General features: G+C 38.9%; 3 protein-coding genes and 1 long non-coding RNA gene across 8 annotated transcripts; 2 read left to right on the top strand and 2 right to left on the bottom strand.

Moving 5' to 3' along the window:
- The first annotated feature begins 37,008 nt into the window (after positions 1-37,008).
- TMEM33 (transmembrane protein 33) lies at positions 37,009-60,445 on the top strand. 3 transcript variants are annotated; one of them, XM_047857282.1, is made up of 9 exons: positions 37,009-37,169; positions 37,354-37,426; positions 41,179-41,273; positions 41,754-41,941; positions 46,265-46,332; positions 47,751-47,884; positions 52,006-52,089; positions 57,241-57,361; positions 58,236-60,445. In XM_047857282.1, exons 2-9 carry the CDS (start codon positions 37,382-37,384, stop codon positions 58,239-58,241), a joined length of 741 nt encoding a protein of 246 aa, XP_047713238.1. In that variant the 5' UTR covers positions 37,009-37,169; positions 37,354-37,381; the 3' UTR covers positions 58,242-60,445. The 3 variants fall into 3 exon arrangements, with proteins under 3 accessions (XP_047713238.1, XP_047713236.1, XP_047713237.1); XM_047857280.1 differs by lacking the exon at positions 58,236-60,445 and having other exon boundaries at positions 57,241-57,639; XM_047857281.1 differs by lacking the exon at positions 58,236-60,445 and having other exon boundaries at positions 37,132-37,244; positions 57,241-57,639.
- A 9,219-nt stretch (positions 60,446-69,664) lies between these two features.
- Positions 69,665-76,124, bottom strand: LOC125164515 (uncharacterized). Its single transcript, XR_007151798.1, has 3 exons — positions 75,869-76,124; positions 75,361-75,450; positions 69,665-70,718 (listed from the first exon to the last, which is right to left on the bottom strand). It is a non-coding gene; the product is annotated as an uncharacterized LOC125164515 (long non-coding RNA).
- Positions 76,125-81,340: 5,216 nt separating this feature from the next.
- SLC30A9 (solute carrier family 30 member 9) lies at positions 81,341-166,171 on the top strand. Its single transcript, XM_047857279.1, has 18 exons — positions 81,341-81,584; positions 101,422-101,589; positions 113,619-113,681; positions 115,720-115,819; positions 117,808-117,900; positions 118,286-118,368; positions 123,944-124,002; positions 129,969-130,036; positions 132,944-133,046; positions 142,457-142,512; positions 144,750-144,885; positions 147,513-147,552; positions 148,440-148,511; positions 149,218-149,325; positions 152,168-152,333; positions 154,875-155,004; positions 156,857-156,970; positions 164,741-166,171. The coding sequence occupies exons 1-18, from the start codon at positions 81,473-81,475 to the stop codon at positions 164,783-164,785; spliced, it is 1,716 nt and encodes a 571-aa protein (XP_047713235.1). The 5' UTR covers positions 81,341-81,472; the 3' UTR covers positions 164,786-166,171.
- Positions 166,172-200,332: 34,161 nt separating this feature from the next.
- Positions 200,333-233,909, bottom strand: BEND4 (BEN domain containing 4). 3 transcript variants are annotated; one of them, XM_047857480.1, is made up of 6 exons: positions 233,340-233,909; positions 227,455-227,592; positions 225,412-225,978; positions 212,133-212,224; positions 204,943-205,183; positions 200,333-201,492 (listed from the first exon to the last, which is right to left on the bottom strand). In XM_047857480.1, the coding sequence occupies exons 1-6, from the start codon at positions 233,827-233,829 to the stop codon at positions 201,275-201,277; spliced, it is 1,746 nt and encodes a 581-aa protein (XP_047713436.1). In that variant the 5' UTR covers positions 233,830-233,909; the 3' UTR covers positions 200,333-201,274. The 3 variants fall into 3 exon arrangements, with proteins under 3 accessions (XP_047713436.1, XP_047713437.1, XP_047713438.1); XM_047857482.1 differs by having other exon boundaries at positions 201,403-201,492; positions 205,014-205,183; XM_047857481.1 differs by lacking the exon at positions 227,455-227,592.
- Positions 233,910-247,848: the final 13,939 nt, after the last annotated feature.

Here is a 247,848-nt window from a genome sequence, read left to right as displayed (position 1 = left end):
TTGCCCTTCCCCAGGTCTATATAATATATGTAAACGAGAGACCATGAAATCAATAAGATACTCTAGTTTCCTACTGGCTGGACAGAATGGTTACTGGATCTGAGCACAAAAGTCCACGAGGACTGGTGAGGTGGCTTTGGTGCCATTGGGTTTTCACGAGCATAACTTCAAAACGCAACAGGAAGCAGTGTTTAGCGGCCAACAGCCGATCCACCGGTTTGTTTGAATTTGTCTTGTTTTTCAGGAAGACCAGCCTCAGCGACAGCCACACTCCACAGAACGGATTTGACTGGCCCACTCTTTTTTAATAAATAAATGACATTAAAGAGTCTGGCAGTTCTGGGAGGCAGGGTTTTATGAGCTAATCACACCCCTGGGGGGAATTTGGTTATGTGTAGTGTCAGCTCACCCTAGGGGTGTGATTATGCTATCGTAGCCACACCCACCCGTCATGCTTTATTTCTTAACTAATAAATCACTACAAATGATGTGATCTGTGCAGCCATATATCTCAGACCTCTCCTTGCACTTACAAACAGCCCCCTCCAGTGAAACCAGTGGAGAAAAGTGATGTTCTTCCAATCGATATTTCCCATCTTGCCCTTCGTGATAAAAATTCTAAAAACAAGAGTGTGTTTTAGACATGCCTACTTTTCCTTTCTTCTAGGAAGGCATTCAAAAGAGGCATTGACTCCCTCTTGCCATTTGAGATCCTATCAGATAAGGAAATCCCTGTGATCACCCCAGAAGAGTACCCAATCTGGTATTCGGTGGTCTTCTACTGGATTTAAACAACAGTATTTCCTCAGAATTCTGGGGGTGGTTTTGCGTGTGCGTGTGTGTGTGTGTGTGTGATCTTAGGGTGAGCAGGGGCAAGCCTGTGTCCCTGCTCTCCAGCAGGGCTTTGCTGAGACTGTGCCCTCACTTTTAAAGGCCTTGCAGTGGAATCAGTGTTCCCCCATTGTGCTGTGTTCCTCCAGCCTCGGTTCCCTCCCTCGCCGTGTTCCATCTTCCTGAGTAAAAGCATTCACTTTCTTTAGCTTCACCTAGTCTAACTGACAGGATCCATTGTTGTCTGCCAAAAACTTTTGTTCTTTTTGTCTTTATCCCCCAAAATGGGAATGCAATGCCCATCTTTTTTTTTTTTTCTTTAAGATTTCTTGGGCTGATTCCATACAATGCAGCATTCTACGTTAAAGGCAATGGTTCACCCAGGACAGAGAAGCTTTCAGATCCCAGAAGCCAAGCTGGGGCTACACACCAACCAGAAAAAAGGACCGATGCATCTGAGGTCTGGCAAAGCTCAAGAAAATGTATCCAGGAGTTTACAGAGTGGAATTTTCTTGGGGTTTTGCAAGGGGATGAAAAATAACTTGTACTTTAGCCCTTGCAACAAATCTGAGAATTTGTTACCAAATCTGGGAGAGGAAGTCTGTTGAGGAGGGAGATTCTATCTCCAATGTCAGCCCTGAGAAGAAGCAGTAATGGCTCCAGCATTGGTGGCCAGAACATCCGGAGGATTTACCTCTCGCTATCCAGACTTGCCTTGTCAGTTCTGACCTGGGTTTCCAATCCCACTCTCTAGGCGGTGGTTCGGATCCCACTGCCCATAGGTGAGGTGACCGTTGCATTTGGGCACGAGGGAGAAGGAAGGGGCTTGGGAAATTGTTGCTGGAAGATCATGAAAAGGGACCTCCATATTTTATGATCACCTAGAGAAGCCGATCTTCGCTTCTCAGGATTACTTGACATTAGTGACATGTCATTTTCTCGTAGGTGAATTTAGAGCTAAGGGGATATCCATTAGCTTGACTAGTAAAATGTTTTAGTTAATGGATTCTACAAGACATTCTAATTTAGATTTATTCCTCATTCCATATTACACCCTTATTAAGTACAAAAAAATTTTTTACAAAACCATTCTCGGCCTCAGAGGCACATATCTCTGTCCAATGGTAATTATCATCAAGGAAATTTTATCTGAGAGCTGCCTGCCATGCTGATTGATTTTGTTCTTCGGGGACACAATGTAACCAGGCAGTGCTCTGTGGGTCCGGTCTTTCTTGGCATTCCCTCAAAGGGGTGCTTCGTGCTGGAATAGTGCCCCCGTGTCTGGAAAAGTGAGCCAGCATGTGCATGCATATTGGTTCTCTGCAGTTTGACCCCTCCCCAGGTAACTTGCCTCCTACACTCTTCACACTTTCCTAACCATCCACCTCTTTGACCATCTTCCACCTTTTAATTTAAAGTCTTTACTTGTGCAGTCAGTGCCCAGTTGTAACCGTGGCCTCACCTCTTGAGACAGAGTTTCCGCATGTGGGAGCATCAACGGTTGGAGGAATTGGCTTTGAGTTCCAGCTTCACACATTCTCACCATGGATAGAGAAGAGGAAGAAATCTCTTATGTGACACCCTGATTTAATTTGACTGGTTTCCAATCTGTGCCTCAGTACTTTTTACAACTCACCAGGCATTCTGGCGTGCAGCAAAGGTTAAAAATATCTGCTCATCGGGGTGCCTGGCTGGCTCAGTCCTTGGAGCTGGCATGTGATTCTTGATCTTGGGGTGGTGAGTTCAAGCCCCACGTTGGGTGTGGAGCCTACTTAAAAAAAATAGAATAAAAACCTCTGCTCGCACCTTAAACTTACACAGTGTTATATGTCAATTATATCTCAATAAAGCTGGAAGAAGAAGAAAAAGAACCTCTGCTCTATGCTGATGCATTGACAGAGTACTTGGGGTATATGAAGCCACAAGGCCAGGACCAGGAGGGTGGGAAGGCCAGTGGTGAATCATCTGACTTGGGCTCTCACTTTGTCATATTCTTAAAAAAAAAACAAAAAACAAACCCTCTTTATGGTACCATTCATGTTTATTGTGAATAGTGTCTAGGAGCATGCACTAAAAGAGGAGAAAAGATGTGTGAGCTCAAATCCAGGCTCTGACATTTCAGTTTTGTGACCTTGGAGAAATCACTTTATCTCTCCTGGACCTCAGATTTTCGAAATCCAGCAATGGGAAGATGGTGACCTCTACTGCACAAGATTGTTGGAGAATCAAGTTATAATAATAACAGCTGCCATTCATTGTCTCTGTCCCTGGAGCTCAACAACCTCCGAGTACTTTGTGTGAAGTATCTCATTTATGTCTTCCAAGATCCCATCTGAAGAAAGTCTTATGGGGAGACAGTGCATTGTAAAGTGCTTTGTAATTGGAAAAGCTTTATGAATATATGGTATGATTATGTTGCACATGGTAGAAATACATATACGTCTGATTTGACTTTATTTCTTCCTTATGCCCTAAATTATTAGCCATTCACAGTTTTCCAAAACTCTCTTACATACATATTTCCCAAGGCTACATAACTGGAAAGTAGAGATACTAGAATTTGCATTTGACTCTTTTAACACTGAGATCATTGATCTTTCTGTTGTTATACCTGACTAGCTCCTGGTAAATTGCAAAGCATCGCATGCTTGAACCCAACTGTCCCTTAATTGCTTGTTACGCAAAGTGTGATTCCTGGACTGGCAGCTAGGATCTAAAATCCAGAGAAGTTTCAAAGTTTACAATGTTTTATTTCATTCTGTCACTAAATATGGTTTCTATATTCTGGCAGTGGTGCACATCTATTCTTTTTTTTTTTTTTTAATTTTTTTTTCAACGTTTTTATTTATTTTTGGGACAGAGAGAGACAGAGCATGAACGGGGGAGGGGCAGAGAGAGAGGGAGACACAGAATCGGAAACAGGCTCCAGGCTCTGAGCCATCAGCCCAGAGCCCGACGCGGGGCTCGAACTCACGGACCGAGAGATCGTGACCTGGCTGAAGTCGGACGCTTAACCGACTGCGCCACCCAGGCGCCCCTATTCTAAGTCTAAATATCAATTTGGGGCATATGAAGCAGGACCATTTATCTGAATGTGAAGTCCTTCAGACTCGCCAAATTGTGTAGCAGTAATTCTGAATTTAGAGACGTATTTCTTCACCAAGAAGCTGAGAGTTGTTCTGTTTTCACAGCTACTCTTTCTCTCACATTTTATTTTTTATTTTATTTTTTTAATTTTTTTTAATGTTTATTTATCTTTGACAGAGACGGAGACAGGGGCAGAATGCGAGTGGGTTAGGGGGAGAGAGAGAGGGAGACACAGAAGCAGAAGCAGGCTCCAGGCTCTGAGCTGTCAGCACAGAGCCCAACGCGGGGCTCGAACTCACGAGCCGTGAGATCATGACCTGAGCCGAAGTTGGACGCTCAACCGACTGAGCCACCCAGGCGCCCCTCTCTCACCACATTTTAGAGGAGGCAGGAGATGGCACCTAGATGGCTCAGTTGGTTAAGTATCTGTCTTTGACTCAGGTCATGATCTCACAGTTTGTGGGTTTGAGCCCTGTATCAGGCCCTCTGCTGTCAGGGCAGAGCCTGCTTGGGATTTTCTGTCTTCCTCGCTCTCTGCCCCTCCCGACTCGTGTGTGTGTGTGTGTGTGTGTGTGCACATTCTCTCTCTCAAAAATAAACATTTTAAAAAAAACCACTCTTGGTTATTATGTATGTACTGTGTACTTAAAGCTTTAGTTGTCCCACTAATTATCACTAGCTTTCTTGCACTTAAATCCTGTTCTGTACAGTGAATTCCACCTTCGTCCATTTCACTTCCTGGGGTACACTGGCCCCACATGTATCTGCCTGGTTTTAAGGCTGGATTATGACTGATACTTCCTCTTGCTTTCTCCTGTCTCTTGATCCATCTATCAAAGACAAGGAACAAGGACCAGGATTGCTATGTGGTTGTAGCCCTGGTAAAAGATTTATTGAAACTGAAACTAATTTAAAAGGAGATTTCTTTTTAAATTACGAACTGTATTTGTTCTTATTTCTGTCCTTGGTTTTAATGAACGGACTGCCCCCTGGTGGACAAGAACAGTTAGCTCACTTGAAAACTAGTACTTTTGCTATTTCAGATGTCTGAATTATTTTCCTTCAGTTAATATGAATTATGTTCACATAAACAGTGGGAATTGAATTCATAATATGTCAAATGCAATAAAATACAGAATTCTAAGATTCTTCTAGGTAGTCTTGGAACATCCTCGAGTACAAGGATGGGCTCTTAATCTTTCTATGGTAAATTTCCATTTTTCTGGAGTGACTGGGGAGTTGTGAATTCTAATTAGCAGGTTATCTCACAGCCCCTGTTATAGCTTTCATAGATTAACCATTTGCAAAACCTTGGTGCATAGTATGTTGTGGAATACATGGACTGCTAAATGACAATTTCAGTAGTGTTGCATGATGATACTTTGATAACTTAAACCAAGGGCTTTAGGTAAGCTCCTTTCCAATGGGACAGGTATGTGTGTTATCTCTTCCGTGCAAGTGAAGAAATGGAGCTGCCACACGGCTAGGAAGTGACAGAGCTGGGGTTTAAACCCTGGTAATCGGGCTCCAGAGAACATGCTCTTAAACCTGTGCCGAACGGCCTTGCTAACGAGTCACGGCACACTGCAAGGTGCCACGGGATCTCTCTTCTGAGCATTGTCGCTCATCAGACTGTGCTGTCACTGCAGACATTGTAGGAGATTAAAATCAGCCTGTGGCAGACCCATCCCTTTTCCCTTCCTGCACTTTCTACCACCTTCACCCCTGTGACACCTCTCAAAGCATCGTACACACTAAGGGGTCCAATAAATATCTCTTATCAGTGAGCTTAGATGATTCAAAGTCTTCTTTCAAAAATCTCAGCTCTTGGTTTGTCACTCGTTTCTCTTTCCCACAATCCTAGTGGATCCGACATAAACAAAACCTGGTCATTTGGCTGTCCAGTTCAGGATAACATATTAGATCCTTCACACATACTCGAGTCACATACAGCACGCCCAGACCAAAACAGGTCTCATCTTAATTTGGCCAGGAAGTTTCATCCTTTCAAGGCAATTTCTCTTGTTCAAGTCAGTTGAACAGATCTACATTTTTATACGTAATACCTCAAAAGGGATCTTTGATGCATTTATTTATTGAAAATTACTGAACTCCCGTATGAGATCCGTACAACCAACTTTAGTATCCTGTGGGCTAAGCACCCTCCCAAGTGTTTCAGGCCTGAAGCACTCCTTTTCCGTGTGAGCCATGTTATTCCTGTTGAAATACTTGCTTCTGGCTTTGGGCTCTTACGGGCTTGCGTACCCACCTAGAGCATGGCGGCTGGGGCTACAGCTCTTTATCTCTTCCACGGACGGTTTCATGGCCTTGATCTTCCAAGAAGTCTGATGCCCCTTTTGTTGGTAGCAAGTGCCACTTCCTATTCAGAGAACTGAAAACATGTCCCCTTGCCCAGAAATGTGGACTTTTCCAATGCCACACTGTTTAATCACTGTCATGTCTGTCATACTGACACCACTCGGTACGCAACAGGCATTGCTAAAGGATGTTGGCTGTTGCACATACCTGGGAGTACTCCACAAACCAATTGTGTTTCTACACAACCATTCTCCCTGGAATCAATGAGGCTCTTGGAAACTGCTTTAGGACCCTGTATATAATCATATTACTTGAAAGATACTTTCAAAGAAAGGAGGAGAAGAAGGCTACCTCAGTGGCTTAAGAAGAATAGATGGTTTCAAAACACGGTCTATTGTATCTACTAACACAGGCATGTTACTTTGTCTTTAAACTAAGTATTAAAGGAGCCAGAAAACTTCCTGCTTATCTCTGCTCCTGATAAAGCTTATTCTACATGGTATTTGGTTGGTTTGTAGTAAATCTAGAGAGAGAAAACACTCCACTAGGCAGTACAACTTTTAAACATTACATTTTATGCACATACAAAAAAAAAAAAAGAAATTCTAATAACTGCCAAGCTTGAAGTATTGATATAATTAATATAGACTTTAATTAAGTTTCTTTTTTTCCCCCCTAAAGAAAATAAAACTTATCATCTGCATTCACCCAGAAGCACATTAGTGGTTGAAATCAGACTGTCTGGGTGTTTTGGACACAAAAGAAACCTTTGAAAACTCTGATTGGGGCATATGAGTGTTAAGAGCCTCCACAACAGAACCAATCCAAAACGTGCCACAGTCTTTCCATTCAGAGGGCATCAATGTGCCTCTTTAATGGTGTTTCAGAATCCCAGGAAATTGTGATTACATGGCATTAGCTTTTCATTTTCTAAAGAATAGATGAAAAGCATGAAAGTCCTCTTAACAATGTGAAGAAAAGTATTTTTGGTTCTGGTAAACTTCTGCTGTTCTCCGATAAAAACTACACAGAAAATGCCTTTAAGATACCACACAATTATACGTACAATTGTAGCCCAGTGGTGTGGGTGCTGGAGAGACCACAACCGTATTCAGCCTGAAAAAGACCCCCAAATGGCTATTGTTCTCCCTCCACAGTTGCTTAGTCAAGGATGGTATTCATCCCGGCGGTATCATGCATTTATTTTCCCTTCTCTGTTAGATGCTCTTATTTTTCCATGGATTTGGGGGAGGAAATAGTGCCAAGTAAATCATAGGTTTTGGTGGAAATTGACTTCATCTAGCTGACTCTGTATTTGCTATAAAGAGTAGGAAATTACACGGTACTCCATTATGTGTACAGATTGTGGAAATAACATTGACCTGGCTATATTTTATATGTACTAGTAGTACTTACTGAATATCAAGAAAAAATACTTGGAATAGGACCAGATTGTCACTGGAGTCTAATGACATTTCCAGAAACTCCAATATTCCTTCAATACCTAGGTAAGGAAACCAATGTCAAAATCACAGACTATTTTAGGGCAAGACAAGGACTGGGGCTACCATCACTCACATCGTTATCAGTTCATTGTATTGTGAGATCATCAGATGATACAAAGTCTTTTCAATGACCTCAAAGGTTCTACACTTGTGCTCCTTGAATTTTAATGTGAGTAACAATTTCCTGGGTGACATTCAGATGCTCAGGCCCCCCACAAAGATCATGACTCATTGTATCTGGGGTGGACCCCAGGAGCCAGCATTTGAGCCAACATCCCAGATGATTCCTCAGGTAGACTTAAAGAATTAGTATTTAACCCTTTTTTAGTCCACTTTTAATAGTCACTTAACCGGAACCTGCAGATTGTCCCCACCTGTTGAAGTGCTTTTACTCATCTTGTTATTAATTTGTCTCAAGGTTTAGATAAATATTTTTTTAATTTTCTTCCCACATAGTAATATAGTCATAAATGGCCACTCCACTGTCATCTGGTGGGGGAGGCTAAGAGGATACACCGAAATTCAACCACAGCCACATGTGCCTCAAAGCAATTCAAGTCAGAGTGGGTTTTCCTAGGCCTAGATGCCTGTTTAGATCAAGGAAAAAGATATATGCATTCCCCCCGCCCTTCATCCATGTTGTATATCCTTGCTACTGAAAGTGTGGTCCACGGATGTGCAGCATTGATTGGCGTCCCCTGGGAGTTAGGATCTTGTGTCCCATCCAGACCTGTGGAATTAAATTCTGCATTTGATCAAGATCCTCGGTGACCCCCGTGCATGTGACAAGTGCCTATGATGAACACCCAGTTTTGGAAATGAATACATGGGCGGGTATGGATTTCATGGCAGCAAAATTAAGCATGCTCCAGAAAATGCCTTATCAGGATGACTAAGTAAGTTCTATGCACTGGGTGGACATTTTGCTTCTTCTTCCAGGATCACTTACTTGACATTACCGCAAACGGTCAACCTGACCTCCACCTCCCAACAGATTTTTATCACTGTGGCGGGATTTTACCACCCTGAGCTACTCTGCCTCGCTAGCCTCCCCGCAAAGCCCTCCAGAGGCTAGAAAGCACTTCAACGGACTCCACCAGCCTCTCCTATAAGCAAAGCCCTGGGAAAAGCAAAGCAAAGGGGCTGGGCAGAGGCGAATGCAAAGGAGAACCCGGAAAGCCTCTGCCTCTAGAAGACTTGCAAGTATTAACACAGTCTCCACACCACCCCGAGGAGTGTGTGGGAAGTCACTTGCCAAGTGCTGCACAACTAGGAAGACCACGCAGCTGGGAGGGGACTGAGGGCTGACTACGCAGACTGCGCCCTGAACTTCCTCGCAAAGGAAAAGGCAACAGAGCTGAGAGGTGATTGCTGAGGAAATGAGGGGACACTGAGCTCCAGCAACATCCCCATCTTCGTAATGAAGTTGACAAAGTCTCCGTCTCACGTGAAGTGTAACGCAGATACTGCTCCAGCCTCCAAGCCCCCACCCCTGCTCTGACCTCTGCACTAACTCCTCCCGGAAGGAGGTTCCGGGGTTTCCACGGACCACGGGGTGCATTTACAAGCCAAAAAGTGCGAGGCGGGCAAGTGCCACAGAAGGTACAAGCAGAGCACTTGTGGGGGCCTTGGGAGCCAAGAGAGTAGCAGTGCCTGTGAGGCAGTTAGGGACAAACGAATCTCCTTTGCGAAGTAATTTCCAGGCTTCTTGGAGGAAGCAGCCCTTGAGGCAGGCCGTGTGGGTCCTGCCGATCGCTGAGGGGCAGAAGGCCTTCCGGGCAGTGGGCACAGCATGAGGAGGCAAGGGACTGGCCACTCTACGTCTCAGCTGAGGTGATGGCTTGTGCTTAGCTGCTTGGAGGGTCAAGGGCAGGGACCAGTTACCTTCTCAGGCTCCTTTTGCTGTGCCATGTAATAAAGAGAGCAAATGTCTCCAGCCCATTCCTAGCTCAGGTGCTTGTTTCCCTAGGGCGGTAAGTCAGTTTTCAGTTTAGCCAGGGAGGGAGATATTTACCACCACCCAGAAACCCCCTTGCTTGGTTGGAGGCCTCTCCTACATTTTGAGGAGGCAGCTACCCTGGAATCTGAAAATGTCAGTTACTCACTTTTGCAGCCTCTCTCACAGCTAGGCCGGGCATGCAATGGACTGTCACTCCAGAAGCTGGTACCGAAAGCAGCAGAACCTGGGGAGAATCCTACAGAAGGTGTCACAGCACAGATGACAGATACCCGGGGCAGGGGGAGAAGAGCTGTGGTGTCTGCTTTTAGCACAAGTGTTCCGTGTTCTGTGTGGGAGGTGGGGGTGGTTCAAGGTTGTGGTATCTGGGCCCAGTACGGCAGCAGTGGTGGCTTCATGGGACCAGCTCCAGGACATGATCTGGGGCATTGTTCTAGCCGTGTGACCTCCAAGGCTTGTTCTTCAGGTGAACTATTCAGTATCCTTTAATCAATTTCTTTTCTCCTTAAAAGAGCCACATTTGATTTCTCTTTCTCGCAGCTAAGAATCCTGACACTTTTGGTATGTTGGATGAAGAAGGGCATGACTCAAGAATTTCAGAACCGATGGGGCCCCTGGCTGGCTCAGAGGAGCATGTGACTCTTGATCTCAGAGTCATGAGGTCGAGCCCCACACTGGGGGTAGAGATTACTAAAAAAAATAAATAGATTTGCAAAAAAAAAAAGAATTTCAGAACTGAGTCTTTCCCTTTACGTAAAGACCAAGTTATCTTGCGTAGACTGAAAATTCAGTTATTACGTTGATTTCCCAAGTCATTTGATGACAATGTTTGGAGATTGAAGGGAGGGCATAGGGACCAAAGTTTGGGAACCTATGATAACAGCGGTAAGAAGAAATATACAGAAAATGAAGGGATCCCTATATGAAATGACTCAAATCCAACGTGTTTTCTCCCACGGCCTTTGATGGAACTGTACAAGGTAGACAAAGGGCCCAGACCCTTTTGTTCAGTTAAGGGAAAATTGATTGTTGAATTTATATATACATTTAGTACTTTTTTAAGCTCAAAATTTCTTTACATCAGCAGAATGGTATGGACTGGTGGGAACGAAAGAGGCACAAAACAAAAAGTTTGTGTTTACATTTGCTGGAGGTGGGAAGAACTTCAGTGTGACAACAAAGAATTCTCAAGAACATCCATGACTGTTTCTTTTAAGTTAAGCTGCCAATTGAACCACACTGGCAGGAAATACCACCCTGTTACTGCCATCATGATTCCAGAAGGGACAGACTCCAAAATGTGGCTATAGATTTACAAACTGGATGAAACCATCGAATTCGCTTCCTCATGTGATGCAATTCATAACTTCATTTGCAAAGATGAAGTCTTCAAGCAACTTGACAGAACATATCTTAGAGCAACATATATTTACTTGTGTCCCCTCTACTGTAACGCAAGCTCCATGAAAGTAAGGTCTTTGAATTGTTTCAAAGCACATGTGTTCCCAGCACATGGTAGGCACTAGATCAAATTGTCCAGCAAGAAGAAAAGATCATACCCCGTTAGAATTTGTGAAGAAGAGGGGCACCTGGGTGGCTCAGTCGGTTATGTGTCCGACTTCAGCTCAGGTCATGATCGCACAGTTTGTGAGGTTGAGCCCTGCATCGGGCTGTGTGCTGACAGCTCAGAGCCTAGAGCCTGCTTCGGATTCTGGGTCTCCCTTTCTCTCTGCCCTCCCCTGCTTATGCTCTGTCTCTCTCTGTCTCAAAAATAAATAAAAACATTTAAAAAATTAAAAAAAAAATTTCTGAAGAAGAGAGACCATATGTGTATATTACATATCATTTATTATATTAACCATATCTTTGCAACATATTCTTGTTAATGAATATTTTTAGGGGATGAGGCTTTTTTTTTAATTTTTTTTTTAATATTTATTTATTTTTGAGACAGATAGAGACAGAGCATGAGCAGGGGAGGGTCAGAGAGAGAGGGAGACACAGAATCCGAAACAGGCTCCAGGCTCTGAGCTGTCAGCCCAGAGCCCGATGCGGGGCTCGAACTCACGGACAGCGAGATCATGACCTGAGCCGAAGTTGGACGCCCAACCGACTGAGCCACCCAGGCGCCCCAAGGCTTTTTTTTTAAGTTTATTTATTTTGACAGAGAGAGAGAGAGAGAGAGAGAGCACATGCAAGTGGAGGAGGGGCAGAGAAAGAGGGAGAGAGAGAAATTCTGAAGTAGGCTCCGCACTGTTAGCTCAGAGCCCGATGTGGGGCTCAAACCCATGAACCATGAGATCATGACCTGAGTCAAAGTCAAGAGCCAGAGGTCCAAACAGCTGAGCACAGAAGTGCCCTGAGGATGAAGCATGTTACATTATAGTCTCTGTTCCCTTCCATTTCCTGGTAAATGAGTGCTAACCAATAAGTCATACCTCAGTTAGGTATTCCCTACTCTGTACATCACTTCTCCTTTTAGGACTTCCTGTTTTCGGTATTTTGTAATTTTTTTTTTTTTTTTTTTTTTTTTTTTTAAGTAATCTCTACACCCAACGCGGAGCTCGAATTTCCAACCCTGAGATCAAGAGTTGCCTGCTCTACCGACTGAGCCAGCCAGGTGCCCCCTGCCTGTTTTCAGTATTGAACAGAGAGGTTATTTGTACACAAAAGAACTTGACTTGGGCATTCTTGGATTTTCATAAACATCAGTAGAGGGCATATTCTATTTTCTGACATGACAGGATGTGAAGAAATGTTTTAACTTCAAAAATGATTCTGTAAAGTATAAGGCCTTAGAAACCTCTATGAGTCTCCAATGTTCCCCCAGCGTTTGAAGCACGTGGTACTTCAAAGAAATCTCTTAGACTTTTCAGAGTGAGTGGTTTCCATCTAAACTGGCAACTCATTTGTGAGTCTGCAACCCTCCCTCTACTCTGCATAATTAATATTGTAAACAATGTTCATAACCTTCTTTGACATTGGAGTTGGGAATTAAATTTCATTTTAAATGTCTTAAATGAAAACAAAAATTTCATTTTAAATGTTTTCTGCGAATAATTTGATAGTTGATTCTGTAAGTGTCATTTTTAATGTATGGATAGCTGTTTCCCCAACAACTGCTCTGGCAATAAGCCACTCCATGCAGCAAATATTCTCTTCATTTTCTTGGATTAAATAAAACAATGTATTTACTTTCTTCTTGGTTTGGTTTTTGCTCTCTGTGATGCACTTTGCTAGCTCTGAATTTTAAAAAGAAAGCATAAATTCTGATCACCTCCTGTTTTCTCACCATATCTGGAAAAGAAAAAAAAAGGATAAATACAAACTTAAAATAAGAAAATAAACTGCCTCTAACTAGTCTGTTAACAATTTCAGAAGACAGACCATTGTATTCATATTGCAGGGCTTTCGTAACAAAGTATTTCAAACTAGGTGGCTTAAAATGGCAGGCATTTACTGCCTCATACTTCTGGAAGCCAGTCTGAAATCCAGGCCAGACTATGCTTCCTCTAAATAGGAGAATACTTCTTCACCTCTTCCTAGCTTCTAGCAGTTTGGCAGATCTTTGGTGTCCCTTGGCTTACAGATCCATTTTTCCAATCTTCTGTCTTTACATGGCATTCTCCCTATGTTTGTGTTTTTTGCATTGTCATTTTCTTATAAGACCAGTCATGTTGGATTAGGGGTCCTCCCATTCAGTATGACCTTACCTAACTAATTACATCTGCACCAACCCTATTTCTAAATAAGGTCACATTCTGAAATACTGGGAGGTTAGGACTTCCATGTCTCTTTTTTGGGGTGGGGAACATAATCCAATCTATAATACTAAGTACTTTGCTATTAAAAATTCATGGATATTTGTATAGCTTCGTTAATGCCAATTTATTATTAAAAATATTTCTTAGAAGAAAATTTTGGTCTAGCAATTTGAGAGGAAAGCTTGCATACGGTTAAGCAAAATCCCAAGAAAAGTCAGTATCATGTTAGTCAAAATATATCAAGAAGAGTGAGGTTTAGGGAACAGGTGGATATAGTTCTCTCTTCTCTGTTCATGACCATGCCATCAGATACAAATATTTGGAAGAAAGAAAAATCTGGTACATGTGACTTTCCTGATTGCTACAGGCTGAATTTTGTCCTGCCCCAAAATTCATTAAGTTGAACCCTACCCACCCTGTGATAGTATTTTGAGATGGGGCCTTTGGGAGGTACTTAGGTTTAGATGAGATCCTGAGACCTCTTAATCACTCTGCTATGTTACCATATAGAAAAGTTGCATATTCAAGAATCAAACCACTAATCTCTAAGCAACAATGCTTTTCCTCAGTAACATGGTTCTTTTTGGTAATGGTATAAACACACTCAATGTTGTAGCTAATAAATAAAAATAAAAATAAAAAGAATGTGTCCACCTTACAGAGTCAGGGAGCACCGATGGCTTGGAAGGACTTTCTGGACAATGAGCTGTAAGATTACTGTCACATCACATTGTGAGACTGAAAGCTTGACTCACCTTACTTCTCTTGTCCATAGTTGTCCCAGTTGTAAAAGGAAAGAGATTATGCTAGATGATGTTTGAGGACTCTTTTGTCTCTAGCATCCTGTGAATTTAAAAACTTTAAAAAATTTTATTTATTCTTGAGAGATAGAGACAGAGCACAAGCAGGGGAGGGGGAGAGAGAGGGAGACACAGAATCCCAAGCAGGCTCCAGGCTCTGAGCTGTCAGCACAGAGCCCAACGCAGGGCTCAAACTCACGAACCGTGAGATCATGACCTGAGCCAAAGTCGGACACTCAACCGACTGAGCCACCCAGGCGCCCTATCTAGCATCCTGTGAATTTTAAACATTATTAACTATTGATGCTTTTCATGAGAGCAAGTGGTTGAATCCTAGCTCATTTTCTTTTTTTCTGTGTTGGGTTGTTTCAACCCTCTGAGATTTTGTAGTAGACCAGAAATATATTGGACTGTTTTTCCTGACATGAAGGAATGCAGCTGGTGGGGTAGTTTGTGTCCCTGCCAGAGACGTATATCAAGTATTTCACATTGTTGGGCTGCTTCTGAAGACATTAGGCATCTGAAAGAGATAGTACTAAAATCACTGCTAGGTCAAGACCAGACCGAGAGAAATTTCTTTTGAATCTGCACATAAAACACATAACGTTTTAACACTTAAGATTTTTTTTATTTTAAAGAGAGAGAGCACAAGGAAGGGAGAGGCGCAGAGGGAAAGGAGAGAATCCCAAGCACCCCAAGTGTGGAGCCCGATGTGGGGCTTGACCCCATGATCCTGGGATCAGGACCCGAGCTGAAATCAAGCTCGACTGAGTGACCCCTGAGCCCCTTCTGAAAGGTACTGAACCTACACTTCACAAAGAAGGATCTCTAGTTCTAAGGATCTGTCTAGCTACTAATCGGTCTGTTTCTATGAGAATAAATAGGTTAGGGGTTCCTGGCTGGCTCAGTCAGTAGGTGTCTGACTTCGGTTCAGGTCATGATCATATGGTTCGTGGGTTTGAACACTGCATCAGGCTCTGTGCTGACAGCTCAGAGCCTGGAGCCTGCTTCGGATTCTGTGTCTCCCTCTCTCTCTCCCCTCCCCCACTCGTGCTCTGTCTCTCAAAAATAAACAAACGAAAAAAATTTTTTAAAAAACGACAAACAGGTTGGATAGTATAGACATGTGCTATCTCATTTAGTAGTCACTATTATATGCAGCTGGTGAACATTTAAAATGTGACTAGTACAAACTAAGCTGTGCTCTAGTATACATTGGAGTTTGAAGGTTTATATGAAAAAAATAACATAAAATATCTGATTAAAATTTTGTAATATTGATTACACAATGAAATGATAGTGTTTTGGATATATTGGTTAGATAAATATGTTAAAATTAACTTCATGTGTTACATTTTACTTTGGTAGAAAATTTTAAATTCCATATACAGCTTGCATGTCTGTTGGACAACTCTGATTTATAACCTACTGTAAGGCACTTCAGTAAAAACAATATGATTACATTATGTGCTTGTTTTTTTTGTTTTTGTTTTTGTTTTTTTTTACATTATGTGCTTGTTTGTTTTCTAAAGATTTCATTTTTAAGTAATCCCCACATGGGGCTTGAACTTACAATCCCGAGATGAAGAGTCGCATGCTCTCTTGATTGGGACAGCCAGGCGCCCCACATTATGTGTTCGTTAGGTTTTTTTAAAGTTTTTAATGTTTATTTATTTTTGAGAAAGAGAGAGAACATGAGCTGGGAAGGGGCAGAGAGCGAAGGGGACAGAAGATCTGAAGCAGGCTCTTCACTGACACCCTGATATGGGGCTTGAACTCATAAACTGTGAGACCTTGACCTGAGCCAAAGTCAGATGCTTAACCCACTGTGCCACCCAGGCACCCTGTGTTTGTTAGCTTTAGTTTCACCCTACAAATGGATATTTGAAAGCCAATATTCTGCAGATGTATCTTACAAATATTCCAAATATCTTTCCCTCTAATCAACCTGAGAGGGCTTATGAGTTAGACAGTATTATTATTCCAAATATGTACAGACATACTGTTTAATGGATGCAGAGTTTCATTTTGGGAAGGTGAAAAATTCCTAGAGATAGATGGTTACAGGACGATGTAAACGTACTTAATGTCACTGAACCATACACTTAGAAATGGTTAAAATGGTAAATTTTAGGTTACGTGTTTTTTGCCACAATACAAAAAAGTTTGACTAGACAGAATGGTGGAGACGTAGGGCTTTGGGTCTAACCTCTCTGATTCACACCCCTCACCTTCAGGCAGAGTATAATGAAAATTATACTTTTAATTGAAGTGTAATTAACATACAACAGTTTAGTAGTTTCAGGGGTACATCATAGTGATTTACTATTTTTTTACATAAGAAAATGCTAAGTCTAGTTACCACCTCAGGTAGAGTACATCTGAGCAATTCTTAAAAACAAGGATTGGGGCGCCTGGGTAGCGCAGTCGGTTAAGCCAGGTCACTATCTCGCGGTCCATGAGTTCGAGCCCCGCGTCGGGCTCTGGGCTGATGGCTCAGAGCCTGGAGCCTGTTTCCGATTCTGTCTCCCTCTCTCTCTGCCCCTCCCCCATTCATGCTCTGTCTCTCTCTGTCCCAAAAATAAATAAAACGTTGAAAAAAAAATTTTTTTTTTAAAAAAACAAAAAAAACCCCAAGGATTTATCAGGTTCATGAAAATTTGCTAGAAGTACCTCTGTTGACGTTGCTAACCCAAGACATTCTTTCACAGAGCTAACTTACATTCTTTCTAAATAGTTTTCTCTTCACTCTTCCTTTTCCTTCCTTTGCAAAAAGTATTTCCTGAGGAACTCTACTGTGTGTGGCACTATTTGGGAGATATCATGGAGAAAAAATGGCAGTATATATAGTAATTGAACATAAACGCTTGATGTAAATGCCAATTTTGTCCCCCTATTGTCTATGGGCGCATTAATTAACCTCTCTGTACCCTCAGTTTCCACACCTGCAACATGGGCACAGGATTACTACTCATTTTTTACTATTCATGCTGAAGATTTTGTTTGTTCCTCCAGATCCACTGCTCTGCTCTGCTCTGTTCCCGGCTCTGGGAATCTGATCTTTACGGACTGCATCGATAAACTTCCTTGCTCTTCGGCTTCCATTTGGATTTTGCCAGTGGGGATCCCTGGAGGTTAGATCAGGGAGAAGATCCGAGGTAGGTAGGAAAAGAGAGTTTGGTTGTTTTGTTTTTGTTTTTGTTTTAATCCCCAGCTTCCTCTTCCTGTGGGTGCTGCAGAATGGCTGCTTCCCACAGCAAGCTGCCCTCTCCACAGGACTTCCTTTTTCTGAGAGACCACAAATATCCCTCCCTTTATAACAACAAGCCTAGGTGTTGTCACAGTCACATTAACCAGCTACCACTGAAGACATGAGCACCAAGAGAGGGGCAGTGCCTTTTGAATAACCCAGCACACGGTTCTGATTCTTCAACATTAGCAGACAGAGCCCAGGGAACATTTTATAGCGTGCAAAAGAATTTGAAGATGATTGGGGCGCCTGGGTGACTCAGTCGGTTAAGTGTCCGACTTCGGCTTAGGTCATGATCTCACGGCCTGTGAGTTCAAGCCCTACATCGGGCTCTGTGCTGACAGCTCAGAGCTTGGAGCCTGCTTCAGATTCTGTGTCTCCCTTTCTCTCTGCCCTTCCTCTGCTTGCTTTCATTCTCTCTCTTTCTCTCTCCCTATCCCCCCGCCTCTTTCAAATATAAATAAACATTAAAAGAAAAAAAAGAATTTGAAGATGATCCAGTCAGCCCCAGAATGAATGCTATAAAATATTTCTTATTAACTATCCTCTCTCCAATGTCTAGTATCTAGTTAGTGCTCCTTCAATATTTAATGAATAAATGAACAAATACTGAAAAAACAGCTCTGAATAAAACCAAAGAGAATAGTGCTTAACACTGACTTCCATTTTATTTTTGTATTATATGCTCGCTGTCTACTTTTACAAGTTGTTCTTACTAAGCTTGTGGTTAGTGATCAAAATGTTTATTGCTATATACTATGGATAACAATGATTTTGATGGAAAGGAAAATTTCTGATTGCCTTTAAAACTAGCTGGCCTTCTTGTGATCTGTATTGAGTTTTATGGGTTTTTTTTTAAGCTTCTACTGGAGAAATTTAAAGAACTGAATTCTGTATTTTGATGTTGTTAATATAACTATTGACTTTTGTTCTTACTAAATTTATATAAACTGCTTAATTAACAAGAAGCAGTAATAAAAAATTGAATAAATAAATTTGAAGCTACCATAAAAGACAAACCTTATCATAGACATAAAGATAACAAATATGCAAATGTCACTTAAACTACGGAATATCAAGCTGGTGAAAAATTACGTAGCCAAAAAATTATGTAACAATGACATAGGAATTGCTGATCATATTGAGTGAAAAGACAATATAAACATTTTATGTATGAAAGATTATTACAATGTAAGAAAAAAAATCCAACAAAAACTTAGGCAGTAATAAAAGCCAATAGTAATCTGGATGGTTGTGTTGTAAATAACTTTTTTTCTTATTTTTAAAGTGTTTTTCCAGGGGCGCCTGTGTGGCTTGGTCAATTGAATGTCTGACTCTTGGTTTCAGCTTATGTAATGATCTCACAGCTTCATGAGTTTGAGCCCCAAGTGAGGCTCTGTGCTGTCTGCATGGAGCCTGATTGGGATTTCACTCTCTCTGCCCCTCCCTTGCTCATGCACACAGGATCTCTCTTGCTTTCTCTTTCTCTCAAAAAATAAATAAACATTAAAAAAATAAAATAATAAAATGTTTTTCCAAATTTTCTAATATAAGCATATATTATTTTTATAATGAAGAACATTAAAGTGTAGGAAATGTACCCTTTAAAATACAAATAATTTTGAAAGCTTATGAAAAAATTGAAGACACAAAAATATGGAAAAAGATTCCATGTTCCTGGGTGGGAAGAACAAATATTGTTAAAATGTCAATACTACCCAAAGCACTCTACATATTCAATGCAATCCCTATCAAAATAACACCAGCATTCTTCACAGAGCTAGAACACATAATCCTAAAATTTGTATGGAACCAGAAAAGACCCCAAACAGCCAAAGCAATCTTGAAAAAGAAAACCAAAGCAGGAGGCATCACAATCCCAGACTTCAAGCTATACTACAAAGCTGTAATCATCAAGACAGTATGGTACTGGCACAAAAACAGACACTCGGATCAATGGAACAGAATAGAGAACCCAGAAATGGACCTACAAACGTATGGCCAACTAATCTTTGACAAAGCAGGAAAGAATATCCAATGGAATAAAGACAGTCTCTTCAGCAAGTGGTGCTGGGAAAACTGGACAGCAATGTGCAGAAGAATGAACCTGGGCCACTTTCTTACACCATACACAAAAATAAATTCAAAATGGATGAAAGACCTCAATGTAAGACAGGAAACCATCAAAATCCTCGAGGAGATAGCAGGCAAAAACCTCTTTGATCTTGGCTGCAGCAACTTCTTACTCAACACATCTCCAGAGGCAAGGGAAACAAAAGTGAAAATGAACTACTGGGACCTCACCAAAATAAAAAGCTTCTTCACAGCTAAGGAAACAATCAGCAAAACTAAAAGGCAACTGACAGAATGGAAGATATTTGCAAATGACATATCAGATAAAGGGTTAGTATACAAAATCTATAAAGAATTTATCAAACTCAACACCCAAAAAACAAATAATCCAGTGAAGAAATGGGCAAAAGACATGAATAGACACTTCTCCAAAGAAGACATCCAGATGGCCAATCGGCACATGAAAAAATGCTCAACATCACTCATCATCAGGGAAACACAAATCAAAACCACAATGAGATACCACCTTACACCTGTCAGAATTGCTAACATTAACAATTCAGGCAACAACAGATGTTGGCAAGGATGCGGAGAAAGAGGATCTCTTTTTCATTGTTGGTGGGAATGCAAGCTGGTGCAGCCACTCTGGAAAATAGTATGGAGGTTCCTCAAGAAACTAAAAATAGAACTTCCCTACGACCCAGCAATTTCACTACTAGGCATTTATCCACGGGATACAGGTGTGCTGTTTTGAAGGGACACATGCACCCCCATGTTTATAGCAGCATTATCAATAACAGCCAAAGTATGGAAAGAGCCCAAATGTCCATCAATGGATGAATGGATAAAGAAGATGTGGTATATATATATACAATGGAGTATTACTCAGAAATCAAAAAGAATGAAATCTTGCCATTTGCAAGTACGTGGATGGAACTGGAGGGTATTATGCTAAGTGAAATTAGTCAGAGAAAGACAAAAATCATATAACTTCACTCATATGAGGACATTAAGAGACAAAACAGATGAACATAAGGGAAGGGAAACAAAAATAATATAAAAACAGGGAGGGGGACAAAACAGAAGAGACTCATAAATATGGAGAACACCCTGAGGGTTACTGGAGGGGTTGTGGGAGGGGGGATGGGCTAAATGGGTAAGGGGTACAAAGGAATCTACTCCTGAAATTGTTGTTGCACTATATGCTAATTAATTTGGATATACATTTTAAAAAATAAAAAAACTAAATTTAAAAAAAATATATAAAATATAAATAATTCTGGGGTGCTTTGCGGCTCAGTGAGTTAAACGTCTGACTTTGGCCTAGGTCATGATCTCACGGTTCTTGTGAGTTCGAGCCCCACATTGGGCTCTGTGTTGACAGCTCAGAGCCTAGAGCCTGCTTCAGATTCTGTGTTTCCCTCTCTCTCTGCCCCTCCTCTGCTCATGTTCTGTCTCTGTCCCTCTCTCTCTCTCAAAAATAAACATTAAAAAATTTTTAAAAATAAAATAAAATACAAATAATTTTCTTCACAAAAGGAAAAAAATATGTAGACCACAGACAAATAAATGTAAAATTACTCTTTAGGACTTTGATCAAAAGGATAAATATAGGGATGCCTGTGTGTCTCAGTCAGTTAAGTGTCAGATTTTGGTTCAGCTCAGATCATGAACTCACAGTTTGTGAATTCAAGCCCTGAGTCAAGCTCTGAGCTGACAGCATGGAGCCTGCTTGGGATTCTCTCTCTCTCTCTCTCTCTCTCTCTCTCTCTCTCTCTCTCTTTCTCTATCTCTTGCCCACTTGCACACACGTGTGCACTCTCTCTCTCTCAAAATAAATAAATAAACTTAAAAAAAAAAGGATAAATATAGCACCCAAAACTGACTTTTTCAGGCTTCTAACGAGCTTACAAATCCCATTACATGAAAAATCCACAGTTAATGTTGTCCTCAGTGGGGAAAACCTGAAAACTTTTCCTCTATAGTCAGGAACAAGACAGGGATGTCCACTCTCACCACTGTTCATCATAGTGCTGGAAATCCTGGCCTCAGTAATCAGGCAACAAAAAGAAATAAAAGGTATTCAAACTGGCAAGGAAGTAGTCAAACTTTCACTATTTGCAGAAGACAGGATACTCTCTATATAGAAAACCCAAAACATTCTGGGGAGCCTGGGTGGCTCAGTCGGTTAAGCATTTGCCTTCGTCTCAGGTCATGATCTCATGGCTCATGAGTTTGAGCCCCCCTGTTTCCCTCTCTCTGCCTTCCCCCAGTAACACATGAACTCTCATTCTCTCTCTCTTGAAAATAAATAAACATTAAAAAAAAGAGAGAGAGAAAGAAAGAAAACCCAAAAGACTCCACCAAAAAACTGCTAGAACTGATACACAAAATAAGTAAAGTCACAGAGTGCAAAATCAACATACAGAAATCTATTGCATTTCTATACACCGATAATGAAGAAACAGAAGGAGAAATCAAGGAATCAATCCCATTCATAATTACACCAAACACATTAGATATCTACAAATAAACCTAACCAAAGAGGTAAAAGATCTGTACTCTAAAAAGTATAGAGCACAGATGAAAGAAATTGAAGAGGACACACAAAAAAAAATGGAAAAACATTCCAGGCTTATGGACTAGAAGAAGAAATATTGTTAAAATGTCTATATTACCCAATGCAATCCCTACAAATCCCATTATTTATTTTATTATTATTCACATTTTTATTTTACTGCAATTTTATTATATTTAAAGCATAGCTGGATAGAACAATTTTGATCTATAGAGTTAGTGGCCAGCTACTCTGTGATGAAATAGCAAATGAAAAGGATTTGGATTTGTAATAAGGAAGCTTCTTGTCTTTTCTCTCTTTGTTTCTTCTAGACTACTGGAAATGTTGACCTTCTGGATTCAATAGGTAGGGTAACAAGTTTACCGGAAGCTGTTCTGTCAGAGCTGGTTGAGTGCCCCAAGGGAAAGGAAACAGAGCCAGGGTGGTTGCTGTATCAGACCAGAATACTCCAACTTCCCTGTGAAGATGAACCAGACGCTTTACGCTTTTAAGCAAAAATGCTTAACATTTTCACTTCATCTCGCAAAATCACTATTTGTGGGTCAATGACTGGAGGTAGGGGTTAGCTCATTGTTAACTTTCCTTTTAATTTTTACTTTTTAAAAAAATTTTTTAATGTTTTTATTATTTATTTTGAGAAAGAGAGTGGGGGGAGGGCCAGAGAGAGAGGGAGAGAGAGAATCCTAAGCTGAGAGAGAATCCCTGCTGTCAGCGCAGAGCCAGACTCCGGGCTTGATCTCAAGAACTGTGAGATTATGACCTGAGCCGAAATCAAGAGTTGGACGATCAACTGACTGAGCCACCCAGAAGCCCCAGCTTTCTTTTTAAAAAGTAGATTGTACAACTTCTGAAGTCCAGGTAGAGTAATGAACAGATGATCTTAGACAATTCCCTTGAATGGACTAGGATTCAAACTTGAGATTCAAATGTCAGAAGGAAGTAACCTGATCTCTGACTTTCAACGGGTAGCTATTGGAGTCCCAGCCAAGTCTATCTCCTGATCACGTTGAAATCTGTAAGAAGATGGAAGAGATTGAGGTATACCATCATTTCCTGAAGTCCTACGATGTATCTCTAGTGTATACATTTCTATTTTTTCAATCTCTAGTACCTAAGCCTCTGATAAATTTTCAAAATAAGGTACAATCATGACTATAAATATTTATAAGCTAATAATTTATTTCATATGATGTATAAGATAAACACATGTCAAAGATTTTACGTAGCTCATTAAATAATGAGAGAACTGGGAAATCTGTTAAAATTGGTTCAAAGGTGAAGTCAAAGATCTACAACTTCCTATAGAGTAAAGGAATGTTGAAATGGAAGGAAAAGTGGATTTTGCTACAGGAGTGGGTGGGTAGAGATGTCAAAGCAATCTCCATTTGGCAGAATTTATTTGCATGTCTATAGACGGTGGAAGGCAGAATAATGCCTACTTCCCCCACCTCCAAAATGTCCCAGCCTAATCCTCAGAACCTCTCAATATGTTAGGGAGTGAAGGGGAATTGAGTCGATACAGAGGGAATTAAGATTGCTAGTCAGATGACCTAATTGTAGAGATTATCTTGGATTATCCAGGTGGGTTCAATGTAATCACAAGGGTCTTTAAACGTGGAAGAGGGTAAGCAGGAGAGAGTCAGAGGGAGCTGTGACTATGGAAGGATGGTCAGAAAGATGCAACATTGCTGATTTAGAAGATAGAGAAAGGGATCCAAGAGCTCAGGAATGGGGTGGCCTTTAAAAGCTAGAAAAGGCAAGCAAATATAATTCTCCCTACAGCCTCCAGAAAGTAATGGTGCTCTGCAGTTACCTTGATCTTAGCCCAGGGGAACCTGTGTGGGACTTCTAGTTTCCAGAACTGTAAGAAAGTAAATTTGTGTTGCTTTAAGATGCCAAATTCATGGCAGTTTTTATTTTTATTTTTATTTTATTTTATTTTTTTTTCAACATTTATTTATTTTTGGGACAGAGAGAGACAGAGCATGATCGGGGGAGGGGCAGAGAGAGGGAGACACAGAATCGGAAACAGGCTCCAGGCTCTGAGCCATCAGCCCAGAGCCTGACGCGGGGCTCGAACTCACGGGCTGCGAGATCGTGACCTGGCTGAAGTCGGACGCTTAACCGACTGCGCCACCCAGGTGCCCCCATGGCAGTTTTTAGAAACAGCAATAGAGGGGCACCTGGGTGGCTCAGTTGGTAGAGCATACAACTCTTGATCTCAGGGTCATAAGTTCAAGCCCCACTTTGGGCATGGAGCCTACTTAAAAAAATAATAAAAAAGGAAAAGAAAAGCAGCAATAGAAAACTAACAAAATAGACAAAAACTAGTTGCCTTGCTATCAGTTATCTACGATTTATGGAGTATAAAAATAGCTCAGTCAAAAACAAAGGAAAACACGCTTACATATACATTCATGCATAGTTAAGATCTCATAGTCATGCTATATCTGCAGAGCTTCAGGGGCTTACTTTTCAGGCAGCAAATAAAGGTAGGAATGTATTCTTAATGAGATGAATGACTCAGCACTTAGCAATTGCAAAGATGCCCTATCCAACCTCAGGATCATTAATCACTGATGGAAGCAGAAATGAGCAAATTGATGACTTGATGGTTCAGTAGAACCCCCCCCCCCCCCAAAACTGGGGAGAGCCAAATCATCAATAACTCCAGAATCAATTCTTGCTCCATCAGCCAATTTCTATCCAAAAGGAGTAATGGCCTTTTAGTAGCCAACTGCTTCAGCTTTCGGGGTGTGTTACAGCAAAATTTTCTTCCTTCAATTAAAATAAGCTGGATAACGGGAATTGATGTCCACCCTGAGGTAACTCTTATCAAGTCAAAATTGATTGACAGACATTGGGGGAGGGGGAGAAGCAAAAATATAAAAAGCATTGGATAAAAAAGGATGATTGAAATGGAACTATATTGTTTTTGCTTTCCTGGCATCCATACCTTGTTCTTTTCATAGCAACAGGCATAGAGTTTCAGATGAGGCTGATCCCATACATCCTCCCCTTACTACTCCGTTCAGACAAGAGTGGGTGAATGACCTAAGCCTGGCCCATCTATCTTAACGATAGGTTAAGAATTTATGAGACCAGGGGTGCCTGGCTAGATCAACTGGGAGAGCATATGACTCTTGATCTTGGGGTCCTGAGGTCAAGCCCCACACTGGGGGTAGAGCTTACTTTAAAAATAAAATAGGGGCGCCTGGGTGGCTCAGTCAGTTAAGCGTCTGACTTCGGCTCAGGTCATGATCTTACAGTTTGTGGGTTTGAGCTCTGCATCAGGCTCTGTGCTGACAGCTCAGAGCCTGGAGCCTGCTTCAGATTCTGTCTCCCTCTCTCTCTCCCCCTCCCCCATTCATGCTCTGTCTTTCTCACTCTCAAAAATGAATAAATGTTTAAAAAAGTTTTTTTTTTAAATAAAAATAAATAAATAAATTAGGAGCACCTGGGTGATTCAGTCACTTAGGCATCCCACTCTTGGATTTCAGCTCAGGTCATGATCTCACAGTTCATGGGATCAAGCCTTGCATCAGGCTCTGTCCTGATAGTGCAGAACCTGCTTGGGATTCTCTCTCTCTCTCTCTCTCTCTCTCTCTCTCTCCCCCTCTCTCTGCCCCACCCCCACTTGCATGCACATGCATTCTCTCTCTCTCTCCCTCTCTCTCTCTCAAAATAAATAAACAAACATTAAAATAAAATAAAATTAAAAACCCTTCACATTCAAGCATGCTCTTTAAACAAAAAAAGAGGGAGCACCTGACTGGCTTAGTTGGTAGAGCATGCGATTCTTGATCTCTGGGGTTGCATAGATCTTACTTAAAAATAAATTAAAAAAAATAAGTGAATAAGTAAAAAATAATTTAGGGGACCAGACTGAACCCACTGAGAATCAAGCTTGGATTATTATGGTCCCTCTGGTCTTTTCAAAGTAGTTAATTACTTTGGCCCCATTTCCCCATAAGTCTGTTTGGGATTAATTTCTGTTACAGTCAAGAGAGTCCTGACTAAGACAAACATGTATATTTGGTAAGTTATCTCACTATTATTAAAGATAAAACTAAGACACATTAAAAATGTTAAGATCTTATTTGAGCAAAAATCAATTTGAATCAGGCAGTGCCAACCAAGCCAGAAGTGGTAACAAGTGCTCCACAATAGGAGCTAGGAGAAAGACTTTTATGGAGTAAAGGCAGAAGCAAAGCAAGGAAATTATTTTGATTGGCTATAGCTTAAATATTTGCCTTATTTGGAAAGTCAAGTTGGCTCTTTGCGATTGATTATCCTTAGATTTTGTTTTCTTAACCTTGAGGCATTTACAGGGTTCGGTTTTGGATTGCTCACTTAATGCTGATAAGGTACTGGAATCACCTTCAGTCTAGTGACCTCCTTTATTTAACACTAGCAAACACACTGATCAAGGAAGAAAGTAAAGATATACACCAGCAGGGAAAATTCCAATTGTTAAACAAAAAGAAAAGGAAGGGGTGTTAAATATCATCCGTATATAATGTAAAACATAAAATGTCCAAGGAAAACTAAAATACTAACTCAAAAAGATATATGCACCCCTATGCTCACTGCAGGATTATTTAGAATAGCCACAATACAAAAGCAACAAAGTGTCCATGAATGGATGAATGGATAAAGAGTAAGTCTCTCTCTCTCTCTCTGTCTCCATCTCCATCTCTCTCTCTCTCTCTCTCTCTCTCTCTCTCTCTCACACACACACACACACACACACACAGGAATACTATTCAGCCATTAAAAAAGGAAATCTTGCCATTTGCATCAACATGGATGTACCTTGTGGGTATTTGCTAAATGGAATCTAAAACAAAAACAAAAACAAAACAAAACAAAAAAGGCAAATGAACAAACAAAACAAAACTCACAAAGAAAACAGATTGGTGGTTGCCAAAGGGGAGGTGGTATGGGGGTAAGCAAAATGAGCGACGGGGATCAAGAAATATAAACTTCCAGATATAAAATAAATATGCAATGGGCATGTAATGTACAGCAATGGTGACTATAGTCAATACACTGGTATTGTATACTTGAAAGTTGCTAAGAGTAAATCTTAAAAGTTCTCATCATAAGAAAAACAAATTTGTAAATTTGTATGGTGACAGACAACTAGACTTATGGTGGTGATTATTTCCCAATGTATAGAAGTATCAAATCAATCTTGTATACCTGAAAGTAATAGAGTGTCATATGTGAATAATAATAATAATAATAATAATAGACTATTCAAAAAAACATAAAATGGTTTATGATACCTTACAAAGGAGAAAATGATAGATGTCACTGCATTCAATAGTCAACACTAACCACTGGAAACTCCTCTATCTTGGCACAGTAGCTTCAGCTTCTTCCACTATGACTTCAGTATATTTTACACTGTCCCTAAGTTGCCTGAAACACTGTCCTGGAATCCACTTCAGGATCTATAGTTTCATTTGAAGCCCAAGAGAATAGCACAGGAGTGGAGAAAATATAGTCTTTGTGATGCTTCTGCTCTAGGGAGAAACAGCAGTAGAAGAAAATCTAGCAGTTACTAAAAGTGAGCATCATTTGTAAAAATAATCATAGTACAATCTGATAAGTTGTTACCTCCTTATTTTCATCCATTCAAAATAAATGATTTCTTCTTGGTAACATTTCTAGAACCTCCATTGTGTTCCATTTTAGTCTACCTTCAGCCTGTCTGAGAATGCACAAGAAGCAAAAAGCATGTAATGAAAGGAACTCGATTATTAGAATAAAACGATTATGTTGGTTCAGTCAGCAAAATGAAGTCAACCTACTAAAAAGAGTTTTAATGGGGAGTATCATCCTTCATAAATCAGGCAAGCAAACCATGAGCCATCTGGAAAGCAAGTTGGTTTGTGCTCTTTTCATTTATCTTAATTTAATAGCTTCATGGAGCCATGGCCAGGCAGTCTCTGGTTAAGCTTGGGGTCTAATGTTGTGGGACAGATCCTTCCTCCATATATTCACTTACTATTTTTATTTAGCTTTCAAAGGCAAAGGAAAAAATTTCAACACTATCAAAGGACTAGTATCAAAACATAATTTTAACATCTTAACATACTTTTTGAAAAACTCTAACAAGGGCGCCTGAGTGGCTCAGTCATTAAAATCTGACTTCAGTTCGGGTCATGATCTCATGGTTCCTGAGTTCAAGTCCCACATTGGGTGAGCTTGGGCCCCGCTTCAGGTGAACCCTGCTTGTCTCTCTCTCTGCGTCCTCTTTCCTCTCCAACAAAAATAAAAATAAATAAATAATTAAAAACTCTAACAAACTAATAATAGCAGATGGTATCAGAGACAAACAATCCAATAGAAAAAGGCAACTGAAGAGAAAACCTGAATGGCCAATAAAATTGCGAAAGAGTGCTCAAACTCACTGCTACTAAGGAAAATGTACATTAGAACAAATATGATATACCATTTTCATACACATAAGATTTGGTGGGAACTAAAAATAACAAATGTTGGCAGGGATTAGGGATATTCTCATACTCTAAGTGCACCCACTAGAAGTAAATTTGCAACTATTTTAATATGCAAAGTTGAAGATATTCTGGCCTAACTATTCCACGTCTATTTTTATTTTTGTTATTATTATTATTTTTTAAGTAGGCTTTATGCCCAGCACGGAGTCCAAACTGGGGCCAGAACCCATGACCCCAAGATCAAGACCTGAGCTGAGATCAAGAGTTGGCCAGTTATCTGACTGAGCCACCCAGGTGCCCTATTATTATTTTGTGTGTAAGCTCTGTCCCCACCGTGGAATTCAAACACATATGACCCTGAGACCCAATGTCACATACTCCACTGACTGAGCCAGCCAGGCACCCCATATTCTGCTTCTAAATACTTATTCTAGATAAAATCTCATGCAAAGTTGTTCATTTCAGAATTGACTAAAAAACTTTTTTTTAATGTTTTTTATTTTTGAGAGAGAGAGAGACACACACACACACACACACACACACACACACACACACACAGAACCCAAAGCTGGCTCTATGCTGTCAGCACAGAGCTAGAAGCGGGCCTCGAACTCAAGAACTGAACCACGAGATCATGACCTCAGCCGAAGTCAGATGCTTAACTGACTGAGCCACCCAGGTGCTCCCAGAATTGATTTCAAAGGTAAAAGACTGAATGTTCATGAAGATGCCAAACAAATTCATTTTGGTAATTCATAAATAGGATACCATAATGTAGCTAGAATAAATGAACTAAACCCAGGTGTAGTACCATGGTTACATCCTAAACACACTGTTGACTGAAAAAAGTAGATTCTAAGAGCATACATGAAGTATGGTACCATCTGTGAAAAATGTAAAAGGATAGAAAACTATACTGTATATTGCTTATTGCGCATGTACAGAGGTAATATAAATCTATGTAACAAAAGTATAAAAACATGAACAGTAAGAATACAGTGATTTCAGTGAAAAGGTAGCTCTGGATAGTTAGGATAATGGAATGGGGATGGGTTTCAACTGTATGTGCTGTTTGATAAAACAGAAAAATCTGAAATAAACATGGCGAAAAATTAACTTCTGTGATACATGTACCCCTGGAAGTACAAAAAAGATTTTCTTTGTTTTTTTTTTAAAAGGTTTTATTTTTAAGTAATCTCTACACCCAACATGGGGCTCAAATGTACAACCCTGAGATTAAGAGTCACATGCTTTACTGACTGAGCCAGCCAGGTGCCCCACAAGAAAGATTTTCTGAAAGATGTACTGGCTTTAATATTTTTAATGAGATGAAACAGAGCGAAACTTTCATGTATCTGTTTTCCTAAAAAGTTATCTTTTGGGGAACTTGTCACACTGGTTTTCTCCACATTTTGAAAGACAACCCTTGCAATCTTCTAAATCTTAATAGCTGTTGATTTTTCCAGGGCACCAAACAAAGGAACAATTTGAAATATCAGGTTAGATGTTGAGAAAAAATTACTCTCTGTAACAAATACTTCTGCAATTCATCTGACGTTTGTAGAGGAGGAAAAGTTTCTTTTTTCCCTTTACCCATCTTAAGTTCATTGGCTGGTGCCCATGAAAATTAGACTGACAAAAGACAGATTAACAAGAGAAAAAGAAACAGAAGCTTATTAACATGTGAATGAAGCATACACAATGGGAATACCCAGAAAGGAGTAACTCAAAGAGATGGTTAGAACTTGGGCTTATGGAGTATCTTCCCAAAAGAACAGTAAATTTTTAGAGAAGTGACCAAACGAAGAGGACTTTGAGTTTATAGGGTGACAAATTGGGGGAAGGTGAATGTATGGGAGATCTAATGAAATATAAGGGCTATTTAGCAAAGTATGTTATGTAGATTCCTTGTTGCCATCTCTGCACTGATTAAGGTAACTTTTGTCCTTTCCAGTAGAGAGAGGAGGGGGAACAACTTCATAAATTTATGTCCTATTTTGGGCAATAGGAGTAATGCAGAGAGCTTTCCTTTTTATCTGCTTCTTCTCAGGGGCCTTCAGCTTAAAATAACCCTTATATCAGGGGTGCCTGGGTGGTTCAGTCGTTTAAGTGTCCGACTTTAGCTCGGGTCACAATCTCACGGTTTGCGGGTTCAAGCCCCACATTGGGTTCTGTGCTGACAGCTCAGAGCCTGAAGCCTGCTTTGGATTCTGTGTCTCCCTCTCTCCCTGCCCCTCCCCTGCTTGTGTTCTGTCTCTCTCTCTCTCAAAAATAAATAAACATTAAAAAATTTAAAAAACAATAATCTTTATATCAAAGTGCCATATTTTGCTCCCGCTGATTTTTTCGTTGTTTCTAAAAATATTGGAGGACCAAATTGAATTTCCAATTGATCATTAAATATAATTTTAGGTAATAAGCCAAAAATCATATAGTAAAGATTTCAGATTTCTTTTATTACAGTTTTTCAATCTAGAATCCAGACAAACTAACATTTGGTTGTTTTAACTTTGTACGTTCTTTTAATTTGAAATAGCTCTACCATCTTTTATAATGATACTCATTTTTTTTAAGTTTATTTATTTTGAGAAAGAGAGAGAGTGCACGTGGGATAGGGGCAGAGAGAAAGGGAGAGAAAATTCCAAGCAAGCTCCACACTGTCAGCATAGAGCCCGATGCGGGGCTCTAATTCATGAATTGTGAGATCATGACCTAAGCTGAAATCAAGAGTTGAAATCAAGAGTTGGATGCTTAACCAACTGAACCACCCAGGGGCCCCGATACTTACTTTTTGAAGAGGCCAGACCAGTTGTTTTGTAGAAGGTCTCACATTTTATTTTTGTCTTACAATGTTGTTTAACTTGTTATTCTGTCTCCTTGAATTTCCTATAAAGTGAAAGTTAGGTCTAGAAGGGCTTGATTAGATTCAGAGTAAATATTCTGCCAAGAATTTCTTATAGGGAATGTTGTGAATATTGTATTGTATCATATCAAGAGACAGTGTAAGGATAACCCACTATATTTGTGATGCTAGATTTGATCTCCTAGCTTAGGTTTTAACTGCCAGGTTGTTCCTTGGGAAAGATTCATCTTTCCTCTTGTAATTGGTTAAAAAAAATCTCTAGTATAATGCTTTGGAAATGTGTCCCCTGTCAACATTTTACCCAATGGGTTCAGCATCCACTGATGAGTCTTACTATTGTTAGTATTATTTCCTGACCAGTTATTAATGTTTTCATTTTATTTTTTTTTATTTTTTTTTTTTAAATTTTTTTTTTTCAACATTTATTTATTTTTGGGACAGAGAGAGACAGAGCATGAACGGGGGAGGGGCAGAGAGAGAGGGAGACACAGAATCGGAAACAGGCTCCAGGCTCTGAGCCATCAGCCCAGAGCCTGACGCGGGGCTCAAACTCACGGGCCGCGAGATCGTGACCTGGCTGAAGTCGGACGCTTAACCGACTGCGCCACCCAGGCGCCCCAATGTTTTCATTTTAAAAATGAATAGTTGTATACTATATTTTAGTTAAGAATATTTTTAAGATTATTGGGGTCCCTGAGTCAGTAGAGCATGAGACTCTTGATCTCAGGGCTGTAAGTCTGAGCCCCACGTTGGGTGTGGAGATTACTTAAAAATAAAACCTTAAAAAAAAAAAGGCTATTAACCAAAAGTCCTCAACCTTCTTCTATTCCTCATTGTTAAGTTTCTCACGTCTGCTTCCTTGAAACTTACGTCCTTTCAGAATGTAAAGTCATTGAATTATAAGAGAAGATTAAATAAATTCTCTAATAGAATAGGAATATATTTAGGGGTTTCAATGAGGGAATTTTCTGATGGGAAAAGGAGAGACTGGTGACAGTGGCACTGGGCAGTATGATTGAGTAGAATTGGAGTAGGCACATAGTGGTATGCTGGACCCAGCACATATTGGCTTGCAAGACCTGATTGTTAAATTTTTCAGAATTTCGTGAGCTGGTTGTTATGCACAGCCATTATTAAAAGTTAAAGTGTATAAATTTACAGTGAGTTATATTAAAAATAGATAACAGGGGCACATGGGTGGCTTAGTCAGTAGAGCATGCAACTCTGGATCTCATAGTCGTGAGTTCAAGTTCCACTTTGGGAGTAGAGATTACTTTTTTAAAAAGGTTAATAGGTGCGCCCCTGGGGGGGCTCAGTCGGTTAAGGGTCCGACTTCGGCTGGGCTGGGGTCATGATCTTGCAGTTTGTGAATTTGAGCCCCGTGCATCAGGCTCTGTGCTGACAGCTCAGAGCCTGGAGCCTGCTTCGGATTCTGTGTCTGCCTCTCTCTCTGCTCCTCCCTGCTCAGGCTCTGTCTCTCTCTGTCTCTCAAAAATAAATAAATGTTAAAAAATATTAAGAAAAAAATTTTTTTAACGTTTACTTATTTTTTTTTCTTTTTTTTTTTTAATTTTTTTTTTTCAACGTTTATTTATTTTTGGGACAGAGAGAGACAGAGCATGAACAGGGGAGGGGCAGAGAGAGAGGGAGACACAGAATCGGAAACAGGCTCCAGGCTCTGAGCCATCAGCCCAGAGCCCGACGCGGGGCTCGAACTCACGGACCGCGAGATCGTGACCTGGCTGAAGTCGGACGCTTAACCAACTGCGCCACCCAGGCGCCCCAACATTTACTTATTTTTGAGATAGAGAGAGACAGAGCATGAACGGGGGAGGGTCAGAGAGAGAGAGGGAGACACAGAATCCGAAACAGGCTCCAGGCTCTGAGCTGTCAGCACAGAGACCAACGTGGGGCTTGAACTCACAAACCGCGAGATCATGACCTGAGCCAAAGTCCGACGCTTAACCGACTGAGCCACCCAGGCGCCCCAAAAAATATTTTTAAGAAAGGTAATAAACATTCAAAACTCGTAATTATTTTTACTACACTTTCCCATTATCTATGCCCTTGAGGTTATTTATGTCTATTGTATCTGCATTATGGAAATGTTATATGATAATGAGCTGTGCACATCTCTTTCCAGTTTCATGTTCAGTGACATTAGGCTAATAGTTTGAAATAGGTCATGGTGGCAGCATTTACAACATGGAAACACCAGCAAGCATGACAAATCAAGGCTATTTATTATTTTGTTGATTGTCTAGACTTAAAAGTTATGGTCAAGAATGGGGTGCCTATGTGGCTCAGTCTGTTAAGAATACGACTCTTGGTTTCGGCTCAGCTCTTGATCTTGTGGTTTGTGTGAGCAAGTCCTTGAATTGGGCTCTGTGCTGACAGTGCATGGAGCCTGCTTGGGATACTCTCTCTCCCTCTCTCCCTGCCCCTCCCCGTGCATATGTGTGTTCTCTCTCTCTCTCAAAATAAATAAACTTTAAAAAAAGTTATGAAGAGCTTGTTAATATGGATGAAACTTAAAAGTGTGTTATGCCTGTAGCTGTTAACATTGTAAACAGCAGTAAAAATTGAGTAAATATTCTTTCAGTATTCAAAAACCGTTATTCACTGCAGAAAAGAAGTTGATCACATCATTGTTGAAAGAGTGAAGTTTCAATATATGTTAGTTGTTTCACTTTGATTTTATTCCTTAACAAAAATATCAAACAACATTCACAGAATTATGTTGGTTCATCAATAGCGACAACATGTTGCTCTGGATACAAAAGTTCAGTAAAAATCAACAAAAGTGCTTTGTGAGAATCAATTGTTATATGGAACTTAAGCAGAGAACATTTGAGGTTAATATTTTTTTAATAAGAGCATTTTTTTTAAGTAGGTTCCATGACCAATGTGGGGCTTGAACTCATGACCCCAAGCCCTGATACTGAGAGTCATATGTTCTACCCCATGAGCCAGCCAGGAGCCTCATCAGAGGAGTTTTTAAATCAATAAAACATATATTCATATATATATATGTTTTATATATGTTTATATATATGTATATACATATGTGTATATACATATATATGTATATATGTTACATAAATATGCTTATAAATAATATATAATGTTTATCTATATATAATATATAATAATATAATATATAATATATATTTAATGTTTATATAATATATATGTTTATTTATATATGTTTATTTATATATGTTTTATATGTTTATATACATATATACATATGTGTATATACATATATATGTATATATATGTATATATGTTACATACATATGCTTATAAATAATATATATATAATGTTTATTTTGAGGGAGAGGGAGAGAGAGAAAGGGATGGACGCTTAACCGACTAAGCCACCCAGGTGCTCCCAAACATATATATTGCTATGGACTAAAATTCATGTGTTGAACCTTAACCCCAATATGACTACATTTGGAGATAACACCTTTAGTAGGTAATTAAGTGTAAATGAGGTATAAGGGTGTGGTCCTACCAATAAAACTGGGTGGCCTTATTAAAAACGGAAGCGAAATAAGTCAGAGAAAAACAGATATCATATGATTTCATTCATATGTAGAATTTAAGAAACTTGACAGATGAGAAAAATAAGATAAAAACTGAGAGGGAGGCAAACCATAAGAGACTCTTAAATATATAGAACAAACTGAAGGTTGATGGGGGTGGGGAATGGGCTAAATGGGTGATGGGTATTAAGGAGGGCACTTGTTGGGATAAGCACTGGGTGTTGTGTGTAAGTGATGAATCACTGAGTTCTACTGAAGACAATACTACACTGTATGTTAACTACCTTGAGAATTAGATAAATAAATAACTAAAGGGAAGCAAGAGTTCTCTCCTTTCCCTCTCCTTACCAGGGAAAGGCCATGTGAGCACACAATGAAATGGCAGCCACTTACAAGTCAAGAAAAAAGGCTTCAGAATGAAACTTTCCTGCCAGCACCTTGGTCTTGGACTTTCCAGCCTCCAGAACTGTGAGAAATAAATTTCTTTTGTGTAAGCGTACAGTATTTTGTTATGGCAGCCCAACCTTAGACAGACAGACAGACAGATGAACACACACACACACACACACACACACACACACACACACACACATACACACACACACTCCTGATAGGTACCTAAGTATTTGTAAGCACTGTTAGGGAATGATAAGTGCTACAAAAATACGGAGTAAATGATATATGAAGAGTGCAGTGAAGGTGGTGCTTTAGATAACCCAGGCTGTAGATCATGAGGACCTGAACTTGGGAAGTGACCTTAGAAAAACAGAAGTTTAGGGGCCTGGGTGCCTCAGCTGGTTAAGTGTCCTACTCTTGGTTTTGGTTCAGGTCATGGTCTCATAGCTTCAAGGATTCGAGCCCCACATCTGTCTCTGTGCTGGCAGCAAAGAGCCTGCTTGGGATTCTCTCTCTCTCTCTCTCTCTCTCTCCCTCCCTCTGTCTCCCTTTCTCTCTGCCCCTTTTCCACTTGCACTGTCTGTCTCTCTCAAATAAATAAATAAACTTAAAAAAAAAGAAAAACAAGTTTACATGGCTTCAATAGGGCACCATTTGACTTGTCAGCTAACTGCCTAGCACCTGGACTGCCCATGGATATTGGCTATTTCTCCTGTAAGTATGTGAAACATTCCAACTAATCCTCTGAGTTTTAGTTTGCTCCTCTGATCATCCTCTATCCTATTGCCAGAGTGATGGTTCTAAATCTCATGATATCACTACTTCTGCTTAAAATTGTACCATGATTCCCTGGATTTCAAGGTCAAGTACAGATCCTCTCCTTAGCACATCTGCCTACCCCTCTATCCCAAATCTTTTACAATCCACCTCTCTCTGTCCCACCCCTCCCCCAACACATACATCCCTTCATTCTAGTCATACTGAACTAGTTCCTTGACTCTGTCCTGTTGCTTCATGAACTTTCTGTTGCTCTATCTGGAATTCCCTCTCCTGTTTAGCCAACTTCTCCTTGTCCTTCAAAATTTAGGGCCAGAATTACCTTTTCCAGGAAACCTTCCCAGACTCTTTCTGATTTAGGTACCCTCCACTGTGGCCTCTGTCCATATTACACAAGCACTATGCTGTGATTTCGGTTTGTCTTTCCCACAATCTGTGTCATATTCATTTTTTTACCCTCCATGCCAAGCATTGGGGCCTGTCACATAGCAGGTCTCATTAAGTACTTGTTGAAAATTTTTATAATTAGGACCACAGGGCTTAGCGAGCCTGCGGAGTTAAACAGCAAAGAAGACATTTCTACGGCTTCTGCATAAAAGAGCAGAGAGATTTTGGGGTTTGGACAGGGACAGAGAGGACCGTCTGGGAGCTGGAGAAGCGGGAAAAGTTGCTTCGCCACCCTCCCTTGTTAGCTTCCACAACTGGAGTACAGGACAGGCGAAACTGAAATAAGAAAAACTACATTTCCCGTCATGCCTCAAGACACCGCTATCGGTTTCACCTCTTTGTCACCGCCTCTTCCCCACGGAAGTAAAAGGAGCACTTCCAGGTTCGGCAAGAACCTGGAGCCGGGGGTGTTAGATCGGCGCCGTTGGGTCTTGCTCCGAAGCTCCGCCTTCTCTCCGGTTTTTCTAGAAGCCCGGCTTTGCTCTTGGCAGTGTCGTACAGGTATTTTCCGGCCCCTTTGGGTGCTCCTAAAGCAGTTCGCTGCACCGGAGCGGGCGAAACTTTTCTTCTGTTGAGGTTCGGAGTTCCCCTAGGGCGCGGCGGGCTCGTTGCACGGTGCAGGGAAACCGGTTATCGGAGTCGTGGCCCCGTGCTTACATCCCTTTTCTTCCCTTACCGATTGCAGCGTCCGAGGCGCGTGTGCGAATCTCCCCATGGCAGAAACGGCCCCGAACGGCCCCCAAGGGGCGGGCGCAGTGGTAAGTGAGCGAGCAGGGTCTTCTGGGTTGGTTTATAAGAGTTAGAACGGAGCAGGAAGTGTTGCTCAGTTCCGAGGCGTTTCAGCTCATCGCTTAAAGGGCCTGGGCTTAGTGAGTGAGGTGGGGGTAGCGTAGAGAGAAGAGATCTTGAGAGCGAAGATGTGGAGGAAGCTACAAGTTTTTTGTTGGTAGCGACAGTGGGCTGGCCTGGAGCAGGTGACCCTCACCTGTATGCCAAGGAAATTGGGCCGCCTTGCCTCTTCCCCCCTCTCGGTCTCTAATTGTCCTAGGTTCCAAGGTTGAAGATGCCACCTGAGGTGGTGCCGTGACACAGGCCTCATTCTGCACAGGCGTGCTAGGAGAGAACGTCTCTCTGCCCGTTTTATGCCATTATATGGAAATTACGCAGTGAGGGGGGAGGGGTCTTTTTTTTTTCTTTTCGTCATTTTATCCGTACCTTTTTTTTTTTTTAACGAAGAGAGCTCATGCAGATCTGCTTAATAGTTATTTGTATTGCTCTCTAATTTTAAACACTATGAATGTGTGAATTGAGCTTGTCTCTTTTTCCTTTTTAAGCATTTTGCAACATTTCCACTTATATACACAAATTTTCTTTTTTCTTGATTTTGCTGAGCCATTTAAGAATTAGTTGCATACACAATGATGGCCAACTCATACATACTTAAGTATTCTTTTACATGACCACGATGCAGCCATTGTGGCAATATTTGCAGTTAAATTTGAGAAATTTAACACTGATACATGCTGTTACCTTATTTACAATCCATATTCAGATTTCCTCAGTTGTGTGTTAAAGTGTCTTCCTCCTCATCCAGGATTCAATCTAAAAGCATGCATTGCTTTTACTGGCCTTTAGTCTCTTTTCGTCCAGAATAGTTCCCTTGCCTTCTTCCTCTTGCCATTTTTGACTTTCAAGAGTCCAGACTTGTTCTGCAGAATGCTTCTCAAATTGAAGTTGTCTGGGTTTTTTTCCCCCTGGTCACTAGATTCAAGTTGAACATTTTGGCACGATTGTTGTTACATAAGTGATAGTCTGCCTTTTTCAGTGCACTGTATATATCAAGAAGCATTTTATGTTGATTTATTCCGTCATTGCAGATACTAAGTTTGATTATTTGGTTCAAGTGGTATCCACCAGATTCTCCACTGTAAAAATACTTTTTTTTCTTTTGTAGTTGAAAACTATTCTGTGGCATGATACTTTGAGACTGTGTGAATAGTTTTTCCACCTAAGTAGATTTGTTGACTATAACATGGTTAGATTGTTGTCTCTTAAAGTATAAACCAATACTTTTTTAAACCTTTTTTATTGTGTACTAAAAGAGAGATATATAAAGTATTCAAAATGAAACACAGAGACCAGTGATTTATTGCAGAATAAACACCCTAAACAGTTTTGTTTTATTTTTTTTTAAAGATTTTATTTTTAAGCAATCTCTATACTCAACAAGGGGCTTGAATCCACAACCTGGAGATCAAGAGTCGCATGCCCCATTGACTGAGCCAGGTGCCCCTAAACAAATAGATTTTATTTTTTTATTAAAAATTTTTTTTTGTTAATGTTTGTTTATTTTTGAGAGAGACAGGGACAGAGGTAGGCTGTAGAATCCGAGGTAGGCTCCAGGCTCTGAGCTGTCAGCACAGAGCCCGATGCGGGGCTTGAGCTCATGAACTGTGAGGTCATGACCTGAGCCGAAGTTGGACACCCAACCGACTGAGCCACCCAGGCACCCCTAGATTTTATTTTATTATTTTTTTAAGGTTTTTTTTTTTTTTTTTTTTTTTTTTTTTTTTTGAGACAGAGACAGAGCATGAATGGGGGAGGGTCAGAGAGAGGGAGACACAGAATCTGAAACAGGCTCCAAGCTCTGAGCTGTCAGCACAGAGCCCGACGCGGGGCTTGAACTCATGGACCTTGAGATCATGACCTGAGCCGAAGTCGGCCGCTTAACCGACTGAGCCACCCAGGTGCCCCATGCCCCTAGATTTTAAAGAACATGTTGTAAAATTAAGTTTCAGTCTGAATATTTGTGGAGAAACTGAGTACAGTAAGCTAGATTCGTTCTTCCACTTGGCTACTTGTGATCATTTAAATTTAGAGGAGTCACAATGTAGTAGGTTTGGCTAGAATAAAACAGACATCTTTCTTTTCTTCTTTATTTCTTTCCATTTCTCCCTCCTTCTTTCTCTTCCCTCTTTCTTTCGTAGGCTCCACACTCAACGTGGGGCTGGAACTCATGACCCTGAGATCAAGAGTCAGACACTACCAACTGAGCCAGCCAGGTGCCCCAAAAAAGGGATTTTTCTGAAATTACCTGCATATTGTTATAAAGACATGCAGTAAAACATCTTTGGATTTTAAAATGTACTTGCATTTTTTTCAAAAGCTTTTTATATAGTATTTCAAAAGATAATTAAGTTAGATTGCTTAGAGTAGTGTTTTTAGACTCCACATTAAGATTCGTAAATGAATTGTGAAATCAGCATAGTGGAAACACTAAGTATTTCTTAAACATTAAATAGAATACAAAATACCAAAAGCCGTCACACATAGGAAGGATGATGTTTTGTGAAGCTTCTGTTTACTTGTATATCCGTGTATGTTTGTGTCGAACCTTGATGTAAAAATTAACATAGATTCTATCAAAAAAATGTAAAAGCCACTTAAGAATTTGAATACAAGACACATTTTTAATGAGAAATCAGATTTTTTTTTTTTTTCCAACGTTTATTTATTTTTGGGACAGAGAGAGACAGAGCATGAACGGGGGAGGGGCAGAGAGAGAGGGAGACACAGAATCGGAAACAGGCTCCAGGCTCCGAGCCATTAGCCCAGAGCCCGACTCGGGGCTCGAACTCGCGGACCGCGAGATCGTGACCTAGCTGAAGTCGGACGCTTAACCGACTGCGCCACCCAGGCGCCCCGAGAAATCAGATTTTAAGTTATCCCATTAGTGATAATGGATACATCTTTGGCAAATGCAGCAAGGGCAAAGAAAGATTGAGAAAAAATGGAGAATAAAGTGGTATATGGGAGTTTAATCTAGGGCCATTGAAACTAGGGTAAGATGTATGGGGCGGTTTCCAGGGGATGAAGAAAGTCATAAAATTGGAGAGGCAGGTGCTATTTAACATTTGACAGCCACGTTTTGGACAGAGTATCTCAGGCCCTTCTTTATACGTAAGCAAATTATCCACAGGCCAGTAAGTTCAGTAGTGAGTGACTATTATCATGGTTTTACATTTCTCCTTTTGCAAGGTTCATTTAATTCAAAGTGGCTTTATGTAATGCCTTTTTACTCAAATCTTAAACCTACCTATTTGAATTTGAGATTTTTCTAAGAACAGACACTATGGTTCTCTTGAGAGCAATTAGTTCTTATTTAGCATTCTTTTAAAAGATGAAGCCAGTATTACAAGTGTTGAAGGAATACAGACAATTGTAGTTAAATTTCAGTTCAAAGGTTTCTCAACTAGTCTGTATTTTTTAAAATATCAATTATTTTTTTTTTCTATTTAAGTACTTTGGTGCTTTCTGCATTAAAGCCATAAGGTGTTTGGATGTGTTACTGAGCGTATATGTGAAACAGCTGCCCTAAGAGTTTTCATTTTGATTTTAAATAATTGCTACAGGGCTGTTAAGACATTTTGAATAGGAGTAAAACTGTAATCTTCATTCTTAGATAATTTGCAGGTTTAGTTCACTACAATATTTTTCTTTTTAAATTTAGCAATTCATGATGACCAATAAACTGGACACGGCCATGTGGCTTTCTCGATTGTTCACAGTTTACTGCTCTGCCTTGTTTGTTCTGCCACTTCTTGGGTATGTATTACACAGATTTCTGCCTTTGATACTCAGTTCAGTCGGTTTTTATGGACTACCTTTTATGTGGAAGACTTGTTAAACTGCAAGAGTTTCAAGGACAGATAAAATGCAGGTCTCCTTTAGGCACTGATAACCCAGTAGTAGTACCAACTGAAGGAATATTTTATATCGTGTGCTTTGTGAAAGTTGACATCAAGTTGAAAATCAGAAAGAAAATGGATGTGTGGGGATGAGAGGAGTTCATATTTTTTGCCTATTTGACACTTTAACCTAATAGGAGGAACGCCTGCTTTATAAAATTCAATTGGGTATGTATATGAAGTGCTGCTTCTGAGAAGGTATAGTAGGTTCAAGTAATTTTTTTCTATTGACATGGAAGAGATTTAGGTGTTGTGCAATGATGATGCAATCCACAAAGGAGGAAGAGACATGGTAGTTGTTAAGTCTCATGATAACCTCTCCTCTGGTAATTTGCAGGTTGCACGAGGCTGCAAGCTTTTACCAGCGTGCTTTACTGGCAAATGCTCTTACTAGTGCTCTGAGACTGCACCAGAGATTACCACATTTCCAGTTAAGCAGAGCATTCCTGGCCCAGGCTTTATTGGAAGACAGCTGCCACTACCTGTTGTACTCACTCATCTTTGTCAATTCCTACCCGGTTACAAGTATCCTTTTTGTGCTTTCTTGATGAGGAAATCGCGTATGAAGCATATAGACGATTCTGATTATTTTTTGCAGTAGGGAAGGTTCGACAGTAAGGGGTTCCATGAAGCCTGGGTTGGTTGGTTTGTTGGCACTTAATTTGAATGAAGATACATTTAGTGTAAGAATTTCTGACTCTAAAATGTAAAGTCTAAATTTGAAGAGCTGGTGTGGGGATTTTAAATTTTGTGTCTTTGTTCCTGCCTCTTGTAAGCCTCTCTGTTGGCAATGGATAGTGTGAAGTTCAGATTAAAAGCACAGGACTGTGGAGGACTTATTTTAATATTTAAGGTTTTTTTATTTGATTCAATCTTCTTTGGGAAAGTGCCCATATATCTTGCTGTAAAAAAGAATCCTCGGCTCTTTCAACTCCGTGTGAGCTAGAAACAAATGGAAATTCATTAAGAAATAACCTATTTAAGAGAGAATTGGATAATTAATACAATAAAAATACTAGTATTTACTGTGGATAGAGGAGAAAATAAGGACACATGGGTATCTGTTGAGCTAATGAGGATTAAAGAACTCCTTTGGAATTGTATGTTTACACATTTCAAAAGTGTGTTGGGTGATAAGTGGTTTTCTAAAAACATGGGGGAGGGTTGGGGAAGAGGACTTTAGTATGTTTGAGAAGCACTGGATCAAACGGCCTTCAGTAGGTTTCTTTACCATAGGACCTTTGATCTACTAATGTTCATTGTGAGGCGAAAGAGTTGGGGGAAGGGCAGAGAGAGAGAGAGACAGAGAGAGAGAGAGAATCCTAAGTACGCTCTATGCTGTTACCACAGAGTCCAGTGCAGGACTCAGACACATGAACTGTGAGATCATGAACTAAGCTGAAATCGAGTCAGATGCTTAACTTACTGAGCCATCCAGGTGCCCCAATACTAATCTGAATTAAAAAAAATTTTTTTTTCAATGTTTATTTATTTTTGAGACACAGAGGTGAGTAGGGGAGGGGCAGAGAAAGAGGGAGACAAAGAATCCGAAGCAGACTCCAGGCTCTGAGCTGTCAGCACAGATAGCTCCTGAACCCCGAGATCATGGCCTGAGCTGAAGTCAGATGTTTAACCGACTGAGCCACCCAGGCACCCCAATACTAATCTGATTCTTAAAAGTAGTTGGGTATTATGTTAGTAAATAAAGATGAGCCCAAAGTCATATTACAGAGTTGTGTTCTGATCTTTGCATTTACATGGGTGATGCTGTCCTTGATGTCTAGCCATGATAGGTACTTGTAGACTTTTCACCCTTTTTATTTTCTGAATAGTTTAAAAGTTACATTTAAAGCTAAGATTATGAATCTCTTCTAAGGATTTGTGAATTATAGAATGTTAGAAGTAAAAACTTGTTAGAAATCTGTAGCTTTGAGGCACCTGGGTGGCTCGGTTGAGCATCTGACTCTTGATTTTGGCTCAAGTCATGATCCCAGGGTCGTGGGACGGAGCCCGTGTTGGGCTCTGCACTGGGCATGGAGTCTGCTTAAGATTCTCTCTCTCCCCCTGCCCCGCTCACATGCACTGCCTGTTTCTCTCTTAAAATAAAAAATAAAAAAATCTGTAGCTTTGATGACACTTGACCTAGGAAGTGAAGTTAGTGTCAGAGCCATGATTAAAACCAACATGTCTTGATTCCCTTCAAGGTTCTGTTTTCATTACTTGCACTGCTTCTGCAGAATCAGGCTTTAAGTTAGGATATGTGTCAGAGTTTAAATTTAACTATTTAAGAAGCAACAAGATTTTACAATAGCCTTAGAGAAGAGAGTTGTAGCTTTCATCAGTTCCAAAGTGATCTATGATTGATTAACAAGTATAAAGCTATATTGGGGCGCCTGGGTGGCTCAGTCGGTTAAGCGTCCGACTTCAGCTCAGGTCACGATCTCGCGGTCTGTGAGTTCGAGCCCCCTGTCGGGCTCTGGGCTGATGGCTCAGAGCCTGGAGCCTGCTTCCGATTCTGTGTCTCCCTCTCTCTCTGCCCCTCCCCCATTCATGCACTGTCTCTCTCTGTCTCAAAAATAAATAAACGTTAAAAAAAAATAATAAAGTATAAAGCTATATATACATGATCTCTACTGAGGAAGTTGGCATTTTACTTAATTCTTGTGTGTGTTGGGGAAGAATTGGTTAGGATGTTAATTTGGAGAACTACTAGATGAGAGGTAGGATTTTTGTAAACCTTGGGTGTAGATCACTGTCATCTTTGCCAGTTGGAAATTAGGGACCTTTGGATCTAATGAGTTATAATGAATGAATTTGGTACTCTTTGTGTTACAGTAATCACAATTTCCCATCACACCAAGCATTCAGTTAATGTAGAAAAATATAATGGTTCATTTCCTAGAAACTGCAAATAATTTTTTTAAATAAGGGTAATTTAAAAATTTTTTTGATTTTTTTTTTTTTTTTTTTTTTTTAAAGTAAACTACCCCAACGTGGGACTTGAACTCATGACCCTGAGATCAAGTCACATGCTGTGCTAAGCCAGTCAGGCATCCCAGAAACTGCAGATACTTTTAGGCTGAGTATTTTTGCCCTTCATGATGGATGAACAGTCTCTGTCATTTTAGGAAAATACTTTTTTTTTTTTTTTTTTTTTTTTTTTTTAAGGATTTTTTTTTTTTTTTTTATGAAATTTATTGACAAATTGGTTTCCATACAACACCCAGTGCTCATCCCAAAAGGTGCCCTCCTCAATACCCATCACCCACCCTCTCCTCCCTCCCACCCCCCATCAACCCTCAGTTTGTTCTCAGTTTTTAAGTCTCTTATGCTTTGGCTCTCTCCCATTCTAACCTCTTTTTTTTTTTTTTTTCCTTCCCCTCCCCCATGGGTTCCTGTGAAGTTTCTCAGGATCCACATAAGAGTGAAACCATATGGTATCTGTCTTTCTCTGTATGGCTTATTTCATTTAGCATCACACTCTCCAGTTCCATCCACGTTGCTACGAAAGGCCATATTTCATTTTTTCTCATTGCCGCGTAATATTCCATTGTGTATATAAACCACAATTTCTTTATCCATTCATCAGTTGATGGACATTTAGGCTCTTTCCATAATTTGGCTATTGTTGAGAGTGCTGCTATGAACATTGGGGTACAAGTGCCCCTATGCATCAGTGCTCCTGTATCCCTTGGATAAATTCCTAGCAGTGCTATTGCTGGGTCATAGGGTAGGTCTATTTTTAATTTTCTGAGGAACCTCCACACTGCTTTCCAGAGCGGCTGCACCAATTTGCATTCCCACCAACAGTGCAAGAGGGTTCCCGTTTCTCCACATCCTCTCCAGCATCTATAGTCTCCTGATTTGTTCATTTTGGCCACTCTGACTGGCGTGAGGTGATACCTGAGTGTGGTTTTGATTTGTATTTCCCTTCATTTTAGGAAAATACTTGACAGTGTTTTTGCTCTCGTTTTTCTTGACCTGGCAGAAATTGGGGTAATAGATAGGATCTTTTGAGCAATTTTCATTTTTCAAAAAGCTGAATGAAAGTTGTATATTTATCCATGACATAAAGGCAAACAATTGAACTTAAATATGTTTGTAATTAAACTGATGAGACTTTGAATTAACTGTACACAACCCCAAATACACACGTTTTATTCAGTAAAGGTTGAGAACACATGGCTGTACAAGCTTCATAGGTACGGTATCTTGAAATAATAGGGATCTTGTAGGAAAGAGATAATGGGGATCTTATAGGAAAGAGATAATGCAAGATCTTTAGTTGAGGAAAATTGGTGAGTCCTTTTTTAAAGTTTTATTTTTCATTTTTATTTTACGTGAACTCTACCCCCAACGTGGGGTTCAAACTTAGCGCCCCGAGATCAAGTTGCATGTTGTACAGACTGAGCCAGCCAGGCACCCCTGGGGAAGTACATTTTAAACTGTTCCCCACACTCTTTCCTAAGCAGTTGTGGTGAGGAAAGCAGTACAGAAGACTGTCTTTGAATTTGAAGGCAAATTCTTTTGTCCAGGATGGCCTTGTGGAGTTAAAAGCTGTCATACTTAAGGCTTTGAGGTGGCCTAGATTTCAATGTAATTGTTTACAATATTTTATTATCTAATAGAAAAGGAAACTTTTATCACTTTAATTTTTTTCATAAAAAAACTGAGCTTTAGAAACTGAAATTGTTTACAGATTAAAAGCTTCATTTGGTTGCAAAGTGTATCAGTAAAACAAAAGCCACCGCTGAAGTCATTTTTGCAGGTGCCATTTCAGATCTATATTGGGCATAATACCAAAGTACTTAATAAACATTAAATTTTTTCCTTAATTGTTTTCTTCAGTGAGTATTTTTCCTGTGTTGTTATTCTCCTTGCTTCATGCTGCCACATATACGAAAAAGGTCCTTGATGTAAGTAAAGCTGTGGTGTTTTTTTGACTTCTGGATTGCAGACTGTTGGCATGAATTTGAGTTCTAAGACGTTTTGGCATTTGTCATAAAAGTTTCCTCCATTCCCTACAAACTTGTAAATTATTAGTGATTTGAAAGTTTTAAGTTTGAAATTTTGTATTTAAATTTCACAAAATGGATTTTGTAGGTAAAGGATTGTATTGCAGATTACCCCCTAGTTTCCAGAGGAATTTCTGAAGTTTGAAATAGACCTTTTTGTTTAAAAAAAAAAAAAAAAAAATCTATGTTTTAGGTTTGGTAAGTCGTCAGAGATCTCCTCTTCTGTCATTGTTTAATTTTAACATACCGGGTAAGTAGAGTGTGTTGAATTTCTTTTATGTTAATATTCAGAACTAAAATATTCCTAAAATATTTTCTTATTCCTGGATTGGAACATTAAGCCCAAGTTAAGTGTGCCAGGCAGATTGACTGCATATGCACTGACATTTGAATTAAAACATACAAATGTTTGCCTTGTGTTGACAGTTTTCTTTTCTTTCTAAAAAAAATTTTTAATGTTTTTTATTTGTTATTTTTGAGAGAGAGAGACAGTGTGAGGGGCAGAAAAAGAGGGAGACACGGGATCTGAACCAGGCTCCAGGCTCTGAGCTGTCAGCACAGAGCCCGATGTGGGGCTTGATGAATTGTGAGATCATGACCTGAGCCGAAGTCGGACACTTAACCGACTGAGCCACTCCAGGCATCCCAGCTGTCTTCTTTATTCCTGTAGTTCTTTGGTCATAGTGGTAATTGGGCTCTGTAATTTCTGCCTTTATTTAGCTAAGGAGTCACAAATACCTTAACTGTATTACTAAGTAGTCAGTTTTTGTTAGACTGGTTAGATAGAAATAACCACCATTTTTGTGTGTGTGCAATAATCTAGTCTTTTTTACAAAAAATAAGGCATGAAAATGACTTACTACTGAAGTTGTCTTTGTAATTTTTCAAATACACAAAATACAGCAATGCAGGAAAATACACTAACTTTTACCTTATTTTGCAAACTTTCATATTACCATTTCCAAAATAATTTTCTTTTAGTTGTTTTGCCTGTTGGCTATACTGTTTATCTGAAGAAAGAAAATAACTGAATAATCAAAAATGCTGTGAGGGGTGCATGGGTGACTAGGCCGGTTGAGCATCCGACTTCGGCTCAGGTTATGATCTTGCGGTTTGTGGGTTTGAGTCTCGCGTCGGGTTCTGTGCTGACAGCTCAGAAGCTGGAGCCTGCTTCAGATTCTGGGTATCCTCTCTTTCTCTGCCCTTCCCCTGCTCACGCTCTGTGTGTGTGTCTCTCTCTCAAAAATAAACATTAAAAAAAATTTTTTTACATAAAAAAATGCTTCATTATTTCTAATGTTTGTTTTCTTATGTTTTAGGCGAAGGGTTCAAATAGTTTACCTTTGCTGAGATCTATCTTGGATAAACTAAGTGCTAATCAACAGAATATTCTGAAATTCATTGCTTGTAATGAAATATTCTTGATGCCTGCTACAGTTTTTATGCTTTTTAGGTAAGAATAAAAATACATTGGTTTTGGGAGGCAGATGACTAAGTGATCATAATAAATATAATAACTCAAATTTTATCCTGCTTAAATCTGTTCAAGATTAATATTAGCAACCATTTTTCTCATTTTATTATAGAGAATCTGAGACATTATGGTAAACTTGGGAACTTGTCTTATCGTTCCTTGTGATTTACCACTTAACACTTCGAAAATGAATTTAAGAACCACTGTCTTTGAAAGAGTCTTGGGAAGCCTAGATTAGTGCATTCTGCCATTATTTAGATGATTTTTCTTCTAGAAAGATTGCAGAAAAATTAGTCTGGTAGTAATAGTAGCCTAATGTCACTTCTGTGTTTTGTTTGTATTTTAATTATACAAGTAATGCATGAATAAAGAAAGTTGTCCTGTTAAAAATTAGAAGATCAGACTGATACTGACCCTTCCTATCAAGATTCTTGCATTTAAGTTTTAAAACTACATTTCTGGGGAGATGGGTGGGGGAATGGGTAAAGTAGATGGGATTTGAGGAGTGCACTTGTGATGAGCACCGGCTAATCACAATAATAAATAAATAATGAATGAATGAATGGGAGGATAAGTGTGGATGACATAAACTTTGGTTACCAAGTCAAAAGTTTTTCTCTGTCTCTGTAATGTGTTTTTCTTTGTTGTGGAAAAAAGTGACTAGTTTCAAAGCCAAATTGGGAAAAAATAATTTGAATTGGGGAAAAAAATGAAACTACATTTCTGCCTGGATTGTTGCTTTTTCAATTTTTAGTTTCTCTAGTAGTAGGACATGATAGATAAATGCTAAAATATCATTTGACTGTGAATCCTTGTTGCAGTTCTGTACTCTCCTTCTGGTATGTGTATATGCATGTAGTACTTTTAAATGTTTCTACAGATACATAGAAAATGCATATTATGGGGGTGGGGTTTAGTTTTTATTTTACACCAGAAGTGCCATAATGCCTCATTTGTCTGCATCTTGCTTTTTTCGTGACCTTTATGTTGACGGATACAGTTCTGGTTTGTTCCATTTAATGGCTTTGTGGCGTTTGGTCATATTAATAAACTGCATTTTATTACCTGTTTCCCCTATTAATGGGGAAACATTTGTTTCCAAATACTTGCTTTTCCAGATATTGATGCAGTAAACTTACTTTTTTTTTTAAAATTTTTATTTATTTAAGTAGTCTCTACCCCCAACATGGGGCTCAAATTGATGATGCTGAGATCAAGAGTCACATGCTCCTACAACTAAGCCAGCCAGGCGCCCCTCTTTTTTACTGTTCTACTTATACTTTTCTGCCAGTGTTTTCTCTAAACCAGAAATGATTTTGTTGAGGCTGCACTAAGTGCATTTTATATTTATTAGACCATGCCAGATTGTCATCTAAGATGTCTGTATTATGTTTTCCATAATCTTACTAATTTGAAAAAACTTATTTTTGTTTATGAGATACTTCATTTTAGCGTTCATTGCCTTTAACTGGTGAGATTTTTGCATGTCTGTTTTTTTTAGCAATCTATAAGCTAGAAACAAAGTTTTACAGGTTTCTTCATAAATACATCTGTTCTTTTAAGTAATGTTTTTCTCTGGAAACTCCAGGATCCCACATGTTGCTCAGGTTATAGGGTCACAAGCTAGATAATATAATCTAAGTAAAGTCTGGAATAGCACAGGGGAAGACTTCTTATTGAGTGTTGGGGATTTGGACTCTAATTGATATAATCATTAACTTAGCCTTTTGAGCATTGATTTTACACATATAAAAAACTTAAATTTTAGGGGTGCCTGGGTGGCTCAGTCAGTTAAGTTTCTGACTCTTGATTTCGGCTCAGGTCATCATGATCTCATGGTTTGTGAGATCAAGCCCAGTGTCAGCACAGAGCATGCTTGGGATTCTCTCACTCCTCTCTGTCTGCCCTGCCTCGTGCTTGCACATGTGCATGCCCTTTCTGTCTCTCAAAATAAATAAACAAACTTGGGGCACCTGGGTGGCTCAGTCAGTTAAGCATCTGACTTCAGTTCAGGTCATGATCTCGTGGTCCATGGGTTCGAGCCCCGCGTCGGGCTCTGTGCTGAGAGCTCAGAGCCTGGAACCTGCTTAGGATTCTGCATCTCCTTCTCTCTCTGCCCCTCCTCCATTTGCACTGTCTCTCTCTCTTTCTCAAAAGTAAATAAACATTTAAAAAAATTTTTTTAAATAAACTTAAATTTTTAACAACATTTAAATTTTAAAACAAAATGATTTTAATTTTTCAAGATTGTTGTAAAAGAGATGAGAATTTACCAGAAATATTAGAGGAATCACTTTGTTTTTCTAAAAAATTAAAGTAGGTTATACGGTTTTATTCAGTCACTAGTAGGGAAAGCTAGTGATGCTCTAAGTATGTCACTTGCATTTAACACAAACTATGAAATTAAAAATAATTTAAAATCATTATTCCTTAGATGACCCCTTCATGATAGAAGCACAATCTAAATATTAGAAGGCTTCATTAAGTTGCTTTTTTCACAGTATTGCTTCAAGCTTTGTATTTAAAAATGAATGTAAAAAGTCTGTGAGTTTACCTCATGTACACAAATATGCGTGTAAAGAAAGATAAAAGGAAGGTCCTAGTAGCTTTATTTATTTGTTAGTAGAGAGTTTGTTACATTGTAGTAATGCATAAGATGAACTGCTTGAATCTGTAAAAAGAATGAGGTAAATTTATGTGTTATGAAAGGGGATGGTCTCCAAGATATAATAAGTTAAAAGTTTGTTAGGAATTGTGTAGGGTGTTCCCCTTTTTATATTTTGGGGGGTGTGTATTTAAGGGCATATGTGTATATTTTTTCTGCTTCACTTTCTTCATCTTTAAAATGGGAATGATAATGTCACTTCCATATTACAGTAAAGTGGATTCAGTGAATTGTAAACTGAGCACTGTATTAGTGTTGGCATTATACACACTTGTGCATGGAAATTTCTGGAAGGATATTTTAGAGACTGAGCTGTAACTCTGAGGAAGAAGCTAACTTGGATGATGGAACATTTGTTTTTCATTGAATTTTATTTTCTGTATTTTTTATAGTATGTGTTTATTTCAATTTGAAGAGTTAAAGATTTGTCACGGGATTTATTGGGGAAAATGGATGTAACACATTTAGTTTAGTGCTTAGTTTGTAATCACGTAAATTTGTATTATGAAAGTAATATCACAATTTAAAAGAAAAGACAAAAATTAACTTTAAAAAGCCACGTTTAGCATCTTTAATGTATTTCCTCAAAAAATGTTTTAAAATACCATTGTAATAATACGTATAGTTTTATACTCTGCAGTCTTCAAAGTTGCTGTATTGTTCTCGTAATCAAGATTTTAGGTAGTTGCATCCTAACTCCATCAAGTAAAGATGATATACTTAGCTTTGCTACCTAACTACCCACATTAGGTTGTTGATACATTTAATTTGTAGTTATTTGCAGTGAATGTCTTAATTCAGATAGTTTTTCCTGGGAAAAAAATTCTTGATTTAGAATTTCATAAATAAGTATATGGCTCTTGGGTATTGTAATTGTGCTTTTTAACCAAGAAAAATAGTTAGAATAGGCTATGTAAATTTACTAGAGACCTGTATAATTACAGGTTTTTTTGTTTTGTTTTGTTTGTATAAAATGAACCACTTTTCATTTACTATGTCATAAAGTTTCACAGTTTGATATCAATTATTAGTGGTAATTATGGAAGCATACATTTTCTGATTTAATAGCTTTTAAACTTTTTAAAAGTAATACATAAATACATGTTTGTAAAAATTTAAACAATAACATTTTACTTTTTACCAATCATTTACATTCTTGTATTTCCTTTTTTTTTTTTAAAGTAAGCTCTGTGCCCAACCTGGGGCTTGAACTCACACCTTCAAGATCAAGAGTTGTATCCTCTACTGACTGAGCTAGCCAGGCGCCATTCTTTTATTTCCTTTTTAAGAATAACTTTGATTTAGACCTGATAGATATTATCTTGACCATTTAATGAACGAAGACACATTCCTCAATTAAATTGCCTTTAAGTTTTGAAAGTATATGTATGAATTGATAATGTATATTTCTTACCCTTGTATTTGTTTATTTCAGTGGTCAAGGGAGTTTGCTCCAGCCTTTTATCTACTATAGATTTCTTACTCTTCGGTATTCCTCTCGAAGAAATCCATATTGTCGGTAAGCTGGTGATTAGTTTAAATGTTTTATTTGTTGAGAGTACTGTGAAATATAGTATGTATAATTTTTAAGAGTTATTTAGCTTTTATGTTTAGAAGCAAGTGTTATTTTGGTAAATTCAAGTTCCAGGCCTTAGTAGGGTTGGTAAGTAGACCAGATTTACCTTGACCTCCACTAAAATAGTATTCAAGTTTAAGGAATTTGAAGATGTTTAAGACATGAGTCCCAGTCTCAAGGAACTTCCCTAATTGAAGAAGCAAAAGCATGCATCAGATAATAAGGAAACAATAGTTCAGGATACAGTGTTCACAAACCATTGTGATGAATTGTTACGTTTGCTTTGTCATATCAATAGTATAGTCCAAGGTAAGGAGAAATCAATGAGCCAGAAGATAAAACAGCCCATCAAAGTTTCACAAAACAGAGATTTTAATGTGTTAAAGAAGAATTAAAACCTTTGAATAGTCATAATAGGTAAACGCATTTTAGGTAGGAAGAGAGTAAGAGCACAAGTTCAGAGACAAGAAAGAACAAGCCATGTTTAAGGGGCATTGAATAGAACTGTTGGACTATAATGCAGATTCTGAATGGTGAGTGGTTGCAGCTAAGATTAAAAAGGTATAAAAAGAAAAAAAGGGAGGGGTGCCCAGGTGTGGCTCAGTTGGGTGAGCGTCCGACTTCGGCTCAGGTCATGATTTGCAGCTCATGGGTTCGAGCCCCGCATCGGGCTCTGTGCTGACAGCTCAGAGCCTAGAGCCTGCCTCGGATTCTGTGTCTCCCTCTCTCTCTGCCCCTAATCCACTCACATTCTGTCTCTGTCTCTCTCAAAAATAAACAAACATTAAAAAAAAAAAAAAGGTATATTGGAGCTATATCATAAAACTTCTTGGATTTCAGGATAACAAGTTTGGAATTTATCTTTTAGATGTATGGGAATGATGGTTTGGGCATGATCATATTCTTCTGATAGCTTTGTGCAAAATAGTTTAGAGTGGAAAAATTGAGGAGGCAGGGAAATATTTTAATGAATCACTGTAATGTTCAGGAATGGAGATGTAAATGATACAGTTATGCATGACGATCTCAGAAATTAGAGTTAATCTGAAATGAATAGCTGTCTTCAGTAGTTGCTTAGATCTGTTACTGAGAGACTAATGTTAACATAGTTTTTGTTTTTAAATTTAAAGTAAATTTATTGTGTGGGGTGCCTGGGTGGCTCAGTCAGTTAAGCCTCCAACTTTGGCTCAGGGCGTGATCTCACAGTTCGTGGGTTTGAGCCCCACGTCGGGCTCTGTGCTGACAGCTCAGAGCGTGGAGCCTGCTTCTGATTCTGTGTCTCCTTCTCTCTCTGTCCCTCCCCACTCACACTCCGGCTCTCTCTCTCTTTCTCCTCTCTCTCTCTCTCTCTCTCTCTCTCTCTCTCCTCTCTCTCTCTCAAAAATAACATTAAAAAATAAAATCATCGTGTAGTAGAATCCGTCAGAAATACAATGAGTGTATTAGCACAATCCCTATTGTATTTTCACAAGCAAAGTAAAAAGAACTGAAATTGAATGCTGGTCTCCATCATTCTCCAGGTGTGTAACTTTAGGCAAGTTATTTAAATTTTAATTTCTTCATTGGTAGAGAAGAACAGCTCCTGGGGGTGAAATGAAGTAATGTTTTAAAGAGCTTAGATTCTGTTATATATAGTTTTTTAATTTTTTAATTTTATTTAAATCCAAGCTAGGTAACATATAGTGTAGTAATGATTTCAGGAAGATTGTTATGTTCTTAATACATAGTTTATTTTCCTTTTTCTGTGATTCTGATAGTCCTTTGAGGGGCTTTTATGCTCTGTTAGTGTCTTACAGTACTTCCTAAAATAGAGCTTACTTCAGACACAGATTCTTTTTTTTTTTTTTTTTAAGTTTATTTCTTTATTTTGAGAGAGAGAGAGAGAGAGGGCATGAGTTGGGGAAGGGTGGGTAGAGAGAGGGAGACAGACCATCCCAAGCAGGCTCAGTGCTCAGTGTGGAGCCCAGTGTGGAGATTGATCTTACAAGTGCGAGATCACAACTGCAAGATCACGACCTGAGCAGATATCAGGAGTCGGATGCTTAACCGACTGAGCCACCCAGGTGCCCACAGACGTAGATTCTTAATGAGTCCCTAGTCACCAGTAAACCTTCAGTTTTACTTGATTCCATGAGTGTTTGTCCTTTTTCTTTCTAGTTCATGTGTTCATTTCGGATATTATCTTTGAGTTCCCTGCCCTAATATCCACTTTCCATCAGCAGATCTTTCTCTGCTTCTTTATACCCTCTTCATCTCCCATTTTCTCCACATAGCCTTAAATTGGATTAACACACAGATTTAGAAGTGTCCCGTGGGATAAAAAAGGAACGGATAGCAGAGGATCCAGGTAACGCAAATATGTGTTAGTAAACATTTTCAAAGATCTCCCATAAGCACGTAAAACAAATCAAAACAGTAGAAAGGTAATGGGAAATATTTGAGCTTATAAACATTGATAAACATCCTATCAAACTATATTTTCTATGCTACACTTTTTTTTGTTAGGGATTTTGAGACTATATTTGCCAGTTGTACCATATTCACTTACGATATTCATTCTCAAGTTAGTGGTTTCAGTCCTTTGTAGATTGGCCAGCCACCAGCCACATCTGACTGTATGAATACAAATTAATTAAAACCCATAAAATTTATAACTCTGTTCCTGAGTCATATTAACCAGTTTCACGTGCTTGAAAGCCAGTGTGGCTGATGGTCACTGTATTGGACAGCACAGATGGACATTTCATCATCGCTGACACTTCTGTTGTCAGTGCTGCTCCAAAGGAGCTCTGTGACTTGGTATAGATTATGCCAGAGATAGAGCCAGGAGTGAAAGAACTTGCCTTGTGACTAGAACAAGCCATGACCTCTTTAGGCCTCATCTGTAATCTGAGAGATTTGACTAGAGTATTTTCAAGGTGCCTTCTAGTTTTATTTGAGTCATTTATTCAGAAGACAGTGATTGTGTGTTGGTGATAACAACTTTATGTAGGATTAAAGTACCTGCTTTGTAGAGACTTGGAGCTGAGTGAATTATACAGCTGAGTAGGTCAATGTGATGATGACGGCTCTGTGAAAGCTCAGAAAACTGAGGGAGGCAGATGAGAATTCACTGAAGAGGTGATAACAGAAGTCAGGTCTTTTGAAGTCTGAGTTCTGGTACGTGGGTCCCTGAGAGGGCATGTTGCTTGAATTAAGAAGTGTATAGGGGAGTCATGAAGATCTGTGCCTAGAAGGGTAAGACAGGGACTAGAGCATGAAAGGGTTTGGATTTTATTTCAAGAGAGGAAGAGCATTTGAAGTTCATATTGTGGAGAGTTTGGGAACATGATACAATCTGATTTAGAAATATTCCAGAAGATGTATTACAGGCTCCCCAAGAAGACAAAAGGACTGATTTGGAGACTGTGATTAGTCCAGAGCCTGAACTAATTCCGTGGTAAAATAAAAAGGGGATACATTTGAAAGATATTTAGGAGGTAGGAAGTTAGGGGTTAGGGAAGAAGACCAAGATAAGGAAGCCCTCAAGTTTATGGCCCGGGAACCTAGGAGAGTTGTGTGTAATGGGTCTGTCCCAAAGATAGACACAAGAAGGGCAGGTGTTTGGATAAATGTGCGTCTTTCCAAATTTTCTTCCTGCTTTTGTGTAAGAGCATGTTACATCCTATTTTAAAACGATTTTTACTTTTTCCTAACCAGCAAAATAACCCTGAAGATACAGAAAGGTAGAACACAATTGTCTTTATGTAGAATGAGTCAGCACATAAGTGAAAATTCAAAAATGAATAGTCAAGAATTACTTGTGATGATTCAGAATCTCTTAAAAATTACGGTTCAGCCAACATACATGATTTTGTGTCTGCTAGCGTGTACAATACGTGTGTGATGTGTACAGTATGTGATAAGGGGTCCTCTGGAGGCAGCAAGCACAGTTTAAAGTCCACAACCTCTTTGGAAATAAATGTACAACATAACTGGGATATAGGAGTCATGGCAGAGAGTGGGAGGAGACGAAGCAGAAATTTCAATTAAGACCAGGAGGGCGGGGGTACCTGAGTGGCTTAGTTGGGTAAGTGTCCAACTTCAGCTCAGGTCATGATGTCATAGTTTGCGGATTCAAGTGCCGCACTGGGCTCTGTGCTGACAGCCCGGAACTTGGAGTCCGCTTCAGATTCTGTGTCTCCCTCTCTCTCTGCCCCTCCCCCGCTTGCACGTGTGTGTGTGTGTGTGTGTGTGTGTGTGTGTGTGTGTGTGCGTGTGCGCTCTCTGTCTCTCTCAAAAATAAACAAACGTTAAGACTAGGAGGGCATTAGATATTAAGGAGTTGGACTTCAGTCTGAAGGTAAATAAGCTGGTTTGATGAGTGGAGTGATCCAACTGGGAAATGGCCTTCATTGAACATCTTCTGTGTTGTCTCATTTAAATAATCACACCATGACTGACTTCAGGAAGTACATATTCCTATTTTATAGATGGGAAAGCTCTGAGAGGCATTACGTGTAAGGCAGTAGTTTAAGGAAAATGGTAGGTGGGATTGCCCATGGTATATAATTTTCACTTCCTTGCTCTCTTTTTTTAGAACTAGTTGAGTTTACCTAAGGTAATATGAAGATGGTGTGACTCTATTAAGAAGATATAAATCACTCCTAATCCCAGCCCTCAGAGGTCACCATTTATTAGGTGCTTTTGTTAAATAAACTCCCTCAACCCCCCTCCCCCATACACACAAACAAAAGACACAAATGTTGATTTTCAGAATTTTATTTTGTGTATTTCCTACACATTGTAGTTAATTCTTTTACCTCGGATTTTTTTTTTTAATGTTTTATTTATTTTTGAGACAGAGCATGAATGGGGGAGGGTCAGAGAGAGAGAGGGAGACACAGAATTGGAAGCAGGCTCTAGGCTCTGAGCTGTCAGCACAGAGCCTGAGGCGGGGCTCGAACTCACGGACCACGAGATCATGACCTGAGCCTGAGCCACCCAGGCGCCCCTACCTCAGATTCTTTAATGGCTGTGGGAAATGCCTTCATCAGCATTTGCTTTGTATTCTTTTTCCTTTGGTTTCTGAAAGAAAACTATTTTATCTTGCAGGACCTTGTTCAATGAACTGAGGATTGTTGTTGAACATGTGATAATGAAACCTGCTTGCCCACTGTTTGTGAGAAGACTTTGTCTCCAGAGTATTGCTTTTATAAGCAGACTGGCACCAACAGTTGCGTAGTCTAACATCCAGCTAAGTTATATATAATATAAATAAGCATTATTAGCAGTTGGTACTTCTGCTAGGGGTTGTTAATTCCAGGTGTAAAACTGACCTCAGTCCAATTTACATAATTTACATAAATGCATATCAATGGAAAAGTAATCATTTTTCTGGCATGTTAAATCAAGCCTTTGAAAAAAATTCCCCGAGAAAATTTTACTCTTCTGTGTTGTTAATGATTAAGGAAGTTTCTATCGTGTGATAAATGTATCAAAAAATTTTTTAAATGCTGCTGTGCCTTTATCATGAAGTACATTTATTTCTCTTGTAAAAGTAGCTTTAAAATTTCTTTCAACCTAATGGGTACCCTGAATTTATATCTGGCATGATTTCATCATGGTAATATTAACATACATGAATTCATTATATTTTGAGACAGTATTCTTTTGCCATTCAGTAATTTTGGTTGATGATTTTAAAAGAAGCATTTACCACTGTATTTAATTTCAAATTGTTACTGATTGATTTTGTGCTGCTTTGTTAGGGTTTATTTTGGATGTACCATTATGAGAGAAATTCTGCATGCATCTTACGCTCTGACCTTCCAGAATTTTATTTCCATAATTACTTAATGTGGCTTTGAATATTTTTTAGAAAGGCTGAACTGTTAAGCTTATTAGCCAACTGGGTAAATATCTGGGGTCACAACTGTTTTACATTGGAAAGCAGTAGTTCCACAGCTTTCCTTGCAGAGATCCGTAAAGTCACCTTTCTCAAATAGGAAACACTTTTACAAATGTGGACATGTAGAATATTAGCATCAATATAGTTTCTAGAATTACCTAGATGAGACTCTTGACTGCCAGTTCTCTTGGTTTCTTAGGCTTGAATTTAACAGGCAGTGGCAGCAGTTCAGATGTGTTTTGAAAGGAATATAACTGGAGATTGAATATATGCCTGTGCCTGGTGTCTGTTCTGAAATAATAATGAAGATTATCCTGTAGACTACATACTTACCCATGAAATCTGATTTAAAAGGTTAGATGGAGAGGTTTATAGGTAAGATAATTGGTTGGGGATGGGGCTGGAGAGGACTTGGGGGGGGGGAAACTGTGTATTTTAATTTCATAACGCATAGGTAAAATTGGGAGTATAATATGTTAAATCCTGTTTGTTGAGCTGCCGTCAACTTCTTTATAAAATTCATTCTGATCTTTATTACTGTTGCATGATTGGGAATGTTTAAAACACTGCAAAAATTTTAGTACACAGTAATGTAATGGTTTTTGTAACCAGTTTTCTTCTGTCTGCACGTAATTGGATTTCTCAGATAAATTCATTAGTAACTTGTCAGTAACAGTTTTCAGTTTATTCAACTTTCCCATCTCTGGAAATGTGAGATCTACTTGATAGCTCAACTGTAGCCAACTTTTTTTGTATTTTTGTAATATTTATCTACTAAGTTAGAAAAGCAGCCTCATGAAATACAGTTGATTGAGTGGGTGGGTGTGTGGCTAGCCTCGTTATCATTATATATATAATCTGATGGTTTTAAGAACTAATTTTCTAGAGCAATAAAGTGGCTGTAATGTTAAGTAAACAGTATATTATGATTTCTAATGATGTCTTTAAAAATTAAGTCTTGAATTATATCAAGAAATTTTGGCAGCTGAAGGTATATTTATTTTTAAGTTACTAGTTTTTTGTCTACAATTTTTTTTTAATCTGGAGATAATTTTAGATTTATAGAAGAGTTAAAAAAATAGTACAGAGAGTTCTTGTCTACCTTTCACTCAGCTTCCCCTTATCCTAAATCTTACAACATTTATCAGAACTAAGAAATTAGCCTTGGAGCAATACTATTAAAGTATAGAACTCATCAGATTTCACTATTTTTTCCATTTATTAATTTTCTTTTAATGAGCTGTTTTTACTCTGATTGTCTTTTACTTTTAATGACCAATAAGTATGCCTTTGAGTTTTTCCTCTTCAGTTTGGAAATTACTGTTGGTGAAAAAGATTTATCTAAAGGAAATGATTTCATGTTGGTCTTAACAAAAAGAATTTTAACAGTAAAACTTATAATTTAGAACATTCTGTGCTTTAAAAGGTGAGCCTTTTAATCACATAACAGGATTCTATTTCTGCTATGCTCATATTGGACTGTTCTTTAAAGGAAGGCTTGATTTTTAAATAAAATACTCAACTCATGAAAAAGTAAATTTTACAATTTGAGCATTACTAGATGTTTAGTTTGCATGAGCTTGTAGCTAGGAATTCTGCAATATGAATATGTAGAACCAACTGATTTGGCATCTGAAATTACAGCATAATATGTACACCTATCAAATTAAAATTAAGGAAATAAAGTAGCAGTATATGGAATGAATGAAGTAGGAGAAACTGTAGCATAGGTGAACCTATTTTTACTTCCAGGTTTGAAAAAGTTGCGTTAACATCCAGGATATCTAATTCTTTAGGAAGTGGTGTGGTGCTGTTGTCCTTCTAGCACTTTTTGAATTGAACCCTCTTGGACAGGTGGAAGCCTAACACAAAACCTACTTTTGTTAGAACAAGAATTCTGTGTTCTTTTTGTATATTTGATTCCTCATGAATTTAAACTCTGTTTCGTAATCAGTCCAAAGAGAAATTTCTTAAATTGTAGTTTGTATTTAAATTTTCTTGCAATACAATTCACCAAAGTAGATGCTCCTGGAAGTAAGTAATTAAATTTAGATATTTAGAAACTTCCCTTACAGGGAAAATCAAGGCATGCTGATACTATACCAGAAGTTAGGAAAGACTTAGGAGGTCTATTTTATACTCTGAATTGTAAAGCTATCTGAATACTCTTTCTAAAAATCACGATGAAAAATTCTGAGTAGGCTTGTATGTTTAGTATATGAATATTAATCATTTTGGAAAGGAAAATGAGTGTATATGTAGTAAGATAAGTGGAACCGGGAGACTTAGGTTTTTTTTTTTGTTTTTTTTTTTCAATGTTTATTTATTTTTGGGACAGAGAGAGACAGAGCATGAACGGGGGAGGGGCAGAGAGAGAGGGAGACACAGAATCGGAAACAGGCTCCAGGCTCTGAGCCATCAGCCCAGAGCCCGACATGGGGCTCAAACTCATGGACCGCGAGATCGTGACCTGGCTGAAGTCGGACGCTTAACCGACTGCGCCACCCAGGCGCCCCAGACTTAGGTTTTTTTTAAAGTTTGAGATCAGAGTGAATGAAATTAGCTTTGAGGGATTGTGGTTAAAGACTCCTATCCAATCCTGAGGAATTTATTTTGATTAATATAGTGATTCTGAAACACATCTCCCACTCATGCCCACCCAAGTCCCCCTAGGATCTGCGAGCCTCAAAGCTACCCAAATTTAGACTAATTTTGATTCTTTTTTTTTTTTTTTTTTTTTTAATTTTTTTTTCAACGTTTATTTATTTTTGGGACAGAGAGAGACAGAGCATGAACGGGGGGGAGGGGCAGAGAGAGAGGGAGACACAGAATCGGAAACAGGCTCCAGGCTCTGAGCCATCAGCCCAGAGCCTGACGCGGGGCTCGAACTCCCGGACCGCGAGATCGTGACCTGGCTGAAGTCGGACGCTTAACCGACTGCGCCACCAAGGCGCCCCAATTTTGATTCTTAATTCTGTAATGAAAACGTCAAAGGAGAAAGTAACCACCGACAGTTATGTATATATATGATCAGTAGGTGGCACTCTTTCCTCAAGTAGCCCCGCCCCCACAGTTGTTTCACAGCCCCTGTTGGAAGGTTAAATGCCACCCAAAGTGGCCTGTAAAACTAAGGACCCGAATTCCATGGCCCTTTTTAATACGTAATTACCCAGAACTCAACAAATATTTTCCAAATATGAGTACATTTAAAAAATAATTGAGATGTTGAAAAGCTGGAAGTAGTACCCTGTTAATGTTTGCTTTCTGGCTAAATGATAATATAGGCCACAATTGGGAGTGGCCTTATTCAGGTCATGGGCTCTGTTTTGTTTTTTTCTTTACAAAGAGTGCCTAAATCAACCTAAATACACCAGTTATAAAATTGTTCTTTTTGTTCGTTCACCTTCATTGTCAGGTGTGTAGAAGAATGGTACTTAAAATTTTTCCGTGGTCATTTTGTAGGTGTACAAGGTATATCCAGTTCAGCTTCTTAAAATTTAGAGTTTTCACAGTAATATAAAAGCATATTGAGAATTTGGGTTATCGTATCAACAGTGGTACCTAGATTTGTAAATTGAGTTGCAGAGACAACTGGTTTCTCTGTAAACCTTATTGGAATTTCTCTAGGATTAGGAGAAATCTGCACAGGCTAAATGACAGTGTAGTTCAGTAGATAGTATACCAAAGGCATGTGTTTATAAATCCAGGAGGTCCTTTCCAGGGTTTGTTTTAATGAGCAGTCCTCTTCTAATATTCAGAGAGGAAAGTTGTTACTGGATCTGGTATTAAGGATAAGAAAGGAGCTGCTAAAAGTTTGGAAGGATTCTTGGTAGTGATTATTCTAGGACATGTGTATCTTCTAAGGTGGTATTCAGGTGGATTCTTAGAAGGAACCCCGTTTTTCCTGTGTGAGGGATTAGCTCTGGAGTGCTCTTTCTCTGGTGCAGTGCAAATAGGACAACTGATTGCATTGAGTTTGAGCTGATGTGACAGGAGATAAAGTACAGTATTTTTAAAATCTGAAGGAGATTGTTTCTTAGAAAAGTGATAAGAAAATTGAAAGATACTTCTGCTGGAATCTAAAAATGAACTCCTGTTAGAGGAGAAGAAAAGGCTCAAGAGTTGGTTCACATTTTCCTTTATAGACTTCTTAAAGCCAACTTTTTGATAGGCTCAGTCCTTTTAAACTAACTCTTTGTTTTTCTTGGTTCATGACAGTTGGATTCCAAATTTTCTTTTGTACCTTTAAAATAGAACAATTGCTTTTGACAGGAATTTTTGCTTACATATAAGTTTGTAAGTTGAGACCAAATGGGCAAAGTGTTGGGCAGGTAACATTTGTAATGTGTTTATATTGGAACAAATGTAAAAGGGTTACAAAGATTAGAAAGAGTCATAAAGAACTGCTTGATTTATAAATGCAGTAGTTCTGGTGCTTCATATAATGGGATATATTGAACTAAAACATTTGTATATATAGTATGTCAGCATTTCTTAGTTACTTCTCTTGAATCCATTTTTAATATCTGATACTGTACAGGTTGGGGAGTTCTACTCTTCAGGCCAATACTGTCCAGACTGTGTAAATTTATAAAATAAATTGAAAAATTCATCATTCTCCTATATTCAAGACCAGCACACATAAATGCTAATGTAGGGCTCAGAGGGGAAATATATTTCTCCTGAATATTTGAGAAAATGTGAAGTCCTTTCAAGAAAATCTAATAAACATAATAATCATAGCCTGCTGACACTAAGGAAAAAGGACCTCATTCGCTCTTTCTTTTATGCAGCGATTTACTGGTCCCTACTGATTTCCAAATTGGATCACTGTAGTAAATTATCTATGCTGGTACCTGTGAAAGTAAGCCCTGGGATCCATATTTGTTTTGTGTTCTGCTTAAATCAGCAAGAATGATAAATTTGATGGTGTGAAATTGGAAGTGTCAAGGGCTTTCTTTGGTGATTGAGCAAAACGATATCTCCACTTTAATTTATTGTGACCCTTTTTCACTCTATGTGCTTTGTATATCTAATATTTATTTCAATACAAATTAAATTCTTGTTCCTTCATCTGTATTGTTATATATCTAAGATTTTATTGATGTAAAAAATCAAATTGTGTAATAAAAATCTCTCTGGATTTAAGCAGATTTGAAAATGTTATGTTGCAAAAAAACATTTACAGTTAGAATTCAGCTTTCCATTGCGCTTCATTGCCTTATTGTTAGAGTAAGGTGAATTTGAACATTTCTTTTGTCCTCAGCTCATCACAAATAATAGAAATGCTGTAATTTTGTGGTCTAAGGTAAAACTGGAAAAAAAAAAAAAGAAAAATTGTAGTGGGTCTCTCAACTGTTTGTTTCTGTACTTTTTTGTGTAGTGAAATTTATAGCCTAGTGGGTAAATTATTTATATAACCCTAACATTATGTACAGTATACAACATAGCCAAAGTTCTAAATCAACACATGATAACATAGAAGAATGTATTTTCCTTCTAGGTGTGTAGAATTGGCAGGTATTTTTTGTGGCAATTTAAACTACTTGCACTAAGCAAAACACTGTACAAGTCACTAGTTTATGGTATTTTTTTGGTTGAATTCTTCAAATTTGGTTCTCTACAACCATTACGACCAAGAGTTTCAAGAGTAATAGGCCATTTCATTTAAATACCAAACCAAAAACCCTCAAGACAAAGAATTGAAACTTGCAGTGAACTGGAATAAAACAGATATATTTTTTCATCATTAACTCATAAAAGATACAGTTGTATATGCAGATTTCTCTGATCTGAAAAAATAGTCCTTGATGCTGTGAACTAGTGAAGTACCAGATTCATGTTTTACAGTTCACTTTAGTAATATCCAAAAGCATATAGTTCATCTTCTGAAGTGTGTAGAAATTATCCTTTTTTATTCCCTTATCTAAAAAGCTAACTTTCCTTTTGGGGCTTATAGTACTTTGGGCTTATTTTGAATTAATACTTAGTATGTGAATTTCATATTCCTCTTTCCCAAGGACAGTCCTCAATTTAAAAAAGCAGAAGAACATTTCTTAATCAATATTGGAACAGGGTGCCTGGCTGGCTCATTTGGTAGAGAGTGCGACTCTTGATCTTGGGGTTGCATGTTTGAGCCCCACATTGGGTACAGAGAGTATTTTTTAAAAAAGTAAAGTTTTTAGAAAAATTGGGGACAGCTTTTAGAGAAATATTTTAATTTTATATGGGTATATTGCTGGGAATAAAATATTTTTGGGGAGTAATTAAACATTTACTGTAATAATTAGAACCTACCAGAGGGTTTGTTTGTTTATGCCCTTTAATATTGTAAAGTCAAAGGATCTGTAAGCCTTATTACTATTTGGGTTTTTAGGTTCATTGTGGTTGCTCTAAAATGGTTTTGTGGCTATACTTAGATATAGATATATTTATATAGCACTAATATACTTTCAATAACATCAGATTTTTTAACCCTTTGACATTAAAATGCTCAAGTAACTTTGAAGCAGGTTAATAAAATCATTTTTATTCTGTCATCTATATACTGGGAGTTACCAGATTCTCAAATTTTAAAACATTAGAATTTTATTTTGATTACAAGCAAACTGCCCCCTAGTGGCAAATTTTCTGAAAAACTGTGATGGCTCTCATTTTGCATATAATAAAAATCATGGTGGGGGGAGGCATAGCTTGACTCCTGATTTTATTTCCGGTTGGTTTTTACATTAAACACTATTTAAAGTTATGAAGAGATTCTTACTCATGATTTTAACCTTTCAGTCCTATAAAGAGTTTGTGGACCAGTATCATTGGTTAATAATTACTATTTCAAGATGTCTAAGTGAGCTAATGAATTTTTTCACTGTATTTATGAGACAGTAGAGACACTACTGTTTGTCTCTGTTTTAAGACTGAGAAACTGGGGCGCCTGGGTGGCTCAGTCGGTTAAGCGGCTGACTTCGGCTCAGGTCATGATCTCGCGGTCAGTGAGTTCAAGCCCCGCATCGGGCTCTGTGCTGACAGCTCAGAGCCTGGAGCCTGTTTCAGATTCTGTGTCTCCCTCTCTCTGACCCTCCCCCGTTCATGCTCTGTCTCTCTCTGTCTCAAAAATAAATAAATAAACGTTAAAAAAAAAAAATTAAAAAAAAAAAAAAAGACTGAGAAACTAAACTGGTAGTTTATTCCTGACTGGTAATTTGTGAAGGAAATCATTAGAATACAACCTCATTGAGACCATGCTCTCTGAATGTACCTTTTTATAGTCTAAGTGTATAGTCTAAGGAAACACAGCCCATGGCTGTTCTTTGTGATACCATTATAATTGGGGTATTCATATAGTTCTGTTTTTCAAAGTTTGTGGAATAAACCATTCAATTCTTAGGAGATACTTCCATGCATTTGCTATTTGCCCCACCTCAGAAGGTCATTGTAGACACTTGTCACATGTCTTCAAAGTTTTGAGCAAGGATAACAGGAGATATACTCCTAGTGAATGAACATTTTTTTTGTTTATCAGTACTGATGCTCTTACAAATGGATCTCCTCCCATGCCAAGAAAAAAGAAAGCATTACATGACATGACCATTTACACCAGATACTCGTTTTGTTTTTTTTCCTTGAAATGTCATCACTCCCAGACATCAGTAGAACTTAGCACTGGTTAAGTATTTTACTGTCATTTTTTGTATCATCTTATTGATAAGATTGTTTAGCCCATCCCCTGTATTGTCACATTCTGTTATCACTCACCATTATGTGGAATTTACAAAAAGCCCTTTGAAAATACAAAAGCAAGTTTGGGTTGTAATTAACCACTTAGTAAATCTGATTATAAATTATGGTGCAAAGTCACATAGAATGTTTTGAAGATTTTTTTTCTGAATGTTGAACAAGGCTCTTAAAAAGAAACAAATGTTCAGCATCCCAGGTTTTCATCGAAGTGTTTACTATTACCCACAGAAAATAAACTGAAAGGATAATGCGACACGTGCCAACATACATAGGAGTTCTGACGAGTAGATGAAGTCAATGAAGGACTGCTGGGAGCAATGGGAAGACTAAACTGAGCAGGAAGGCACATGAACGCCTCTCAAGGCGTTCAAATTAAAAAAATTTAACACTCCCAGTCTCACAGTGTGGGCCCAGTTCAGCCTGTGGTCTTCCTGGCCAGTACATACTTTAATAGTGAAAGACTCTGTCCCAGACCTTCTTTGACTTCCTGCCTTGGGAAATAGGGCCAGATTACATTAATGCCAAGAACTCATTTCTTTTGCTGAGATCCTTTCCCATCTCTTTCCCTGTGCTCCATCCCTGTTAGAGACCTTGTCCCTGACCCACATCCCTTTTGGTAGAGAAAATACTGAAGTTTGAGCCATGCAAGTCTTCAATCTTATACTCCCTTGCCAACAATTTTCAATTTTGACCAGAGATAGGAAGGGAAAGGAGACTGGGCATCTCTCAAGTAGGGGGAGAACCTCAGACCCCTGTGGCCTAAGGCTTAGTTCCTTTCCCCATTTGTCTGAGGTACAGAAAGACAAACCAGGAGAAGGAACTTCTCTCTGAGGCCTAGAGCTCAGCTTACGTGAAAATCCCCCAGCACTTTTGGAAGGCATATGGATAAACCATCATTCCACAGATGCCTCTATATTTTCCTTTATTCTGAACTTAGTCTTTATTTCCATTTTTCTCTAAGTACCTTGGGACATCTCATGAACCTTTCTTTTGGTAGTGTCCTTAGTACTTGCTCCATTGTTCCATTACATTTACCCTGCAAAACCTCAACCTCCAAAAGTAACCCCTCCCCCACTTCTCTCATAGCGTTCTCTATTTTGCCTTTCCACGTATACTATTACATCTTTTAAACTCTTACTCCCTTCTCTCAAAATAAATAAAAAAAAAAAAGAGATGGGAAACTAATGGGATGCAGGGGGCAGGAAAAGATCAGGGAGAAGGGATGGTTAGAAGGAGATGGTGGAGAGGTGAGGAGCCTTAGAAATGGGACTGCTGTCTATCCAAGGTGGACTCTGTGATAACAATCTGGTAAGAGATTCCATGGGAAAAATAAATAAATGCTGTGCCATATCCTCTTGGTTCTTTTCAAAATCTCTCCAGTTTTCTTTTTGGTTGATGGATTCAACCAACTTAACCAGCACAATGTTAAAGCATGATCAAGCATGTGCAAATATATACATCAGGCATAAGGTCAGAAAGTCCACAAATGGTAGTTACAGTCTTGAGATATTCTCTTAGTTTCCTGGGGCCTCAATTTCCCCATTTGTAGAATGTGGCCAATAGAGAATTATTGCAAGGATTGAAGTGAGCATATTTGTACACTGTAGCAGTTTGGGCAAATAGCTACATTGTATATGCTTCTCATTTTACTTTAGGAGATTCTGGGACTCTTGGAATTTAAAAAACTTCTTTCCAGTCAGTGTTTAGTTAAATCTTGCCTTATCCTGTTTTTTTAAGTCAACACCTTTCTGGGCAAAAAGGAAAGTGGACTTGTTAAGAGAATCCTCCACCCCATTAAAATATAAAATATAAAGTCTTATGTTGACATTTAGATTTTTTTTTTTTTTTTTTTTTTTTTTTTACTCTCACAGTTTCAGGGATATAAAGATTCATGCAAGGGACAGAAAGTAAAAATGCTATGACCATAGCAAATCAGATCAGCTTCTGGAATTGTGAGAGCTCTCTCCACAAGTACATCTTCAAAATCAGTCAGTAAATGATTAAAAGTTCTCTCTAAAACATGCTCCTTGTAAACTATCCCAAATGAATGCATGAGAAGGATGCAAAAATAGCCTAAGAAATGCTCAAAACTAAGTTTATCTGTAACATGTGGAGAATGAAGCCCAGAATTACAATTCTTTCTTCTTTAGGGAATCTGCCAGAAATTGGGAGTGACTTCATTTATCCCAAGGGTGACACCTCGAAGTTGTGGAGATGAGACCATTATCATTGGAAAAGGCAGTAGAGCATAGCCAAGCTCTGGGCCTCTGGAAGCCTGACAGACCGGGTTGCAGTCAATTCTCAGCCCTGTGATTGGTTTCTCCTATAAAATGGGGTTACTGGGGCGCCTGGGTGGCTCAGTCGGTTGAGTGTCTGACTTTGGCTCAGGTATTGATCTCACAGTCCATGGGTTTGAGCCCCACGTTGGGCCCTGTGCTGACAGCTCAGAGTCTGGAGCTTGCTTCTGATTCTGTGTTTCCCTCTCTCTGCCCCTTCTCCACTCATACACACTTTTTCTCTCTCTCTCTCTCTCTTAAAAGTAAACGTTAAAAAAAAATTTTTTTTAAATGGGGTTACTAAGACCCCATGCATTGCAAGACGATAAAATGAGCTCCAGCAGTGTTTAGCACGGTGCTTCACACACAAGGGCTTGAAACATTTTTGCCGTTGTGATCATCATCATCTAGAATTTAGAAGAGTTCTGTGGAGTGCTTTATTGAATAACTTGAGTAGTTAACATAATTCCCATTTAACTATATCCCAAGCAGAAAATAACTATAATTACTTTCCAGGTAGTGTTTAGTAATCATTGATGTTTGTATCAGTGGCCACCTCCCATTTTCTCCCCTACTATAAAATTTTCTCCCCTTCTATAAAATTTTCAGTTGTCAAGAGGTTACATGAATTGTGACATAATAGTAAGAGCACAGAATCAGATTTCAGTAGTAACTACTTCATACAGATCTGTGACCTTGGGTAATGTATTTAACCATGCTTCACATCTTTTCTCTTTTGAAAAACAGTAATACAGGATCAAAATCATTATGTATGATGGGACAGAGTTTTCTTCTCTGCCCCTCCCTCCCATTTTCTAGAATGCTTATTTTAATTTTTTAAATGTTTGTTTTTGAGAGAGAGACAGTGTGACCCATGAGAGGCACAGAGAGAAGGAGACACAGGCTCCAGGCTCTGAGCTGTCAGCACAGAGCCCGATGTGGGGCTGGAACTCATGAACTGAGAGATCATGACCTGAGCCAAAGTTGGACGCTTAACTGACTGATCCACCCAGTCCCCCCTAGAATGTTGTATCTTAAGGCTACATTATTAGAAGGGTGTTTTAAAAATAATGTTACCTAACATAGTGAAGGAGAAAAAGTAACAATGTATCGAGGAAAGATCTAATTGCATTCAATATTTTATCTGGGAGTTGAACTCCCATAAGGTCTTTCCCCTTCTTCATGCATACTCAAGTTCTGGAATCTGCCCACAACAATAATAGAAGTAGTTGGAGCAGAAAAAGACAGCATTCTTTGGAGGCAAGACCCAAGAAAAACTGGAGCTGAGATTCTAAGGAAAGAGTGAGTATATCAAAAAAACTAGGAGGGACGCCTGGGTGGTCCATCCAGTTAAGTGGCTCTTGATCTCAGTTCAGGTCTTAATCTCAGGGTAATGAGTTCAAGCCCTGTATTGGGCTCCATGCTGGGTGTGGTGCCTTCAAAAAAAAAAAAAAAAAAAAAAAAAAAACAGGACTAAGGGACTGTATGGAGAAGCAATAGAAAGACAATGCAAAGTACAAATGCAAGCCATGTATGTAATTTTAAATTACCTAGCAGCACATTAAAAACAGTAAAAAGAAACGTGAAATTAATTTTTATAATGTTTTATTTAACCCCCTATATCCAAAATAATATTCAGCTGTTAATAATTATTAATATATTTTACATTCTTTTTTTCATATTAAGTCTTTGAAATCCAGTGTATTTTTTATTCTTACAGCACATCTCAATTCAGAGTAGCCATATATCAAATACTTACTCTCTGTATATGACTAGTGGCTACTTGATTGGACAATGCAGGTATTGAAAGTATGAAAGAGATTGTAAGAGATTCACTGGTGACGTGGCATTGGCACATGTTGCTCCCCCAGGGTCTAGGAGTATGACTCCATGGCTGTGAATGGAGTTGAGGGGCCAGCTGAATAGGGTATAAAACGACTAATCTCTGCTGGCTTGTGGACTTTGTGTGGTTTAGATTACATGGCCTGAAAGTGAAGTTGGGATTGAACGTTCTTTGGGGTTTTGTGTGTATGTTAAATTGGCCAACATTAAGACTGTTCTAGATTAAACCACCCTTCTTTTCCATAATAGGGTGTATTAATCTACTCAGGCTGCCAAAACAAAATACTATTGACTGGATGGCTTAAACAACAAAATTTCTCAGATTTCTCAGGCTGGGAGGGCCAAGGTCAAGGTGCCAGCAAGGTAGATTTCATTCTGAGGCCTTTTCTCTTGGCTTGTACATAGCCACCATCTCACTGTATGTTCAGGTGTGTGTACGTGTAGAAAATGAAGTATCTTTGTCTTCCTCTTACAAGCCCACCGGTCCTATGGGCTTAGGGCTTGCCTTTATGATTTAACCTTAATTACCTCCTAATACAGTCACATTGGGGGTTAGGACTGCAACAGAAGAATTTGTGGAGTGAGGGGGCGGGGGAAACAGTTCTGTCCACAGCATATGGACTTAGCGTTTAAGATACAGATGTAGATAATACTTCACGACTAAGAAATAAAAGTGAAACCTGGGAGACGGTAGAATGCCACCTTGTAGTGTAGCTGTGGTACAGCACTTTCATCTGTGAGTTAAAGGATCTGGGGCCATGTTCAAGGCTGGCTCTCCAGGAGCTGACCCGAGGCAAGTCACTTACGTTTCTAGATTTCATTTTCCATATCTGTAAAACAGGGAATTACCGTTCTCTTGAAGTGGCTGTGAGTTTAAATAATGGTTGTTAGAGTGCTTTGTAAACTCTAGTGCTATGTGAATTTTTGGTGATGTTATCAAATTACCATGTCCTACACATAGTACTGAAAAAAAAATTTTTAAGGTTTTTAAGTAATCTCTACACCCAACGTGGGCCTCGAACTTGCAACCCTGAGATCAAGAATCGCTTTCTCTACCCGACTGAGTCAGCCAGGTGCCCCCACTGAAAACATGGTTTAAATGACTTCAACACAGTAATGATGACATACATCATTACATCTGTCAGATAGTCTTAATGCTAAAGCTCTGTATTAATGCAAGAGGGTTTCTACTACCACCACTGTTGAGAATACATATATTTCTGCCTTTTGATTCTTAGAAAACACATTATGTTATATATGCTAATTCTATATGTCAGAAGCATTAAGTCATCAGAATGTCCGCAAACCAACCTGTCAATAAATGGTGTCAGTTATACCTTCAAAATATATCCAGAATCGGACTGTTTCTCTTCACCCGCCTCCGTTACCACCATGGACTAAACCATCTTCATCTTTCACCTCGTTTGTTACAGTAGGTTCCTCATTTTTCTCTTGTTTTCTGCTTTTACCTGTTTCCTTCCCATATGTCTGTTTTCAATGCAGCAAACAATCTTATGTGTCTGCTCTGCTGAAAACCTTCAACGTTCCCACTCTCAAAAGCCCCTGCGGTAACCTGCCAGCACCTATTGGATCACTCTCCTCTTGGTCCTCAGCTGCTACTACTTTTCCCCATGTTCAGTGTTCCAGCCACACTGGTTTCCTTGCTCTTCCTGGAATGTGCCAAGTACACTCCTGCTCACGGGCACAAGTACTCTTTGTGTCCCTTCTACTTAGAATGCAGACCTAGATACCCATTTGATTCCTTCCTTTACATCCTTCAGATCTTTATTCAAATGTCATCTTGGTCAGAGCTTTCCTGACTGCCCTATTTAAATGTGCTACACCTCACCCCTGACATTTCTCCTCCTTACCTGCTTTACTTTTCTCTATGGCACTTCTTGTCTTGTGATGCTTATTATATGGTATATAGCATTATCATATATTTATTTTACCATCTGTCTCCCCTACCAGAGTGTGAGTTTTACTAGGATAAGAATCTGTTCCTGTTTTATTGCATTGCTAAAAGCCAGTTCCTAGAACATAGATTGCACTCAATAAATACACGCTGAATGTTTGAAACAAAATCCACCCTAGTTAAACAGAAAAGGATCCTTTTTCAAAGGAAAAAATCTGGAAGTAGAGAATCAAGCTTGGAAGCTATAGAACCAGGAATGATGTAGTTTCCATTGGAGACAGTCATCACTATTGTGGGGTTACGCGCTAGAACTTCTGTCCCCACTACCTGTGAAAGCTGCATATATCTTGGCCTCATACCTCTTCACTTGCACAAAATGTATTCCATGAGATGCCTTGCTTTACCCATCACTTTTTTCAAATGGATGTCTCTGTCACATCTGTGGGCCCTAGCTGCAAGGGGGCCTGGAAAAGCAAGTTCCAGCTTTCTATCCTGGGGAGGTGGACCCACAAGGCGGGAAATTCCCCCAGATACTGGAATTACATCAAAGATATGCTGGGTAGACAGAAAGTACGATAAATGTCCTTTACTGGTACTGAACTCTACCTACCATTAAAAAGTTCCAGGGGCACCTGGCTGTCTGAAGAGAGTTTATGACTCTTGATCTTGGGGTCATGGGTTTGAGCCTCACATTGGGTGTACAGATTACTTAAAAACAAACAAAAAAAACCTTTAAAAATTGCAAAAGAATTTAATAAAAAAAAATTCCATGTCAAGAGAACCGAATTTAGATAGAAACTTTATTTTTAATCTAGAATTTTCTTTCTTTTTTTTTTTTTTTTTTAATTTTTTTTTTTCAACGTTTATTTATTTTTGGGACAGAGAGAGACAGAGCATGAACGGGGGAGGGGCAGAGAGAGAGGGAGACACAGAATCGGAAACAGGCTCCAGGCTCTGAGCCATCAGCCCAGAGCCCGACGCGGGGCTCGAACTCCCGGACCACGAGATCGTGACCTGGTTGAAGTCGGACGCTTAACCGACTGCGCCACCCAGGCGCCCCTCTTTTTTTTTTTTAAATTAGAAGCAATTCCTAAAACTACCCCAACATGGCAAGTAACTGTTCCATACAAACACACGCATATGCTTGGAAGGAGCAACCCCGCAAAGAGGTGTGCTCTAGCAAGGAAGGTCAGGGCCACTGTTGGCAGCCCCTCCACAGCCAGCCCAGGGTCCTATGGGCAGAGCGGGCCAGTGGGCATGAGGAATCCTGGGGGTGGAGGTACTCAGCCAATGGCTTTGGGGTGGCTGGAATTTGTTTCTAACAGCAACTGCTGAACGATCTGTTTTCAAATTTATTTTTCTTCCTTCCTGATTCTGTCTCTAAGCTTTATCAGTTGCATATTTTCTTTCTCATTTCACATCCTGGTAAGTAACAACCAAAACCCCTTGCCTGGAGTATGGTTCCCATCGTGAACTTGTACTTCTTGGCCAGAGGGTGGAGTGAGTAAACAATCTGATGCTTTACTTATGAAAAAGGAATGGTGTGAGCCCATCATCAGAAAAAGCAGTGAGGGCATAAAATCCCGGGATGCCTCAGAGCTTTTCCTCTGTCACCAGAACTACTGTATTCAGCCACTATGTCAGTGAGTAGCCTGCTGCCCAGCCCAGTTCAAATATATTAGATTCTAGGACTCGTCTTGATTCCATTTAACCACTTTTCCTCACACCACTTTTTTTTTTTTTTTTTTTTTTTTTGCAATATGGGACAGGAATGACTCTCTCGAATTATTAGATATTTAAGTGTAGAATTCACTGTCCTTAGCTCACACTTCAGTTGGTGAAGTAACATGTAGCAGAGGCTACCCTGCGAGTTAATGAATAATTATGTTTTGTATTATGTTTTGTATTCTGGCCTCTGATTGCAAGTCATTTGTCCCAGCCACCTGGGGCTTGGTAATTATTTCTTTGACACTTTCTAAAATGTTTTTAGCTTTAAAAAAATATATTTTTTTACTGCTTATTTTTTTACTTCATTTGTTTAGTTCTTTTCTATTTATTAAATTCTTCCATTTGCTTCAATTCTTTAGAATGTCTCCTGGCTCTTTATGATCTATTTCTGTTTAAGTATGTAGAAGAATGTGAAAGAATTATTCCTTACTGTGAAGAAGCCAAAGCCACAGTCAAGCTTGTTTACCATCTTACGGGCACAGTTTAGGCCTCAGCTTTCAAGGGCATATTTTTGGCTTGTTACAAAGCATTCTTTGGCTGCCCTTCTCCAAAGTCTGCTCCTCCCTAACCAGAAAACAGGGCAGGGACCAGATTCTTTTCTTCCTTTTTCAATTTCTCTGTAGCTGCTTATGCCCTGATATGGCATAGCCAAAATACCAGAATTGACTCAATTTGACTCCTTTTTTTAGGGCTAAAGAAAGGTAAAGATCTGGATTTTTAGAAAGGACAAATAATGTAAAATTTCATACAAATCTGATACACACACACACACACACACACACACAGATTGATGTCAGACAAAAGTACTTCTGGCAAGCTATCCAAAGACAAGAAAAGAAATGTTGGAGGTATCAGGAAAAAGTGTAGGATTGCTGGGGAGAACAAAGAAGCTGTAATGAAGCATGTCTATGCTACAGAAATGTTTGGTGGAAGATGGTTTTCACAAGAGGCTAAGAATAAAAAAGAACAAGACTCTGGCCCTGTTTATCTTTTCACCTTCCTGTCCCCACTTGTATAGATATTTGAGGCAAGAGATAGGAAATATTGTCTCCCATTCCTCTCTCCCTGATTCCCCAAAGTGATGCTGAAGTGGGAAAGTGGCTTCAGACATGGACAGGGCTGGTACATGGTAAGGCGAGAGTTAGGAGGGTATTTATGGAGAAACGGGAGGGGATGGTGGCAGAGGAAATGAAGTGGAGTGCTGGGGACAGAACGTGTAGATTCCTAAAAGAAAGGGAAGGGTCTCTAGAGCCTGTGAGAGCCTTTCAGTAATGTAGATCAAAGTCACATAACATTTAAGGGGAAAAACGTACTTTTCCTAGAGGAATTATGTATATGTTTATTGAGAGAGAAGGAGAGCTGATTAGAAAAAGAAGTAAAAGTGGACTGAAAGTTCTCTCTGTGGGGTGGAAATTGTAGAGATTTTACAGAAATAACCTTAATTCCTAATCTCTCTGAAGGGGTCTGTGGACTAAAGGCGAATTAAGTTACGTAGTTCTTACAGTTTGGATGCATTCACTCACTTACCCACATACATTATATGTCCCATGCACTATATTGTACACTAGACACCAAAGCTTGAAAGGTGAGTAAGAAACAATCCCTGTCTAAAGATACTAGGGGAGACAAAACTGTGTAACCAGTTTGAGAATCTCAACTCAAAAGGCATGTCCCTGAAAGTTTCATATTTTCTATTCTTGGTACTTTGCTGAACTTCATTGTTTTGGGATAGCAGCCTCCCTGTTTATTAGATTCTTAATTCCAGGTACTGAGATTTAGTCCTACTCATTTAAAACATCAGTCTCATAATTTAATTTAAAAATACTCACGCCCCTCCAGGGTAGACTAGACCTGTCGATCCAGCTCTCTTTACACACACCTCTTCCGTGTGCTTCCTCCTCTGGTGGTATGGTCAGGAGCTCAACAAGGAAAACGGGTAATGTCTTAAGTGCATGAGTGTGGTAAGGTTGCTGTCCCCTTTCTGTAGGTCCCTGTGGCTTATCTAGTTCCTTGTCAGTGAGTGCACATGGGGATTCCCAACAGGCCCCATTGAGGAGAAATTCAATCCCAAACAGCTCCCTATGTTTTGATAGCTCTTTATAAGACTTGCTGTATCCATCAGCTGACTCGTGGCCAGCAGTGGTGAAATACATTCATCTGATGTACACCTATCTGTTGCCCCATGTTCTATGACAAGCCTACAGGTGTCAATCTCATTTACTGTCTGTGATCCCAACCTGAGGTCTATAGGATCAGATGGGATCCAAGTCTATATATTGGAATTCTCTCTGCTCCAGGTACCATCTGCCCCCACCCCCACCCCGTGCTCAAAATTACCTCCAAATTTATAGCGCTGGGATAGATCACCAAGCTTGGTGGTTAAGCAAACATCCAAATGGGGATGGAGATATCCCTTTCTTTGTCTTGAAGACACTACAGAACTTTACAAGTACCACAGCATAAGTGAAAATTTCTAAAATAGAACACAGATATTAACTATTAGTGAAATAAATTGATAATTTGGAAAAATTGATAATTTAACATGAAGACCTTCCTTTCTCCAAAGACACCACTAAAAAATGATATGACAACTCACAGAGTGGAAGATGATATCTGTAATACACATATCCAACAAGGGACTTGTTTCCAGAATATAAATATCAAGAGCTCATACAAATCAATAAGAAAAACACAGACAACCTAAAATAAAGGTGGGCAATAATCATCTTGACTAGGATATGAAAAGGATATCTAACCAGCCAATATACATTTGAAATTGTATCCAGCTTCATTTATCATCAAGGAAATGCAAATTAAAACTACAATGTTATACCACTCCATACCTCCCATGAGGTTAAAAAAGAAAAGAAAAGAAAAAAAAAAAAAAAAAAGGATAGTAGCAAATGGTGGTACAGTCATGAGCAAACAGAACTTCCCCATACTGTTATTGGGGGTGTCTATTGGTAATTGGTACAACTACTTTCGCAAACTGTTAGCAACTGCTAAAGCTGGAAGTCTGCATACCATATGGCCCAGTAATTTTAGTCCCAGGAATATGTCCATCAGAAATGCATACACAGGTCATTGATAATTTGTAATAGTCTTGAACTAAAACTACCCAAATGCCAATCTGCAGTAAAATGGGTACATTGTGGGATATTCACACAATACAATCCTATATAGCAGTGAGAATGAACATAACAATATGAATCCCACAAACATAATGTTTGAGGTAAAGAAACTAGACTCTTTCATATGTAGTATGAAAGAACACATAGTGTACAACATAGAAAGTCTCAAACGGGAAATTAATCTCTGTTAGGATTCGTACTACCTTCAGGGGTGGGAGGGGAGTGACTAGAAGAGAAGCTTCTGGGAAGCGGGTAATGCTGTATGCTGATAACACAGTTTTGTTCCCTAGTTAAAATCCTTAGAGCCGTGCCCATAGGATTTGTGCTTTCTTCTGTGTATTATACTTAAATAAACAGTTAAAATTTTAAGAGCCTAACGAGAATTTCCTTTGGTGCCCCCACCTGTGGCTTTGGGGAAGAAGTTTAACTCTCTCCACCAATGCTGCCCTCCCCCAAAGTACCAAATCTACATGCTCTCAGTCCCCAGCTTATCTTTCTCAAGGATAAAGATTATCAAATATTTCAGTCTCCTCTGTCCCCAGGAGTATTTAGTAATTTGATTTTCCCAGCTAGAATACCTGTAATCCCCTGATCACTAACCTCTGAGGAAAGGAGCCAGGAGTGTATGGAGAAAGATAAGAGCTAAGAAGGTAAGAGTTAGGACCCAGGAATATGGTCAACATTGGAGAAATTTTTCTTATTCCTGGATGGAAGTGGTAAAGGGTGAACCTACTGAGTGCAAGTGGAGTACTATATGGTTATTTCACATAATAATTGTGATTAAAAAACAAGTTAATTCACAGAATAACGTAGGGGAGAAAACCTATCAGAACAACGAACCTCTGCCTCTCCCCACCGCACCCTATGGTCACACACACGTACGGATTTGGAGTTAGAGGACCAGAGTCTGATTCCATGTTCTAGCTCATCCTTGCTGAGTGATCTTGGGAAAATCACTCAACACCTCTGAAAAATGGAGAGGGGGATTAGCAGCCTGGTCAGAAACATATCAACTTCACATTTCACTTTCTCTACTTATGCAGACGTTTGCTATATATGCAAAATATGTGCAGACCCACATTGCTTCTGACCATGCTTGTACAGCAGGGAATGATACCTTTGAGTGTGGCCAGACAGTCTTCCTTTTATCCACATGTAAAACATTTTCTTTTTCAAGTGTTCAGGTGGGCAAGCTCTCTCCTCCTTCAATCCTGCAGGCCAAAAGCAACACGATGCCAACACATATATATGTTCAAAATTAAATTTGTGTTCTTAGTATGCCTCATGATAGAACCACTCACTTTATCTTCTAATGGATTATCTAAGTCAATTTTCCACATAAATGGTCAAGTTTGTTTCGAATCACTGTTTTCCCAAAGCTATAGACAAGATGAAACCAAGGAACAGTCAGCTTAATTACAGCCAATTTCTGAAAGATGTGGGAACTCCTTCAGAATTAATGGAAAACTTTGCAGGTGTTGTGTATGGTAATAATCAAATGACACTTCTTTCCTACATCTATTTCCATCCATCTGACTTAATAGTTACCAAATTTAGGCATCTATTTATATCTCAGATCCTCATGAAACTCAATTTAAAAAAAAAATGTTTATTTTTGAGAGAGTGTGAGTGAGGGAGGGGCAGAGAAAGAGGGAGACAGAGGATCTGAAGTGGGATCTGTGCTGACAGCAGAGAGCCCTATGTAGGGCTCAAACTCAAGCCATGAGATCGCGACCTGAGCTGAAGTTGTACACTCAACCGACTGAGCTACCCAGGCGCCCCAAAAATTCAGTTTATTTTTTTGAAACTTAATATGTTGATCATACATAAAAAAATATGGGGAAATGCTCTCTTGACCTGTATTTCAGAAAACAAGATATCATTCAAATCTTTTAAGTTAAAAAAAAATTTTTTTTTTAATGTTTATTTATTTTTGAGAGAGACAGAGACAGAGTGTGAACAGGGGAGGGGCAGAGAGAGGGAGACACAGAATCTGAAACAGCCCAGATCCCGATGCAGGGCTCGAACTCACAAGCCATGAGATCATGACCTCCCGAGCCAAAGTCAGACGCTTAACCGACTGAGCCACCCAGGCACCCCTAAGTTCATTTATTTTTGACAGAGACAGAGTGCGAGCATGAGCTGGGGAGGTGCAGAGAGAGAGAGAGAGGGAGACAGAATGCGAAGCAGGCTCCAGGCTGCCAGCAGAGCCTGACGCCGGGCTTGAACTCACAAACTGTGAGATCATGACCTGGGCCAAAGTCAGACGCTTAACTGACTGAGCCACCCAGGCGCCCCTGTTGTCATTCAAATCTTGAAAGACCCTACATTTTCTTCCAAAGGATAAAACCGTTTGACTTAGAAAGTAAAGTGTGGTGGTTAACAGCAAGATCTCTGCCTTAGTTTCCTCATCTATAACTTACTTAGGTGTTATGAATAAGATAATGCACACAGAGGGTGTGGCAATTACCATATGATTGATATTTTACCGCTACTAATTTTTAAAAAATAAACCCAACGTGAGGTTTGAACTCAACCCCAAGGTCATGAGTCGCATGCTGTACCAACTCAGCCAGTCAGGCATCTCTAATACCACTATTTGAAATTATATGTCTATTTAAAAAGTTTGTCTCCTCACATAGAAAAATAAACTCCACGATGTTGGATTCTTATCTGTTTACTACATATAGGCAGCTGCTGAATGTGTCTGAGGTGCAGCAGTAAGGCAACGTCTCTTGGTAGACCTTGGTACTTTGCTTTACTGCTGCAAAGTCTGCAAAGGATGGGATTTCTCAAAGAATTTAGGGTCAAGGGAAATTCTACTGAGGAACTCTAAAACTGACATTTCCTTAATTTTCAGCACTTGGGGAAATTTTGAAGACTGCCCAGCAAGACAAGTATGTTATGAAAACACATCATTGTATCTAACATCAAGGTGTAAACACCAAGACAGCTGCAGAAGTATTTTATTTTTTAAGTTTATTTACTTTGAGAGAGCGAGAGAGCGAGTGAGAGAGTACGCGGACATGCTTGAGCAGGGAGGGGCAGCCCAAGCTGTCAGCAAAGTGCCCCCCTTGATCTCACGAACTGAGTGCTCAATCTCATGAACTGAGTGGAAATCAAGAACTGGATGCCCAACCGACTGAGCCCCTCAGGGACCCCTGGGTAAGTATTTTAATCTAAGGCCATGAACACCTTATTATGTGATCCAGCATTGTGAGGGTTTAAACAAGGTAACACAGCAAGATCTGCTTCATTCTTCAAACTTATTTGGCAAGTCAAGGCTTCTGGAAGTTTATCAAAATTAATACAGTATCCACTATAAGAAACCAGGGGCTACTTTAAGAAATCCAAAGCAGGTTAGCATTATGGCAAAGATTAATGGACATTTACATACAATGACTATAAAGTTAGAGTTAAGCCTTTATGTATTTTGTATCATGGAGTTGAATTTCTGTTAAAATCTATCCACAAAGAAGAGACAAGAACTTTCTAGTAATATTGATTTTTTATAATCTTGAGGTTATGAATATTTAACCTTAATGTATTAAACTATGTTTGTCATAGAAGTTAAATTTGCTTACCATTTTGTGATAATTTATTCACTGTGACCCCACTAAGCTGGTTATACTTATCTTAATTTGCAAAAAAGGCTGTAGATTCTCTCAAAATTAGGAACTAATTTACTTCCCTTTGAAAGAGCTATTCTGTAGGAACATAGTTAAGCTACTCAGATTGATTTCAAAACAAACGACAATGCATTCCACTCTATTTGCTGTGCTGGCGGTTGTTTTACCCCCTCGGAAACAGCGATGTACAAAACCCAAGATTCCGTGATGCTTATTTTCTATTCTGAGCAAAAAACAAAACAAAACGAAACAAAAAACCTACATAGATACTTTCAAATAGTGATAAGCGTTTTGAAGAAAAGTATACAAGGCAATCGGGTAGAGACTAACCAGCCCTACTCCAGCCAGCGTCGTCAAGGAAAGCGTCTCTTGAGTTTGAGCTAAGATCTGAATGAGCATGTCAGAGGTCAACACCGTGGTGAGTATTGTTCCGATCTTTCTAGAACCAGACTGACTCCTGTTCCGATGTCCGCACATCTCCGCTTAACCCACCTCGAACACATTAAAGTCTTACTTTATTACATTACACACGGGAATCCGAGGTTCAGAGGTAAATAAGGCAAGTACCTGCCTTCATGTACTCAGGCTACACACTGGTGTGTTAGAGGAGAACGACGTACTGGGGCAGGGTTTGGAGAGTACTGAGTTCGACACGTTAGCCGCTGCTTGGGCTCATCCAAGAAGGCTCCGGAGAGAGAGGTTAAGTAGGCCACCATCCTTCCTTCCCACCGCTCTTCCCATTTCCAACAGCATGGCCCACGTTTCGAGCTCAGAAATAGAAGCAGGCAGACGCCCGAAAAGGCCCTGTTACTTCTCCCACGGTTTTCCTAGCTGTTAGGATGCAAACCACTCAGGCGATGACTTCCAACTAACGCGAAAAGGTACACACGCAGGAAATGCGAAGAGGACACCAAAACCCAGCAGCAACCCCGCCCTGCGCACGCCGTGGCGTCACGGTCTGCGGAGGCAAGGCCTCTCGATTCGTGCTCCGAGACTACGTCACTTCCGCTGCCTGCGCGCTCTGCGGCGCTAAATGTTGTTACTATTTCCGGGTCATCCAGGCCGCCTGTGGCGGCGCAGGCGTGAGTATTAGCAGGTGTCCGGTCTATGGAGTCAGTTGTTGCCGGCGGCGTCGCGGAGGCAGGAGGTGGTGTCCGAATAGGGGCCTTTGCCCCGCCAGGATGTTACCGGGCTTGGCCGCCGCCGCTGCGGCCCACAGATGTAGCTGGTCCTCCCTGTGCCGGCTCCGTCTGCGCTGCAGGGCGGCGGCCCACGGCTCCAGCGAGCGCCAGGGTGAGTGTACCGGCCCGGCCGCTGACTCCGCGGCAGGTGACCTGGAGGACCAGGCCGGTCTCGGCGCTTCGCTTCGGGCAGTTCGCCCGCTTGCCCTTCCCCAACCCCCTAACCTTCCTTCCGGGTCTCCGCCTTTGCAGTTCGGCCCGCCCAGCCCGCGGGGTTTCTGGAGAGGTCTCCCAGACCGTGGTTTCGCTTCTGGCCCTAAAACGACCCCCGCGGAAACTGGCGGGTAGCTCTCGGGCCTGGTCGCATGCATGAAGCCAACCACTTTGTACCAGATGAAACGCCACGTTTGCATCGCAGTGTCCCCGGTGACAATCTCTTTCCTTTCGGACAGTGAGAAATTGCTGACTCCCCAGAGTGCCTGGGTGTTTCGAGCTCACCAGTTCCCTTTGGGCGCTTTTGGCCAAGCAGGTTTTCTTGCCCTGCCCCTTTTCCCATATCTCCAACTTTTGTCTTAAATTTCCCGAAAGTAGGGAGGATTGTGGGGGGGAGTACTCATTATTTACGAATCATTCTTGAGTATGAGCGTATGACCGTGCCACAGTCATTGAATGTACCCAGTTTGGGACTGAAAAGCAAGAGAACTCTTCGGTTCTGTTGAACAGTCTTACTGGTGAAAACGTGTGTACTGGAACAGTAACTCAGAAAAATGTGGTTGACGCGAATTTTTATCCCTCTCCTTCAGCATTCTTTTCTAACTCAAATTTAAGTTGTCCTACAGTTTCCAAGATAGTAAGGAACTTTTCAGTTTTAGTAAGGCTTGTGTCTGTTTTTGCCATGGCTTGACATGCTGTAGCTTGATTCTCCAGAACTGATAGGAACGAAGAGGGAAAAACAGAACCATATCCACCCCGAGTCTAATTCCTCAGATTCTTGAGTATGCAGAGTATTTACAGAAACATTTCCCAAAAGTTCATGTTTGAAAAACTTTGTAGCATGTTTGTGACCTCAGACTAGAAGTTAGAACTTGTAGTCACGTCATTCAAGTTGATAAGTAATATAAAGTAATGCCTAAGCTGTGCAGATAAAATTGGAATACATCAGTGTCTTTTATTTGCAATGAATGTATAAACTGGCTCTTAAAATTTCAGAGGAGTTAATTTTAACGTCACTGTTCTTGGGGCTTTTTGGTGGTGATAGAAAAGTTGAGTTTTTCTATATTGGCAGTATAGCTGGTTCCCTAATGAACAAAATGAATCATCTGATTACACCATACTCCAAAATCCCCAAGTAAACCTTCTAGCAGAGTTGATTCTTATTGCCAAGCAATTTTGGCATTTTACACTTAAATTAGGTATATTGGCTGTTGAGTTTAGTCTAAACTGCCCTTTAAGTGTTAGTTGAAAGGATTTGAAATAGTGTAATTTGTACTCCCTATTCTCTGTAACTGTCATCATGTCCAAAATTATGTACTCTTTGTCTCATCCATCTGTGAACCACAGATAATAATACCTATTTCATCAGTCAGAATGACTTTGCAAAGTTCTTTGGAATGTTTATCACCAGGAAATTAAAATGTGTTTTCACACTTAAAAAACATGTAGTAGGTTTTAAAAATAGCCTTCTTTGTGAAAATTTAGTTCCAGAAATACCGAAACAATTTTTAAAAGGACAGCAGTTATGGTAAAATTTTAAAAAGAATTTAGAAAAAGGGTACTATTTAAGTTGGATGCATGTAAGAAGAAAAGGATATTTGAAGAACTTTTGGGGAAAAATTCCAAAAACATATTTTTCTTTGTCAAGAAAAAGTTTATGCTTCTAAATTCCTGTGTGGTAGAGGAAAAACTTACAAAGAATAAGGAGAGGAGGAAGCCTTAAGGGAAACAATTGCCTTATTTGCATACTTAGAAATGAGAAATGCCTGTACACTGAAAGCTCAGTTTCAAGGGGATAAGGAAAACATTGTAGAGCAGCACTGTCCAAAAGAAAGATAATTGAGCCATGTATGTAATCTTGAGTTATCTGATGGCCAAATGTGAAACAGTAAAAAACAGATAGTGTTAATTTTAATATATTTTAGTTCTTGGGTTTTTTTCTAATATTTATTTTTGAGAGAGAGCATGCGCTAGTGGGGGAAGGGCAGAGAGGGGAACAGAGGATCTGAAGTGGCCTCTGATAATAGAGAACCCAATGCGGGGCTCAAACCACAAACTACGAGATCATGACTTGAGCTGAAGTCGGACGCTTAGCCAACTGAGCTACTCAGGTGCCCCAGTTTTAATATATTTTATCCAGTATTTTCAAAATAATATGCAATCAAGATAAAAATTGAGATATTTTACATTATTTTTTGTACTAAATCTTTGAAGTCCAGTGTGCATTTTATGTTTAGCACATCTTAATTCAGAATAGCCACATTTCAGGTGCTCAATGGACAGTGACTACTGTATTGAACAGTGTAGTTATAAAGTTAGTATCCCTAATTTATAAAGAATTTTTACAAACCAGTGTATCTTGCAGTAAAAAAACGGGCAAAATAAATAAATGAAGAGTTCATTAAAGGAGTTCAAGTGGCCAATAAAAATGCAAAAATCTACCATACGTACCAGTAGGCATGGAAATATTAGTTTAAGGATTTGCTACTCATTGCCTGTAGCATATTGGCTAAGTTTTCCATAATGATGCCTCATACGGAGGGTACAGGAAAGCAGGAACTTTCTTACTATTCATTGGGACATACAGTTGAACAGTGTTTTGGAGGTCAGTTATTCTTTATATAAAAAGAATACAAAGGGGTTACCTGAGTGGCTCAGTTGTTTAAGCATCCGAAAGGTCTTAGGTCATGATCTCATGGTTTATGAGTTCTAGCTCCACATCAGGCTCTCTAGTGTCAGCACAGAGTCCACTTCAGATCCTCTGTCTCCCTCTCTCTCTGCCTTTCCCCTGCTCATGCTCTCTCTCAAAAATAAACACTAAAAAAGAAAGAAAAAAAAAAAAAAGAACTAGGGGCACCTGTGTGGCTCAGTCCAGTAAGTGTCCAACTTCAACCTAGGTCATGATCTCGCACTTCCTGAGTTCGAGCCCCTCGTTGGGCTCTGTGCTGACAGCTTGGAGCCTGGAGCCTACTTCAGATTCTGTGTCTCCCTCTCTGCCCCTCCCCTGCTCACACTCTGTCTCTCTCAAAAATAAATGAACATTAAAGAACAAAAAGAACTTTAGAGGTGCTTGGGTGGCTCAGTTGGTTGAGGTCATGATCTTAGGCTTCGTGAGATCCAGCCCCATGTCTTGGGATTCTCTCTCTCCCTCTCTCTGCCCCTCCTCTGCTTGTGCTCTCAAAATAAACATTTTAAAAAAACAAAAACTTTAAAAGTTCATACTTTCTGACCCAATGATTCTATTTAAAATGATTTAAAGAAATAAGCAGAGAGGTATTACAGTGTGTGCACAGGTTCATTATTCATTATAATAAATTGGTAACATTTTTAGTTATGGAGAGTTGGAAACTGAAATATATTATGGTGCCTTTATTATGCACTGGTGATGTATACAACATTAAAAAAAATCAATTTAGAACAATATTTAGTGACATGAGAAAATGCTATTGTACTATTAGGTAAAACTAGAAAAAATGTACAGTAAGAATATATGCCGCTCCTGTCAGTGGGGACAGGAGAGTGGCAGAGACAAGTAGAATCTCAGGCAGGCCCTGTGCTCCTCACTGGGCTCCATATGGGGCTCCATCTCACAAACCATGAGATCGTGGCCTGAGCTGAAATCAAGAGTTGAACGCTCAACCAACTGAACCACCGGGCACCCCAAACATAATCCTTTTAAAAAATAAAAATGTGACTTAGTTTCTGTAGTTAATATTTCCTTTTTTAAAAAAGCTCCTCTGACTTTGCATGGGGCACTTATTTTTTCATATATTTATGCCTCACCTCATTTGACAAAAATTTGAGATGGGAGGATGCTCCTTTAAGTACTGCATATCAAATTAACAGATACGTGCTTTTGCTTAAATCTGAGGTTTAACAGAAGTGTAGTTTTAAATAAAAAATTAAATTTTTGTATTTTATTCCTGTCTCTAATCTGGTAGTATTTATTACCCTAAGGAAAATAGAGTGGAAGTTTTCACTTTTGTTGTGCCTCCTCCCCCCACCCCACTTTGAGTAAGTTATAGGAAGATTGCCAGCTATAAAAGACCATTTTGGCAGGCTGACAGCATAGTTCTGTATAGTTCAAATTTATGATAGGATGTGTTAACTGAAAGATGATGCTAATCATACTGTGTGCCTCATAGGTTTTTGTGAGTTGAGGTTCAGTTCAGCAAAGGGTGCCAGGCATTGTAGTTAGTGCTGAACAAGACAGACCTTCATTGGGCAGACACTAAGAATGAGAAAACATGTCTAAGTGCTGCAAAAGATGATGGGCTAAAAAGTAGCTAGCAGAGGCCATTTCATTTAGATCTGCTAAGGAGGTGGTGACTGAGTCAAGGCAGGAAAAATGAAAATGAACTAGCCACGTGAAGATCTAGGGTGAAGAGCAGTCCAGGTAGAGCAAATAGGGAACCCTAAAGACCATATAGTAGCGTTCAGGAGCAGAGAAGAAAACTGCTGTGGCTTGGGGAAGTGGGGATAGAGTATGAAATGAAGTTTGAGAAGCATCAGTGCCTTTTAGGCCATAGGTTTTAAAAAAGGGCAATATTTACAAAATATCAGTCAGACTACTGTGTGGAGAATGGATTGAAAAGGGGAGAGTAAGGACATCATTTGGGAACTATGATAGTTATCTAGGCAGGCAAGGCTGTGGCTAGGCCATGGTGGTTAGCAGTGGAGATGGAGAGAAATAGATGACTTTGAGGTATGTTTTGGAATATAAATTAGAAAATATGATGATGAAGGGAAAGCATTTAAGACAATGGCGCTTGGTAAACCCTAAATATATTAGATACTGTTTTTACTTTTCTAAGCATATGTTAACAAGAATTAAGGGCAGTAGAGATGTATACCAATAGGCAGTGTAGGAAGTTGCCAGCATCTCATATTTACTTAAAAAAACAATATTCTTCCCTGTTGCTTACTGTGTTCTGGGGAGAAATCACATCCGTTATCGTTCTCTAGGCTGAGCTACCTGATCTAGGTCACACTTTTGCTTGCTAGATGATTTGTCACAAAAGGTTTTCCTGTGTTTTTGGCTAGCTGAAAGCGTAAGAGTAAACTAGATAGTGTCAGTATTAGTAGTAATAATATTAGAAGTAATTTGGCAATGAATGTATTTCTTAGTTTTTTAAATTTTCGGCATTTTTTTGGAAAATACAGAAAATTATAACTTATCAAGTAAAAACTATACATAATCTAGATATTTCACCAGTGACATTTTTTTTTTCTTAAGTAGGCTCTATACTCAGTGTGGGGCTTGAACTCAAAACCACAAGATCAAGGGTCACATACTTTACTGACTGAGCCAGTCAGGTGCCCCCACAGGTCACTTTTGTTGTTGTTGTTGTTGTTGTTCAAGTTTTTATTTATATTCTAGTTAGTTAACATATAGTGTAATACTGGTTTTAGGAGTAGAATTTAGTGATCCATCACTTACATATGACATCCAGTGCTCATCACAACAAGTGCCCTCTTTAATATCCGTCACCCATCTAGCCCATCCCCTCACCCACTTTCCCTCTAGCAACCTTCACTTCGTTCTCTATAGTTAAAAGTCTCGTGTGATTTGCCTTGCTTTTTTTTTCTCCTTCCCCTATGTTCATCTGTTTTGTTTCTTAAATTCCACATGTGAGTGAAATCATGTGGTATTTGTCTTTCTCTGATTAACTTGTTTTCCTTAGCATAATATACCATAGCTCCATCCACATCATTGCAAATGGTAAGATTTCATTCTTTTTGATGGCTGAGTAATATTCCATTGTATATGTATATACCACATCTTCCTTATCCACTCATCAGTTGGTGGACATTTGGGCTCTTTGCATAATTTGGCTATTGCTGATAATGCTGCTATAAACCCTGTGGTGCACATGTCCCTTCAAATGAGTATTTTTGTATCCTTTGAGTAAATTCCTAGTAGTGCAATTGCTGGGTTGTAGGATAGTTCTATTTTTAACTTTTTGAGGAATCTCCACACTGCTTTCCAGAGTCACTGCATGAGTTTGCATTCCCATCAACAGTATAAGAGGGTCCCCTTTTTCCACATCCTTGCCAACATCTGTTGTTTCCTGTGTTGTTAACCATAGCTATTCCGGCAGGTGTAAGGTGATATCTCATTATAGTTTTGATTTGTATTTCCCTGATGATGAGTAATGTTGTGAGCATCTCTTCATGTGTCTATTAACCATCTGTATGTCTTCTTTGGAAGAATTTCTATTCATGTCTTCTGCTCATTTCTTCACTGGATTATTTTTTGAGTGTTAAGTTTGGTAAGTTCTTTATAGATTTTGGATACTAACCATTTATCCAATATGTCATTTGCAAATATCTTCTCCCATTCCATAGTTTGCCTTTTAGTTTTATTGATTGTGTCCTTCAGTGTGCAGAAGCTTTTTATCTTGATGAAGTTCCAAAAGTTCATTTTTGCTTTTATTTCCCTTGCCTCCAGAGACGTGTCTAGTAAGAAGTTGCTCCAGCCAGTGTTAGAGAGGTTGCTGCCTGTTTTCTCCCATGGCATTTTGATGTTTTCCTGTCATCCATTTTGAATTTATTTTTGTGTATGGTGTAAGAAAGTGGTCCAGTTTCATTCTTCTGTCTGTCGCTGTCCAGTTTTCCCAACACCATTTGAAGAGACTGTCTTTTTTTCCATTGGAAATTCATTCTTTTCTGCATTGTCGCAGATGAGTTGATCGTACAGTTATGGGTCCATATCTGGGTTTTTTATTCCATTTCATTGATGTACGTGTCTGCTTTTGTGCCAGTGCCATAGTGTCTTGATGACTACAACTTTGTGATATAGCTTGAAGTCTGGAATGGTGATACTTCCTGCTTTGCTTTTCTTTTTCAGTATTGCTTTGGCTTATTTGGGGTCTTTCTTGGTTCCATATAAATTTTTGGGTTTTTTGTTCTAGCTCTTTGAAAAATACTGGTGGCATTTTGATAGGAATAGCATTAGATGTGTAGATTGCTTTGGGTAATATAGACATTTTAACAATATTTGTTCTTCCAATCCATGAACATGGAATGTTTTTCCATATCTTTGTGTCCTCTCCAATTTCTTTCATAAGTGTTCTGTAGTTTTCAGAGTATAGATCTTTCACCTCTTTGGTTAGGGTGATTCCTAGGTTATCTTATGGTTTTTGGTGTAACTGTAAATGGGATTGATTCCTTGAGTTCTTTTTCTGCTGCTTCATTATTGGTGTAAAGAAATGCAACGGATTTCTGTACATTGATTTTGTATCCTGTGACTTTGCTGAATTTGACTATCAGTTCTAGCAATGTTTTGGTGGAGTCTTTTGGGTTTTCTACATAGAATATCATATCATCTGTGAATTGTGAACATTTGACTTCTTCCTTGCTGATTTGGATGCCTTTTATTTCTTTTTCTTGTCTGATTGCTGAGGCTAGGACTTCTAGTACTGTATTATGTTAAATAACGGTGAGAGTGGACATCCCTGTCTTTTCCTGACTGTAGAGGAAAAGCTCTCAGGTTTTCTCCATTGAGGATGATATTAGCCGTGGGTCTTTCAGATACCGCCTTTGTGATTTTCAGGTATGGTCTCTTTATCCCTACTTTGTTAAGGGTTTTTACCAAAAATTGATGTTGCCTTTTATCAAATGCCTTTTCTGCATCTGTGGAGAGTCTCATGGTTCTTATCCGTTTTTTTATTAATGTGCTGTATCACGTCGATTTGTGAATATTGAACCACGCTTGCAGGCCAGGAATATATCCCATTTGATTGTGATGATTGTGGAGAATAATTCTTTTAATGTGCTGTTGGATTTGATTTGCTAGTAGCTTTTTTAGAATTTTGGATCCATGTTCATCAGGGACATTGGCCTGTAATTCTCCTTTATAGTAGTTTGATTTTGGAATCAAGGTATTGCTGGCTTCATAGAATGAGTTTGGAAGTTTTGCTACTACTTCTATTTTTGGACCAGTTTGAGAAGAATAGGTATTAACTCTTCTTTAAATATTAGGTAGGATTCCTGGGGCATCTGGGTGGTTCAGTTGGTTAAGTCCAGTTTCGACTGGTTGGTCCAGTTTCGACTCAGGTCATGATCTCGTGGTTCATGAGTTCAGGCCACGCATTGGGCTCTGTGCTGACACCTTAAGAGCCTGGAGCTTGTTCCAGATTCTATGTCTCCCTCACTCTCTCTGCCCCTCCCCTGCTCATGCTCTGTCTCTCTCTCTCTCTCTCTCTCAAAAATAAATAAACATTAAAAAAAAATGTTTGCTAGGGTTCCCCAAGGATGCCATCTGACCCTTGACTTTTGTTTGTTGAAAGATTTTTAATTACTGATTCAGTTTCTTTGTTAGTTATGGGTCTGTTCAGATTTTCAGTTTTGGCCGTTTATGTTTCTAGGAATTTATCCATTTCTTCACCATTGCCCAATTTGTTGGCATATAATTTTTCATATTATTCTCTTTTTAAAAATTAATTTTCATTTAAATTTAAAGTATTCCACATACAGTGTAGTATATTGGTTTCAAGATTGGAACCCAGTGATTCATCACTTCCATATAACACCGTATACTCATCCCAATAAGTGCCCTCCTTTAATGACCATCATCCATTCAGCCCATTCCCCCATCCACCTCCCCCCCCTTCAGTGACCCTCAGTTTGTTTCTGTATTGAAGAGTCTCTTATGGTTTGTCTCCCTCTCTTTTTATCCTTCCCATCTCCTGTGTTTATCATTTTGTTTCTTAAATTCCACATATGAATGAAATCATGACATTTTTTTCTCTGACTTATTTTGTTTAGCAATGCTCTCTAGTTCCATCCATGTTGTTGCAAATGGCAAGATTTCATTCTTTTTGATCACCAAGTAATATTCCATTCATCTTTTTTATCCATTCATCAGTTGATGGACATTTGGACTCTTTCCATAATTTGGCTATTGTTGATATGCTGCTATTAACATTGGGGTGTGTGTGTGCTCTTCAAATCAACATTTTTGTATCCTTTGGATAAATACCTAGTAGTGCAATTGCTGGGTCATAGGGTAGGTCTATTTTTAATTTTTTCAGGGTAGTTCTATTTTTAATTTTTTCAGACAGAAAGAAATAAAAGGCATACAAATTTGGCAAGGAAGAAGTCAAGCTTTCACTTTGCATAGATGACATGATACTCTACGTGGAAAACCCAAATGATCCACCAAAAAACTGCTAGAACTGATCTGTGAATTTAGCAGAGTCACAGGATATAAAATCAGCATACAGAAATCAGTTGCATTTTTTAATTAAAAGCTTTTAATTAAAATTTTTTAACGTATAATCATTTTTGATAGAGACAGAGTGTGAGTGGGACAGGGGCAGAGAGAAAGGGAGACACAGAATCTGAAGCAGGCTCCAGGCTCTGGGCTGTCAGCACAGAGCCTGACATGGTGCCTGAACCACTGGACTGTGAGATCATGACCTGAGCCAAAGTCAGACACTCAACCAACTGAGCCACCCAGGCACCCCTCAGTTGAATTTCTATACACCAATAATGAAGTAGTAGAAGGAGAAATCAGGGAATTGTTCCCATTTACAGTTACCATTTATGGTATATAAATGGTATATAAACCATTTATCTTAAGGTTTATACCAAAAACCATAAGATACCTAGGAATCAACCTAACCAAAGAGATAAACGATCTGTATGCTGAAAACTATAGAAAGCTTATGTAAGAAATTGAAGAAGACACAAAGAAGTGGAAAAACATTCCATGTTCGTGGGTTGAGAGAAAAAATATTGTTAAAGTGTCTATACTACCTAAAGCAGTCTACACATTCTGTGCAATCCCTATCAAAATAACACCAGCATTCTTCACAGAGCTAGAACAAGCAACCCTAAAATTTGTACAGAACCACAAAATACCCCAAATAGCCAAAACAATCCTGAAAAAGAAAAGCGAAGCTGAAAGCATCACAATTCCAGACTTCAAGCTGTATTACAAAGCTGTAATCATCAAGACAGTATGGTACTGGCACAAGAACAGACACATAGATCAGTGGAACAGAATAGAGAACCCAGAAATGGACTCTCAGATGTACGGCCAACTAATCTTTGACAAAGCAAGAAAGAGTATCCAATTGAAAAAAGACTGTCTCTTCACGAAATGGTACTGGGAAAACTGGACAGTGACATGCAGAAGAATGAAACTGGACCACTTTTTTAAAAAATTATTTTTAATGTTTATTTATTTTGGGGGGAGGGAGGAGGGGCAGAGAGAGAGAGAGAGAGAGGGAGACACAGAATCTGAAGCAGGCTTCAGGCCCTGAGCTGTCAGCACAGAGTCCAATGTGGGACTCAAAATCGTGAACTGTGAGATCATGACCTGAACTGAAGTCAGACAACTAACTGAGCCACCCAGACACCCCAAAACTGGACCACTTTCTTACACCATACACCAAAATAAATTCAAAATGGATGAAACACCTAAATGTGAGAGAGGAAAACATTAAAATCCCACAGGAGAAACAGGCAGCAACTTCTTTGATTTTGGCCACAGCACCTTCTTACTAGACATGTCTCTGAAAGCAAAGGAACCCAAAGCAAAAATGAACTTTTGGGACCTCATCAAGATAAAAGTCTTCTGCATAGTGAAGGAAACAATCAACAAAACTAAAAGGCAAACTATGGAATGGGAGAAGATATTTTCAAATGACATATTGGATAAAGGGTTAGTATCCAAAATCTATAAAGAACTTATGAAACTCAACACCCAAAAAACAAATAATCTGGTGAAGGAATGAGCAGAAGACACGAATAGACATTCTTGCAAAGAAGACATCCAGATGACTAATAGACACGAAAAGATGCTCAACATCGTTCATCATTAGAGAAATACAAATCAAAACCACAGTGAGTTACCACCTCACACCTGTCAGAATGGTTAAAATTAACAACACAGGAAACAACAGATGTTGGTGAAGATGTGGAGAAAGGGGAACACTTTTGCACTGTTGGTGGGAATGCATACTGGTGCAGTGACTCTGGAAAACAGTATCAAGGTTCCTCAAAAAATTGAAAATAATATTCTCTTTTAATTGTATTTCTGTGATATGGTTGTAATCTCTCCTCTTTCATTCGTGATTTTATTTGGGTCCTTCCTCTTTTCTTTTTGGTAAATCTGGCTCAGGGTATACCAGTTTTACTCATTCTTTCAAAAACCAGCTTCTAGTTTCATTGATCTGCTCTACTGGGTTTTTTGTTTGTTTCTGTATCATTTATTTCTGCACTAATCTTTATTATTTCTCTTCTGCTGGCTTTAGGCTTTATTTGTTGTTCCTTTTCTAGCTCTGACAGGTGAAGGTTAGGTTGTATATTTGAGACTTTTCTTGCTTCTTGAGGTAGACCTGTATTACTGAATGCTTCCTTCTTAGGACTGATTTTTCTGCATCCCAAATGTTTTGGACTGCTGTGTTTTCATTTTCATTTGCTTCCAGATATATTTTAATTTCTTTAATTTCCTGGTTAACCCATTCATTTTTTAGTAGGATGATCTTAACCTCCGTGTATTTGTGGTCTTTTCCAATTTTTTTTTTTTTTTATTGTGATTGACTTCAAGTTTCATAGCATTGTGGTCCGAAAACATGCCTGGTATGATCTCAGTTTTTATACTTGTTGAAGCCTGATTTGTGACGCAGTATGTGATCTACTCTGGAGAATGTCTCATGTGCACTGGAAAAGAATGTGCATTCTGCTGCTTTAGGATGCAGTGGTCTGAATATATCTGTTAAGTCCATCTGGTCCGGTGTGTCATTCAGAGCCTTTGTTTCCTTGTTGAGTTTCTGCTTAGATGATCTGTCCATTGTTGTAAGTAGTGTGTTTAAGTCTCTACTATTATTGTGTTGTTATCAATGAGTTTCTTTATGTTTGTCATTAATTGATTTATGTATTTGGTTACTCCCAAATACATATTATTGGGGGCATAAATATTTTCAGTTGTTAGAACTTCTTGTTGGATGGATCTCTTTATTATCATATAGTGCCTTTTTACATCTCTTGTTACAGTCTTTGGTTTAAAATCTAGTTTGTCTGATATAAAAGTATGGCTACTCCAGCTTTCTTTTGACATCCATTAGCATAATAAATGGTTTTCCATTCCTTCACTTTCCAGCTGGAGGTGTCTTTAGGTCTAAAATAAGTCTCTTGTAGGCAGCATATAGATAGGTCTTTTTTTTTTTTTTAATCCATTCTGATACCCTGTGTCTTTTGATTGGAGCAGTTAGCCCATTTACATTCAGAGTGATTATTGATATGAATTTAGAACATCAGGAGATTTTCTGGAGATTTTCTCTGCTCCTTTCTAGTCTTTGTTGCTTTTGATCTGTCCTTCCCACTCAAAGAGTCCCCTTACTAGTTCCTGCAGGACTGGTTTAGTGGTCACGAACTCCTTTAGTTTTTGTTGAGAAACTCTTTATCTCTCCTATTCTGAATGATAGCCTTGCTGGATAAGGTGTTCTTGGCTGCATATTGAACATATCATGCCACTCCTTTCTGGTCTGCCAAGTTTCTGTGGGGAGATCTGCTACTAACCTTATTTGTCTTATAGGTTGGGGATATCTTTTCCCTTGCTGCTTTCAGGATTCTTTCCTTATCTTTGTATTTTGTAAATTTTATTATGATAATATCTTGGTGTTGGCCTGCTTTTGTTGATTTTGATGGGAGTTCTCTGTGCCTCTTGGATTTGGTTGTCTGTTTCCTTTCCCAGATTAGGGAAGTTTTTAGCTATTATTTGCTGAAATAAACCTGCCCCTTTTTCCTTCTTATTCTGGAACTCCTATGATATGAATGCTACGCTTTATGGAGCCGCTGTGTTCCCTACATCTACATTTGTGATCCAATATTTTTCTTTCCCTCTTCTTTTCAGCTTCATTATTCTCCATCATTTTATCTTCTATATTACTTACTTATTCCTTTGCTTCTTTCATCTTTGTCATTACATCCAGTTTTTGCATCTCAGTTATAGCATTTTTGAATTCAGCCTGACTAGCTTTTAGGTCTTTTATCTCTGTGGTAAGGGACTTCCTGGTGTCTTCTATGCTTTTCTCATGCCCAGCTAGTGTCCATATGATTGTTGTTTTAAATTCTGGTTCAGTCATATTACTTATATGTGTTTTGATTAAATCCCTGTCTGTGATCTCTTGTTCTTTCTTTCAGGATGAATTCCTCCGTCTTGGCATTTTGTGTAGGGCTCTGTCTTCTGTGTGTTATAAAAGCCTGTTATGTTTCCTGCTCTTAGAGTATTGGCTATATTAAGAAGTCATACTGTCTAGGGCCTGCCGCTTCAGGAATTGTTTCTGGTATATGCTTTGTGTACTCGACTGTTGTGTTTTGGCTGTTTCTTCCCCTAGGTCAGTCCTCTGCAGAGTTTCTCTGTGCTGCAGTGGGGAGTGTTTTGACCTTGTCCACTGTGTGGCAAGTTTTAACTCAGTATGTTTTGGTCGGCTAATTGTTAAAAGAGGCTGGATCCTATTTTTCCTAGAACTGAAGCTTTGTAGCACTCTATGATCAGTAGATTTGTTGCGTGTGGGTGGTGAGAGGTTGTGCTGGTCTTCTGGGGGAGTGGCCCACTGCTGCTCTCTCAGGCACACTTGCCCTCATTCAGAAGCACCTGCAGAGCACAGAGGGAAGGGCTTGGTGAAAGTGGCTCAAGCTTCCACTCTGGGTGCTTTGCTGCTCACTGAAGTCCTTCTGTGCTGATGGGCGAGGAAAACATGGCATCAGCCGGCTCTCTAGTCCCCAGAGAGGAGAGTTCATGCCTTCCGCTGTTCAGGAAACCCTCACAGAAGAGCGAACGTTCTCCCCTCATGTGTCCCAGGCTTCCCTCAGATCTCTGCCTTCACCCTGTCTGTGTCTGGGCTCTCTGCCCACCCGGTGCAGTGCTCCTATTTTTTATATCAGGTGCGCTGGCTGGGTTTCAAAACTCCAAATTTTAGGGACCCAACCGGGCATGGACCTACACTGATCCTCTGGGGAAGGGTCTCACTGTGCTGTGGCTGGTGCCAGTTTGTCCCAGCAGGGCAGTTGCATGAAAGCTCAGAGGCTTGGAGTTTATGGTAAAGTGCAGCAGAAAGCCAGTGTCCAGCGTAGCTGCCCTGAGCAGCTGCCTCTGCTCCTAGGCTAATGAACAGGGCAGCTCAGGGCATCTGTTGGCTTTTTTGTCCCTGGAGAGCCAGTGCCACCTCTCCCAAATGCACTGCAAGAAGGGGTGCGGTGTCTCTCAGTGCAACCCAAGGGATCCTCAGAGCACACTATCTGCACCCATGTCTGTTCTCCTTCTGCACAGGAGCACCTCTGTGACTCCCAGGCCCTACCCCAGCAACAGCGTGGACTTCTAAACCTTCAGACTTTGAGCTCCGCTGCTTGTAAAAACTTGAGATTATCAGCCCCTGTCATTTTCCCTGTCAGTGGTTTTGGGGACGTGTTGTTCTTGTGCAATGCTTTGCACCCTGCTTGCTGTCCCTTGCATGTACATGCGCTTGCTATCTCTCTCTCTCTCTCTCTCTCTCTCTCTCTCTCTTTCTCTCTCTCTCTCCCTCCCTCCCTCTCTCTCCCCCCCCACCCCCCCATCTCTTTCTCTCCTTTCTTCCCTCTCCCTAATCAGGGCTCCCTCCCCTCCTCAGCACAGCTGATTCTTTTCTCCCCCAAATCCCATCCCTTCATCTCCTACCTTCCACAATTTGGCTTCTTTTCTCCCTCTAGTTGCAGTTTGTTCTTAGTTCTCAGATTTCCTGGGTGTTCACAATGACTTAGTATTTATCTACTGGTATTCGAGGGACAAGGCAAGCATAAGGTCCTGCTACTATACTACTATGCCATCTTAACTCCTCCCCAACTAATCACATTTTTATTTTTGTTTATTATTTTTTTTAAAGTAGGCTTCATGCCCAGCGTGGATCCCAATACAGGGCTTGGACTCAAAACCCTGAGATCAAAACCTGAGTTGCTATTAAGAGTCAGACACTTAACTGACTGAGCCACCCAGGTGCCCCCTACTAGTCACATTTTTTTTTTTAAGTTTATTTATTTTGAGAGAGTGAGCGAGAGCAGGATAAGGGCAGAGAGAGAGGGAGAGAGAGAATTCCAAGCAGGCTTTGCACTGTCAGCTTGGAGCCTGACACGGGGCTTGAACTTGAGAACTGTGAGGTCGTGACCTGAGCCGAAATCAAGAGTGGGACGCTTAACTGACTGAGCCACCCCGGTACCCCCAGTCACATTTTTTAATAGTTGAAATCCTATGTTATTTTGTCTTTTGCTTTTTTATGTAATATTCTCAATATTTTTCCACATTAATAGTTTTTAATGTATACACAATGAAAATATAGGGATATCATAATTTAATTTTTATTTTTTTATTAGGAAACATTTAAGTTTCCAGTTTCTGCCATGATAAATATTACCATGAAGAACATTTTCACAGTCTGCATTATTGTGTATTTTATGGGCCCAGAAAGCTTCTGCTGTTGTGTATTTTAAGTTCACACTAACCTCTTTAGAATAAAGTGTAACAATTTTTTTACTATCTTTCTGCCTCTTAGAATTAATTAATGAATTCAATAATTTATTAAAAAGTGGGTGTGTTTATTTTTATTTTTTATGTTTATTTATTTTTGAGAAAGACAGAGGTTAGTGGGAGAGGGGCAGAGAGAGAGGGACACATAGAATCCGAAGCAGCTTTCAGGCTCTGAGTTGTCAGCATAGAGCCCGACATGGGGCTTGAACTCACAAACCGTGATATCATGACCTGAGCCGAAGTCGGACACTTACCTGACTGAGCCACCCAGGTGCCCCTATGTATTTTTAAATGGTTGTGTTGCTATTGCTGTGTGTTAGATAATATTTCTTTTCCTGAATCAAATGTGGTCCTGTATATTTTTTAGAGTATAAAATGTTAAAGGTGGTAATGTATTCTGCAAATTTTGTGCAACTTTTGATCTTGTGTTAATGCCAAATGTGTACTTTTAATGTTGCTGATACCTGAAATTCTTCTAAAGTTAAAAATTAAGGATTTTTCAAGAACAGCTAGCAAGGAAGCTATTAAAGATTATTACTAGAATAGTTTCAGAAGGATGCAGGAATCAATTTGAAGAGACCCCTACTGGTCAGAAATGGGACATAGTTAAAATAGTTTAACTATTAATCAGAGTGACTGAAATGGATTGAAATATATCAAATAACTCTTAATCTATGAAATAATAATATATACGCAGATTAATGTGTCACTACTTCAGGATGGTAGGTAGTGAACTCTTTATTATGAGAACTGGTAAATAAGGAGAGAATTAAGCATTTAGCCTGATTTTCCTATGTGAAGTACATTGGTGAATAACCAAATAAGTGAACAGGATTTTCTTTTTGTAGAAGTGTTCTAACAATTGAAGAATTGATACATTTGAATATCTTCATTTGTAACCACCTAATGGATAAATGGTTATGGGCATTGAACAACAGCAGACACTACACAAATAGTCGACCAAATTTTATATGGCTCCTGATGAAAGAACTCATCACTGCATAATAAGTGGTAGCATCCTAACAAAAAGAATCAGAATTTAGATAAAGCCTTTACATCCTTTGATTTGTAGAACATATAGAAGAACAGGTTAAAGAACACCATGAGAATTAAGTCTGCAAAATTCAGACTGGAAAACTACCAGGACAGAAATTTAGGACAAAACTTGGTTTCTTCACCTTAAAAATTGCTCTTAGGGATGCCTGGGTGGCTCAGTCAGGTGTGTGGCCGCCTCTTGATTTTGGCTCAGGTTATGATCTCACAGTTCGTGAGATGGAACCCTGAGTAGGGCTTCATGATGATGGTGCAGAGCCTGCTTGGGATTCTCTCCCTCCCGCTCTCTCTGCCCCTCTGCCGCTTGGGCTCACGTTCTCTCTCTGTCTGTCAAAATAAATAAACTTTAAGAAACACATAAAGTTAAAAAAAAAAGACATCTTGTAGCTTAAAAGAGGCTTGAAAGACATCTGCATCAACCATAGTATGTGGATCTTATTAGGATCTGTTCACACACACAAAAGTTGTAAAACTTTTAACAGTTGGAAATTGAAGATATTTGATGATATCCTCAATTGTTTATTATTTTTTTGTAACGGTGGTTTATCTGTGTTTTTAAAAAGCTCTTGTCTCAGAATACATACAGAAATACTTATGAATGAAATTATTTTGTCTGAGATTTTCATCAAATTAACATGGAGGTGAAGAGATATTGGTGCAGGTAGAGATAAGACAAGGTTGACTGAGTTGATAATTGCTGAAGGTGGACAATGAATATGTGGACATTTATTGTACTTTTTTTTTTTCTACCTTTGCATGTGTTTGAAATTTTCTTTAATGTTTGAAAAACTAAGGAGAACCTTGAAAAACATCTAGGACCAGTCATGGAAACATTGTCAGCTTCTGAGGAAGGATTTTTAGACTGTGGCATATTCCCTTTTTAAACATTTTAGTACAGTCTCTACAAAAGCATTTGATCACTGGGTGAAAAAAAAAAAAGTATTTGTGGCATATTGTCTTTGTTAGGTAATAATCACAAAAGATACTTTGAATCAGACCGTGAAGTCAGAATACCAGTAACCAGTGCTTTCCTGGAGGGTGTTTCTTAGGAGCATTTGCTTTAGCCCTTGCTTCACTAATTTTGCTAGTAGGCTACATATTTTATTTTAAATTATTTTTAAATTTTATTTCTTTAAAAAAATTTTTACTTTTTTAAATGTATTCTTTAAAAAATATTTTATTTATTTTTTTTAACGTTTGCTTATTTTTGAGACAGAGAGAGAGCATGAATGGGGGAGGGGCAGAGAGAGAGGGAGACACAGAATCGGAAGCAGGCTCCAGGCTCTGAGCCATCAGCCCAGAGCCCGACTCGGGGCTCGAACTCACGGACCGCGAGATCGTGACCTGAGCTGAAGTTGGACGCTTAGCCAACTGAGCCACCCAGGCGCCCCTAAAAAAATATTTTAAGTTTATTTATTTTGAGAGTGTGTGAGGGGGAGGGGCAAAGAGAGGGGGAGAGAGAGAATCCCAAGCAGGCTCCACACTGCCAGCGCAGAGCCTGATGCGGGGTTTGATGCCACAAACTGTGAGATCATGACTGGGGCCAAAAGAGACTGACCTTAACTGACTGAGCCATCTAGGTGCCCCTGATTTTTATTTTAGAGAGTGAGAGCACAAGACAGGGGAGAGGGGCAGAGAATCTTACACAGGCTCCATGCGTGGAGTCTGATGTGGGGCTCAATGCCACGACCCTGGGATCATGACCTGAGCTGAAATCAAGAGTCAGAACCAACTGAGCCATCCAAGCTCCCTGCTAGTAGGCTACATATTTTAATGTGCAAGAAGATACATTGTTATATTTGCTTTACTCAGCCTTTAAGAAATACCAAATGACCAAAATCATACTGGGCCTTTAACAGTTCTTTACCAAATAAATGAACAATTAAGTTGACATCAGGAAATTTTTCAAAAAAAAAAAAAAAAAAAATTCCAAGCCTGAAACTTGGGTGGATACTTATGCTGCTTTATGTTTCTCATGCTTTTCAGATTATCTTGAACATTCACAAAATTTATGTTCCTGATCAATTTTCTGAGCCATAAAGAAAATGTTTATTCTTCCTGATTTCAGAAGGTATACATCTGTACATGCACATACATGAATTACCATTTTTGGAAAACATTATTAAACAATTAGAAAAGTTTCAGTACTTGGAATGTCTGGCTGGCTCAGTTGGTAGAATGTGTGACTCTTGATTTCATGGTTATGAGTTCAAGCCCCACATTGGGGCTTTAAAAAAAAAAAAAGAGGAAAGTTTCAACCCTTAAAAGCTTAACTCTCCACTAGAGAAACTTGACTATCTCTAATGATATAACTTCATTATTTCATCTGATGCTTTAGAAGAGATGTAAATTATTCACAAGAGTTTCAAGGTCTGAGTACTCATAGTAAAAAAGAGAAAGAGGGTCACATGAGAGTAGAGACAGACATATTTAGTTTTCTACCACTTCAGTGCAAGTGTGGAATATATTTTTCTTCTGTATTTCAGCCTCCAAAGCCCACAGTCACCCAGATGCAGCAGCTGAAGTGCTTTGTAATTAGTCTTCTATTCTTCCCTCAATTAGAATTCCTGTATACTGAGGAATCTTACCAAATGTTGATCTAATTATCTGATTAAAAAAAAAAAATCAGTGACACTCTGAATGACTGATTAGTGTAATTCACTTATTGATTGTGAAGTGAAAGAGGAATAAATCTCTAGCTAGCAAAAGGAGGACACAGGGTAATTTTGAATAGGAAGCCATCTTGACCTCCCCCCACCCCCTCCCCCTTAGAGTTCTCTATTCTGAAAAGTATGTTATGCCAACATTTTTTAGCATGCAACCAGCATATAAAATAAAAGTATTCCAGAGACCTTTCAGAACAGGTGAATAATCAATAATCAGAATGTCTTATCTAATTTTATATATTTTAAAAGTTTCCATATGAATAAATTTACAAATTAGAGAAAATAGGAATATTACTGTTATTTTTTCTTTACAAAATGTGGTCCCCATACACCTAGGGGTCAATGAAACACCTCTGTGGAGAGGGTGGGTTGGCATTGTGCATTTGGATATTTAGCAGAATGAAAGTTTTATTGTTATTCTGTAAAATTACCCTTCTAATCTTAGTAAGTATTTTTTATTGGGTATAAAATCCTTGTGAGTTTGAAATTAATTTTTTTTCTTGTAGAATGGCAGAATTTAGTGACATTGGGAAGTTTTTCAAACGTGGTTCCCTGTAGTCACCCATTCATTTGTACACTGAATCAAGTGAAGTTGTACTCTACAAATGTTCAGAAAGAAGGACAGGGATCACAAAGTCTCAGAGTGGAAAAAGTACCATCATTTGATGAAACAGGTATGTATAAATCTTTTAAAATCATTTTTTTTCAGGACGCCTGAGTGGCTCAATCGGTTAAGCATCTGACTTCAGCTCAGGTCATGATCTTGTGGTCCGTGAGTTCGAGCCCACGTCGGGCTCTGTGCTGACAGCTCAGAGCCGGGAGCCTGCTTCAGATTCTGTGTCTGTCTGTGTGTCTGTCTGTCTCTCTCTCTCTCTCTCTGCCCCTCCCCCACTCATGCTCTTTCTCTGTCTCTCTGAAATGAATAAATGTTAAAAAAAAAAAAATCATTTTATCTAGACCAAAATAGCTTGAATAAGATTATTTGTCCCTTGCATGTTCCATAGAACTTTTGTACAAAACTTTCTGAATTAGTGTTTACTTTGTGGAAAGCTATTAGACTGCTGATTTACTTTCATTTAGTTTTTCTGTTTCTTTTTGATTCAGTTTTGGTAAGTTCTATTTTTTTCTGGGAGCTTATCGAATTAAACTAAATTTTTAATTTATTGGATCAAGTTCAATATACTCTGTATATTCTGAGCAGCATTTATAGTTATATCCCTTTTTTTCATTCCTAATGGTGTCTGTCATTTTCTTGATTATTCTTGCCAGAACTGTGTCCGTTTTATTATGTTCCCAAGTAATAATTTTTTTCTTTGAATCCTTATATTATATGTTTATTTCCTATTTTATTAATTTTTACTTTTACCTAAATTAAATCTTCTTGCTTTCTTTGTATTTATTCTGTCATTCATTTTTAAATTATCTTGTAGTGGGGTGCCTGGGTGGCTCAGTTGGGTGAATGTCCAACTTCATCTCAGGTCATGATCTCACTGTTCATGGGTTCGAGCCTGTATCTGGCTCGCTGCTGTCAGTGCAGAGCCCGCATCGGATCCTCTATCCGCCCCGGCTGTGCCCCTCCCCCACTTGTACTCTCTTTCTCTCAAAAATAAATAAACATTAAAAAAAGATTTTAAATTTAAAAAAATAAAAATAAATTATCAGGTAGCTATTTTGCTTATTAATCCTGAACTTTCCTTCTTTTCTAAAGTAGGCATTTAAGCCATGATGGCTCTGATGGTAGATTTGACAGTTTTTTCTTTAATAGTTCTCCCTAAAATTTTGCTTTATATATTTCAAGGCTATGTTACTAGATACATAGACATTTAGCATGTAACACTAATGAATTACATTCATTATTTTTATGTAACAACTTTTTTTTTTTAGTGACATCTCCACCAGATTTTATTAGTATTTGCTCAGGATAAATTTTCCCATCCTTTGACTATAACCTTTTTTTGTCCTGATTTGATCATCTTTGTCTTTTAATTGGAAATTTAGTCTGTTTACATTTACTGTTATTACTGATATGTTTGGATATATTTCTGCCAATGTATCATGAGCTTCCTTGTGTTTTTTATCTTCTATTTCTTTTTCGCCTTTTACATTTTTTCTTTTTTTCTCATTGCATTGTCCCCTCTCTCCCAGACACACACACATACATGTACTCATTTGGGAGTTATATACTATGTACTTCAGCATCTAAAGGTAATTGAAAAGTTTACATTTTTTCTGAAAAATATGAAGAACTTAGAATGCTTTAATTCTGGTCACTTTCTCCCAACTTACACGCTATTTATTGGCTGTATTTTGTGTTTGTTCTGCTCTTTCCCTTCTATACAATATACATTGTTATTTGTTTAAATTTTTCTAGAATCTTTGTTAACTACCTTTTCTTATTTCTCTGATCTTTCTGTCTGATGTGGATCCTATAGAAGTTTCTTGAGGTGAGGATCTATCTATGGTAAAGGCACATTTAAGATGTTATTACAGTGCCTTTTGGCTTCCACTGTTGTTGAGAAGTCACATATCATGCTTTTGTTCTCATGTCTTTTGTATTGTATTGCTTTTTAAATTTGATTACCTTGGTTTTGAAAGTCTTTACTTTGGTGTAAACTGCAGTTTTACTGTGTATATTTCTGCGTACTAGGTATGTATTACTATGTGTTTATTTTGCTTGAGATTTGTTGGGCTTCCAGGATCTGAGAATTGATTTTACTCTATAGTTTTGTCACTCTCCCTTCAAGTATTACCTTTTCTCAATTCTCTCTCTCTCTCTCTTTTTTTTAAAGTTTATTTACTTATTTATTTTTAAGTAATCTCTTTACCCAACGTGGGACTCCCAACTGTCAACCCTGAGATCACGAGTCACATGCTCCACCAACTGAGCCAGCCAGCCACCTCGCTTTCAGTTCTGTTTTACTCCTTTTGGAACTCTAACTAGAATTATGTTAGGTTTTCGTTCTTTATTTTCCATGCCTCTAAGCCTCTTTGTCATATTGTATTTCTTTATTTTTCTGGCCTGAATTCTGAATTATTTTCATAAGTCTACTTTGTTTACTAATTCCCTTTTTTGTTGCCTCTCATCTGCTGGTTGATATGTATGTTGGGTTTTTAATTTCACTGATTATATTTTTCATTTCTAGAAATTGTTTATTTTTCATCTTGCTTGTTTGGTCTCTTGTTCCTTATGTTTTCATAAGTCCATACTTCTCTTTTATTCTCTTTTAGTACCGTATTAAACATGTCTTATATTCTGTGACTGAAAATTCTTCTGTCTGAAATTTTTGGTTCTAACTATATTATCTTTTTTCCTCTGTTCATGAACTTATTCATGATGCCATATCTGTTTTTTAACTGAGAGTTGTTCATTTTCCATGCAGTTTTATATTTTGGAACTCTGAAATCTTTCTGGATTGAAGATGCATTCCTGCATAGAGTTTGCTTCTGCCTCTGTTAGCGGCTGGGACTCTAGCTTGGGACCAAATTAAATTAAATTCTTTGCCCTAGATTATTTAGACCACTTTGGTAGTATGAATTTAGACTGCAAACTTGAGTGAGAGCTGACTTATCCTTAGGATTTTCAGGGTTTTTTTTTTTTCATCCTCACTATTTAACAGCAAAGTAAAGGCTGACATGCTTTCTTGCTGTTCCCTTCTGTGTGTATTTTTTTTTTTTTTCAGTTCAGAGTTATGCGTTGTGTTGCTTTTTTTCTGGGTGTCTCCTGTTAGACTTCTCATCTTAAACAGAATGCAGTTCTTATTCTCTGGTCTCTTACTTCCCTAGCAGATATGGAAGTAGAAGCTCAAGGACTATAAGCTTTAACAGAAATCTCAGGGGAAAAGTTGGCTTTGGTGTTCTCACTTATTCTGTAGAGGTCCTGCTTTCCTTTTGTTTTTGCCCTCTTCAGATAATTTTTTTGTGAGCTTAGTAATGTGTTTGAAAACAGTTTGTTCAGGATACCTAGTTTGCTGTGCAGCATAAAAATGAAGTCCTTTATTTGTCCATTAATTTATTCAAGAAGTATTTATTGAACACTTTTTATATGGCAGCAGATGAGAATGACTGAGTTTATTACTAAAACAGAAAATTGCTGAAACAAAGTTAAGTAAACAAATGTAATACTGTAGAGTAAGTACCATGATAGAGGAAATAGTGTATACTGCAGGAGCACTTGGGAGGGGTACCTAACTGAGTGTTGAGAGGTTGAGAAAGTTTTCCATGAGGGGAAATGTTATCTAATTAGGGACCTAAAAGAAAGTTAGGTATTGGTGTACTGAATGGTAGAGAAAGAAGATAAACCTACAACTACCTTAGTGTGATTAGTTAGTAGAGGACCTAATGGTGGGGTTGGTAGTTTTGAGAGCACAAGGGATGAATATCAGGAGATCAAGGTTTTGTTGAGGAGTTTGTACTTGGTTTTGTAGGTAGTGGGAATCTGTTAGAGCATTTTAAGTAGAGGAAGTACTTGATCAGATTTAAAATTTTAGAAAGATAATTAGCTGAAGACTGGAAAACCTATTGCAAAAGAAGGTGACTGAGATCAGTAATACAAATGAAGGTCCAGATTAGGTTAATGGCAATGCTTTTTTTTAAAGGAGTAGATGAACTCGAGATTTAGGAGCTAAATAATTAAGATTGGGTGGTTGAATTTGGGGAAGAGAGGAGAGGGTCAAGTAAAGCACAGTGCCTAGTTTTGGATTAGGTGATTGTGTAGATGATTTCACTGACTTCTAAAATTGGGAATACCAAAGCTAGAGTATATTTTCATGAGAAGGTGGTGATTTAGTTTTGGACATCTGAATTGTAGGTGCCTCTATGACATCTTAACAGATGGACTAATGGGCAGTTGGGTATATACTGTTTTTCTTTTCTTTTTCAGAATTATGCTAGCCTTTAAAAAAAAAATGTGTATTTACTTTGAGAGAGAGCACACAAGCTTGCACAAGTGGGCGAGGGGCAGGGAGAGATAATCCCAAGCAGTCTCTGCACTGTCAGCATGGAGCCCAACTCAGGGCTTAACCTCACCCAACCGTGAGATCATGACCTGAGCTGAAATCAAGAGTTGTACACTTACCCAACTGAGCTGCTCATGCACCTCGGGTGTACTACTTTTCTGTTGTGAGACATCATCATCTCTTGACTGGATTACTGCAGCAGTCTTCCTGGACTCTGTGCTTCCATTCTCTTTCTTGCTCATTATATTTCAGCCCAACCAGTCTCCTTTTGGCTCTTAGAAAATACAAACCTTGTTCTTGATTAGGGCCTTTGCTCTAGTTGCTTTCTCTTTCCAAGGTGCCCTTCTACACATGGCTAACCCCTTCTGGTCATTTACATCTTAGTTGAAATGTCAACTCTCCACAAAGTCACTCTTTAATCACTTCATCTAAAGTAGCCATGTTAACCTAATTTTAACTCTGTGTGGGCAGCACTTAATACTGATTGATATTTCCAATATTTATTTCTCCCACTTGTTTCCAGGTCCCATGATAGCAGGACTCAGTGCCTAGAGCAGTGGTTTGCACATAGTAGTTGTTTAGTAAATATTTGTAAATGAATGAATGCCAAGTTCCTACTTGGGGAGAGACTTAGGAGTAGTTATTAGCTCTACCTAAGAGGTTACTGAAGTCATGACTATGTTTGAGACAGTACAGGAAGGGAGTTTAACTATCTTTTCTTTAGTTGGGTGTCTTTCACATGGGAATATTTTATAGATTCCTTGAGAAACCTGTACTTATGTTGCAGTGCCTGTTTTTCATGCTTTTCCCTAAGCCCCATCCTCCTTTTGGGCTTACTATGCAGTTTGAGCCAATTTCTTCTTTTTCTTGTGATGATGGAGAACTGCAGGGAGAAATATTGAGAGTTTGATATTAGAAGATGAAGGGATGGAGATTATGATGAGTCCCTGAGTTCCAGAATATTTATTGCAACGTAGAAATGGAAGAAGAATGATGCCTGCATGGCTCACTCGGTTAAGTGGCCTACTCTTGATGTTGGCTCAGGTCCTGATCTTGGCGGTTGTGAGATCGAATCCCGTGTAGGGCTCCACACTCAGCACAGAGCCTGCTTGGGATTCTCACTCTCTCCCTCTCTATCTCTGCCCCTCTCCTCGCGTGTGTGCACGTGCGTTCTTTCTCTCTTTCAAAATAAATAAACATTAAAAAAAGAAAAGAAATGGGAGAAGAAATAAATGATGAAATAATATAAAAGTAAAATATGTTATAATACTCTTCTGAGGTGAACATAGACTCAGGCAAAGATATTTAATGTTTCTGCTCTACAAAAGGTTTGAAACTGAAATCCACGACAAGGTTTCCTTTTTCGTCTGCTGACAAATAAAAATACAAGTTTATTTTCTTATATTAGAAATACATTTGTTTATTGATAGTTTTATTTTGGGCTCAATTTTTCAGAATTTGCTTAGGCCAAATTAGACGTTGTTAGCCATCAGATAGACAGCAAGTAATTGCTTGATTGAAAGATAATTTGTATATTTAAGGATTTAAGATTGACTTTTGAATAATTCAAATCACGTGGTAAAGTCAGGAACAGCTCATTAAGAGGCAGAGACTTGCTAAGGAATCCTTAAGTTTTTAAGGAGCATTCAGATGTTTTAAATTTTAGTAAAATTAGTTTTAATTTTGCTAATGGCAGCAGATGTGTGGCAAACAGCCAGGGGTTGAGCTTTAAACAAGTGTCTAGAGATGTTCATGGATAGAATGTCTAGTTATTTATTGAAATCATAAAGATTCTACTCCAGTGATACAGTACAAGCTTATTAAGGTGTTGGTGTGCAAAGTAAGTATTCATACATGTCTTTGAGCCATTTACTAGCATTTCTTGCTTATGATTCTTAGCACTATATGATTAGTAACTATAGACAGTTTGTAGGGAGAAAAATATCCAGAAATATCAGCCTTAGAGCAATTCATCTTAGTGATTTGGTTGAACAACTTTGATCATTGTGGAAAAGAGGGTTGTCTCTGAAACTTTTGACAGTAAAAGATTTTAGTTGTTCAGATGCTAGGTGAATATTGAAAGCTTTTCTTTCACTTTTGTTTGCCCTACTCTCTGTTCCCCAAAACAAAATTTTAAGAAATTGATAAATAGATTTTATTGGTAAAGATGCTTCAGAATTTGCTTGCTGTATAGTTTAGACAAAAATAAAATCATGTTATTTAACTGTCCAATGTCAAATGTTACAACCTATAGTTATTAATTATACAGGAGTTTTTTTTTTTTTTTAAGTTTAAGTAATCTTTACACCCAATGTGGGGCTTGAATTCACAGCCCCAAGATCAGATGTTACATGCTCTACAGACTGAGCCAGCCAGGCGCCCCTAAATAAGAGGGTTTTTAAGCCTACCTTTAATTTACCAATATGTTTAATAACCTACTTAGGATTTGATGAATAGTTAAAACTAAAGCCTTTTGGATTTTCTGTACATGTTTAGTTATCAAACCATAATATACCATGTTAAGTCATTTGCCCAGTGGCTTTCACTGAAAACAAAAACAAAAAAACCCCTAAGAATATACTAAAAATTATGTGTAAGATGTTTGCCTTTATTTCAGAGAGGGTTCTGCCTTTGTGAGTACCTAGTCTGTTGGCATTTAATCTGTCCTGAAAAGCCTTGAACAACGTAAATTAGTAGCTAGGCAGAAATTCCGACCAAGATGGCATTGTGAATAGATGCTTTGAAGTATCTGTTTTACTTCTCCTTGGAGTGATAGATAAAACATGGAAAAAGAAAACTGAAGAAACAACGGCCCTCAAAAAAGATATGCTATGTCCAAGGAGTGGACTTACTCTGGGTGTGTAAGCAAGCACTGGCAACCAGGAGTTTGGTTTGGTTGTGGTAAGGGATCTGTAGGTGCTACATGCATAGCCTGGTGTTGGAGTCAGACTCACTGTTTGAGCTCACCCACCCACTCTCCTACAGTAGGCAGAACTAGGCTCTTCCATTTGTTATGTGAGGCTATACCTTGTAGGAGGCTGTAGGGTAGGGAGGCAAGAAGAACAGAAACTAGAACCTACTGTTTGCTGACTTAGAGACTGGATTGAGTGGTAGGAATTTCAAACTGGCAGTAGGAGATCTGGTTCAGGACAGATGGATCAGATTGAGTTTGAGCACTAGAACATGAGGAGAGTGAAGGGATATATCCTACTTATAATAAGATTGTAAATTCTGAAATTTAAAAGTACATGAATGATCATATTGCAATATATAAATTTCAGATCACATTGTACACCTTAAACTTTAGGAAACGTTATGTCTCTTACATCAATGAAGAATAAAAATACATGAAAAATCCTAATTGTAAGAAAGCCAACAAAATCAAATGTGTATTAACTCTAGACGATATTAAAATAATGGCCTGAATTGCTTTAAAAGAAGTTTAATATCTTCAAAAGAATAAATGAAGTATTCACATATTTTGAAATACAAACTGTCAGAATAAAACCAGAACAAATAAATCTGGAAAAGAGCCAACTAGAAATCTTAGAAATGAAAGTTAGTTACTAAAATAAAAATTTAATAGATTAAATAGTCCTCATCAAGTAGAGGATTAGTAAATTGAAATTCACCCTCAATGCACATAGGAAAGCAAAAGGATTTTCAAGAAAAGTGAGTAGGCATTTAAGAGGCATGAAGCTGTAGCCTACATTTAATAGGCCATTTCAGAGCGAAGACAGAAATGGTGAAATATGCAAAGAGATGATAAGAATCTTTCAGATTTTGATGAAACAAGAGTCTTCAGATCAAAAGTACCCTTTGAATACTAAGCAGGATAAGTAAAAAGAAATCCACAGGTTTAAAAACAAAAACAAGAAATAGCCCAACTTAAAAGCAGCCAAAGAGAAAAGTGAAAATGCTGTATCAGCCCAGTTGTTGCTGTTTTGAGGTGGACTTTTTATCTTTCACAGTATGCAGAAGACACAGGGGTGAGTGATTCGTAGTAATAGCTGTGCAAGGGGAAAAGGAAAGGTGAATGAACATTACTCTAGAATTTCACACTGGTCTAAGTAAACAGTCTAGAGTGCAAGCAAAATAAAAATACTTCACGTATAGAAAGATGAATGTCATTTACCATTAACCCACCCACATTAAAGAAGGAAACTTAATTAAATTATATATTTGTATAAGATACTTGTATAAGAGTAGACTCAGAGGGAAAAAAGCATTGGGATATAGGCGAGACTGTGAAGAGCAAGAAATGGATAAAACATGTTGGGAAAATTAAGTATTGATAATACAAACAATAACCTTTTGAAATACTAAATGCTAAAATTTAATTTAATTTAATTTTTTTATTTTGTTTTATTATTTTCTAAGTTTATTAATTTTGAGAGAGAGAATATCCCCAGAAGGGGATTCCCCTTAAATGCTAAAGTCGTAGTCAAGAGTAGTAAGATTGTGGTGGCTTAGTCTGTTGAACCCAGGCTCTTGATTTCTGGCTAAGGTTATGACCGCAGGATTTCCTGAATTTGAGTCCTGTGTCTGGCTCTGCACTGACAGTGTGGAGCCTCCTCGGGATTCTCTCCCTCTCTGACCCTCCCCTGCACTCACTCACACTCTCTCTCTCTCTCTCTCTCTCTCTCTCTCAAAATAAATCGATACACTTAAAAAAATGCATAATAAGATCAAAGAAGTTTTCAGTAATTAAAGGTTTCTTTCCTGTTTAGAGGAAAGTTGAGATGCTGAATAACTTTGCAGATGATTAGAAAGATTCACAGAAAAGTATGTATGTTAAATTTTTAAGTGGAATCATTTAAACAGAAATGTAATCTTACAAATTTCAAACCATCTTAAGGGATGGGGCGGGAAGAAAATACAGAAAACTCTATCAGTCTAACAGATGGCAAGAAAGGCAAAACAAAAATAAGAGCAAAGCAAAAGGATGGTAAAATGAAAACAGACAGTAAGGGGGCAGAAGTCCAGATGTACCACTACTCAGGTAGTGAGCCAGATTTCATGGTGCTGCATATCATTTCAGTAACTGACATTCTATAAATATGTGGAAACAGTTTCTATTTTTTTAATACGTTTAGAGAGACATGTTTAGAGAGACGTTTAGATAGCCTCTGCTATCAGCTGCTCAAGTTCTTTGCTCTTGAGACTATCCTCTTGATGTATTAAACCAACAGTTTCTTCCTCATCATTCTCATCCCTATATAAAACAGAGTCAGTCTTTCCTTGATTCCATTCTCCTTTCTAGCTCCTGCTGAAAGTCCAGATACTGCTTTTACTGTTTCATTTCCCATTCTCACTTCAAGCTGTTGCTTCTGTCCCCATTCTTCCTGCTGAAACTGCTATTGTCAACAGGCTACCAGTAAGCTCCATGTTGCTAATCCAGTTTTTTACATCTGTCCTTCTCCTCCCTGCCATGAAAAATACACAAATACCTACTCATACATCGAATATTGTTTTACACGTAGAGATAATATAGGAAGTTGGTTAAGAGCATAGACTAATCAAAATGATGTGTGTTTCAATCCTGACTGTGCCTTCATGTTTAAAATACCAGCTGTGTGGTTTTGGGGGAAGTTGCAAACTTCTCTGTGCCTCAGTTTCCTCATCTTTACGATGAAGATAATAATAGTACTTACCTCAGCAGTTTTGTTAAGATCAAATGAAATAATGCACATAAAACACATAGTACAGTATGTGGCACATATTAAATGCTTAGTAAATGTTAGCTCTGTCATTAGTAAATATTTTATTATTGAGTGAGGATATAAATTTATAAGGGGCATTTTTTTAAGGGTGAGATTTTTTTCTCTCTCTCTCTGCCCCTCCCCTGCTCATGCGCTCTCTCTCTCAAAAATAAATAAACTTAAAAAAATTAAGTTCTGTCAGTTTAAAAAAAAGGAATAGAATTAGACATTTATATGTATATATCTTTAATTGTTTAGCTGTTTTTACACTTTACTGTGTGATAACTTATTGTGTGTATGCTTGTGATTTACTGTTTTCATTAGATTTTGCTAAGATTTATCTTAACAGTATATGTGTCTAGCTTATAAATTATATGTATCTAGTTCATTAATTTTCATGGAGATAATTAGAGCACATACTTTTGATGGTTGTGTGAATTAAATGATACATGTAAAGTACTTAAAATAGTGCTTGGCACATAGTAAAGGCTCAAAGAAAGATAGCCACTATTATGTTTATTATTGTTCACTACTGTATGAAATGTGGTATGAATAGAACATGGTATGTTTAGCTATTCCAATTCTTATGGGCATTTTGGGTTCTTTCCAATTTGAAGCAACAGAACACAGTGCTGCTCTGAACATTCATATACCTTTTTCCTTGTACCCTTGTGCAAGTTTCTATTAGGGCAAATATATTGGCCTAGAAGAATTTGCTAGGTCATAAGTTATGCTTATGTTCAGCTATATCGGGTAATGCCAACTTGTTTAGCCAGGTAATTGTGCCATTTATATTTCCACCAGCAGTGTATGAGTTCTCGTTGCTCCATAGCCCTTGCCAACACTAGATGTTGATACGTTTTTTTCATTTTTCCTGATCTGATTGTTGTAAAATGGATTCTTGTGGTTTCTTTTGGGTTCTGTCCATAATGAGGCAGCCATCTCTTTGTATGTTTATTGGTCCCTTGTATTTCCTTTCCTTCTTGTTCTTGTCTTCTCTGTTTTTCTAATGATCTGTCTTTTTCTTGTTAATTTGGAGAAATTTCTAAATATTGGTACTTATCCTTTGTTGATGCTATTTGTTAGAAATATCTTCTCCCAGTTTGAGGCTTTCTTTTCTTTCCTTTTCTTTCCTTTTCTTTCCTTTTCTTTCCTTTCCTTTTCTTTCCTTTTCTTTTCTTTCCTTTTCTTTTCTTTTCTTTTCTTTTCTTTTCTTTTCTTTTCTTTTCTTTCTGGGTTTTATTTTTAAGTAATCTCCAAACCCAACATGGGACTCAAACTCAACCCCAAGATCAAGAGTCAAATGCTTTCCTGACTGAGCCAACCAGGCACCCATCTTTTGTTTTGTTTTGTTTGGTTTTAAATGGGATCTTTTGATGGACAGAGGTTTTGAATTTTAGTTTAGTAGAATATGTCCATTTTTTCTTGTTTAAAAAATCTGTCTCTACCATAAAAATATTCTCTGTTGTTGTCTGTTAGGCATGTAAATGCCTTCACACTTAAGTTCTTAATTTACCTGGAATTGGCTGTTTATGGGATGAAGTATATTTAATTTTTAATTTTTAGTGAATTTTGGGGGGTGTTGTACATTCTTCCCAGTACCACTCAATAGTCATCCTTTCCTCATTAATATCTCTAGAATAATTTTGAGTGGAAGAATTTATAGTGTGTGTCCTTGTTTTGTACCTTATAAAGAGATGCACCTAATTTTTTGTCATTGAATATGTTTGTTATAGGTTTGTTTTTTTTCTAAGGAAATTCCTTTTTGTCCTAATTTTTAAAAAAGGTTTGAAACTTGCGTTGGTGTTGAATTTTAGTAAATGCTTTTTCTTTAGCTCTTGAAATGATTCTGTAGCTTTTTTTCTTCAGTCAGTTAATGAGGGGAATTAATAGTTTTTCTAATGTTCAACTATTCTTGTATTCCTAGGATATTGGCCTATCATATATTATATTTTTTATACATTGCCAGATTGTTAGCTAACATTAAGTTTTTAATTTTGTTTGGAAGCAACTACTTAATGTAACTTTTTAAAATTAACTTTCTAGCAGAAAATATAGGTGCTGAACTCAAAGCTCCACTCATTAAGCAAGAACCTCTCCAAGTAAGAGGTAAATATATTTTATTCTTTTTTTATATTGTAATGGTGTTTTGAATTAAATATATGAAATTAGTTTATATAGAGCTCTTTATAATTACATTATTCTGAGTGTACAGTCCTTTTTTTTCTTTAAACATACTGACCATAAGGATTTATTCTCCTCTTTATAAACTAATTTTCTACCAAAATTCACTTTGCATTTTGGTCACAAATTTTTTGGTAATTGTTTTTTCAAAAGCCCAAAGAAAGGAGTAATGGCAAATAAAAGTGATCAATTGCTTTATCATTTTTAGAAAAGTAATGTGATTAAAAAGCAGGAGACCCAAAACCTTTCAGTTACACCATGTTCAAATCCAGATAGAGTTTGGACATTCTTTTTTGACTTTGTTTTCTGGGAATAACTGAGTGACGAGGGAATTCTTGTTTGCAGCTCTGCTCTTTGTATGAGCTGTGGCTCTCACTTCCAAAGCAGCGTGTTTTACAGGGCAGTAACTGTGATTAGAAGCACCACGGCTTTGGCATCAGGCAAAAGTGGACTCAGTTTGTGGCTCCAGCATGTACTAGCTGTATAGCCTTGGGCATTTTCCTTGAGCCGTATTTTTCACCCCTATGAGATTTTGCTAAATGCAGTTTCTTTTCTAGGGTAACCTGGAAGATGGTCCATAGTATATAGTTACAGTTAGGAATAATTAATATGATTGCAGCAGCATCATCCACCGTCTGGGCCAGGGCAGGCCAAGAGGGGTTTCTGTATACTTTAAAGAAATCTTTAAAAAGTAACTTAAAAAAAACACTGATCTTTTAAAAGAAAGAAGTAATTCTTCTCTTTGCTCCAGAGTAGCTTATCTGGATTTAGAATTTTAGGATTATTCGAGTAAGGCAGTTTAGAGACGTGAAACTCATGCAAAAAGAAACCTGAACTACCTTATATGTATTTTTTTCAAATAAAGTTTTGATTTTTTATACTGCACTTTGTTGGAAGTGTTATTAAATATTATTTGTGCATTTGATTTTAATAGTTAATATGTTATTTTAAGAGTCCTTTCTAGCTACTGTAGTGACAGGTAATTTTAGTCTTAATAAACTCTTTCCACTTCAAAGTACAATGGAAAACTCATTAATAGATCTGAGAATAGAATATGAAGTAACTGGGTGACAGTTTGAAACGGAACACGTGACTTGTGTTGTTTTGTCCTGCTCTTCAGATATTTGCTCATGTTACTTACCTCCGTTATGTGACCAGAAGTCTCATTTTGCAATGATTTATAAACATAGACCTATGTTGAGTGTAATTTTTAATTCACAGGCTATAATTGATGCTAAATTGGTATTTTGTTATTGATCTCTGGTTTTTTAATGAACAATTTGATGCTTGGTAATGGGGAAATAATTTAGTAGAAGACAGTATTTTACCTATTACCCATAATAAACCTTCTATAATTATGTTAAACTTCCTATAATTTTTAACTGATAAAAATATTCCTTACGTTTACTTTAGCTTTCTTACATTATGTGAAATAGTCCAGTGGCTTTCAGGCCTTTTTTGACTACACCTCACGTAAGAAATATGAATGAAAACAAAAGTTTTCACAAAGAGTACTTATTCATTGTATGTAGTACTCTTTGATTACTTTCTATTTCCCTTTTTATAAAAAATGTTTGAAAAACATTGAACCAGTATGGAATTTTTTTATTGAAACATCATTTTAATTTAGACCCTAGACAATTTAAATTGTATTAGTACAATTTAAACAGACCAGTAATACCTATACAAGATGTCCATTAGACAAAGGATTAGCATTTTGGCATCAGTTATAGCTGAGCTATGGAGATAAAATCTACATTTAGGCAACAAATGGGATTCTGTCCTATTCTGCACTTGGAGAATTTCCTTTTCTGATGCCATTCAGTGCATCAGGAAAAACATCAATTTTCTATGAAATTCATTAGTGAACCCACTTAAATGTCAACAAATGTTTATCTTCTAATATTGTTTCCAATTTGCATATTTATTATGTTTTTTTTTTAATTATTATTTTTGGTTTTAGTCAAAGCAGTCCTTAAGAAGAGGGAATATGGACCAAAGTACACTCAGAATAATTTCATCACTGGAGTCAGAGCAATAAATGAGTTCTGTCTGAAATCCAGGTATAGTAGGTTTTTCTTTTTCTTTTTTAATGCGATAGTTGTATCTAATCTAAATAGCCATTTATTTCTTAGAATATGTTACTTGCTACCATCCATGTGGAAATTTTCCCATGACAGCTTCCTAAATTGAAGATCTATTTTGTTCAGTTAAAAAATGTTAAGATTGGTAGCTTACTAAACTGAATTCTGCTTCAACATGAGCAACTCCAGTCTTTTGTGATATCTTAAAAAAGTTCAAAAAGGTAGATTCTTGGGGTGTCTGGCTTTTGATCTTGGCTCATGTTATGATCTCACAGTTCACGGGATTGAGCCCCGTGTAGGGCTCCTGCACTGACAGCATGGAGCCTGCTTGGCATTCTCTCTCCCATTCTCTCTGCTACTCTCCCACTCGTACTTTCTCTCTCAAAATAAATAAACTTAAAAAAAAAAAAAAAAAGGTTCTTCAAAACCTCTGTATCCCACAAGAACCTTAGGAGTTTTATTATTGTGTTAATATGTAGCTTATTATTAATAAGATATTTGTGTATTTGTTTAACTTTTTAAAGTTTTGGGTTTATTTGGCTAGCAGAGTTGAGTAATTTAGTTACATTTATGTTCACACTCCAGCTATGGTTTCTGTTGAGCATAAATTATTTTTCTGGTATCTTTTTGTTACTAATTTTGTTGTAATCTTAGATATTTATTGAGATATTTGTCACAAATTTAGAAGCCCCCCCCCCCCCCCTTTTGTGTGTTTACCTAAGGAAGCCATATTACGTTGAAGATTTCTTGGCAATTTAGACATCAGATTTAGCCTTTTTTCCCCTCTCCCTCCTGGTCACATCCTCTGTATTACAGTATCAAGAAATAAGAATTCCTGTCATCAGTTTTGTAACTTACTTAACTATTAAAAACAACATTGTGACATTGTAAAAAACAGTTGTAACAGTGATGTAAAAGAATGTTCTGTTTCACACTGAGTACTTCATTTAGTTCTCACAAAAATTTTGTGAATTAAGTGGATTAGGTGTTGCTGTCTCCGCATTGTAGGCCAAGAAACATAGTAAAGAGGTCAGGGGCAACCTGGCTCACTTAGTGAGTCAGCATCAGGGAACTAGGATACATATCTTTGATAGGTAAACATTTTTTTACTAATATGTGATGGTTGGTTATGTTGACTTGTCTTATTTATGTATTTATTTATTTATTTTTAAAGATTTTATGTTAAATAATCTCCACACTCAAGTTGGGGCTCGAACCCACAACCCCAAGGTCAAGAGTCGCACACTCCACTGACTGAGCCAGCCAGGTGCCCGGGTTGTTGACTTATGTTAAACTCCAAAATAATTTCTTGGGATTTAATATATTCCATAGTAACCAGATTTTTACTTATAGGTCTTTCCATTGCTCTTGTAGAATTTCCTTAGAAAGACCAATAATCAAATTTAGAATGACTATTTAGCCGTGACTTGATGAATACATAAACCCTTCAGAATTTAAGAGAATGGAAAATAAATAGCACAGAATTGACATATACACTTTATGACTTGATACCTATAAATAGTATTACCACTTAGTATCATCAATTAGTATTAATCTGGATATAAACAAGTATGACTATAAGTTTTAAATTTAAATTCTTAAATAGAGGATGATATCCTAATCCATGTTTTTTCTACTTTTCACTTTTTCCTCATACATCAGACATTGCAGTGGAGTGTCCATAACAGATAAAAAACAAACACTGATGAATTAGTTGAATCTCTACATATTATGTCATGTTACCTATAGTGAGCATCAAGAATACTTTTTTTTTCACTGTCTCTAGAGCAATTTTTGTATGCAAAAATGCCTTCTTTAAACTGATGTTTATAAAGCCTTTAACTGATCTGTATAGCCTTTAAAGATCAGGATCAAGGTAGTGGCTTTTATCTGCCCCTAATAATCCTTCTGACTACCTCAACTATATGAACCTTGTCTGAATAAATTCAGCATGTTTCTTTCTCCAGTGATCTGGAACAACTTCGAAAAATCAGACGACGAAGTCCTCATGAAGATACCGAGTCCTTTACCGTATACTTGAGATCGGATGTGGAGGCAAAGTAAGAATATAGTTCTTTTAGAATAAATGTACAAGCCAAATTTGGGATTAATAAAAACCCATCTTATATAGACCCAGAAGTTTTTAAAGGATATATTTAAAAAGCAGAGTATTTTCATATTTGCAAACTTGTCTATCTGTGAGTTACTAGTATATACTAGTTAACTAAAAGTATATCAAAATTTATAAGAAAATTTGCTGTTGAAGTTACTCTTACTGTTTAGATTTAATTTAGAAAAGCTTCTTCAGTGTTTTGTATTTTTTCTAAAGGACCTTATGCTTTGTTGTAAGATTCTCATATAGTTCTAATTCGTCTAGATTTAAATATGATTACAATAAAGTCATTAAAAGTGTTCATTGTCAATGGCCCATGTGTGTATGTGCAGATCTTTGGAAGTTTGGGGAAGCCCTGAAGCTCTTGCCAGAGAGAAAAAACTGCGTAAGGAAGCAGAAATAGAATACAGAGAAAGTAAGTATATTCAATTTAAAGTGGAGTTAATTAAAACATAACGTGTAGGTGAAACTGGGGCCTTTAATGAATAACTGTACTTCCTAGCAGTTGCAAGTCTCTTGACTTTGGCTCTGTTGGTTCTAGCAAATACCAGTTTCTACTTTATAAAACAGTACCTTTTTTTTTTTTTTTCCTCCTGTATGGCTCTTTAAAGATGATGAGAGGTAACAAAGCTAGATGGTTGTTTCTATATGTCAATATTATAATTTATAGTCTGATTTGAAGATTATATTTGTGTATGTATATATATCTCTCTATATATAGGTATATATAGGTATATATATATATAGGTATATATATATAGGTATATATATATATAGGTATATATATATATAGGTATATAGAGAGAGATATATATATATAAAGCCTCCTATATATATTTATATATATATAAAGAATAAAAAGCCTCCTTTCATTTTCTACAGTAACTACAGTTACTGTCTCATTTTCCTGACTATAGATAACTGTTGTTGGCAATTTGTTGTATATCTATCCAGAATATTTCTGATGAATTTTCAAATTTCTGTACACGTTTTTTCACTTAAACATAATTGGGTGACACTATGCATATTGTTTGGCATCTTGTCCTTTATGTTTACCAGTGTGACTGTAAACATCTTTCCATGTCTTTCTATAGAGCTCTACCTCACTCCCATTCTTTTTTAACAGCTACAGAGTATTCCGTTATATGGACATAACAAGCTTTATGTTCTCCAATTTTTTACCATTACAAAGAACCATTAGTGAATGTCATATTTTAAAATATGTAATATATACTGTTATTAAAAATACATGGTATAAAATGTTAGTGGAATTTTAGGGTTGAAGGACATGGGCATTTTAAGATTTGATAGAATGATTAGTTCTGAGTAATTATTCTCCAAAGGCATATTGTGTCAATTTATACTTACAGTGTATGAGGGTGACTATTTCCTCATATCCTTGACAGTGCTGGATGTTACCATTGTTTTAACTTTCTTATGTATTTGATGGACAACAGATGGTACCTTTAATTTTGAGTTTTTCTGATTACCACTGAGGTTGGTTATCTTTTAATATATTTGTTTTTCTTAGTTTTCTGTGATAATTTTTATATCCTTTACTCTTCTGCTAGATTGTGTATCTTTTAAAATAGATTTTCATGAGTTTTTGGTGTATTTTTAACCCTTAATTTTGTATGTTCTGAATGTTTTCTTTTGCTCCTTCTTCATATTTTGTTTTATCCACCCCCCAGTTAGTGGGAGATTTCAGACATAGGAGTACAGAGGAAAGTGTAACAACTCCTCGAGAATCCCATCACTCAGCTTTACAGTTATCAACATGTGGCCAACCTTGTTTTATCTGTATTTCCTTTACTAACCCTCACTCTACTGAGGGTTAGTAATTCACTCTGCTGAATTATTTTGAAACCAGTCCCAGCTATTATATTATTCCATCTATAAATATTTCAGTATATGTCTGTAAAAAACAGGTATTTGTTTTAGTTAGTTCATATGATGGTGATGGTTAAGCTTTAGAAAAGCTCACTAACCACTGCCCTCAATAATCTGTCAGTAGGTCTTAATATCCTCTCAGTTGCCCTTTAGTTGAAGATCTAGGATGTTTTTGTATAGTTTTAATTTTGGCAAAGAAAATGAGTGACCTTCTGCTGATTATTTCTTTTCTTGACAAAGTTGAAAAAACATTTTGTCTCTTTCCAGCTAATCTAGTCAGGAGGAATAAGGACTATATTTGAGGTTCTTATAGGCCTGGAATATATGATATTCAGATATCTGTATGTTGAGCAAGTGTAGATTGTTTTGCACAATCCAAGTCCTTTAAATCATAGTTCAGCATTTTGAAAAGTAATAAGGAGAATCCGTGAATCCTAGGATCTGTGCAGTTTTTGCCTCTTAGAAGAAGCAAACATTTGTTGACTGTATATTCACAGATATGCTAAAGAGAGCTGCACCTAAATCCACAGGGGTGAAATATTTCAGTGAAACAAATATATACTGGGATCAGGGAACCTCAGAATTTTGGTATCACTATTCAAAGACTTCCATTGGGTATCTTTTCAGTAATACAGATGCTAATACTGGATATGATCAAATGTCGTTCCAGTAGGGCAGATTGCATTGGGGAATTAGATGCTGGCACTGCAGTTACAGATCTGTTCTATTACTTTGGGGAACTGATAGAATGTGGCAGGATTAAAATATAGATAGAGGTGCTAGTATCCGAGAAAAATATACACTTACTTTTCTTTGACAGGCTTTATTTAGGAGAATCTGAATTCTTCAACTGTATTTCTAAATTCTGTACAGGACCAAAGCTTAAAGGTGACAATATTACCTTCCCCTGATGAGTTGGTGAAATTTCTAAATGGAAATACGGTCAGTAATATAGATAGAAAAGGGATAGAGAGAGCTTCTTGAGAGTATGGGAGTTCAGTATAAAGAGGGGGAGCGGTGAGATAGAAGGAGATCAAGGAGAAGTGAAACCAGCTGAAGGAAGATATGCAAGGAAGGAAAAACCAAGTAGGGCAAAGTAGTGGTGCTCAAATTGTCCCATTTTTGGCCAGTGGAAGCACCTCAAGTTGGTTCCAAAGTCCTTTTGTCATAACCCTAGTGTTGTAGCCTCCTTGCTTTTAGGTACAGTAAGATGTTTCAGGTTTATCTTCTATATTTCCTGCCCCGGACTGGGCATTACGCGTCTCTGGAAGGAACTACATTTCTTTCGTAGGAAATAAAATTGAGAGAGTCTACTTTGGGCATCAGGGATATTCATTTGTAGTAGGTTGTCATATGTTTAAGGTCTTTCCATGGACAGAGGTAGGAAATGCTTTTTTTTTCCTTAAGAGAGAAGATATATAGGCTGTTTTGAAAAACTGAATGTTTATTTTTCTTTGTTGTGTTTTGTATCTCTTTTCTTACACTGAAAATTTTATTTTTTAGTCCATTGATATAATTAATTACATTTTTTGTTTACATATATAGAAAGAATATAGTGTAGTTTCTAATAATAATACCAATATTATTGCCATCAGGATGATTTAAGATTTACTTTTTTTTTTTTTTTTTTTTTGGTCTTTAGTATATATCCCACTAGGGATATATAGTTATATTTCTGTGTTTTAAATTCACTTGAAATCTCTGTGTGGATAAACCACAAAACAGATGTAAAATTTGGTTCATTTGTTTCATTTTGCTTATGATTTTTATTATTATTTTTTTTTTTTAATTTTTTTTTAACGTTTATTTTTGAGACAGAGAGAGACAGAGCATGAACGGGGGAGGGTCAGAGAGAGAGGGAGACACAGAATCTGAAACAGGCTCCAGGCTCTGAACAGTCAGCACAGAGCCCAACGCGGGGCTCGAACTCACGGACTGCGAGATCATGACCTGAGCTGAAGTCGGCCGCTTAACCGACTGAGCCACCCAGGCGCCCCTGCTTATGATTTTTAGAAATAATTTTGATTTATTTTTATTTTATAATTTTGTAAAACATTTACATGATTATCTAGAATCACATCTACCAGATAAAAATACTTCAGAGAAATTTAGCTTCCACTACTATCCTCTCCACCCTATTCTCCCTCTTGTATCAGTAACCATTTAGAAAATTAGTTTTGAGGTTATTTATTCCATTAAAAAATATATTATGAAATAGCATATAGGGGCGCCTGAGTGCCTCAGTCGGTTAAGTGTCCAACTCTTTTTAAAAACTTTTTTTTTAATCTGTATTTATTTTTGAAAGAGAGACAGAGTGTGAGCAGGGGAGGAGCAGAAAGAGAGGGAGACACAGAATCTGAAGCAGGCTCCAGGCCCTGAGCTGTCAGCACAGAGCCCGACACAGGGCTCGAACTCACGAACTATGAGATCGTGACCTGAGCTGAAGTCGGATGCTCAACCAACTGAGCCATCCAGGCACCCCAAGTTTCCAACTCTTGATTTTGGTTCAGGCCATGCGTGATCTCATGGTTTATGAGATTGAGCCCCGTGGAGCCTGCTTGGAATTCTCTCTCTCTCTCTCTCTCTCTCTCTCTCTCTCTCTCTCTCTGTGCCCCTCATATACACTCTCTCCCTCAAAATAAATAGATGAACTTAAATTAAAAAAAGTTCCAAAACACAAAGAGTACAATACTATTAAAAGAGAAATAGAAATAGCATATACACTGGTATTACCCCCTCAGACCCCTTTTGCTAAATAAGGTATACTTTCTGTTCTTGGCTTTTTTGTTTGACACTATGTCCTAAGGACCATTCTATAGTAGTAAATAGAGACATTTTTTTCATTCCTTTTATAATACTCCCATTTTGGGGGGTATACCATAGTTTATTCAGTTATTTCCCCATAGGTCATTTCTAGTCTTTTGCTATTAAAATAATGATACCACAAGTAGCTTGTACATACATTAAAGGAAATATATAAAGTTCACAATTTGAGAAAAGATAGTAATAGAAGTTTGTTCTTGTTGTATTTTTAAACGTTGGGCTAAGAAATGAGGAATTGGTTCTTCTATCAAGCTTAAGTAACTCATATTTTTAGGTAATATTGAGAACAGAATCTTAATATCAAAGTGCCTTTCTCTCATTGTAAAGCCAGATTTCTTCCCACAAAAAACACAACAAAATTTATCATTTTAACAGAGTGTTAAGTATCTTTGCATTGTTCTGAAACAAATCTCTAGAAATAATTCCCGAACTTTTTCATCATGTAAAACTGGAACTATACCTGTTAAGCAATGGCCCTTTCTTCGTACTTGTAGCCCTTGGTAACCACTATTCTACTTTGTGGTTCTATGAATTTGACTACTGTAGATATCTCAGGTAAATAGAATCATACAATATTTGTATTTTTGACTGAGTTATTTCACTTAGCATACTGTCCTCAGTGTCCATGTGACAGGATGTCCTTTTTAAAGGTGTGAATAATATTTCATTGTATGTATATGCCACCTTTTGTTTATCCATTCATCTGTCCATTGACATTTTGGTTGCTTTCACTTCTTGGCTATTCTGAATAGCGATGCTCTGAATATGGGTATGTAAATATCTCTTTGAGACCTGCTTTTTTATTTATTTTTTGGGTGTATACCCAAAAGTGGGATTGCTAGATCATATGGTAGTTTTTAATATTTTTGAGGAACCCTCCATATTGTTTTCCATGGTGGTTACACCATATTACAGTCCCACCAGCATGCACAAGGTTTTCAGTTTCTCCATATCCTCACCAACACTTGTTTTCTGGGCTTTGTTTCATTTTGCTTTTGGATAATGGCCATTCTGATGGCTGTGAGGTGATACCACATTGTGGTCTTAATTTGCATTTTTCTGATAATTAGTGTGATATGTTGGCCATTTAATGTGCTTGTTGGCCATTTGTATATCTTCTTTGGAGAAAGAAGAGTCCTCTGCCCATTTTGTATTTGGCCGCTAGCCTGTGGAATATATTTAACATAGTCTTAAAGAGAATAATTGTGTTAACCTAAAATATGACTGATAAGAATATGTATGAGCTAAATGTATTTTGTGATTCTTTTCTTTTAAAGGGCTATTTAGAAACCAAAAAATATTAAGAGAATATAGAGACTTCCTGGGAAACACTAAGGTAAGGTTATCTTTCTGCTATTATGTGTATATATTTTGCACGGTGAAGTGTTAGTGTCAGTCTTTTGTGAAAATCTAGCATATCTGATCATAATTCAAGATTTTCCTGAGCACATCGTAACTTACTGAAATAGTCTGTTTGCTTCTGTGTGGTTTTCTTAAAATTGAAAAAACTGGGAGGGGGGCGCCTAGGTGGCTCAGTCAGTTAAGTGTCTGACATTGGCTCCAGTCATTATCTCGGGTTTATGAGTTCAAGTCCTGCTGCGGGTTCTGTGCTGACAGCTCCAAGCCTGGAGCCTGCCTCAGATTCTGTGTCTCCCTCTGTCTCTCTGCCCCTCCCCCCCTCTCACCTGCTCTCTATCAAAAATAAACATTAAAAAAAATTTAAAAACTTGGGACATATGTTCTTTTTGAATTCATGATAGTGTTATAAACCATAAGTGTATAGATCGTAGGTGACAGAGAAGACTGTTTTCTTAGGTTTTTAGCAAAGTTTAAACTCTCACGTACACCTTTAATTTTCTTCATCCTCTCTCCTACTCCTAACCCTGATTAAATATTCAAACTGCCACTTCTCTGCTTGTACCCAAAATGTTCAGCCCTTGGAGGAGAACATTTCACAGCCACTGATTGTTCTTTCTTAATATATGTATATATAAAATCAGTGGGGGTGCCTGGGTGGCTCAGTCAGTTGAGCGTCCGACTTCGGCTCAGGTCATGATCTTGCGGTCCATGGGTTTGAGCCCCGCGTCGGGCTCTGTGCTGACATCTCAGAGCCTGGAGCCTGTTTCAGATTCTGTGTCTCCCTCTCTCTCTGCCCCTCCCCCGTCCATGCTCTGTCTCGCTCTGTCTCAAAATTAAATAAAAACATTTTAAAAAATTAAAAAAAAAATAGATGTAATCGGATAAAAGTACCTCACTTTCCATCACCAGATTTACTGACTTACCTATTTGTGTGCCAGAATACTTCCTACTAGAAGGATTACTATTGGGACCAGTATAGAAAGTTTACCTTTATTATCCTACCTCTTACTCTCTTCTGAATTCTCTTCATTTGGGCTTTGATTCCCACCACTCCACTGAAATGGCTCTTAGCAAAGTCCCCACAACCTCCGAAATACCAGGTAGTCATGTCCAGAGTCAGCTTTGCATTTAAACCTAAATGGGAGGTATCTCCCGTGAAGAAGTCAGTGTCCTATCTGGAGAAAAGACCTGCCATGTAAATTGTCTCCTTTCTTCTGAGTTACATTTGAGACATTGCTCCCTTTTGGCAGAATTTAAGTTGGCAGTGATGAGGACTCTAGTCATATTTTACTTGATATTCTTTTCTTTTCCATTCATTATATTCAAAACTCTTTAATTTCCATTTCCCCTTTGAGTTTTGTGCTTCTGGCGTCCCCGTGATAGATAGAGCCTTGGTATGCCTTATGAGCCAGCCTTTTCACTTCCGTGCTGTGGTAGCTGCTGCCACTGCCCATTCCTGTGAGGCTGGTGAGACCTGCTCCCTGGGAAGGTCTGTTCCTACTGTTGTATCTGTTTCACATGGAGGGTCATTGTCACCAGATTTTTGAATAGTAGCTATTGACTTTTGAAATCTGTGTCACTAGAGGCCTTTGAGGATTAATAGTCGTTAACCCTGAAATGTTCCAGGATTTGAATAGAATATCTTTCTGTTACACTCTTTTTTGTAGTAATTGGATAACACCTTAGTATTTAACACCTTTACTGTTCCATATTCCTGTAAGGAACATTCACTCTCCTACTGAAGATGGCTGCTTTCCTTCTCCGAAATATATGGGGCTAGTCCTATTTGCTGGAATTAAATACCTTCTTTACTTTTACTTGTTTTTTTTTTTTTTTCTCCCCAGATCGAGACAGTTGTTTTTCTATGGTATTTTTCTTTGTCTTAGGAAATTCCAGTAGTGGTTGATATATATGAACTTACCATCTTCTGAGTCTGCCAAAAGCATTCTCTCCTCAGAACACTATCTAATTATCTGATATCTAATTTGTCATTATCCCTTTATTTTTTTTAAAAGTTTTTATCTATCTATCTATCTAAAAGTCTTATTTAGGGATGCCTTGGTAGCTCAGTTGGTTAAGGTCATGATCGCAAGGCTTGTGAGTTTGAGCCCCGTATTGGGCTCTGTGCTGACCGCTCAGAGCCTGGAGCCTGCGTCAGATTCTGTGTCTATGTCTGTCTCTGCCCCTCGCCTGCTCGTGCTCTGTCTCTGTCTCTCTCAAAAATAAACATTAAAAAAAAAAGTTTTATTTATTTCGAGAGAGAGAGAGCACAAGCTGGGGAGAGGTGGAGAGAAGGGAAAGAGAGAATCCCTGGCGGGTTCTGTGCTCTCAGCATGGAGCTCGACGTAGGGCTTGAACTCACAAATCTGTGAGATGATGACTGAGCCAAAACCAAGAGTCAGACGTTTAACCATCTGAGCTACCCAGGTTGCCCCTCTCATTGTTCCTTTAATATATTTCTCCTTTAATATGTTTCTACTTTCTTGTGCCTTTCCTTAGAATTCTAATTCTGTGAATTTCTTCTTAGAGTCCTTTAGAGCATCAGAAGTACCTTTATCTCCTCTTGCAGTTATAACCCTGAAATACATCAATAGTACTTTGAGTATTTTTTGCTGATTTTGTTGGTAGTCTTTTTTTGAAATATTGCCGAATTTTGGTTCTGTTCCAATATTTTTTAAAAAATTGTTTGTAATGAAAAATTTCAAATATATGCAAAAGTAGAAAAAAATAGATATTTGATGTACCCATCTTCCAGTTTCAGTAGTTCCCAGCATGGTGGCCATTCTGATTTCTAGGGATGGTTCTCCCATTGCTTTCATTATGGAATTTATTGGTAACTTTAACAGGATACTTCCCAAGTGGCTTGTGAATCTTGGCTCCTTGTGGATCTCTTGCTTTTCCTTGGACTTCGTCACTATTTCTGATATAGTGACAACTAACACATAATCATCTTTTCTACAGTCTTTTTTATCAGAACAGTTTGAGCTCAGTGAATCTGTTGTTCTTTAATATTCTATTCTGATTTTAAAGATATCATTTTCTTTCTTTATCTTATTTATCCCCAAAGTCCTTAAACCTTTCTTCTAAAGAAATATTTCTCATCTTCCACCATCTTAAGCAGCATCTTTGCATTTATTTCTATACAGTTTTACTATTCCTAAAATAATTTCATGGAGGTTTTTTTTTTCTCTCTCTCTTCAGCCAAAGGATGTGTGCGGCACATTCTCATTGTAATAAGACAGACATACTGTGGTTTCTATTTATCAGTAAGTGATAGAACTCGGAAATCTAGAGCCATGGTCAGAATTTATAGTTTGCATATAAATTATGCATATAGTTTGCATAGTTCAAGTTGAAGTCATGTGAATAAAGTTTCTCCCTGCCTAGTTCCTTATCTTAGTCCTGCAGGCAGTTCAAAACAAAATTTGGGGCATCTAATTGCACATTGTCAAGACCTGACCCTAACACTTTAAATCTAGAAGCTCCCTCTTGTGTTCTGTGGTCCATAGGAAACTTAGGAGGTGCTGTGTAAAATCCTGGTCTGCAGACCTGACTGCAAAACACTGTAAGAGTATGAACAAATTAAAAAAGACATTTTTCTCCCCTCATGCCTGAAATGACAATACCAAGCCAAGGTGCCTCTATAGAATTCACATTTAAGCTGCAGCACCCTGTCTTACAGGACCTGCACCGTCAGTGAGGACTGTTTCTACTTATTCAAAACCAGCACATTCAGTGAGGGCTGTTTCTAATTGCAAAACCATTGTAGTCTGCTGCTAGGGGACAAAACTGCCATAAGCTGTGGTGACTTACCAAGAACTGACTCTCACGTGGCATGATCCCAGTAACAACCTAAAATTTTACTCATTTGTTTTCCTCAGCTATTTCTCAGAGTTCTGAGCCAGTGTATGAGATCTTAGAGACTCTTCTTATTTAGTCTTATTTAGACAATTTACTGGGTAGTAAATTGTAGACGGTTCTACCCATCTTGCCCAGATACGTAGCCATGAAAGAACAAAAGAGAATGTGTACCACATCCCAAAATAAAGGAGGGAGTTAATAAGCATGCCCAGCATTCTCTCCCAAACTTACCTCACTAAACTTAGTCAACCTCCAGAGGGCCACTGGGGAGGGGGGACGGGCTGGCTAAATGCAAGAGGCCACAGTATCAGCGGGGGTGCGAGTATCTGTCCTCATGGAAATCAGAGGAAGAAGTGTTCAAGTGCCTACCACCACCAGCAGTATTCTGTTTCCTTGGAACACCTTGTTTTCTAGGAGCCCAAGACAGCCTTCACCTGGTTTTCCTTCTAATTTCATGAATACCTCCTCTTTATCTCTTCTGCAACAAAACTGCTTTTTTACTCAATCTCCAAATGTTAGACATTTATTATAGACCCTTTTATACTTAAATCCCATCAGTAGATCTGACTGGCATTTTCTTCAAAATAAGATACCTAGTATAACTGCTTCTCCCCATGTCTCTTATTGAAACCTTAGTCTAAACTATCACTTTTACCTGGAGTATCCTCCTAATTGTTCTCTCCACTATGCTTTTGTCTCCATAATTCAGTCTCTACATTATAAACTCTGTCTTTGTAAAACATAAATTAGACTATGTCAAGTATCTGTATAAAATCATACGGTGCCTTCTTTTTGCCATTAGAATAAAATTTATACTCCTTACCGTATTCTCCAAAATCCGATGGGATATGGCCCCTGCTTCCTTCTTTGTCCTCAACCCCTACCATTTTCCTTGCTCTCTATGTTCTTAGCCACACCAACCTTATTTTGTGCTTCTCTTCCAGCCTTTAAATATGCTGTATACTCTGTCTGAAACTGTTCTTCCAGATTTTTTCATGGTTGCTTCCTTATCATCCTTGAACCTCTTTCCTACTCTAGTTAAAATAAATCTTCCCACATATACCCTCCCCCTCCCATACGTGTTCCTCTCCATTCTGTTTTATCTTCCTTATTTTATTCATTATTTTCTGGTATATATTTGTTTATGGATTTATTCTCTATCTTTCTGGACTGGACTGGGAGGTCAGTGAAAGCAGGGACTCTTGTTTTGTTTACTGTCAGGTCCCAGAATTGTGCGAGGCATGTAGTAGTTGCACGATGAAAATTTCTTGAATAAATGCCATAAGGCGGAATATATGCAGTACTTTAATAGAAATTAAATTGAATTGAATTTTAATAATAAATGTGCAGCAGAATGAATATTTATTCTCTGTGACTGACCAAGGAAGGCTTTATGTAGAAAAGTGCCACCTGGCGTAACATGGAAGAGGATGAGTAAAACCTGGACAGATTGTGTTGGAAGATGATGATAACATTCCAGGGAGAGGAAAGAGCAGGAGAAAAAATGCAGAAAGTATACATTGAAGGAAGAGTAAAACTACATTTAACTCAAGAAAGATATTTTTCTTTACTTGGTTTATTTCTTTTGTTTTGGTGTGTTTAGGAATTAAACTTATTATCACTCGAGGTCTTTGGTGTTTAGAGAGCAGTAAGGAGTTAAATTAGAGAAGGAAACTTGGCTTTGGCTGTTCCTTGTTTAAAAGTTAAGGAGTTGCTCAAGAAATGGGAAAATTTTAGAGTGTATCAGTTGTAGTTCAGTACATTTTTATCACTTTATCCCTAGTTTCTGTGTAACCAACTCAGATCTTTTCTGGCGATAGGAAATTACTTACAAGGAAGCAAAATAAACATTTATTGTTTTGGAAAAAGACCATAGGCATTCTCAATTTCCATCTTCTCACTTTTCGAAGAGGAAATTCTGGAGATAAATAAATAAATAAGTAAATAAATAAATAAATAAATCTAGTTGTTTAGAGGTTTTGAAAGAAGAGATGTTTTTCTGGTGTCTCAGAGTCACTTAAAAGCATTAAACTGCTTCCCTGGGAAATTTTAGAGATTTATTTGTTTGGTTCTTTTTTATAGCCACGGTCCAGAACGACATCAGTTTTTTTTAAAGGGCCAGGAAAAGTGGTGATGGTTGCCATTTGCATGTAAGTACTGAAAAATAAGCCATTTGAAATAGAAACATGTTATTTTTAATGTGTATATCCATGAATGTAAACATTTATTACTTAATATCTAGATAGTTAGAAGTTTATATCATTTTAATACTTTTGTTTTTTAAGTTTATTTATTTTGAGAGAGACAGAGAGAGAGCTGGAGAGGGGCCAAGAGAGAGGGAGACAGAATCCCAAACAGGCTCCATGCTATCAGCTCAGAGCCCGATGTGGGGCTCGAATTCACAAACCGTGAGATCATGACCTGAGCCAAAACCAAGAGTCCGATGCTTAACCGACTGAGCCACCCAAGCATCCCAAAAGTTTATATTGTTCTAGAAGGAATCGAATGAGTCTTTGTTAATTATTGTCAGTAAAGTGATGAAGGAAGAGTCCACATAGATACCTGTGCTTGTACTGTGTCTATTTTTGGTGTCGTTAAGATCTAAGAACAGTTGCTCTCTGAAAATCCTCTTATTTTGGGGGCTCCTGGGTGGCTCAGTTGGTTAATCCTCCAACTTTAGCTCAGGTCATGATCTCACAGTTTATGAGTTTGAGCTCTGCATCGGGCTGTCTAATGTCAGAGCAGAGCCCACTTCGGATCCTTTGTCTCCCTCTCTCTCTGCCCCTCTCCTGCTTCTGCATGTGTTTTCTCTGTCTCTCAAAAATAAATAAAAACATGGGGCGCCTGGGTGGCGCAGTCGGTTAAGCGTCCGACTTCAGCCAGGTCACGATCTCGCAGTCCGTGAGTTCGAGCCCTGCGTCAGGCTCTGGGCTGATGGCTCAGAGCCTGGAGCCTGTTTCCGATTCTGTGTCTCCCTCTCTCTCTCTGCCCCTCCCCCGTTCATGCTCTGTCTCTCTCTGTCCCAAAAATAAATAAACGTTGAAAAAAAAAATTAAAAAAAAAAAATAAAAACATTGAAAATTCTCTTATTTTCATTGGGGTTGATAGAATTTTTTTTTTTTTTTTAATAAAGGTGAATTATGTGCACCTGGGGTGGCTCAGTTAGTTGAACATGGGACTTTTGATTTCAGCTCAGGTCATGATCTCAGGGTTGTGAGATCAACCCTGAGTCAGCTCTGTACTGAGCTTGGAGCCTGCTTGAGATTCTCTTTCTCCTGCCCCTCTCCCCTTCTCGTGCTCGCTCGCTCACTCTCTGTGTCTCTGGAAGAAAAAATGGTGAATTTGCCAAGATCATTTTTTGAATAACTAAACCAGCATGGGTTGTAACTACAGAAGAATATCTGCACTCTTGTTTTTTCACTTACCTCAGAAGAACATAATTGATATTTGTGCCTCTTCTTTTTCTTTCTGTCTAATTGATTCCTATTGTTATTTTTTTTTTCTTTTCCTGATTAATCTATCTTAGGATGTTTAAAAAGTTTAATTCCATACTTCATTTGTTATTTTATTTCTAATAAAATAACATGTATATATACATATACATGTATATATATATATATATATATATATATATATATGGCATCTCAGGAATTGTGGTAGGGTCTTGAAATTCAAAGATACAATACATAATTCTCATCTTTAAGGATTGGAGAGGAGCTGGACTGGAGGAAGTCATTTACAATAATATAGAGAAGAGATGGTGATGCACTAAGTGCAGTAGCATTAATTCTTTTCATTAGTAAAGCAGGGTTAGCAATGAAGTCTTTCTTCCTCGGATGAATGTATGTAATGTATATAAACTGCTTAGCATAATACCTGGTACCTAATAGGTATTTAATAATTATTGTTAATATATATTGGCCTGAAGGTCACAGAGGAGAGCTGGATTAGGGATTTAGAGAGTTATTAATATAGAAATAATAATTAATGCCATAAGAGTAGTTAAGATCACTTGGAGATATGGAAGAAAAACCTCTTAGGAGGAAACCTTGAAGAATGCTAACATCTGTGAAATGGGTGGAGGAAAAGAGCCTGCAGAGGAGACTGAGGAAGAGAAAGGAAAGCAAACCAGGAACTAGGAAGAAACCAGCATACCATGGAAGCCAAGGGAAGACAGCATTTTAAGAAAATAGTGCCATACGCTTCTGTGAGATTAAGGAAAATACTAAAATGTTTTCAGGGATTTAATAATAAGAGACAGTTGTGGTGTTGATAAGAATAATCTAATGAGGTATCCGAGACATAAGCCATCTTTAAATGGCTTGAAGATTTAATACAAAGTATAGAAAACTGAGACAGCAATAGCACATATAACTCTTTTAAGAAATTATCTGAAGTGGAAGAGGGGAAAGGGTAGCTGGAAGGGGACCTATAGTTTGTCATTTATAGAATGAAGATGTTAATATTTATATAATAATAGCGTTATCATGAAACATAGTGACTAGTATAGTGCCCAAGATAAGCCGTCCCAGTCATTATTGTTGGAATCTGACCAGCCAGCTTCCTCAGAGCTAACCATGTTTATTTTTAACATCTGTTACCTTCTGGTATGACCTTGAGAATGCTTGGTTTAGATTTGTCTTCGTCTCTGGCATCTGTCTGCTTGATAAAACAGACTTTCATCAAAGTCTTGGTTTTGACACTGGTCTGCTAGACAATATCAAGTGCGTATCCTCTTTAACCCGCCGAAGACACTTAATTTCCTTTGTAACTTTATTTTGTCAAAATATAAAACACTCTCATCTGTTCTCAAAATACACTTAAGTAATTTGTTTTACACGTATCATGTTTCTTCATTTGAGTAATGATACCATAACCTGTGTTTTTCAAATTTGCACTCTTGTTACCTAAAATACAAGAAGTTCTTTGAAGACTAGAGATTCTTTTTAATTTACTTTGAAGAATCTAGTATAGAGGTATATATAGTCAATTACATAAGTTTTTGGTGGAAATTTGTATCAAAACCTATGCTAAATTGTTTTGTCTTTCTCTTCTAGCAATGGATTAAATTGCTTCTTTAAATTTCTTGCCTGGATTTATACGGGTTCCGCAAGTATGTTCTCTGAAGCTATACATTCTTTATCTGATACTTGTAATCAGGTGAGAGGTAAAAGCTTTTTCCTTACTAGTTTTAAAGTAATTTTTAAGCCTTTTGTCTAAAAGCTGACTTATTTAAAAATAGAATGATTCCTATAGTTGGCATGAGGAATAAAATGAAAATTTTTTTACTTTTGAACGATGAAATACATAGAGAAATGGTCACAGTATTTTAAAGCAGGTTGTTCTGCTTTAAGAACTTACAACAATGGAGTATGACGTATAAGATTATCGGTCACTAAGTGAGCAGAGGCTTTTGTACAAGAGCTTCTTACCATTAGGTAGAAATTTGGTCTCTGAATATGAGTTCTTATGACTATAAGAGCCAATTTAAGTTTTTTGAATAAAGATATAAAAGATTCACATGTGATTGATGAATTAAAACCATTTTACATTAGACTGGTATTTTAAATTCCTTTCTTTGACTTTGTAAATGAAGAAAGATTTTTATAAAATTAGAATACCTTTTTAAATCCCCTTCGACTTGCAGGATTTTGACTACTACAAACCTAAGTCTTTTTTAAGAACATCGTAAACATTTCTACTTATGTTGCTTTTCACATTTTAAAGAATGTGGTGTATTAAGAGAATACCTTGTTAGCATTTATTTGTTTATATTCCTGTTTTGTAGGAACAGATTTGGGACAATTTATGGTAAGAGACACAGGTATAGTAACAATATTTTAGACAAAGTTAAAAGTAATAATAAAATGGTAGAGAGCAGGGAGAGCGATCTGAGTTAAAAATTGAACCTGAAAACTCATCACTGTCAAATGAATTAACACCCTTTGTAAAAGCAAGGAAAGAAGACATTTACTATTAGTACTAGCAATCTTTCCCTTGAATTAAATTTTAGACTCATGAGACACTTAATAGCTACTATCTTTAAAATATTTTTCCACTTAGTTGTGGTATGGAGTTGGGGAAGAGAATGGGGAGAGATACATAACACAGTATCTAATGTTGAACGCCTATCTGAACATAAAAATACTGAAATATAAAAATATTGGTACATAGGGCAAGAGGGTATGTACAGAGTATTAGTTTCAGTATTAGTTGTTATTTAAAAAATTGAAGATCATTTTTTTATCTAGGATTCAAAAAATATTTTTTTTTATTTTTAAATTTTTATTTATTTTTTTGAGAGAGAGAGTGCAAGCAGGGGAGGGGCAGAGAGAGAGGGAGACACAATCTGAAGCAGGCTCCAGGCTCCAAGCTGTCAGCACAGAGCCTGACGCGGGGCTCAAACCCATGAACTGTGTGAGATGATGACCTGAGCCAAACTCGGATGCTTAACCAGCTGAGCCACCCGGCCACCCCTGAAGTGTCCCTAGTCTGCAGTATATTCCGGGGTTTAAAAGACTGGTAGATTATCTGTGGACAGACCTGGAATAATAGTATAATTTGAGTAAAAAATTCCAGTTGTAAAACATTTCATAAGGAACTTCAGCTTCCAGTCATGAGGGACTAATGGGGACTGGACTTCGTCTTTTGCTGTAAACAACTAAAACTCTGGACCAAATTTATGAAACAGTGTTTTCAAACTTTGGACAAAGGACTGCAATAGGATGATCCCTGAGAGAAGGGAAGCAAATGAGTTGAGCTGTATGATCTCTCTCATTTTTTTGCTTGAAGACGCATTTGGAATAGTGGGAGGAAGGTGGGAGATAACAGTCTCATTGGGTTGAGAAGGCAGAAACTAGAGTTCACTGAGGCTGAGGTAGCTAGAAATTACAAGGCAGAGTTCCACAGAGGAGGGAACTGTGCAGATAAAAAGTAGCAGATGTCTACATACAGGCTCGTTCGTTCTTTCTTTCTTTCTTTCTTTCTTTCTTTCTTTCTTTCTTTCTTTCCTTCCTTCCTTCCTTCCTTCTTTCTTTCCTTCTTTCTTTCCTTCCTTCTTTTCTTTCTTTCTTTCTTTCTTTCTTTCTTTCTTTCTTTCTTTCTTTCTTTCCTTTCTTCTTGAGTTGTGTCTTTGCTGAATATTAAGCAAAGGGTATAGGGTAAATCTTTACATGAGTCTGGGCAAAGAAACACCAGGGAACATTAGGCTAATTCCTAGAGTAGAGCTTACACAGCGATCAGATACATTCAAGTTCTGACCATCTGAGATACAGTCCTCATTGATTACCCAGGCAAATAGGAGGGTCATATCATACTAGTAAGGCTAAATGATCTTTGGTATAAAAGCTATTTTAGAACCTCCCTAAAAAAGTTCTGAAGGCTCAAGCTGATTTGCAGGTAACTTAATGACATGCTACAACAAAGCCCCACACTCTGTAAGAAGACCACAAATTCCAGACACTTAATATAACATTCATCATGTTCCATCTAATAAAATTATCAGACAACCAAGAATCAGAAATTTGACTCAGACCCAGTCTAACTGCTGCAAACTGTGAAAGACAGCAAGAGAGGAGAGGACCAGAGAAAAATTACAGAAACAAGTACAAAACCAGTAACAAAATGACAAATAAATGCATATCTATCAATAATTACTTTGAATATAAATTGACTAAACACTCCAATCAAAAGACAGAGGGTGACAAGGGGATTAAAAATCAAAACCAGTCTATCTGCTGCCTACAAGAAAATCATTTCAGACTGAAAGACACTTGCAGATTGAAAGTGAGGGGGTGAACAAAGATGTGTCATGCATATGAATGTCAAAAGAAATCCAGCATAGCAATACTTTTATTGGACAAAATAGACTTAAACAGTATAACAGGAAGAGCACCTAGATGGCTCAGTCGTTAAGCATCCGATTTCAGCTCAGGACATGATCTCGCAGTTTGTAGGTTTGAGCCCAGTGTTGGGCTCTGTGCTGACAGCTCAGAGCCTGGAGCCTGCTTTGGATTCTTTCTCTCCCTCTCTCTGCCCTTCCCCTGCTAATGTTTCTCTGTCTCTCTCTCTCTCTCTCTCTCTCTCTCTCTCTCTCAAAAATAAATAAACATTAAAAAAAATTTTTTTTTTTTTTAATTTTTTTTTTCAACGTTTATTTATTTTTGGGACAGAGAGAGACAGAGCATGAACGGGGGAGGGGCAGAGAGAGAGGGAGACACAGAATCAGAAACAGGCTCCAGGCTCTGAGCCATCAGCCCAGAGCCTGACGCGGGGCTCGAACTCACGGACTGCGAGATCGTGACCTGGCTGAAGTCGGACGCTTAACCGACTGTGCCACCCAGGCGCCCCTAAAAAAAAATTTTTTTTTAAGAGTGTATGTAACAAGAGACAAGGACACTGTGTAATAATAAAGGGGACAATCCAACAAGATACAACAATTATAAATATTTATGCATCCATATGAGAGGACTCAAACACCTAAAAAGGTTAATAACAAACTTGAAAGAATTAATTGGTATTAATATATTAATAGTAAAGGGCTTTAACAGCCCACTCACATCAATGGACAGATCATCCAAACAGAAAATCAATAAGGAAATAATGGCTTTGAATGACACACTGGGCTGGATGGATTTAACAGCTATATTCAGAACATTCCATCCTCAAACGGCAGAATACATATTCTTTTCATGTACACATGGAACATTCTCTAGAATAGATCACATATTAGGCCACAGGACAAGTTTCAACGAAGTCAGAAAGATGGAAGTCATATGCATCTTTTTTGACCACGATGCTATGAAATTAGAAATCAACCACAAGAGGGGCGCCTGGGTGGCGCAGTCGGTTAGGCGTCCGACTTCAGCCAGGTCACGATCTCACGGTCCGTGAGTTCGAGCCCCGCGTCGGGCTCTGGGCTGATGGCTCAGAGCCTGGAGCCTGTTTCCGATTCTGTGTCTCCCTCTCTCTCTGCCCCTCCCCCGTTCATGCTCTGTCTCTCTCTGTCCCAAAAATAAATAAATGTTGAGAAATCAACCACAAGAAAAAATCTGAGAACACGTTCACTTATACATGGAGGTTAAATAATAGGCTACTAGACAATGAATGAGTCAACCAAGAAATCAAAGATGAAATTAAAAATTACATGGAAACAAATGAAAATGAAAACACAACAGGGGCGCCTGGGTGGCTCAGTCGGTTAAGTGTCCAACTTCAGCTCAGGTCATGATTTCCCAGTTCATGAGTTCGAGCCCCGTGTTGGGCTCTGTGCTGACAGCTCAGAGTCTGGAACCTGCTTCAGATTCTGTGTCTCCCCATCTCTCTGCCCCTCCCTGCTTGTACTTGTTTATCTCAAAAATAAACAAACATTTAAAAAAAATAGAAAACAAAATCTTTGGGATGCCGCAAAAGCTGTTGTGAAAGGAAGTTTGTAGCAATATAAGCCTACCTTAAAAAGCAAGAAAAACCTCAGATGAACAGCCTAACTTATACCAAAAGAGCTAGAAACAAAACAAAACAAAACCCCAAATCAACAGAGAAGGAAGGAAGTATTAAAGATTAGAGTAGAAATAAATGATACAGAAACTGAAAAAAACAGATCAATGAAACCAGGATTTCATTACTTGAAAAAATCAAAATTGATAAACCTCTAGTTTAGACTTATCAAGAAAAAAAGAGGACTCAAAATCACAAATGAGAGAGGATAAACAACACCACAGAAATACAAAAAATTATAAGAATATTTTCAAAAACTGTATGCCAACAAAATGGACAACCTAGAAGACATGGATAAATTAACCTACTAAAACAAGCAGGAATAAATAGAAAATTTGAACAGACTTATTCCTAGCAAGGAAATTGAGTCAGTAAAACAAAGAAACAAACTTCCAGCAAACAAAAGTGCAGGACCAGATGGCTTCACAGGTGAATTCTACCAAACATTTATTCTTCTTAAATATTTCTCCAAAAAATGGAAAAGGAGGGAAAAGTTCCAAATCCAATTGATGAGGCCAGCATTACCCTGATACCAAAACCAGGTAAGGACACCACCAAAAAAGAGAAGTCTGGGCCAAATCTCTGATGAACATAGATGCAAAAATCGTCAACAGAATACTAGCATACTGAGTCCAACAATACATTAAAAAAATCATTCACCACAATTAAGTAGGGTTTATTCCTGGGTTGCCAGGGTGGTTCAATATTCCGAAATCAATCAATGTGGTCTATCAATAAGAGAAAGGATAAAAACATATGATCGTTTTAATAGATGCAGAAAAAGCATTTGACAAAGTACAACATCCATTCATAATAAAAATCCTCAACAAAGTAGGTTTAGAGGAAACGTACTTCAACATAATAAAGGTGTTATATGAAAAACCCACAGCGGACATCACACTCAATGGGGAAAAACTGAAAACTTTGACCCTAAGGTCAGGAACAAGATAAGCATGCCCACTCTTACTACTTTTATTCAACATAGTATTGGAAGTTGTATCCAGGGCAGTCAGACAACAATAAGGAAGAAGTAAAAGTTCCACTGTTTGCAGATGACATGATACTATAAAGAACCCTGAAGATTACACCAAAAAAACTAAAGCTGATAAGTGAATTCAGTAAAGTCTCAGGACATAAAATCAGTGTACGGGAATCTGTTACATTGTTGTATACTAATAAGCAACAGAAAGAGAAATTAAGAAAACAGTCCCATTTACAGTTGTGCTAAAAATAATAAAGTACCTAGGAGTAAACAACCAAAGAAGTAAAAGACCTGTATTCTGAAAACTATAAAATGTTGATGAAGGAAATTGAAAATAGCACAGAGAAATGGAAAGACATTCCATGCTCATGGATTGGAAGAACAAATATTGTTAAAATGTCTATATTACCCAAAGCAATCTACAGATTTAACACAATCCCTATCAAAGTACCAACAATATTTTTCACAGAATTAGAACAAACCTAAAATTTTTATGGACTCACAAAAGACCCCTGCAAAAATAGCCAAAGCAGTCTTGAAAAAGAAGAGCAAAGCTGGAAGTATCACAATTCTGGACTTCAAGTTGTGTTACAAACCTGTAGTAATCAAAACAGTATGGAACTGGCAGAAAACTAGATGCATTGATCAATGGAATAGAATAGAAAACCTGGCAATAAACCCACAATTATATATAATCAGTCAGTCTTTGACAAAGTAGGAAAGAATGTCCAAAGAGAAAAAGATAGTCTCTTCCCAATAAATGGTGCTGGGAAAACTGGACAGCTACGTGTAAAAGAATGAAACTGGAGTACTTTCTTACACTGTATGGAAAAATAAACTCAAAATGCATTAAAGACCTAAATGTGAGACCTGAAATCATAAAAATCAAGAAGAGAGTATAGGCAATAATTTCTTTGACATCAACCATACCAACATTTTTCTAGGTATGTCTCCTAAGGCAAGGGAAATAAAAGCAAAAATTAAGTACTGGGACTAATCAAAATAAATAGCTTCTGCACAGTGAAGGAAACAGTCAACAAAACTAAAAGGCAACCAGCTGAATGAGAGAAGATATTTGCAAATGACATATTTGATAAAGGATTAGTATCCAAAATATATAAGGAACTGATACAACTCAATATCTCTTGAAAGCTTTTTAGACATAATAATATTTTTAAAAATTCTAAGGAACTCCTACAACTCAATAGCAAAAAAAACCTATCCAATCAAAAAATGGGGAAGAATCTGAATATTTTTCCAAAGAAGACAAACAAATGGCCAACAAGTACATGAAAGGTACTCAAGTACTCAACGTTACTAATCAAGGAAATGCTGTCAACATCACAGTGAGCTATCACCTCACACTTCTGGAATTCTTACCTCAAGGAAACAAAACACTATGGAAAAGATATCTGCACCCTCGTGTTCAGTGCAGCATTATTTACGATAACCAAGACATGGAAACAACCTGGGTCCACACCGTCGCTAGATGAAAAGATAAAGAAAATGTGTGGGTGTGTGTGAATGTGTTGTGCATGCACCCACACATGCATGCACACAGATATTCAGCCATAAAAAAAAAAGAAAAATCCTGCCATTTGTGACAACATGGGTGGACCTTGAGGTCATTATGCTAAGGGAAATAAAGTTGGAGGTAGATACTGTGTAATCTCACTTATACATGGAGTAAAACAAAAATATCCCAAACTCCTAGATACCAAAAAATCGGTGGTTGCCAAGATGGAGTAAAGGGAGTGGCGGGGGGGGGGGGGGGGGCGGCAGTGGGCAAAAATGGATGAAGGTGGTCAAAAGATAAAAATTCCAGTTATTAAAGAGTACATTTTTATAGTATTTTTATAACTATAATATTTTTTTCTTTACCCCTTGAGAGACTAAAACACCTTAACTTTTAAATTAGATCTGTACCTCTGGTGGTATCTAGGTTTACAATTTCTCTGACAATTCATTTTTTAAAACTTTTCTCGTAAATAATATATAATGCATCATTAATATTAATTGTATGAATTTATTGAGCACCTAGTTTACAATGCAGTGTTTAGAAGAAGACAGTCCCTGCTCTGTCTTTTGTAAGGAGGTCATACACTTCAAACAACTAGAAAGATATTCCAAGATGACATTTAAGCAGTTGAATGATAGTATGATACTGAAGGAAAACCAAAAAGGGAAGGATGATCATGGAAGGGGAAGCATTGCTTCTTAGCCACTAGCTGTTAATATTTCATTATGTTGCAAACCAAACAGATGTAGGTCATATTTACAAAACTGATATATTTGTGTATATTTATTTATATGTTATACACACATACAATTGTGCAGAAAAAGGTCTGAAAGGACACATATCAAACCTAACTCATGCTACCCTGCTTCTGGGAGTGGGGATGGACAGGATTAGGGATGGTCTATGATATCTTATTTTTGTAGAAAAAACTAATAAATAATGGTAAGTAATGATCTGTATTCATTTTATAAAAAACTTGATATTCCACATTTCATTGCATGGCCAACCTGAATAATAAGGATTTTAAAAATAATTGAATACCCAATGGCTGTTTTGTAAACATTATTAAACCACATTAAACCATGTGTGTGTATACACACACACACACACACACACACACACAACATGAATTCATATTTTAATTTTAATGTATAGGTTTTAAAGAAGTATATGTTCTGTCTTAATTTACTCTCATTTTCTTAGTTTGGTTCACTGAAAAGTCATCTTCTATGTGTTAGGTAGTTTTAACCCTCTTTTTCTTTGGAATCCAGTAGAAAAAAAAATTGGTAATATTCTGTGTATTTAGGGTAGGATTTCCAGTATTAAAACTTAAAAGTTCAGTATATATTTGTTTTAGCCATTTTCAAGGTGGTGTAATCTCTATATATTTTACTGGAGAGAATGTTTCTATTAGGTATCTTGTAAGTGACAGGGAAACCTCATCCATGAAGAATTTGGCTATCTTGAAGCTTTATCTATCTGATATTGGATACTGTGCTGAAAAAAAAAAAAAAGGAAAAACCCCAGATTAGGCAAATAATACCACGTAGGGTATTCACTCAGAGGCTTTGTATTTTTATTAAGTAAATAATTTTAATGAGGTAATCTTTTTTAGATTTCTAAATTCACATCAAATTAGAATAGAAAGGACTGACTGAGGGCAAACATACTAATATCAGGAGTTTCCAGTGGATAATTCTTTTTAACAAAAGATGTAAGAAAAAAAAACAAATAAATAGAAATGAAAGCAAGAAAAGATAAGGTCAGGGGAGAAAGGAAGGAAAAGAGAAAGGTGATAACCAGGATTAAAGACATGTCATATTTTTGCTATATGTGTTTTACATTTTTGTTTTTTTAAAGAAATTAAATCTTAGTTGTAACTAGTCCTCCATCTTTATTCCCTTCTTCCACACCCCAGAAATCACTGCTCTGTGTATATTGATACGTAACTCCTGGTACATGTATGTGTCAATATGCAATGCGTACTGTTTAAAATGTTTACTATATTTGTACGGCTACACAAGTTACTTTTCCTGTGAAAAATCAGATGTTACAGACTACCCTAATCCTTCTTCTATCTCCGAGGTGTCAACAGTTAAATGTGTGTTCTTCTAGACCTTTTCCCGTGCTTTACATTATATATAGTCTAGAAAAATTACACAGGTTTTTTTGTACTTAATACGCTATTCCGAAACTTGTTTTTTTTTTTTCCACTTTAATGGTATGTCTAATGGTATGTCAGTACAGAAAGCTGTCTCTCCACTCCATTTTTTAAACTGTTGTAGAAGTAATTTACAGTTTGGCAATACCATCATTTATTTTGCCATTCCTTATTGATGGATTTTTAGGTTGGCTTTCACATTTTTCGTCCTTATAAGCAATGGTGTTTTGAACCCCATTGGGTTCATCTTTATTTCTGTAAGGTAAGTACTGGGAACCAGAATTGATAGGCTGTTGTGTATGTCCATGTTAAGTGTTTCTTTGCCATTGTCAGATTGCACACTCCAGATTGGTTTTTCCGCACTATTCTCTCCATCTTGCTAACAATTATTTACCCTTTTTACTTCTCCGTAGGGTTTGCTAGCAGTGGGCATCAGTAAGTCTGTTCAAACACCAGATCCTACTCATCCGTAAGGACATTGTCTTTATTTTGGTTTTTTGGGGGGCAGCAAGTCATTGAAATAAAAGCAACTGAATGCATGACTCACTGCTGTGTCAAAATAAATTCAAGATCTAATTTGAAAATGAAGTTTAAATTACTTTTATGCTTTGTAACAGCATAGAGATCTTGTTCTCTTTGTATTTGATAATTAATAACAAAGCACATATTTTGATCTTAGAGTTCTATTTTATTTGGTTAAAGGAAACATTCCACATTTAGACTAATAGGCACTCAATCTAAAATTTTGGTGGTAATTTTTTTTAAGTTTATTTATTTTGAGAGAGAGAGCCACATGTATGTTCTTGGGTATGAGGGGAGGGGTAGAAAGCCCAACATGGGACCCAGTCTCATGAACCGTGAGATCATGACCTGGGCTAAAATCAAGTCAGACACTTAACTGACTGAGCCACCCAGGAACCCTAATAGCTTATTAAATCTCTATTTAATGTATTTTAATCCTTATATTTTGATTTTGAAATTGTATTTATGCTAACATTTCAAAATTTATTTGTAAAATGAGTATTCTTTTTAGAATATATTATTTTGAGTCACATCAATTATTTGATATTCTTTTTACTAACATAACTAACATAATACTTTGAATTCCACATGTATCATTTAACAAGCTTCAGTAATAGAATTTGATCTATCTTAAAGGCAAAAAAAAAAAAAGCTATTTTATTTCTGTAAAGGAGTCTACATATATGCTTTATATAAGTGCCTTTTTTTACTCAAAAGCAAGATGCTACTGTTTTGTTATAAATAATGACATATTTTGAATATCCTAAAACTGTCAATAAAGCTATTACAAAGAACAACTAGCTTTCTAATCTGCTAATTACACATTATTACAATATTTTACTATGTCAAAAAATTATTTTCCTGACCAGTTTTATGTACCAAAAATTTTAAAACAGGGTAAAATTTTAAAATTTGGGGTTGTGAAGATTTCTTCTTAAGGTATTTTTCAACAATCTACTACTGCCCAATAGAGTATTGAGTATTCTAAGTAGTAGAAATATTTTGTATCTGTCCGGTATGATAGTCCCTAGCTGTAGCTACATGTGGCTGTTGAGCATTTGAAATGTGGCTAGTGCAACTGAAGAACTACATTTAAATTTTTATTTAGTTTTAATTAATTTAAATTTAAATAGCTTTATGTGGCTGATGACTAATATTGGACAGTGCAGATCTACATAGTTAAAAATTTCAGTAAGAAACTACAAGATTTTTGAAAACACATAAAATGAAAACAATAGCATTTAATTTAGATCTTAATTAACTTAAATAAATATGTGTATCCCTAATTTGGGGGGTAAATTTCAGAGAAAGTAAATTTTTCTAAATCATGCTGGTAGAACATTGTCACATCTATAAACTGAGAATTCCCTATGGCAAGATTACTACATATTTGCAAAAATAATTAAAAAGCAATTTTAATTGAGACCTATTGTTTAAATTTGCATCTGCCAGAAGGGTGCCATAGAGTTTGACTTTGGAAGTAAATTTCCCAGGAAATATTTTTGTTAATGAGTGGTTCTTTACCTTATATGTTTTTGAACTTTTTAATACTCCGTATTTAATTAACACATACAGTAATACAAAATAATGCACATACAGACCAAAGATTCTTAAAAAACAAATGAAAAAAAATTTTTAAACATCATGAACACACCCAGAAACTGAAGCTCGTAGTCCTGCTAATAGTAGTTAGTTGCTGTGTACTGAACTTCAGAACCAGCAACAAGTGTCCAGCATCAAATTATAGGTAGTATAAATCAGTGATTGGCTGTGCCAGAAGACCGTAATACTTAGTTAGAGGCTGCATTACCAGGAAATTTAAATGTTACCCTTTTACTGAAATATCTGAATGCATTTTTAAATAGATTAGTTCAATCAGTATTTGGGATACATAATAGTAAAAGTGCCTCTACTTAATCAAAACAGACTATATGGAAAAGGGATTAGAAAATACCTGAATTTAACCGTATTAACTCTGTTTTTATATTTTTTCAAAGATCTTCCAGTTTTTTTCGTTTCATATATTGATTTTCTGACTTAAGTTTGGCACTTACATTTTACTTAAGTATAAAGCCATGACATCTCGATATTGTGAGTTTTGGTTTTCTTTTTCACTGACTCATGAAACATGTTTTAAAACAATTTGTATTTCTTGTAAACTGTATTATCTTTTTTATTTTTCAGGTATGGATTTTCAAATATGCGCTATATTGCTTCACTCATTAGTGGGGTTGGTATTTTCATGATGGGTGCAGGATTATCTTGGTATCATGGAATCATGGGATTGCTTAATCCACAGCCAATGGAATCCCTTCTATGGGTAATCTTTTTTTTCCCCCTCAGTTTTCAAGTAATATGAAATAGCGATTAAGTACAGTAGAATGCTTTGTCACATTGATGTTAAAGAAAGGGACTAACACATACCTTTTTGCCTATAATACTTGGTTATGTATCTGTAGTTGTATTTTTTCGAACATGACTAGACATGACCTCTAAATCCATATGATTCAGTGATGTTGAACCAAGAGTATCTCTTTAGGTACAATCATTAAGCACTGACTCCTTGGTTAAAATCTTGGGCAGTTCCATTCATTTCTCCAGTTACTGTTAAAGAACAAGAACATCTCTATTCATTTTTAGTCCCAAGAATAATCTATCAGTAATTAAAATATACAGTCCCTCACAGTCGTATGTTGGAATTTTATTTAAAGATCTTTTTTTTTTCACGCGTGTAGATAGGAAGCCTATACTGGGTTAATGGTAGGATGGGAGCATGGTCACCTTCTGTATAATCCTACTTAGGACTTCTGCCCTTCTCTTCTACTCCCTAGATTGCTCTGGCAGCATCAAAGGTAGGGATAGGGGACAGAAAAGTAAGACCTTACCTACAGCAGCATCGTTTTGCACTGGTTTCCTCTGGTCTTTGTAGATTCTTAAAGCTGCCTTTTTCTCTCATGGAAACTTCTTGGAGATTACCCTGCACGGCCACTCTGACTCTAGCTCTCTTGATAAACAGATTGGTCACGTGCCAGCCGCTGTCAGCTTCTGCATCTTGTGTAGTTCCAGATTGTTTCTGCTGAGGTTGCCTTGCGTTTTCAAGAAGGCTCTTTGGGCAGCTGATCTCTTTTCTAAAGACTCCTACTTAGAATTCTGTGTTTGGACTCTGTGTGTTAAAACAGACATCTTTAATACCCTCTCAGTGAGGGTGTATTTTTTTTCAAACATAATTATTTACTCTGTTGACACAATATCAGTTAGTAGACTTGCCAATAAATTTATTTTTATATGTGCATTAGACATAGTTCACTGTAAACTCTAAACAGTAAGGGTGCACGTCCAGCTTTCTGAGCAATCTTAACAGTTAACAGCTTTCTCCAAAGAAATCTTCACTTTTGCTCTTAACCTTAGCTTTTCTTTATGGGCTAGTGGGTGTGGAGCTAGGAGTTGCAGAACCAGCCTAGGGCATCCTCTGTCCTGGCCTGAAGAGATGGTACAGCACCTCATTTTGGAATGTGGGAGAACTTATAACCTAATTTGTTCTCAACTGCAGTAAGTTTCATTTAACATCTTATTACACCTATGTACCGACACAATAACAAGCCTATTAAACTAGGCTTTTCCTACCGTTTTTATTGACTGATTTCTTACCATATAATTGAAATGAGCAGGTATATTTTCATATAGTTGAAATGAGCAGGTATATTTTCTCCATTCTGAAAAGGTTTGGCCACTTTATAGATAACCTCGTTTGTCTGATTTGTACGGTATTACTTCATAGAGGCTAAGTGGTCAGTGAAAATTAGTTAAATTTTTGATTGTGTATAAGTTTTAAAGTTTCTAGAAGCTCTTCTTTCTGTCTTTTTGTAACTAAATGAGGTTCCTTCAGACTATGACTCTTGGTTAATATATAATGGTTAACATACCATAGACCGGTTTATGTTAATTAGATTTTGGAATCACTGGCTGATACATACTGTTTCCCTTTTTTGGGTGACAAGTGTATCTTAAATCCTTTCAGGAAAGAGATAGAAGGATTAAAAAAATTACTTAGACATTTAGCTACTCTTTTAATTATGTTTTAGGTTGGCAGTAGGATTCAGTGGGAATAGCCTAGAATTAAAACTGGAAAACCCATATTTAAGTTTTTACCCTGGTATCATTTTTGTGTACTCAAGCAAATCACATAGCCTTGGGACATCTCAGTTTCCTTAGTAGAATTATGAGAGTGTTGGACTGTTCATAATTCTTAGTAGAATTATGAGAAGTGTTGGACTTCTGTTTCAGGGAAGCCTAGGGTTCCAAAAAGGAAATGCTGAAAATTCTACATGTGTTTGGTTTGGAGTACATTTAAAATTGTTTAAATATGTGTAGCTAGGTTAACTGTTTCTGTACACCTTGGATTAAAGTTTTTTGAAACCTTTCATTAATTCAAGGGTATCCTGGAACTGCGAGGTAGATGGCGTTACCCGCCTCCCCCAAATTGATTACTGTTTATAACTGGTTATCTTTCTGAATCAGGATTGGTACTAGGCATCCAAACAAAATCCAGAAGTTAACATGGGTATGGATGTGGATCTTACTGTATCCTGATACCCATACCCCAGATTTCAAATGTTTGTGTTCATTTTCAACTTCAGAAAAATTTTCATACCAATTAAGTAATTTTTTCATATTTTATATCAAGAATTTAACTTAGGTCACGGTATCACATTCTACAGAGAAGATAAGTTTAAAAAATGAGATGGCCATCAGATTTTTAACTTTTTTTTCCGTTTATGAAGATACACCATCTATCTCATTGTTCTCGTTTGAGCTGTTTCCCATCAAGATCCTGATCTGGCTAGGATTTCAATTTATGTTTCCGTTTTAAACATTATAAATTTTATGCATGAGTCATTGTGATTCTTTAATGAAATATTAACTTATGCTTTAATACTTGTTTTCTAGGCATATTGTATTTTAGCAGGATCATTAGTATCTGAAGGAGGTATGTACTGTCACAGTATCTCTTTATTCTTAATTTAGTAATATATATTCAGCAGTCCACTCTTATAAATTGCTAAATTCCATTGATTAAAGAAAAACTAGAAATAGGAATCTACTTTGAGGAAGTAAATTCTTTGTGTAATATAATATGGTTATTCCTATAATGGGTGGGGGCAAGGGAAAACCTTTTTGTTTTTGAGTATTTTATCGTAATACTCAGAACATTTGGAGCGAAGTATAAAAACATAACTATATATTGAGTTTTTAAAAGTCGGGTTTTAGTAGTGTTAATCACAGAAAGGTCACTCTTTGCAATAAAATGTTTCAAAGTTTCTGCAAATTTCATCTGTAGCAGTTCTATGACAGAGAAGTACTGACATCATGTGGGAAACTGCCTGACTCATTGCTGAATTCATAGTGTGCTTACTTCCAAAACGTTGTCATTTGCTATGCATAGTGTTCCCTTCATCTTTAACAGTCTGTAAAATGGTGATAACACTACCTGCCTCAAAAGGTTGGGAGGGTCAGACGTAAATGTGCTTAGCGTGCTGCCTGCCAACCAGTTGCTGTCCAATAAATCTCAACCGTACTTTGAGAACCACTGCTCTAAGGTGACTCACTCTAGCATGCAGTGAGTTAACTTTTCTCCTTTGGTTCTCATTAGGTTGTAGTCATGAAATTAAAATTATTACGGTTTAGAAATATGGGGAATACTAGAAATTCATTGTAATGTGATGATTTTGGGAGTCTTGATAATGACTAGTTAATAGAGGACTTTATTGACAACCCTGGCATTAAAAGTGTTGTGCCTCTTTAGTTTGAGATGCCATCTTTAAAGCTGGGAGGCATGAAGTTTTTTCCTCGCTGATATGAATGCTTTTCTTTCAGCAACACTTCTCGTTGCTGTAAATGAACTTCGTAGGAGTGCTCGGGCCAAAGGAATGCCATTTTATAAATATGGTATGTATTTTAGGTGTCCTATTTCATTCACCTCCTTTATTTTTTAAAATTGCCTAGTGCTGTTTCTTTTTTCCTTATAGATGTGTACAAAATATATCTCAATGTCTTCCCTGTGTGACTCTTACAATATATACGGTCTCTTTTAAAAAGAGAAATGTAGTGTGATATGAACGTGAATACTTTGTATTTTAACTTAAGTGAACTATGGTATTTCTGTATGTACTTATATTATTAGAGAAAGTAAAAAAAAGAAAGAAAGTAATTTGACTTTAAATTTGTTACTGTCAACATTTAAACCATGAAGTCATGTTTACATTGAACAGGATGTTTAAAATCAGGATCTCATACATTTTTGTCTTAATTTATATCTTTTTTTTTTTTTTTAATTTTTTTTTCAACGTTTATTTATTTTTGGGACAGAGAGAGACAGAGCATGAACGGGGGAAGGGCAGAGAGAGAGGGAGACACAGAATCGGAAACAGGCTCCAGGCTCTGAGCCATCAGCCCAGAGCCTGACGCGGGGCTCAAACTCACGGACCGCGAGATCATGACCTGGCTGAAGTCGGACGCTTAGCCGACTGCGCCACCCAGGCGCCCCTTAATTTATATCTTAATTTTGAATGGATACTTATTAAAATGTTACCTGATAGTATCAAATTAGGATTTCAGAAAATTTCTTTTCTTGTCTGTACCCCAACCGATTAAGTAATGGAAAGTCGTGATCCTAGTACAAATGTTATATTATTGGAGGATACCGCAGCAGTCTTGGGAGTGATAATAGCAGCCACGTGTATGGGCCTTACTTCTATAACAGGTAAGTATTTCATAAATTACAGGTGATTTATTTGTAGTACTTAAGTAATTGTCTAATATGTGGGTATTTTATTTTATATCACTGAATAATTTAAACCAATAGAGATTGTTAAATACTAATTCCATACTAACCATTTATTTGTATAAGACAATTAAGATAGCAAAAGTCTTCAGATGTCTCTCTTAGAAATTTTCTTTGTTTGAAATACAGAAAGGCTGTTAATAGAGCATTTCTATAATGTGCTTAACCTTCCTAGCTGTGCCTTAATAAATTATGCAAGTACTCTGAGCTTCCTATTGATATTTGGCCTAGTGACCTTGTAGGTTTATTAAGATGATATATGGGAGAGAACTTTAATAAACCCTAAAGTTCTAAATAAATATGTATTGTGGCTCTTGTTCATTTGTCTTCCATTGTTAGTGCCAATAACAACTGCTGTTGCTTTCCTGTTTCCTGGACTCTCTAGTTGCATTTATCCTCATTTTGGTAACTAGTTAAGTGTTTGGAAGACCAGTACAGATAAATAAGACAAAAATCATTTTTAATTTCTAAAACAACCATTTAGTATAAAAAAACTAAATTTCTGAGGTTACAGTTCTCTCAGAATGGAACTTCTTCCATTTTTACCCATTTGCCCTTGCATACTTGAAATAATTGTAGGTGGTAAGCTTCCATGCTTCTGCAGTGTTTCTTATTTTTTTTTTTTAATTTTTTTAATGTTTATTTATTTTTGAGACAGAGAGAGACAGAGCATGAACAGGGGAGGGGCAGAGAGAGGGAGGCACAGAATCTGAAATGGGCTCCAGGCTCTGAGCTGTCAGCACAGAGCCCGATGCGGGGCTCGAACTCACAGACTGTGAGATCATGACCTGAGCTGAAGTCGGACGCTTAACCGACTGAGCCACCCAGGCGCCCCATGCAGTGTTTCTTAAAATAGTCGGAAATATGAATGGATCTTTCTTATTTTGAATGTACATTTTAAGACTAGACCAGCATTCTCTAATGTTCACTGTGATCCAGAATATTTGCATTGTTCTTCCAATTGACCTTCCCATTTTAGACATTTCTTAGACAAATTATTACTTAGCAAAATTTTAGGCTTAAGGAAAGTGAGACTTGATGAATAAGTCAACTGTTAATAGATTTTCTTTTACAAATAATAAAAACCAGTCAGATCAAACTTATACAAATCTTAGTTTTTAGAGTTCCACATTGTTTTAATTAGCTAGGTTAATTCATTTAAATTAAATAACATGCCAAGAAATCAATAAAACATTTTCCAACTAATATTTCTGTGTTTTCTGAAGGATTATTTATATAGGTATATTTTTAAATAAAAATAATGATGTAAATTTGTATTTTTTTTTTTAATTTTTTTTTTTTCAACGTTTATTTATCTTGGGGACAGAGAGAGACAGAGCATGAACGGGGGAGGGGCAGAGAGAGAGGGAGACACAGAATCAGAAACAGGCTCCAGGCTCTGAGCCATCAGCCCAGAGCCTGACGCGGGGCTCGAACTCACGGACCGCGAGATCGTGACCTGGCCGAAGTCGGACGCTTAACCGACTGCGCCACCCAGGCACCCCATAAATTTGTATTTTTAAAGAGCAGTATTTGATTTTGAACTTCCTAGTGGATTATGTTTTATAAGTGGGTCATTTCCAGCACTGTAGTACAGATTAGTCATTTTACTTTTTAGTGTTATATTTTGACTAAATGTTAGTAAAGCTAGTGTGTAAATTGACATTTTTTTTTAGTAAAATGAATGTATGTTTACCAAGCATATTAATTTAATATTAAATTTAATATTGATATTTGATCTTTGGAATAAAAAACGTTTAATCATAAAAGCCTTGTATGTTAAGTTTATTAGGAAAATTTTAAATATATTTATTGATGTCTGATAATCAGCTCTTTTCATTGGTTCTGGGAGAGAATTAAGTCCCAACAAACTAAGGCAAACTTTAGAATCAGAATCACCTGGAGGGCTTAAGAAGACAATGCCGGTCCCAACTCCAGAGTTTCCAATTCAGAGTCTTAGGTGAGGCCTAAGGACTTGCATTTTTACCAAGTTCTCAAGTGATGCTGATGCCGCTGATTAAGGAACCGTACTTTGAGAACCACTGCTCTAAGGTGACTCACTCTAGCATGCAGTGAGTTAACTTTTCTCCTTTGTATCTGGAATGATACTAGCTATGCATCATCCTTGAGTGAATGAGAAGAGTGATCCATATCATTTTTTGTATGGCTTAATTCTCTCACAGAACCTTGATAAGAAAAACAGACAAAAAATGTTTTGTTTTGTTTTTCAGCTTTTGATCTCCCAATTATTTTGTCAACATGGGACAGGAAAAGTGCTATTAATATATCAAAAAGAAATGGGCTCTATTATATTATTAATATGTATATGATATCTCTAAAATGCTCTGGACCCTCACTTATGTAATGACCAGATGCAAGAAAACAGATCTTAAATAATTAAACAGCCTGATACTCCTATGTAGTGTGAAGCACATTGTAGCATCCCCATTTTGTAGTATAGTAAACCTGTTAGGACAGTCATTGAAGGAATTCAGAATGAATTTTGGGTCCCTTGATTTACTAATTCTGGTTCTTTACTCACTAAAGCTGATTGAAATAATAGAAAATGTTAATTTACTTGAGGGTTGATGGGGGGTGGGAGGGAGGGGAGGGTAGGTGATGGGTATTGAGGAGGGCACCTTTTGGGATGAGCACTGGGTGTTGTATGGAAACCAATTTGACAATAAATTTCATATATTGAAAAAAATAAAAAGAAAAAAAGAAAATGTTAATTTACTGACTTCTTACGTACTTTATTTAGGTAATCCCCTGTATGACAGCCTAGGTTCTTTGGGTGTGGGCACGTTACTAGGCATAGTCTCTGCGTTCCTCATCTACACTAACACAGAAGCACTCTTAGGGCGATCCATCCAGCCAGAGCAAGTACAGCGGCTGACTGAACTCCTGGAGAACGACCCATCAGTAAGGTCAGCTTATTCCAGTGATGCTGCTAATAAGGTTTACAAAAACGTGTTATGAAATTTGTCAGTTTTTGCTTCACGTATTTCAGTGTCCTGTTGTTAGGTACATGTGTATTTGTAATTTTGCATATATTGTTTATAAAATCTAAAAAAGAGCTATAAGTAAAAAAGATGTACTGTGGCAGATTTGAAATTTTCTGGAAGAGTGAAATCTGTAGATTAAATTGGTAGAAAAAATAAATGTTAGTAATCCAGAAAGTTCATACAGTTTTTTCAGTTATCTATCACTGTGTGCAAATTACTTCAAAACTTAGTGATTTAAAACAACATTTGTTACCTCACAGTTGGTGTGGGTCAGGAATCTGGGCATGGGCATGGTTTACCTGGGTCCTGTACTTAGGTTTCTTATAAACTGCAGTCAAAATTGTGGTTTATATACACAATGGAATACTACATGGCAATGAGAAAGAATGAAATATGGCCTTTCATAGCAACGTGGATGGAACTGGAAGAATGTGATGCTAAGTGAAATAAGTCACACAGAGAAAGACAGATAACCATATGTTTTAACTCTTATGTGGATCCTGAGAAACTTAACAGAAGACCATGGGGGAGGGGAAGGAGAAAAAAATTAGGGAGGGAGCCAAACCATAGGAAACTCTTAAAAACTGAGAACAATATGAGGGTTGATGAGGGGTGGGAGGGAGGGGAGGGTGGGTGATGAGTATTGAGGAGGGCACCTGTTGGGATGAGCACGGGGTGTTGTATGGAAACCAATTTGACAATAAATTTCATATTAAAAAAAAAAAAACAATGCAGTCAAAAGGCGTTGGCTGGGAGTGGAGTCATCTCCTGGGGAAGGATCTTCTAAGCCCGCTCATGTAATTGTTGAGAGAATTTAGTTCCTTACTACATGGGTGTCTCCCACCTGGCCTGTTGCTTCATCATAGTATGCAAGATGAGAAGGCAATAGATACTGAGTGTGGACAAGATAAAGTCACAGATCGTCATCTAATCTTGGAAATGATAGCTCCTCGCTTTGCCATGTTCCCTTGTTTAGGACAAGTCTAGCCCACATTGAAGGAGAGAGGATTGCACAAGGACTTGAGTACAGGAGGTGGGGCTTATCGGGAGCCATAGTAGACACACTGCTGATCACAAACACTTTTCTATCCAGTTAGTTCTGTATAAGTACATAGGGAAAAGGTATAGCTGCATATTTTGATTAGCTGCAATTTAGTATTAGTCAAATAATGAAATTTTTAAACGTGTTAAGACTGAGGTAAGTATACTTTTTTAAAAAGAGTAAATTATATAGTTTCTTGCCTTTCTGGACAAGTTTTGTTTCATTTTGGGCATATATAATTTTATAAATATTAAATGTTATTTTCATCCTAGTTGATAAATACACTTCTTTAAAAATTTTTTTTTTTTTTCAACGTTTATTTATTTTTGGGACAGAGAGAGACAGAGCATGAACGGGGGAGGGGCAGAGAGAGAGGGAGACACAGAATCGGAAGCAGGCTCCAGGCTCTGGGCCGTCAGCCCAGAGCCTGATGCGGGGCTCGAACTCACGGACCGCGAGATCGTGACCTGGCTGAAGTCGGACGCTTAACCGACTGCGCCACCCAGGCGCCCCTAAATATACTTCTTTATTTCTATGACTAAAGAATTTTAGACTCAATATTTAGTAACTTGCTCAGGATCACTCAGAAATTAGAGTCAAATGTTTTAAGAGTATTTGGAGTCTCATTTAAATTTGTTTTCCCAGTAGCTCTGTCTATCCCCAGGATTAACTGTTTTCTATTGTTTTATATATCCTGTAAAGAAAAGATGTTAATAGTGATTACCATAGAAAGAAAAGACTTTCTCATTAGTTTCCTGAGGAAGATTGATTAGGGTTAGGGCAGGCAGAAGGGATGAAAAGCAGTTATGACACTTGAACATCTGCTTCCCTTTCTGAAGATCTGGAGGGGAAATCCTGCCTCTGCTGTTGACTAGCTGAATTACCTTAGGCAAGTCACTTAGGTCCCTCTGGGAGTGTTGTATAATCTGTAAAGTAAATTTCATTCATTAAATGCTTTACATGTAGTTGCTACAGTATTAAAATTTTATGTATGTGTTGGTTCATTACTCCCCATATCAATCCCATGAGGTAGTTATTATTAACCTCATTCTGATAGTACTTTAGAGTGGTATCAAGACTTGTAAAGAAGCTTTTGGGAAAAAGAAAAAAGGGTTATGAGATGAAATAACATGGTAGAAAAGCAATTTAGAGTTGATTGTTTTTAATCCACCAACTATATAATTCATAACATTTATAAAACTATAATATTTATAAAGTTTGCATCTTTGTATGCATTATGAAAAAATAGCTAAATGGGCATTTTTTTGGATATTGATATATGGCACTTGATGGTGAACACTCTGAAAGCCATCTTGGTCCATTTTTATCACTGATGGGAAAAAACAAGAAATCTGCACTTTGCGCCATTAAAATATATATGTGCGTATATATAAATTTGTGTGCGTTGTTGTTGATTACAGGGCAATTCATGATGTTAAAGCCACAGATCTGGGATTAGGGAAAGTAAGATTTAAGGCAGAAGTAGATTTTGATGGACGAGTTGTTACAAGATCATATTTAGAAAAACAAGATTTTGACCAAATGCTGCAGGTAAGTTTATGTATTTATTGTTTTCTTATATAGCCAAGGGTTACAAAAATTAAATTTTTAAGTAAATAAAATAAAACTGTTACAGGTCTTAAAATCACTTCAGCCTTCAACTTCTTAGGGTTCCAAAATCAGACAAAACTCTTCTATTTACTGTAGATTGGGTCAGAGACAGCAGAAGAGCAAACTTACTATTCCAGTGCTTGTTACATGCCAGGCATTTTATATATGTTGTCTGATTTACTCTCAACAGCGCTGTGATGTAAAGAAATAATATTTTCAATTTGATACATAGGCACATTGAAACACAGAAAGATTAATTACCTTGCCTAAAATTGCAGAGCCACAGTATGGAGTCAGATATGAATTTAGATCTCTGACTCCAAAACCCATGCTTTTTAAAACTAAGAATTAAATTTAAAAGAGAATTTACAGAGGATGATATAATGAACAGTGCACCGGTTACCACTTGCCTTTGTCAAATCTTAACATTTTATTGTACTGTATTTACTTAGAATTAAAAACAAGCAATTGTTATAAAAATGGGTGAAGCTTTGGTTTTCTCCTTTTAGATCCCATTCTCCTTCCTCCATCCCTAGAACTAAAAATTGTTTTGAATTTAGTACTGTCATTTCCATTCAGTTTTTATACTTTTCAGCATATTTTTCTTAACACAGTAGTATATAGCAGCATGTTGGATATTTAAAAATTGATATAAATGGTATACTGTCTGATTTCCTCTACAGTTTGTTTAACAGCATGGTTGTGAGATTCTCCCATATTAATATATACATATACCTCTAGTTAATTTATTTTAATTGCTATATAGTATTCTCTAGTGAATCTGTTGTAATTTATTTATCCAGTCTCCACTTGGACATTTCTGTCCACAGTGTCATTCTCATACATTTCCTTGTTCACCTATGCAAGAATTTCTTTAGAGTAGTGTACAGCTAGATTTAAAATAGATGGGCTATTGAGTAAACTTACCCTCAGCTTCCCTAGGTATTGGCAAATTGTGTAAAGTGTGTCAGTTTAACTTCCATCATTAGTATATCAGAGTTTCTATTATTTTACATTCTATTATTTTACATTTTACTTATTGTATTGACAGTTTTTAAATTGTCATTATAAATATGAGAATTACAATTTATATTTAATTATAATTTATATACCCCCTGGTAGTAGTAACGAGGTTAGTAAGCACTGAAATTTATTAACTGTTGGGATTTCTTCTACTTGCTTGTTTATTTAGTTAATTTCTGTTCTTCTGACAGATTTATAAACATTTTATTTGTAATATGCTCGACACGAATCCTTCCTCAGTTGTATATACTAGTTTGTGATTTACTGTTTCACTTTGTTGTACAGAAGGTTTAATGCATTTTTAAACTTTATGTTAAATTTGTAATCTTTTTCTCTAGGCTTTTTATTATCTTGTTCAAGAAATCCTTCCTTTTCCCAGTATCATAAAAATATTCTCCTTTTTCTCTAAAAATATTGTGGTTGGTTTTCTACTCATAGTTTTTTAATTCACTTAGAATTATTTGTTTTTTTAATGATTTGCAGTAGGGATTTAATACTTTTTTCCTATGAAAAATAATTGCCCTGGCACTATTTATTGAATAGTCTGTTCTGTTCCCACTGATTTTGGTAAGCTACCTCTGTGAAGTATTATACTCAATTTTTTGTTGAATTAAATTTTTCCAGAACTAGGTCATCCATCGCCTGTTGTGTGAAAGTTTTTCATTTTCATCAAACTTAATGGTGTTACGATTTTTTAAAGAAATCATCAATGTACTACTATGATTTTTTTTAAAGTTATTTTGTTTTTCTGCTTTCATTTTCTTTATAGGAAATTCAAGAAGTGAAAACTCCTGAAGAACTAGAAACCTTTATGCTTAAACATGGAGAAAATATTATTGATACTTTAGGAGCTGAAGTAGACAGACTTGAGAAGGAACTGAAAGTAAGATGTCTTCGTAATAATAATAATGCCACCTGTTTGTTTTTTTTTTTTTTTTTTTTTTTTTTTTAATTTTTTTTTTTTTTTTCAACATTTATTTATTTTTGGGACAGAGAGAGACAGAGCATGAACGGGGGAGGGGCAGAGAGAGAGGGAGACACAGAATCGGAAACAGGCTCCAGGCTCTGAGCCATCAGCCCAGAGCCTGACGCGGGGCTCGAACTCACGGACCGCGAGATCGTGACCTGGCTGAAGTCGGACGCTTAACCGACTGCGCCACCCAGGCGCCCCAATGCCACCTGTTTTTGAGTACTTATGCTGTGGCAGACACTGCTAATTGTATCCCGTGTATGCATTTACCTTCTTAGTAACCCCATGGTGTATGACTGGTAGTTGTGAAACAGAAAAATTACTGGGTTAGAGAAGTTGGGTAATTTACTCAAGGAAGGTAAGGGATTGGGATTTGAACCTTCGTCGTTTAATTCCAAAATCTGTACTTTCAACCACTATTCTATACTGCTTGCTTAGTTTTCCGAAATAGAGATTTTTTGTTTTGAAATAAAAAGTATTTTGTAAGTTTCTAGAGAAAGATAAAAGGGAAACTTCAGATTTTGTTCAAAAGTTTGAAAAAATAGAATGTGTCCTTGAGCATGCATCAATCTTCCTTTTACTCCATCTGTCATTTTATATTTTCTTTTTGCTTCTGTTCAGTTGGAGATCATTACAATCTATTGGTTTTTTACTGAAGTATTACCTGATAAGAGTATCTTTTTTTTTTTTTAATGTTTATTTTTGAGAGACAGCACGAGCAAGGGAGGGAGGGCAGAGAGAGGGAGACAGAATCTGAAGCAGGCTCCAGGCTCTGAGCTGTCAGCACAGAACCCAGTGTGGGGCTTGAACACACGAACTGTGAGATCATGACCTGAGCCGAAGTCAGACTGAGGCACCAAGGCACCCCCCTGATTAGACTATCTTTAAACACGTCTCAGTGTTTTCAGATTGTCTTTCATTGGCTCTTGAGTTCAAGTTTTTGCAATAAATAAAACTTGTAAAAGATCTTTGACATACATAGCTTGTTGAAGGGAACACATCTTTCTTGATGTTGACCGTTCTTTTGTTAAAAACTGAAGGGAAATAGGGGTGCCTGGGCGGCTCAGTCAGTTAAGCATCCGACTCTTGATTTTGGCTCAAGTCATGATCTAGGGTCATGAGATAGAGCCCCATGTGTGGCATTTCACTGGGCATGGGGCCTGCTTAAGTATGTGCATGTGCACTCGCTCTCTCTGTCTTAAAAAGAAAAATATTGAAGGGAAGAATTTCTATCACTACTTACTATCTTTTCTTTTAGAGTCTAGATATCTGATCAGATTAATAAGACATCAAATGATACAATTTTGTTTATGTTAATATTATAGTTTACAACATGATTTTCAAGTTTTAGAGGAGCAGTTCTCAATTATTTTGGTCTTCGGATTCTTTACATTCTTAAAAATTATTGAGGACCCAAACAGCTTTTATTTATTCAAATTATAATACTTTATTGATATTTACCAAATCATAAATTAAAACTGAGAATTTTAAAAATATTTATTCATTTCATGTTAATATAAATAATATTTTAATGAAAAATAACTATAGTTTCTAAAATGAAAAAAATAGAAGAGTGATATTGTTTCACATTTTTGCAAAAATCCAAGACCACTGGATTCCCATATCTGCTTCTGCATTTATTCTGTTGACGTACATTGTTTTGGTTGAAGGATATAAAGAAAAGGGAGTAGTCTTTGTAAGTATTCTTAAAGCCTTTTCAGATAATTGTGGTATTTTTATGTGATGTTAAACCCATACCTGACACCTGGTAGCCTCTTAAAGCTTAGTTGCAATGTGGAATCTGAAACCATATCAAAGAACTTTCCACATACTGTTTGTGAAGTTAAGGGACACAGTTCACAAGATCACCCTCCTTCCTGGCACCAGTTACAAAGTTCAAGGGATTCCTCCTATCATCCTAGGTTTGATAATTCACAAGAAGGACTCACAGAACTCATTGGTTGCTTTTATACTCCTGGTTATGGTTTATTACAGTGAAAGGAAGGATTAAAACTAGCCAAAGGAAGAAGTGCACAGGAGAGAGTTCTAAACACAGTTTCAGTTAGTTGTCCTCTCTGCTATAGAGTCATGGACACTGTTACTTTCCTGACAATGATGTGTGGCAGTTTGCAGAGTATTAATCAGGGAACCTTAACTGAGCCTTGGTGTCCAGAGATCTTACTGGGGCTCCATAGTTGACTGCTAAGTGGTCAACCTTTCATCTCTAGCCACTCCAAGGAAGAGTTGACACTTTTAGTCTCTAGTCCCATTTGGATATATAGCGGATATTGTGTGGCCAAAGATAAAGACAAAATTTTCAGCCAGGACATTCCAAGGGCCTAACAATCACCTCTCAGTAGCCTAGGGCAAAGGCCAGACCTCTCTTGGGGTATGATTAATTATCTACTATACACTATTAAAATTTGTTGGTCTGTCTTTGTACTCTGGATGGATCTCTTAATCCATGCATGATTCCAGAATGTTATGAATTGGCCATTTGGGAAATACTAACTCACTGAATTTATGTACATCTTTCAAATGGTGACACATTTCTAAGTATTTGGAAGCTGTCAAGGTCACGGTGGTAGATACAAGTTTTTCAGCATTCTAATATTCATTTGAAAGCTTGCATTTTACCATTAGCAACAAATACTGTTGTTTTCCTTGAAGTAACAGATTCATTTTGTTCATTTTTTTTTCATTTTGTTCATTTTTTAAGAAGATCCCTGCCAAATACCCAATTTGAATAACCGTAGTTTGTTCATTTTTCTTTCAAGTAAAAATGGGGTTTACTTAGATAGCTCACTTGTTGTTGTTGTTGTTGTTAAGAAGACTCCACCCTCAAGGTAGGGCTTGAACTCACGACCCACGACCCTGAGCTCAAGACTTGCATGCTCTACCAACAGAGCCAGCCAGGCGCTCCTACATGGTGTTATGTAAACAAGCATCTGATTTAGCTCATAACTCCAGCTCGTCCCAGAGTGCTTCTCTTTGTGACCTCAGACCTCAGTGTGAAGCAGGAAGGTCTAAGAATACTCCCCATTTTGTCACAGAACATTTTAAAAAGTGTACTCAGGCGTTGAGGTTTAATAAACCAATGTTTTTACTACTTCATGAAGGACTTTTTAAAGTGAAACTGGCTTTTTTTTTTTTTTTAATGTGTCTGCCAGTAAAGGAACACAATGACTCCATTAATATGAGTTGGGTGGCAGTTGCCTTGAATTGTGCAAAGATGCCATCAATTTTATCTACCATTGCTTTTATGTCGTCAGAGGAAATACCAGCATAGTAAAGGCAAATAACATCAGTGTTATAAAAATAGCTTTGACCTTGGAGTCTCCCTTGAAAAGGTGTCAGAACCTTTGGACCCCACTTTGAAAGTCACTTTTCCAAATATAACGCAAGATGATTATTTTTGTGCAGGGTGACACAAGAATGAATAAACTTTGCTTTTCCATTCTATCTTTTTTAAAAAATTTCCCTGGAAAGGATAAAATAATGAGCTTTTAGACTAAATCTGTATTTTAGCTTTACTCGTTAATAGAAACAATAAGTCGGAAACCAGATATGAGAATAATTAACAAATTGGTCATTCTTAACTATATTTACTCTTATCACAATCAGATAAATTTATTGGTTTTGTTTAGCTTTGTGCTTTAATTAGAAGCTATTAAATCTTTTTTTTTTTTTTTTTTAATTTTTTTTTAACGTTTATTTATTTTTGAGACAGAGAGAGACAGAGCATGAACAGGGGAGGGTCAGAGAGAGAGGGAGACACAGAATCTGAAACAGGCTCCAGGCTCTGAGCTGTCAGCACAGAGCCCGACGCGGGGCTCGAACTCATGGACCGCAAGATCATGACCTGAGCTGAAGTCGGCTGCTTAACCACTGAGCAACCCAGCCGCCCCGAAACTATTAAATCTTTAATGCACTGAACTAACTCATGTGTTTCTGAATTATATAAGACTTTCAAACCAGGAAGCAAAGTTTAACCCATACTTTCAGGTTAGAATCCTCTCTAAGGTAATAAGGCATAATTAATGTTAAAGAAAAGTTCTTCCTAATTGAGAAACTAAACCAGGAGAGGGCATAAATGTAATTCTTTTATCTTGTTTTGAAAATAAGCTGATCATCTTTTGAAAACTAAAACTTTGGTATATTCTCTTTTTTAGTTTCTAAGCATGGTTGTCTTCTCAATTTAAATTTGAATAATTATTGAATCACTTTGGAAAGTCACACTCAATAATAAAATTCAGCAGTCTAGCCATCTCTATTGAGTGATGCCATTTATCTGATAATTATTAAAATAGATAGTATTTTTGGCTATAATCTATAACCTGCATAGTTCTTTTTTTTTTTCTTCAAATTTTAATGAGAGAGAGTGCACAGCAGGGGAGAGGGGCAGAGGGAAAGAGAGAGAAAAAAATCCTAAGCAGGCTCTACATTCAGTGTGGAGAATGACACGGGGCTCAATCCTACGACACTGGGACCATGACCTGAGTCGAAATCAAGAGTCAGATTCTCAGCTGATTAAGCCACCCAGGTGTCCTTACAACTTGCATAGTTCTATGTAAAAACATTAAAAATAATAGAAGCTAATGTATATTATAGAAGCTAATCACGTAGTATAAATGTGAAATATATATTAAGTTCTTTGAACTGTTAACTAAAATTTTTTTGCTTTACCTCTATATTTCAATCTTCTTCTATGAAGTTTTTTATGTTTGGGAAGCAGTACTTCTATGGGAAATTAATTCAGTGGGATGATGCCATAGTATTTGCAAATTCCTAATAAGTAGTATTCCAGTTAAGTGCTGTGCCCTTTACTCTGTCTTTTGCTTCTTGAATTGCATCCTCCTGTAGCATTTTTTTGAATCTGCAACATTATAAAATTACACTATTTGGTTTTTATCTCTCTAAAATATGAGTGTTGAAATAAATTTGTGCTATGTAAAATGTTCTAATTCAAGTTGAATAGTGCCTGGGACATAATAAATCAATAAGTATCTGTAGAACAAATGAATGAAAATTACAAATTGAACACAATTATTGATTTTCAGCTCTGTTTATTCAGTTTCTGCTATATACACGTGATACCTTATTAGGCACTAAACATTAAAATCTAAGAGTATTAATCCTATTTTTTTTATTCATTCATGTTGTGCCTGTCTCCGTATTTGGCACATTTCATGTTAGGAATTTGATAATTTTCTCTAAAAAAACTTGATTTTAAAACAGAATACATCAAGTTTTTACTTTCTTTTTCTTTTTTCTTAAAGTTTATTTATTTTTGAAAGACAGGGCACAAGCTAGGGAGGCATAGAGAGAAAGGGAGACACAGTCTCTAGGCTCCGAGCTGACAGCCGATGCAGGGCTTGAACTCACAAACCGTGAGATCATGAGCTGAAGTCGGTCACTTAACTGACTGAGCCACCCAGGTGCCTCAGTTTCTTTTTCTTGAGATTAGATTTTTTTTTGGTACACATTTTACATATAGTGGTTTTTTTAGACAGGATAGTTTCAAATTTTCCATTAATACCTAAACTTTTTAAAGTCATATTGGGATGGGTTAGGGTGGATTGGAAAGAGAAAATAAAATTCAGTTTCATTTCTGTTAGAGGAAATCTTTTTTTATTCTGTGTTGAATTTAAGGAATTCTAGAAAAGAGCAAATAGTTTAAGGTAAAGAGAAAATTGAGAACAAAAGTGTACCCCCATGCTTGGGGGTCCCCTGGCCACTCTCATATTAGTATCCAAGAGGAGAGTACCCCCAGGTATACTGGAACAAAACTAGTCATAAGAAGAATGCCAGTGCACACTCAATAAAATGCTCTAGCTGGAGCTAAACTCTAGTGTTATATCAGATTCTTGCCTTTATAACTGAATTCCTTTGAGTAATATGCAAATGTTCCTAATCCTGACTGATTATCAGAATCACTTAGAAGAGATTTTTCCCCATGTTGATTGATTGGTTTAATATTTACTTAATAATCTCTACACCCAGCATCGGCCCGAACTCATGACCCCAAGATCAAGAGTCGCATGCTCTTCCAACTGAGCCAGTCAGGCGCCCCTACTTTTATAATTTTTATCAAATAATATCAAAAAAATAATATACACAATTTATAAAGTCAAACAGAACTGAAAAGCTTATAAACAGAAGTGTCACCTGCCTCACCATCCTCAGTCATGCTTAGAAGCAACCATTTTTAGTATTTCTTTTAGATTTACTGCCATATTTCTATAGGAAGGTCTTAAACTGCTTCCACGTTATTTATTTCCTCTTTGATAGATGTAAGTTAGTTATATAGTTTTATATGTTCTCTCTGTCCTCCATTCTCATAATGTCATTATATTACATTTTATTACACTTTTAATCCCTCCCCCCACTCCCAGATTTAGGTGTCCTTCCTTTTTGTACCCATAAAGATACAACCCCAAGACCTTTACCTTGCTCTTTAAGTAGCAGACTACTCTAAGTGCCTGCTTACTTAACCTGTATTTCCTCACTGGACAGACGTTCGTTGAAGACAAGTACTGTTTTGTTTCCTGTTCATTGTTGTATACTTCAGTGCCTGGCATAGAATAGGAATGTAATAAAGATACTTTCTGTTGTTGAAGTTCCTTAAGCCGGCATTTCAAATTTTTCACAACCTGGTTTCTGCCTGCCTTTCCAGCCTCATTACTGATCCTGCCCTTTTTGCAACCCCTGTGGCTAACTATACCATATGGCCAGTACACCCTTCTCCGGCTGACTTTGCTTGTATTGTTTCCTCTGTCTAGATGATGATCCTCGTCATCATCTATCTGGAAAACTCACTACTTTCAGGCCTTGTGTAGATACTCTCAGTGAAGTCTTAATATTCTCAGTGAAGTCTTACTCAATCTCATGAGTTAAAGTAATAGATCTGGCGGTTTTGTTCCCCGAGTTAGCGTTTCAGTGCATTCATTGTAATAGTTAGGAGCTTGAGGTCCGGAATGTATCCTGGCTTCGTCACTTAGTAGCTCATAACGTAGGTAGGTTAGTTAATTTCTTCAAACTTCAATTTTCCCATATATAAAATGGAAATGATTGAGGTATGAGGATTTTAAAACACACATGCACGTGAAGCCCCTTACTTAGCATGGTACTTGACATAAGGGTGACTGCTTATTAAATGTTAACTGCTATTTTTATTAGCCGCAATGCTTTCACTTGTAGATGGTTACTGATACACTGGTCTTGCTGGCTAAACTGAGTCCATCAAGGTCAAGAACAGACTTACTAATAATCATAGCTCCAGCTCCACTATTTAGCACAGTGCCTGCCACAAGACTATATGGGGTGTTGCTAAAATATATAAAATAAGTGGATGTCAGCTTATTTCTTCGGATTGTTACTGTTTTACAGTGATTTTCTTTTCACCACAAGCGAGTGTATTTACAGTGCTTTGCAGTGCTTGGCACATACTAGGTTCTTCATCCATTAATGTATTAACGAACATTTGAACAAACTCAGGGAGATGGGGCTACTTACCATATTGTTTATAGTGTATAGTATTCATCTATTGATTTTTATCTTGCTAATATGCTACACTGAAGTCGTTTGACCAAATGTTGTCAGTGACTTTAGTGATCTAATGGAATAAAAGGAAACAAAATTCAGTTTTGCTATGAATAATGTGGTGGTGATTTTTCCTTCCAGAAACGAAATCCCGAAGTTCGACATGTAGATTTGGAGATATTATAGATTTTATTGAATGAATCTCTTTGGAGGAAAGCCTTGGAAACAAGTCCGCGAACCTGCTCTCCTGTACTGAAGGTGTCAGGGCCATTCAGAAGTTGTTTTTTTTGAAGATGAGGAAGTATTTAATGTGAAGGGCAGTTCAGCATCTACAGAATGACTACTTCATCCTTGTAAGGGACCTATTACAAGTTGAATCAATTTGGAAATCATGTTTTTATGTTTCAATAGAGAACATTTTAGTTACTTAAATTGTTCATAATTTTTCATTTTACCCTGTCAGGGTATATTGTATCTTGCGATCATGTTTCCTTTCTTTACATTTGTAAAAATAAGCATCATCCATAGGATTATGAGTTTTAATTTTGTTACCTTTGAAGATGTCACTCCATCAGAACCTGCCAATCTTGAACGTTCTGGCTAAATTTAGTTTTTAAATAGTCACTCTGTTTTTTCCTTACAGAATGTGGAAATTATTTCTACATAATTCTGCCCTGAGCATTAAGAGGAACACTCTCCTATCCTAGTTATCCATAAATGTTCATTCCAGAAATGGCTTAGTTCCTGAATTGAAGGAGGACATTTCAGTCCACCTTTTAGGTTGTAGTAGTTGCCATTTTGTAAATTTCTTATCTTTCCTTTACTTTTTTCTTTATTTAGTTTAATTTTTCCAGTGTAGGAGATACAGAATAACCCTGGATGTTTCCATAGGCCAGTTTTACGGCTGGGGTTTTTTTTGTTTGTTTGTTTTTTAACTGGCTTCAGTGCCATAATGTGTATTTACTAGGCGGTAATGCATTTATAAGCATTTTAAAATTCTGTAAAATGGACTAGAAATATTTATAATTTTACAGACGGGACAGCATTTTATTTTTAATTTATTTTAAAAGGCACTACTTATGTAAATCTGAACTGTGAGATATTTCTTGCTTTAAGAGAAAGAGAAGTAAATCTCTTATGCGGAAACTTGTGGCCATGATTTTGTATAATATCATAGTCAGTAGTGTGTCTGTAACATGAGTTTCTTACAGTTATAAATGGACATTTATCATAATATATGGTTAAAACATTATGTAAGTAAGTAGCTTTCTAGTGATAAGGTACCAAGGTGAAAAAACATACAATTCAGTAATGAAAAATTTAGTGCAAAACTACAGCTGTGTCTCCATTCATCAAAATAACTCATGCACTTTAAGTTGTTCAGGGTGGTAGTGAGCATTGTCCATGCAAGAGTTGTAGCTGGGTGATTCTTTGCTGGATAAGTGGGGGTTGATGTAAGAACCTAACTACTTGTATGAGGTCAGTGGCTAAAAACTTAACTTAGATGGAAATTTATGAATCACAGCAGATTGTAATGCTGGAAACAAAAAATAAACATTTGATTAAAGGGTTTGTAATGGTAATTTTTTTGATCCAAAAGTGTCATGTATTAGAAAATCATGAAAATTTATGTTGGTGTACATTTTTTTTACCTTTGCAGAGCATTTTGCGTATTGTACATTTTAACTGAAATAACATTCCAGTTTTATTTTTGAAGATATAAAATTGTTATACGCACACACACACACACACAATTTGATTCTGGTTCTTATGGTCACAAATTCTTCACTTTTTTTTTTTTTTTTTTTTTTTTAATTTTTTTTTTTTCAACGTTTATTTATTTTTGGGACAGAGAGAGACAGAGCATGAACGGGGGAAGGGCAGAGAGAGAGGGAGACACAGAGTCGGAAACAGGCTCCAGGCTCTGAGCCATCAGCCCAGAGCCCGACGCGGGGCTCGAACTCACAGACCGCGAGATCGTGACCTGGCTGAAGTCGGACGCTTAACCGACTGCGCCACCCAGGCGCCCCAAACTTTTTTTTTTTTTTTAAACTGTGTTTTCCTCCTTATACTTCACTCTATACTGTTTATATCTTCTCTCCCCTTCCCACTTGCCATTTGTTAGTCCCATGTCACTGCCATATGGGAAGGTACGTGATTATATCCAATTTCCTCCTAGGAAAATTACTCTGAAAAATTCCACATAGCAAAAATAGGAATAATGAATTCATTTAGGAAAGAATGTCAAAGTTGGGATACAGAAGTTATTCCAAATGGTAGGTTTTTTAAGGATTCCCTAAAAGAAGCCAGTGCCGGATATTTCCTTGAGTTTTCTAATCTGATTTTGACTGAGATCATACCTATTCTTAAATAATAATTGAAGGCTTCTGTTTCTGTCATTTCTTTCCAGCTCTGTTCTGCACTGATCTTGTAAAGTTTGTTTAACAAAATTTGACATAAAGAAGTACAGCATTATCTATGAATTTGAGTATTTCTGTGGAATCAGGGAATGTATGCTATCACTGCTTTTGTTTTTTTCCATTTAAACGAGTCAAATTTGAATTTTAAAACCAGGGAATTTGGACCTTTTTCTTTTTCTTTTCTTTTTTTTTCGAAAGAGACAGAGCGCATGAGAGAGAATGGGGAAGGGCAGAGAGATAGGGAGACTGAGGATCTGAAGTGGGCTCTGTGCTGACAGCATTGAGCCCAGTGTGGGGCTCAGACTCACAAACTGTGAGCTCATGACCTAAGCCAAAGTCAGACACTTAACTGAGCCAGCTAGGTGCCCCTGGGCCTTTAAAAATAAGAGAAGGGGCACCTGGGTGGCTGTCGGTTAAGCATGGACTCTTGACCTCGGCTCAGGTCATATCTCCTGGTTCCTGAGCTTGACCCTCTCGGGCTCTGCGTGATGGTGCAGAGCCTGCTTGAGATTCTGTCTCCCTCTCCCCCTGCCCCTCCCCCACTTGCTCTGTATCTCCTCTCAAAATAAATAGAAACAAACTTATAAATAGGGGCGCCTGGGTGGCTCAGTCAGTTAAGCGTCTGACTTCAGTTCAGGTCATGATCTCGCGGTGTCTGAGTTCGATCCTGCGTCAGGCTCTGTGCTGACAGCTCAGAGCCTGGAGCCTGCTTCGGTTTCTGCGTCTCCTACTCTCTCTGCCCCTCCCCTGCTCATGCTCTGTTTCTTTTCCTCTCAGAAATAAATTAAATAAATAAATAGGATATCAAGTTCAGGTTTCTTGTTTTTGTGTTTTCCAAATTAATACTTTTGAGTCCTGACCTGATGCATACCATTTGAATATTTAAGCATGTAAATCTCAGTATTTTCAAGGGAAATAGCTTCTGTGGTAGAATAATTGTGAAAGTAACGTTGGACAGTGAAGAGGGCAGTCATGGACCTGGGACTCCTACTTGTATTAAGCTGCATTTAGGAACTCAAAGGAGAAGATTGCTTGTTTTCAGCTCCAGCTGAGAATAGATCTCTAATCACCTGTAAATAGCAGGCACCAAACTATGTAAGGTGGCACATTTTTTAGACCAGGGCAGTGGGAGCATGAGGGATGGAAACTTATTTTTAAGTGGCCATCTTGGTGGCCAATAATACTACCTAATTCCAAGGACGGAGATTTCTGAACATGTACTGAAGAAACTGAGATAGGATTAGATTGGAAATTTTTCAATTTTTTTTCAAAACCAAAGTTAATCTCTGCCATACATCTTCCTACTCACACACCAAGTAACCCAGAATAACAAAATGGCATAAGACTTGAATTTTGGGTATATGAATTTTAGTGTTACCTTAATTATCCCATAATTTGAAAAAAGCTTTTTGCTAAAATTGTACCATCTAAAGGAAATGACTTAAGTTTTAAATCTGATGACTTTTTGAGGTAGAATGCTGGGAACTACAGAAAATTACACAGGCATTTAGAATTTATACTGTCTTTCTTAGATTGCATTTGTCAGGCTTTGGCATCTCTTCTAAATGTGATGACCCCTAATTTGCCAAACTGTCAGAAGTCAGTGAAGCAAAGAATTGAAGGTAAAATGTTGATTCAAAGATTGTCTCCCCTAAATCCCTCATCCCTGTGTCTGAAATGGAAATTTGGAAGGCATTTATATGGAAGATGGTTCTGGCAGCCTTTATATTTGCACTAAGTTTACTAGCATCCCTAGACTTGGTTTTATGGAAAAGAAAATTTTTGTTTCTATTATATTGTATTTCATCTGTCTGATTTTGCTGGCAGATTAAGATGGTCCTGGTCCCTTGGGATGCTTTTTCCTTAACAAATGTCACATGGCAAGTAAGAGCAGTTCACTTACTAGTTTGGGATTTTTTTCTCCTGATAAATAAATGTTTTTGTCAACATAAATCCTTTTTTACCTCATGTAGTAAGAACTAAATTGTAAAGTGTAGACTGATACATTTTACCTTAAAAATGCCTGCATATCGGGGCGCCTGGGTGGCGCAGTCGGTTAAGCGTCCGGCTTCAGCCAGGTCACGATCTCGCGGTCCGTGAGTTCGAGCCCCGCGTCAGGCTCTGGGCTGATGGCTCAGAGCCTGGAGCCTGTTTCTGATTCTGTGTCTCCCTCTCTCTCTGCCCCTCCCCCGTTCATGCTCTGTCTCTCTCTGTCCCAAAAATAAATAAACGTTGAAAAAAAAAATTAAAAAAAAAAAAATGCCTGCATATCGGTGCCTGGGTGGCTCGCTCTCTCAAAAATAAATTGTTTAAATGCCTGCATTTTTGAACAATTTATTAATCATTGAGTATGCTTGTTTGTAAATTTCCTGGTTTTACAAAACTAAAGTGTAACAACTCTTAAATCATTTTATAATCATTTTTCAGTGTAAAGAAAACTTAGTTTTATAAGTTTATTTATTTAGAAAGAGAGCGTGCATAAGTGGGGGAAGAGCAGAAAAAGAGGGGGGCTGGGGAGAGAGAATCCCAAGCAGGCTCTGCACTTGTGCAGAGACTGATGCGGGATTCAAACTCACAAACCGTGAGATCATAACCTGAGCTGAAGTCAGATGCTTAACCAATGGAACCCCCCAGGCGCCTCGAAGAGAACTGCTGTTAATATACTGTTAGGATATTATGTGTTTGATAAAGCACAAACCCAAAAATTCTATCCCTTATTGGTACATAGTATCATCCCATTTGACAAAACTAGATTATGTAAACATGTTAACTAGGTTCTTTCTTTTGAGAAGTGTCTATATAACATATTTAGAGGAAAAAATACAAAACACAAAAACACCAAAAGCTGCAGCCTAGAGCCAGCCCGCACTGGGGTCCATGTTGAATTCTGTGCTAATCCTAATGTAGGAATTCTGACTGTATTTTTTTCACAAGAAACTAAACCAAAGTAATACTGAAAGTAATGTATTTTGAAGGGCATATTTCCCTCCCCAAAATCAAAATTTATTAAAAATAGAAACACAATAATTCAGAATTTGCATAGCAAAATGAAGAATTGTGTCTGTATCTTTAAGGGCTTGTAAAGGCTTTAAAATAGACTTAAAACATGTCTGTTGGTATTATGATAGCTATCAAAGGATACTTTGAGTTCTTTAATATCAGGTACCATTATACATGTATTAAGCCATTTAATCATTACAAAGAGCCAGTGAAGTAGAGATGCAGATGAGGAAACTGAGATCCAGTTAGATCTGTAATGTCTGAGGGTATGCAGCTGGTAAAGGTCAGAGTTCGAATTTGAACTCAAAATTTGGCTCTTTACAAGTCACTGGTGAGCAGATGAGCCCAAGAGGAGTAGCACTGTATAGAAAGTAGAAGCAAAACAATCATTTTATTATAAAATAAGCCAATGAGGTAATAGGAGTCAGAACAAGCCACATCTAATTTGGACTGCTTGGAACAGGGGCATCAGTGAGGTGGGGTTGGGGTGGAACATTGACATTTTACAGAAGCTGAAGAATTGGCTGTCACTGCTGAGATTACTTACTTATTTTTTTATTCAACGTTTATTTATTATTGAGAGACAGAGCATGAGCATGGGAGGGGCAGAAAGAGGAGACAGAATCCGAAGCAGGCTCCAGGCTCTGACCTGTCAGCACAGAGCTGACACGGGGCTTGAACTCACAAACCACAAGATCGTGGAGCCAAAGTTGGACGCCTAACCGACTGAGCCACCCAGGCGCCCCTTTATTTTATTTCTTAGAGGGGCATCTGGATGTCTTGGTTGGTTAGGCATCCGACTTCGGCTCAGGTCATGATCTCACTGTCCGTGGGTTCGAGCCCCATGTAGGTCTCTGTGCTGACAGCTCGGAGCCTGGAGTCTGCTTCTGTGTGTCCCTCTCTCTCTCTGCCTCTCTCTCTCTCTCTCTCTCTCTGTCTCTCTCTCTCTCTCTCTCTCTCAAAAATATTTAAAAAATTAATTTTATTTTTTAGAGAGAGTGCACATGGGAGAGGAGGGGGGAAAGGGACAGAGGGAGAGAGAGAGAGAGAGAGAGACAATCTTAAGCCCCTGGGATATATTTTCAAATATTACTTATAGGCCATCTTAGAGACCTACCCAGAAGGTAATAATACTTAGTTCAACTGTCAGTCATCGATTGGAACCATACAGGAAAGATATTTAGGGAAAGGTATGTATATTAGCATTAATCAAAAATTTAAAAAATACCCTAAAATTGTATTTGAATAGATAAACCATTTATATGATACAAAATTTAAGAAGGTTCAGGGGCGCCTGGGTGGCTCAGTCAGTTAAGCGTCCAACTCTTGATATCAAGTCATGATCTCACGGTTTGTGAGATGGAGCCCTGCATGGGCTCTGCACTGCTTGGGATTCTCTCCCTCTCTGTACCCCTCGCCCACTCACATGCCTGTGCGCTCTCTTTCTCTCTTAAACTTTAAAAGTGTTTCAAATTAAGGATGTTCAAACATATACAGGGAACATTCTCGCTTCCAACTGTGACCCCTAGTTACCCATTTTCCTTTCCCAGAGGCAACTAATACTACAAACTTATGATGTATTCTTACAGATATTTGGTGTGTATGTGGACACAAACATACATATGTACATACAAGTTTATAGCATATATTTCCTCTGTTCTACACAGATGGGAGAATACTCCTACATTTAGGAATCTTCTTGTAATTTAAAAAGTACACAGCCAATTTCCAGAGTTTTGTGTTCACTAAAAATTATGACATCAAGAGGATATAACAGTATAGTGCTGTGCTTTACCATATGGCAGCCCCTTGTGACATGGGGCTATTTACACATAAGTTAATTAAATTGAAAATTCAGTTCCTCAGTTGCATTAGCCACCTTTTCGTGTGCTCAGTAGCTAACGTGTGGCTAGTGGCTATCATGGTGTAGATATAAAACATTTCCATTTCACAGTTCTTTTTGGACAGTGCTAACATGATAAAGTAATTCTAATTTCTTTAATATTTTAAAGTATCTTTGTAGAGTACAACAAAATAAGATCTTCCTCAACTTGGGATGATTTATGTCCCAATAAACCCGTTGTGAGTTGAAAATACATAAGTTGAAAACACATGTACTATACCTAACCTACCGAACATCACAGCTTAGCCTAATCTACCTTTAACATGCTCCGAACACTTACATTATCCTACGGTTGGGCAAAATCATTTAATGCAAAGACAATTTATAACAAGTGTTGAATGTCCCATGTATGTTATCGACTGCTGTACCGAGAGTGAAAAACAGAATGGTTTTATCAGGTACAGAGTGGTTTAAGTATATTCGTTTACTTTTGTGTTTGCATCTAATAGGAGCTGCTGCTCACTGCTACTGCCTAAGCAGTACAAGAGTTTTGCCTACCACAGATCGCTAGCTTGGAGAAAATACCAAAATTCAAATTTTGAAGTATGGTTTCTACTGAATGTGTATTTGTTTTGCACCATCGTAAAGTCCAAACATTGTAAGTTGAACCGTCATAAGACAGGGAGCATCTATGGTGCCTGGTTTTTGTTGTTGGAGGAGAGGGAAAGAAATTCTAGCTTAGTTCTTAAAAAAATGCATTGATGTATAATTAGGTCTTGAGCTATAACTTGAGGCTATAACTAGTTAGTGTTACCTTGAATATGTAAATTTCTCATTTTAAAAATAATTTGAACTGGACTTCATCTCTCAAATCTACAATCAACATTCTGAACATTAGAGAACAAGTCAACCCTAAAAAATGTTCTTGAGCCATCAAAAAGTCTTACCCAGGCTGATAAATTATGTGATTCTGAGAATTAATTTTAGTTTAACATGGTGGCCATGCAAATGGCTAAATTGGTGTGAAACTTGCATCATCTAAAGGCCTTAGAGAAGAGAACTTAGAATCAAAATTCCCAATTTCTTCACCTTGCCTTCAAAAAGTCTCTTGTAATATTTTCAGTAAGTGGCACCTTCATTTTTTCAGTTGGCTCAAATCTTGACTTCAAGCCTGGTTCCTCTGCATTTCTCATACAATGGACAGTTCAATACCTTAGCAAGATCCTCTGACTCTACTTTCAAAATATATTTAGAATCCATTCAACTCAACTATTATTTTAATGTCAGCCATCATTATATCAATTGCTTTTCCAAAGTAGCTTCTTAACTGGTTTCCCCCATAATCCTAGTCCACAGTCTATTTCAACACAGTAGCTTGTGATTTTTTTGAAAATATATCCAATCACGTAATTTCTCAAAGCCTTCCTAATAGCTTCCCATCTCATATAGAGTAACAGACAAAATCTGACAAGGCTTACAAATTCTCCATGATGCATTTCCCCACTATCTCTCTGACCCCATTTTCTACTATTCTCTCCGTCACTGTTCCAGCCAGACGGGCCTTTCTGCTTTTCATACATCCTAAGGATGCTCTCTGGGCCTTTGCACTGCCTGAAATACTCTTCCCACCACATACCCACACAGCATGCTTCTTTGTTCAAATATGTGCTTAAATGCCACCTTCTCAAATGAGGCCTTTTCTCACTGCCCTATATAATAAAATAGGGCAAATCCTCTCTCCATTTTTGCCTCCAGTTTCCTAATTTTTCTCCGATTTTTTTTAAGTTTATTTGTTTAGTTTCAGAGAGACAGAGACAGTGTGAGCGGGGGAGGGGCAGGGAGGGGGAAAGAGAGAGAGAATCCCAAGAAGGCTCTGCACTGCCAGCACAGAGCTCTATGTGGGGCTTGAACTCATGAAACGTGGGATCGTGACCTGAGCCTAAATCAGGAGTCAGACGCTTAACCAACTGAGCCACTGAAGTGCCCCAACCCCGATTTGGTTTTGACCAAAGTATTCGTTCCCTGGTGTACTATAAATCATCCCTGTTTATTTTCTTGTGTATCTCCACTAGAATGTAACATCCATTAGAGCTGTATCTCCAGGTATAGAATGAGATCTGACACATAGCAGACATTCAGGTGGTTTTGTGTACGATGCTGGTCTGTAGAAGTATAAAGGTAAAAAAAGACATAAACTTGGTCTTCTGGCTCACGGTCTAGTTACACTGACAAGCAGCCCTTACGAATGATTGTAATACAGTGTCATAATGTGTCTATCAAACATCATTTAAGTGGATTGATACTAATCTTCATCAAAACTACATTTGTAAGGTAGGCACGCTGATATGCTGCTGAGGGGAGTGTGAACTGGGACCACCTGTTTGTAGGACCAAGAGTCTGGAAAATGTTCGTATGTTCTGACCTTGTCATTCCACTTCTAGAAATACAATCTAAGGAAATGCAGTTGCTTTCATACAAAAATTGTTTAATTTAGGAAAATGGTTCAAATATTGCATATTAATAAGGTAGAATATAATGCAATCTTTGGGAGCATTTTTTGCAGAACATTTAATGATATGGCAAAATGCTTACTATAGAGAAAAACGTAAGGACACACACACCTAGCACTTCCAAGTTGTTACAGCTAAGGTTTGGGATGGGGTGGGAGTTCTTTACTTTTTATTGTGCACACTAAAAATTTTTATGAGCAAGTATTTTGTAAATTTTAGGAAGTGCTAAGGACTCATTTTTTAGTGAAAAAATAAAAACAGGATACATGACTATATTTAGGACAGTTCCAATTTTGGGTACATAGAAAAAGGACTGAAAGGAAATACACTAAATACTAACAGTGTTCATACATAGGTGATTTTTCCTTTTCTGTTTTTGTCATTTACAGATTTCCTACAAGGAGCCTGTCTTTTATAATAAAAAGATAATTTAAAAGCACAATTCTTTAATCTTCTTGAGATAACGGATGTTCAAGTGTCTCATATATATAACAGAAAAAGAATGAAATCTTGCCCTTTGCAACTACATGGATGGACCTAGAGGGTATTATGATAAGTGAAATAAGTCAGAGAAAGACAAACACCATACGATTTCACTCATCTGTGGAATTTAAGAAATAAATTAATAAACAAGAGGCCAAAAACATACTGTTATATACAGAGAACAAACTGGTGGTTGCCAGAGGGGAGGTTGGTGGGGGGAGGGGTGAAATATGTGAAAAGGATTAAGGGTACACTTATCTTGATGAGCACTGAGTAATGTATAGCTACAATGGTTGAATCATATTGTACACCTGAAACTAATAAAACACTGTATGTTTATTATACTTTAATAATAACAATTAAAAAAACTAAGATGTGAGAATCCTTGAGTTAGAATTTTAATTTTAGGGGCACCTGGGTGGCTCAGTCAGTTAAGCGTCTGACTTCAGCTCAGCTCATGATCTCGTGGTTCCTGGCTTCCAGCCCCGCATCGAGTTCTCTGCTGTCAGCCCGGAGTCTGCTTCAGATCCTCTGCCCCCTCTCTCTCTGCCCCTCCCCTGCTCTCTCTCAAAACTAAACATTTAAAAATTTAAAAAGAATTTTAATTTTAATATTTCCTTTTAAAAGGAGGTGAGAACCCACAGTTTTAAATGGAAAAGTCTTAAGCTCATTTCTATTTTTGAACTTGGGTTTAATACCATTAGACTTCAGAAGTTTCCCACTGGGATTTCCACCTCTAGTAATAGGGGCGTATACTGTTGTAAGTCAATATGGTGGTGTGCTGAACTCTTGGTTTATGTACCTGAAATACTCTCAGATCTCACTGTGGGTCACAGTGGAAACGGTGTGTTTGTCAGAGAAGACGAGGGCAATTGTTCTGTTGGAAACCTGAAAAAGAAATGCTAAAAACTGAGTCTTCGATTACTGTATACAGTCAACAAATACTTTTTTCTTTGGGGGTATAACAGTTGACCTTTGCCCAACGCAGGGATTGGGAGCACCAATCCCCACACAGTCGAAAACTCATATAATTGTATCTTTTGACTACTCCCCAGAACTTAACTACCAATAGCCTACTGTTGACTGGAAACCTTACTGAGAACATAAACAGTTGATTGACACAAATTTTGTATCTTATATGTATTACGTACTGTATTCTCACAATGTAAGCTAGAGAAAAAAAAAGCACTGAGAAAATCATAAAGAAGAGAGAATACATTTACAGTACTGTGGTCTAAAAAAATCCGCATTTTAAGTGGACCTGCACAGTTCAAACTCCTGTTGTTGGAGGGTCGACTGTATAATAGTTTCGAGTGTACATGATGATTTGACATTTGTATACCTTGCACAAGCCTATCACCTTACATAGTTGCCAAAGAAAGTTTTTTCCTGTGGTAACTTTTAAGAGCTGTTCTCTGAACAACTTGCAAATATTGTCAACTGTAGTCTCCATGCTGTAGTCTCCATGCTTCACCATAACTTATCAATTTTATAACTGAAAGTTTATACCTTTTGACCCCTTCACTCATTTCTCCCACCCCCCACCCCATCCCCACTGCTAGCAACCACCAATCTGTTTTCTATATTTATGAGCTTGGCCTGTTTTGTGTGTGTGTGTGTGTGTGTGTGTGTGTGTGTGTGTGTTTCAACAAATATTTTTTGGGTGCCCTGTGTCAGTAGGCACCGTACTACCTCATAACTACCCAGGTCATGGGGATAGGAAAGCCTCCTTGAGGCAGTGCCCTTTAAGGCCAGGCACAGAAAGAGCTCACTGCAGAGTGTTCTAGGTAAGAGGGCTAGAATGGGTACAAAAACATGGCTGTTGTTTTCAGTTGATAGCTGTGTCTAATTAGGCTAACACATCTTAAATAGTAACAGAGTGCATTTTCATTCCTGAGAACCCTTTTCTCGAATGCTAGTGCGGATGGTCTCCAGCCTTCAATGTTGAGTGAATTCTACTTGGCTACATTTCTGCTGGATCTGGAGAATCATAATAGGTAAGAGTCTCATGCCTGTTTTGAAATGGTATGTGTCATGTCTCTGGTGGTTCAGTATATTTAACTTGCTTCCTGGTGAGTGTAGCTTCAAGGTATTGTTTCTTGCTGGAGTTCTGAGTTGTGATTTATCTATCTGCTCTCGGTCGAAATATTAAATAAATCTGAGAAACCTCTAAAACCCGTCTTTATTGTACTTTTTCTTAGTGAACTCCAGATGTAACCTTAAGATGATTTAGTAAGACATGAAAGGGGGGTGGCTGTTAAACTCAGATTGAAGCAATTTAAAATTTTTACAGGAAGTTCTATCTGACGCAGAATTTCTCAGTCTATTCCAAATGGGAAAGTTGGGAACTCTAGAAGGAAAGAAATAGATGTCACAGCTGTTTTCCACCTCATTTGTTCCATGGCCTCCTATTCTGCAAGGTTTCTCCTGGGGTCTCTGGGCTGTTTTCACTTCCCTGAGGCCCAGGGCCTTTCTGTGTCCCAAAGACAGGCCTGGTTTTGCAATAGGACTACCCCTCAAAGCTTAGCAGTGTTTTCAGATGAGAAGGATTCAATTTGTTTTACAAGTTACTTAATATTTTTACTTTACTGAGGTATAATTGGTATATAACATTAGTTTCAGGTGTATAGGATAAGGACCTGATGTTTGTATACATTGCAAAATGATCACCATAATGTCTACTTAATATTCATCACCTTACATACTTACGAAATTTTTTTCTTGTGATGAGAACTTTTGAGATCTGATCTCTTAGCAACTTGCAAATATGCAATACAGTATTATTAACTATAGTCACTATGCTATACATTATTTCCCCATAACTTATTTCATAATTGGAAGTCTGTACCTTTCAACCTACTTCACTCATTTCTCCTACGCCTACTCCTGCCTCTGGCCATCACCAATCTGTTCCATCTATGAGCTCTTTTGTTTTCTTGTTTTGTTTTCTTTTGTTTTAATGTTCATTTTTGAGAGAGAGAGAGAGAGCACACGCAAGGGAGGGGCAGAGAGAGTGGGGGACAGAGGATCTGAAGCGGGCTCTTCACTGAGAGCAGAGAGCCCAACACGGGGCTTGTGAACCAACAAACCATGAGATCATGAGGTGAGCTGAAGTTGGCTGCTTAACCGACTGAGCCACCCAGGCACCCCAGTCTTCTTTTGTGTTTTAAGATTCGAGATATAAGTGAAATCATAATGGTATATGTCTTTCTCTGACTTATTTCACATCACATAATGCCCTCGAGGTCCATCCACGTTGTCACAAATGGTAAGATTTCCTTCTTTTTATGGCTGAACAATATTCCATTTGTATATATATATACCACATTTTCTTAATCCATTCATCTATCAGTAGACACTTAGGTTGGTATCTTCACTATAAATAATGCTTCAATGAACATGGGGATGCAGATATCTTTTTGAGTTAATATTTCTGTTTTCTTTGAACAAATACCTGGAAGTGCAATTGCTGGGTCGTAGGGAAGTTCTATTTTTAATTTTTTGAGGAAACTCCATACTGTTTTCCGTACTGGCTGCACCAGTTTGCATTCCCACTAACAGTGCACAAGAGTTCCCTTCTCTTCACATCCACCAACACTTACTATTTCTTGTCTTTTTGATAATAGCCATTTCTCATATAATCTTAAAAAAATTTTTTTTAATGTTTATTTTTTTTGAGAGAGAGACAATGCAAGAGGGGGAGGGGCAGAGAGAGTGGGATACACAGAATCTGAAGTAGGCTCCAGGCTCCGAGCTGTCAGCACAGAGCCCAACTCAGGGCAAGAACCCATGAACCATGAGATCATGACCTGAGCTGAAGTCAGATGCTTAACTGACTGATCCACCCAGGTGCCCCTTATATAATCTTTTTTTTTTAATTTAAATTCCTTAAAGTTAGTTAACATACCGTGTAATATTAGTTTCAGGTGTAGAATATAGTGATTCAACACTTCCATACAGCACCCGGTACTTACCACAACACATTTCTCAATTCCCATCACCTGTTTAACCCATTCCCCCTCCCTCCCCCCATCTCCCTTCTGGTAATCATCATAACAATTAAGAGTCTGTTCCTTGGTTTGCCTCTCTCTCTCTCTTCCCTTTGCTCATTTTCCCTCCTTAAATTCCACATATGAGTGAAATCATGGTATTTGTCTTTCTCTGACTTAATTCGCTTAGCATAATACTCTCTAGCTCTATCCATGTCATTCCAAGTGACAAGATTTCATTCTTCTTATGGCTAAATAATATTCCAGTGTGTGTGTGTGTGTGTGTGTGTGTGTGTGTATACACATACATACCACATGTTCTTTATCCATTCATCATTCAATGGATACTTGGGCTGTCTCCATAACTTACTACAAATAATGCTGCTATAAACATTGGATTGCACGTATTCCTTTGAATCAGTATTTTTGTATTTTTTTGGGTAAATACCTAGTAGAGCAATTGCTGGATCATAGGGTAGTTCTATTTTTAATTTTTTGAGGAACCTCAAAAAACAGTTATACTGTCTTCCATAGTGGCTGCACCAGTTCGCATTCCCACAGTGCATGAGGGTTCCCCTTTCTCCACATCCTTGTCAACATCTGTCGTTTCCTGTGTTGATTTTAGCCATTCTGACAAGTGAGGTGATATCTCATTATAGTTTTGATTTGCATCTCCCAGATGATAAATGATGATGAGCATCTTTTCACGTGCCTGTTGGCCCTCTCTGTACGTCTTTTTTAGGAAAAATGTCTATTCATGTCTTCTTTTTTAATTGGATTATAATAGCCATTCTAACAGGTGTGAGGTGGCACCTCGTGATTCTGATTCCATTTCCCCAATGAGGAGTGATGTTGAGCACCTTTTTATGTCCCTGTTGGCAATTTATATGTCTTCTTTGGAAAAATGTCTGTTCAGATCCCCTGTTTATTTTTAAGTGTGGGTGGTTTTTTGTTTTTTGTTTTTGCTATTTTTATGAGTTCTTCATATATTTTGGATATTAGCCCCTTAGATACGTGATTTGCAAATATTTTCTTCCACTTGGTAGGTTGCCTTTTCATTTCGTTGATGGTTTCTGCTGATGTGCAGAAGGTTTTAGTTTGTCATCTCACTTGTTCATTTTTGCTTTGGTGCCTCTGCTTTTGGAGTTTGATCCAAAAACTTATCACCACGTTTGAAGTCAAGGAGCTTAGTACTCATGTTTTCTTCTAGGAGTTTTATGGTTTAGTTAATTTTTTGATATTCATCTCTGGCTAACTGAATTTGGCTGAAGTTCTCCTGAAGATTTACATTCCTAAAACTTAACTGTAGAATTAACTTTCTCCTTAATAAAGATAGTCATCACTGACTATTCCATCCGATAAACATTTCCTTATCTTCATTAGTGTTTCACTGGCATTATAACTTATGTTGTCCCTTCACAGGATCAGCTGGAGCTGTTTCTTAAATTTTAGCCTGCATACAAATCACCCGGAAATCTTGTTAATGCAGATTTTCTAATTCAGGAGGTTTGGAGTGGGGCTGAGATTCTCTGTTCCTAGGGAGCTTATAGGTAATTACAGTAAAACCTTAGACTGCGAGTAACTTATTCTGTGAGTGTTCCACAAGATGAGCAAACATTTCTAATAAATTTGAACTTGATAAATGAGCGATGTGTTGCAGTACGAGTAGTACGTGATACCGAATGTCACATGATCACAACTGAGCCAATGGTCCTTGAAATTTGCTTTGATATAAGAATGCTTTGGATTACTAGAATGTTTCTGGAATGAATTATGCTCACAAACCAAGGTTTTACTGTAATTCTAAAGGTGCTGGCTCGTGGACCACACTTTGACTATCAAGGACTAAGATTATTTTCCAATATTTGGATATGCAGCCTACTGGCACAGGAATATCTGATCTTTTATAATAGATGTATCTCCAGAGAAATATAGGTAGTTATTGTGGTTGTAAAATTGAAATGATTTTTAAAGAAAAATCATTATGAATTGTCTTATAAAGGAATGCATTTCCTACCTAGTTGATTTCTTGGAGTAAATCTGGAATTGTATCCAAAGTATGGCCATTTTGGTGGGTGGGTGGAGAGACAGGCTAAGTGGGTGATGGGCATTAAGGAGGGCACTTGTGATGAGCACTGGGTGTTAAATGTAAGTGATGAATCACTAAATTCTACTCCTGAAACAAATATAACGCTATATATTAATTAACTAGAATTTAAAAATATTAAACAAATAAAAAAAACAAAGTATGATCATAAAATAATGTCAATAGCTTAAATAAATATTAAAGATCAACTAAGTGTTCCTTGAAAAAAATTCCTTGTGAGGCTATATTATTATTCTAACAATGCTGCCATCTTTAGGACATGTTTGCAACACTTGGCTTGGAGTTAACTAGAGAATTTGTGACCCATTTTTAAAAATAGGCTTGATGAAATGATGGATATCTTCACCTTTTGAGGATAACTTTGATTATTTTGGAAGCAGTCAAAATTAGTTGGATACAAGACTGGTGAATATATGGGTATATATATGGGTGGATGGATAAGCTGGTTATTATTTTCCGTTAAGAGCAAGGAACACTATTTGGGTTAAAAATTTATGTTGTGTTTGTGGCTTATCAGTTCATTTTGAGTGGGAGGCCCTGTGTTATGAACATTGTTAATATAAGTTTGTGTCCTTTCAAGATAATTAATAATTTGGAGAATAATCCTCACCTGAAGATATAAATTCTGGTTTGTAGGTTCCAGAAGTCAGTCGTGTTATTTTACCATCTTGACTCACTGTACGTATTCTTCCACAAGCTAACAGGCACTATACTTGAGGTCATCAAGCTGATGCTTTGGAGGTATATTACGGTTCAGATTCTGACTCTGCTACGCACTGTATGTGTGGCCTCCGGCAAGTTGCTTTACTCCCTTTGCTTCGGTTTTCTTACCTATTAAATGGTGCTAACAGCATTATCCAACTGCATAGGGATTAAATAAGATATCAGATGTAAAATGCTATATTGTTTCATGCCTGGCAAGAGTATAATTAAACTTAGCTGATATTATTACTATTATTATTGAAAATATTTCAAATAATTCATTGATTAATATAATCACTCATTGAACGCCTTCTTGCTAGGCATTTTTCTGTATTATTTAATTCTTTTAATACACGTTCATTTCTCTCCCCGAAGCATTAACTGCTCTGGAAATTCTCTTCTGCTGAAAACGACTGGAAAACCAGACACAATATGTGGGGCAAGCACTGTTTGAAGACACGGGACAGGAGGCCGAGCAGGATTCCTTAGAAAAGAGAAAGAAAGACATGGTCTTGACTACTGCCCCACCTTACTGCCTCAGGCACTTTCTAGGCTGCAGCGCAGAAATGGATAGGCCAAACAGAGCCTGAAGATCTTGGGGAGTTGAGATAAAACTGGAGTTCAAAGAAGAGAGAGTCTGTCATGCATATTATAATGGAGGATGGAGGTACAGAGAGAAAGCTATGCACATCTGTAATGAGATTCTTTCAAGTCTTTGGTTTAGTAATTACCTCTGCATGCATGTGGTAAAACTCCTCAAAACAAGGTAAACAATAATTGGAAATCAGTAGACTTACAATTCCCAGGGTTCGCACAAAGCTAGAATAGTTCATTCTTCCGTCAGTCAGGAGGGAGAAACCTTATCATATACAGGATATTTCACAGAGGCCTTGGAAGGGTCACATCTTTATGAGGTTAAATTAACCCTAGAGTAAAGGCTTCTCTGGACATACCCTAGCAAAGCCCAAACAAGCCTCAGAAGAATCAAACTGATCTGCAAATAACTGAATTGCATGCTAGAACAGAATTCAACACTTTATAAAAGAATACAAGATCCAACAGTAAACATAAAATTCACAATGGTTGGCGTCCAATCAATAATTCCTAGTAGGAGGAGATGACCCATAACTAAGGAAAAAAAATCAATCAATAGAAATAGCCCTGGAAATGACAGAGATGAAGAAATTGGCAGACAAGGACCTAAGGACAATTATGTATATACAGACTTGCTGAAGAGTATAAATGAAAACGTGAACATACGAGGGCAGATGCAAATGAAGAGATACATCCAAGAAATAAACTGTGTGTGTATGTGTATATATACACTTCAAGAAATAAAAAAATACTGTATCTGAAAAGAAAAATACACTGGATGGAATTCATAACAGATTTGGCACTGCAAAAGACAAGATGAGTGAATTTGAAGTAATATGCGCTATCCCAGATACAGCCCAGACTGAAGAAAATAGAGTGCATGGTCCCTGTGGGACAATATCAGTCTGCTGTATGTTTGTATTAGTTTGCTATGGCTGCTGTAACAAACTACCACAAACTCAGTAGCTTAAAGCAACACAAATTTATTATCTTACAGTCCTGTAGGTTAGAGGTCCAATGAGGGTCTCACTGGTGTTGATAGAGCTGCATTTCTTTTTGGAGGCTCTGGAGAAGAATCCTTTTCTTGGCCTTTCCCAGCTTCTAGTTGTTGGCTCATGGTCTCCTTCCTCCATCCCCAAACCAGCAACAGTGAGTCAGAGCCTCACATCGCACTACTCTTTCTCTCATGCTCCCTTTTCCACTTTTAAGGACCTTTGCGATTACAGTGGGCCCACCAAGATAAGACAGGATCATCTCCCTTTTTAAGGTCCCCTTTGCCATGTAACCTAACACATTCGCAGATGCTGGGGGCTGGGATGTAGGCCTCTTTAGGGAGCCATTATTTTGCCTTCTACAACTTGTAATTGGACTGCCAGAAGGAGAGGAGAAAGAAGGGAGGACAGAAAATATGTTTGAAGAAATTACAGGAAAATTTTCCAAATATGATGAAAAATATAAACCCATAGTTTCAAGAAGTTGAACAAACCCCAAGTAGAATAAATATAAAGAAAACCAGACCAAGGCATATCATCATCAAACTTGAAAAAACATTGGTAAAAATCTTAAAAGCAGAGGACACATATGTCCAAAGATTCTTAGATTAGAAATATAGGAAAATTCACATCAGAGTCCCCTGGGTGCTCACTTGGTTGAGTGTCGGGACTCTTGATTTCAGCTCAGTTCATGATCCCAGTGTCATGGGATTGAGCTGCACATCCGGCTACATGCTGTCACTCTCAATCTCCCTCTGCTCCTCCCCCTTGCTCAGGTGCTCTCTTTCAAAAAGAAAGAAAGAAAGAAAGAAAGAAAAGAAAAGGAAAGAAAGAAAGGGAGAGAAAGAAAGAAAGAGAGAGAGAGAGAAAGAGAAAGAAAAGATAAGAAAAAAAAAAAAAAAGGAACTTCTTTGCAAGCCAGAAGAAAACAGACGGACATCTTTAAAATGCTAACAGAAACAAAACCTCTCAATCTAGAATTCTGTACTCGGGGAAGATCTCTTACAGAAGTGAATGTGAAATAAAGAATTTTTCAGACACACAAAGCTGTAAGAATTCTTCAAACAGCAGGCCTCCACTACAAGAAAAGTTAAAGCAAGTTATACAGGCAGAAGGAAAATGAAAACAGATGGAAATCTGGATAGAATGAAAAACACTGAAATAAGTGAGTAAATAGTAAAAATGTTTTCTTATTTTTAAAATGAATGGATAGTTGATGGTTTAAAGCAAAAATAAGTATATATTGTATTATAGGGCATATATATGTCAAATGTAGAACTAAGATATATCACAGCAATAGCATAGATACTAGCAGAGAAGAAATAGTGTACTGTTAGGAGGTTCTTATACCTGCAGAGGTGTTACAGTACTTGAAGGCAGATTGTGATAAATTGAAGATATACACTCTAATCTGTAAAGCAAACTTTAAAAAAGAAAACAAAGAGGTACAGCTAATATGAGCTTACAAAAAACATAAAATGGAATCATGAAAGATACACAAAACAGGGCAGAAAAAAGGAACAAAAAACCAAGGGATGAGACAGAAAAATCAATAGAAAATGGTAGATTTAAACAGAACTGTATCAATAATCACAGTAAGTATAAAATGAACTAAACACTTCAGTTAAAGGCAGAGATTGTGTGATAAGATAAAAAAGTAAGACCCAACACTATGATGCCTATAAGAAATCCACTGTAATTATCAAGATTCCTATACACCTATATGCGTAATAGGATGGAATGAGTTATACCACATTAACATCAATCAAAAGAAAGTTGGAATAGGCATATTAATATCAGACAAAGTAGATATTAGAATAAAAAGTATTACCAGTTGTAATGGAAGTTATTTCATAATGATAAAGTGGTTAATTCTTCAAGAGGTCAAAATAATCCAAGCATTTATGTATCTAAAAACAGAGCTTCAAAATACATGAAGCAAAAATTGATAGAACTGAAAGGAGAAACAGATAAACCCACATAACACCCTTCTCACAGTAATCAATAGAAGGAGGCCAAAAAGCTAGTAAGTATACAGAAGATGTGAACAACACTAACAACTAACTTGACCTATTCAACATCTATAGAACATTCCACCCTAAAACAGAAATGCACATTCTTCTTTTGAAGGGCACTTGGGATATTTACCAATAAAGATCATATGCTTGGCCATAAAACACATGTCAATAAGAATTTATATCTTATAAAATATGTTCTTTGGCCAAAATGGGATCAAATTAAAAACTCATAAAATGTAGAATTAAAATATATGACAGCGGTAGCAACAAGGACAGGAAGAGAGAAATGGAGGGGTACTGTTGTATGATCCTTACACGATTCACAAAGTGGTATGACTTTATTTTAAGGCAGAGCATGATAAGTCGAAGATGTATATCGTAAATCACAGAGAAACCAGTAAAACACACATGTGCACACACCAAGAGGCGCAGCTACTAAGCCAACAGTGAAGATAAAATAGGATAATAATCCAAACAAGGCTGTAAACAAGGAACAAAGAAGAGACAAAACATAAATAAGATGTCAGCTTTAATTCTTATTTTAACTCAAAGAGGTAGATATCATTTCACAGATAAGGGAACTAAAACTCAGGGACCTTTATATAACTCGCCCAAAGTGACACACGCAGCACGTCCTCGGGATGCCATGGCATTGTAGCATTGTGCGTGTGTATGCATTCTAGCTCCTTGCGCATGTAATTTGGAGAACCAAACCTATGTCCTCACCGTTTGTGCATATGATTGGCATTTATATTTCTGTGTCCCTATGTAACTAAAATGCATTCTCACTTTTCAAATGACAGTGGAGTTACACAGGATTATTTATTGCTTGAGTGTTTTCCTATCTGTCTTCACTCTCCGTCGCAGGTTGGGATATGCCAGCGTCTCTATAACTGAAGGAGTGGGATGGGATGGCATAAGCAGCCTACACTGCTGTACAGCATCACCTCACTGACTGCAAGTAGAACAGCTTAAATTATTTCCCATAAATCTCTTCAAATCCTGACAAGCTTTTTGCTGTGTTCATCGTCTGTGTATATACATGGATAGGAGTACAGTACACTAACATGTTAAAAAATATCTTGGAACTCCATACAATATGTCAGCTACTGCGCTAGGCAGAAAATATGAAAAGGTGAAAAAATTATGTCCCCTGATGTAAAGCTAAAAGTGTCACGAGGTGTACAGACTGAACAAGGAATCACACAAATACCTAATGATGATATTGTCGTAAGTGCTATGGAAGCAACAGAATGCCATGATAGGTGGAAAGGATCATCTATTTGCTACCCCCCACCTCACCCTGAGTATTATTACCGTGCTAATGCTACTTGTTTGCCTTTCAAATTTCCGGGATATTCCTGGGGCTATTCATTGTTATCCACAAATTCAATGGGAATAGCCATTTTTTCTTTTACCAAGCGTTTGGAAGACTTTGAAACTATCACAAAGCCACCAAGCCAGAAGTTGACAGTAGGTAATATAGTTTACTAATAAAACAGTTCTTTCAACTTGAGCATGCTTGGACCCAAGCGATTTCTTTTTCACAAGATATTTCTAGTACTAGTAGTCTCTTGAGTAGGAAGGGCTGTCGCCTGCAATTATTTTGAGTTATTCATCCTTTCCTTTCCCCTCTGCTAAAAGAACAATAATTTTTAAGAGTAAAGATTCAACTAGGAATTTTTCATTGTAACACAGCCTTTAACCATAGGATTTCAGAAGAAAACGCTTCAGGCCCTCCATTTACAAATGGGTGTGGACGACTTGGCTGTACCAGAGGGATGTCACCCCAGTACGAAAGGGGCATACCCAGATCCTACTGCACTCGTGGTGAGCTGTGTCCTTGGAGAAACAGCCCGGCTCAGTGCCTAGGGGGCCCCCTTTCTGTCTCGCCAAGACCAGATCTTGCAGGGATTGTTTCTGATTCTCTTCCACCACAGCCCATTGGCTGGAGCCGTGACCAGCTGCAAGCCCTAGTGTTGGTCTGACAAGATCACGGCTCTCTTGCTCCACAGTCTGTCTTTTCCCTGGTGATAAAACCGGAGACCCAAGGGGCAGGGCCCAGGACTGAGCACTAGCACGGTGCCTAGCACATACTAAACAATAAATGCTTCAAAAAGAAAAAAAGGAAAAAGAAAAGGAAACATAAAATGGGTATTTGGCTTCCGATAGCTCGAAAGGGAGAACTAAAGACAGTTTTTGTTGGTTTAGTTGTTGGGTAAGAACCAGAGCAGGAAGAGACAAGAAGCAATGATTTTAAAAAGCACTGGATCATTATCTGGTTACTGGTTTGTAAAAGTAGCTTTATTTTAGGAACAAATTTGAGTGGCCGGGTTTTAAATATTCTCCCCAAGTATTTTCATGGGTAGGCACTTAGGACCTAGGCAAGAGGAACATCTGCTCGCTGAACGGATATGACCGCACAGGGTAAAGGCACTCAAACGACTCCGTTTGCCTTTCTGATTAGAGCACAGGGGAGGTTGGGCGGGCGGAACACGGAGGGAACGGCGTGGGCGGCGGCGTCTGCAGTGTGTGCCTGCCGCCATGTAAATGGGCACGTTTGTCCGGCTAACAGAATGGGCAGGATTGTTTCTAGCACAGAGCAATTGTCCTTCAAAAATGTTTCTTTATAAATGTTTTTATTAGTATAATATAAAGTTTTTAATATTAAAGAACCCACCATATTAAAGCTTGGCAGAATTTTGAGAAGGTATATGCGTTGGGTTTCAAGGTCTTGTGGGGAGCAAAGCAGCTTTGTTTATGTAATGATGTAGCACAATGCTTTTTTAATAGTGTAATTTTCATCTTGAAAATGCCTCATCCATTTGTCTAATACCCTCTTTCTAGACTAATATTTTGGGCATTTCATTTTAACACTTTAGAGCAGTGTATTTTATGCCAAAGTCTTTCTTATGTAGCCAACAAGTGCTATCAGAAGCAATGGAGAACTGTGAGATAAGCTATCAAGGAAAAGGTGGTTCTGAGCAGAGGAGAAGGTTCTAGGTTAAGAGTTTTTAACATGGAGACCACCGATAAGCTTTAGGGGACTCAAGAACCCTTGGGAATATCCTGGAAAATCCTTAGTGTCTGTTCATCTAGGGAGACAGTCCCTAGTTTGTATAGGATTCGAGTGGTTCTCACCCAAGAGTTAGAATCACTCTTGTAATAGGAGTCAACACAGACTAAGTCTGCTACAGGAACAATCTAATCCTGAGATCTTGGTAGCTTAAAGCCACAGTTGGTTCTCACTCATGAAGTTATTGCCCCTTCCAGCTCCTGTCAGACAACAGACACTTGTTCAGAGTTTACTCTGCTCAAAGGCTCCCAGGTAGGATCCCAGAGAGGGAGGGAAGCAGGTCCCCTGGACATCCCATGTCCTTCCCTCTGGGGCAAGTTCCTCACTTTTCCTTATCCATCAGATTTTCACCCTCATTGCAGGCAAGGAGGGGACAGAAACTTGGTGGGGAAGTGGCAGCAAGGTTGAGAGGATAGATTCTATGGATAAATTGGAACAGATAGTTTGAAATGTTTTTGTTGGTTTGGGACAGGGACAAGGGACATAGATGACAGGAAGGGATAAAGGAGGTGTCATTTATTTTTTTTTTTTGTTTTTAATTTCTAAAATTTATTTATTTTTGAGAGACAGAGACAGAGCGTGAGTGGGGGAGGGGCAGAGAGAGAGGGAGACACAGAATCCGAAGCAGGCTCCAGGCTCTGAGCTGTCAGCAAAGACCTGACACGGGACTCAAACTCACAAACCACAAGATCATGACCTGAGCCGAAGTCAGATGCTGAACCGACTGAGCCAGCCAGGCACCTGGAGGTGTCTTATTTCTGAAGTTAGATATTGAACACCACTACTGATGTTCTGGGAAGCATACTAATATAATCTGGAATTCACCTATTTTCAGATAGAAATAGCTTTTAATAATAAAGCACTGTTAAATGAACTTTCAGAGATAAATGCAAAGACAAGAAGGGGAAAAGAGGGGGTTGATGGTGGTAGAGAATAAGCATACCAGAAAAGCTGAGCTAAAGGAAGATGTAAGATACAACTTAACCCTAGGCTTCCTGACAGCCAAAGCAGAAAGGGAGACACCAATAAGAAATTTGGAAAACATGGTTTAAGGGTCTGCATTATTTTGATATTCATTTAGGCACTGCTGGGAAACAGCTGCATGAACTTGAGCAAATTACTAGAATTTTCCGGGCCTTACTTTTCCTTAAGTGATGGTAATTGCCTATTGAATCAGAAGATCTTGAAATTCCTTCTGTCCATAACTTCTCAATCATTATTAGTAGGCCTTTCAGGGAAAGGGCTTGTTTTATACTTTTCACTAGGATTATACACTTTCTCATTAAACAATGAAAATACACTTTTTTATTAAACAAGTATTTATAGTTCCTTGTAAATTCATGAGAATTTTCCCCATTAAATATCCCTAAAGAGCAATGTGACAGAGTTCCCCAATCTTTACCAATTCTAGAGCTATCATATATTTCATATATCATATGCCTAGTTTTGGCTTTGACATTCTTCTGTAATCACAGAAAAACAGTCTACCCAAAAATACACCAGAAACTGAAAGGGTAATTATTTAGCACAAAATGCTAATAGAAAATACAATACAACCCACAATCAAACACGTTATTATGTTTTTTTTTTTTTTTCAGTTGAATTGAAAATGCTTCTCTGTTGCCAGGAAGGAGAATGAATCATTGTCACTGGTACAAAAAAAGAGACAGAGTAGAAGACATTCATACCTCTGTTCCTCGGATCTCCCCAGGGCCTGAATTCCTCCTTAGCATCTGGCAGAGGCTGAAGAGTCTCTGTTTTCAGTCTCTTATTGTTGGGAAGAAGACCCTAGGTTTTAAAAAAGTGCCCGTATTTACAGTTACATGTTCTGGTCCCTGTGCTTCTATTCAAGCACACAGCCTACTATTTGTTATATTTCATTTTCATCAGTGTATTCTCAAATATTTTTGTGCCTTGATGAATTTTGACTTTTATAACTAAAGAAAGTAAACAAAATCAGGATCAGTCTAGTCTATAACATTTTTGTGAAATGAGAATGAATGTTTATATCTTAAAGCTATATTTCAAAACTATTGCATAAGCCAATTTATTAAAATTTGACATTTAATAAGTACAAAGACTCAGATTCTATTCTAGACATATTTCATTCCATCTTATTGATGATTGATCGATTGAAGCATTGTTTCTTAAACATCAGGACCAATGCGGGGCGCCTGGATGGCTCAGTCAAGTGAGTGTCTGGCTCTTGATTTCAGCTCAGGTCAATGATCTCATGGTTTGTGGGATCAAGCCCTGTGTCAGGCTCTGTGTTGACAGTGTGGAGCCTGCTTGGGATTCTCTCTCCTTCTCTCTGCCCCTCCCCTGCTTGCTCTCTCTCTTGAAAATAAATAAACTTACACACACACACTAAAACACATAAAGACCAACGAATAGGGAGGGCTGTTAGCAGAGGCATTGAGACTGTGTCTCTAATGAGCTTTAGTACTAAATATGAACCAAGACTTGCCTGGAACCCAGAAATTGCACAAATGTTCATCTGTGCATTCTTTGCAGGATTTCAAGTGGCAGACTTCTCAGGCCATATTGAACGATAAATTATAGTTTGACCAGCCAGAGCCGGACAGAGTCAAGAGATAGTTGCTGTGTTAGCCTAATTGTTGTAACTTTTTTCTGTCTTGAAAGTCCTACAGGTACTACTACCTTCAAAGATGAGTTTTATTGAAGTAGGTAAAACCTATTCTTCTTACCTGTAGTTGGACTGCCTGGATTTGGACTGCCTGGATTAGTACCTTGGCTTCACCACTTCACCACTACTAGCTCTGTAACCTTGGGAAGCATCAGTTTTCTCATCTGTAGAATGGGAATATTAGTTTACCTCAGACTCATTAAGAAGATATAGTGATAATTTTAGTAAAACACTTAACCTACTGACTAAATAAATATTAACTATGCCAATTTATTGAGAACTGTAAGGTCACTTATGTAAAGAAGTCAACTCTCAGGATGTCGATGAGGTGGGACCAAAGAGCTCCATTATCAAATGTGCCTCATGTCCTCCCTGTGTCCTTTCTCCACTTGGCTTGGTGTCCCAGCATGTCAACTTGTATGGACATGAATGGGTTCCCTGCCTTCCGGTTTCCAGTTGCTTTCAGCTAGAGGGGAGCAGCAGAAGGAGTTGGAAAAGAGGAGGGAGATCAACATACTGACCCTCCAGCTCCCTCCCTACAGGCTCTGCCAAGTCTAACCATGTCTCTTACATGGAGATCACATTTCCTGGCGGGGAGCGTTCTCCACACGGTCCTAATTCCAGTGCTAGCACTCATTCCCCCTACCCCTCCAGGCTAATGACAGCACCTTGCTGGTCCCAGGTCTGGACACTACACTCTCCCTTGTCATTTCAGTCCATCCTGCCTACACCTTTTTACCAAATGTCTTTATTAAACACTTCTCAGATCAACTGGGCCGTTTCCGGACAGGCTGAAACACCAGGTATGTACCACTACGACTGTGTCTATGAGAGGTCTGAATGGCAGCTTTAAGATGGGGGAATAAAGGGGAAAAAAAAGTAATTCAACAAGGATTTGGGAGTATAATAAATCATATATGAATAAATCTCTCCCTGACTTGGCATGTACTTTGGCAGAGACAGTCAAATTGAATTGTCTTGGTGATAGAGACACAGGCTCAGTAGTACTTATTTTCTCTCATTTTATGCCTGATTAAGCTTTTTGTATACAGCTCTATTTGGAGGAACAAGTTGCTCAGTGGAACTTGGGGTTTTCTCATTATTCACAATAGGTTTTTGTCATTTTCCTCCAAACAGGTACCCAGCCATTGGCTGTACTCCTTTGGTTCTCGGGATATGGTCCTTATAGTGCCAGATGCATCAGGCTTTCAATAAATAGGCTGTGCGAATGTATAATCAACTTTAAAGGGATTACATCATAATATATTCCATTCCTTAATTATGTAAACTGTGTACTGATCAGCATACTCTAAAATTGGCCTACCTAGCATTTTGACAATTCAGAATATTTCATTTTATAAATGGAGCCATATAAATGTGGCCATTTTGCCTGGTGTCTTGTAGCATATTTTCAAGGTTCATCCATATGGTATGGTAGTAGGTATTGGTATTTCACTCCTTTTTTTATGGCTGAATAATAGTCTACCATGTGGCTACACCACATTTTTTTAACACCATATTTTATGCATTCATCAATTGATGGACATTTGGGTTGTTTCCATTTTTGGTCATCATAAAGAATGCTCCTGGGAACATCTGTATACAAGTTTTTGTGTAGACTAGAATTGCTGGGTCACATGTTAACTCTGTATGTAACTTTTCAAGCAACTGCGGGACTGCTCTTCAAAATGACAAGGTTTCGGTATCTCTGTATCCTTGCCAACGTTTGTTATTGTGTGTCATCTTCACTGTAGCCATCCTAGAGAAGTGGTATTTCATTGTGGTTTGGTTTACATTTCCCTAACGACTAATGATGTTGAACCTCTTTTCATGTGCTTATTGGCCATTTATACATCTTCCTTGGAGAATGTGTATTCATCCTTTGCCCGCCTTTAATTGGGCTATTTATTGAGTTACGAGTTCTATATATTCTGACTACGAGTCTCTTATCACACATATGACTTCCAAGTGTTTTCTCCTAGTCTGTGGGTTGTCTTTTCATTCCTCATAGTGCTCTCTGAAGCACAAAAGTAATGAACTCCAGTTAATTTATTGTTTTTGATGTTGCTTATGCTTTTGGGTTTCACATATGGACAGATCCTATTCCCTAATCCAAGATCATGAAGATTTAATAGTTTTCTTCTAATAGTTCTATAATTTTAGCTCTTATACTTAGGTCTATGATCCAATTTGACTTTTTTTTGCATATGGTGTTGACATAGGGGTCCAACAGCATTCTTCTTTTTTTTAAGGTAGTCTCTATCCCCAATATGGGGCTCAAACTCATGACCCCCAGATCAAGAGTCACGTGCTCTACTGAACCAGTCAGGTACCCCTCTTTTTGATGAGGAGATGATGTGGTCCTAGCAACATTTGTTGAAAAGACTATGCTTTCCCCATTGAACTGTCTTGGCTCTTTGTTAAAAATTGAACATACATATAAGGATGTATATATGTTGGCTACCTGGGTTCCTTGCATTTCCCTATGAATTTAGGATCAGCTTGTCAATTTCTGCAAAGAATTCTGTGATTTGGATAGGAATTCCATTGAATCTGTAGATCATTTCCAGTATTGCCATCTTAAGTCTTCCACTCCATTATCATTATGATCTAGATCTTTTAAACTTCCTTCCAACTGATGTTTTGTAGTTTCCAGTGTATAAGTCTGGCACTTATTTTGTTAAATTTATTCTTCAGTATATTATTCTTTCCAATATTATCGTAAGTAGAATTGTTTTCTTAAATTCATTTTCAAGTCGTTTGTTGCTGGTGTTTAGAAATACAATTAATTCTTGACTCTCATATCTTGCAACCTGAATTTGTTCCTAATACTTTTTAAAGTATTTAAATCTGAAGCTTTACCCTATGTGTCTGGGGTAAATATTCAAAATATTTGAGAATATTTGATTACATATTTTTAATGTTTATTTTGGAGAGAAAGAGAAGGAGACCGAACGCGAGTCGGGGAGGGGCAGAGAGGGAGACAAGAGATTCTGAGGCAGGCTCCAAGCCCTGAGCTGTCAACACAGACCCCGACGTGGTGAACTCACGAACCATGAGACCATAACCTGAGCTGAAGTTGGACACTTAATTGAGCCACCCAGGTGCCCCTTGATTACATATTTTTAAGCTTGTTACTTAATAATCCTCTTTTAATGCTTTAGAATAATGAAATAATTTAAATTCCATTTTAATTGGTATTCCAACTCAAACCCAAATTATTTGGATCAAATTACTGCTTCATCCAAAACAACTGGTTGAAATGTTGCATCTTATGGTGAAAAAAAATCACATCTTTGTGTTTCCCCTAAAATGAAACAAGTGTTTTTAGCGTTTACTTAGTCTGATTTATGAAATAACATTTATTCAAATTTATTCTATAATGGTTGATATGCCTGATGTATATTTTATGCAATAACTAAAAGTGGGAAGCCACAACCATGCCACCCTATTTAGCCATAACTATTTTGTTTTTGTATTCAGATCACTGTTCAAAAACCATAAACAATCAACATTGTTCATTTTTAAAGGTCATGAGTAACAGCTATAGGATTTTCTCCTCCTTGGTAGAATGGCTCTGTTGAGTAGGAAATAAGTGTGCTTGAAGTATGAATGTACAAAATAGTAGGCATAAGTCCTCCTGGATTCCATGCCTCTCTTAGATCGTCATTAGTTGTCTCTTTCATTCACTAGATTGCGTGACTTTTCTGAATGATTTTTGGTCCGTTCTCTGACATAAGTTGAGTATCTTGTATTTGGGTATTAAGTATGTAATATTTTCTTGGCATTCCAAGACAGGCAGAAAAGCCTTAGCTTCAGGGGGCATAATGTTCTTTTCAAAAACAAACAAACAAACAAACAAACAACCACCACCCAGAAAACGTTCTTCAATGAATTGGGAGAAAGATGCAAAAGGCAAGTTGAAACACTTAACAGAGACTTGACATTTATTGTGCAATTTTATCTCCAACAGAACATGTGGCATTCTAGAGGTATATGAGGTCATAAAATCAATACTCCAATTAGAACACCTGAAATAATTGGCTCTAGTAACAAATGTTTCTTATAATTAAAAATATTGAATGTTTAAAAAACTCTTATAACATTTTAAGTTCCTAAAAGAAATGTGCCTAACACTTAAAAAACAACTTACTTTTCTATATAAATTGTTCACAAAAAATTCTTGCTAGTCTATATTACACTATGCATTTATAGTTTTATTAACATATCCCTAGTGGGTATTAATTCTACACAGTACAATCCAATAGAAATTATTCATAGAGAATCAACAAGACTCCAACAATAAAAATATTAGGATCAATGGATTTGTCACAGTTTCTCCACAAGTGTTCATCATAGAAAATAGAGTAAAGGCAAGTTGGCCTCAGTGTTAGGCTGCTACATGAAGTTCCAGAGAGGAGAGACACAGAGGCAGTGCTTACACTGGGTAGGGGCAGGCTGGACCAGTGACCTCAACAGTTTCAGGACCCATCACACGGTCTGGCATGCCCTGTTCCCAAGAAACACAAGCCAGGCCCGCGTGGCCTTGGCAGGCTCTTGAACTTAAACACAGCCAAAGAGATGTTAAAGCCATAACTACAGGAAAGAATCGACAGATTACTGTATTTTCCTACAAAATCTTCACAACAGTTCTCACAGTGAAATCGTAAATTAAATCCCTCTCTTCCAAACCAGACTCATCAATCTAAGGCTACAAATACAACAAATGTGAAAAGTGAATGAAACATTAGCTCACTGATGCCCAGTGTCATTTCTAACATTTAGGAGTTCCCAAAGAGTTATCACTTCACTGAGTTCAAATTTTTGCTTTTATATCCCTGCATTTTTGTACAGGAAATCTACAAAGCAGATGTGAACAAAGTAATAATTTTAATTTATTCACTACTTAAAATTTTTTTCTAGCCTTTAACATTGAATCTTATGTAAGTCATGTCTTATGCAGAAACCTGGGCAGTTACCAGAGGATATATGGTTTATAAGGTCCTATTTAAGCATCAATGTATTTTAAAGGTGGTTTTTAAGAACACAAATATCATCTTTCCCTTGATGACATAAATTAAACAAAATCCATCCCAAAGTGTTGATGGGATCTGAGAACTTTACTTTGACTACTGGAGAAAACTGAAGTAGTCACCCTGCTTATTACTAAGCCCAAAGTGATCCTCTTATTAGCTGAGTACCTTGAACAGTGTCCTTATCAATACACTGGGATAATAACAGGAACTTACAGCCTCAGAGGATGGTCAGGAGGGTTAAAAGGAGAGAATGCATTAAAGTGCTTAGTACCTGGCGCACAAGAACTCAATGAGTATCAGTTGTAGTTACTGCTGTTGTTGTTAGTGGTTTGGGATGAGCCTAAATAGTTTTCCAACGTGGCCAAGACCCACGTGGCCATTTATACCGTGGCAATTATTCTGAAAATGAACAGGTTTTTTAATGAGTCTTCTCAGCAGATAGATTTTCATTACAATTTGGGGAATTGTGACTCATAAACACCTACACCTTGTATCAGCCAACTATGGATGGTCATAAGGAAAATGAATGTGGCCATTTTACCACAAAGATTTGGTAATTTAGTGGTTCAACAGCCAAACTAACCAAGCTGGTCATTAGGCGACCTGGACAGAGTCCAGTTCTCTCAATGCTTCTTGCAACTGAATACACCGTAGAGGGTAAAAGTGGTCTCTAATGCATAGATATTATCAGTTATGGTTTTGAATTTTACACACCAAGAGGCACGTACTGACGGGTCGTTACTTTTGCACTTCACACTGGTGTCAATCCCTCACTCTCTAAAAAAACAACCTAAATAAAAGACCCAATGCCATTGGCTGCCAATGCAAGTAACTTTGCAGAGGGCCATCAGCTGGGTAACATTTTCCTATTATTCCAAGTTATTCCAAGGGAAGAGATCTTCATTCAGTCGTTATATGACTGAAAGAAGCCATCACTGTGTTTACAATAATATACCATAGCGATACATACCGCTGTTTAGACACATTTACATTAGAGTTCTGACTCAAGCATTCTAGTTGACATGTTTTGCCAGGCAGCTACAGCAAGTGTCGCCACATTAAACATACACCAGCAAGACTGGCACCATATGTGCAAAATCATTCTCTATTATATTTCTAGAAATTGGTATGTAAGAGCTGTCAAAAATTACAGATCTGCACTGTCAAACGACATAGCACTGAATGAGAAAAGTTACGTTTAAGTATTTCCTAAAAATAAAGTTACCCAAGAATGGGATTTTAACAAATGACTGAAATCTAAGAAAAAACGAAGGAGGTAGTGAATGGGTATTGGGTTTAGATTCTAGAGCACGGGTTTGACAGAATCCAAATGAGAGCAAATGTATGTTTGCTTTTCTGAAAATAGTGCCTGTTTCATCTTGCAGGATGCTCCCTCCATTTTCTGAGAGCAACAGAAGGGAGGACAAGACATTAAAGGTGGCAAGAAAATGGAGAAATCCAAGTTTGGATTATCGTCTAGACTCCGGATATTACAGGAATAGCTACTGGACTTTAAAAACCATTCTATCCACATCTGACATGTGGGGTAGTCAGACCAAATAATACATCATGACACTTTATACCCCTATAATCCTGATAAATCTTTTAGTCAATGTATTTATAACTGATGAAGAGCCAAGAAAGATCCAGAATATAAATTCACTTACTTGCTCTACAGCTGTGAAAGAGTTACCAAAGGAAAGGGCAGCAATTTTTTGCGGACACTGTCATTACCCTCCTACATTCCTGGTGAAACCTTACACAAATGGTGACAGTAACCTAAACCCTGAGGTGGAAACTGGGGGTGTAACAGAGAGATGCCCAGGGTCAAGGGCTGGATGTAATATTTTCAAGTAAAAAGTACAAACTTTAATCTTTACAGATTTCCTTCAAAGCATTTAGCATGGGGGTTAAACCATGAGATTGTGAACAGCGCATCTCGAAGACACTGTGAGAAACGTGCCTCTAGTAAAAGTGCTCACACAAAGTTCCCCTCCATGGGTTCCGGGCCTACATCCTCTGATGGGGATCACTGAGGTTATCCTGAGCCCAGCAGATCTGCATCTGGGGCTCCAGGTCAGTTTGAAAAGTAGGCATATACTCTTTGTCACAGGATTTTAATTTGGGAAAACACAAGACACATTAAGACACTGTCACTGTTGAGGACTCCTCTGATAGCTGGGATTAGGGGCTACAGCTAGTACTGATAAAAATGCCAAGTTTAGTCTTTCCTGTCAGGCCAGCCCTGTGACCTCCTTCTGTCATCAAGGAAGTGGAGCATAGCTGCATCCTGAACTGTTTTCACTCAATCCATTTTACACCAACAACAGAATGACTCAAGGAGGGTTCCAAAAGCTGACATGAGACTAAGTTTCTATCCATGAAAGCAATCGGTCCAATTGCCAGACATGTAGAAAATCCAACTCAAGAAAATAAGCAACATCTTAAGGACTTCAAAGAGATCAATAGAAAGACAGAGCAGTGAGTTCTTGGTGGTGAGCTTTTAAAATCTGGCTCCATAGAGGCCACATTGGTCTTACAAAAATAAGTGAACATCGTTTGCAAGCCCTGATTTACAAATCGGGTGACCATGCAGGCAACCACCATGAAGCAGGTTAACATAGCAGCCTTAAAGCTCAAATGGTGGCATGGACCAGACTTGAAGGAGAGGACATGGCAGAATATCCAAGCAGATGCTGTGCCACAGCCCAAGTGACCATCAGCATCTGGCTAAAGGAACACAGCTAGCGGGTGAAGGATGTAGTGGGACACCTGACCCGGGCACATACTCTTAGGTACCACGCCCGGGAGAAGCATTACAACTGGCTGTGTGATGTCAGTAAGCCACTCATCTTTCTGGGACTTGGTTTCCCCATGCACGTAAGAGATGGCCAACATGTAGTTCCAATACTTTGGAATCCGTGAAGTACTGGAAAACAGCTGATAAATAATCCACCTGGGATGGTGGGAAGGGAGGGAGACCAGGTGTGCCTGTGGAGCAAAGGCTGTGAGCAACCATGTAGCTTGGGAGCAGAGCTACCCAGTAGCCTTCTCAGGTGATGATAATTACAGCCAAACAGAAAGTTCCCGTCACGCTCTCTCACAGCAGTGGTGCGAGTCCTTCATCTTTAAACACATCAACACGCAAGGCTACAGAGAGTGAGGGCAGAGAGGCTCTCCTCATCACCCACACTCAAGACCAGCATGACACAGAGCTCCACCATGATGGGCAGATGTGAAGACATGCCGAATTCTGAAGCTTGCAAGAAAACGTACAAGTTGGAGTTTTTTTTAAAGCAGTAGTCAAATATTATTGCTAAAGGAAAAAAAGGACATTGAACTCAGCACTAAGGGTAACTGAAACCTAATGCAAAAAAGCAAAGGTAAGTTGGAAATACAGATAATAATTTTCTTCTGGCCAAGATTTCCTCTCACCAAAGAATCTTGTAAGGCGTGGACTTCTCAGACCTCTAAAAACTTTTCAAAGTCTCTTTCTTCCGTGGATGGCCAAAGAACAGTCGTTCCCTGGTTCCCAACCAACATCACATTTGCCCTTATCATTTCTTTTACTTACAAATGTTAGCTAACTTGTCCAAAACGGGATTGAAATATTAGTTCTCCCCACACCACTGAACAGATCTGACAAAGAACCAGTTCTATAAACACTAAAGTTTTTAATGGATGAAACTAAGAATCATAACAAAAGCTAAAGAAGGACCATTTCCAGGGCCGTGCATATAGCTGGTGCTAAGTACTGAGCATAAAGGGTTACTTACTGTCTCACAGAAAATGGTCACAAAAACCTCCTCTCTATAAATGGATACTCATAAACTTTCAGTGAATTTCCAACCCATTTTCAAAGCCCTTAGTCATGTTTGTAGAGGACATTAATAACCTGCAGTAACTTCTGCCCATGTAGCCCTATACTCTACAAAGAATGTAACCATCGGATCTGTGTGATGGAGGAAGCCTCTCCTGCCATCCAAATATGAAGCCCTCAGAAAGATTCTAGCACCTCCACAGTATTTATAGGTAAGGAATGCTCTCAAAGACAGTACTAATTTCCCAGAAGGAGCTCAACAAATTAAACAGGGGAACACAAGTGGGAGTGCTTTAGTGTTAACTTAGCCAGAGCTTGTCGCTCAAGGGAACACCGAGTGGGAAGGAGGCACAAAACATTGGGACGAAACATTTTCATCGGTGACAACAAGTAACAAAAGTTTGGTGCAAACTGTAAAGATCAACTCAGCACAGAGAGACCCTCACATTTCAGAGAAATTACAGACAAGCCTATTGCATAGCTGTCAGAACGGCCTCGAAGCTGTGTGTATACAATTCCAGAACATCTGGTCAATTCAGTGAGTCCCATCAGTCACACCACTTGTTTGCTCTTCAGTGCACCAAACAACTAATTGATTGAAATTCTCATCGCTCAGCCCATCACTCTGGCAATGTGTCAACAGAACCTGAGTTAAGGCCGTGGAAACTGTGGGTCTATGAACCTACAAAATTAAGCATTTGAAGGGGTTCTGGATCCTGGAGGTTTCTTGACTGACATAATAATGAAAGCTTGCTGTTTGTAAACCCCAGAGATCATGTAGTGCCTTTCTAATCAACATGGTAGAATTTTAGGGGGTTAAAATAACTGAAAAAGAACCCAGCTGATTTCCAGTTAATCACTGTCTGGCAGTGCCTTTTCTCTGGCTTGTTTTTAATATAGCTTTATCAAGGTAGAAACAGCATACAATGTCACCTAACCTAGGTCTTCGCTGAGAAGTATGAGTTCAAGTCTTTGTAAACTATAGACAACTAATTTGAATTAAAGTAAGAGAATATTTGTTCATTGTCCCTTAAAATAACTCCATGTCTCTACCTCCTCTCATGGGCAGGGACTCTAACTCAATCTTCTGTGAGGACCAGCTCTGCTCAGGAAGCAGCACTTACTTGAAGATTTCAGACAGCTGACCAGGAGCTCACCTATTCTTTTTACCTCCACTGTCTAGCTAGTAATCATTTCAAATCTCGTTTGTTTCTTTCTATAATATCCTGAAAGTCTGTTGCAGGTTCCAGAGACTTCCCAAATAACCCTAAAATGGATTTCTATTTGGGAAGTGTGGCAGTAGGTCAAGAGAGTTAAGGTTAGGGATGTGGAAAGTCTGACAGGAGGACATGCTTTGGACTCTCAGGTGATGATAACAGGACATTGACAACTGGAACTCTTCAGAGGACCAGCTACTACAGTGTAAAGATTTTGTCCACTAATCCCCAGACCCATCCTGGGAATTTTTATTGAAGACCTCATCCTGGGAAGCCTGGTGATCGATCCCTTCATAAAACGAGCCACCGTTGTGCAGGAAAGTCCCTACTGCCCGCCCCTGCCGGGCATGACCCACAGCGTCGCTGAACACTTTGTTTATTTGTTCCTCAGAGGGCATCCACCAGTCGGGGTTGGAGGTACAGTGCATCCTAATGAATTCTGTGGGAATAAACACAACAATAAAGAGAGAGAGAGAAAAACAACTGGTTTTTGCAGAAAATGACAGACAGGCTGCTTAAACATTTACAGAAGCTCTACAAGAAATCTTTATGGGAAATCCAATGTAATGCTATGATGATGTCACTCCTTAGACTCAACTCACTACACGTAAGTTTTCTACTCATGTGCAAAAGTGCAAATCCTCCTAAGGAACATCTCCTATCGAAATGAAAGGTAAATGTGATCTGTAAGATGTACGAGATACACCACGCTTGGTAAGAGTTATGAAGTACATTTCAAACCTATGGTGGCATCTGTTCACATTTTTAGAATGTTAACTATTTCCGGAAACACAGCAAATATTGTTGGCATGGTATTCTTTAAGCTGCCACTAATCTGCAGATTAAGTGCAACAGGATTAACAAAATCTCAATGACTGAGAAACTGCCCAAATTGTAGCTCAGAACAGATTTTCACATTCTCAACATGTATCATAGGTTATGCTTATTTCTCTCATTAGAATGTCCATACATGTACTGACAAATTATTTCTTACATCAGATTTCTTCTAAATACTTAATTTCACCAGAAGGCAATCAGCATGCCTAGAAGGGTACATATATAGAAAGTAGCCAAGGCTCCCAAAAATAAACTCGGCTTCCAAATGACCTATTCTTCCTGTTTTCTCAGGGGGTCAGGCCACAGGCATAACTCCCACCTGGCTATTTTAATATGAGCCCTTATAAACTGAAGTGAGAATTTTGGAAAAAGTTTTAAGTCAAACTGTGTTATTTTTGCATAGCTGATTCTAAGTCCAATGTGACTATTATTTACACAGTTTCCTCTCCAACACCGCTCCCTCTACAAGACAATAGGTCTGGTTGTAGGACTGGATTCGTCTAAAATTACTGCGTGCAATTCTGGCCCTATCTGCCTTTAGGAGATGCTGATGCTTTTCAAGTACTTGGACCTCAAAAATCTCAAGAACTGAACTGTGCCCATCTTAGTAGATAGAGTCTAGCTCAGCCAAGAAGCAGGGGCATCACTGAGTTCACTGGCATTCCCTTCAATTTTGTTCCTGGGGTGAGAACCTCGCTCATCTCACCGGAGTCCCAGCCTTGGTTACCTTCCTCAAGGGAAATAACAATGTTTATTCAGCAACTCATCCTCCAAAACTGCCAGAATCAGATGGCTTATCCTTGGGTGCAGGCCTGGGAAACACTGAAGGCTAACTCCCTGATCCTCTTCTGTCCCCCTCACACCCCTACTGTATTTAGTAAGTATTCAATAACTGTTGTAGTTTCCCGTCGTCTCTGTCCAGACTCTTCACTCCTATCAGCAGGAGGATTTAAAAGCTAAGGAATGAGGACACTGTGACCTTGCAACTCTGAGAATGTGCCCGCTCTATGACACCTCTCAACCTCCACCTTCTCCTTGGTGTCTGTTGCTGACACAGGACTCTCTCTAATATTGTGGTAAAGACTATTAAAAACTAAATGCAGAGTTCACTCTGTTACACAGATAGGAAGCATCTTCACAGGCCCTCTTCCCTCTAAGGTCAGACCACCTTCAGGAAGGGTCAACCTGGAGTTTGGTTCCATTTCAGAAAGCACCCTGTTTTCAAAGTGTCCAATGGTCTGAGGTTTCCTTGGCTGTTCTAATCTTGCTCACAACAGGGATGTCCACCTTGGGAATCACCAGGTCTAAACCTTTATGAAAGGGATGCCATCTGGGTCACAGGAAGGCCTTAGGATTTCAGCCTTTGGGACAAGCATATAAACACTCTAATTGGCTGCCCCTGACACAAACAGTCACCACGTTCTGCCTGTGTATTCTCCACCCATGGGCTGGGTGGAAGCCTGTGGCTGTGTCCCAAGGTGAGGCACGAGCTGGAGAATGTAGATTCTGGTCAGCCAACCTGGACTTTGTCAGTGTCACGGTGGTCAGGCAACATGCTCAGGGCAGCAGCACTGTGCTTTGGGATGCATGTTAATCCCCCAGTTTCACTGACTTGCTGGTTAAAATGTAAACCATTTAGTAAGAATTTCTGGAAAGGGATACAATTGTGAGGCCTCTTGTCCTGACTCCCCTTATAAACCCCAGGGCAACTTCTTGGAGTACAGTGTTCCCAGGAGCGCCCCAATCTCACAAATGCCTCTGTCACTCTTGGTGAGTAACGCTGTCAGCTCTAATGATGTTGAGAAATAAAGGAAACTCTGGCTTAGTCTGCTAAGACCCTGGAAATTTCCATCACCCACTGAGTAGGTGGAATTTTCAGACTGGCCAACAGGCGGTGCTCTGGCTCACCCATGCCTAGGGGACACTGGGGTTTTCATTCCTGGTGGTTTTCTCAAGGATGGGCCACCTGAACCAGAATCACCAGCAATGCATGCCTCTCTCACTCCTACTCCAGACGTGCTAAATCAGAAGCCTGGGGGCTGGGGGGGAGGCACTGAGGAATTGCAGCTGCTAACAAAATCTACACATGTCTTAGGCACCCTGATGTTGCCGAATACTGTGGGCATCCTGGGAGGGAATGCTGGAATGTCCTTTCTGAAAACAAGGCCTCATCAGTAATGATGTTTCTTCACTGTCATTTCTTCGCCAGGAAATATTTTGATCCCTGTCTCAAGTAAATTATGAATAAGCTTTTCCAACCAATAAAATTACTAGTGAATTATAAAGGTTAATGTTTGAGCCTTTTGATGTGAATCTGTCATGTGTGATCAGTGTTCCTGGTGGCGCTATAATGTTTCTACTTGTCTAAATCTGTGTTTAATTGCACCTGCTGAATCAACTGTATAGCTCTTGATTCCTCCTTCTCACCCTCTGCCTGGCCTACCACAGTGTAGATCAGCTGCAAAGTAATCAGTTGTTAATACTGAGGAAATGGTAGCATCTAAGTAGTATTTTTAATATAGAAACTTCAAAAATGCTGACAAAATAAAGTTTGATGGGGTCAGGAATACTTTAGGCACCCCAATTTTAAGGGAAATTAATTCTAAATAAATTTCATAAGGAGTTAGGTGCAAGTACTCTTAAGGAGGTAGCTGGCGGGTGGTGGGAGGCACAAGCTGCAAATGGAAATGGGATATATCATTTTACTAATTTTTGGCAAATTCCACGTCCTCCCTTCCTCCGTGCATTTCCCAATGCTCCAGTTTTGCTGGAGGTGGCCTTCTGTGGCAGCAAAGAAACTCTAGATTTAAAGCGTGAAACATGAGGTGCTATGCAATGCTTATGTGCCACTAAGTGAGAACGCCAAGGCTAAAGCAAACGAAGGTGTTTTAAAGAACTTCTCGATACCAAGTAGATGGGCCACATGAAGCCTAGAAAGGTCTCAGCGGAAAAAACCAAAATACAGTAAGGCTGAACACTTGCACGGGGGAGCCACAGCCAATGCAGTGAAATGAGATCACAGATGGTGACACTGAGCGGAAGGATGCAGTACCTCGGAGGCATGTTACTTTAACTGGATCCAGAGGGCGTCTTTCAGGACCTGTCTCTCCTGACTGCACTGACCTTTTCCTTTTCCCAAGGCCGCATGAGTACTTAAGCTCATCGGTTGTGAAAACAAATCTGATGAGGTATCGAAGGAGCCGTCTCCCATCTTTCTTTGAAGAATTTACCGCCTCGTCCCACTGTTTGCTCGTTATGTAGACAGGATAGTTGTTCAACAGCTGCTTGCTTCCCTGGAAAAGCGAAGTATTTTCTCATTACCTTAACTTAGCCAGCCAGCCAGCCAGCCAAGGCGATCTCCATTTCAAAGGCAAACATGCTTTTTAACCAAGTGGCTCTGCTGACAATGAACCAGGTACTGAAGAGCACAGGTAATTGCTCACACTGAGAACGGGCACTTTTCAAATTACATTTGCATTTTCTATAACAAGAGCCAATGAGGTATAATGAACACCTTTGAAAGAGGAGCTATTTATAACTTGCATTTTAACAGGTAGGTTAAAATGTGTCAAGATCCAATGACAGGGAACAGTATTTAAATATAACCCGTAACTTTCCTTTTCAATCTATTAAAATATGCAAAAATGACTTTGAAGAGTGTGATCAAACAGGTCTCTTCATCCTTTGGTTGGCGGTTAAGTATTTTTAGAAATGATGCTGGTGGTCTATTTTCATAAGGTATTTATTACTTGTGCTTAATTCGCCTAACACCTGATAGCCACTGCATAACAGTGGAAATGACATTAAAAAGTGAATTTAAAAAAGGGAGAATTGTGAAAACTAAAGAAAAAAAAATCAATTTAACGCAAACCAGGTTTCCTCAAATTATAGCTTCTGCAAATGCCACTATGTCAACTCAAAATTTTTCTTCCTTTTCATCTTCTTAATTTATGTCTGCTATAAAATTCCCAGGCTCAATAGCTGCAATGGGACTAATTACAGGAATTTCTGTAACATTTATAAGCCATGTTTAGTCAATTCCACCTACACAACCATTACTTTAGTTCTGGTTGTCCATAAAATTCTACAGTCCAGGACAAATTAATTAACCCATGATCTTAGTTTTAATGTACTCCTTCCCTAGTAATTAAGGTGTACAAAATAAAGAAAAACTCATTCAGTTTTACAACTCTGCAAATTTACTACAGGTTATAAATTTGGCACTGTTTGGGTCTGATAGGGTTTTATTTCAAAAACTGCTGTTAGTTGAGCACTGAGAAGGGCAAATGGCACAGGACCCAGGAGGAAAGGTGCAGACAAGACCGTCCCCTAAAGCTGCATGGAATCACACCTGGGGAAAGTCATCACCACACTGGTCACACTTCCTTGAACTAGAAGGAGTGTGGCTCAGGTTCCTTGTTATAAGGGAGGCAGCTGAGGCACACGGTTTGTACTCTGAATTTAGACCAGCTGCAGTCTGAACTGAATCTTGGTTCCAGGTGTTATTTGTGTTTCTTGAGCAAGAGACTTCAACTGGTTGCACCAAAGTTTCCCTGTTTATAAAATGGGAAGAACTAAATTATCGTGGGTTTAAGACTTGAGTATAGGGGAGCATGAACCAAGAAGGAAAGATACAGAATCCAGGAGGGCAGGCAACCATTCCAGTGAGCCAGGGTGTGGGGGACTGAAGAGTCAAGGTGATTCCCAGGTGAAATGGCAGTGTCCTTCACAAAGACAAGGAACAGAGAGAGGGTCACGGCATGGAGAAGGAGATAGATTGCAAGGAAGAGAATTCTCCTGCTTCCCATGCACAGGGAGAAAAGGGTTTACCAGGGTTGTGATTAGTGGAGCTCTCAGGACAACAGGGTGGGGCCCGAGGAAGGTGGAATCCAGGGCTGGTTGCCTCAGACCACAGATTGTGTCAAAAAGTATTTCTGTGGAAGAACATTACTGATAACCGCCACCATTTACACAATCAGCGATGCACAGACTGAGGCTAGCCCCGTGCACTCTGTGGCCTTGGCCTCTTTGCTGCTCACACGTGGTGCTGCCAGTACCCTTGCAGAGCCGGGCTCTGGGGCAGGCCTCAGGTGACCGACATGGAAGCTTCAGCTCTGTCTGTCAAACTAAGGATAATGATCCCCGCTTGCAGCTTTGTGGTGGGGAAACCACCCATCTCCCCACCTGAAGATAAGCCCATGAGGGCTGGGGTTTTTAGTCTGTGCTTTACTCAATGCCTTATTCTCAGGGCTGAGAACAGTGTCCGACACACAGTAGGTGCAGTGAATATCTGTACAATGACTGATGCAGTAGATGCTAGTGTGGCTGCTATGAAGCACACACTCAAGAATGGTGGCTACAATGAAGAGTTCTTTCTTGTTTTCTTTCTCTCTCTTTTTACTGCTGCGGCACTGGGACATGTGAAGAGCTTCTGATGAATAGAAATGGGCAGAGTGAAAGATCTTTAAGGAGAGCAACAAAGACAAGGGGCCATTAAAAGCTGGTACTGGGGACAGAGGGCTTCTGCCAATCCTTAATTTAAGATCATCCTTTCAGTGATGGTCCTTGTAAGTACAGCTGTCAGCCTCGGAAAAGGAGACTGAGCAGTGGGTTGTTAAACCTTTTACTTATTTAATGTTGTGCAAGTTTTTTTTACTATTAAAAAAAAATTTTTTTTTTTCCATTTTTTTTTTTCAACGTTTATTTATTTTTGGGACAGAGAGAGACAGAACATGAACGGGGGAGGGGCAGAGAGAGAGGGAGACACAGAATCGGAAACAGGCTCCAGGCTCCGAGCCATCAGCCCAGAGCCCGACGCGGGGCTCGACCTCACGGACCGCGAGATCGTGACCTGGCTGAAGTCGGACACTTAACCGACTGCGCCACCTAGGCGCCCCTTAAAAAATATTTTTAATGTTTGTTTACTTTTGACAGAAAGAGAGAGTAACAGAGTGAGAGCAGGGAAGGGGCAGAGAGAGAGGGAGACACAGAATCTGAAGCAGGCTCCAGGCTCCGAGCTGTCAGCATAGAACCTGACGTGGGGCTCCAACTCATGAAACACGAGATCATGACCTGAACCAAAGTCGGACGCTTAGCCAACTGAGCCACTCAGGAGCCTCTAATACTGTGCAAGTTTTAAAAACAGCTTTCCCGGGGCGCCTGGGTGGCTCAGTCGGTTGGGCGTCTGACTTCGGCTCAGGTCATGATCTCGCAGTTCATGGGTTCAAGCCCCACGTTGGACTCTGTGCTGACGGCTCAGAGCCTGGAGCCTTCTTTGGATTCTGTGTCTCCCTCTCTCTCTGACCCTCCCCCATTCATGCTCTCTCTCTGTCTCACAAATAAATGTTAAAAAAATTTTTTTAGGGGCGCCTGGGTGGCGCAGTCGGTTAAGCGTCTGACTCCAGCCAGGTCACGATCTCGCAGTCTGTGAGTTCGAGCCCCGCGTCGGGCTCTGGGCTGATGGCTCGGAGCCTGGAGCCTGTTTCCGATTCTGTGTCTCCCTCTCTCTCTGCCCCTCCCCCGTTCATGCTCTGTCTCTCTCTGTCCCAAAAATAAATAAATGTTAAAAAAAAAAAAAATTAAAAAAAAAATTTTTTTTAAATAAATAAATAAATAAATAAATAAATAAATAAATAAATAAAAACAGCTTTCCCTTGGGTGTCTGAGCTCATTGGGCAAGACAGGGTTCCTGTAACTGTTTTGCCAAGGATGTTAAATCCTTTTCCAAGGTCTCACAAGACAAAAGGTGGAACTAGGAACCTGGTCCTTGAATTCAGAGCCCACCCCTAAGACCAGGGTTGAGTCTGTTTCAAGATGAGAGGTGCTGGAGATGAGGGAGCTCAGAAACCAAGGAATGAACTTTCTCAAATCCTTAAAAAGAATCCACTCGTACAGGAGAGCTCAACAGCTCTCCAAAAAATGAAGCTCTCCCTAAGTGTAGAAATACCATTTGGAGGTAATTTTCTTTAAAAAAAAAAAAAAAAAAGGAAAAGCAGTAAGAAAGTAATTTACAGCCCCAAACAACTCAGATGCTCCCTGTTTTAAGGATGAGATTTACCATACTGTTTTATTTTTTTTTTAATGTTTATTTATTTTTGAGAGAGAGAATGTGAGCAAGGGAGGGGCAGAGAAAGAGGGAGACACAGAATCTGAAGCAGGCTCTAGGCTCTGGGCTGTTAGCACAGAGCCCGAGGCGGGGCTCGGACCCATGGACCGTGAGATCATGACCTGAGCCGAAGTCAGATGCTTAACCAAACTGAGCCACCCAGGAACCCTGAGGTTTCCCATACTGCTTTACCATAGTTAATAGAAATAAAATGTGATCAATAATATTGAGAAAATGCCCACATGCCTGAAATGACAGTAAAAACAGCATAATAATGGCGATGATGGGTAATAAAAAAGTTTGAATATTCCTATCCAGAGGAAATGTAGATATGTCCCTTTTTTATGTTTTCATAAATTCTGATTGTATAGTCTCTTCAATTAGCCACCAACAGGTTATTAAACTCTCATCTATAAATCACTTTGAAAAAACCAAAATAAAAAGCATTCATTTAATGCATTCACAGACTCAAACAAATGGAAGACATATTACTTAACATTTAAGTAACTTCTGAATTACTTTTAGGAACAATGTGCTCTGTGAGTACAGAGAGGGTATGGCAATCAGGGAGAACTTCTTGGAGGAAGTGGGCTTTTTAGAAGTGTTTTTCTGTATAACAGAAATGTCAAGTTGGGAAATGTGGACCCTATTCTAGGGAGTAAACAAAGGATTTCAAGCATGTGACATTTATTCTGGAATAAATACTGGTTTAGAAAACTAACTTCCTAGTGTGGAGAAAGGAGAAGAATATGTTGCATACTCCAGGTAAAAAGTGTGGGGAGAGAGGTAGAGAAAAGAGACACTACTCAATGTAGCTGTGGAACAAGCAGATGTCAGGAATGAGGAAGGAATCAGTAATGCCTCAGAAATTTCTGCCTGGGGTTGTTGCTGCCTTTACTGCAGAGAAAACAGGGGTAGGGATTGGCATTCAGAGGCCATGCCATGAGTTTGAGGGTGCAAGAGCATTCCATTGTTGGTCAGCAGTTGGACACAGTGGCTGGGAGTTGGGGACTGGTGGCCCAGATCTAGATTTGGGACTTGTTAACCTGCATGTAGCTGGTGTTCAGAGAGAGAACATAACTGACTGGAGAAGGGCAGTGGATGGTGAGAGAGGGAGATGAAAAGGACAAGGAAGGAGAAGACAGTCCTGACACTGAGTCCAAGAGAAAGCATGGAGCAGAAAGGTGAGGTCCTGGGGATAATGGGAGCTGGAAAAAGGGCCCCTGCACTGGCGCTGGGAATGTCCCCAGGGCCACTTGCAGAGGACTCTGGTAAGTAGTCAAGGTGCAGCCAGATTCTTGGGGGCAAAAGAGCAAGTTGGAAACCAAGAATGGAGTAACAAATACAGACCAGTCTTTCAAGTGTTTTAATCTCTAAAGAAATGAGGTGACCATTCTGCAAGTGCCTCCAATGACAGGCACTGGAGACATGGCCCAACCTTCAAGGAGCCTGATGCATGGTGGTGCACAGTGGAAGGGTGGACAGAGACTGCAGCGCGTGATGGAAAGAGAAAGAAAAGATGATAATGGAGGGAGTGTGGGAGCATCAAGGGAAGGCCGAGTTTCATGGTGTTTGATACTCAGAGGAGTGACCCGGTAAATCGGTGCACAAGACAAGGAATAACTGATGGCACAAAGCCCCAGAAGGGGGAGGGCAGCATGGATGAAAGAACAAGCGTGGATGGGTAGCCCCAACAAGGGGCAGGGGCATGGCTTCCTCGGGGCACCAGGTGTGCCAGAAGGTAGGAATCAATGCAGCAGAATTCACCGGATTGACTTCAACTTGGTATCGCTTACTTTTTTGCAGAATTCAAGAGCAGGAGGGTGGTGGCCCCAGGGACAGGGCACTGGAGGAAAGGGGCAGACACTCTGAAGTAGCTCCTCCAAACTTCAGGGAAAGGGAGTGACTGCCAAACATGTCTCATGCCACAGGTGAGTTTCCGTGTCTTTTCATTCTCTGGTCTATTTTATGTGCAGAAAAGTGGGGAGTGGTGTTTTCTTGTCTATCTTTGGCAGCGAGGCATGGGGTCAGGGTGGGAATGGCAGGTGTGAGGCTGGATCTATGAAGTGGATAGCACAAGGATAGAATTTTTTAATTTTTTAATATTTATTTTTGAGAGAGAGAGAGAGACAGAGAGAGAGAGAGAGAGAGAGAGAGAGAGACAGAGAGACAGAGAGAGAATGGGGGAGGGGGAGACAGAGAATTTGAAGCAGAATCCAGGCTCTGAGCTGTCAGCACAGAGCCTGATGTGGGGCTCAAACTCACGAACCATGAGATCATAACCCAAGCCGAAGTCAGACGCTTAACTGACTGAGCCACCCAGGCGCCCCTTGAGAAAGGAATTTCAAGATGATTTCAACTAGACACAGACAGTATGGAAGGATGTGTGAAGACGAGATGAGAAGGTCCACAGCCTGCTGTCACCAGTGAACAATTCACCTTGCCAAAAGAAGCAAACTACGTAAAAAGAGCTGACATACTGCTATCAATCTAGGACATTTCTAACCTCAGCACCATACAGTGCTGTTGTTACTTCCACTGGATTTAGGTTCTAAAGTCTGTATGATTAAAACAACATTATTTCAAAACCGAGCCTTGAAAATCTTGTAAAAATGTACCATGTTTAAACTGACATGCCATTACCAGCAGAACAGACCCTTTCTCCTACACTTTGGAAGGGGCTGTGGTTGCTCCTACCAAGGTCCAGAGGAAGAAATGCTCATGTTTCAGAGCCCGGGGTCTGGTGAACACCCATCTAAAAATCAAGAAGTGTGGGAGGTGCCTTAGAGCAAGAGGTTTTTTGGAATACTGGCTCTGCCAGAGAAGGGCAGGCTGGTGTTTCCCATTTCAGCCCCTGTGCCGCAAGAATGCCAAAAGACTTGCCTATGCCATTTAAACTGGCATTTCTTTACCGCCCCCTCTCAAGAGTACAGCGTTGAATCTTGGTGAGTCAAGTACACGCATGATCTTCCTCCAAAGTACATGGACTCATAGGTAATAAGCACCACAGACCTCAGAGAGTCAAAAATGTGTCTTGCCGGCCATCTGTTCTGGCGCATCCGTGGAAGCTATTGAGAAGCTTGGTCTGAAGGAAACTTCAGACAGAATGATGTCTACCTTCTTCCCTAGGAACCTACCTCGGCGGGCTGGTCGGCTGGCTGGGGGATCAGGAGCTGGTTGTGATGCTGCAGCACAGTCTTCAAATAATCCAGAACGGTCTGGCAGGGCACTGGGTGGGAGAGATGGCAACGATTACACATTAGCTACCCCGGGACAAGGAAATCAAAAGCTTTAAAGTTTGAAGAGATTTTTGATGTAAACATCTAAATAAAAAAAGACTTATTTTCTAAAGGAAACAGAATCTTCTTTCATTTGACATCCGTAGTTATTTCAGTTTGTAAATACAGAACAGATGCTATGATTTGGGGAGAATTTTTAGGCTCAGCATAATTCACTGAAAACTTTCAAGTCATACTTACTCTAAGATGGATTTGGGTCAATAGTATGATCAATGAACCACTCACAGAAGATATGTATCTTGACTTCTTTGACTCAAGTTGTAACATCAGCACTCAGTGATGTTTTTTAAAATCAAGGTACTGCAAACTAATGTTTTGCCAGTTTTTAATTAATAATATAATGCCCAATTTTACTGACAGATTCATTCCTCGCTCTGCAAGCAAGCAGGAATGCCATGCAGTGTAGACCTGCTTCCCAACGTGGATACAGCTGGCCAGGGTTTTTACTCATCTGGTCCAATACAGAGTTGGTTATTGTGTATTTCATTAACTGTTGCACTAATCTTTTGAGGTTGAAGCTCATAGATTCATTGAATAATTACCATAAACTAAACAGATAGTAACCCAACATGGTACATTTTTTGTACCACTGCAGAAATAATTCCTACATCTTAAGATTTGATATAAGAGCCATTTCAGAAGTAGTACTAATTGCCTTTAAAGGTCTTGGTAGCTTAGTTAATAACCCAGTTTATAGGAATTATTGCCACTATCTGTCTCAGATGTGTGTTTTCTTTAGCTTTTTTTTTGTCACAGTAAAGAAAATAATGAATATTTAACCAAAATCCCCAGTTTAAAGTATCACTACTGCTTCTTGGTTTTTCTCACCTTTTTTTTTTTTTTGAAAAGATCGCAAACATAAGTTATCATCTTTATCTACACAGCTAATAGCTTTGGGTTTTTTAGGTGACATCATGTTGTAATATAACAAATCAAAAAACGACATCAACATCCTTTTGAAGAATCTGAATGATAGGAAGTAGAAGTAGTTTAAGAATCTTGCCAAAAAAAAAGTACCATATATTCTTAAATAACCATCCTTATGAACCTGTGTATTTTAGACCTGTCACAGGCCATGCCTAAGCAGTCCTTCGAATATGGTCTTCAAATTGGAGAAGCATTTGCCGAATAACCACAAACTCAACAAAAAGAACGCATACGTGCATCAGTTTGAAATAGGCCTTTTATTAAACCAAAGTTTAATAAAACCTGTCAAGTACCTCTAATTCACTGGCCTGTTAAAAGTCTAACCCACTTTACTGACGCCACAGCAAGTTAAGAATGACTCTTTTGTTAAGGGCATTGACTGTGGGGGGAAAAGCAGGGGACCTGAGAAGCTAATGCTGAGTTCCGGGTTTCCACTAACTGTGTGGCGCCACTGAACTTGTGTCCAAGTCTCCTGCAACCAGCGTGGAGTGGGAGGCTCCCAATGGCAGCACTGGGTCCTTCCCGGTTTGTGCTCAGAAGCAAACACCGCTGTACACGTCACTGCTTTGCCAAGTGACGCATGCAAGGTATTACTCTGGATTTATTTGGGAAGTCTTTTTTTTTTTTAATAATTTTTTTTTAATGTTTATTTATTATTGAGAGGCAGAGAGACACAGTGTGAGCAGGGGAGGGGTGGGGGTGGGGGGAGACACAGAATCCCAAGCAGGCTCCAGGCTCTGAGCTGTCAGCACAGAGTCCAACGCGAGGCTCGAACTCACGAACTGCAAAATCATGGCCTGAGCCAAAGTCTGTTACCTGACCAACTGAGCCACCCAGGTGCCCCTATTTGGGAAGTCTTAGTAAAATTTGCAAATACTCATGGACTGATTAGGATTTGAATGAGACTTCTTTTGATCCTTTACCCATATTTTTTAGTCATTAAGATGTCTAAGAAAAAATGTTTAAATGAAACACTAAAATGCTTACAAAACTGAATATTCAGCATGACCTCAACCATGTTATGAATAATTATGTACATAAAGAGATTGAAAAGAAATAAACCAAAGTGTTAATAATAATTAAAAACGATTATATTTTAGTATTAAGATTAGGGTAGTTAACACTATCATCCTTGTAAAAACCAGTTTAAAAACATTTCTACAGTGGGCATGTATTATAATTTAAAAGTGGTTTGAAGAGTATCTACATAATTATTATCCACCCCCCACCCCTTCCTTTGCTATATATTATCTGCAGTGTTTGTACACAGCCCTGGAAAGGCTTGGAGGCCGACTCTCCCATCTCCTAGCAGTGCTAAGCTATGAGCAAGGCCAGCTGATTCAAATGTTGGAAGAAAACAGAATTTCATGCTCATTTACTGGCTGTAGGAGGCAAGTGGGTCCTGTAGGTTGATATCTGGGCACAAGACTGAAGGCCAGGAAGACAAGACAAAGCTATTTAGCCAGTTATGAAAGAGAACTCAGTTGTTAAGTGTCCGATTCTTGGTGTCAGCTCAGGTCATGATCTTGCAATTTGGTGGGTTTGAACCCCACGTCAGGGTCCATGCTGACAGCATGGAGGCTGCTTGGGATTCTCTCTCTCTCCCTCTCTCTGCCCCTTCCCCCCTCGTGCTGTCTCTCTCTCAAAATAAATAAATGTAAAAAAAAAAAAAAAAGAAATAGCCACCAGGCATGATGCTGGGCCCTGAGTAACACCCTCCTCCAGCCCCTCCCTAGTGCGCTCCTGGCCCTGACCCTCACAAGGCAGAGGCCTCCAGGCCCCTATCCAGCACAGGGCATGTCCCTGCTGTTACAGATTTGAAACATTGCTCTCTGCTAGGGCTCTTTGGAGGGTTGCCTAGATTTATAATAGGGAAGCTGTAGAATCAAATGAAATATTTTTGGTGGAAAAAAAAAAAAGAAAGTCTGGAAAATAGAGATAGTTGTGTCTATTCAAGAGGGATGAAAGCGGAAGGAAACATTATCCTGACCCACAGCTACACCATGCTGCCTTCCCAGAGAAGCACCGGGCACTGAGAAGGCAATCGTGGAAAACCCCCTGTCCTCCTGCCCTGCTGTTGTGTCAATCTACAGTTTTGTGGACACACTGTGGAATTTCCCAGTGAGCACATGGGGCCCTCAGAGATGGGGAATAAGAGGCCTTTGCTTCCTTTGAGATTCCTGCAGTCCTGGCCAGACACTGCTCCTCTGGCCTCCAAGAGATGAGAGATGGGGTCAGGGCTTCCACCAAGGAAAGAGCAGCAGGATCCTCAAGGAGCTGATTATGCCCCAGACACCTCACATCCAACTGCCTCCTCACGCACATTGTGAATTAAGCAAGTCATTCCCGTCGATGGAGAAGCTACCAACTCAGACCCACTGGGCAGGTTTCATGTATTTACTTATACATTCTGAAAAAGAAAGGCATATGCACCTAGCAGGTTTAATGAGACAATAAATGAGGAACCAAAAACTGTAAAAGCTTCTATTAAAGGGAAGGGAGAATATAAAGGTACCCCAAATGTCCCTAGTTGTATCCCGATATTGAGAATTTCCACCCCCAGCCATGTAATAATAGCATTTTAATTTTTTTTAATGTTTATTTTTGAGAGAGAGAGAGAGAGAGAGAGAGAGAGAGAGAGAGAGAGAGCGCGCGCACATGCATGTGGGGGAGGAGCAGAGAGAGAGGGAGACACAGATTCTGAAGCAGGCTCCAGGCTGTGAGCTGTCAGCACAGAACCTGATGCAGGGCTCGAACCCACACACACTGAGATCACACCTGAGCTGAAGCTTGATGCTTAACCAACTGAACCACCCAGGTGCTCACCACCACGTAACAGCATTTTAAAATGCATACCAGAGAATCCTAGAAAGAGCAAAAAACCTGAGAGGAAAAAAGCAAATTAGGAACATCTTTCATGTCAACAGATAAAGACTGAGGGAAACAGGTTACAAATACTCTGTTGGGTATCTAAGACATCCAGATGAATGTGCTACTCTCAAAAACAAACACACCCTCTAGCTTGGATGGCTTGATTTTGTCATGGCCAGTGTTAGTTAAATCCACACAGACAGGGTCTTCAACACATTCTCAGTACTAGTATATAATAGCTGACAAGAAGGTGTGAGAAGAATTGGTCCCAAAGTCATCCATGGGTACTTTTTTTCCCCTTAACGTACTGCCTCTGGCACTAGGAACTGTGTGATTCTGGGCAAGTTACTCAACCTCTCTTAGGCTCTGTTATCTCATCTGTAAAACCTGGACAATTGCCTACTGTATACAGTTACTGTAAAGTTTAAAATAATACACGTAAAGCAGAAAGCACCCAGTAGATACTGCCTAATGTAAGCTATCATTATTTTACGAGTAGGAGCCTAGTGAGTTCCTTAAAGGTTACTTCACTGACTGCTGACTTTGTTTTAAGGCTCTTCCAAGGAAAACTGTTCCAATTCTGTTTTTTTCCCCCCATATTAAGGGTGCTTGGGCTTGGGTACCCAATTTTCATTGCAGATCATTACGTTAAAATTTTGATCAGAGTTTCTCTTCTTGTTTCTCAAGCATTTAATCTACTTTGCTGTATAATTGTTTTTAAAGACTTACAAAATACAACACCTGTGATTTTATAGGGAGATTGAAATTATTTACTGTCCTCTGATGACCATGCCATCTGTGCGATTATATCATCTTTAAGAGTCCTATTCACATTGTGTCTGTAAGGTAGAAGCACCTGAATTGTAAATATGAAGAAATAAACGATGAGCTTTAGAAAATACTCAGCCTTACAGATGCATGGTTATGCTTTTGATTATGACAATGTCCCATTTCTGTCTTATTTATTTATTTATTGTTTAAATTTCTTTAATGTTTATTTATTTTTTTTTAAATTTTTTTTTCAACGTTTATTTATTTTTGGGACAGAGAGAGACAGAGCATGAACGGGGGAGGGGCAGAGAGAGAGGGAGACACAGGATCGGAAACAGGCTCCAGGCTCTGAGCCATCAGCCCAGAGCCCGACGCGGGGCTCAAACTCCCGGACCGCGAGATCGTGACCTGGCTGAAGTCGGACGCTTAACCGACTGCGCCACCCAGGCGCCCCAATGTTTATTTATTTTTGAGAGAGAGACACAGAGCATGAGTGGGGAAAGGGTGGAGAGGGAGACACAGAATCGAAAACAGGCTCCAGGCTCTGAGCTGTCAGCACAGAGTCCGACGCAGGTCTTGAACCCTCAAACCATGAGATCATGACCTGAGCCAAAGTCAGATGCCCAACTGGTTGAGCCACCCAGGCGCCCCCCATCTCTAATTTAACTGATGAGGGTAGATGCCACAACATGCCTGACACTGGGCTAGGATTTAGGATACACAGATAATGTTGACTTCATCTCTGCCTTCAAGGAGCTCAGATGGCCAGCCTCTCTTCATATTGGGACACCAGGGAGAGATAGAAAGAGAAAAAACAAATACACACAGTAAAAACTTCCCAATACTGACTTTCACAGACATATACATGATATATTATGGCAAGTGGTTAATTCTGCCTGGGAACAGAGAGGGGTAGAATTTGTTACAGAGGTGAGTGTCACCTGAACTGGGTACTGAAGGAGGAGTTGGAATTTCTCAAGTGGGGAAAAGAATATGTTCTTGAAATGGAAGGAACAGCAGGAGTAAGGGAAAACCAGAAGCATAAGGTTGCACAGGAATCACAACTGTCCAGTGGGGTTGGAATACTTGGTGTATGGTGGGAGCTGAGAGTCTAGTCTCTAAAAATGGACAGGAAAAGATTCAGGTAGAAAGAGACCCCATGTGTCATACTGAGTGCTGGAATTTACTCTACAGACCAGGTGAAGCCTTTAGAAGCTTTTCAGCAGGGAGAGGCTGGAGTCTGGGAGTAGGTGAGTGGCTACTGCAGTAGTCCATGTTGAGATAGGCCCGGATGAAAACAGTGGGGAGAGGAGGAACCCATACTGATGTGCATCCAAAAGGCGGAATCCAGAGAGGAGACTGATAGGACATAGGGGAGAGACATGCGTAATGGATGGATTGGAGGTTTCTAACCTGGGTAATTGCATACTGACCTCTTTTTAAGGATACCATTTACAACTGGGGGTGCCCTGGGTGGCTCAGTTGGTTAAGCGTCTGACTTCAGCTCACGTCATGATCTCATGGTTTGTGAGTCTGAGCCCTGTGTTGGGCACTGTGCTGTCAGCTCAGAGCTTGAAGCCTGCTTCAGATTCTGTCTTCCTCTCTCTGCCCTTTCCCCACTCACACACTGTCTCAAAAATAAATAAACATTTAAAAAAATTAACAAAAATACCACTTACAATCTAAGAAAAACACTTAAAATTTCTGTATTACTAGGCACAGAACACTTTCCCTGTGTTTCTTTCTTTTTTTTAAAATGTTTACTTATTTTGAGAGAGAGAGATAGAGAGTGTGAGCGAGCAGGGGAGGGGCAGAGAAAAAGGGAGACAGAATCCCAAGCAGGCTTCAGCTGTCAGCACAGAGCCTGATGCAGGGCTCGATCTCATGAACTGTGAGATCACAACCTGAGCCGAAACCAAGTCTCTGCCGCCTAACCAACTGTGCCACCCAGGCTCCCCTCCTCTGTTTTTAAAGTTGCTATTTATTGAGCACTTACTGGAAGAACTAATAGACATCCAACTGCTGCTTAATGAACTTAATACTTCCAACATTCTAATAGTATTTTTTTTTAAATTTTTTTAATGTTTATTTATTTTTGAGAAAGAGACACAGAGTGTGAGCAGGGGAGAGGTAGAGAGAGGGGAGACACAGAATCTGAAGCAGGCTCCAGGCTCCCAGCTGTCAGCACAGAGCCCGACGCGGGGCTTGACCTCACAATCCGTGAGATCATGACCCGAGCCAAAGTCGGACGCTCAACCGACTGAGCCACCCAGGCACCCCCTAATAGTATTATTAATTTCATGGTACAGAAAGAAACTGAGGTTCAGAATGGTTGATTTGCCAAAAATCACAGCTAGCAAATAGCAGAAGCAGAAATCCAAACCTAGGTTTGACTCCAAACCCATTGTCTTTTATCATATTCTGTCTCTCTCAATCTCATGGCCATAGCAAGAGTTATGAGGACTTTTACCAATTTCTAAGTAAAAGAACTAAATCCTTTATACCTCTCTGTTCCTATCATTTGCTCTAAGTTTTTACTCAGGATATATTCACGGGTCTTCATCCTCCTTAGAACCCCCCCCACTAAATGTGGACAATAGGCTTCTGAGGACTAGAAGCCGCCCTGAACATTCCTGCACAGGCACTTCTGGGCATGTGTAAGTGGGAGGCTGCCGAGAGGGCCCCAGGACATCCACAACACACTCACTCCAGGGGCTTTTTACTGTTGTAAAATTATCCAAAAAACGGACATTACTGATTTATCTTTCTAAAATATTCTTAGAAAATGACAACTGTGGACTAATAGCATCAGTGGTGCATAATTCAAGGTGAGTTTTCTGGTTTGTACTCTTTTGAGTAAGTACAATCCACCCTCATTATTTGCAGAGCACATGTTTTCAAATTTGCCAACTTGCTAAAATGTATTTGTAACTGTCAAATCCATGTTTCCTGGTGCTCTAGCAGTCATCTGCGGACTTTTGCAGATCACTGAAAACCTGGGTTGCACAATGCACACATTCCCAGCTATGGCTGAACAAGGTTTAACACTTCGGCTGTTTGTTTCAGCTCACAGGGTAACAAGTGTTCTTCTCTTCACGTGCCATGTTTTTCATATTTTGTGCTTTTTCTTGGTGATTCTGCTGTTTAAAAGGTACCCCAAACACAGAGCTGAAGTGCGGTCTAGAGTTCCTAAGTTCAGGAATGCTATGATGAGCCTTAGGGAGAAAATACATATTAGATAAGCTTCATTCACACATGAGTTATAGGGCTGTTGGCTGTGAGTTCAATGTTAATCTGACAATGCTATATATTAAAGTCTCTTTAGACAAAAACATACATAAAATAAGGTTATGCATTGATCAGTTGGTAAAAATGTGACTAAAGGTTCTCAGGAACATAGCTCTGTACTTTTCCTAGGGGTAACGCTTTGGTATTTGCTAATTCAGTCTTGACGGTGACTTTATAGAACATAACTACAATTAATACTAAGAATCGACTGTATTTTTAGGGTGGAAGAGGGTAATACACTAGATCTAGAATCAAGAGACTTTGATTATAATCCTAGCTCTGCCACGGGGGCGCCTGGGTGGCTTCGTCAGTTAAGTGTCCAACTCTTGATTTCGGCTCAGGTCATGATCTCCAGGTTCGTGAGTTTGAGACCTGCACTGGGCTCTGTGCTGACAGTGTGGAGCTGCATGGGATTCCCTGTCTCACTCCCTCTCTGCCCCTCCCCTGCTCATGCTCCCTCTCTCAAAGTCAAATAAATAAACTTAAAAAAAAATAATAATCCTAGCTCTGCCACAGACTTCACCTATCCAGGTTTCAACCTCTTTGCCTATAAAATAGGAATAGTAATATTTGTTTGGAGTTATGAAGATAAATTGATAATTATAAATGTACTTTTTAAAAAAGTAGAAAGTCCTTGGGGTGCCTGGGTGGCTCAGTCGGTTGAACGTCTGACTTAGGATCACATCGTGATCTCACAGTTCATGGGTTTGAGCTTGTGTTGGGCTCTGTGCTGACAGTTCAGAGCCTGGAGCCTGCTTCAGATTCTCTGTCTCCCTCTCTCTCTGCCCCTCCCCTGCTTGTGCACGCATGCTTTATCTCTTTCAAAAATAAATAAACATTCAAATATAAAAGTAGAAAATTCTTTGATAACATTAATAGTGTACTTCTATCTGGCACTTAGAACATCCCAAGGTATTTTTAAAAAATGTTTACTTATTTTATTTTGAGAGACAAAAAGAGATAGCACAGGTGGGGGAGGAACAGAGAGGGAGAGAAAGAGAAAGAATCCCAATCAGGCTCCTTGCTGTCAGGGTAGAGCCCAATGTGGGGCTTGATCCAACAAACTGTTGAGATCATCTTAGCCAAAATCAAGAGTTGGCCGCCTAACCAACTGAGCCATCCAGGCACCCCCAATCTCAAGGTGTTTTTAATATGTCATAATTATTTTACTTTGGAAGTTATTTTTTTAAATTACCATATTTTATGATCCTAAGACCCACATTTTTTTCGTGTTTTAAAATCTCTGAGCTTGTTCAAAGATGCAATTATGATTCACAGTGTTTTTTCCTTCTTTCTTAGTGGAACATAGAATATTGGCACATCTTGCATCCAATGGGTCTTAAATTAGATGACATACAGTATTTTGTATCTATCCTCCCTTAGGAGTTCTCTCATCTTGTGTTGACTGTATGCTTTCTAAACAAGCATGCAGGGGGCACCTGGGTGGCTCAGTTGGTTAAGCATCTGATTTTGGCTTAGGTCATGACCTCGCGGTTTGTGAGTTTGAGTCCCACATTGGGCTCACTGCCCTCAGCCTGTCAGCATAGAGCCCATTTCAGATCCTCTGTCCGCCCCCCTCTGCCCCTCCCCTGCTCGCGCTCTCCCAACAAACAAACATGCCAGCTCTAAACTGACACCCTCTCCAGTGAGAAGTTTTCCCAACATTTTCCTTCTTTTAATAACGTCTCAACTTTTTGTATTCCTGATCTAAATATCAATTCTTCTGTGGCTTTTTACTTTTAACCCATCTATGCTTTCTTGCCTTTAAAAAATTAAACTTTTCAACTGACTTTCTTAATTTCTAGTGTGATCATCTAACACCAAAGAGTAAGTGCTAGTGCTCTTTCCTTGGGATAAAATATTTAATCGCCTATATCTGCAAGTAACTGTGGACAGGAAGTCAGAGTATTATTCTCCAGAAGCCCCTTGCTTGCATGTGGCTGATATTAATCAACAGGACTTTGTGGAATGTTTCAAAAATAAAACAGTTACCCAGCCCTCCCAGGTGGTGCTGGAGGTGCACCTTCCCCAAACTCTTCCTTCCTTAGAAAGGTCTGCACTTTCCCATCCTCTTTTATAGTTGCCCTTCCTAGATATGAATGCTTTATTTCAGGAAAAGAAAATAAAGAAACAGGAATCTCAAAATTACTCAATAGCACAACTCTGGAGTGGCAGAGAAGGAACTAAAACAGGGTCTCAGCTCTGACCTGGGGCAGGTGTCCCTATCTTCTTGTTAACTTTATTTCCTCTGAATGCTTTGTGTCTTTTTGAAGTTTATTTTATTTTGAGAGAGAGCGAGCGTGCATGCATGCCCGGGAGAGGGGCAGAGACAGAGAGGGAGAGACAGAATCCCAACTAGGCTCCACATTGTCAGCACAGAGCCCAACTCAGGGCTTGAACCTACAGACCATGAGATCATGACCTAAGCTGAAATCAAGAGTCGGACATTTAATCGACTAAGCCACCCAGGCGCTCTGAATGCTTTCTCCTTTGTACTCATCCATCCTGCTTGGCTGTAAATACAGTTATATCAAAACATAAGGGTAATTTCTACTATAGGAAGGTCGCAGGTGCTTCCATGGAAATGCACTGCCCTCTGGAACAACAGAGGTCTTTTGAAGACATTGGGAAACAGTGATGATACTTAAGGAAAATCCATCCCAAATTCCACAGGAGAGTTACTGCTTACAAAATACTCTTGTTAGATGCAAAACCAGAGTGTACTACTTGCTGCACTTTTCTTCAAACGACTGTCTAAAAGTTACAGATTTCCCCCACAAAATTAGTAGCTAATGGAGTGAAAGGTGGATTCTTAGGTGATCACTATCTGGTTTGCAAAGTGACACGTTCAACTGGACACCCAATACTAAGGTGTCCCTAGGTAATGAGTACATGTGTTAAATAAGCTAATCTTTCTTCAATTTTACACTAAGTTTTCTCTGTTCATAACTGACAAACTGATTTTTATTTACATAGTTGAGTTTCGGTATGAATTATAGCAATCATGGTTCTCCATATGAAATGGCTATTGATTCAAGTTTATGGAGGGGACTATCAACAGAGCTGGAATGTTTGCACTAACAGTGGTGACCACACCCTAATTTCAACAAGTGTCCTTCAATACTGGACCATCAAGAAGGCTCAATTAATTTCAGCATTTTCATCTTTCTGGAAATGGAAAAAGACGGTGATTAGTGGCAGGTCAGCAGTGAGTTAGTTATATCCATGACACAGCCCTTCCACCTGGCACAGTTTGGGAAATGGGAGGACTAAACCCCAAATTTGCTTGATATTTACCAAGGTCAAATATTTAGGACTGGGAATTAGACAATACCACTCTGGACTTGTGTCACCTGTCCCTGCGCTCTGAAACTCTTACCCACAGTTCTGAATGGCTGATGTAAGTATCTAAAATTGACTGATCTCCAGGATAGTATTTTCTCCCCCAGAAAGGCAGAGAGGAGGGTGGGGAGTAAGATGGAAAACACCCCTTTGGGTCGGATCAAACCCATAATTAACTGACCATAATTTATGGAATTGTGAAAGCTGTAAAATCCCAGCATATTAGCTACACCCCTCTTTCTCTGCCATGGAGAACCCAGTGGAACAATGGTTCCACTGTATTCTTTGAGCTCTACCCAGTGTCTCCTGTGGTCCCTGCCTTCCTGACTTGAGAAGACACCACGGCCCTTTTATCTAACCCCAACGCTCAACTGCAAAGAGAGAAAATGTTTTCTTACATTTTTTTAGTATTTATTTTTGAGAGAGAGTGAGAGAGACACACACAGTCCAAGTGGGGGAGGGCAGAGAGAGAGGGAGACACAGAATACAAAGCAGATTCCAGGCTCTGAGATGTCAGCACAGAGCCCAATGCGGGGCTTGAATCCACGAGACGGGAGATCATGACCTGAGCCAAAGTCAGATGCTTAACCGACTGAGCCACCCAGGCGCCCCAGAGAGAGAATGAATTTACTTCACCTCCTGCACACAAGACTCCCCCACAACATGACTGCATTAAACCTAATTGCAAAATATTCTGAACCAAACCTCAGGTCTATTTGAGTAATGCTTTTAAATGAAAGGACAGAAAGAAAATAGATTTCTGATCTGGCAATTCTTAACACTTGTTTTTTGCTTCCTAAGGGAACTAATAAACAAGTGGGTAATGTTCTTCAATATTTCCTTATTTTTAAGTCAGTTGCCAAACTGGGCAGTTCAAAGACACTGAGTTAGGAAACGAACATACTTTCTATTTATATTTATGTATTGGCCTTTAAAATTTTTAACATGCTATATATGCTTTATTTTGAAATATACTTTATTAGTATACTAGGACATGTATGTAGTTAACCAAAAAGCGTGTACATTGGTGGATACATTCTCAAAATTTTTTTTCAGTGGGCTGCACGATTAAAAGGATTTGAAGATATTGCTCTAGCTAACGATCTCACTATCTTTTGTAAGCCACAGATATGCAGGAATGAATTCAAAGGTATAAGCAAAATTGGTACCTTTTCAAATAGTAAAAAAAAAAAATGGCTTTGCAACCCAGAGAAGATCTTGCCATAAAGATGACTTTACTATGCAGCAAATCTAATGTCTCTAAGAGGCAGGAAATGCCTGCTTTGCCAGGGGCACAAATAGTTTGAGATCTGCTTAATTACTGGTCTGTCTTTGATCTTTTCCTTTCAGTTTACAGTTGCTCATTTAACAGGGAGCTTGCATGCTAAAAAGAGAAGATACCTATTGAAACTTAACAAGAATGGCAAGAAATGAATGGAACAGAAGAGACCACTTGTTCAGTACTACTCAAGTCCAACCACCGAAGGTATCAGTTCACTTTCATCTTTATTACTAACTAATAAAACACAACAAAATCTTTAAAAATACAAAAGCCGCTTTTAAAAAAGAGGGCCACATTTTGAAGAAAACTCAGGCTCACGGTACTTGGCCTATTTCAATCTTATTGCACCACGTCTGGAATCTTTTTTATATGGACAGAGACATCTTTGAATAGGGTGGTGGTCTTCAGGCCTATATCTCTTAAGATTGGACTTAAACATAGAACAAGGCTAGTAGTTTATCCTGAAACTTCTGTGTGGTACTGGAAGGGTAAGGACACCCTGTGCATGCCTGTTTTTTCAACTTTTTTACCTCACTGGCCAAAACCATACATATACATGCGTGCATGCACGGATGCACACAGAGACACCAGGAAGGAATGATCTGCAGTTAGCTTGCAAGGAATATGGCACAGTACCTGGGATGCTCTCTAATTTCCGTCTGAGCTCTTCATTTTCTTGTTGCAGTGAAATAACCTCCTGCTCCAGCTCTTGGCATCTAGGACAGTAGCCTTCCTCTTCCTCCTCCTCTTCCTCCTCGGGCAGTGTAGAAGAGGACGGGTGACCATGGGATTCGGATGTCGCCGGGGAGGTCCAGCCACCTAGTGTATGCACGGGGGAGGTTGACAGAGGATCCACGTCGGCCAGGTGGCCATACTCACTGACTGATGAGGTGTTTGGAGTTGGAAAGCTCCCCGAGAGCAGGTAATTTTGTAGGGAGTCAGTGAAAACCCTCAAAAAGGCAGAAGTCTGTTGTTTCCTTTGCATATATTGCATGTCTATGTCTACATTATCTGACGTCTGACTGTGGACCCCTTTCCCGACGTGACACTGTTCCTGTCTCTCAGTATAACTCGAGCCTTCCTGCTTGACACAAGAAATCATGGATTGAGAATGGTTGGAGTCCAGTAGTTTTCCTCCACAATTTAAGAGACTAAGAACTCGACTGCATTGCTGGGCAAAGGCATCCAAGATCATACGACTCTCTGAAACACATGAAAAAACACATCAGAGACGGACAGCCAAAGACAAGGGTAAGTAAGGTCCTCAATTTTGAGGTTAACATTCAAAAATGTTAAAATTATGTATTTCTACTCTCCATCCCAAACCAAGGTAACACAGTGAATGTACTTTTAGTAGGATGCATAGCTTCCTGTCATTCTGCAACCAGAGGGGTGTCTGAAGAGTCATTCCCAGTCCCTCATTCTGGGAAATGGCTGCACTGTGACTTTGGGCACCACAGAAAGATTTCCCTCTCTGTGGCATTAACTGGCCTGTACAAGTCTGAACTCACACCTTTGGCTTCATTGAGATCCTTACTCTAACGAATCGAGCCAGCTACCGCAGACTCAATTCCTCCTTGATAGGAGGGCTTACAGCAATCATTACTTCTATTTCTGGAGTGCCCTCATGCCCTTGCTATTAATCAGCTGATACAATCCCTGACGAGAGTACGCTGCTTCCAGATGCAAACTGGAGAAGAAAGATAAGTCTTTTTGAAGAGCTCACTAGACATCTAAAGTAAAACAAAGGATGGCCTATAAGGCAAAAGATGATGAGCCCAAAACCAAAACTGTGTTATCCAACATCTGTGTTCACTATTCTTTCTCTTCATTTATCTGTGAACTTGGATTTCTTGTCAAGGCCAATATTTAGGCCAATCCACACAAGTATCATGTAAAAAGCAGTAGTGCTTCTTCCATGAGCCTCTTCCATTAGGTTGCCAAATCTTTTAAATGGCATGTGTCCAGACTGCTGGTTAGTTGACATAAATGTATTCTAAAGCATACTAATTGTCAATCAGTGAAAAATAAAAAGCAAATGGAAAACAATCGGTTCAAACACCTCAAAAATTGTGCAAATGTGATTTAATTCTGTCAGTCTTGGGTCTTGAAAATTCACCCTAAATGCAAATATCACGAGGTGCAGCCTCTTCTTTCTGGACTACCACCCAGAATGGGCTATTTATAAATATACAGAGATACTTTATAGGGCTTGTATACAGCTATAGGATGCCTCTCATTTCATCTCTTCCCTATCCAGAATAATGGCAACAAACAAAATACTGTAGATTTTAGATGCCAATAAGTATTTATGATAGAAATTTAACTAGCTACCTACTGTCTCTGAAAATGTTGGCTCTATCTTTTTCTCAGGGGAAAAAACTTTAAAAATGAAAAATGGTGAAATGTTTGAGGGCTTCTATGGGAACAAAATATTTACTGAATGCATGTGGGTCCTCTCATAAATATACAGATCTTCATTTGTAACACTGGACATTGCTTTGGCTGCATTCTGGGTAGGCTGAGAGTCCACGGGACTACTTTGTTCTTGCCATGGTGCTTTCCCATGCTTAGGAGCAGTACCACCCTTAGACATAGGGAGGGGGCCCTGCCCTAATCATCCTCCTCCATCCCTTCCCTTCCCCATGGTAAGGTACCCAAGATCCAGGAATTCCTTACTTAAACTGCTTCGAGGGCCTGTGCTGGACTCTTCCCTGAGCCATTCTCCCAAGGATAGACCATGGTGCCAGAGCCTGGAAGTTTGGACGGGGGCATCCATTCGTGTGTATGTGAGGCTCCTCCTATTAGAAGATGAAGCTGGGGGTGGGGAGAGAAGGCCATGGGCTGGCTGAAAACTCCAAAGTCAGATCTGGTCATTAAGGTATATTTGTCAGGGGAGGTGGATGGAACATATTTTATTTAACAGTTTGTTAATTATTTAGATATATGGTATGTAGGCCTGCATCTGTACTCTTGTCCTAAATCCCACAAATATTAGGCACAGGCCTGTTTTTTACACAGTGATTTTGAGTGCTGAAGAAGAAAACCAGATGTCAGGCATAGTTTCAGGCTAGAATTGATTGATGGGCTGGGAACTTCACTGAAGCAGCAGCCAGGACAAAGTTCACTTGCTATACTAGAGAAAAGGGAGATGGATATAAGAAGTATCTTTTACACACCAAACAGTGGAATTGATGCCTCTGCCCCCTGCCAGATGGAAGGGAAGGACTGAGCCCCTGATTTAAACCAAAAGGTAATGGGGAAAGACCTTAAATATTTGGGTAGTAATTCTTTACACTGACCAAAACCAAATAAACAAAGTAAACAGCTGAACCATAAAAGTGGGAAGCCTTAAGATGTTGCACAGTGGTCTTCATTTCCGGGTTTTTGTTCTTTTATTAGTAAAATCAAAGAATGTTATTGATCACGAATTTTCAATTCTAGCACACTGGCAGTTTTCATTCATTTTAATCCTATAATCCCATTCTAGACCTGAAGTTGTATTTACTGTTTGCATTTTAATCAGCATGGCCCTAACTGATTTACAGCCTATACACCTTTAACGTAACCTTGATGAAAGGAACAAAATATGCAAAGAAAGGCTAAAATAGAAGTGGCTATAAAGAATTGCTCAAATATATTTGTTCAATGTCCTAAAACACACTCAGTAGCTTTAATCATATTGATACATCACATTAGAGTATAGATTTTAAGGGAAAAAATCTGACTTAGGGACAAGCATGATTTGTTTTCTTAATTGAAGGATAAGCTTGTAATATGCTGAGAAAAAATCATTATGTAATACACTACATTATGAAGATAATGTATTAAAGTGTACCCAGAGTATCAGAGAATAGCTACAACCATAAAACACTTCTTGCCTTCAGTTTTTACAAATGCTTCATTCTGAATTTGTTCTCAGAATTGATAGATGCAAAAATAACGACCATAAAAAGTTGAATTTCTCCTTTTTGGTACCTTGAAATATTTAAATACTGTTTTAACGTCAATACACGGAAAGATATGATGAACAATATTACTATTACACTTGGCAGAAAATAGCAAATCTTTCTACCTACTACATATTGCAGCCAGCAATACTTTAGCTTTCCAGACAGAATATAATTAGAAATGCAAGTACTGTGCAATGCTCATTATCGCTAAGAAATGGAGAAAAATTCTGTTTTCATATGAACACAATTGAATGGTCACTGACCCATGATTCTTAATTGAGCAAAGTATGAACATGTATTTTGAAATTTTTTAACTGTTTTTTTTTTTTCCTAGTTACAGAATGCTCCACTCAAGAGATGGGGAAGAACACCAACAGTTTACAAAGGGGCTTTAAAACTACCTACTTTATTCTTAACTTCTCTAAAATTAAACACCACAAAATATTCATACAGCACAACCACGAAGCACTATAAAGTGACCACTTGTAATTTATTTTGCTCTATTGCACAATCTGTTGGGATAGTATCATGTTGGAAATTTTGCCTAGTCTGATTCCAAAATCTGAACCCGTGATTATTTTTAATTAAAAAATTCATTTCTAGAAATTCTTCTGAATGTAAGTGGTTTAAGCCATCCTACATCTGATAAGTGAATAAGAAGAGGGATGGGAACTCGGCAATCAAACACAGGCGCCTTACTTTAATGTCCTTCTTTGTAAGTAAAGCCTTGAATGGAATTTGCCCATCACAGCACATACCCAAGAGTATTCTGTTACTATGAAGGAGATCACAGCCATCGAGATTAGTGGTAACCTTTTGATTTTAACCCAGCGGAGGGTGAAATATATTAATATTAAAAATGCAGAAGCAGAAAAAATTTTTTGTGACCTATTATCATGTATCCATACATTATATCTACCAAAAGGATTTCCAGCTAGTTCAAAATAGATGGATTTCCTTAAAACATTAATATAACTTCTTAAGAGAAGACTTCAAGGCATAGAAAATAGAAGTTAGAAAATGAAAGCATCTTTGGAAGTATCACCCTCGTCTTAAATCAATGAACTATGTCTTAAAAAAAATGCCATCCAATTTTTTTTCATAATGGCAAACATCAAAACAGCAAAACAGGATGCAATTTTTCTAAATAAATAAATCAATGATGTGTCAAAAATTAACAGATGAGTTAATATACTTGGTGCTATCAAAACCAGATGGTGCTTCCTAATATTCATCCTGCTCAGTCAATCCCTGAATATTTTCTGGACCATCGGTATATAAAATAGGATGCTGCTATTTGTGATGGCAAACAAAAGCAATCATGCCTGCCAAGCACATACTATAACAGGCAGCATTTCAGCTCTGCTAGACAGAAAGTAATTAGAATGCTTTTAATGTCCAAAAGAATGATGCTGATAGGCTGCCACAGATGTGTAGATTTATGAATATTTATATGGTGGTTTATAGCTGACACTTTTATCAGTTGAAGAAGATAAAATATCTGCCTGACTCAAAAGCTTGACAGTCAGGTTAATAAAATCTCATTAAAGAGAATGACCTATGCAATTATATAGGATTTATTGTAATTCATTTTTGATTGTACTCTGCTTAAAGATGCAATTTCCCATTTCCTGATGCCAAATTTAGGCTGCATATCAAGATCTACGTGGGTTTTAACTCTAAGCCTCCCACAGAGGAAAAATACGCTTTTAAAACCATGGTATATTACCCCTTTTAAGGAAAATTATACTCTTCATGAGATTTTATAAGAATGCTGAAAAATCTATTTTTAATCACATTTCTCCTCTCAGTGGTTTATGGCTTTTAATGGGAAATAAGATTCACTTCAACCTTTTCATCTTTTCACTGCCTTTACGCTGGACACTCAGTTTTATCTCTTCTGTCCTTGACTCATTTCATCACATCAATGTTTTGGCTATTTTCAGTCTATTAGGTGGCCCTCGAGGCTACAGTAACACTTCTGTGAAGGTGCAACAAGCAACTTACCACCTCCTCCAGCCCCCTCCTCAATATGCTTAAGTGGTGTCTGTCTGTACACACATGCTCATTGGTTCAAAGTGGAACCACTAGTTCCTCAAAGAGCCAATCAGCTCTTAAGGTGACTGTCCCTCTGATGGCCACTCACATCTCTGTGCTGGGTTAAGAGATGGGTTTGTCCATCAATGATTAATATTATGACCACAATTCAGGATGTCTAGTACTATGGCCTTTTTTTTTTTTTCTTTTTGCTGCCAGACCATTTTCTTCATTGCATGGAAGAAACCTACTATCCAATTCCCATTTTTCCAACAAGCAAATGGCATCCTGCCCTTGGTGCTATCAAGCTTACTCTTTATGACCTGAAAGAAACAAAGAAAGAAAGAACGAACGAAAGCAAGCAAGCAGCCTTTAAGAATAAAAGGTAATAAAAAATATAGGGAGTTTCAGGGGTATCAAACAAAGCCCCTTTTCACTCTTTTAGATTCAGTGATGTTGTGATTTCCACCTGGGGATGGAGACAAAATTAGCTAAGAAGAAACACTGAAAGAGTACATTTACAACAAGGTGAAAAAGGAAAACAACACCCACAAACTCTTTGTGAATGAAAGACAGCAAGGACACTGCCAGAGTAGGAAGGAGCATGGAAAGGACAGCAAGTGGCTGGTGCAGAAAAAAGAAACAATGCAGGAAAAATAGCAGGAAAAAGCAAGGTTAAAACTATGGATGAAAATGGCAATCAGGGAGCAGATTTATAGTGTATAAAAGGAAATAAAAGATTGAAAGACAGCAAAGACTAAAAGGAGAAAGCAAGATGAGATTAAAGACTGAACAGGCAGATAAAAAAGGGGAACCCTCCCCCAGTAAACATGGTGGAACTAAGGTTATGCAAGGGAGTAAACAAATACAGAACATGGGAAAAGAACCCAAACTGCTGAGAAAGAACATAAAAAAAGATAAAAATTAAGCAGAACTAGGGAATAAACACGGGCATGAACTAAAAGTAGTATAAATAAAACTCCAAACCCAGAGAGAAAGAACACAAACCTACTACTAAGAAGGGGAGAACACAGAAGAAAAATGAGAAAAATGGAAGTGGATGGGTAGCCTAACAATGAATATAAAAACACAGGAGAATATTGGGTCAAGGACAACTGAAAATAAAAAAACCCACCCCACCAACAATAAGACACCTACACAAGAACCCCACTCAAAGCCGACAAACACCTCCAAATCAGTGAGACATGTGACAGAACAGGAAGTCTTCACTATTACCTGTAATTTGATTTTCTTTCTCAAAACCAATCCCTCATGTGTCAAAATATTGACAAACAACATAACATTAGCATAGGCGTCTATAACTCATTTAGAGACAATGCTCACATTTTCATTAGGACAAAAGCCTTGGACTCACCGATATGCAGAATTTGGGGGGTTCTGAAATACCAAAAAAGGCCTGAGCAGGAACTTTTAGTTCTGATAAGCGAGATAAACGCGGAGGGCCCTTGGGCCAGGCCCCCAGGCTATGGCTTTTCTACCAGCCCACCTCCCAGAGCTTAACCCGCAGGAGAGCTGGCTTTTCCCAGGGGACCTCCTGCAGCCTCCCGGTGGAGAGGCATTTCTTCAAGGGGCAGGACAGATGCTCGGGAGGCTCGCGATCCCGGGGTGCAGCCCCCACCTTCCTGGTGGGGAAGGGGTATGAGCGGCGAGCCCCGAAAGCCCGGGGTGGGGGTGGGGGAATCTTCTGGGCTGGGGGGAGGGGCGGGACGTCTCCCTCCCTAAAGTCCGCTACAGGGGCGAGGGTCAGGTCCACCCGCGTGGCTGGTGCAGAGGAACCCGCTGTCTGACACGGTTTGGGACTCTGGGGTGGGTGGGGAAAGAGGGGCAGAGGGAGCAGACAGCGCGCGCATGAGAAACACAAGAGCACAGAAAAAAAAAAAAAAAAAAAAAAAAAAAAAAAAGAACCCAAGAGCCAGCCGAGTGGACCGCGACAGAGTAATAGTGCACCAAAGAGGTGGTTAAAAAGATAATCAGAAGGCCAGGAAAGAGAGAGAGAAGGAAAAACAAGAGAAGAAAGAGAGGTAAATGAAGAAGTGGAAGGAAAAAGTGAAACAGCCGAGGATAAAGGGAAGGCGTCCCCGAGCGCCGCCAGAGCAGCCCCAGCCTCTCCGGGAGCGGCCGTGGCGGTCACCCTGGGGTGTCCGGCGCGCGGCCTCGGCGCCAAGCCTGCTTCTCTGACCCCCGCCCGAAAGACCCCTGCCGCCGACCGCCACAGCCCGGCTTCCTGGGCGCGAAGCCGCAACCGAGCGCGGAGCCACCTGTTAGGAGGCGCGCGCGCCGTCGGAAGCTCCGCACGCGGCGGCGGCGGCGGCGGCGGGGAATCCTCTAGAAGTTGCTGCCCGCGCGTGGAGGCCTCAGGGGTACGCTCGGACGCCCGACTCTCTCTCGGCCCGGACTGCACTCGCCCCTCTCCACCTCTCCGCTCTCTCCTCACGACCCTCCCGCCAGTCCGGCGCGCGGAAAAGGTGTCCGCCATGCCCAGCTTCTGGCTCCCGGGCCCCCACCCCTCCCCGCGGCCGAGAGGGAAGGAAAGTTGCGCCCAGGAGTTGGTACCTGCGCTGAGCTCCAGGCTGGCGCCGTCGCTGCCCGCGCTGCTGCTGCCCGCGGCGGCCGCCGGGCCCGGGCCATACCTGACGACGGCGGCGAAGGACGAGGATGATGAGGCAGCGGGGGACGACGGCGGCGGCGCCGGAGTCCTCAGGTGGCCCTGGGACGCGGCGGGCGTGCACGATGGAGACGACGACGACGCGGCGGCGGCTGCCCGGCCGGGCCCGGCGGGGTAGGTGCTCTGCGCCTGGAACTGCTGCGGCGGCGGCGGCGGCTCGCTGCTGCTGATGGAGACGGCGGCGTGCGGCGCGAAAGGCGGCGGGGGCGGCGGCGGCGGCCGGACGTGCGGCAGCTCCACCAGGGTGGGTCTGTCGTAGCGCTTGGCCAGCGCCGGTCTCTTGCTGGGGAACGTCTTGAGGACGCTGTAGGGGCTGCGCTGCTTGTAGATTTTGGGGACGCTGGGCCCCTCCTCCGCCGGCTGCATCTCCTCCTCCATCCTGCGCCTCGGGGCCGGTCCCCGGTCGCACGCCCCCTCCCCGCCGGGCGCCGGGCTCCGAGGGTGCCTCCGCCTCCCGCCCGCCGGCTCTGCCCGAGTACGCGCGTGTGGGAGGGTGTGTGCCTGTGCCTGGGCCGCCGCCGCCGCCACTGCCGCCTGTCGCTGAGGCTGGCATAGCTGAGCCCCCGCGCGGGGGGCTGCCGCCCGAGCGCTGATTGACAGGCCGCCTCGCCAATGCCTGGAGGGAGAAAGGAGGTAAAGAGCAAGTGTTTAGGGTAATATCTGCTAATGATAATGGGGGCGGGGGCGGGGCTTGGCGCCGCCGCCGCCGCCCGTGGGGTCCGCGCGCCGGGTGTGCGCCTCCGACGGGGGGAGGGAGGGGGAAAGCCGGATCCCGAGGGCGCGCGGGTAAACAGGGCGAGGTTCCGGCCAGCGCGAGACTTTGGAGACCCACGTGCAGACTTGAGGCTTCTGCCGTTGCGGGCGGGGTTAAGCTTCGGAAATGAGCCCCTGGCGCCCCCTACGTGACCCCAAATTCTCGGGGTTGCACAGAGGGGCCGGTAGTAGTTGGGGCGGGGCGTATGTCCTTTGGGAAGGTATCCCCACAGCCAGTTGTTCTGCCCACGGGGAATTGCTCCCCCAATCTTCTGTAAAGAACATCTTGAAGGTCCTGATCCATGGTCGCTGCGCGTAGTTTGCACTTCTCGGGGTCTGCCCACATGGTCTTTGAGCTCATGCATATCACAAGGCCGCACAGGGCGTCGGACTTTTACGTTATTAATTTCCCATAGGAGCCCCGAAAGTGTGTAACAGAATCATTTACTCCATTCTGCAGATGAGTAAACCGAGGCTCGCGAGGTAATTGCCCAAAGCCAGACACTCAGGGAGTGTGTAGTCGAGTGCAGAGATGCATCCAGATCATTTGAATTCATATCCTCACTCCTTCTCATAGCACGTAGACTGTCTGTGCAATTGAGGGAAAAATATGACCAGATACCTCCCTTTGGGATGGTGATTAGATACTTTCAACAATGTCATTTGATATATACGTAAATGTGCTTGTAGAACCAAGGCGGCCTAAGAGCTTGCCTCCTGCATCACCCACTGCATCTGGGGCCACCAGGCCAATGTTTCTGGAAGACACACAATTTCAGTAATTATTTGAATGAGAGAAGAGCCTCTGTGGTCTGGAGGAGGATCCCCATGGAGTAGCGCTGTCTTCAAATCTAGAGGAGTGTCCTGGCCTCTCCCAGAGGCTCCTTGGAGCAAATCAGCCTTCCCCTAGGTCAGCTCCAATGCCAGCATACTCCTTCCCAGGAACATTGGTTGCCAGCCGTCAGTCTTCATTTTCCAGGTTTAGGATTCTGGGTGCGTCTCCTCTCTGATATATGACTCCCCTCTCTCCACTCTGAAGTTAACATTTCTTTTCAGTTTTCCTTTTAATCTTGGGAAAGTGACCCATTTTCTTCTGTGGGTTCAGGTCTTTTCCTCTTATTTCCCATATCTCCCTTCTCTTAGAAGCCTTCTCTCCGTTGGTTCAGCCTCTGTGTTTCTCCACCTAGGATAGTCTCCCTTTCTCCTGCAACCTCCTCAGATCATGCTGTGGGTACCCCCCCCTTCCATTTATTAGAGATGAAATAAATAATGCCATAAATAAAAGTATTTGGGAGTCCAGGAACTGTCAGGGCTGATTAGGGCATAGAGGACATTTTCTTTCTCATTATGCAAAAGCATTTCATGGGGAAATAAAAGAGGTTTCATTGTAACTCATGCATGTCATATTTCAAGGAATTCAAGATATTAATCATATTTAACATTATTTGCAACGTTTCTCCCTGGCTTCTGAAAACTGCTAAATGAGGACATGTGGATCACTAGGAAAAAAGGAGACAAGCATGAGAGGGACAGTTAAGAAATAATGAAATGCTGGTAAAAGACAGGGAGAGAGAATGAGATGCCAAAGAGATGTCTCTTAGGCACATAAGTGAGAAATGGGGGAGCTGCTTCTGAGACGTGAGACAGCTGAAATTGAATGATATACTGGAGGAAATAAATGATAACAAACCTTCCCACACTTTTCTTCCTATAAAGCAGTTCTGGATTTTGCATCGAAATGTTTCCCTCCCACTTTACTCCCAGATAATTTGCCAATAAGCTGTGGCTTTTGAAAAGCAATTGGGGTAGTGGCAGTGTGTGTGTGAGGTGGCTTCAAGGGGAGAGATTCTTGAGTCCTTCTACTGAAGAAGTAATTTCCTATGCCTGAGAGCTTTCTCTTTTGCTTGTGTATTTTTTGTTTGTATCATCCTCACCACTTAAACACCTTAAGAGACTGGGAACAGTATTTCTGTTGTCATATTTTCCCAACTAAAAGGACCTACTTTCCTATATGTCAAAAAGTGGTCATTTCTGTAAAAGTAAATGCTAAAATTAGTGATCCAGCTTTAAAAGAAAAGGTGGGGGGAAGGCTCCTAGTGGAAAAATATTGGAAATTTGAAAATGATCAACTTTCAGGTCTTCATGCTAACAGTTGAGTCCATAGATAAATGAAGCGCTTTATAATCACTCTTGAGAAAATAAAATGGGCATTTTTTCCAACTGTATAGTTGAACTCAATTTTAAAATTGTAACTGGCCACTAATCCCTGCCTGGGCTTGTACTTAGCTGAGTATCGGACATAAGTAATGTATTGAAGTGTTTATAAAATCACTGGTAGCACTTTGTAAGCATCTTTCTGTAAGTTATAGTCTAAATTATCAGATGGTGACTTTGCTGATATCTTCTCTTTAGGGTCTCATAGGGGCTGATAGGATGGTAATTACACCTATGCTTTAAATCTCTTTAGATATTTACTCTTATCTCAAAAAAAAAAAGGTAGTGAACTTTTAAAAGCCAAGTGGCTATTTATGGACAGGGTGATTTTTGATTGGCAGCATGTCAATTCCTTGAGCCATCCAGAATATAGCTTTTAAGTAATAAGCCAGCCATGGGAAATGCTTTTTATTGCACCAATTTCAATGATATTTAATGAGCTTCTGATTGACTGTTTGATCTCCCAATGTTTTGTGCTACTTTTAATTCATTTCGTATAATAGAAAAAAAAAGTAATTGGAATAAAATTTTGTGACAAGATAATGACCTTCCACTTTGAAATTAAATGTCTGATTAGCTTCAACATTTTAATGCGGAGATGATATTGCAGCAGGAAAAGGAGTGTGCACACCATCATTTGGTGGAAAATGTCTGAGGATTACTTTGCTTTTCCCATTGCATGACAGAAAGGGTGTAGTAGCCATAGAATCCTAGCCTTGTAGTACTAGAAGAGCTCTTCAGACTCCTTTATTCTTGTGACCGAGCCTATGCCTATGGTTTTGCTATGACATTCCCAAGTGGTTGTACAAACCCTGCCTACATACTTCCAGTGATACCTGAATACCTCACTACTTCCAGAAGCATCATTCACCCAAGGATTGTTTGGTTGTTGTTGTTGTTGTTTTTAAGTAAGCTCTTTGTCCAATGTGGGGCTTGAAGTCATGACCCCATGATTATATGCTCTACTGACTGAGTCAGCCAGGTGCCCTTCACCCAAGGATTTATTCAACAAATATTTTTTGAATGCCTACTATGTGCTAGATACCTTTCTAAGCATTGGGGGATATAATGGAACCAGATTCCAAGATCCTACTATTATGGAATTTGGGTGGGCAGGTAATAAATAAACTAGAAACTAACCAATGTTAACATATCACATTTACATAATATAATAAATACATAAATGTATATGCTTATGTGATTATTTTACTAATATTAATATAATATAAAAAGCATATGTAATAATACAATTATTGACAGTATTTCAGAAATAATTGTGAAAAAAATAGGATGGGGATGTTACTTTTGATAGAACAGTGTGTATGAGAAGATCTTTCTGAGGTGGAACAGTTGAGCTGAGAGTTTACTCAAGAAAAAAAGCCATCCATGAAAAGAGCCGTCCAGGCTGAGGGACAGCAGGTGCAGGGACCATAAGGTAGGAACAAGTTTGATGTTCTCATGGAGCTGAAGCAAGGGCAAGTAGTTGGAGTGTCCTGGCATGGGGCAGAGTGAGGAGTTGAGGCCCTGGGGCAAACCGGGCCCAGGCTTGGCCATGTTTTGTGCACCTTGGAAAATGTTTGACATTCATTTTATTTGTGTGTTTGTGTATTATTTAAAGAAAAAGTTTTATTTATTTTTGAGAGAGACAGAGACAGTGTGAGCAGGTGAGGAGCAGACAGAGAGAGGGAGAGAGAGAATCCCAAGCAGGCTCCTCACTCTCAGGACAGAGCTTGATGCAGGGCTCAAACTCATGAAACTGTGAGATCATGGCTCAAGCTGAAACCAAGAGTTGGATGCTTAATTGACTGAGCCACCCAGCGCCCCTGGCATTCATTTTAACTGCAACAGGAAGCTTGGGAGGGGTAAAGCTGGGGAGTGACACCACCTGATTTATGTTCATAAAAGATAATTTTCAGAAAAAGTAAAATTATGATTCTCATACAGACAAAAAAAAAATGAACAGATGTTAAAGATTTTCTTTAACTTGTTCAATGCCCTCATAGTATTCAAAGGAAAAGTCAAAACACAGATTGATATGGAATAAGGCAATGTTGAATTGAATGTGTAAATGGTTTTAACGTGTGTAAACTCGTGTTTCCATGGAGGGGGCGTGCAGGTGAGAGGGGAAGGGAACCTTTACCAGACAGGATAGTTTGCATGTCTATCAGTTATCTAAACTTTCGAAGGTGTAAAAATAGTTCAAAGACAATGAAAGAATAGAATCAGGTAACTGGGAAGGATGTGCTATACGTAGACAATGCAGACTTTTTCGTAGACAATGCAGACTTTTTTGCCAGAACACAATGTCTTTTCTACAGTTTTTTTTTTAAGTAAACTTTTTGTTTGAAAATAATTGCACATTCACAAGGAAGTTGCAAAGACAGGTCAGAGAGGTCCCGGGTACCTTTCATCTATTTCCTCCAATGGGCACTTTTCATGTAACTGTAGTTATATGAATAGAGCCATACAATATGTGATCTTTTGAAACTTTCTGCTTAGTTTAATGCCCTTGAGATCACTCCATGTTGTGTGTATCAGTAGTTTGTTCCATTTTATTGCCAAGTAGTATTCCATAGCAGGGATGTCTCTCCGTTTGTTTAACCATTTGCCTACATACAAACCGTGCCTACATTTGTAGGACATTCTCATTGTTTTCAGTTTGGGACTGTTACAAACAAGGCAGTTCTGAAAAGCCACATACAGGTGTTTGTGTGGATGTAAACTTTATTTTGGGGGGAGTAAATGTCCAGGAGTGGATTGCTGGACAATGTTTTAGAAGATTCATTCTGCTTTGTGGACAGTGGACTGTAGAGAATCAGATTGGCAGCAGGAAGACAATTTATTTTCCAAACAGCAACTGAGTGACCCTTTTAAAATATAATCAGGTCTCTCCACTGCCCTTTATTGTCTTTCTCCTCCATAGAGTAAAACCCAGAGTCTGTGCAATTGCTTTCTTAAGACTTGTCACGATCCACAACCATCCACCGCCTCTTGGACCTCAATCTTTCTTCCCTCCCCCTCCATCACTCTACTCCAGTCTGACTGGTCTTGAAGAGGCCCTAATGTCCTGTCCAGATTCTTCTGCTTCAAATATTTCTTCTGCTTCAAGTATTCTTTCCCCAGATATCTGCATCAGTCCCTAGCCTATCTCTTTAGCTCTAGCATCTCTTTTTCAGTGAGGGCCTCGCTGATCACTCTATTTATATTGCAACTGGGCCCTCCACCCATCCTCCCCATCTCCTTTCCCATCTAGTACCTAGCGCCATATGTCATGTTGTATGTGGTACTTGTAAGTTGCTTGTTTCCCCTGTGCAGAATGCAGACTCCTTTAGGTCAGGGGTTTTTGTTCTGCTCCCTACTGAGTCCTCAGCATTTTTATGTGTTCTACTCCCTGCTGAGTCCTCAGCATCGTGCCTAGCACAGATTAGAGGCTTGACACATATCTGCTGAGTGCATGAATGACTTTAGGAGGCTCTGGTAGTAACTCCGATGGGAGCAGAGATGAGTTGGACTGGTGCAGCAGCAGTGAGGATGAAAGAAAGGTACATGGATACAGAACATATTCAAGAGGGGGTCTGTTCTATTTTATGCAGCTCTGGGTCATGAAAAGGTGTTCCTTACCTTGAACCCAAATTTGCTTCTTCCAACTGCTGGCCCTCGGGCTATTCAGAGGAAGTTCAGTCCCCTCCTTTTCCTTCATATGACAACTTCTAGGACCTTTTTAGAACAGATACATTCTTTTTAAAGAGTAGAAAAGAACAGCCACCTTTGATCTAATTACTATTTTTCTCACTAACAGGATTCCATATATTTATTAGGACTCTTTTAGTAGCCAGTGACAGAAACCCAATGCAAATGGATTAAGCATAAAAATGCTTATGGCTCACATGACCCTGAAGACTGTATATATTTATATGTATATGTATATACATATACATAGGCATCAATTCTTCTCTGATGTTATTAGGAAGGATCTCTCTCTCCATTTCTCTCCTCTGATTTTCCTTGTGTTTTTTTCATTCTCTGGCAGGCTCTTCCCTTGTAGTGTTCATCTAGCTACCAGCAGTTGTCAAGTGTGTGGAAAGAGAGCACCAGTTTCCCATTGGCTCCAGCAAAAGAATTGGCCATCATTGTCTAATTGTGTCAGGTTAATGGGTTAGTTTATTTATTCATTGACCCATTCACTGTTACAATATGTTAGGGCTACTTCGCATAAAGTGAAGAGAACTACCGAACAAGGAATTGAAGAAATTTCCCAAAGTCACAAAGCAGGTCATTGGAGGATTTAACTTAAGTCAAGGTTCTTCTATTTAATCAAAGTAGCAAACATACCTGGTCAAACTTAGTAAATTTAATATTTTATTCTCCATTCTTCACTTTTCTCCAATTTTTAGAAGAACATTTCTCCAAAGAGCTGAAAGAACCCTGGGCAGAAGTTTGAGCTTGAGATATTTATGAGAACAAAGTTGGATATTAAAGCCAGGAGGGAAAATGGTGGAAAGAAAAAAGTCATTAAGAGAAAGTTGAGGAGATGTGGTAACAAGAAGTCAGAGATGCGTTCAGGTTCTTAGTGGAGTTAGCAGCCTCCACCAGCAAGATGCATTCTGCCCTCTCTTAATGTCTTTGTATGAGTATTGTATTGCAATAGGACAGAATGAGTTCACAATGTTAATTAGTGTTTAACCCCACATCTTATTCCAAAGTACCCCAGAAGGACCAGCTTCCATGAAGAAGGTTCTGAAATGAGCCAATGAAATACAGTCTCAAATAAGGGCAACTTGAGGTTTCCTAACATCACACGTTATACAGTTTACTGGGCTTTCTGTAAATTAATCCATGCCAAATGTCCCTAACCAAGAAAGCAATTGGATTTGACTGATGCACCGGTTGCTTGGAGTATTTCATGGTTTGCTAACAAAGCTTCTGTTAGTACCCATTTCTGAAGACCAATAGAAATATGTTTTTGCTGTAAAAATTATGATAATTTTCTAACTGATTTCTATAATGCCCAGGCAGCTAGGCTTTTGGAATTTGTTTTCTAGGCTAGGAAAAAGGAAAGTTTTGGTTTTTGTTCCTCTTCTTTTGTTTTCAAAAAGCAGCTGGTAATAAACTTCATGTGTTGCATAAAGATCAGCAATGACCCTTTAACTTACTGCTTTTGGGTTATTTAGACTTCTGGGTCTTTCCCCTGATCACTACAGGCAGCATTAAAGGTGAATGATTACAGAATCATAGACTTTTCCTTTCTGCAAGGGACTATATTTGTCTCCTAGGGCTATCGTAACCAAGTTCCACAAACTGGGTGGCTTAAACCACAGAAAGTTTTTGTCTCACAGTTCTGGAGAAGGGAAGTCCAAGAGCAAGGTGTCAGCCACATTGGTTCCTTCTGAGGGCTGTGAGGAAAAGTCTGTCCCACGACCTCCCTTAGATTCTGGTGGGTGCTTTGCTGACAATCTCTGGTGTCCCTGGCTTGTAGAAGCATCGCCTGCACATCTGCCTTCCTCTTCCCATGGCACTCTCCCTGTGCGTGTCTGTGTGCCCATTTGTTTGTGGTCCCTTCTTATCACAGCCCTAGAAAATTAATACATATACCATTTAGGTGGGCTATAACATCATCTCTGTTAACCAAAGTGAGTTTTGTCAGAAAGGTCAAGTGTCTGATTTTTTTTTTTAAACAAGTCTACCAGAACTTGAATAATATATATAGACAGAAGACCAATCCACACAACAGATATGCACACTTTGGCACAAACGCTGGGCTCCCATGAGGCCACAGAAGACAGGGACAGTGTGTAAGTGATGTTAAGAACAGGGCCTTTGATCATCCCCATCATACCCCTGGAGATATTCACTGTGCTTTAATGAATTCAAGCACACCCCCAGGAGATACTGGAGAGTTACATAGGGCTGACACCTCCATGCCTTCTCCAACCCCAACCCCAAGGCACGGTCAGAGAACAAGTTATTCTAGTTGATTCAAACCTAAAAATCATTAAAAACACATATAGATTTTTTTTTTTTTTTTTTAGGTCTTAATCTTGGCTGACTTAACCTTGGCTGGGAGAATTTTTAAAAAGATTGATGATGCTCAGGACCTTCCCCAGACCAATTAAAACAGAACCTCTGGGGCAAGACCTCATCGCCTTGGTGGGTTAAGAATCTCTTCAGGTGATTTGTATATACGGCTATCTTAAGAACCACTGCTTGAAGCAATGGCAGGGTCACTGGTATAAATGCATCATGGTATCGAGGTAACCACTTGGAAGACCACTTCACATTGGGGGGGTGCTTGAGCATTTTGCTGTTTATGAGCAAACGGCGTATGGCCCTGTCTTTGCAAAGACAGGCTAAGTTACTGCAGCTAGAGAGTAATCACATTGGCCAGAAGTCCAGGCTAAGTAGGGCATGAAACAGGAAGAAATGGATTAAAATCAGAGGATGATTCAAACTAGAATGTCGACGGGTTTATTGGATATAAAAGAAACTCAGTCTTTTGTAAGAGAGGGAAATACATTCAGCTCAGGCAGGCACCTTCTGGGAGAGGTCAAGGCAGTGATTTAAACTTTTAGTCTTTTATATTATGACTCTTTTGGTTGCAAGAGACAGAAACCCAACTCAAACCAGATTAAGCAAAAGGGAAATTTATTGGCTCATTCAACTCAGAAGGATGCTAAGGCATCTCACAGGAAGGAAGAAAACTACAGAAGTTAGAGTCTTTGAGATTAGAAAAAGGGACTCACTGGTTCTAGAATTTTCTCTGTCTCCACCCTACTCATCTCTCCATGTTGCAGGAAAGATGGTCCCAGCAGACACAAAATCCACAAGAGAAAGAGATGTTACATGCCATCCTTGGACAAGTGTATTGCTTGGGAGAGAGGGTTGTCTTATGAGCCCTGCGATCCAGGCCTCCCCACTGGAACTGCACATAGGGATGTGCTTCCCTAAGGAAAGAATGCTAGGTAGACCAGAGCAACTGCTGTCTTGGAGAGCAGACTAATAGCTCTCTCTCAACCTTTCACAAAAGCCATTTCTGTGGAATAAAGATGTTCTCTAAATCAAGGAAAAAGCCTTCTTTGGAATTATAAGGGAAAAACCAAAATGACAAAGGAAGACCATCTTGAATGTCAAAAGGCAGTTTTATGCTTTGCTATCTCCACTTTTCTATTTGGTGAAATTTAGGAGGATTGATCTGGACTTGTTTGTTCACGGACAGATACACCTGTGCAAACAGTGACTTGACTTGCGACACAGTCTGCTCTGTAAAGCAAGTAATGTACTTTCTGTAATATGCATGATGGCAGCTGTTACTTAGCTGTTACTTTCCCTTTAATGGGAGAGCCTAGTGGTTTTCTTCCGTATTTTTTTTTTCTTCTCTTCCAGCTGGGTTTCCAGGCTTCCCAGGAAAGGTCATTCATGAATCCAGAAGATAAGAGCAGAAGTGTGACGCCTGCCTAGCTGCCTAGCAGAACCTCCCCCAACCTCCCACCCCCCCACACACACCCATTTTGAACCTGTAGAGATAGTTGTTTTCAGTCTGTTGACACTATTATAGGCGTTTGAGATTTCCAAGAACACAGATATGGTTTCAAGTGTAGAAATGGAATCAAGTTGAAAGAGATCCTGTTTTTTTTCCTTAGAAACACGTAAGCTGCTCCATGTTCCAAGGGTCTCATTTTTGCCAATAGAAGGGTAGCGTGAGTGTTGTTCTGAATAAAAGTCTGAGCGGCACAGTGTAGAATCAGGAAGTTGTAGGCTGTGCTAACTACCCATTATCTGTGTGTCTTAGAAACAGGAGAGCATAGAAGTTGGGAGTATGAGCTCTGGAGCTAGTTGCTTGGGTTTTCTGTTGGGTCTTCTGTTTACCAGCTGTGTGTCCTCGTACCAGTTACTTAACCTTCAGTATCTTGGTTTTCCGTCTATAAAATGGGGATAATAACAGTGCTCACTTGACAATATTGTTCTAAGGACAACAGGGATAAATGCATGGCACGTAAACAGAGTCTGGCACACGGAAAACACTCCATAAAGCTTAGTTCTTATCATTGTCTTCATCATCACTAGATATAATCAAATGAAATCCTTTGTATATATCTTAATCCCAAACAAACAACTGCCCATGAGAGGGATCTTTGTAGCTTAGGCTAGTCTGCTGGCCTGACCCTAAATTGGGTGAAGAGCACAGATGTTGGAACCAGCACCTCTGGACCCTGCTTTAGGCTCCGGCACTCATTGACTCTGAGACGGTGGACAAGTTGTGTGACTCTAGGCAGCTTAGGCATGCCTCTGAGTCCCATTTTCCGCAACTGTGAACCCTGGAAAATCACACTGACCTGCCTCCTCTGCTGGCTGGATAGATAGATGGAGGAGACCACATTTTCCAGCTGCCCCTGACCTGAGACCCGGCATCAGTGGGCGGCCCCCCGGCTCAGATGTACTCCTTCTCTCCTTTCCCCCCACTGGTAATATTTCAGTAAATGCAAGACACCCGAGATGCATTGTGACTTGTTTTTAACTCCCCCATTTGGTCCCTGTCTCGTCCTCAAGTTTTCGCTGTTCTGAATTTCAGGAAATAGTTCAGTTGCCAAAATTGGTTGAATGAGCTACTTTCAAAATTAGTCAAGTGATACAAAGTACTGCTTTGCAGAGTGGGTCTAGCAATTCCCTGTCATGGAACCATTCTGTAAGAGAGTGTTTTGACAAAAGGGGAGGATTTATAAAATTCACATTATGAGAACGCTTACCGTCTTATCCAGGAAAATCCCTGTGTAATATAAATCTCTTCCCTTCCTAAAGCAGAGCATCAAGATAAATCAAGACATGGATCATTATTAAGTAACCTTCCATGGAGGTATCCAAAGATAGACATTTTAAAGTTATTATTCTTACTCCCTTCAACAGTGAGGTCCCGTCTTGGGCTACTGGTTCAGTCCTGTCTGGATGGCCTCAGGTTCCAACCTTAGCTATTTGGTTTAAACTCAGTTCAGCAGCTCATGTTTATGGATAAATGAGCAAAACAGTAAAGATCAAAAGCAAAAAATAAAATTACTATGGAATTCAATATTTCAGAAGCCAGAGTCGGGTAAATGTTAGTGAAGTGTGGCGTTCAGAACGAAAGGCCCTCACTTATGATAATGCGCCTAACAAGGAAATGAGATTGACACAGCAATTCTCTGTTTTTGTTGTCCCCTGAGGTTAGAGATTATGCAGTTCGTGTTTCTGTTTTTAGCTTCTTTGGTAATTCCTATGGTGAGAGACTACACTCTGCATATCTGTCAAGGTTGCACTCCTCTTAGGTGCTGGCTCTCTGAGGTAGTGCAGGAAACACTGGTCTCACCTGAGCCCCCCTCCCCCTCCCCCAGTTGCCCCGTGATACTGAGCCCCCCCCCCCCCCCCTTCCCATGGCTGCCTTCTTTATTTATGTTCGGTTGCTAGGGAATTCCACAGAGGAAACAGGTCTGTCTTAACCACAGGTGTTGCTGTGAGAAATGTTCAGATGGGTGGCAGGTGACAAGATGTTTACGTTGTTTATTTGATGTCTCATTGTAATCCTGCAGCCTTTTAACACCAATTGAAAGTAGACTAAGAACAAGAGACTAGGGAAGATCTGCATGGATTTGAATAAAAAATAAACTAGTTAGCTTTCCTTTAGGTATGACAAAACCAAAAAACGAAAACAAAAAAACCCACATGGATCCAGGCCTTCTTTGGTATTAGTTACTGTAGCTGAACCCTCAGGTAGAGGTGTTACCCATAAACCCAGCTCAGGTCTGCTGAAGGAGCAAAGCAAAGGGCTGTATTGACTGAGGAAGGTGGGAGGGGGTAACAGGGTCACCAGAGCAGCAAGGCTATTGCAACCAGAACCACGGATTGGAGCTGGCAGAACTCCTTCCCTCCCCACCTGGTACTCATCCCTGCGTGCCTCAGTTTCTCTCAGTGAGTCGTCCTCGTTCTGTCCTACTGAAGGTGGACTGTCTGCACGCCAGAGCCAGCAGACTGCCACCCACAGCCTCAGTTTGGGTGAGAGAGCTTCTTTCATCCAGCACTTGTACTATACATCCCAGGCCGGGAGGCTGATTCACTCTACTTTGGCATATATGCCCAACCCTTGGACCAGTCAATCTCTGTTGCCAAAGAGTACATATTACAATTGGTTGATCTGGGTCTGATGCTTACCACTGTGGCCGGGGGCAGAGTGTGTGTCCTCAGGAGAAGAGGGATGAGATCATTGTCAGTGGAGTCCAGGGCAGTCCCGCCCTTAGCTATCTGCGACATACATAGCATAATACCACCAGAATGCTTTTGTTTATCGTAACTGTCCCGCGTGCAACCAAAATACGCTTATATACTCCCTATCAAGAGAATCAACCCGATGTCACATCCAGTTACTACATCTAGCTCCAAGGGTAGCGTTTCTAGGCAATCCCTTTTCCTCTAGGTCGGGTTCAAGCATGCCTCTTTATGGTCTGGCAACCTTTGACTAATAGTCTCCAAATGCCCAGTGTACAATAATAGGGTAAAAGGATCAATGCAATTAAAGCCTCTCAGTTAGAAAAATAAGAAAATGGAAAGCAAAATGCAGCAATCACAGTCCTTAGCCTTTTTTCACATCCTGGTATCCAGGAATAGCAAGGAATTCTTTCTCTAGTAGTGAGTTCCCTCCCAAACCCAGTCACTTGATATGAGGTGGCTTTACTGGCAGGCTTAAAAGTAAACAATAGGAAGGGCATGTCACATTTCTCTGAGGAGACGTGGAGGCCGTACTCTGATGCCTGACATCCACGCCATCCTCAAACCAGACTTTCTATGGCTTGTGTGATGCTCTGGCCATATATTCCAAAACCCAGCCTGGGCTTCACTGACCAGTGATTCAGGAACCACTTTCAGGCATGTCCAGGAATATGTAGTTTATTTATTTTTATTTTTTATTTGTAATGTTTATTTATTTTTGAGAGAGAGAGAGAGATGGAGTGTGAGTAGGGGAAGGGCAGAGAGAGAGGGAGACACAGAATCGGAAGCAGGCTCTAGGCCCTGAGCTGTCAGCACAGAGCCTGATGCAGGGCTCGAACTCATGAACCATGAGATCATGACCTGAGCCGAAGTCGGATGCTTAACCGACTGAGGCACCCAGGCGCTCCAGGAGTATGTAGTTTAGATGACAAAACATTTGCATTTTTGGGACTTTATTTTTCTTTTCTTTTTAAAAAAAAAAGTTTTTCATTTGAGTATGGCTGACACACAATATTACACTAGTTTCCGGTGTGTCAGGGATTTTCCTTTTCACGTGAACCATTGGTGTTAGAAGCTTTCCTACAGTATATTATGCACTTCTCTGCCTCGAGAAAAATGTGAGTAATCTCTGTTCCTTGTGGAAAAGGAAAAGACACAGATGGGCAACAACAAAAGTATTACCCATAATATCACAGTCCAGAC

The sequence above is a fragment of the Prionailurus viverrinus genome, chromosome B1 (genome assembly GCF_022837055.1).
Source record: "Prionailurus viverrinus isolate Anna chromosome B1, UM_Priviv_1.0, whole genome shotgun sequence".
NCBI lineage: Eukaryota > Metazoa > Chordata > Mammalia > Carnivora > Felidae > Prionailurus > Prionailurus viverrinus.
Note: the sequence above shows the minus strand (reverse complement) of the source record. Positions and strands in the feature narration are given on the sequence as shown.

Excerpts from the sequence above, each read along its gene's own strand:
- SLC30A9 (XM_047857279.1), top strand. The coding sequence starts at position 81,473 with ATGTTACCGGGCTTGGCCGCCGCCGCTGCGGCCCACAGATGTAGCTGG. Across the intron at positions 113,682-115,719 it reads AGAACCTCTCCAAGTAAGAG|TCAAAGCAGTCCTTAAGAAG; the intron begins GTAAATATATTT and ends TTTTGGTTTTAG. Across the intron at positions 144,886-147,512 it reads CAATGGAATCCCTTCTATGG|GCATATTGTATTTTAGCAGG; the intron begins GTAATCTTTTTT and ends CTTGTTTTCTAG.
- BEND4 (XM_047857480.1), bottom strand. The coding sequence starts at position 233,829 with ATGGAGGAGGAGATGCAGCCGGCGGAGGAGGGGCCCAGCGTCCCCAAA. Across the intron at positions 225,979-227,454 it reads AGGCCCTCGAAGCAGTTTAA|AGAGTCGTATGATCTTGGAT; the intron begins GTAAGGAATTCC and ends CATGTGTTTCAG. Across the intron at positions 205,184-212,132 it reads CAGCCGACCAGCCCGCCGAG|GGAAGCAAGCAGCTGTTGAA; the intron begins GTAGGTTCCTAG and ends TCGCTTTTCCAG.
- TMEM33 (XM_047857280.1), top strand. The coding sequence starts at position 37,382 with ATGGCAGAAACGGCCCCGAACGGCCCCCAAGGGGCGGGCGCAGTG. Across the intron at positions 41,274-41,753 it reads TTTGTTCTGCCACTTCTTGG|GTTGCACGAGGCTGCAAGCT; the intron begins GTATGTATTACA and ends GGTAATTTGCAG. Across the intron at positions 52,090-57,240 it reads CGAAGAAATCCATATTGTCG|GACCTTGTTCAATGAACTGA; the intron begins GTAAGCTGGTGA and ends TTTATCTTGCAG.